The sequence below is a fragment of the Cornus florida genome, unplaced genomic scaffold (genome assembly GCF_030987335.1).
Source record: "Cornus florida cultivar Cherokee Brave unplaced genomic scaffold, ASM3098733v1 CherokeeBrave_3.0.0_Hap2_Chr06, whole genome shotgun sequence".
Taxonomy (NCBI): domain Eukaryota; kingdom Viridiplantae; phylum Streptophyta; class Magnoliopsida; order Cornales; family Cornaceae; genus Cornus; species Cornus florida.
Window position 1 is genome coordinate 41,846,946 of NW_026775576.1, and position 288,358 is coordinate 42,135,303.

The window sequence follows — 288,358 nt, forward strand, 5'->3', positions numbered from 1 at the left end:
ACGAGGTCTTTTAAGGCAACCTAAATGACATTATTTGGTCTGTCCTGTAAACTTTAATAATTCGTGTTAAGTCATTAATCACAAATTTACATGAATCCCATATCTTAGAACTTCATAATTTTCACATATCTATAATGCATAAATAAATGGTTAGATATAAATACATCGATTCATGATATCAAATCTTGTTGAGATTAAATCCAATGTCTAGATCCTTTAACCACGAACTAATCTGCAACTTTGATCAACAAACAAATGTGTAAACTGGTTTCTCTCTCTTGGCCTTTTGCATACATAAAACTTTTATGTGTTGTATTATTAATCGTACATAATTGATGGAGTATATGCACTTTTATAAAGGTAGAGAGGGGACCAGTTTTCCTTTTAGTAACATAATTCTACTTTCCATCAAAGTAAGGAATAAGAAAGGAAAATACTTCTCCAATTAATAATTACCAAAAAGTTAATTATAAGTTGAACAAAAATAAATAATATTAATTGATATCTATTTACTTAGCCACTAAGTAATATGTCACATGTTCAAATCATGTGCGCCACAATTAAATAAATAATCTTACATTTTCCCACTTGGCACATATGATAATTTCTATAGTGGTTTAGTAAAATAGTCATTAGTGTGCACCATAAATCAGATTAAGGTATTAAGTTGGTCATCATAAATACCATGGTAAACAAACTACCAATGTGAGTCATGGCAGTTGTATGTCCCTAAATGACACAGTCCCTTCCATGTACCACAACACTAGTAGCCTATTCAACATAGTCTATAAATGAGAAGTATCAATAATGATCTAACAATAATGTCTTTTCCAAGACTATTCCTATTACCACTTATTAAAGCAATATGTACACGTACATTAACTAATAGGAAATATCATAAACACATTTAATGAGCGCTAAATGTCAAAGATATATAAGCACTGTTAAACAATCCACAATTAAAAAATAATCATCATTAACTACATTCAAGACCCATTCTTTTAACATATTCCATATATGTCTTAGGTGGTAGTCCATTCGTTAATGGATTGTAATCATAAGTTGTGTGCTTATATATTCAATAGACATTCATTGTTTCTAAACATCTTCTTTAATGATAAAGTATTTCAACTTTAGAATACCTATCATTTTTCATACAAAAAGATCAACAATTGCAGCATAAATTTTCAGCAATCTGAAAATGGTACCCATAACTCCAAATCCTAAAATAAATTCAGCAATAATAAATTGTTGCTTTAAAGCATGCTACAAATTAAAAATTCATAATAGACAAAGTAATAAAAAATTACTTTATATTTTTTCATAATATTGTTCTTCCATCCAAAAGAAACAAATAACCAATTAAAAATGTCTTCCTACATATAATCTTTTATCACATACCAACTTGTATATACATCAAACTCCACAATATATGCATAAGGAATATTTTTCGCTTCTTTACCTTCTAGCTAACTCATTCTTTGGGATTGCATTACGCTGAATTTATCCCCTTTTATGTATAGAGCAATACTGGTTGAATAATGTTCCATACCAAATCTTTTGAGAACTCCTTCAATATATATTTTTGAGACAATCCTAAAAATCCATGTGATCTATCATGAAATATTTCTATTTCTATCACGTAAGATATCTCATTCATATATTTCATTTCAAAGTTCTTAGAGATAACTTTTAGTTTCATATAATAAACTAAGACCACTACTAGCAAACAAAATATTATCAATAAATAGAATCAGAAATATAAACTTACTCCCACTAACCTTCTAGTATATACACTGATCAACAGTGTTTTTCTTAAAACCAAAAGAAATAATGGTATTATTAAACTTAATATACCATTGTTAGGAAGTTTGTTTAAATCCATATATTAACCTCTTAAGTTTACAGATCGTGAAAACTTTACCCTCTAATGTGAAGCCTTCAAGTTGTTTCATATGGACTTCCTCTTATAAACTCCTATTCACAAAAATTGTATTCACATCCATTTGATGTAACTCTAAATTATAATAAGCTACTAATGCCATGATATTTTAAAAGATTCCTTCTTAAATACTAAAGAGAAGATTTCTTTATAATCTCTTCATTTATGACACTAATTCATTTAGTAAAATCATTACTATTAATGGCTTGTGAATATGTAACCGGATCCGTATATATCTCACTATATATCAAAATCAGATTCTTGCGTATATATTACATAGTCATCCGGAATAGCAGATCTCCTTTCTTTTTGAGATTTTCTTAATGTTATTCCTATGTGATTCTTCTACAATCTTTTCATTGGTGACAATCTCATTATGGAGTTGTTGATTATTCAATTGTTTTTCGTTGTTATACGGTTCAACAACTGAAGGAATAATTATTTCCTTAAAAGTTATGGATAAATAAATTTATACCATAATTTCTTGAATAATCACATTCTTATTTCTATCACTCCCACTGACTTCACCATTCTCAATAAATCTGACATTACCGGTTTCAATAATTATCGTACTATATTTAGGATAGTAAAACTTGTACTCTTTAGATTACTTAACATCCACAACATTACGGGTAATGAGGAATTACTTAACATATTCCTAACCAATTCCATAAGAGTACAATTATGCCTTACAGCTACACGCTTCTGCTGTGGCATGTATAGTAAAGTGTATTGAACACAAATGCCATACATTTCAAGGAGTTTAACAAACGGTTAGAGTATTAACCCGTTTCATTATACTTTCCATAATATTCACCACCTCTATATGACCTTATGATTTTCACTTTTCTATCTAGTTATTTTTCAACCTTACTTATGTATACCTCAAGAGTACCCACTGTTTGAGATTTTTCATACAACAAATAAATATATCCATAACGTGAAAAATAAACTATAAAGATAATAAAATATTTCTTTTCTCCAAAAAATGGAACATCAGAAGGTCTACAAATGTCTGTATGAATAATTTCAAGAAGTTATGTACTTATTGTGGCTCATTTTTTTGTGTGTTTGGTTTGTTACCCTTAATACAATCCACACACATGTACCCCAAAATCAGTAAAGTTTAGATTCAGAAGAATCACATCATTTACTAATATTCATAACCTTTCACTAGTTATTGACTTAGTCTTTTATGCCACAAAAAAGATAAATTTTCTATTAATTGAGTTACGCTTAATTCTAACATTATGATGCAAGATCAAAAGGTTTTTAATAAATAAACTATCAAGTTTGAATTTACAGAAATCATCAACAATAATACCATAACTCACAAATTAGAATTTCTTGAATAAACATCATTATCAAATTTAAATGAAAAATCATTAACATAAAGTTTTGAAATAAAGTCAAATTATAGGAAATTGAATAAACATAAATAATTTAAATAAAATCCACTGTTTAACATTAAACATAATATCACAATGGTTTCAACAAAAATTTTTCCCAATTATCATAAATAAGAAATTTTTATTTGAATTTGTGATTTAGGCCATAAGAAATTCTTGTATCTATTAGAAACATAAACATTAGTACTTAAGTCAACCTATCATGTATTAGAAAGAATTTCAATAAGTAATTCGAAATATATAAAAACCAAAAGTTTACTATTCTTTTTCGAATTATTCTTTATATTTCATATACTCTTTCTAAAAGTGTTCAATACATTAATAACACTTTTCATTATTACATTCCTTTCTTTTAATAGATTGACCTACATCTTTTAATTTTAGGTGTTGCTCACTTAATGCCTTTTCAAGCTTATTCCCAAAATTTATTTATACCTTCTTGAGTAATTAGATGACCATAATGATTACCATACTACTTAAGTCTTGTCTCCTCCTAAATTAACATAATTGTCAGTTAAATCACTTTTCACTTGTCTTAATAATGCTAATTCTCTAAATGACCCGTACTGAATAGATAAGAAATTGAGAATAAATTGAATAAGAAAATTCTCATTCACAATCATCCATAACGTTCTCAATTTTGCAGTAACATTAGTCATCTAAAAAAAAATATATACCCATACATGGTAAGAGTACCAACAAAATTGAATAGTAGTGATATAAATTAATAATTTTCGTTTTAGATATTTATCTAGAATACAAAAACATTCTTCTAGTTAAAAGATTCCTTAGCGTTATCACTATGGGAAACAATTATTCACATAACTATAATGCTTAATCTGTTCGATTTCTCCCAAACTTTATGGAAAATCTTTTCACCCTCACTGTCTATATCAGTAATAGCAATAGGTTTCTCAATTTAAAATGCTAAATCAAGATTTAACACATCTAAATTTTGAACTCAACTTACTCATTCCATTATGAGAAGTTAGTTATATTGAGAATCAGAACAGATGTAGCATGTGCATTAAGAGATATAATAAAATAAATATAATAAGATAAAATGCTCACAACAATAATGCTTTGAGTTAACAACACGTTTATATAACTTAAAAATATAAATACAATGTATAATTATAATACCCCTTTGGGTGGCAACTATAAAATATTAATAATGATACTTATTTGTATTTATATGTATACCTTCATTGGTGATGCATTATTGAATTAAACAGATAAGTTACCTTTGGATATCATATATCTACCTAAAAATACATGCAATCCTTTAATTTTTATTTAATCACTTGAAAATCAATTCCCTTTGGAGAACTATTTCTCATAATTAAATAAACTCAATATTCATCAATATCACAAAAAATAATAAGTATCATAATTCATGAAATATTGCAATTATGTTTACTACTAAAATTAATATTCATCAACTATTATGATTAGGCCACTTTGGTAGCTACCAACTTTTACATAATATGAATATTAAATTAGATAGTAACTAATTTATGATTAATTATGTCTACTACAAAAATTAATATTCATTAATCATTATGATTGGGCACTTTGGTAGTTACCAATCTTCACATAATATGAATATAAATTAGACAGAGATTAATTCATCATTAAGTTATATTTACTACTAGAATTAATATTCATCGACCATTATGGTTAGATCACTTTGGTAGCTACTAACCCTCACATAATATGAATATTAAATTAGTTAGTAACTAATTAATTATTAATTTACCCATTTAATATTATACACACATACTCATACTGATCGATCCAAATTTAGGTAGGTTCAATCCCAGAAACTTAATAGTCCAAAAATTCAATAAAAAAATATCCTTTTTACTTTATATACATAATAAAATATGTTATTTTTATTTTCGGATTTGAAGATCATAATTGAATCAATTTAAAATTGATTCTCCAATATGTATGTATATTTGGATACAAAATAATAATTTATTTGTATGTCTAACAAAATTAAATTAAATTTCTAAACTCACACATTATTCCAGAAATTTAATTTACTACAATAAAATAAATCATTCTCTATTAATTTATCATATATGTAATTAATGATATATAATAACAAGTATATATATAAGTTTGTACAAAAACCAATAGTTAGCATTAAAATTCATCACCTCGATTTACGTAAAAAGCAAAACCAACTATTTCAATTCCAATTGCTATTCTAGTCATGCACGGAATAAAAAAACAAACTCATACATATACTTCAACTATCGGACAATTCAATAAGGATAAGAAATCAATTTATGGAAATCAATTTAAAGGCTAAAAAATCGATCATATAAACCAAAATAAATTGATCAACTAATCTATCATTCTAATTCATTATGCACCCACGATTCCAAAACAAATTTAATTATTTAATTTTAATATAAATAATATATATATATATATATATATATATATATATATTATTTATGCAAACTTTAGTGGAAAATAATAAGTTCCTAAACCATAAGCTCTGATACCACATGTAAACTTTAATAATTCGTGTTAAGCCATTAATAACAAATTTACATGAATCACATATCTTAGAACTTCATGATTTTCACATATCTATAATGCATAAATAAATGGTTAGATATAAATACCTCGATTCATGATATCAAATCTTGTTGAGATTAAATTCAATGTCTAGATTCTTTAACCACGAACTAATCTGCAACTCTAATCAACAGGCAAAGGTGAAAACTGGTTTCTCTCTCTTGGCCTTTTGCACACATAAAACTTTTACGTATTGTATTATTAATCGTACATAATTGATAGAGTATATGCACTTTTATAAAGACAGAGAGATGACTAGTTTTCCTTTTAATAACATAATTCTACTTTCCATGCCATCAAAATAAGGAATAAGAAAGGAAAACACTTCTCCAATAAGTAATTACCAAAAAGGTAATTATAAGTTGACCAAAAATAAATAATATTAATTGATATCTATTTACTTAGTCACCAAGTAATATATCACATGTCCAAATCATGTGGGCCACAATTAAATAAATAATCTTATATGTCCTTTTTATTTTCTTTTTTCTTCTTGTTTTCTCATAATCTCAATTTTTCAATCATAGTGGGGTGTGGTAAATTCTTTTATGTTGTCCGAGATCCATGGTACGGTGGACAAACAATTGCTTAGAGGTTTGGTCACAGAGTGATAAGGTCCTTACAAATTTCCAGACATGCTACTTTGGATAGTTTGATGATCAATGAGGATTGGAACTGGGATCTTCTACTTGGAACTAGTTTGGAGTAGTTCAAGCATTATCTTCTCTCTATTCCTATTCATACTATTGAGGGTACTCTATTATAGGATGGTGGTAGATCTCCTTATTAAATATTGGAATTCTTGTAGGATTGAGTATGGAGAGGTTTATTGGTGCACCATGTGTTGGGGCAAGGCCAGGCCTAGGTGGTCTGTCACTACTGTTTTTGTGATGCTCAACAGGATTCCTTCTATGATGAATTTACGAAGGAGGAAAGGTAGCTTGGCTGCTAGGTGTTCACTCTGTCACAGAGATGTTTACTCCACATATCATCTGTTTGTTTCTTGTCAGTTTACTCCTTTCTTCTGGAAATGGTTTGGTGGGGTTCTCAACTGGGATATGCAGAAGTTTAGTGAGGTATCCACTATATGGGACTTGTTCTACTGGTTCAGGGACTTGTGTCAGGCTTCGAGATCACTTAAAAGCTTGTTTGCAAAGTTAGCAGGAAAGGAATGCAAGGCTACATGGGTCACCTACTGATCCAGAGGCAATGGTTAGACAATTGTTGCTGGAGGTGTTGGACATCCCGAACCCTACCATTCATGATATTCTGTCCTAATATTTTTTTCTATTGTTATATCTTTGTACTGGAAGTAGGTTTTCTCTCATCTTCCCACATTCCTTTGTTGCCAAAGGTTTTGAGGGTATTCCCTGTGTGCACCTGTATTCTTATTTTTCTTTTAATACCACTCTAATTATGTAAAAAAAAAAAAAAAAAAAAAAAAAAAACTTAATTTTTTAAGGGCATTTAAGTATTTTCGAGAATATCTCCCAAAGTCAAATAAACTGATAACAACCCTATTGAATTTGCAGAAAAACATATCATGTCATAGTTATAAAAATATTAAAATATATCTGTAGATCATAAGGAAGCTGTAATTAAACTAATTTATTATTATTATTTTTTCCTCTTCAATTATTGCAATTTGTAAGGAAAAGCCAAAGTATTTGACTTAAATCTATATTTCTATCTCACACTCCTTTATTCTCTCATTATTAAAGAAGCTTCTGACGAGGCTGATGGTTGGTCTCAACTGCCAATTGTGTTTATTTCCTTGAAAGTCTCATATTTATTCTTGAAGTATTTAACACAAATAATAATAATAATAATAATAATAAAGAAATAAAAATGAAAGGAGGTCAAAAGCCTAAAGCCTTGATTTGTTCACAAGAAAATTTCTTAAATAGGTTAGAATATGGTTCACAAAAAAGAATCAGATTAACGACGCGGTGAGGCTAGGAATTTGAGTCTCACGGGTCAATGTGATGCGTAAAGTAACTCTGCGATTGTATTTTGTGATATGATCTCTATTCTCTTAAGAAAAGATTAGGCATTTGAGTTTTGCATGAATCAGTGGAATACATAAAGTGACTATACGATCGCATTTTATACCATAATAAAACATAATAATCATCATGAAATAATAAGATCAATTCATATTCTAATGCATTGGATGAATGTATGAGTTTATTGCAAATGCTTAAAACACTCTAAGAAAACGATTTCATTTCCTTGGCAAATCCTTTGTTTCCATATTCTAACCATCAGCTTTGTCATTAAGGACGACAAATTTTTGACCCAAGAAAATGAAAAAGAAATGGAACAAAAAGATAAATTACTAAGTCAAGCAAAGCACATATCTAAACCACTATAGCTTACCTTTTTTTTTATAACAAAACAAAAAAAAAAAAAACAAGAAAATTTAAACCACTAGAAGGACCTACAGAGTGGCTTGAGTGGTTAGCTTTCTCCACTAGAAGGACCAACATTTATCGGCCCTTAGGCTGCCTCAATGATGTTGAAGGCAAACAAAACCTATCTAAATATCTACATTCAACATTTAAAACATAATATTGTAGTTATAATTATATATTGTTTTTCAAATATAGAATGTGCCACTTCTAATCCACTCGTATAGCTAGATGGAGTTACAATAGTGGTTACTACTTACTTATGTACTTCCATACCAAGATTATGAATTTATGCGGGACTCATGGAATGAGTCGGTCCGACATTTTGGTTGAAACATTAATTCATGTATGGTGACTCTTAAGAAAGTTGAAATGTTGGGCTAGCATGAATTTACGAAAAAAAAACTTTTTGAAATTCATATATAAAACTTTGTGATGGTGAATAGATTTACGGACTCCAATAAGAAACAAAATTGAGAAGTTCAAGTTAATACAAGACATTTTCAACAATCCTTCTGTCATTTGCAAGGATAACCCTATTTAATCTATCGAACACTTAAATCCAGAACATGGTTTATAGATTGACTGAAATCTCTCCCTATCTTGCCTCATCATTGAAGACATTTCTTACCCATTTGCCTAAAACACATTATTGTTGGTGATAAAAAAATATTTGATCATACAGAAATATTACATAAAGCATATTACCTACTCTCTGCATTGACTTATTCATCGCCTACCATACATGGAATTGACATCTTAGTGGGAAACCACATTTCAATAGTTTTTTTTAAAAGACAAAAAAAAAAAAAATTGTGAGATAGGACTTGCATTGTTTATGCCTTAATACAGCCTGTTTACCCAACAAAAAACGTATCAGTGTCACCAATGATTATATGGAACACTATATATATAGGCCAAGCTAGTCCTCTTCCTCATACAAACCAACATTTCTGACAACATATACCCTCTTTCCGGCAATGGGAAGCTCGGGGAAGTTGAGGCAATGGCCTCAACATGTTTATGCAATGGCATTTTGCCTAATAGCTATTTGTGTAACTGCCGATAAGCCTTATAGTTATGCTTCACCACCACCACCACCTCCATACCACTACACGTCCCCACCTCCACCATCCAAGTCACCACCACCCCCTTACCACTACACATCCCCACCACCACCATCCAAGTCACCACCGCCTCCATACCACTACACGTCCCCACCTCCACCATCCAAGTCACCACCGCCCCCATACCACTACATGTCCCCACCTCCACCATCCAAGTCACCACCGCCCCCTTACCACAACTCGTACCCACCTCCACCATCCAAGTCACCACCGCCTCCATACCACTACACGTCCCCACCTCCACCATCCAAGTCACCACCGCCTCCATACCACTACACGTCCCCAACTCCACCATCCAAGTCACCACCATCACCATACCACTACTCATACCCACCTCCACCACCCAAGTCACCACCACCTCCATACCACTACTCGTCCCCACCTCCACCATCCAAGTCACCACCACCTCCATACCACTACACGTCCCCACCTCCACCAACCAAGTCACCACCTCCTCCATACCACTACACGTCCCCACCTCCACCAACCAAGTCCCCACCTCCACCAACCAAGTCACCACCTCCTCCATACCACTACACGTCCCCACCTCCACCAACCAAGTCACCACCTCCTCCTTACCACTACACATCCCCACCTCCACCATCCAAGTCACCACCACCTCCATACCACTACACATCCCCACCTCCACCAACCAAGTCACCACCACCTCCATACCACTACACATCCCCACCTCCACCAACCAAGTCACCACCTCCTCCTTACCATTACACGACCCCACCTCCACCAACCAAGTCACCACCACCTCCATACCACTACACGTCCCCACCTCCACCAACCAAGTCACCACCTCCTCCTTACCACTACACGTCCCCACCTCCACCATCCAAGTCACCACCACCTCCATACCACTACACGTCCCCACCTCTACCAACCAAGTCACCACCACCTCCATACCACTACACGTCCCCACCTCCACCAACCAAGTCACCACCACCTCCTTACCACTACACGTCCCCACCTCCACCGTCCAAGTCACCACCTCCTCCTTACCACTACACGTCCCCACCTCCACCGTCCAAGTCACCACCACCTCCATACCACTACACGTCCCCACCTCCACCGTCCAAGTCACCACCACCTCCTTACCACTACACGTCCCCACCTCCACCGTCCAAGTCACCACCACCTCCATACCACTACACGTCCCCACCTCCACCGTCCAAGTCACCACCTCCTCCTTACCACTACACGTCCCCACCTCCACCGTCCAAGTCACCACCACCTCCATACCACTACACGTCCCCACCTCCACCGTCCAAGTCACCACCACCTCCATACCACTACACGTCCCCACCTCCACCGTCCAAGTCACCACCACCTCCATACCACTACACGTCCCCACCTCCACCGTCCAAGTCACCACCACCTCCATACCACTACACGTCCCCACCTCCACCAACCAAGTCACCACCACCTCCATACCACTACACGTCCCCACCTCCTCCTTACCACTACACGTCCCCACCTCCACCGTCCAAGTCACCACCACCTCCATACCACTACACGTCCCCACCTCCACCGTCCAAGTCACCATCTCCTCCTTACCACTACACGTCCCCACCTCCACCGTCCAAGTCACCACCACCTCCATACCACTACACGTCCCCACCTCCACCGTCCAAGTCACCACCTCCTCCTTACCACTATACGTCTCCACCTCCACCGTCCAAGTCACCACCACCTCCATACCACTACACGTCCCCACCTCCACGAACCAAGTCACCACCTCCTCCATACCACTACACGTCCCCACCTCCACCGTCCAAGTCACCACCTTCTCCATACCACTACACGTCCCCACCTCCACCAACCAAGTCACCACCACCTCCATACCACTACACGTCCCCACCTCCACCAACCAAGTCACCACCACCTCCATACCACTACACGTCCCCACCTCCACCATCCAAGTCACCACCTCCTCCTTACCACTACACGTCCCCACCTCCACCAACCAAGTCACCACCACCTCCATACCACTACACGTCCCCACCTCCACCAACTAAGTCACCACCTCCTCCTTATGTCTACACGTCCCCACCTCCACCATCCTCATCACCACCGCCTCCTTACTATTACAAGTCTCCACCACCGCCAAAAGGCTACTAAGTTAATGACGGCCTCCTACATCAGTTGCAGTATTTCAAAGAATAATTAACTTCTTTCTGGTGCCTAAATACGTTTTTTTGGCATCAACTATCTTTGTGAATGAGAAGGGTCCCAAACTAAGATCCTTTTTTGTAATATTTTATTTAAATACATTGAATTGTATCATTTCTTGTAACTAATAAAAGCATAAAAATTTATTTGTGGAATTAAAGCAAAAAATATTGCAGTTGTCAGTTATGCTTCCTAGTTATTCCCAATATTGTCACATGTACATTTATTGATTTCTTGTTGAATCCAAAAATCTGTATTAACACATTGTCAAATTTGAATAATAATGTAAGATATGAGTAAATGATCGTGATACTGTAATACACTTGGTAAAATGGTAAAACATGGCTTGGCAAGTGTGAAAACGAGTTCAACCTAAGAATGGACACTTTGTGAAAAATAATACAAAGCAAGGTTTATCTCCTATTTTTTTCTTTGCATCATCATTGATCATAAGAGCATGAACATAATTCATGAGCATGTTCGGTTCAATATTCTCACAATTGTTTTCTTAAAATTAAGTTTTATTTTTTGAGGTTAATTTCACTGACACTCTCCTCAAGTTTGACCAAATATCACCCTTAAACATTTTTCAAAAATAAATATCACTTAGGTTCATTTTTAACTTTCCGTTAAATGTTTAAATATGTGAGAAAAAACAACTTTACTTCTAATTTCTTAATCTCTTTTGTTCCAAAATATCAGATTAGCAAAATGACCATTATACCCCAAACCCACATACCAACCCAGATGTTGCATGAGCAAATTGAAGTTGTGTGTTCCTGCCGTATCAAAGAATTGAAGATGTTGGTGGCCTCCATTCATCCCCACATTCCCCATCAGACCTAAGCTCGTGCTTGTCACCGGTGAGAGAGCTTGATGTTGGTTTGACGATGAAGCAAGAACTAGGTTGTTGCATCTCTGCAACTTCCGGTGAACAAAACATAGGACTTTAGCGGTGGAGAGTTGCAGATTCCGGTGACAAGTTGAGGAACCAATCCTCTGATGGGTGTTGGGTTATGATTATGTGTACTTTACCTTTTATTGACGTGGGTGAAGTGCTCGCCGGAGTTGAATCTATGGTCTTCAGGATCACTGTAATTTCCGGCGGAGAAGTGGTTGGTGCAGAGAAGAGGTGGTGGAAGGAATTGGGCATAATTTCCTGAGTGGTCTACCACACAATTCCGGATTTTCGGAAAATGATTTCGTTTCGTGGTTAAAGCAAAACAGGTGATTCCGGAATCTCTCCGGTAAAATTGTTGAATGACAGATCAAGAGTGGAGTTCGCCGGAATTTTGTCTGCAAAATAATGTTTGGACGGAAAATGAAATTAAGAATATGAATGTAGTTGGTGGAACTAAGTATCGAAGTATATTGTTTTACAGGTATGCGAGTACCATTTCGGTAATACATATTGTTAGTATGAAATAATGTACATGGAATGTTTGGTTTTCCAGTTTCCACCATTACTTCTGACAAAAAATTGGAATAATTTTTCTTTTCTTCTGAGAGCAACAAAGTGTGTTTTTTAACAAAGAACCAGTATTCGGTACTCTGAGCAATAAAGGAACTGGGAATTTCCTGCAGCAACTTCCCTTTTCTGTTTCCCTCTATATGAACACATTCAATTTCTTAAAGCGTGCGATAACCCTTTTCTATAGTTAGAAATTTACATTTCCTATCCTCGGAAATTTACATTTCGCCGGAATTTTGTCTGCGAATTCCGGTGGCATTCAATGACCCTTTTTATATATATGAAAGTCCAGCATTTGCAACAACATAAATTGTTGTAAACAAATCGAACTAAAAAGACAAGTATCGAAACAAATATCTTAAATTGCTCTCATTCTGGGGAGAAAAAAAAAAAAAAAAATTTGTTCTCATTCAATTCATTGTCGAGTCTTTAATCTGCTTATCCTCACAAAGCCCAACCAACAAACATCAGATTTACTTTTAACAGAACTTGTAGTATGCTAAAATTGAAACATGGGGACATCCATATAGTTGAACTTTTTATTTGCTCAGAAACAGATCTCTGCAACATGAAATGCTAAAAGTCCCCCCTCTTTCACTAAGTGCAATTTTTTACTTGAAAATATACATGATCGACCATATATATTGATATATATATATATATATATATATATATGGTCGATCATGTATATATATATATTTATTTCTGTGTGCAATGTCCATATATATATACTAGAAAATTAACACGTGCAATGCACGCAAAGAAAAATTTATATTGGATAAATAATTGGTATTTTATATATTATTTTATCTCAAAATAAAATAAAATTGACTTTTTTTTTAAAAAACAAATATATTAATTTAGATTTACGGAATAGATGTTAATTCAAATTAAAATATTAATATGATTTATATGAGGGTTTTAATCATCTTTCTATTTAATTATTAAATACATTATGTTAAAATAACTTTTTATATATTATATCTTTACCAAACACAATTAATCAATTAATTATATCAATGAAAATTTATTTCGATCAATTCTTAATGTATTACCAAGAATTGAGAAAAATGAATTTAGAAATTTATAACATGGCGAGTGTAAAAAAAACTATATTGTATTCTAGAGTGGGTTCGTTATTTTGTGGTTGCATAGTAGTATTTGCACTGTGGTCAAATAGTATTCGCAATGTGGTTCGATATTACTAATTATTATAAACAATGAGAGTTAACACACTATGAATCAATATTCTGAATTTTTTTATTTTTCCTTTGGAAAGAGCATTTTATCCTTTTGGGCGATCGAAGTTCTGCAATTGGATGACTGTCAATGCTAAGTTCTCCTGTTGTATCATTGTCAATGCTAAGTTCTGTGCCAAGTTCTTCTGTTGTATCATTGTCTCGGCTGACTTTTTTAACTGCTTGTGCAACGAAGAGGCCTTTGATTAATTCATCATTGTTGTTGTCTATTTTCACCAGAAACATAAATGACTTCCCTTCACAGCTTTTAACAATGTCGCTGAACTCATTTGTTTCTTCTTCCTTCAAATATTTATAAAAAAATAAATAAAAAAAACTAACCTTATTTTTCTTTTATAAATTATATATATAATTTATTATATAATGTAATGCACAATTTTTTTTCTTATATTAAAATATTATTAATGATTTTAAATTGTCACCTCATTTTTTAGTCGTAGAAGATCTTCCAAACAACAATTTATTAGTGACTGACAATCATCAAAAACTGTTATCTTTGCTTCTGCATTTGTATCTATCACTTTTAGTCGCATCACAAATCTGCATAATGACAAATTACAATAATAAGTTATTTACGTTTATAAAGTTTTTAAAACTAAGGCAATTTTAAAAGTAATAATCATAATAAAAAATGAATACCTTTGAACGCATTTTACATTCTTTATGTTGCAATTGGTACAAGCAATGCCACTATTCAGCAGTTTGACTTTCTTGTTGCATTCCATACAAGCGTCGTACCATGGTTTCTTTTCATTTTCAATAACTTTAATTGTTGCTTCGAAATAATAATTTGTTTTCTAAACAATGATAAGTAAATTTTTTTTTTTGTATGAATAATTTTTTTTTTAAAAAAAAAACATCTAATAAGAAAAATAATATAATAAATAATAAATTAAATAATGATGGAAAGTCTACACTAAAAAACAAATGTACATAGATTCTTACCATAAATGCAGTTGTTGATTTTCCAATAATCTCATTGAGACAAATTTTTTCGGCTCCATCAAAAGCTTTAGATTTTGAATTCATAATGAGAGCACCTATATCATTGCCGGATATAGTTTTATCAAACCTGCATTTGTAGTATGTACGTGTGATAACTTAATTTGTATGTATGTAATGATTACTATATATATTGAATACTTTAAAGTATTTAAATTTATGGACCAATGTAACTATTTTTAGTAGAAGAAAACAAACCATTTTCTTAATGTGTTTACTTCGTCAATGTCCATATTGATCTGCAATGTGGATCCTGGATGTGTTTGAAGAGAGACACCTTAAAAGTACAATTGTTTAATTATATATTTGTAACATCATAAGGAAAGATTGTAAAATGAGAACATTGATTCAAAAAAAAGAAAAGAAAAATGAGAACATTGATGTCTATTTATATGTAGGGTACCTTTGTAAATGTTAACTACCACATTTGTTAAAGTGATTATTGGTCTCTCGTTTACCATTTGAATTATTTTTTGTCCTTCATTTTCTGCAAGGTCTGCCTATAATGTCAACATCGTCATTCTTGACCTGTTATATAGTTTAATAATTACTTCAAGTATTTATTCTAAAAATAGGAATTTGTGAAAATTAATTTTACTCACTTTGTATCTATTATAGTGATGTTACACATTTTAGATATTCCATCACTTTTCTTCTTAGATTTGATCAACATGGAATTTGCTTGAATAACGATTCTTAAAGCATCTGCAAGCTTAACAAGTTAGTTTCATATATTCAATTGAGATATATTGTAATTCACAATTGAGTTCAATGTTAAAATATATATATATAAACAAAGAGTTGAAGGGAACTAACCAATTGTCTCCTTGCTGTCAATGTGTTTGCTTATCTCTTCGAAATCAACAAAATTGTAATTTATTTTGTTCAAACTTATTTTCTCTTTCACAATGATTTCAATTGATGTTTCAATTGTAAACTTTAATTCGAATTCCTTGTGAACATTTCTATATTTGTGGTTCACTCGACTCACAATTCCATTAGAAATTATATAAGTTTTATGAAGAGCTAGGGATTCCTTGAATATGGTGACCACATCATTGAACAATGCAGCTTGAATTTGTGTTCCCTAAATTGTAAAAGATGATCAATTAATATTGACATATATATATATATATATATATATATATATATATATATATCATATATCATATATCAATATCAATATCAAAAAATATAAATATAGAATACTAAAAGTAATGGATAATATACTTACTTCTTCATCCATTAAAATTACTTTCAATATTTGGCCTGATCCTTTGTCATTATGGTAGTTTTCAACATTTCCTCTACGAAGTACAATCACCTTTATTGTCCAATTCCTTTGTAAAACATCTAGTGAATTTATAGTGTTAAAAGTACATTGGTTCCTCATGTTGAAGATTGTTTCTGTAACACAAGATAAAAACAATAATACATTTAATGTAAGTGGAAAATTGTAACTAATAATAATAACAATAATGTAAGTGGAAGATTGCAATCTATAAAAATTTCACAAAGTTTACTGAAAACATTTCATTTTCAAGATTTATTTTTGCCCCTTGAAAAATGGTCTCCAAACAGGTTTTTTGTCTTATTTTCATTTTTTCAGTTTTCAAGAACAGAGACCAATCTTTAAAACAAGATCAAATGAGCCCTACAGCTTTATCAAGAATTTCCAGCTTCCAAAACAAGTTGTTGAGAAAGCAGGCTCCCCACCTTATGGTAAGTTTTCTAGCAATAATAGTCTAACCCTTCTTCTTCCCCGTATATCAAACATAAAATGATAAAACTATAGGGCAAGTTTCCAGTTTCCAAAATATGATACATTCAGTATTCAATTTTGGGTCAGCACGTGCAACGTCAATTTAGAAATTCATTGCAATGGGCAAATAAAGTTTTACCAAAAGTACTGAAGATTTTGTATAAACTTCATTCTTTCCAATCTTCCAATGGAAAAGAATCTAGCCAAAATTCAATGTAAAAATATGCTTCAAGGGTCCATTTATCATTCTGGATGTCTACCATCACACATTCTAAACTTTTTATTGTAGAATATCTAATCGGAGAACCTTTATAAAATAAAAACAAATAAATAAAAAACACCACTAAAACAATTTCATCACAAAAAGAAAAAAGAGGACCAAACTATAAAACAGAAGCCATAATGAACCATGTTATCATTGAAATTCAAAACATTGCTATAAGGATATCATTGAAAACTTTCTTACATGCTCGGCAACAAAACCTCTTTGTAGACAACATTTTTTGTATATTTAGCATTGCCTTCAATTCTTTGGTCTTTTTTAACATAGACTTTAGTTGTCGACATTGATGTTCCTCTAGATAACGCCACATATAATTGTCCATGTGAGAATACATGCTCCAGAAGATATATTCCTACATGAGGAATTGTTTGCCCTTGTGCCTTATTTATTGTCATTGCAAAACTTAATCGTATTGGAAACTGTTTTCTAGTAAAACAAAAAGGCAATCCCTCACTCTCTGCCGGGGAAAGAGGTATCCTTGGAATCGGTACTTGTTTCCCTACATGTTGCCCATGGCAAATTTCAGCAGCGATTATGTTCTCTTTTGTGCCACGACATATAAGCCTAGTCCTGTTACATAATCCATTTCCAGGATCTAAATTTCTTAGTAAAAGTATAGGACAATTAATTTTCAATGTTAGTTTATGAGATGGAAGGCCATTTGGGAGTAAAGATTCAGAAATTCTTCTTGGTAGTAGGTACCAGCATCATCATTTGCTTTATCAAAGCTATAGTATGTTGAAGATTCTCCCAGGAAACGTTCAATGAGCTGACCGTTTATTTTATCAACAAAATCATTTCTTGTTGCTAAAATTGCTCGATTAGTAATGTATTCCGCTAAGTGAGAATTTTCTTGAAGGGACGGAAATATAGCATCTATCAATGCATTTTCAGAGTTTTCTTCAATTACAGAGTTTATAACTATCTCTTTCGGTAGTTGAATCGTGTTGTCTAATAAAGTCAGCTCCTCTCCGTCGCCTACTTGTAGTAAAAATTCTGTAAATGATTGATCATTCTTGCTCTCATTTTCTTTTTCAATTGTATTTTCTTTATTTTTTTCCATAATTTAGACTTTACCAGACTTGCTTCAATAGTTTCAGCTCTAGTCGCTCGAGGTAGTACGGGTAACACTTGTCTGAAATCTCTGCCAAAAACCACAACTTTTCCTCCAAAAGATAAATTATTGCCAAGTAAATCTTGTAGAGTTCTATCAACTGCTTTAATTGCGTAACGTTTAGCCATTGGTGCTTCATCCCAAATAATTAGTTTGGTTTTTCGTAAGAGTTCTGCGGTTGAACTTTGCTTTGAAATGTTACAAGTAGTTGACTCGTCAGCTATGATAGGAATCTTAAATCTTGAATGTGCAGTCCTACCACCTGGTAATAATGAAGAAGCCACTCCAGAAGTTGCAGTTGCAAGTGCAATTCCATGTTCAGATCTAACCTTCACAAGTAATGCACTGTACAAATACGTTTTTCCTGTACCCCCTGGCCCATCAATGAAGAAGATGTTTGGTTGATTTGAGATTATGCATTCAAGTATAGTCTTATATGCATTTTGTTGCTCATTGTTAAGATTTACTATTGCATTGTAATCGTCAAACGGAGTAACAATAGCCATTTCATTGCTGATCTCTCTAGAGGAATCATAACTATTGGAATCATTCGCATAATCAATATTTGGCAAATCGTAATCATTTATATTTCGGCCCATGCTTATTAAAGAGTTTTCTATGTTCTTAAGTGTTTCCATGAGTTGGTAGTCAGGGGAAGAATTAGGGTTGGGTAAAAATCTTCTGACATAGCTTCAAAATAGTCATCCCAAAGTTTTCTAACATTACTTGGGTCACAGAAAACTAATAAAGTTGCAAAAAACCTTCGAAGAGCCGTTGGCATTTGGAAGCACACAGCATTGTTGAGGCACTCAACAATGCTATTATCGCTTTTAAGGAGACCTCTTCTTTCTGCCGACTCTTTAAATGTTACACATTGGAGACCATTAACATATAATAAATCTTTATATGATGTTGGTCCACGCACGTGGTTTAACAATAATCTTAAATAATACCTTTCTCCTTCAGAAGGGTTGGCAACATTAACTCGTCCTATTACCGCCTTGTGGTGTCTGGGACTCCAACATTTATTTTGCTTGTTCCAAACATAATGCTCCGGAATCTCCTTATACAAATAGTCTCTACTTATTTCAGATATAGAGTTTAAATGAAAGAATTCCGTCAACATTGTACATGATATATCTTCAGAACGAATGATATATTCTAGTTTTTTGTTCTCCCAATACCAAACTGTGTGTTTATTTGGAAGGTGTAATTGGAGGTAGGTAACCGAAGGATACATCTCATTTAAGTTAAACTCATAAAGTCTCCACATTGCTTCTTGGGGTGATACCCATCGTGCATCCTGATATTCTTTTATTTCATCTACGAAATTCCCTCCATCAACATTTGAGATGTAAATCGCAACACGATCATGTCCCTTGTATATATATTTATAGAGATACTTTACTGCTATTATTCCTGAGCATATCTCGACATTTATATAGCAGTCATATCTCTCTAAAAGATATGGATTATAAGGAACAACCCATCTGTTATTTAACATTGCATTACGCACAAAGACTATTTGGCTGTCTTTTCTTCTTCTATATATGGGGTATGAATCTTTACCTTGAATCGTATGTTCGACAAATTTACGTGGATAAAGATTTTTACATTTCCCATCCTTCATGCATGCATTCTTTTTGTTGAGATCTTCGCAAGGACCATGAATCATATGTTTCACTACTTTCCGATAAAGTGATGGATTTTCATTCTTAGAAGGAATTTCTACACAAACCAATTTGTCGTATTGTTCTGCATTTGTAATTTTGAATTCAGGTTGAAATATGAGCAATATGTGTGCGTGTGGCAAACCTCTTTTTTAAAACTTAATCACATGAACATGCGCTACCACTTTTCCAAATATCGATCTTTTAAATAATTGTTGCTTCACGTCATATAGCTTTGCTCTGAACACTCTAGCTATTAAATCTGGTCTATCTTGTGGTAATTGTCCAAATTTCAGTTCGTCGCGAATTTCTTTCTAATCAGGATTACAAGTCATTGTAATAAAAAGGTTTGGTTTTCCGAATCTCTGAACCAAACACATGGCATCAAAGTATCGTCTACGCATATCCCTAGGTCCTCCTATGAAAGAAGCGGGAAGAGCAACCCATTTTTCAACTTTATCTCCTCTAGATTCTCCTGCCACAATGCTATCAACAATTCCTTGGTATAATTCAGATCGAATATGTGATTGTTGTGTCCGGTAGTAATCTAAACGAGTCGATTCAAGCTTAATGTACATATCAACTACATATTGTCGCAAAAGTCTTCCAGCATATAATAGAATTGATCGTTCTTTTTCACGTATTTGGAATTTGTAGCAATAATATTATCTGCACGAAACCTTTTTTGTTCTTCTTGCTGCATCATTGTAAAATAATTTATTAAAGTTCTTGAAATATCACTTCAACATATATGTGAATCAATTTTGTTTATTTAAATAATATATTGCAATAAGATTTACCTTGTTCAACTCTTGTTGCAATATCATGTTCAAAAATATCTTCTTCACACGTAACATGTTGAACGATACTTGGTTGATGTCGTGTTTTGATATTACGATGCCATCCAATTTCACCAAATGGAAATAATAAAGGGTATTGTAATGAATCATAACATCCAAAGTAGTGCCTTACTCTATGTCTTCTTCCTGAGTGTGCAGTAACAATTATATCTCGTTCTAAACGTGTATTTGAATTTGTTCCTTCTATCCACACAGCTGCAACTTGGTCCGATGAGGGTGAATTGTAAACTCTTTGGTCTAGGCGAACATCATTTTTTATCATGATCTCATAACTCTCTTGGACAGGAATATCTTTTAGCCTTCGGAAAAACTGTTCGTATAGATTTGCAGATAATATGTCCATTAACTTTACGACAATTGGCTCTTCCAAATTTGCATCTTTAAGAATTCTCATTCTATTTTGAAATTCATTATCAGTGTCGTAGAAGTATAATTGGAGGTAACACGGTCCATTATCTCCAAGTGTAAGTGATGGTAATTCATGGTATACTTGACCTTGTGCACGAAAAGTATAGATCCCGGTCTTCATATTTGATAAATTTTTATCAAGACGGACTCCAAATGATGTAAAGGAGAATATACTATTATAGGCACGCAAGTGACGGCAAAAGTCTACAGATAATGCACTTTGGGTTGTGAACAATTCATATAAATCGTTAGGCACATTCGTAGACATTAGGACTACTTCACCATTTGAGCAACAGAAACTTGGAGGTTCGTATTCAAATTTTTTTGCATAACAAAATTCACATTGTGGGACCTTCTTCAACTCATGGGACATTGTGTCATTATATGGTTTTTCCATCTCCACTCGTTTTCTTTTCTTTATTGAATTTCTTACGTTTTGAATATGGTTGTCTCTTTGGTCAGGTGACAAACTTGCATATCTATTTCTGTAATATGCGTTCAATCTAGCACGTCTATTATCGTGTCTCATTGAATTGTTTCACCTAATAATAGAAAATATAAAGTAAATAGAGATGGTGTTTCCATATGAAATATATATGTCTAATTGAATAGTTCACCTTACAAAGATGGTCTTATTACAACTAATTAAAAATAGAAAAAAAAAAAAAAAATTAAGTTGGTTTTTTCATATATAAAATCTATGTGTCTAATTGAACGGTCCAGCATACAAAGATCTATCGCGTCTATTATTGTGTCTATAATTGTTCCTCCTAATAATAGAAAATAAAAAGTAACTAAAAATAGTGCTTCCATATTAAATATATATGTCTAATCCACCTTACAAAGATGATATTGTTACATCTAATAGTAGAAAATATAAAGTAAATTAAGAGGGGTGTCTTAATATAAAATCTATGTGTCTAATTGAATAGTCAACCATACAAATATGATATATATATATATTCTAATTACAAGCTTTTATGCATTCTATATATTCATTGAAATGAAATAAGAAAGTAGCTTTACTGGTAAGGAAAAATAAACTATTCAAGACCCTAATAAATGGTTTAATATTTAATGCACCAAAAAAAAAAAAAAGACCACAAAAGTCAACATAATAAAAGAATTTTTATTAACTAAAAGCTAGCTAAAAAAAATTTAAATTGAAAAGCATTAATTTTCCACTCACTTGTAAATTTTATCCCCTTTATTTGAAATTAGTAATGTATTTTGTTCGACCTGCATACGTCATTGATATAAGCATAATAAGGTTAGTATTTTAAAAAAAAAAAAAAAGAAAAAAAAAAAAGAAGGAAAGAGGCATGAAAAACAACATACAATATATAGTCACACATCAAGTCATGAACATAAACTTATTTTCCATGTTATAGTTTTTCTCATGCAATAATTTATATCTCATGCAATAATTTATAGTGAAAAAAGTTCAATATAGTATACGAAACAAAGATAAAGGTCAGAAAAGGAAAAAAAAAATTACTTATAAATGACCAGATTAAACAAACTACATTCTGTGCCAGGTTTAGAAATGCCAAGTGTTCGAACCGCTTCTTGTCTGGGCCAAATCACTTGGTAGAACTGAACAATTAAAATATATGTGATCAATTGAGAGAACACTACACCATCTATCGTTTGGCAAACTTGGTAATAATCAATCAATGTTGCAAATATGCGCAGTAACTACAAATTTAAACAGAAAAAAACAAAAAACAAAAAAAAAAAAAAAAAAAAAAAATCTTGTTATTGTTATTTTTAACCAATGCTCTATGAATTTCACTTAGATGTATTGTAAACAAAATGTCATTCAATAGGTATTAAATTTTTTTTTTTTTTTTTTTTCCTAAATTAAGCCAACGATGTTAATATTAAAGAGAAATTATTTACTTCAAAAGTAACAAACTTTCAAAATCGAATACAATACAGGCGATTGATTTTCAATACTACGACCCAAAACGTTGAAATCATGCCCTAATTCTTTACGGATCCAAATCAGAATTGTTCTTTAATTCAAATTTAAACATACCTTTAAAAAAAAAAATTTAAGGGTTTTGAGTTGTAATCTGATATGCATGAACCAAAAGAATGAGAACATCATAAATAATTCTGAATTATGGTCAACAAACTTCACATAATTAAGAAACATAATAGGAAAATAAAATTCAAACATTGTATCCTCAAAAACAAAAATTTAAATATAAATAACACAAAATAGAGATTGAAACATACCTTAAGCCAAAATAGGCCTTAAGTTATGCGCTTCAACCAAATACCGACTTTTAAAGTAAAGTTAGATAGTAAATGTTGAAAGAGAATATGGGCAGAAGAAGCAAGAGGGGTAGAAGAAGCGAGAAAGGTAGAATGAGAGAGGCAAGATTTAATCCGCCGATTATATATAAGGTTCTTCAGACACCAACAATCGAGTAGACATGAAAAAAGAAGACGTATCAGTTTGATTGATATTGTTTCGAAACAATGAAAAAAAAAAAAAGAATTTTTTTAATTTTGTTTCAAAGAAGAAAGGAATAAAAAAAATTAAAATTAAAATAAATAAATAAACTGCTGAGTAAGAAGATGTGTCGATTTGAACAATTGAAACTAATGGAAAAGAAAAATTACACAATCTCTTGAAGAACTCTTTGGTATATATAGTTGACCAAATGCCAGTGATGCAGAAGACGAGCACCAGAACACGGCAGGCTGGAGATCACCGGAAACACCAGATCCGGCAAGCTGCGTGGGTTTTCCGGCTGATATTTAAGACGGAGATGAGAGAATGTGAGATCTGAAAAGAGTATTTGTGAAGAATGAAACGACGGGACAATTCTCAACTGTCAAATGGAGTGAGACGACGAGTGCTGTTATAAGAGCGCTCAAAGCTACGTTGAATTTCCAGGCATTGGATTTTTATTGGTTAGATGATTTGTTTCTTGAGATTTGATTGGCTCCAGGCATTAGAAAATATATATATATATATATATATATATATATATCGTGTCATTACTGCTCGAAGACTGATTCTTGATTGGATCTGCCGGCGTCTTTCATCAGGCCGCTGGCTGAGCCGCGGATTGATCATTTAAAGGTTGTAACATCGCCTCACAGAGCTTAACCGGATGGTTGTTGGTGGCTACCACATGTTTGGTCTAGGATTCTAAACTTAGATTGTAACGACCTGCTCCACCACATGGTATGATATTGTCCGCTTTGGGCCTGAACCCGCACAGTTTTGCTCTTGGGCTTCACCCCAAAATGCCTCATACCAATTAGAGGTGACACACTTACATATAAGCACTCACCTTTCCTCTACCCAGGCGATGTGGGACTGTGCACCCGTAGCTCGCCAGTGTGGTAGCCTGACAGTGTCTCTCGTACCCGTCCACGGCACATCCGCCCACAAGGTCATCACAATCCACCCCCTTGGAGGCCACATGGTATGATATTGTCCGCTTTGGGCCTGAACCCGCACGGTTTTGCTCTTAGGCTTCACCCCAAAAGGCCTCATACCAATTGGAGGTGACACACTTACATATAAGCACTCACCTTTCCTCTACCCAGGCGATGTGGGACTGTGCACCCGTAGCTCGCCAGTGTGGTAGCCTGACAGTGTCTCTCGCACCCGCCCACGGCACACCCGCCCACAAAGTCATCACAATCCACCCCCCTTGGAGGCCCGACGTCCCCGTCGGCACACTTCCGGCTGGGTCAGGCTCTGATACCATTTGTAACAACCCACTCCACCACATGGTATGATATTGTCCGCTTTGGGCCTGAACCCGCACGGTTTTGCTCTTGGGCTTCACCCTAAAAGGCCTCATACCAATTGGAGGTGACACACTTACATATAAGCACTCAACTTTCTCTACCCAGGCGATGTGGGACTGTGCACCCGTAGCTTGCCAGTGTGGTAGCCTGACAGTGTCTCTTGCACCCGTCCACGGCACACCCGCCCACAAGGTCATCACAATCCACCCCCCTTGGAGGCCCGACGTCCCCGTCGGCACACTTCCGGCTGGATCAGGCTCTGATACCATTTGTAACGACCCGCTCCACCACATGGTATGATATTGTCCGCTTTGGGGCCTGACCCAGCCGGAAGTGTGCCGACGGGGACGTCGGGCCTCCAAGGGGGTGGATTGTGATGACCTTGTGGGCGGGTGTGCCATGGGCGGGTGCGAGAGACACTGTCAGGCTACCACACTAGCGAGCTACGGGTGCACAGTCCCACATCGCCTGGGTAGAGGAAAGGTGAAGTGCTTATATGCAAGCGTGTCATCTCTAATTGGTTTGAGGGCTTTTGGGGTGAAGCCCAAGAGCAAAATCGTGTGGGTTCAGGCCCAAAGCGGACAATATCATACCATGTGGTGGAGCAGGTCGTTACATAGATTGACTTTATTCACTTGCATGGGCTGGGTATGTCCAGCCTGTTTGCGAATTTAACCTATTGGGCCTCCTTGTAATTACTGTTCATTTTAATATATACATTTACCTTCACAAAAAAAAAAAAATCCCGGTAAATGAACACTTTATTTCTTTTAAAACTCTTCATTTTTCTATTATAAAAAAAAGGGTTAATTGTCTCGACACTTGTTTGGAAATAATTTGCATTATGTCCTTTATCTTTGTTTGCAAGTATCTTTGTTTGGAAGCATATAATTTTGTGATTTAATCAAATTGATAGGATCACTACAAATTTTTATGATTCAATAACGGAAGTAATTTTAAAAAATGAAGTAATTATCAGAGTTCTAACCATGTATTTCAATTTGCATACAAGTCTTTCTAAAGAGAATTTTTTTTCTTCACAAAGATGACAAGAGATAGAGATGGATTCATACACACATTTTATTATGTTAAGAAGTTCTCACCGAATATGTATTTTAATTTAGAAACAACTATTTATACAGTCATGACAACTCTTTGAGATAACTCTTCAAAAAAACATTACATTAAAATAACTTCTTATATATTATATATTCTCTATCAAACGCAATTAATCAATTAATAATATCAATGAACATTTATTTTATATTACATTTAATAAAAACATAATATATATTACATTAGAAAAAGTCTTGATCATTCCATTTTGTTTAAGAACATGGAGAATATTCCTCTGATGGATCCTCCTCTTCACTATCATCAGAACTTATGTGGATGACACTATTGTGCGATGTCTCGATTGCTTCTACTAACTCAGTCAACCTTTGTATTTCTTGTAAAAGAACTTTGAAACCAATATCAATTTTATGATTCAACTCGGACAATATCCTTTCCTATATATAAAATGGTGGTGAAGTAGAGCTGCATGCTGTAGGGTTGTCCCAAAGTAGTGGTCTTTTTTCAAACGGTACTTCTTTTGGTGTCATCTGTACTTTCTTACCATTTTTTTAAGATGCCATCTACAGTGTGAAATATTAATTTGTTAGAAACTCACAATTAAAATTATAAAAAGAAATAATGAGAGACATAAAAAGTTTTTAGAGGTGAGAATAATTGGAACCTAAATATTAAATTTATTTAAGAAATATAGTGCACTTACAATGTTGGAGAAAAAGTTTTTGCAAGAAAAACATAAGATGAAAGAGTTTTTTTTCTTAAGAACATATCACATGACAGAGTTTTAGAAACATAAACTCTTCACAATAGGGGTCTTAACTGTTGATGTCTTTTAGAAATTACGTTGAAGAAAGTTAATTTTTTTTTTCAAAAGGTATATAATTAAAGTTTATTTTTGAATAAAAAAATCTAGAATATGGGTAGAAGAAGCACGACAGTACTATTAGTGCCACAAATTTCACAAAGCTAACCACTAACAATGAATGCACACCTTTCTAGTGTCAAAAATGTGCCCAACAGAAACAATTAAAGAATTCAAGGACTATAAAACATAACGTTTTGAAATTCATTTAGTCACAGGAAAAATAAATAAAAAATAAAAAAATAGTAGGGTTACGGATCCAAATCAGAATTGTTCTTTAATTCAAATTTAAACATACGTTTAAAAAAAAAAAAAAAAAAAAAAATTTAAGGGTTTTGAGTTATAATCTGATGTGCATGAACCAAAAGAATGAGAACATGATGAATAATTCTGAATTATGGTCAACAAACTTCACATAATTAAGAAACATAATAGGAAAATAAAAGTCAAACATTGTATCCTCAAAAACAAAAATATAAATAACACAAAATACAGATTGAAACATACCTTAAGCCAAAATAGGCCTTGAGTTATGCGCTTCAACCAAATACAGACTTTTGAAGTAGAGTTAGATAGTAAATGTTGAAAGAAGATATGAGTAGAAGAAGCAAAAGGGGTAGAAGAAGCGAGAAAGGTAGAATGAGAGAGGCAAGATCCAATTTGCCGATTATATATAAGGTTCTTCAGACACCAACAACTGAGTAGACATGAAAGAAAAGACGTGTCGGTTTGATTGATACTGTTTCAAAACAATGGAAAAAAAAAGGAATTTTTTTAATTTTTTTTCAAAGAAGAAGGGGATAAAAAAAATAAAATAAAATAAAAACTGCCGAGTAAGAAGATGTGTCGGTTTGAACAATTGAAACTAATGGAAAAGAAAAATTACACGGTCTCTTGAAGAACTCCTTGGTATATATAGCTGACCAAATGCCGGTGATGCAGAAGGCGAGCACCAGAAAACGGCGGAGTCCGGCACTGTGAGACTCCGTCAGAGGGCTGGAGATCACCGGAAACACCAGATTCGGCGAGCTGCGTAGGTTTTCTGGTGGATATTTAGGATGGAGATGAGAGAGTGTGAGATCTGAAAAGAGTATTTGTGAAGAACGAAACGACGGGACAATTCTCAACTGTCATAAAAGCGCTCAAAGCTACGTTTAATTTCCACGCGTCGGTTTTTTATTAGTTAGATGATTTGTTTCTTGAGACTTGATTGGCTCAGGACTCTTGCCGTATATATTCATTCAAGAAGAAGAAACAAAAAAGTGTATATAAAAATTAAAATAGAATCCACATTTATAGGGTAAATAGATATGTCTGTGTGTGTATATGTATATATATATCTGTGTATGTATATATATATAATTTGTAAATTTTCAACTGTCTAAGGTTATTTTAGTCTTTTAATCTAATTCTTTAAACAAATGGGTTGGTTTGACAAATTCAAAGGGTGATTAAGTCATTTTACAACATATCAGAACCCTTCAACTAACGGTTGGGGTGTTAGTGAAAAACGGAGCAAAAGTTTGCTATGTGAGTGATAATTATTTTCGAAAGATGTTTGAAGGTGATATTTAGACAAACCTGAAGGGGTGTCAATGAAATTAACCCCTTTTTTTTTTGCCAAAGATAAAGCAAGTATGTTGAGAGAAGGTAATGTTACTGAGAACTAAGTTTACTAATGATCTTTGTTAACTTTAGCGTTTTTTAATTTTTTTTTTCTAGGGCAAGAATAAGAGAGATTTTGTTAAATTGCTAAAGTCAAAGGTTACACTCAGAGACATCATCAATAAAAGCATTTTCCTCCTCTTAATAGCAGTGAATCCATGAGCCTCCAAATTGCATTTCCTCCTTATCCAGCATAGCTTCAGCTCAAAGGATTTTTCCTTACTGGCTTAGGGTCAAGAAATTTATTTAAAAAAGACACGTATGATTGTCTATTCTTGTCTTGGAAAACAAAATGAGAGGGTAAAAGAGATTGATCAATGACTAATGTGCAAGGGATGAATTAGACATGAGTTGTAAAAAAGCGATGCGCAAAGAGGGGTTATAGAGAAAGATAACAACCAATAAAAGAAATTAAGGCTACATATTAATGAAATGGGAATAGAATGCAAATAAAAATGAAATGAGATTCGCAAAGGATTGGAATGATTATTCTCATTCTTCTATAATTTTTTTTAAAAGAAATAGCGGTGACGGTGACAGTGGTGGTGGTACCAATGGGGATGATGGAAGGCTCTTGTCTCCATACTAGAGTCAAACCCTAGCCATCACTTAATTTATGTCCTCACAAGCTTTCCAAAATCAATAAGTTCAAAACTTATTAAAAAAAAAAAATCAAAATGCAAGTTACCACATTCCACGCACAAGTAAGGTTGAATCCACATGAACCATGTCCTAGAATTCAAGTCTAAATAGCATATGACATGTCATGTCCTCAATATGCAATTTATACACAAAGTAAGAATATTTTACAACAATTGAGCCACATTACCATCCTAAACCACAAGTACTAAATAAGTTTCAATTTAGTAACAAGATTTCAAGGTAAACAATTGTAATATTCTAACAAGCTATATACCTACATAAGATATGCTTAAACAAGTTATGCAAGTCAATGATATTCTATATCATGCTAAGTCCAATTACCATTTCAAGAGGCCCCAAGTACTAATTCTACATCTAATTAGTAATATGGTCACAAGGTAATTAATTTCACTACTTTTCAAGGGATTTTCAACCTAATATGAAAAGTCTCTAAATTTTAAATCAATCCCAAATAGACTCCAACTAATATATGTTAAGGAATATAACATAGTCTTCACATATATCACATCAAATATCGAATCATAGGATTAAAATACTAAAAATAAAATTAATTAAACTCATTAATTAATTTTCTCTAGATTTCCAAATAACTCCAAATGTCCTCAATTTTACATAGGTTGAAGAACATATCAAGGCCTATTTTTATAATACATTAAAAGTTGATTTCATGCTTGATACAACTATGTGAATTAATCTTACACAAAAGATAAATATTAAATAAAATTTACATTTCTTATTCAAATGCTCCCAATTTAATATATGTTGACATACATACTAAGGCCTAATTTACTAGCATGCCACAATTTAATTATAAGGTACACACCTTCATAAGAATTAAATCTTAAATATAGAAAATAATTAAATTAAATTCTAAAACTTGAACAAAGGCATGCTTACAAGTTGTATATGCTTATATAACAATCAATACAACATTAATATAAACCTAAGACACCCTTACCTCAATTTGAGATGAAAATCTCAAAAGCTACCAAAATGACACGGTTCCGAATCCGATAATACTTCGGGGTTTTGTCGGGGACAACGCCGTGAACATAAAACTCCAAGGAGAACCTACCAAAACCTAACTTAACCTCAAATCCGAACTCAAAAAATGGCCAAAAATGGGTTCTAATAAGGGGGAAAGATGCGCGTAGTCAAGACAAACACAAAACACAAAAGCACTAAGACTTCTTAATAAGGGGAGGAAGTTTTAATTGAGAGAAGAAGGGTGGCTGCCCCCCTTAGGCTGCCATGGCAGCTGCTGGTCATGCATGAAGAGAGGAGAAGGTCAAAAATGAAATGTCTCACCCCCCTTTTATAGGAAAACCCTAAAAGTGCCTCGAAAGGACCTCGCCGGGTTCGGAAAAGTGGAATTTGAGTAGACGTGCTCAAATGACAAAACTCCGTGACCGAAAAAGAACCAAAATGAGAAAATATGAACAACGAAAGAAATGACATCAAAAACTAAGTTCCGAATAGAGAGATATGTTCTGAATAAGTTCGGAGGCAACTAGGGCCAGAAACCCTGAAACTGGGGGAAAATGACCAGAAGGCAATTCTAAGAGTACACGACTCCACAAAAAGTGAAAATGAATCATGTACGAGGATTTAGGGTCAAAACAAGGTATTTTTGTAATAACTTTCATTAATTGCACAATAGCTCCTCTAAAAAGAGAAAACTGCACTAATGTCCCAGAATGAAAATATCTTCCAAAAATATTTTCTTAAAAACCCCTGAAATAAAATATTTCCAAAAGATATTTACGAAAAAAACCCTAAGAAACAAAAATGTTTCTAAAGAACTTTGCATCTATACCCCTATGGATACCGAGAGCAACGAGAGTACTTTCCGACAAAAATAAAGATGCGTATTTCATGGAAACCACTTAGAATGAAGATATATGAAGTCAAAAACCAACTCCGAGCACAAAAAGTGAGGTTATGCCAACAAAGTGACAAACAGGGAAAAAGACAAAATAGGGAAAAGGACGAAAAGTGAATAGTGTCGAAAAACGAAAAATGTGAAAATGACTCGGTCCTTAAAGGAAGTTGTCAATTCAAAGGAAAGAGTCTCAGAAACCATTTCTGAGCACTCGAGACGACACTAAATGATGAGAAACTGAACTTAGAAAAAAACATTTCAACGAAAAAAATTCATCCGTGAAATTTTGAAGAAAAAGGAAAGGAAGGAAATGATCGGGTCATTACATATTCTTATTTATCCTTTTGTATTCTATGTTCATTTATTGCCAATTTGTTTTTTATATCCCCGTGTGTTCGGGCGTGGGTCTGGCTAACCCGGATTCAAAAATCTGGGGGTATTTCAGTTGGTATTAGAGCACTCCAAGTTCAAGCGTGCTTAGGAGTGTCTTTTGTTATGTGACTTCCACATTGCGTCTCATAAAACTTAGAGCCAATATTAGGATTCGTTGTACTCTATTTACAGTTCGTTAAGAAGAGTTGATGTCAACTATATTCTGTAATCACAAAATGGTTGGCATTAGGAAGAGGATGGGGTCCAAGGCGAAATCAATAAAGTCCCAAAGAAGTAAAGGAGTACGTTATCGATTTCTTTGCCAGAAGGCAGAATCAGGGATCGAAGGTTTAGTTCTGGTTAGTGCTACTTTAAAGTATATTGTGATACCCTTCGGATCCGAGACAAGGGTTGATCAAGCCCAGGCCCAAACCCGAGGAAATATCAAACAATTAATATTTAAAAACAAACATGGAATACAAAATGAAATAAGAAATAGTTAACAGATGGAAGAATTCTAAAAATAAAAACCTTTAAAATTAAATACTTAAATCAAACCTCCAATCGTTTAAACAACTCGGGAATCCATCCATTGGACCCCTAATACGAAAAATCCAAACTGAAGTAAAAATAATAAAAACATCCATAACGAAACCATGGAGAGAAGTCCTACGTCGTCGTAAGAGTAAATAAAGATCACTCCTAAGCACGATCAGGTCTAAGTCTGGAACTGACGAGTACCTAAAAAATAGAAGTGGGTCAGGCTCACGAACAAGTTCTATCCTGCTACAATCCAAGTAGAGACTCGATACTCATATACATTCTAACCAACTCAACAATATCTATATAGTCCGTATATATTTATATATCCACACTACAGGACTCTCACTGGACTATGCAGGGGATCTCAACCTGAGTAGAAGGCAACATGCAAAGCACACCTGAGTGGGCATGAGTACCTAAGCCTAACAAGGTACACCTCAACCTAACATATCCAGCTACGCATTCAACTGCATATACGCGCCCTAGCCGTCGACTCTAAGACTCAAGCTCATATCGCGGTACCATAAAAATATATTTAAAGCCCTGTTCTATCCATCCATAAGAAATCTAGTTGGTCATTCAGCTTGTGCAGCTTCTTTGACCTAACATAGATATCCAACAATCTAGTTAGTCATTCAACTTGTGCAGCTTCTTTGACTTAAGTATAAGTAGGATTTATTTTATAATCCATTCCCATATTCCGTATAGGTAGGATGTAGTATTTTGAAACTAATCCAAACCTAGACATGTCACCGTCCCATACCGGTGCATGTAATCCAACAACCAACAGTTGATAAAACACGTAATAAATGTAATTATCAACTATATAGTATATCCAGCAACCGACAGTCAAACATTTAATTGTAAACATCAACTGTTTCATGTTAAACATGCTAAATTTTTTTAATTTAACAGGCCTATTTAATAATACTCCACACAGTTCCATGATTGATAATACAAATCATATATGTAACTTTCAATTAAATCCAAGTAAGCATATCAGATTTTACAAATTTACATGCTTATCTTATAATACCACACAGTTGCTCAGGGGTGAATAAAATAGTTAATGTATGTATACATCATTCATCCATTTATAGGCATATAATCCTTCTGTAGTCCTACATGCTTATAATCCACTACAGAAACATGAACAAAACATAACTCCATTCACAGACAAACTGCTACACATAAGTTGTGCAGTTTAAATCCTCAACCTCTAAGACAGTCTACTAATTTTCCTTAAAATTATGTAAGTTCCAACAACGAACATTACTTGGTTTATTATGAATTGTCAAGCTCTCTGAAGATTGAATTTGATCATAGACCTCAACCAAAACTCCCAATTACAGCTCTTAAACACATCTGTAGCATCAGAAAACCAGTCCGGAACCAACCCAGAGTGTCAAAAACACAACAGGGGAGGAATGAGACTTCTCCCCACAAGGGGAGCCGCCTCCCCTTTGAATGGAGCCGGCTCCGCACCATGTGGAGCGGCCTCCACCATTGATGGAGCCGGCTCCCCCTTGTGGGGAGCCGCCTCTTTGCCTCTCTACTCCAAATCTCCTCTTCTCCTCAAACTCTGTCCCCTCCGGCAACGACCAGTGCATTTATCCTAAATTTCTAAGGCTACAACTAGGTAACCTATGTCCCAACGTGATCCAGAAATAATTCAATGCCTTAATCATTCACCGACGACAATTGGAACAAGAATTATGTAACAAGAAGTTAGAATGCTCAGTTTATCCTTCAAGAACACACGCGGTTCTAACTAAATCCACCATGTGAACCAAAGTAATATTAAGGCTTATCAGAGTGTTATAAACTAACTCAACATGGTATAAATCAGTTTACATGAATTATAAATCCAGTTACATGTATTAATTTATGCATTACATACAAAAGATTTCAAAACAAGCAATATAACACAAGGCTACGTTCAGTTCAAAAATAACAGAGTCATGCAAACCAGTTTACTTTTAATCCTTATACCTTCCTGGAGTTGTATTAGACATGCAAAGAAAACAAGTCAACGGGATAGAGTTAGGATTAGAACTTGCCTTACACCGACGTCCTCCTAAATCCTCCGGCGACTATCTGTTTGCTCCCTCTGGTTTCTCTCTGCCTCCACAACCGTGAACAGGGTTCTAAAACCCTAGGCAGAAACCTTAGATATATATTTATAGGCCAAACTAATTCTAGGCTCAATTAAACCCTAATCTGACTTACTCGGCCCATAAAACAACCAAGGTTATAATCAACGTCGGCTACATATATCAATTGTAACCCTAATGTATCTATATGTATACAACACTAAAAACAGTTTCGTTAAGCCAGAAAATAATAAAATTCAATTAAATAAATTCAATTAAAACAACTAACTAATTAACTATAATTAAATATTCTATTAATTCATAATTAAACTTAAACAATTAATTCAATTAAAATCAATTTAAACAAATAATCAATTACGCAGCTAATCACACAAAATAAAACAAGGCAAACAAATAAAATGCACATAAACAATTAAAAAATGCAACTTAAACAATAAATTAAATATCAGAACTATCCTTTTGAAATTTGGGGTATTACATTCTTCCCCCCTAACAAAAGGAATTTCGTCCTCGGAATTCGCTTTTACCTTCTTCCAAAATTTTAGGAAACTGCGAGCAAATGACATACTCCCGTTCCCAAGTAGACTCAGCCTCATTGTGATGGCTCCACTGGACACGAACTTAAGGGATAACTTTGTTACGAAGAATCTGATCCCGTCGATCGACAATACGACACGGCGGCTCCAAATAAGTTACATCCGGCTGTAACTCAATCTCCCCAACATCGATATGCTGATACCTATCCTCATCTAGCAGAAATTTTCGCAACATGGAAACATGGAATACGTTGTGTACACGATCCAAATTATCCGGAAGTGCCAACCGATAAGCAACAGCTCCAACTCGATTCGTAATCATAAATGGACCGATAAATCGCGGTGACAACTTCCCTTTCTTCCCAAAGCGCATGACTCCTTTCATAGGAGACACTTTGAGTAGAACTTGATCCCCAACCCGAAACTCCAAAGCACGAGTGCGACGATCAGCATAGCTCTTCTGCTTACTTTGGGCAGTACGCATGTGATCCCGAATAAGAACTATCTTCTCAGAAGTATCCTTGATGAACTCAGGACCCAAGAATCTGCTCTCGCCAACCTCCATCCAACAAACAGGCGATCGACACGGTCGGCCGTATAATGCCTCAAATGGTGCCATTCCAACAGTGTTTTGAAAACTATTGTTATAAGCAAACTCCACAAGTAGTAAACAATCCTCCCAGTGGCCCTTGAAATCAAGAACACACGACCTAAGCATATCCTCTATGATCTGATTCACCCCCTCTCAGTCTGTCCATCAGTCTGAGGATGATAAGCAGTACGAAGGTGTAATTCTGTACCCAAAGCCTGCTGAAAACTCTTTCAAAAGCCTGACACAAAGCTCAAATCCCTGTCCGATATAATAGACAATGTAATGCCATGCAACTTTACAATCTCTGAAATGTAAAGTCTCGCCAACTGCTCCGCAGTGAAGTCAGTGCGAATAGGCAAGAAGTGAGCTAATTTCGTCAATCTATCCACGATAACCCAAATGGAATTGTGATCCTTAAAAGAGTTTGGAAATCACTTCACAAAATCTATAGAAATGCTCTCCCATTTCAACTCCAGTATCGGCAGTGGCTGTAGAGCTCCTGGCGGTCTCTAATAATCAATCTTGACCATCTGACAAGTACTACACTGAGAAAAACAAAAAGAGCTAAGTCCTTCTTCATACCTGCCCACCAAAACTGCCGCTTCATATTCTGATACATCTTGTCCCCTCCTGGATGAACAGAGAACTCAGAGTGATGAGTCTCAGTCATCACATCCTTCCTCAAATCATCAGCAGAAGGTACCACTAACCGTCCCTTGTACCTCAAACCTCCATCAGCCCCAACATGGTCAAATGGAACCTCTCCGGAAGCTATCTCTGCAACTTTGTCAATGCACTACTGATCTGTAAGTTGTGCCTTCAAAACCTTGTGAACAATAGAAGGTGTAACTACCATACAAGCCATGAAAACATTCGACAACTCATCCACAGTCTTCCAAGCATTCCACTCAGTAGTGAATAGAGAAGAAAGACTACCGACAGGTCGGCGACTGAGTGCATCTGCCACCACATTCGCTTTCCTTGGATGATACTGTATAGAAAAATGACAGTCTTTTACAAACTCTAACCATCTGCGTTGTCTCATATTCAGCTCCTGCTGAGTGAATAAGTACTGCAGACTCTTGTGATCGCTAAACAACCTGAAGGATTCACCCAACAGATAATGCCTCCAAATACGTAAGGCAAAGACCACAGCTGCCAACTCCAAATCATGTGTTGGATAATTAATCTCATGAGGCTTAAGCTTCCAAGATCCATACAAAATCGGTCGCTCTTCCTGCATCAAAACACATCCAACACCCTGCAATGAAGCATCCGTGTAGATAAGATACTCTATCCCGTTCTATGGGGTAGACAAAACCGGTGCAGAAGTCAACTTAGTCTTTAGCTCATCAAAAGCTTCCTAATAATGTTCATCCCACACGAATCGTACACCCTTCTTAGTCAGATGAGTAAGTGGTCCTGCTATCTTTGAGAATCCCTGGATGAATCTCCTGTAATATCCTACCAAACCAAGAAAACTCTAAATCTCGGTAGGTGATGTAGGCTGTCCCCACTCAACCACCACTGAAACTTTAGCTGGATCCACCCCTATTCCCCTTTCTGACACCACGTGACCCAAAAATTTCACCTCCCGCTGCCAAAATTCACATTTCTCGAACTTGGTATACAACTGGTGCTCACGAAGTGTCTGCAACACAATTCGTAGATGTCTAGCACAATCGTCCTTTGACCTAGAATAGATCAAGATATCATCAATGAAAACAATGATAAACTGATCCACGTAGGCCCTGAAGACTCTATTCATTAAATCCATAAAGACCGATGGTGCATTAGTCAACCCAAACGGCATTACACGAAACTCATAAGATCCATATCTAGTGAGAAACGCTGTCCTCGGAACATCCTGCTCCTGAACCCGAAGTTGATGATATCCAGACTACAGATCAATCTTAGAGAAGTATGTAGCTCCCTTCAACTGATCAAAAAGATCATCAATCCTAGGTAACGGATACTTGTTACGAATAGTAACCTTGTTCAACTCCCTATAATCTATACACAGGCGGAGCGAACCATCATTTTTCTTTACAAATAAAACCGTTACTCCACAGGGTGATATACTCCTGCGGATAAAACCCTGGCTGAGTAGCTGTTGAATCTGATCAGTCAGTTCTCGCATCTCCACTGGTGCCATCCTATACGGTGCCCTAGCAATAGGCGCAGTGCCTGGAGCTAAGTCTATCACAAAGTCAATCTCTCAACTAGGCGGCAACCTTGGAATCTCCTGAAATACATCCGGGAAATCCTGTACAATTGGTATGTTATCCCCTCCGTGTCCTCCTCCATATGGAACAAATTAGTGCTAGTGACCCTGCTAGAACGTGGCATAGTGATGACATACATGTCTTGACCAGGTATGGTAAACACAATAGACCTATCAAAACAATTAACTTAGGCATGGTAGTGAGATAACCAATCCATCCCAAGTATCACATCATAAGTGTGCATGTCCAGGACCAATAGATTGGCTAGAAATCTGAAACTACTAATATCTAGTGTCACAGGCCCATCACTCTCATGAAGAATGGCTGTATCACCTAACGGGGTAGAAATACCCTGTGGTCTACTGCATACCTGAGTCATCATCCCAAACAAAGTAATAAATGATCTAGCTACAAACGAATGTGTAGCACCGGTATTAAATAACACACGTCTAAGTAAACCATAAATAGGAAACTTACCCTTAACGGTCTGAGGTGCCTGCATATCCTATGGCATGGGATTGTACACCCTACCATAATGTAATTGCTGCGGTGCCTGTCCTTGAGGCTGTGGCGGCGCTGGTAAAGTCAGATATGTCTGTCCCTGAATCCGTGGAACCTGTAGAGCTGGTAGAGGTACTAGTGCCCTCTGCCCCTGCTGCACATGTTATCCCTGTCCCTGTCTCTGCCCCTGTCTAGCTGTAAGACACTTCTTGGAAGTGTGACCATACTCTCCACAAGTATAGCAACTACCCTGGAAAGTACCAAATGGCCTCCTCTGTCAGTTAGCCTGTGACTGACCCTGTCCTGCTGTGGTCCTCCATTCTGCTGTCGCTGAATATGTGCCACATCTCTGGGAGTATCTGAACCACCCTTGTGCTTCTTCTAAGGCTGATGTCCCTGGAATTTGCCCTTATTGTTCTGTCGGTGTCCGTTCCCATTCCCTTTCTCAGCTGAATGATTTGCAGAGTCTCTGTCACCCCACTTCTCACCCTTGGCCTGTCTGAAGTCCACTGTCAACTGATACTGTTGTAGAGCGGCGTCCACCACCTGAGTATAGGTAGTATAAGCTGGACTACCTGTGATAGCTCTCCTGATAGACCACATCAGTCCCTTAACGAAACTGTTGCGCTTCTTCTCCTTTATATCCACCTTCTCCGGTGCAAAGAGAGACAAGCGTGTGAACTGCTACTCATACTCCACCACTGTCATGTTCCCCTACTGCAGATTAAGAAACTCAGTCTTCATAGTTGCCCTGACTGCATAAGGGAAGTACTTCTCTTCAAAGCGTGCACTGAACTCATCATAAGTCAATGTCATCCTCTCCTCTATGGTGGTAACTGACTCCCACCACTGCAGTGCATCCCCAACTAGCTTGAAGGTAGCAAGCATCTGCTTCTGAACCTCCGTGCAATGAACCAAGCGAAGATGTCACTCGATGTCCTGTTTCCACTGGTGAGCTGCTCTCGCATCAGTGGAGCCTGTGAACTCAGGTGGACTTCCCTTTATGAAAGAACTCCTGGCCTTCTCCCAAGTATCAGTCTGAACAACCGGTGTTGGTAGCGACACCGGTTGTACCTGTGGCTGATTCCGAAGTGCAGCAGTTACCCCAGCTTCTATAGCCCGAGCAATGAGATCATTGATGTGAAGAGGATACTCTGGATCTCCTCCCTGATCCCGAGTCTGTTGAACTGCCTCCTACAACTGACCATCATCATCCTGAAACTCAAGCCTTTGCTGCTCTTCTTCCATTTGCTGACGCTATAGGCGTTCCTGCTGTTGCCTGTTCCCTTGCAAGTTCCGTCCCTTCCTAGTGTTAACCATCTATTAACATGGAATGAACAAACATCAATACCAAGTCTAAACGAACCATAAGGAATACAATGAATCCTAAACTTAAGCTCTAATCAAAAGAAAACGCTACGCGGAAGTCTTAATACGAAACATCCTAGAGACACTTGAACCTGGAGTTCTCTGATACCAACTGTGATACCCCTCAGATTCGAGACAAGGGTTGATCAGGCCCAAGCCCAAACCCGAGGGAATATCAAACAATTAATATTTAAAAACGAACATGGAATACAAAATGAAATAACAAATAGTTAACAGCTGGAAGAATTCTAAAAATAAAAACCTTTAAAATTAAATACTTAAATCCAAAACCTCCAATCGTTTAAACAACTCGGGAATCCATCCATTGGACCCCAAATATGAAAAATCCAAACTGAAGTAAAAATAATAAAAACATCCATAACGAAACCATGGAGAGAAGTCCTACGTCGTTGTAAGAGTGAATAGAGATCACTGCTCAGCACGATCAGGTCTAAGTCTAGAACTGACGAGTACCTGAAAAATAGAAGTGGGTCAGGCCCATGAACAAGTTCTATCCTACTACAATCCAAGCAGAGACTCGATACGCATATACATTCTAACCAACTCAACAATATCTATGTAGTCCATATATATTTATATATCCACACTACAGGACTCTTATTGGACTATGCAGGGAATCTCAACCTGAGTAGAAGGCAACATGCAAAGCGCACCTGAGTGGGCATGAGTACCTAAGCCTAACAAGGTACACCTCAACCTAGCATATCTAGCTACGCATCCTACTGCATATGCGCACCCGAACCGTCGACTCTAAGACTCAAGCTCATATCGCGGTACCATAAAAATATATTTAAAGTCCTATTCCATCCATCCATAAGGAATTTAGTTGGTCATTTAGCTTGTGCAGCTTCTTTGACCTAACATAAATATCCAGTAATCTAGTTAGTCATTCAGCTTGTGTAGCTTCTTTGACTTAAGTATAAGTATGATTTATTTTATAATCCATTCCCATATTCCGTATAGGTAGGATGTAGTATTTTGAAACTAATCCAAACTTAGACATGTCACCGTCCCATATCGGTACATGTAATCCAACAACCAGCAGTTGATAAAACAAGTAATAAATGTAATTATCAACTATATAGTATATCCAGTAACCAGTATATCCAATAACCGACAGTCAAACATTTAATTGTAAACATCAACTGTTTCATGTTAAGCATGTTAAAACTTTGTAATTTAACAGGCCTATTTAATAATACTCCACACAGTTCCATGATTGATAATACAAATCATATATGTAACTTTCAATTAAATCCAAATAAGCATATCAGATTTTACAAATTTACATGCTTATCTTATAATGCCACACAGTTGCTCAAGAGTGAATAAAACAGTTAATGTATGTATACATCATTCATCCATTTATAGGCATATAATCCTTCTGTAGTCCTACATGCTTATAATCCACTACAGAAACATGAACAAAACATAACTCCATTCACAGACAAACTGCTACACATAAGTTGTGCAGTTTAAATCCTCAACCTCCAAGACAGTCTACTAATTTTCTTTAAAATTATGTATGTTCCAACAACGGACATTACTTGGTTTATTATGAATTGTCAAGCTCTCTGAAGATTGAATTTGACCATAGACCTCAACCAAAACTCCCAATTACAGCTCCTAAACATACCTATAGCATCAGAAACCAGTCCGGAACCAACCCAGAGTGTCAAAAACACAACAGGGGAGGAAGGAGACGTCTCCCCACAAGGGGAGCAGCCTCCACTTTGAGTGGAGCCGGCTCCACACCATGTGGAGCCGCCTCCACCATTGATGGAGCTGGCTCCCCCTTGTGAGGAGCCGCCTCTTTGCCTCTCTACTCCAAATCTCCTCTTCTCCTCAAACTCTGTCCCCTCCGGCGACGACCAATGCATTCATCCTGAATTTCTAAGGCTACAACTGGGTAACCTATGTCCCAACGTGATCCAAAAATAGTTCAATGCCTTAGTCATTCACCGACGACAATCGGAACAAGAATTTTGTAACAAGAAGTTAAAATGCTCAGTTTATCCTTCAAGAACACACGCGGTTCTAACTAAATCCACCATGTGAACCAAAGTAATATTAAGGCTTATCAGAGTGTTATGAACTAACTCAACACAGTATATATCAGTTTACATGAATTATAAATCCAGTTACATGTATTAATTTATGCGTTTCATACAAAAGATTTCAAAACAAACAATATAACACAAGGCTACGTTCAGTTCAAAAATAATAGAGTCATGCAAACCAGTTTACTTTTAATCCTTATACCTTCCTGGAGTTGTATTAGACATGCAAAGAACACAAGTCAACGGGATAGAGTTAGGATTAGAACTTGCCTTACACCGACGTCCTCCTAAATCCTCCGGCGACTATCTGTTTGCTCCCTCTGGTTTCTCTCTGCCTCCACAACCGTGAACAGGGTTCTAAAACCCTAGGCAGAAACCTTAGATGTATATTTATAGGCCAAACTAATCCTAGGCTTAATTAAACCCTAATCTGACTTATTCGGCCCATAAAACAACCTAGGTTATAATCAACGTCGGCTACATATATCAATTGTAACCCTAATGTAACCGTATGTATACAACACTAAAAACAATCCCGTTAAGTCAGAAAATAATAAAATTCAATTAAATAAATTCAATTAAAACAACTAACTAATTAACTATAATTAAGTAATCTATTAATTCATAATTAAACTTAAACAATTAATTCAATTAAAATCAATTTAAACAAATAATCAATTACGTAGCTAATCACACAAAATAAAACAAAGCAAATAAATAAAATGCACATAAACAATTAAAAAATGCAACTTAAACAGTAAATTAAATATCAGAACTATCATTTTGAAATTAGGGGTATTACATTCTTCCCCCCTAACAAAAGGAATTTCGTCCTCGGAATTCGCTCTTACCTTCTTCTAAAATTTCAGGAAACTGTGAATGAATGACATCCTCCAGTTCCTAAGTAGACTCAACCTCATTGTGATGACTCCACTGGACACGAACTAGAGGGATAACTTTGTTACGAAGAATCTGATCCCGTCGGTCAACAATACGACACGGCGGCTCCAAATAAGTTGCATCCGGCTGTAACTCAATCTCCCCAACATCGATATGTTGATACCGATGCTCATCTCGCAAAAATTTCCATAACATGGAAACATGGAATATGTTGTGTACATGATCCAAATTATCCGGAAGTGCCAACCGCTAAGCAACAGCTCCAACTCGATCCATAATCATGAATAATTAAGCTTTAATTAAGAGAAAATGCTACGCGGAAGACTTAATACGAAACACCCTAGAGACACTTAAACCTGGAGTGCTCTAATACCAAATGTGATACCCCTCGGATCCGAGACAGGGGTTGATCAGGCCAGGCCCAAACCCGAGGGAAATATCAAACAATTATTATGTAAAATGAACACGGAATACAAGGTGATAAAAAAAATAATATAATGAGCTGAAAGATATCTAAAATATAAAATCCTTTAAAAATTGAATACTTAAAATCCCAGATAATAATAATCCAACTCCAAAACCTCCAAGGGTACAACTCGGGAATCCATCCTGTGGACCCCTAATAAGAAAACCAAACTGAATTGAAAAACTAAAAGAAAACCATATAAATGGAGCTCCTACGTTGTCGGAAGAATGAGTGGTCGCCTCTGCTCAGCATGAATAAGCGCAAGCCTGGAATTGACGTACACCTTAAAAATAGGAGTGGGTCAGGCCCATGAACAAGTTCTATCCTACTACAATCCAAGCAAAGACTCGATACGCATATACACTCTAACCAACTCAACAATAACTATATAATCCGTTTATATATATATATATATATATATATATATATACACCATGGACTCTCACTGGACTATGATACGGGTCTCAACCTGAGTAGAAGGTAACATATAAAACACACCTGAGTGGGCATGACTACCTAAGCCTAACAACGTACACCTCAACCAGCATAGCTAGTTACGCGTCCTATTGCATATTATATATATATATATATATATATATATATATATATATATATATATATATATATCCACACCATGGACTCTTACTGGACTATGATACGGGTCTCAACCTGAGTAGAAGGTAACATGCAAAACGCACCTGAGTGGGCATGACTACCTAAGCCTAACAGGGTACACCTCAACCAGCATAGCTAGTTACGCGTCCTATTGCATATACGCTCCCTAACCGTTGACTCTGAGACTCAAGCTCAAGTCACGGTACCATAATAATATATTTAAAATCCATTCGCATTCATCCATAAGAAATCCAGTAAGTCGTTCAGCCTATTCAACCGCATAGACTTAAGTCGTTCAGCTTATTCAACCGCACAGACTTATACATAAGGAGGATTCTATTTTTGTGATCCATACCCTTATTCCAAAGTAGGTAGGACTTAGCAATTTGAGCTAATCCAAACCTAGTATGTCACCGTCCCATATCGGTACATATAATCCAATCTATTCAACGGTTGATAGAATACATAATCAATGTACATAACAACTGAACCATAATAAGCATAAATAGAGATATAGACTAACATGCTTACTCCAGTAACTGATAGATCAAAATAATAAGACATATCAATTAATTCCATGATGAACACAAATTAAATAGATAAGCATCATGTTCATCCCATAACTCCATTACAAATTATCTTACTTGAGCATGTAGATAGTTTATTCCTCTCGTCCATAAAACCATGACAAGTCTAATAAAAACCATATTTATTATAATGCTTGTCCATTATTAATAATATCATATTAATAAAATTTCCACTCACAGAGAATAAATAAATTAAGGTTCAGCAATTTAAAATTCCTCTGCACTGAAATAAAACAACTTCCGTCGAGACTTACCAATGTTCAAGCTATAAACACCTACTGGTTTGTTAAGCATTAATCCACTCTCACAAGTGTTAATTAGACTTAGAACATCTCAAAACACCCAAGTATAACTTCCTACAGAATCTGAAAATCCCAAAATCCGAGTTCCGTAGCCAAACAGGTCGCAGAAAAACCAAAAACTGATAACCGGTTGAAAGAGCTTGCTCTTGCAAAGAAAGAGCGTACTCTTTCTTGCTTGGAGCCGGCTCTCCTAGTCTGGAGCCGGCTCCAAGTCCCCTAGAGACGGCTCTTTGGTTTCCAAGAGCCTGCTCTTTGCTTCAATGAGCCGGCTCTTTGAAATCTTGAGACGTCTCTTCTCTGTGCTTCATCTCTTCTATGTTCAGCGATTTTTCGACGAACTATTCTTCATCCCTAGGGTTCCTAAGTGTTTTAATTAGATTCCAGTAAGATCAAAAGCCATGTAAATTCCTTATTCCACCAATGGTACTAATTAATCATGAATTATACCACCAAGAATTTAAACTGGAATGTTTTTCCCCTCCATGCATATAATGTTTAAATGAACACCCACACGAACCATAACCAGTTTAATGATGTCCCTAGGGTATTCCAAAGTTGATTAAATCCCATTATTCATTAGTTAACACGAATGAAATTTTATAGTTTACAGGAAAAACATCAAACAACAGTATACAATTTATAAACATCGACAGTTTTAACACAACAGAGCATGGAAAGTTTCAGTTTAAATTTCAATCCTTATATTCCCTGGAGTTGTGTTAGATGTGCAAAGAACACGAGGCAAAGGGAAAGAGTTAGGATTAGAACTTGCCTGTGAGACTCGGTTCAAAAATCTCAGCGTCTTTCTCCTAAGCTGTCCCGGTGATCCTTTGGTTTTCCCTCTCTGTTCTTTCCCAGACTCCTCCAAACTTCTCTCTGTTCTCTTTATGTCGTGAATAGGGTTCTCAAACCCTAAACTGAACGTAATACTTATATTTATAGGTTTACACCAAAACCCTAGTTTAACTAAACCCTAAACTATTTCTTAGTCGGTCCATAGAAAACCTAATTAATACCTGCGTCGGCTACATACGTTACTTCTAAAAACAAAAACCCTAATTATAATTTCATAACGAATAAGTAATTAAAATACTTCTTAAATTAAAACATTTAATAATCAATTCAATTAAAGGCAAACAATAAATTCCAATTTAATGTAATACGGAAAATAAAAACAAGTGTATAATTAATACAGAAATAAAATACAATTTAATAATTAATTAAGTCACAAAATCACCATTAAATAACAAGCCATCAATTATTGCAAATAAACACGCTAATCAACAATTTAAACAAATTTAAAATTCAATTAAAATAATAAATTAAATATCAGGACTATCCTTTTGAAATTAGGGGTATTACATAGGTGGGGATAAGATCAAAAATGTTCAATCAATCGAAGGAATGTTGGATCGATCGAAAAAGAAAATTTTCTGAGGATAAGGACAAAAGGCTCGATCCATCTTAGCATGGTTGGAATGATCACTATGTGATCAATCAGAGCTTATTTCGATCGATCGAAGAAGGCTATTTTTTACCACTTTGCTTCCACTTTGCTCTTTTCTTCCACTGAGCTTTAGATTACATCTTTTATACTCTAATTCAGCTAAATTGACTTATTTTGAGGATAAGTGCCTGAAAATAAAAATAACATGAAATTAGACTAAAACGAAAAAATAAGATAGAATAAGGTCTTAGAACGTTCAAGTTTAAGGGGTTTAAATGCCCACTTTTCAGTGCTTATCACCTAACACCCTGGCCTTAAGGTTTGTCCAAATTTCTCTAACCACCCTTAACGATTATCAGAGTTAAATCTGTCAATGGAATATTCTATAAATGTCCAAACTATTACTAAGTGAGTGAAAATGACTCAAATGACCTTATTAATATACCTAATAACCATTTCAATATATAATTCAACATATTTGCTGTCAAAACAAAGTATTCAACAAATAATTCATAAAATTCAACAAAATAGACATTGGCTGATAATTGTTCATCTTTTGATTCATCAACAAACTACTTGTTCAAGAAAATTTGTCTTCAACTGCCCACAAAAAATTGTTTTTACCTCTGCAAAAACAATCCAAAAGGGTAGTTTTGTCCAATTAAATTTGGTTGAAATGCTCATTGATATTTTAATAAGGTCATTTGAGTCATTTCTCTCACTTGAGGGTAGTTTGGACATTTAAAAATATTTATTTATTAACATTTGGGGTAGTCAAAGAAATTTGGACAAATCTCAAGGGGTGTCCGGGGTTATTTTGACAAATCTCAATGGAGATAAAGGGCTAGTTTGACAATAATTTCAGGGAAGATATTTGGACAAACTTCAAAAAAGGTTAGGGGACTTTTTGACAATAGTTTTAATAGGAAATATTTGAACAAATCTCAGAGGAGGTCGGGTATTTCACCCCTGTTTCTTTAGTTGTTCTCTGTTAATTAAATTGCCTTCAGATTGTATTCTTTGAATTTATCTTTCAATTTAATCTTGATTAACGACAAAAAACAGAAAAGAAAAACCTAAGTTCCATTTAAATCATGCATTTGGAAATATATGAATGGTTCTTTTGTAACTACTAAAATGTATGATTAGCAAGATTATTCTAATTGCAGACATAAATAATAATAATAATAATAATAAAAAAGGGGCATCAATTCACATTTATATTTCAAATGCTTACACACCTGGCGTAATTCCCTTTGCAAATTTGCACACCATATGGTTTGCAAATCTTGGGAATCAACTTATTCCAAAGACACCAACAAAATTTGACCCAGAAAAAGATATAAAGGACAAATTACACAGTATCCAATTATATCATTTGAAGCTTTTATATTCTAATAAACGCACATTTATCAATTTTAAAATAACACTACAACAACTTTGGAGTGCCAAAGTCAAAAGAAATGATAACAACCCTATAGCGTGCAGTCTAAGATTCACTGACAAACACATAGTTATAGAAACATTATAATAGCTATAGATTTGTAGATCAGAAGAAACCTCCAATTAAACTAATTTATTATTAATCCTTTTTTTTTTTTTTTTTTCTTTTTTTCCTGCAAATATTACCATTTACATGGAGAAACCAAGTCTGCAAATATTATTATAATTGTTGTAGCGCTCATTGATCAAAAAATATTCTAATGTATTGGATCTTTTTATGAATATATTGCAAATGGTTAACACACTTTAAAAAAAAAAATGATTTCACTTCCTTTGCAAATCATTTGCTTACAAATTCTAGGGCATCAGCTTTTTTGTAATGGGCAGACAGTTTTGACACCAAAAAAAATGAAATAAAATTGGGAAAAAAAAGAAGAAGAAAAAAACAAATTTCTAAGTCAAGCAAAGCAGATACCTGAACCATAGACGGAGTGGGCTTGAGTTGTTTAGCTTTCTCCACTGGAAGCATTAATTTGTTATATTCAACTTTTAATTAAACCATAATAATGTATTTAAAATTATGTTATTTTTTCAAATATAAAAAATAGTGCGACATTTCTAATCCACTCGTGTAGATAAGTTACAAATAGTGGGTTACCCAATTTCCATACAAAGATTATGATGATCCATATAGTTTAAAAATCAAATGAAATGAATGAAAAATATCAATAAATAGAAAAACTTTAAAATAAAAAAATAAAAAATGTGTAGAACTTTGTGGCGGTGAATAAATATATGTACAAGAAGAAACAATATTGAAGAAGTACAAGTTAATAGATATATAAAAATAAATAAATAAATTCTTATTTTCAACAACTTCCTTATGTCATTTGCAAAGATAAGCCTATTTAATCTGACAAACAAATCATATGGATCCAGAACAGGTTTCTACTTTGACTTAAATCTCTCTCTTTCTTGCGTCCTGGTAGAAGAAAACTTCATAACCATTTACCTAAAACGCGCTATTGGAAATGATCAAAATTAATATATATATATATATATGTGATCAAAATTTGATCGTACAGAAATATTACATGCATATAGCATATTACCTACTCTTATATTGACATGTTCATGGCCTCCCCTAAATGAAACTGATATGTTAGTGGGAAACCACCTTTCAATAGTTCAAAAAAATGAGAGATATGACTTGAATTGTGTATATCTTAATACAGCCTGTTTCCTCTATAAACAAACATATCAATGTCACCAATCATCATATGGAATACTATATATAGGTTTAGCGAGTCCTCTCAATCATACAAACCAATACTTCTAAGAACATATCCCCCTTTCCGGAAATGGGAAGTCCAGGGAAGCTAAGGCAATGGCCTCAACTTGTTTATGCAATGGCATTTTGCTTAATAGCCATTTCTGTAGTTGCCGATAAGCCATACATTTATGCTTCACCACCTCCACCATTTGAGTCACCACCACCTCCTTACTATTACAGGTCCCCACCTCCACCATCGCCACCACCTCCTTACTATTACAAGTCCCCACCCCCACCATCAAAGTCACCTCCACCTCCTTACTACTATAAGTCCCCACCACCACCATCTAAATCACCACCACTTCATTACCATTACAACTCTCCACCCACTCCATCAAAGTCACCTCCACCTCCATACCACTACACGTCCCCACCTCCACCATCCAAGTCACCACCGCCTCCATACCACTACACGTCCCCACCTCCACCATCCAAGTCACCACCTCCTCCTTACCATTATAACTCTCCACCCCCTCCATCAAAGTCACCTCCACCTCCTTACTACTACAAGTCCCCACCACCACCATCTAAATCACCACCGCCTCCATACCACTACACGTCCCCACCTCCACCATCCAAGTCACCACCTCCTCCTTACCATTATAACTCTCCACCCCCTCCATCAAAGTCACCTCCACCTCCTTACTACTACAAGTCCCCACCACCACCATCTAAATCACCACCGCCTCCATACCACTACACGTCCCCACCTCCACCATCCAAGTCACCACCTCCTCCTTACCATTATAACTCTCCACCCCCTCCATCAAAGTCACCTCCACCTCCTTACTACTATAAGTCCCCACCACCACCATCTAAATCACCACCACCTCCATACCACTACACGTCCCCACCTCCACCATCCAAGTCACCACCAACTCCTTACCACTACGCGTCCCCACCTCCACCATCCAAGTCACCACCTCCTCCTTACCACTACTCGTCCCCACCTCCACCATCCAAGTCACCACCACCTCCATACCACTACACGTCCCCACCTCCACCATCCAAGTCACCACCTCCTCCTTACCATTACAACTCTCCACCCCCTCCATCAAAGTCACCTCCACCTCCTTACTACTACAAATCCCCACCACCACCATCTAAATCACCACCTCCTCCTTACCACTACACGTCCCCACCTCCACCATCCAAGTCACCACCTCCTCCTTACTACTACAAGTCCCCACCACCACCATCTAAATCACCACCGCCTCCATACCACTCGTCCCCACCTCCACCATCCAAGTCACCACCAACTCCTTACCACTACGCGTCCCCACCTCCACCATCCAAGTCACCACCTCCTCCTTACCACTACTCATCCCCACCTCCACCATCCAAGTCACCACCACCTCCATACCACTACACGTCCCCACCTTCACCATCCAAGTCACCACCTCCTCCTTACCATTACAATTCTCCACCCCCTCCATCAAAGTCACCTCCACCTCCTTACTACTACAAATCCCCACCACCACCATCTAAATCACCACCTCCTCCTTACCACTACACGTCCCCACCTCCACCATCCAAGTCACCACCTCCTCCTTACCACTACTCGTCCCCACCTCCACCATCCAAGTCACCACCACCTCCATACCACTACACGTCCCCACCTCCACCATCCAAGTCACCACCAACTCCTTACTACTACAAGTCCCCACCTCCACCATCCAAATCACCACCTCCTCCTTACTATAACAAGTCCCCGCCCCCTCCATCCCCATCACCACCTACTCCTTACTATTACAAGTCCCCGCCCCCTCCATCCCCATCACCACCTACTCCTTACTATTACAAGTCTCCACCACCTCCAAAAGGCTACTAAGCTAATGACGGTTTCTTGCATCAGTTACAAAGAATAACTAACTTCTTTTGAAGTTGTCGTGTTGAAATACATTTTTTCGCATAAGTTTTATTTTAAGCAGCTGTCTATGTGAATAAGAAGGGTCCTAAACAAAGATCCTCTTTATAGTTCTTATATATTTAAAATTCATTTGTATCATTTCTTGTAAGCAATAAAAGCCAAAAACTATATATGTGGAAAAAAAAGCAAAAATATATTGCAATTCTCCATTATGCTTCCTAGTTATTCCCATTATTACTACAAATACATTTATTACTTTCTGGATTCAAATATGTGTATTAACACGTTTTCATATTTTAATTCTCTTGCAAAATTTGATCACTTATGATTTATCCAATTTAATAATCTATCTAATTAGGAAGGCTAATTGATCTATAACATGATGAATCCTACCATGGGTGCAGGTGTGTGTAGGCACCCCATTTTGCCCCAACCTCTCCGTTTTATTTTCTAGAAAATCCGACCAACGGATCTTAGATTTGACTTCATCATCGACTCCAAAATGTCCAAAAAGCTAAGAATGCACCTAAGATCAAGTAGATTCAGTACCTATTGTTGAAGATCCAAGAAAAGGGAAAGATCATGATTTTGCATTAAAACACGCTTATCAAAGCATCAAATGGGGAAACGAACCCCGCCAGTGTGTTCGGAACTCCTTAAAACCTTAAGAAGAAACCTTCGGAATTTATCCATAAATGCCCTGTAGGGGCAAAATAGTCAACAATCACAAATAGAATTCTGGAAGTAATCTGATGATGTTACAATGCTGATGTCTCTTGCTAGTGTCATATTCCCTTAAAAACCACAAATTGGACTCGGATTGCCCGCATGACAACAACAGAAAGTACAAGTGGTCGCCCTACTTTTATTATAAAAAGGAACCTGTCGCACTTAAAAGATGTCGCTGCCCTTTAAATGAACTAAAAGTACGGATGCGGCTAGTTTCAGTCCCACTTTGAATTTGCTAGTAAATATTTTGAAACTTAATTTGAACCCACTATATGTTCTTTGTGCTTGCTATTATGCTTTATGTTGTTATTTAATGCTTTACTTTATGCCTTTCTTTGTATTACATAACCAATATATATATATATATATATATATGTGTGTATGTATAAAAACCTTTGTTACTCGCCTCCCCCGGTGTGTGTGTGTGTGTGTGTGTGTGTGTGTGTGTGTGAGGGCAACACACCCGCATCGAAGGGACTTGCTAGAAGCAAACCCCTCATCAAACCAGTTAAAACTCCTGCAGAGCTCCCTTTCAAGTGTCTACTTTTATACTAATACATAGCTTTATTGCTGTGTAATCATTAATTTTGTAAAAATTAGCATTAAAATCAATACACACACTGATTTTAGTAAATAAATAAAAAAGTGATAAGCATGCTCCTCCTGATACAATGACATTCTTGTCATGCCGCTATAATGACGATTTTTTCTCATGCCAACGATGATGACCCTTGTGGATCTCATGATCCTTTAGAAGGTTTACTAAACTATATCCACCCGGAATTGCGCAGGTGACTTGTCTATTTTCGGAGTCATCACTAGTTTTTTTAAGACTACATTTGTAAACATATCTTTAATTATACTCAAAATGGGCTTCACAAAACCCCAACACACTTTTTCAAGGCGTTACTCTTGTCAAAATTACGATTCCCATCCCTTCAATCTAAACCTATTTTTACACCCCAAAGCTTGGTTTTCTTTTTCTTTTTTTTTTGTTAAAAAAAAAAAAACAACAACAACAACTTTTTAAAGTCTCTACATGACATTTTATATCTACAAAATTTCACTTTAGTAAAAATGGTCATTTTCATTCAACGTCATTATGTTAGCGACTTCTCTAAAGCTCATTTTTACAACCCACGCTCAGTTTTCCTTGAAAAAAAAAAAAAAAAAAAATTCCATTTTCAAAGTCTCTGCATGATATTTCATTTATCTAAAAACCCACTACAGTAAGAGTGGTTATTTTCATTCCTTGTCACCGTACAACAAAATCTCTAAAATCATATTTAAACTCTAAGACACAGTTTTCTTAAAATATTTCATTTCAACATTCCTACATCATAGTTTGATCTCTAAAAACACATTTCGGTAAAAATGGTCATTTTCATTCCACGCCATCATGCTGAAGAAACCTCCAAAAATCATTTTAGAACTCTAAGACATGGTTTTCTCATAACCCTCTCATATTAACCTTCCTAAATCACATTTTCATCTCTAAAACCCACTTTAGTAAAAGTGGTTATTTCTCATTCCACGCTATCATGTTGGCGAAAACTCTAAAATTCATTTTTAAGCTCTAAACTTTGTTTAAAAGCTCTCATTTTTAAACATTTCTACATCATATTTTCATCTTTAAAAGCCACTTTGATAAAAAGTGGTCATTTTTATCTTTGTTGTCATGGCGAAATCTCCAAAATTATTTTTATACTCTTAAGACAGTTTTCTCAAAACCCTCCCATTTTAAAATCCTCAAATCATATTTTATCTCTAAAAGCCCACTTTGGTTATAGTGGTCATTTTCATTCCTCATTGTTATGCTGGCGAAATCTCGAGAACCATTTTTAAACCCTAAACTCTGTTTTCTTAAAAACCTTCCATTTTAACATTCCTAAATCACAATTTCATTTTTAAAACTCACTTTAGTGAAAGTGGTTATTTCTCATTCCACACCAAATTTGGCAAAATCTCTAAAATTCATTTGTAAGCCCTAAGGTACAATTCCCAACTCTGCACCTGCATCCATATGTGATAAAGACAATAATGATGATGATGTGTGCGAGTGAATATATATATATATATATATATATATATATATATTGACTATAAGAGTCAGCACCTTTCATTTGTACATCAACCTCAGAGGATAATAGCACCACAATAATTCTTTACAACTTGAAGATCTTGTTACAGAGATGGTGTATTTTCTATATTTTATGTAAATTATTTTTGCAAACAACATGTCAATAGCTTATAATTGCTTTGATAAATACCAATGGTTGTAGCCTAGTAGTACTTCAAAAAAAAAAAAAAAAGGCTCGTAATATTAGACTTTACATTTGCTTATTTGAGAATAATCCATTTCACATTTGTTACACAGGACTTGCTAGATTTGCAGGCAAATATACACAATGGATACATAATATGCCAGCAGTGGATTTCTAAATACAGATCCCCCCAACAAAAAAGATTACAAGTCGCATCAAACACTAAGCTTGGGGCGGAAATCATAGCTAGCAATTGATTTGATAATTTCATCTGTACAAGCCATCCGGATACGTTCCGGTGTTGCCGGGTTATCAAGAGGAAACCAGGCATTACATCCCACTTCTGCTCTCGCAGCTATAATGGCATCTTTTATGGCGAAAAAGACGGCCGAAGCAAGGAAAAAGGGAGGCTCACCAACAGCTTTAGATGAATGAATGGCCTTGACATTTGGTGCACCCTGTGAATTGAATGAATACCGATAAGCAAGAGAATTTATGAGGTCACTGGGACTAAAAATAAAGAACAAGTGTAATCCATGAAAGAAGAAAGTGGAATAGTTGGAGGAAATAAGCAGATTAGGCCACAATTCATTCAACTGCACTTATTATCTATATACAACCCGCTCCCTTCCACCCCAAAAATATTATTATCACAACAGCAACAGCAATACCAGCAATGATTTTAATTCGGACAATATATGAATTTTAATGTGTTTTTTTAACTCAATTCTATAGCCAATAAAATGTGATTTTGTGGGTAGTTGCTTGTTATTTGGCCTGCATTTGATGATAAACACATGATTTGAGTTGTTGATGCTGCTTAGCTCATCAGCTGAACAATCATAGGGTCTTACCTTCAAAAGTGAAACACTAAATCTGAAGGGAACATCATTCAGAGTAGGAATTTTGTAACTTCCAGGACCACAGGTGTACAAGGAGCCGGGTGGAATCCACGGATGAGCAGCATCTCCCCATTTTAGCTCTTCCAAGGCTACCCATCCCAAACCTTGAACAAATGCTCCTTCAATCTGCATCAAAATGGCCAACTCATCAGAAGATGCAATATTCTTGTGAACGACTACTCTAGGATTAAAAGATAGGCAATCTTAAATACAAATAAGATGATATACGTCATACCAAGATCAAACATATGACATGTTAAGCCTAGGGAACGATCACTGTCCTGAAATAATAGTGATCCTATAGCTTGTTCAGAGAGAGAGAGAGAGAGTTAAGCCTAGGGAACGATCACTGTCCTGAAATAATAGTGATCCTATAGCTTGTTCAGAGAGAGAGAGAGAGAGAGAGAGAGAGAGAGAGAGAGAGAGAGAGAGAGAGAGAGAGAGCAAATCCGTGTATATTGTATATGTATTAACCCTAAGCCAACAGTCTTATATAAAGGAAAAGAGTAATAACCTAATTACACAATGTTACCTAATTACACAATGATCCTAACAACTATGGGTAATTACATAATGACCCAACATAAATATATATATATATATATATATATACATAAACATTCTAACACAATGCATTGAACAAATTGGTAGCACCAAAACAGGTTAGACCCATGCAAACAACATAAATTTTAAATACAATAATTATATATATATCAATATATGTTTGCAATACAACTATAGAGCATTAAATCAGATAATCACGTTTAACAGTGCAATATATCTTTCAATTGGTAAGAACCAAACCTATAAACCTGTCCCCTCCCTCATTAACTAGCATGATTGCAACAAGTTACCAGTTATCACGTAAAAGCAAAAGTCAAGCACGATAGTGAAAGGGGTTCCAGTCTCTCATTTCTTTATAGAAGATGAATGTTTAGGGAAGTTCTAAAAAGCTGGACCAGTTCATTATACTAATCTGCCAATCTGAAGTCAGCATGAAATTTATTACAGATGAAGCCTTGAGATATCCTATCATGTTCAACAAAACCACTACTAATATGCAGTGAAAAGTTGTATCAACAGAAACCATTCCTAATCCAAGATTTTGTAAGTTCAAGATTTGCGACTTGAGTGATAGAAAAGGAGTCTGAAAGAATTATTCTTATGCCATGTCTGGAAGGTCCAACGGAGCATTATACATTCCACCCTCTGGATCAGATTCAAACTCCAACAGCTAATACGGTGTTGCCAAAAGTTGACTTGGCAATCATTCCCTGCTGAAACTATTTTGCAAGCTTCAAGCCATGTTCTGAAACTGTCAAATGGAATAGACCACGATCTCCTAATTGCCTGGAACTGCCTCTAACTTGCAGGTAACTGCTCGTTTTCTGCCTGACACGTGTCCACTTGGAAAGTCACACGTCTTTCCAACTGCAGGCAATTGCTTCCCTCTTTGGCTGACAAGTGTCCCATTCAGTAGTAACTTTCCAACTGTAGAAAACGGCTTCCTTCTCTGCCTGGCACGTGTCCACTTGGAAAGTCACACGTCTTACCAATTGCAGATAACAGCTTCCCTCTTTGGCTAACACGTATCCCATTCAGCAGCAACTTTTCAACTGTAGAAAACGGCTTCCTTCTTTGCCTGCCACGTGTTCACTTGGAAAGTCACACGTCTTCCCAACTGCAGGTAACTGCTTCCCTCTTCGGCTGACACGTGTCCCTATGCAGTTACTTGTACCAAATGGCTTCCTTTGATGAAGCCACGTGTCGCTTCATGAATACACTTTATTTGCATATTACTTTCCAATTGAAAGCGTTCACCCTTCCAGTAGCAAATGCTCTTCCATTGGGACCGGCCACGACAACCTTTCCAACTGGAAGATAGTTATGGCATAAACATTACCCCCCAAATTTTATGTGCCTGATATTCTCTGAAAAATAATAAGGCATGTAAAATTTTAGATATTGAGTGAGAATTTGGCATGTAATACTTCTATTGGGTGAGGAATGGGACAACTAAAATTTTTCAGCCCATTGTCTAGGCCAAAAGTTGTAATGTTGAGAGCTCGATACCTTTCATTCAATTCGTTGCTCCCCGGGGTCTGGAGGCTTACAAGGAGGACGAATTTGTACTTCTTCTGGCCAAATACATAGTTGATTGGCCATGCTTTGCCCCCCAAACACCACTAGAAGTGGGTTTGGTTCTGCTAGAAGGATGTTCCTCCATCGAGATTTTTTTGGAGGGGGTTGTCCTTCAAACGCTATTGGAAAGGCCATAGGTGGCCTTGGTGGTGTGGTTGCAAATTGTTGAATGCTCAGAAATGGAATATTCTGTTGGACATGAGATGGAGGTGGTTGGACTATTGTTGGTGGAGGATATTGCACTTGAAGTGGAACCTGCACTTGCGGTGGAAGTGGTTGAACTACTGCTGGTGGACGAATCTGTACTTGGGGTTCCACTTGAAGTGGAACCTGAACTGGTGGTGGTTGTGGTTGCACTGTTGGTGGAATCGGCACTTGAGGTGGTAGTAGTTGTTGAGCATGTGGACGGGTTCGTACATGCTGTTGGGACCTTTCCCATTCTGATATTGCATTCCGAAAACATTCTTGGAACTTTTCCATGAGTTCTTGGAAAAATTGCTTACGTTCTTCGGCAATAAATAGGCTTGGACTCATTGAAATTCTTCTTCCATCCATTATCTTCAATTTCTTTAACCGGTGGTCCCACTGGGCGTGCCAATATGTTTGGCGACAAAAATTCTGTCTATTCCAAGTAGAAAGGTGGAAGGTGCGGGCGTGCCAGGATCCGCCAAGAATCCAATGGAGATGGAATAGAGCCAAACTATATTCCAAATCTGGCCGTGAGAAGCTTGAAGTTCAGCCGATTGTGGAGAGCTTAGAATGACCGCTCTCGCTAGGTTTTTTTTGCCTTTGTGGAAAAGGACTTCAGAAATGGAAAGATGGAATGGAAAAGGATGGAAATGCTTGGTGAAAGTGTTGTTGGAAGAATGAAATGAACTGAACTAAATTGAATTTCATTAAACTAGGAACTGAAGTACAAGTGCTCGAAATTAAAGGAATTGTAATACATATGTGGAAAATTAAAGTGCCTAAAAAGTAAAGATTACACTAGGAAAAGATAAAGTGCATGAATTGAAATGAAGAGTAAATGAAAATAGGAGTTGTTTGATCTGTGTGGAGATGTCCTTTTATTTTGTCCAAGTCTTATATTTATTGTCAGTGGCAGTTCCATCTGTTGTTGAGATGCAGCCAAGTGGAACGTCTGATTTGTGCCAAGTGGAACGTCTAATTTGTGCCACGTGTCCCATGTCTCCCTTAGTCTTATCATGATGTTGACACGTGTGAGAACATGATGTCCCATAAATTACAGCTTTGAAGGAGTGATTTTGGTGGTTCAATTTCAATTGAAGGCTTTTAGCCACGTTCTGAAACTGTCAAATGGAATGGACCACGATCTCCTAACTGCTTGGAACTACCTCTAACTTGAAGGTAACTGCTCCTTCTCTGGCTGACATGTGTCCACTTGGAAAGTCACACGTCTTTCCAACTGCAGGTAACTACTTCCCTCTGTGGCTAACACATGTCCCATTCAACAGCAACTTTCCAACTGTAGAAAATAGCTCCCTTCTCTGCCTGCCACGTGTCCACTTGGAAAGTCACACGTCTTTCCAACTGCAGGTAACTGCTTCCCTCTTTGGCTGACACGTGTCCCTATGCAGTTACTTTTACCAAATGACTTCCTTTAATGAAGCCACGTGTCGCTTCATGATCGCACCTTATTTGCATATTACTCTTTCAACTAGAAACGTTCACCCTTCCAATTGGAAAAGCTCACCTTTCCATTGGGACTGGCCACGACAACCTTTCTAACTGGAAGATAGTTATGGTACACACATAAATAAAAAAAAGAGAACCAAAGGGATGCGTATCTCTTCCACATCAGAAATTTTGTTTGATTCTGTTTTCTCTTATTAACACTGGTAACCTAGTCGTAATATCTCTTTCTCACAGTGAATTCATGCGTGGGCTATGCCACTTGGGTCTTCCACATAAAAAATCTGTCTCCATCTTTTACGCTTTATTGATTTAAATTTTATTATTGCATGATTTATTAGCATAATGGATTGAATAGACTTAGTTATCTAGTTTTAATTTGAACTTAAATTTCACGTAATTTAGTTCAAATTCAAAAAGTTTTAAGAAACCATTAATCCAACCAACAAGACCTATTCACCTGAATTACCCCCCTCCAGATCCAGATCATGGACATTGCACAACTCTACATTAGAGCCTAGGGTTTTGGTTCATATGATTTAGCAATCTTTTTGAACACACATAATCCAGAGATCTGTTTATCTTACTATTTTTCCCTTTTCCTCTTTGTTTTAGGATTTCAGCTGGGGTAAGAGATCCAGTATGGGTTGCTGCATCAGTCCCAAGTAACGATTTTTGTATTCTTTTGTACGCATAAATTGCATAATCTTCTGTATGAAAGTTCTCACATATCTTTCCTCAGGAAATTTATTGTCTCATTAACATGACAAACTGCTTTCATGATCGCTTGCTTATTATTTCCCTTGTTTCACACGGGAGCATATTCACATACCAAAATTCTAAAAGTCAACAAGAAGCATAAAATGCTATCAAGTCTAATCAAATAGGTTTGAACAATAGATATCAGGCTATGCTTTTTCCGCTATGCTTTTTCCAATGGAAGTCATTTCTCAATGAGTAACTTGTGTTCAGTTGATTGACTCTAAACAAATTGAAGTTTCTTCTTCATGGTGTGATGCAGGACAGATAGGCTTGTTGTAACTTTGATTTGGAACCAGAAAGAAGAAGGGGATGAGGATGAAAAGATGAGATGAGGCTAGAAGGAGAAGGTGAGAAGACGGACAAAGGAGGTGAGAAGACGGACGAAGGGGGTGAGAAGGTGGTGGATTGGCTCCCGCTTGAGTCTTAGCCATGGAAAGAGAGGCTAGAGAGACTGAGGATTGAGAATATCAAGAAACAGGATAATGTAGCCCAAACTTAAAAAAATTCCTAATTCTAATTCTCTTTTCTCTTCTCCAAGAGTAACGTTGAAACAATTGTAACTCATATGTGCGAATCATACCCTGTTCCCCATCATGGTGGCAGCTAAAGCTCGTCTATATGTGATGCTTATTCTAACCCCAATCCCCTCCAGACCAAAGTAAGAGGAAAAAGGAAGCTTATTCCAAATTACATCATGCTCTGTGACTAAGCAGAGAAAAACCTTACTTAAATTTAAGTAAAATTTGTTTTTACATAATTTTCCAGCACAAAGAGAAGCAAATACCAAGTGAAATCCCCTAGTATATGAAGAGTGAAAAAGTGCTTTCATTGTTGTGGAATAAGAAGCCTTCGTATCTTAATGCACGTATTTAATTTATTCGGAGCTATTAGAGCGGGATCCACTTTTTGGGGAATATGAGTCGAAGCGATAACAAGAATATTTCTAGTGGAACTGATGCTTCCTTACCAAGAGGAGACGATCAAATTGTCTTCATAGCAATTCTGTAATGAAATAGAAAAATAAAAATGCAAGAGAAAAGGAGAAATTGCAAAGAATTGCAAAGCAAATTTTATAACGCAGGCAGAATTTCAAATTTCTGCAAGGGAATTTGTGTTTTTCATAAACTTTCCATATTTTGAAAGTTTTGTAATGTTGTGATATATATATATATATATATATAAAATTAATGTTAAAAGAAATAAAGCAAGTGGGCCCCACCCATGTTATAAACACACAAAAGGCCATAAGGCCATTACACGAGTCCACTTTTCTCTCTCTCTCTTGCTGCAACCAGACTGCTCTCGGCAGTTTCCAATTTTTTTTTCTTTTTGCAACTTCAAACCTTGATCTTGCTTTTTTCCTTTGGGAATTTGGTAAAACATTGTGAAGCAAAGTTGTTGAGCTCTTCGAGGCCATTAATTTGATAGGAGCCAATCATCATTTGGTGCACTCTAGGGAGTTCAAAATTCTAGGGTTCTTGGGCTCAAATTGGGGGTTTTCATCAATTTGAGGTAGGGGTGTTCTAATCTACAATTTCTTGGCCTTTGGTGAATTTTTCCCCTTAAATTTGATCCTAAGCATGCTAAATTTTAATTACTTAGCTTGTTGTTATTATAGTTCTATGTAATTACAATGATAATTGTGTTCCATGTGTTATTTGAGTTTATATACATGTCTATTTTCATTATGGTAAATGAGCATGCTTAGTGTTTGATGTGTTGTATGTTCCATGATTTTTATTTATTTATTTATTGTCTTGAAGAAAAATGGGTGCTATGGTTCTAAATAAATAAAGGAAATGAATATTTAGAAATTTTCATTAAATTGTGATGATGATGTAAATGGAAATGTGTGAAAACATATAGTTAAATTAATGATTTGAAGCATGAAACATTCATGCATCCATTGGGGAAGAGAAAGGGGGAAAAATATTTGTTAGAACAAATAAAATTGTTTTGGAGAAAATATTTTCTAAAAGTGTTGCGAAAACCGGACGCCTAGGAGGCGCCTAGTGGTCGTGGATAGTTAACCAACCTTCCTTTCGTGACGCCATGGAGGTGCCTTGGGTCGGACTGCACTAACGGTTTGGTTGTTGAAACAGAATTGTTTCGGAAATGGGGAGTGACATTTGCATAACATTGCACTTCATGACATTGTGGTAAATTGGTGATTGGTTGATATTTGTTACATACTTGTTATTGTGGTTGAGAATGTGCGTTTCACAATGGCATGATCACGTTCACTTTTTATTTATTCATTGTATGGATTCACGGGAACATAAGAAGTGTGTCTTAAACACTTCCTACTGAGCTTATGCTCACCCCATTATTTTTAACACTTTTCAGGATATGGAAAAGAGGCGGCGGACGATGATCCACCACAAGTTTAGACGAGCTTGGGGATCTATTTTATTTTTGCTATCTTTTGTATTAGAACTTTGATATATATTTTGTAAATGTAATCTTAAATATTTTGGGAAACTTTAGTTTAGTTGATATAACGTTGTAAGCTATAGACTTTAAAATTTTAGCTACAATTATGGACTGTAACTTGAAGTAACGGATGTGTCCCTTATTTGGATGAGATGGAGGAACGGGACTTTTGTATGTATGTAACCATTTTGGGAATGTAATATAATATCTGAATTGTGCGTTGGGACAGGATAAGTTGGATTTAAGGCCCAGTGAGGCCAATGCATTTATTTTTTTGTATTTCTACAGGTTGTTGAGGGACATTTTATGCGGAGGTCATGCCGAAATTTTTATAGATTTTTATTATTATTTTGGCATCTTTTCGGGTCGTTACAAATTTGGTATCAGAGCGATGGTTCGAATACCATTAGGACGACGGGTAGAGGCCTACCTAGGATTGCATGGGGAGTTGAGTTATTTGCTTACTTGTTTAATTGCTTATGTGATTGCATGCTTATATGTTTATGTGTTAAGGTGTTTAATTATTTGGAAGGCATGCTTAATTGTTTAAATGCTTATATCATTACGTGTTAAGTGGTTAATGTCGTTGTATATTATTATGATTATGTTTATCCTTAGTTGGGTATTTTGGAAGTATGGAAGGTGTTTATGTGTTTCCATTCTTGTCAAGTCATTCGTGTGAGGACTCCGTTCTCGTGCGTATTTTAGTGTCATCGTAATTGATCCATTTCCTTTTCTTATAGCTTCATGGCAACACGAAGGGATCCCGGGGAAAGTTCTAGCTCCAATCCCGTGGAAAGGGATCAAGAGCAAGTTGAGGAAGATATCTTATTGCGTGATTTGGTCCCACCAAGAGAGGGACAAGCGAGGGGGACCATTGATCCACCCTTTCAGATAAATAGGGAGCAATTGAGGTTAGCCGTTCAGGCGGCTATTTTTGATGCATATCGACCGATAGGTGCGTTATCGTCACAGTTTGTGCCACCACCGGCACCACCACCACCACCTCCAAAGAAAAATGAGTTAGATGATACTCTTTACCACATTGCTAAGTTTGTGAAGTTGATGTCAACTCTGTTTGAGGGTGGTCCAGATCCGCTTGTTGCGGATAGTTTCATGGATAGGGTGGAGAAGCATATTAATGCCATGAATTTGGCAACGGACAAGTTGAAGATTACATTGGCTACTTACAATTTTGTGGGCGATGCTGAGATTTGGTGGAAGACCGTTTCTCACACCCATAATCTGGATACTATGACATATGCTATTTTCAAGAAGTTGTACTATGAGAAGTACTTTCCGGCGCCTAAGCGGAGGGAACTAAAGAAGGAGTTTGATGGGTTGAAGCAAGGAAACATGACAGTTACAGAGTATGAAAACAAGTTTACATCACTTTTGAGGTTTGCACCGGGAATTGCTAATGATGAAGAAGGAAAGATAGAGAAATTTGTTGATGGCCTTAATCTTACCATTAGGCCAATTGTAGCTGCTTCAGAACCGATAGAGTATGCAAAAGTAGTGCGAAAGGCTTTAGTGGTTGAGGCTAAGAGCAAGGACAGTAAGGCTATCAGTGAGTCCTACAAACACAACAGGGGTATGAGTACTTTCTCCGAGAGTCAATCAAGTAAGAAGCAGAAGCATGAGCAGTCAAGGTTCAGGGGACAGCAGCCAGTCAGATCTGCACCCACAGCTTCAGTGTCCATGGGGTCTTCTAGACCGAATGTTACTTGTTTCAGATGCGGACAGTTGGGACATTACAAGTCCCAATGCACTCAGACTCAGGTAGCTCAGGTGATTTGTTTCAAGTGTGGGCAGCTAGGGCATCACAAGTCCCAGTGTACCCAGATTCAGGTGGCGTCTGGTGGATGTTTCGGGTGTGGCCAACAGGGCCATAGGGTGAAAGATTGTCCACATCGGGGCAGTGGTTTGGGTAGAGGTGGAGGTTCACAACAGAGGCAGATGCAGTCTGCCACAGTTCAGTCAGGGTTTCGACCGCCACCACCACCTCAGCCGTCTTAGCCAGTTGTGTCAGCCTAGAGTTCTCGACCTGGTAGGGGAGCTTCTTCGAGTGCACCCACTCAGCAGTCTGGCTATCAAGCAGGCAGTTCTCAGGGGCAGAGGACTGAGGGTCGCGTGTTTGTACTCACTCCAGCCGAGCCACCATTCAGTCCTTCAGTTGTCAGGGGTATGTTTCTTGTGTCCCATTCTTGGGCTCGTGTATTATTTGATTCCGGTGCTTCTTATTTATTAATTGCTTCATCATTTGCACGGGCATTGGGTTTGGAGGTCAGTCAGTTAGACAGTCCGCTTTGTGTTGACACGCCTATCGGGGGTTCAGTTACTTTTAGTAAAGTTTGTAGGAGTTGTTCTATCACAATTGCCGGACGTGTTCTTGAGTTCGATCTCATCCTTCTCGAGATGACGGGATTTGACGTCATTCTTGGGATGGACTGGTTGTCATCCTTCGAAGCTGTTATTGATTGTTTCAGGAGCAGAGTTTCAGTGTGTACCCCGGATGGGGATTGTTTCTGTTTTGTGGGAGATCGGTGTGATCCTCTCACTCATTCATTTTATGGTGTTAGGGGTCGAGATCAGCAGACATTCTTCTTGGTTAGTCTTCTCGCCGATGATGACGTTGAGTTTTACGGGGTTGATTATCCAGCGGTTGTGCGTGACTTTCTAGATGTGTTTCCAGAGGACTTGACTGAGTTGCCTCCACACCGAGAGGTGGAATTTGCTATTAATTTGATGCCTAGTACCGTGCCAATCTCTATGGCACCGTATCGTATGGCACCGATTGAATTAGAAGAATTGAAGAAGCAACTTGATGATTTGAGAGTGAAAGGCTTTATACGATTGAGTGTGTCACTGTGGGGTGCACCGGTCTTGTTCGCTAAGAAGAAAGATGGTTCTTTGAGGTTGTGCATTGATTACCGAAAGTTGAATCATACCACCATCAAGAACAAGTATCCTTTACCAAGGATAGATGATTTATTTGATCAGTTGAGGGGAGCCAGTTGTTTTTCGAAGATTAACTTGAGGTCAGGCTATTATTAGTTACGGGTTAGAGAGGAGGATATTCCAAAGACCGCGTTCCGTACGCGGTATGGACATTACGAGTTTCTTGTTATGCCTTTTGGTTTAACCAATGCGCCGGCGGCATTCATGGATTTAATGAACCGTGTCTTCCACGATTACTTGGATCAGTTTGTGGTAGTTTTCGTGGATGATATTCTTGTGTATTCACGGACTCGGGAGGAGCACGAGGTCCATTTGGGTATAGTATTCTACGGGAGCACCGTTTGTACGCCAAGTATGAAAAGTGTGAGTTTTGGCTACAAGAGGTGAAATTTTGGGACATGTTGTCTTGGAAGGTGGGGTTTCAGTTGATCCTTTAAAGATAGAGGCAGTTTTGAGTTGGGAGCAACCCAAGAATGTCTTTGAGATCCGAAGTTTCCTTGGCCTAGCGGGTTATTATTGGAGATTTGTGAAAGATTTTTCCCGTTTGGCAGCTCCTATGACCAGATTGACCCGGAAAGGGATCAAGTTTGCATGGAATGAGGCCTGTGAGTCATCCTTTCAAGAGTTGAAAATAAGGTTGACTACAGCTCCAGTGTTGGTGATACCCGAGCATGGCTTGGGTTATGTGATCTATTGTGACGCCTCACGTGATGGTTTGGGTTGTGTACTGATGCAAGATGATAGAGTAGTGGCTTATGGGTCTCGACAGTTGAAGACTCACGAGCTTAACTACCCTACTCATGACTTGGAGCTAGCGGCAGTTGTTTTTGCCTTGAAGTGTTGGAGACACTATTTGTATTGTGAGAGATTTGAGGTGTTCTCGGATCATAAGAGTCTCAAGTACCTTTTCTCCCAAAAGGACTTGAACAACAGACAGAGGCGATGGGTTGAATTCTTAGAAGACTATAACTTTGATTTGCAGTATCATCCTGGCAAGGCAAATATGGTAGCTGATGCTTTAAGCCGGAAATCTCGTGGGACTTTGGCTAGTTTAGCCATTCGGAAATGGAAGATGCTGGAAGATTTAGCTGAAATGGGATTGTATTGCTTTGAGGATGATGATGGCAGTAAGTCAGCATTCTTGTTTAGTCTCGTGGCTTCAACCCACTCTTGTTAAACTGGTGATTGAGTCACAGAGACAGGATTCAGATTTGGATGCCATTTACACTTTGATCTCCAGTGGCGAGACCGTGAAGGATTGGACCTTACATGCAGATGGAGGTCTACGGTTTAGGGGTTTGTTGGTTGTTGGTTGTTCCTACAGTTTGTCGTGAGGACGTCTTACGGGAGTTTCATACTTCCCGCTTTGCAGTTCATCCGGGTGGTACCAAAGAAGGATGTTGCACAGTTTGTAGCTAAGTGCGTTACCTGTCAGCAGGTGAAGGCCGAGCACCAGAGAGCAGCTGGTTTATTGTAGCCGTTGCCGGTAGCGCAGTGGAAATGGGAGGAGATTGCAATGGATTTTGTGACAGGTCTTCCTAGGTCACGGAGGGGAAATGAAGCCATATGGATCATTATTGATAGATTGACTAAGACGGCTCACTTCTTGCCTATTAAGGCAACAGATGACGCAGAGGCACTTGGTGTACTTTATATGAAAGAGATTGTGAGATTGCACGGAGTTCTAGTGGCTATTGTGTCGGATAGGGATCTAAGTTCACCTCGAAGTTCTGGGAAGGATTTCAAGCAGCGTTTGGCTCAGCGTTGCACCTTAGTACGGCATTCCATCCACAAACGGACGGCCAGTCGGAACGTACCATCCAGATCTTGGAGGATATGCTTCGGGCCTGTGTACTTAACTTGGGTGGTAGTTGGGAGGATCACCTTCCACTTATTGAGTTTGCCTACAACAACAGTTATCAGACGAGTATTCAGATGGCTCCATTTGAGGCGTTGTATGGTAGACCTTGTAGGTCACTTGTTTGTTGGACTGAGGTGGGTGAGACAACCGCCTTAGGAACCGACATCGTACTCGAGACTACTGAGAAGATTAAGCTGATCAAACAGAGATTGCTTACTGCTTAAAGCCAACAAAAAAGTAATACAGATAGGCGGAGACGACCGCTATCTTTTGAGGTGGGAGACCACATTTTTCTTCGGGTTTCTCCACGGAAAGGGTTGATGAGGTTCGGGAAGAGTGGCAAGTTGTCGCCACGATTCATTGGACCTTTTGAGATCTTGGACCGTGTAGGAGAGGTTGCCTACAGACTAGCATTGCCACCGCAGATGGACAGGGTCCATAATGTTTTCCACGTATCGATGCTACAAAAGTACGAGCCGGATCCGTCTCACATTTTGAGTTGGGTTGATGTGAACATTGATGAGGATGTTTCCTACGAGGAGGGACCAATTCAGATCCTTGACACACAACAGAAGGTGTTGAGGAAAAAGACGATACCGTTGGTAAAGGTTCTTTGGAGGCATTATGGAGTTGAGGAGGCTACTTGGGAGCTCGAACAGGAGGTTCGTTCCAAGTATCCAGAGTTGTTTTCTTCCTCAGGTATGGCTTGATTTCGGGGACGAAATCTTTTAAAGTTGGGGAGAATGTAATGTTATGATATATATATATATATATATATATAATTAATGTTAAAAGAAATAAAGCAAGTGGGCCCCACCCATGTTATAAACACACAAAACGCCATAAGGCCATTACACGAGTCCACTTTTCTCTCTCTCTCTTGCTGCAACCAGACTGCTCTCGGCAGTTTCCATTTTTTTTTTCTTTTTGCAACTTCAAACCTTGATCTTGCTTTTTCCTTTAGGAATTTGGTAGAACATTGTGAAGCAAAGTTGTTGAGCTCTTCGAGGCCGTTAATTTGATAGGAGCCAATCATCATTTGGTGCACTCTAGGGAGTTCAAAATTCTAGGGTTCTTGGGCTCAAATTGGGGGTTTTCATCAATTTGAGGTAGGGGTGTTCTAATCTACAATTTCTTGGCCTTTGGTGAATTTTTTTTCCTTAAATTTGATCCTAAGCATGCTAAATTTTAATTACTTAGCTTCTTGTTGTTATAGTTCTGTGTAATTACAATGATAATTGTGTTCCATGTGTTATTTGAGTTTATATACATGTCTATTTTCATTATGGTAAATGAGCATGCTTAGTGTTTGATGTGTTGTATGTTCCATGATTATTTATTTATTTATTTATTGTCTTGAAGAAAAATGGGTGCTATGGTTCTAAATAAATAAAGGAAATGAATGTTTAGAAATTTTCATTAAATTGTGATGATGATGTAAATGGAAATGTGTGAAAACATATAGTTAAATTAATGATTTGAAGCATGAAACATTCATGCATCCATTGGGAAAGAGAAAGGGGCAAAAATATTTGTTAGAACAAATAAAATTGTTTTGGAGAAAATATTTTCTAAAAGTGTTGCGAAAACCGGACGCCTAGGAGGCGCCTAGTGGTCCGTGATATTAGTGTAGTCTAGAAGGGAATGTAGTTGAGTTAACTAGGCCGGATGCGACGCCTTGGAGGTGCCTTGTGGTCGTGGATAGTTAACCAACCTTGCTTTCGTGACGCCATGGAGGTGCCTTGGGTCGGACTGCACTAACGGTTTGGTTGTTGAAATGGAATTGTTTCGGAAATGGGGAGTGACATTTGCATAACATTGCACTTCATGACATTGTGGTAAATTGGTGATTGGTTGATATTTGTTACATACTTGTTATTGTGGTTGAGAATGTGCATTTTCCGATGGCATGATCCCGTTCACTTTTTATCTATTCATTGTATGGATTCACGGAAACATAAGAAGTGTGTCTTAGACACTTCCTACTGAGCTTATTGTCACGCCCCGCCTATGGAGGTTGTGCCACGCAGGCGACACGCAGACGCTGAGGAGGACGCTGCATGGCAACTGCATGGCAAGTGGAGTTTCTAGAGTCTTCCGGAATAGTCTAGAGTTATGTGGAAGATTCTAGAAATGTGTAGAAATGTGTAGAAGTGTGTGGAAGGTTCTAAAGTTCTCCAGAGTTGTGTGGAGTAGTATGGAGAATTCTAGAATGTTATAGATACTAGTAGATAAGTATGGAAGTGTGAAGAAGGTGGGAGAAGATTCTAGATAATCAATCTCCACCGTTGGTTAGAATGCATCCTAACCGTCCATTAGGGATGGGGATGCCTATAAATAGAGGTAGGACTTCATTTTGTAGGAAACAAGTCCTAGAGTGAGTCTTGAGAGCCTTGTAGAGAGCTTGAGTGTTAGCCTTGTACAAAGCATTCTTTGAAGTAATAGAAGTGTTCTTTCCTTGCCAACTTAAGTGCCTTAGTGTGTGTGAGTGTGCAAGCCAGGTGAGGAGAGGGCGAGGGCAACTACAACACTAGTAAGCGCACGAGGGGAGTGTGTTGGCTAAGGTGTGCACGGGAGTTAGGCTGACCAAGTACTTGCGAGAGTGAAAGCAACGTCTTGGTGCCGCACGGGAGCAGCTAGAGTGGTACTGAAACTCTAAGCCCGTGACAGTTGGTATCAGAGCAGGTTCGTCAAGGGAGCTTTGTTGGAGTAGACATGGCTAGCGGAGGAGACCAACAAGTCCACATCTTAGAGCAGAGCTTGGAGGAGAAGCTTGCCACACACTTGGTCTACACGGAGACTAAGTTTAATAGGCTCGAGAGAAGGATGGCGGAGCTCTACGAGCTGATTGATGGCATCGCCAACAAGGCGCAAGAGAAAGAAAGGGACTTGCATGATCGGGTAGACGACTTGCGCATGGAGATTGCCGAGTGCAAGAAGGAGTTCTCTCAGGCGCGCGAGGTCGTGGTGAAGCCAAGGAAGAAGAAGGCGCCGGAGCCCAAGGAGTACGATGGGGCAAGGAATGCGCGCCAGATTGACAACTTCTTCTGGCACATGGAGCGGTACTTCGAGTGCATGGAGATCGAGGATGATGAGGAGAAGGTGCAGACAGGCACTATGTACCTCACGGACACTGCCGCTCTATGGTGGAGGCAGCGCTTCACCGGTAGAGGCGCAAGAGCAGTTGACACATGGGAGGAGTTTAAGAGGCAGCTCAAGAGGCAGTTCTATCCCGAGTGCGTTGAGGACCTCGCCATGATCAACCTAAGGCGCCTGAAGCAGAAGGGCAGCATAAGGGAGTATGTGAAGGAGTACTCCAACTTGATGCTGGAGATCCCAGAGATGCCAGAGCGGCAACGTGTGTGCTTGTTCATTGATGGGCTGCAGTCTTGGGTGGCCATGGAGCTAAGGAGGAGGGAGCCTAGAGACTTGGCATCCGCAATGGCTATAGCGGAGCGCCTCAAAGACTTTAGGCGCGATGACAAGAGGGCCACGTCTCCCAAGAGGGACCACGGCAAAGGTGGGGGAGACCGGCGCTTCAAGAAACTGGGCTCGCCCAAGTCTAGCGATGATGAGCACAGCGATGAGGAGAGACGCCCACGCCATGATAAAGGTAAGGACCATGGAGAGAGGTCTAAGGCTAGTGGCAAAGGGGAGCGCCGCGATAAGGGCAAGTGGGAGCCGAAGTGCTACTTGTGCGAAGGGCCGCACATATTGCGACACTGCCCCAACAAGAAGACCATGAGCGCCCTTGTGAAGGATAAGGGCAAGGGCAGGGTGGACGATGCGGGCAGCGATGAAGATAGGTGCATGGGGGCTATGCAAATGCTGAGTAGCATGGCGCATGACACCAAGAAGAAGGGCAAGGCAAAGAAGGTAGCTGGGGTGCGCTATGTGGATGCGCAGGTTGGTGGCAAAGCCGTGCAAGCGTTGGTAGACACGGGTGCTACACACAACTTCATTACCCCGGAGGAGGCGCAACGACTTGGCTTGGAGATGCGCAAGACGGAGGGCTGGATCAAGGCCGTCAACTCCGAGGAGGCACGCGTGAGTAGAGTGTGCAAGGAGGTGGAGCTATGCATGCAAGGATGGAAGGGCAAGGCTGACTTCCAAGTTGCGGAGATGGACGACCACGACATGGTGCTGGGGCTAGAGTTCATGGACAGGAACAACGCCGCGCCACTACCATGCCTTGGTGCGTTGATGATACTTGGAGGCGAGGAAGGCAAGGCCGCATGCATGGTGCCGCTCGTGGGCAGGAAGGAGAGTCCAGAGGTGGCAGTCAACACGATGGAGCTCGCGAGGACTTCACATCTCCCGAAGGGCGCTCGTACGTTTGGGCCAAGGACATATGCGCAAGTGCTGATGACCTGCGAGAGGCTGGGTCAGCTGAAGAAACCGTGACGAGGGCGTCACGGAAATGGGTGGGGGAGAATGTCACGCCCCGCCTATGGAGGTTGTGCCACGCAGGCGACACGCAGACGCTGAGGAGGACGCTGCATGGCAACTGCATGGCAAGTGGAGTTTCTAGAGTCTTCCGGAATAGTCTAGAGTTATGTGGAAGATTCTAGAAATGTGTAGAAATGTGTAGAAGTGTGTGGAAGGTTCTAGAGTTCTCCAGAGTTGTGTGGAGTAGTATGGAGAATTCTAGAATGTTATAGATACTAGTAGATAAGTATGGAAGTGTGAAGAAGGTGGGAGAAGATTCTAGATAATCAATCTCCACCGTTGGTTAGAATGCATCCTAACCGTCCATTAGGGATGGAGATGCCTATAAATAGAGGTAGGACTTCATTTTGTAGGAAACAAGTCCTAGAGTGAGTCTTGAGAGCCTTGTAGAGAGCTTGAGTGTTAGCCTTGTACAAAGCATTCTTTGAAGTAATAGAAGTGTTCTTTCCTTGCCAACTTAAGTGCCTTAGTGTGTGTGAGTGTGCAAGCCAGGTGAGGAGAGGGCGAGGGCAACTACAACACTAGTAAGCGCACGAGGGGAGTGTGTTGGCTAAGGTGTGCACGGGAGTTAGGCTGACCAAGTACTTGCGAGAGTGAAAGCAACGTCTTGGTGCCGCACGGGAGCAGCTAGAGTGGTACTGAAACTCTAAGCCCGTGACATTATGCTCACCCCATTATTTTTAACATTTTTCAGGATATAGAAAAGAGGCGGCGAACGATGATCCACCACAAGTTTAGACGAGCTTGGGGATCTATTTTATTTTTGCTATCTTTTGTATTAGAACTTTGATATATATTTTGTAAATGTAATCTTAAATATTTTGGGAAACTTTAGTTTAGTTGATATAACGTTATAAGTTATAGACTTTAAAATTTTAGCTACAATTATGGACTGTAATTTGAAATAATGGATGTGTCCCTTGTTTGGATGAGATGGAGGAACGAGACTTTTGTATGTATGTAACCATTTTGGGAATGTAATATAATATCTAAATTGTGCGTCGGGACAGGATAAGTTGGATTTAAGGCTCAGTGAAGCCATTGCATTTATTTTTTTGTATTTCTACAGGTTATTGAGGGACATTTTATGCGGAGGTCATGCCGAAATTTTTATAGATTTTTATTATTATTTTGGCATCTTTTCGGGTCGTTACAAGTTTCCTTATTTTGAGCAGTTTTCTTATTTTCATCGGCTTTCCTTCTTGAGCAGTTTTCTGTTTTGGTTTTATTTATATTTGGTAGTTACCTAATATAAAGCTAGGTTTGGGGAGAAAGAAATTCTATATAAAGCCTAGTAATTTCTAGGGTTCAATCAGTTTTAGTTGAAAAGATTATTTTTACAGCACATAAAATTTGCTTTGCAATTTCTCCTTTTCTCTTGCATAGGTATTTTTCTATTTCGTTTCAAAATCGCTATGAAATTAATTTGATTGTCTCCTCTCGGTACGGCGGCATCAGTTTGGTATCGGAGCTTTGGTTCAGCTTTCCAGCTGCTCAATCATGCCTCCACGACAACAACAGAGAGGAGGAAATCATAGGATGCAAAATTTGGCTGAACCCTTACCCAAGCAACACGAAAGCAAGATAGAGTTTTTGTGGAGACAAGTTAAGCTGTTGACTCAACTATTGGGTCAACCTGTTGTCAACGCACTGGTTGATGACAATGTTTTGGTGGATGATGATGTGTCAAGACACCGAGACTATTGCGAAAAATTCATTCTATTTTTCGCATCGCCATAGATCACTCGACAAGCAGACTGATCGTTGTTGGCCGACAAATATCAATTTTCAGATTTCAGATTTTTATGAAGAAGATTTTTTGAATCCTTTTTGCAGCAATACAACACCTAAACCAACACCTATTCTACTTGATGAAAGTTGTTGAGATGGTGAGTTTACGGAGGAAATTCTTGAATTGGTAGGAAATTTTGATGGAGAAGAAAAACAACTTTTGACCTAGGAAGATGATGCAACCCCAATGGTCAAGCCAAAATATGATGATTACCCGGAGGAAGAGGATGACATCATATATGGAGATTGTTCAAAATCATGAGAGAGAGAGAGAGCAGACATATTTCTGTATGTTTCACTCTTAACCTAATAAGCCTATGTAGGCTTATATAAAGGATACAAGATATACTTAACAACACAAGGGCCCTACCAACTATATGTAATCACATAATGACCCAACATATATATATATATATATATATATATATATATATATATAACATTCTAACACTCCCCCTCAAGTTGGAGAATATATATCAAATAATCCCAGCTTGGAACAGATAGTTCTTAACTGGTTATGACCCAGTGCTTTGGTAAACATATAAGCTAATTGATCTTCAGACTTCACGAAGGGAGTAGAGATGCTTCCATGTAATATTTTTTCTCGAATGAAGTGACAATCAACTTCAATATGTTTTGTCCTCTCATGAAACACAGGATTTGATGCAATGTGAACTGCTGCTTGATTATCACAGAACAATGGAGTAGAAGCTTCAACTGTCAACCCAAGCTCTTTTAGAAAATGTTGTATCCATGTCAACTCACTAGTGGTTTGGGCCATTGCCCTGTACTCAGCTTCAGCACTAGATTGAGCTACCACCGTTTGCTTTTTACTTCACCATGTAACAAGATTTCCTCCTACAAATGTGCAGTAGCCTATAGTAGATCTCCTATCTGAAAGAAAACCAGCCCAGTCGGCATCTGTAAAACCTTCCACCCTGAGATGACCATTTGATTTATATAGTAACCAAAAACCTAGAGCTTGCTTGAGATATCGGATAATCCGAAGAACAGCAATCCAATGTGGCATTCTAGGGGCTCCCATGAACTGACTTACAACACTAACTGCATATGAAATATCAGGTCGAGTGGTAGTGAGATAAATTAATTTCCCAACAAGGCGACGAAATCTGCACGTGTCATTAAATAAATCACCCTCATCAGACACAAGTTTTGTATTTGAATCCATACGAGCATCAACCGGACGACCACCCAACATACCTGTTTCTTCTAATAAGTCCAACACATATTTTCGTTGGGATAAATTTATACCCTTCTTGGATCTAGCAACTTCAATACCCAAGAAATACCTAAGTTTACCCAAGTCTTTAGTGTGGAATCGATATTGTAGAAACAACTTCAACTTAGCAATGCCTTCAGAATCATCACCTGTGACCACAATATCATCTACATACGCCACAAGAAATATGAAGCCAGCTCTAGTGTGCTGGTGAAATACCGAATGGTCGGTCTGACATCTGTTAAGACCAAATTTTAATGCCGCCTCAGAGAATTTTCCAAACCAAGCCCGTGGAGATTGTTTCAATCCATACAGGGCCATTTTAAGGCGACAAACAGTGTGAAGATACTCCCCTTGAGCAACCAAGCCAGGTGGTTGCTCCATATAAACCTCTTCTGCTTAGTCACCAAGCAGAAAGGCATTTTTAAAGTCTAACTGAAACAGATGCCAATGTCCATTAGCAGCAAGAGAAATCAAAACACGAATAGAAGAAATCTTAGCAACGGGGGCAAACGTCTCATCATAGTCAATACCATAAGTCTGGGTATAACCTTTGGCAACAAGACGTGCTTTTAAACGCTCAACGGACCCATCTGGAAGATACTTCATAGTATATACCTAGCGACAACCAACAGGTTTGGCAACTGGAGGTAATGGAACAAGATTCCACGTGTCATTTTGATGCAAAGCATCCATTTCATCTTGTATTGCTTTCCTCCAGCCCGAATCAGACAAAGCATCCTGCACAGTCTTAGGAACAAATATAGTAGACAACTGAGATAAAAAACATAAGAAGGATGGCGATAAGGAATTATAAGAGACATAATGAGCAATGGGATGATTAGTGACACAAGAGCGAGTACCTTTACAAAGTGCAATAGGCAAGGAATCAGACACAGCGGATGGTGTTGGATCCAAAGACTCTGAAGACGACGGAGGAGGCATGACAGCAGACGACTTTGGTCTTCGAGTGTACACGTGTTACGGGGCAGGCGAAGGAGATCTAGGTTGAAGAGAAAGTGATGGAAGAAGAACCGCAAGAAGAGGCAACTCAGGAGTGATATCAAGAAGTGAATCAATATCTGAAAAATATGGGATGGACTCACAAAAAGTTACATCCGCGCTAATAAAGTACCGTTGAGAAACAGGACTATAGCAGCGATAACCTTTATGAGAACGAGAGTATCCAAGAAATACACACTTTGTGGCATGTGGGTCTAGTTTATCAAAACCAGGACCAAGATTGTGGACATAACATACACATCCAAAAAATCTAGGAGTAAGAGAAAACAAGGGAGAATCAGGAAATAAAATAGAATGTGGAGATTTGCCATCTAATACAGATGACAGCATATGGTTAATAAGATGACAGTTAGTAAGAACAGCATCACCCCAAAACCGTTAAGGCATTCGCATATGAAACAAAAGAGCACGGGTTACTTTTAAGAGGTGTCGATTCTTACGTTCTGCAACTCCATTTTGTTGAGGAGTATAAACACATGAATTTTGATGAATAATTCATTTATCACTAAGATATGTATCAAAGGGGGTTGAAGAATATTCCTTAGCATTACCAAAACGTAGAATATGAATTGGGAATCCAAACTGAAATTTGATTTCTTTTCGAAATTTTTGAAAAATTAGAAATAACTCAGAACGATCTTTCATTAAAAAAAAAACCAAGTCAGGCGAGAATAATCATCCACAAATGTCACAAAATAATGAAATTTATTGATTGAAGAATGCTTTATTGGACCCCATACATCTGAATGAACCAAATGAAATGGACTAGAGACACGATTATTAACCCTAAACTTGAAAGACACGCGATGGTGCTTACTAAGTTGACAAACTTCACATGACAAGAATTTCAAATGACTAAGACTAGGAACTTGACGCTGCAAAACTTGAAGTGACAGGTGACTAAGACGACAGTGCCACTGGAATGAAGACAGAGAAGACTGAAGAGCCACAGGATAAGGTTCCAAATCAAAGTAATATAAGCCATCAGCTTCATGCCCCGTACCAATCGTCTTCTTCGTCTTGAGATCCTGAAACACACAAGTAGGATAAAATGTAAAAGAGCACTGGAGAGATTTAGTAAGCTTACTGATAGACATTAAATTAAAGGGAAACTAAGGAACATATAAAATAGACAAGAGAGACAAGGAATCACTAAGTTGAGTAGTCCCCAAACCTAAAACCTTAGTGGATGAACCATTAGCAGGAGTAACACTTTGAGAAAGAGGTACATAATTGAAGTCAGATAGAAGAGAAGAACATCCAATCATATGATCGGATGCTCCAGTGTCTATGATCCAAGGACTGCGAGTGGAAGACAATAGACGTGTGTGCAGTACCTGACTGAGCAAATGTAGTCGTGGCTACGTGGTGAGATCCAGAAGCAACATCATTCGGAGAGGAAGAAACTTGATTTGCATAACTAGATGGTTTGTCATCCCAACAAAAATTCACAGTATGATTAGAAAGGCCACAATGAGTACATTTTCGTGATTCCCTGCAACGGCCACGTCCTCCCCATGAATCACGACAACCACGTGTGGAGCGTCCCCCACAACCTCCACGGTAAGCATTATGTTCACCCTTTGAAACTACCAATGCTGAACGCTCACCACTCTGCCCATTATTCAAATTTAAGGTGTCACTTGCAAGTGTAGCGCGCTGAAGTCAAGAAAACACATCGGTAAGAGATGGAAGTGTGGGACTGCCCATAATCTGTGCACGAAGAGACTCATATGCTGACGACAAACCAGTAAGAAAACGGACAACATTAAAGTCCTCGCATTGTTGTTGCATACTTCGAACATCAACAGTAATGGGCTGATACATATTCAGCTCCTCACAGACTCCCATAACTTTGGAATAATACTCTTCTATACTGTGATTACCTTGTTCAAGATTGAAGTACTGCTTACAGAGCTCATAAACACAGGTGATATTACCTGTCCCAGAATACAATTGCTTCAATCTGTCCCATATCTCCTTGGCAGTATCCAAATAAAGTAAAGTTGAACGAATTTGGCGTTCAATACTGTTATACATCTTAAAGATGATCTAAGCATCGTCCTTTTCCCATGCATCAAAAGAAGCATTAGTTTTCTTGAGTTTTTCTTTAGTCAGATGAGTACCAAGACCTTTACCTTTGAGAAAAATTGCAACAAATTTAGCCCACAGTATGTAATTCTTCACATCGAGTTTAACTGAAGTCATGGGAGAATGAAAACTGGATGTGGGAGAAAACAAATCTGAATTGGACGTCATGTTGAACCCAGCAAAACAGAGAAAAAAAAAAAATGCAGAATCTGTATTCTGGCCGAACTTGGAAAACGTGTCAGAACTGGGCAAACGGGCCGGATCTGGTCAGCCAGGCTGGATCCGGAAAAACGAACCGGACCTGGAAAGCGAAACGGATCCTGAAAAACCGGATCTGGGCAAACGGGTCGGATCTGTGCTATCCCGGTTTTTAGTAAACCAGGGTTGGAATAGTTATCCCAAGTTTAGTAAACCAGGGTTGGAATAGCATAACCGTGTAGCCAAACACGGGTCTTCTTCTTCACACCTTCACAAATGCCGATGAACAATGCAGCAGAGACGACGGCAACCCAGTCACAAGCAACTGCCGAATCAATAAGCAGCGACCTCTGCAACTTTCGGCCAAAAAACGCGAATCGATGAACCTCACCTCTGCAAATCAAGACGGTAGATGTCGGCGAGCTCGCTGACAACCAAAGAGGAGCTGTCAGCGACGACGAACGAGGCTTTCAAATCTGCCGACGACGAATGAGGAGCTGTCGGCGACAACGAACGAGCAGAGACACCAACACCACAATCGCGATTCTGATCTTATACAAGAACAACAAAAAGTAACTTGGTAAAATTGGCATACTCAATTTGAGAGCCTGACTATCATTATATACAAGCGGAAAATTACAAATATAGAAAAGAGAATAAAATCAAATCAAAATAAAGAGAATAAAATAAAATCAAATCAAATCAGAATAAAAATAAAATCCCTAAAAATTAGCCTATATTGAAGACCCAATAAATCTGCCATAATCTTTGAGTCAACTTATAGATAAGATTTCCAACACTCCCCCTCAAGCTGGAGCAAATATGTTGACTAAGCCCAGCTTGACGATGGAAGACTGGAGAAGAGAAGGCCCAACAGACTTTGTGAACACATCTGCAGTCTATTCTGAAGAAGGAACAAAAATAGGATTAATGATACCCAATCGAACCTAATCTCGAATAAAGTGAATGTCTAACTCAACATGTTTCGACCTTTCATGTAAAACAGAATCAGAAGCAAGCATAATGGCTGATTTATTGTCACAAAACAGCCTTGAAGAACCATTCTGCACAAGACCCAACTCTCCCAAAATTGATTGAAGCCAAAGGAGCTCACAAGTACCTTGAGCCATAGCTCGGTATTCAGCTTCAGCAGAGGATCTAGAAACAACAGCCTGCTTCTTACTCTTCCATGATATGAGATGATTACCATAGAAACTACAGAAGCCAAAGGTAGAACGTCTATCTGTCTTACATCCAGCATAGTCTGCATCAGTAAAGCATGAGAGTCCAGACTGATTTCCTGAGGCATAGAACAGACCAAGACCAGGGCACGACTTAAGATACCTCAAAATATAGTAGACTGCATCCATATGAGCTGAGCGAGGGGCATGCATGAATTGACTAATCACACTGACAGCAAATGTCAAATCGGGCCTTGTGTTAGTCAAGTAGATAAGACGACCTACTAATCACACTGATAGCAAATGTCAAATCGGGCCTTGTGTTGGTCAAGTAGATAAGACGACCTACTAAACGTTGATACACGGATGGATCTGGAAGTAATTCCCCTGACTCAACAGAGAGTTTAAGATTGGGGTCCATAGGAGTGGAAGCGGGTCGACACCCAAGCATACCAGTATCTTAAAGAAGATCCAAAATATATTTTCTTTGAGATAAAGAAATTCCACGGCGGGATCTAGCAACCTCAATTCCAAGAAAATATCGAAGAGGACCTAAGTCCTTCACATCAAAGGACTTTTGAAGATGAAGTTTCGCCTGAGCAATCCCTGAAGCATCATCACCTGTGATAATGATATCATCCACATATACCAATAACATAATGCAACGACCATCAGAGCGACGTTGAATAAAACAAGTATGGTCTGAGTGGCAGCGCACAAAGCCCATGGATAAAACAACATTGCTGAAACGACTAAACCAAGCTCTAGGAGATTGCTTCAGACCATAAGCCTTTCGCCACCAACCGAGCCTTATACCGATCAATAGAACCATCGGCTAAGTACTTCACATTAAAGACCCACTTGCAGCCAACCGTTTTCTCCCCAGAAGGTAAAGCAACAAGTTCCCATGTATTATTATGGTGTATAGCATCCATTTCTGTTGTCATGGCAGACACCCAATTGGGATCCTGGAGGGCTTCTGACACAGATCGAGGAATAGAAACGGTCCCAATCTTGCCCAAGAAGGATTTATATGCACCTGAAAGACCATCATAGGAGACATACTGGGAAATAGGGTGGTTAGTGCTACTAGAAAAACCATACCAATTAGGAGGATGACGATCACAGGTAGGATAACGGGAGGTACGCTCAAGAATTGTAGGAGCAATAGGAGAAGGAGAGTTACCTGGACCTGGTTCTGAAGATGATTTTGGCAGGGGAGGTTGAGTGCGATGGCGACGAGAGTAGACCTGCAAAGGTGGAGGGGAACCCTGCATAGATGGAGAAGGAGATTCCAGGACAGTGTGATTTTCAAAGAGAGGAACAGGACGGGCAATAGGAGAAATTTCCTTCTCCAGATCACAAGAGAGAGAATCATGTACCACAGAATTAGTACTATAAAAAAGTACAGTTTCATGAAATGTCACATCAAGAGAATGATACATATGTTTGGTCACAGGATCATAACAACGATAGCCCTTTGACATAACAGAATACCCCAAGAAAATACACCTAATAGATTTATCATCAAGTTTATGACGAGAAGGACTACGGTTATGAACAAAACAAGTACAGCCAAAAACACGAGGCAGAAGGTGAAACAATGTATAATCAGGCTGGAGAATCTGAAGGGGTGCCTTACCACCCAAAACTCGACTGGGAGTACAATTAATCAGAAAAGCAGCTGTAAGAACAGCCATGTGCCAATAGAATTTAGGCACATGCATACCACTCAGAAGACATCGGACCACAGACATAAGATGATGGTTTTTGCGTTCAGCCACGCCATTTTGCTCAGGAGTATAGGGGCAAGTGAGTTGATGTAAAATCCCCTTTTTATTAAGTTCAGACCGGAACTCATTCGAAACATATTCTCGTCCATTATCAGAACGAATATTACGGACAACAATGTTATACTAGGTTTTGATCATTTGAAGAAATTGGGTAAATAAAAGAAACACATCAGATTTCTTTTTCAATAAATAAACCCAAGTACAACGAGAATAATCATCAATAAATATCACATAATATCGATGTCCAGAGAAAGCAGTAACTGGGGAAGGGCCCCAGACATCAGAATGAATAAGATCAAACATACTAGGAGCACGACTTATATGAGAAATATAGCTAGTTCTATTATGTTTAGAAAGCTCACAAACTTCACATTGAAACTTATGGTCCTTACATGCTTTATTTAACGAAGGAAACAATAGACATAGATATTGAAAGTTTACATGCCCCAAACGTGCATGCCACAAACTAAAAGTGCGAAAAGAAACATCATAAACACTAGAAGTAGGTAGGACAGAAGCTTGAAGACTCGTTCCTGGTGGTTCCCCGAAGTAGTAAAGCCCATCACGCTCATAACCCCTGCCAAAAATCCTCTTCGAACAAAGGTCCTGCAACAAATAGTGATCTGGTAAGAATATAACTACACATTGGAGGTTTTTTGCAAGCCGGCTAACAGATAAAAGGTTAAAGGCAAATTTAGGTACATGAAGGACAGATGAAAGAGTAATATCAGAAGACAGACAAACATCACCCTTACTGTGAATGTAAGATGTAGAGTCATCCGCAAGATACACAGATTGGGTAACAAGTATGACATTAGAAGAAAAAACTGATAACTCACCAGTCATGTGATCATTGGCCCCATAATCCAGAACCCAAGTGGGCTGCTTGGCCTTAACATGAAATGCAGTAGGAGTGCCTGTAGCAATAGTTGCAGTGGGAGCAGTTGAAGGAGTACTAACTCTAGAAGCAAGGGAGCCAAGCTGGTCTTGGATATGCCCAATCTGAGACTGAAGCTGGCTCAGTCCAGGAAATACAGTAGATCCACCAATAGTAATAGGAGTTTCTGCAACAGCCGCAGTACGAAACGGACCAGTTCCAGATAAACAGTTCCTAGAAAATTTTTGCTTCAGTTCAGGATGAAGTTTGAAGCAACGAGCCTTAACATGTCCAACCCCTCCACAATGGTGACAAATAATCTGACCTCTAGAAACTCGTGATCCAAAGTTGGCTGCAAAAGCCATACTATCCCCAGCAGGCTCAGACACTGGTACAGGAACAATTGAGGGCTGAATTAAATGGTGTCTGCGTGCTTCACCATCAACAGTAGCAAAGGCTTCCAACAGGGATGGCATTGGTGATGCATTCAAGATCTGAGACTTTAGCGGTTCAAATTCTGGGCGTAATCCCATCAAAAACTGATAGGTATGCTGACGATCAAGACGTTTGACAAGAAGAGAGGCTACCTCAGAAGGAAATTCACTGAGAGGCTCATATTGAGCTAGTTCCTCCCAACGAGATCTCAAATACCCAAAATAATCAGTTACAGACAAATTCAGGCCTTTCTGCGAGGCCTTAGCAATATCTTGATATAATTCAAAAATACGAGCATCATTCCTAGAATGAGCATACATTTGATTCAAAGCAGTCCACAAGTCATTAACAGAGTCATAAAACATGAATATATTATAAATGCGTTCTTCCATAGAATTAAACATCCATCCTAAAATGGTGCAATTGTCCATATCCCACTGAGCATATTTAGGATCTTTAATATCTGGCCTATTTTCAGTACCCAAAATCCACCCTGATTTGCCTTTTCCACCAACATAGAGGCGGAGGGAACGAGCCCAAGATGCAAAATTACGGCTATTCAACAGCACACTAGTAACTCGTTGAGCCGGTGTGTGTTGCGCCGAAAAGAGAGTTTCTTTATTATTACTTGATTCAGCTATAATATTAAATAGATCAATTCAACAGATTACCAATAATTTCAAATAAAGGAGGAATAAACCTGATTTTGATCAAACCAAGAAGCCAGAGACATGGCGGTCTGATCCGAAAATGCTGCCGAATATCCCGGCAGCCCCAAAAAATTACAAACACGTCTTCTGACCCTTAGTGTATGAAAAAGACTAAGGGAATACCCCTACAGGGGTCGAACCTAAAGGAGATTGACTCCCCCTAGGACTGTCGCAACAGCGACCTGAAAAAGAGAGGTGGTCTGTGAAAAAAAAATAGGGAAGGGGCTGTAACGAGATAAAGAGAGATATTAAAAGAGGCGGTGAAAGAGAGAGAGATGGGGGAGGCGTAGGTTTGAGGCTCTAATACTAAAAAGTAACTTGGTAAAATTGGCGTACTCAATTTGAGAGCCTGACTATCATTATATACAAGCGGAAAATTACAAATATGGAAAAGAGAATAAAATCAAATCAAAATAAAGAGAATAAAATCAAATCAAATCAAATCAGAATAAAAATAAAATCCCTAAAAATTAGCCTATATTGAAGACCCAATAAATCTGCCATAATCGTTGAGTCAACTTATAGATAAGATTTCCAACACAACACAATTACAGACTCTCACACCCATGAATTCGTGTAGCTCTGATACCATGTTTAAAATCATGAGAGAGAGAGAGAGAGAGAGAGAGAGAGCAGACATATTTCTGTATATTTCACTCTTAACCTAATAAGCCTATGTAGGCTTATATAAAGGATACAAGATATACTTAATAACACAAGGGCCCTACCAACTATATGTAATTATATAATGACCCAACATATATATATATATATATAAAACATTCTAACAGAGATATAGGTGAATTCTTGGCTATGCAAAAGCCACTATTGATTCTGAAACATGAGGATGATAAGGAAGCAACAAAAGAAAGATCTCAAGATGAAGTATGCCTGGTTGATCATGAAGATTTTGGATCCGTGGAGATGAAAAATAATGGATTTTAGTTTTATGATATGCTTTGGGATGAATTCTTGGAGCGCTACAACTACTAGGCGGTTGTTGGAAAAAAAATTAAAGTTGATTAAACTTCTAGTTCAGGATACCGAGTTTTGCGAACCTACCCAATTTCAAAGGACATCTAACAAAATTCATGTTTGTTCTGTAACTGTATTCTTTGTTAGTATAAGAAGATCAACGTATTTGATTCGAGTTCGGAAAGGAAGAAAGAAGGGATGGAAAGCCATGCTTGGATTTTTGATTGATCGTGGGAATTTGCTCCAAACTCGAGGGCGAGTTTTTTCCAACATGGGGAGACTGACGAAGGCAGAATTTTAAATTTCTTCAAAGGGAATTTGTGTTTTTCATAAACTTTCCATATTTTGAAAGTTTCCTTATTTTGAGCAGTTTTCTTATTTTCATCAGCTTTCCTTTTTGAGTAGTTTTCTGTTTTGGTTTTATTTTATATAAGGCTAGGATTGGGGAGGAAGAAATTCTATATAAAGCCTTGTAATTTCTAGGGTTCAATCAGTTTTAGTTGAAAAGATTATTTTTACAGCAAATAAAATTTGCTTTGCAATTTCTCCTTTTCTCTTGCATTGTTATTTTTCTATTTCGTTTCAAAATTGCTATGAAGACAATTTGATTGTCTCCTCTTGGTAAGGCGGCATTAGGAACATCTTTCACAATCCCTGGAGAGATGGTTCACTAATAGACCAAGGGATAAGTAATTTGACTCATTCACATCCAGATCATTTGCTTTTTAGTTGTTAAAGATGGATACCATTTCCATATATTTTTCACCCAAAGTTGATATAAATGTTTACCACATGTCATGCTACGTTAATATAAATCAGAGTTCTGCTAATTACTCCAAACAATTAGGACAAAGTTGTATCCACCACTTTTTTCCTGCCTTAGAGAGACACAAATGTTATGTTTTGTCATCACTTGAATCAATTTGTACACCGTCTTTATCCAAAGAAAAAAATTCCATTACATAGTAAGTAACACTAGAGTTTCACTCCATCTTGCATGACAGAATCCATATAATACAGAAAATAGTTTGAAAATGAGAACAGATAATAAATGGACACATAGGAAAGGAGGGGAACCTGGCCAATGTCAATGGCTGGATTGACAGAATATCCAAGATCCATGAAGATGTTTGCCGACCTTGTGTGGAAATCGCCAGTCAGTGTGTCAATTTCAACCTCGGCAAATGCAGCCCCATAGGTGAAGTATCTGAAGGGGTTCCCTTTACCAGTTTTCCAGTCAAACCCAATATCAGGTGTAATGTAAAATCCATGGGCCGAAAGATCTATTCTCTCCATGTAGCACATATTTGCCAGCTGATAATAAGTGAAACACCACACATTTTTATAAGCAGTCAGGAAAACAGTGGAAGGAGCTCACTAACTGAGTAAATCTTATACTAATGCAGCAACTGGATCAGTGTCAATCACGCAGACATCCACCTCCAGTTATTGTACCTTCATAGGAAGAAATCTAGCAACATGGTATAGCAAAAAAAGAACAGTCAATTATTGCTATATCCAATGCCGAAGTAGAATTCCGAGCTATGCTCATGGAATAAAAATTACTTTCGTCGAAACCATTTGTTGTGCAGACAGGGCATCAACTCGAAGGATCTTATGAGGTTGTATTGGCGATAATAAAAATAAATAAATTTAATGTTGCACAAAATCCTGTTCAGCATGATAAAAACAAACACATTGTAGTTGACAGGCACCTGATCAAAGAGAAATTAAGTACTTATTTAATTTGCACTCATGTGAAATCAGGAGACCACTTGAAGGAGTAGCGAGCATATTTTTTATTCAGCTCTAGACAAGCTGGCAATGTATAATTTATTAGCACAAACTAAAGGGGAAATGCTGGAAAATGTCTTTATTCTTTATGTTTTTCATTCTATGCTGAAGCTTATTTGCTGAAGATCGATTAAGTTATTTGTGTAACTTCACCCAAGATAATATTAATAATGTTTGGTGAGAGAGAAACAATAACACCCTAACCTTTTAATTAAAGTTAGTATAAATATTGTTTGGTAAGAGAGAACCAATAACACTGTCAGTTTTCACTTGCCGTCAAACTCTCTTCTTTTCTTTTTCTCTCCTTTCCTTCTTCTCTTCCGTGGGTTTGCCAAACTGAGTGAAGTTTGGCCCAAAAATTCAACCATTAGTTGATAATTAGGACCAAAAATTATCCCCACCAATAAATTCTCCCCCCACCCACCCTTGAATCACCAATATATTCTTTGATACAGTATTCTATTTTGTTTATTTCCTAAATTCCATTTACTGTCTTAACTGCAACAAAATCATCTTAGTCTTGATAATCTGAATCACACTAGACATCATAAGCATCAGCAACATTTTGATGTTCATAATTGTCGCTTTTATTCACTACTGAGAAAACAACAAATGATTAAATTATACACATATAAATACCTTTACTTTAAACTTGAATGTTAATTTATTTCAAACCATTTACCAGTCAGTCACAAATGATAATCATAGATGTATAGTTTCAATTTTTTAAAAAGAAACAACATTTTAATAGTGGATAATTCACAAGAGTGAGTGAAAAAGGTACCTCCGCGAAAGAAGTAAAATTATGCTTTGAGGCAATAGGCTCCATCCGTGCTTTTATTTGCTCACAAGCATCTAAAACTGCAGCTCCATACATATCAGAGCTAGCGGAAGCTGCTGTTGGTGAAGCATTAGGAACCTAATTTAGTAGAAAATGCAAATAAGAAGTCAAAAACTGAGGAGGATAAAGGGCATCAGCCCATTAACTGTGTATGTGAAAGGCATTACCTAGGTGTGTGTCTCACTATCGCCTAAGCGGGGTGTTGGGAAAAGAAGACTAGGGGCAGATGTTGGCATTCTATATTTATATTTTTTTTTTTGCATATTCGGAGATTAAAAAAAAAAAAAATGGTGAGTAATCTGAATCAACTAATAAGAATGAAGCTGCCCGATAGCAAACTTGTTTAAAGTTTACTCTTAATGAAAATGTTCGAATTCCACACAAAATATTAAAAACTCGAGTTAATAGATTACTTCTCTCTCTTTATACACTATATTCAATTATTTTGGTTAAATCTCATTTCAAAAAACTAAGCTTCGCCGCTTTCATTTTTGTATGTGTGTGGGTGTGGGAGGTAAGGGGGATACTGGTTGGCAGTACTAATATGGATGCCAAAGGCTTAAGAGCACATTAGAAAAAATCAACTGTAGTTTTTTCCAAGTATTTCAAGAAAGTGCCATAGTGGTCATAGTCCTTGTTAACTTTATCTGTGACCAGAGATCCAACTCAATTCTTGAAGATAATGATGTGTGATCAAACATTCGATGCTGGCTGTAAAATTTTTAGATGAAACAACTTAGATTCCTTCTGTTTGAATACCTAAAAACATTGATTGGGTAAAGTTCATCCTCGGGTAGCCTTCCTGTTTTTTTCAATTTATTTTCATCTCACATTGTAATTTCTATGGCCCTACGAAGAGGGTTGCTCTTTTACTCCCCTCTTTGCTATTTCACTTATCTAAACCTAATTAACAAGAGTCCAAAGTAAAACATACCTATGATGCCCATCCATTGAAGGGGAATTGTAAAAGAATTTCAGTATATCAATACTAATAAAATCAAAATAACATACAGCCCAATAATCCAGCAATACTGCTTTAGTACCTTGTCGGTACTTGTCTCTGATATAAACACAGAACTGAGAGGAATATTGAAGGAAGAAGCAGCAATCTGAGCAACTTTGGTGTGTAAACCTTGCCCCATCTCAACACCCCCGTGTGTAACTAACACAGTTCCATCTGTGTAAACTTGAACAAGAGCACCTGCCTTCAGTTGATAACGTGTGCACACTATCAGGATTATGTTAAATATAGGAACAGAATAAAAAAAATTAAATTAAATCCATAATAGAGACATGAATTTTTTACTTTAAAAGAACTAGAAGCTGTTAGTATTTGTATGCCCTGGCATAACGAATTCTTATTTAGATAGTAGAGACAAATGTTCCTTGTGTAATCTGAAATAAGATTTATGCTTTATACAATTGATGAATGCAATAGTATTATGTTTTGATTCATTATGGAATTTTTAGTGTCCACTTGATTGCAAGAGATATTTATATGCATGTGATGGCGGTCAATACAAGAGTATAAATAGCAATCACAAATAGTTCGAAGCCGGTAATTAAGGATGAACTCTTAATTCACTAAGATATGAACCGGATCCGCGATGGGTAGAGACAAATTGCGAGAACCGTCGTATGCAATTTCTCCCCATCACTGTGATGGCATTTGACAGCATGAGAGAAGTATTGACTCTTTTATTAATTAATAATTACTTTGATTTGTTAGGCAGAACCTTCGGGATCCTTTGACCGGCTCTTTGGGTAATTATATAATTAATAGTTAGAGGATTATATTCTCAATATTTGCATCGGTGCTACTTGCATTTATTTTGTATTGATTATGATTTATCACCAAATAAATTCGAAGGTTTTCGTGTGTTTTAGACAAAAATAATTTTATGTATTTATTAACTAAATTATTATTTTTGTCGAACAAATGTTTTATTGTGATCAAGCAATCAAGAAACAAAAATAAATATATTAATTATGGGGTCGGATTGATGGCTTTAAAGTGCAACATTGACTTAGTGTTTATTTACTATTTGATTGGAGGTCAATTAATTTCTTTTAGTGGAGTATAAATTAATTTATGAATTAATTGAATTAGGTCTATGGTAGTTGGACCAGGTTAATTATTAATTCATTGGAGCCAAGAAAATAGTAAGCCTCAAGGGATTCTTACCTATAGCCTGACTTGATACTGGAGGCCCATGAGATTAGATTTATCCCTATTACTTGTAGAGATTGGGAATTGTTATTATTGAAGATTTAATGGAGGAATCAGTGGAGGAAAATCCTCGAGTAATTGATGTAGTTTCCTATTATCGAAGATTTGATGTTATTAGAGGAATCAGTGGAGAAAAATCATAATCGTTTCCTATTTTCTATCTCTTTCCATTCTCATAATTTCTTCTCCTATATAAAGGAGCCTCCACCATTGTATTGTGTATGAGTTGATAGATTATAATAGAAGATATGTAGCCCTTTAGGCTTTGTGTGTCGTGGATGTAAGCCCGAGTGGCTGAACCACGTAATATATCTGTGTTTTTCTTGTTTAATTTCTCTTCACATATGTTTTATACTTCACAACATGGTATCAGAGCCTAATTTATCTTCCTAGGTTCGGACCCTTATTTTGGGGTATTCCCTTAGCATCTATAATGTTGCTAAGGGTTTCTCGGTGCTATTTGTGACTTGTTTGGACTGCCGGTGTGTTCGGTAGCAATGTTCTTCGCCTTTGCTGTGTTTCCGACAGTTTTTATTGACTTGTTTGGGTTGCCAGTGTGTTCAATAGCATTGTCTTCGCCTTTGCCGTGTCTCTGGCAATTTTTGTTTGACTTGTTTGGGCTGCTGGTGTGTTCGGTAGCATTGCTTTTTGCCTTCTCTCATCTCTCTTCATCATTCGCACTTGCTGTTACTCGTCATCTTAATGGCAAGTTGGGCATTCATGCTCTAACTTGAGGGGGAGTATTGAAGATTTAATAGAGGAATCAGTGGAGGGAAATACTCGAGTAATTGATGTAGTTTCCTATTATTGAAGATTTGTTGTTATTAGAGGAATCAGTGGAGAAAAATCATCATTGTTTCTTATTTTATCTCTCTTTCCATTCTCATAATTTCTTCTCCTATATAAAGGGGCCTCCACCATTGCATTGTACATGAGTTAAGAGATTATAACAGAAGATATGTAGCCCTTTGGGCTTTGTGTGTCGTGGATGTAAGCCCTAGTGGCTGAACCACGTAATATCTTTGTGTTTTTCTCATTTAATTTCTCTTCACATATTTTTTATACTTTACAACAGTTATTTCCACCAATGTGACTATATGTATGAAGGCCATGTATTGTTAGTAAGCCTTGGAGCACTATTTGTGTGTGAAGAATATATTTTCTCTCTATAAATTAGGGTTTAGTGTTCTCATTTCTAAGGAGTTCCCACAAGCTTAGCCGCCAAGGTCATTCATGGAGGCATATGGGTGGTTCCTAAAGGCAAGCCCATCATCTTAAAGAAAGACGTCTAAGGAAGAATGATCTAGATCAAGGGATCTTCTATAAGTGAGAACATTCACTTTAGATGAGAGATTTGAGGCTTACTCAAGCCTTTGATAGAGTATTCTAACTCTGTATATGTTAAACATTATATTCTTCTTGCATTATTAAACCTTCTCTCTACACACGAATCAAGGTCCATATAGGAAAAGCCCTACAAAAGATTTTGAAAAACTCAATTTCCCTAACAATGGTATAAAGAGCTCGGTTTGATTCTTGTGTAGAGCGCATTTTTGGAAGAAAATCATCATTCATGGGTCCAAATCATATATGCATACATATATGTTGATGTATGTATGTTTGTGAATGGATGATGATGATGATCTTTGGGTCATGGATGAAGTTTATAGGATAATTGGTTGTAATCTTCTCTTTGGATGAATGTAACTAAAGCTTTGATTTAACCATTTGAAAGTTAAATGATGAAATTTATATTTTTCCATTGGATTTCAAATGTAAGTTTGATTTAAAGCCATGTAATCTTCATCAAGAGGTGCTACGAAGCTTCAAGGAGGTCCAAGAAGGCTTCTAAAATATTTTGGGAATTTTTTCGATTTTTTTTTAGCCATTTTTCGTATTCGGGAAAATTTTCGGCGACTTTCCAATGGCCGGAATTTCAGTCCGGCAACTTCACTGGCGGCACTACAGTGTCGCTACAATGTCGTGTTACTGCAGGACCAAGTTGCTACAGTGTTTCCGGTGCTACAGTAATTAATTGGATTTGAGGGCATTTAAAGGGAAATGGAAAATTATTTCGGAAAGTTATTTTGGAAAATTATTTTCAAACGCATGCCTCTAATTAAAGATTAGTGAATCATTTAAAGTCCAAATATTCTCTATATTTAATTGGATTAAAATCAAAGTGTTTTGCATGCATTATAGGATGTATATGATGGAATGGAAATTAATTATGGATAACTAAAAATTGAGTGGGAACAGGGATCCTTATACATTGACCCATGGCCTTCAATATCAGAACCATTATAATGAGATCTTTAAAAATAAGTCCCCACGCATGATTTAAAGGGTCCAAGATTACAATGATGGGATATTTAATGCTTTATTTTTCGTTGAAGCATTGATAACGTTATACACTCAATCTAAAATCAATAGTGCTAGCTCCCTAACAGAGTCATCTACGCTAGGTGATTTTAGAAAGGCTGAACACAATCAGGAATCATTTTATACATAGACATGGCGTTGTCTAAAGAGATATGGAAATGATGGGATTTGCCCCCCAATAACAATAATGAACACCGCCAACCGAATAAGTTATTAGAATATTGGTTGTCCGATTAATCATGTGATGTGGTTGAGGGACCCACATTATTTTAATGGAAAGTGCTCGCCAATAGCAATAATGAATTGCCCGCCAATAGCAATAATGAACTTCTCCCTATTGGCGTATAGGTTGTGAGATTTATCATGCTATGTGGTTGAGGGACCCACATTAATTAAATAGATATGCATGATTGTATGTTAATTCACCTTGTTTATTGTATGAATGCATTTATATGCATATTCATTATGTCTAATCCATACAATCCGCTTGCAAACATATTCAGTTAACTGGACCTATTTATTTTGACCGGTAAAAGGGAACTTGGATATTGTACTCAAAGAAAAAGGGCACAAATATGTGCTCGCTACTCCTAGACCTACTTCGCCTTTAACTTAAGATCCCCAATAAGACATTGATGCTTTTAATAAGTGGAATAAGGCTAATGAGATGGCTTGATGCTACATTCTGGAGTTTATCTCGAATATGCTCCAAACCCAGCATTTGCATTATCTTACATCGGCAAGCTTCGTGCAAAATTTCAAGGAGATGTTTTGTGAGATTGGATAGAGTTAGTGCCTAAGTGCTATGTTATGCTTGATGACCACCAAGATGCCAAAGGAACTCCAGTAAGGAATCTTGTTTTTAAAATGATTGTCTTTTTTCTTTTTTTTAATGAACTAGAGGTTGTTGGGGCCAACTTGAATGGGGAGGTTCAAATCGACTTGATTATTTCCTAGTTACCGAACTCGTTCGACTCTTTTAGAGTGAACTACATGATGAACAAGCTAGAGTACATAATCGCTGAGTTCTTAATGAGTTTGTAACATATGAAGGGATAATCAAGAGTATGGGCACTTCTATGAATCTAACCCAGTCTAGACCATCTTCTTCTAGGCCCAATAGAGGGGGAAAAAAAAACAAAAGAAAAAAAAAGAATGGCAACAGGATTGGGCTAGTGCAAAACATGGGGATCCAAAAGGCTAAGGGGAAGTAGGAAATGCGTGTTGAGGGCGAGGGAAACTATTTGTTTTGCGGCCAACAGGGGCACTGAAGGAAGAACTGTCCAAGCAAGCATGCGGCAAAAGAAATAGTATATTCGTCGTTCAGCCATGTTTTGTGGTTGAATCTATAAATTTCTGGTGTATAGATTCTGGAGCCACAGGAATCCAGAAGCCTCAGTGATGTGGAGATACGCACTTGGAATTTGATGTCAAGGTTGCAGCTAGGTCAGTGGGAGTAGTGCATCTTCATTTTAAGAGTGGGAGGAGCTTAATATTAAAGAAATGTCTTTATGCACAGATGTTAGACGCAATCTTATTTATGTTTCGTCTTTAGTTTGTAAAAACTGTGTTGTTGCTTTCGGTAAAATTGTATCTATAAAGTTGAATAGATGTGCAATTACTTCTGGTACATTGAAACATTTTTTGAGACACAATGTGATAATACTAAAAAGGAATTTTCAATTGTTTACTCAAGAAGACACCAACCAAATTGAAAAGCCTAATATACAAATATTGCTCCAGACGTCACCTGGTTCATGAACTTCGTTGTGAAGGAAATACCAAATTTTGTTGGTACCATTGCAACTCCACGCTTTTTCCACCGGTTCTGAAGATTAAAATTTTTGACTTCTTTTTGAGTCTTCAAAAAGTCACAAGATGACTTCAATTCATTCCAAAGCCGCTGTAGAGTACAGTGTTGAATTTCTTGTCCATAATGCAATATTGTTCCTTCACCTAAAAAATTAATTTCCTGAAAGTTATCATGTAAAAGCCGCTATAAGTATACCATGAAATGTGATCCAAAAAAGAAGTTATAATAGTGCACAACGCAAAAACCACAATTCATCAACAGCATATAACTCACCCTAATCTCTTCTGGGCTTTTCTTAAGCTCCATGGCGATTCTCTGAATCCAATTTTCAGTAATCAGCATACCTTGAGGACCACCAAATCCTCGGAATGCAGTGTTACTGGGGAAATTAGTGAAGCAAACCCTTCCACTAACCCTGACATTCGGTATCTCATAGACATTATCAGAATGAAACATAGCACGTTCAAGTACTGCAAGAGATAGGTCAAGTGAATTTCCAGCATTATTGTAGATTTCAAGATCCAGCGCAAGCACCTTCCCATCACTAGTAAATCCAACCTACAACAGACAAATTTTGCTTCATCGTTATCCTATTCCATCACCAAAGGTTGTAGCCTAGTGGTATCTCCTCCACCTTCCAAAGTGGAAGGTGAGAGTTCAAGTCCCCATAGGGGCAAATGGGTGTGTGAGCTTCTGGCCAAGGAGAAAAAAAAAAATTATCCTCTTCCATCATAAGTATAAGTCAAGAGAAAAGGTAACATCAAACAAAGGAATGGTGAAAAGAGTTCATCTGAGATACTGCAAGAGAACCCTTGCCATTTTTTACTTTCTTGTTTTCCATTTGAATGTGATAACTTGATTGAAGTAAACAATATTTAAAAGTTTTGCCACGCTTCATACTTATTATATTGATCCCTTACTGTACACCTTAGATGTCAAGTATTACAGCCAATGGATACAGAACCACAATAATATTTGGGAAATAAATTTATTACCTTGTACTTCCCAAGAAAGCTATGGCGCTGCCCAGTTGTCATCATGTCTATATCCCTGTCTAATGTTAATTTCACTGGCCGGTTCAACAGATATGATGGAACTGAAGCCACAGCAGCAAGAAAAGCTGACCTAGTCTCCTTCCCGCCAAATCCACCACCAATTCTCTTGGTTTTACAAACTACTTTTGACATTGGAAGACCAAGAACATGAGAAACATACTTTTGGTGCTTTTGCGGGGCCTGCACATAAGAGTGGCAATATAACACTTGTTGCAACAAAAAATTGGGCCCTAGGAGAACAACATAAAGACATTGAATTGTCATTAGTGACTAATTTGTGAAACTTGCAACAATGATGGAGCAAAACAAACATATGTAACTTAGTATCTGTAGAAACCAATTGCATAAAAGCATTCTCACATGCAATCGACAAAGCATACCTTTGAAAACCAAGGAGGAGTTCATACAAAGAAGCAAGAAAACATGCATTTGAAAAGAACATGCAGGTAGGCATATACAGTTCAAAGCAATGACAACACACGGTAGGCACTATAGTTTTTGGGAACAAAGTGAAGATGACGAGAACCAACACAGATCCCACACAGATGTAAGTAAGAACTGCTAACACTCAAGCATAATTCTTTGAACTCTATGCATGTATGTGCTTAGGAATACTCATAAAATCAGAGAAACACTTAATACACAAAAAGCACATACATAGCACTCGATTTGATATCCCATACAAGGTATATATAGTTGTACATAAAACTCTTTTATCATGTTTCTTTTGTTACATATTACTTTAAAGCTAGTGAAAACATTATTCTCTGAAGAGTACATGAAAAATATTAAATAATATGGATATTCTCACCGTGTCCTGTACTTCACACTTTTGCGGTTTGATAAATCAGATGCTCAGACACATACACATAATGACACATGTAACTGAGTCTGCGTAACATAGTGGTTATCGTGTAAGAGCATCCACTTTGTATGAAGTATTACCAAATAAAAGGTTTATTTCCAATCTTCACATCCCAGAAGCTCGTATAAGCAACACCAACACTAGCTAATTGTCTTTTTAAAGGGATCATTACTTGGTGCAATAGTTAAAAACAAAAATAACAAGTATGAGATGGAGGTTTGAGTCTCGAGAGAAGGTTATGTTTGTTTCTAATCGTCTTCTCGTAGAACCCGGCATAGGGGGACATAAACAAGGTAATGCACTTTTTTTATATTCAGAGGCATATTCATATTACCCAAATTTCCCAGTATAGTAACTTCTGAACTTTTATGTATTTGGTCCAATTTTTCCCACTGTTTCCAAAAATATATGCATTTCCCTCCCTCTTCCAGTAGATAGAAAATTTCAAAAAGATTTAATTTTTTTCTCATTTCCCTCCTTCAAAAAGATTTAAAGCTTTTCTTGTTCTCCAAAAATTAGCTAATCTTTAACAAGGGCTAATTGTTAAATACAGATCCACTTTCAATGAATAGTAGACACTCCAAACTCATACCACATCCAAATTGGTCTTTCTATACATATATTATGAACAAATTCATAAATGGGGTACAATGTATAAAGGCCAAGTAGGTATTACTTACTTGAGTGGAAGAAATCATATGAACCTCATTCCCACCATCCATTGTCCATAATAAACTGCTCTGTGGCTCCAAGTAGAAGTGCTCCTGACCTCCTACTTCGACCTCCCCTTCAATGATCTTGTCACATTTACCTGATTGGAAACAAAGTTCCACATCCCCTTTCCTCAAACATCTCTCTGTATTAGGATGGAAACTCCCAGACTTGAGGGCATCCTGTATCGATAAGATTGCTGGGAGATCTTCATACTCAACATGAACCTTTCTTGCTGCTAGTTTTGCACATTCGTGTGTATCAGCAACCACCACTCCAATGGCCTTCATAAAATATAAACACCCCATGGATTTAAAGCAAACAAATAGAAAAGGAGTGAAATTTAATCCTATGCAACCAGAATCATCCAAACTATGTTAATAGCAGTTGATAATTTGGCCATCAAAATTTCCTTATGCAGCAGTTGAGGATTTGATGAAGCGATATTTTTCAGACAACCATCATATTTTGTTATGACTTCATTTCTTAACAATAACATTCTCGAAGATAGATTATGTCTTCAACTTCAGTGCAAAAGAAAAACATTTTCCTTCCATGGGACTCCTATCTCTGCCCTACATTAACCAGATTAGAAAATTTTAAATACAAGCAATTTACCTGACCCACACAAGTGACAAATTCTGAAGCAAAAAGTTCCTCATCTGCAATAACTGGCCCAATGATATTATCACCTGGGACATCTTTAGCAAAATATATGCCTGCAAAACCTGGTGAAGACTTGGCTCCTGATTCATCTATTGAAAGAATACGAGCATGAGGTTTTCTACTTAATATCAAAGCAGCATGTAAACCATTAGGAGTTAGTGCTGTGTCATCAGTATATTCTGCCTCCCCTGTAACCTGGAAATCGTTATGGTATCAGCATCAATATCCAAAAGCTAATTTTCTAGATCAAAAAAATAAAAAAGAGTAATATAACCATATCATATATAAGGAATGACACAAAATACCCCTCAAACAAAACTTTAAACCCAAGAAGCAGATTGAAATATATAGTGGACCACCAATGCCCAGTTGGTATGATCTCTCCTCCCCAAAGGGGAGGTTGAGTGTCAAAGCCCTACTAGGGCCAACATTGTGGGGATATGTATGTTTGCTTGAACTTTCAGAAATGAGATAATTACACTGATCTCCCCTAAAGTTTTGTCATTATACACTGATCTCCCCTCTTGTTTGCCAAATAACACTAACCTCCCCTGTCAGAGCTTTTGGATTGACGGCGCTAATTGTTATATTGAAATTACTTTTTTGCCCTTATTATATGTATTCTGTATTTTATTACAAACTCAATAGAGTTTGAAAAGACAAAAAGCCCAAAACCTATCCTTCAACCTACGTACACAAACAAAAGCCACTGCCTGTAACAAACAACACAAGCAATCAAACAAACTACATAAGTAATCAAACCATTCAAGTTGTTGTTCTCGATCAGCGCATCGACGAGGATTTGGGCGGGCTCTCTGCTGCGGCTTCATATATATATATATATATATATATATATATATATATATATATATATATATATCCACAAATCTAATGACAGGACCCAATTGCGAGGAGCTAGTTATTGGGTACGCTGATGACGACTGCGACGGAGGGAATAGGTCGAGAACATTCAACGCCGCACATGGTGTTGAGATTTTGATCTGGGTGTGGAGATTGGCGACGACGAGAGCGCTATAGAGGGACTCAATTATTGTCATGAGCAAGGAGCGGAAGAGGGGTACGGTAGTCAGAATCTCGTTGCCGACTGCGACGATGAGCGTTTATGGGTAGTACCCGGCGACGTTCCGGCCGATCTAGGCGGCGACAGTGGCTTTGGAGAACCCAATTGCAAGGAGCTGGTTGTTGGGCACGCTGATGACAACCCGAATCTTGGTTTTGGCTAGAGCTTTGAGAATGTATGCGTCGGCATCGTAGAGATGAATGGTGATGGTTTATGTTTGAAGTTCATAGACCCAAGCTAGGTGAAGTGTATAGAACCACCGCTGATCTCGCCGCCGCTGCCGTCTCAATTCATCTTGCCGCCGCTGCTGTCTCGCCACCGTTTTGGTTTTTTTTTTATGGACCCTACACATCTACTGCCTGTCTGGACAACAGAGAGGTTAGATGGTTGAAATTATCCATCGCTCGTAACCATTCAGCCATGCATCATCCAGATGTTGCTCCAATTGGATTGATGAAACATTAGGCACGATGAGGTGATGCCACCGTTTTGGTTTTGATCGAGGAAAGAAAGAGGAGAGAAAAAGATTGGAGAGAGAATTTGAGAGGAGAGGGGAGAAATAATTATGAGGGTATTTTAGATATTTTAATTAATTTATTTACATATCTTTGAGGGGTAGAATGGGGAATTTGAAAATAAAAAATTGATGACATCATTTTTGATTGGTAACAGTATTTTTTGTTAATGGAGGGGAGGTCCTTGTTATACGTATACAAACCTCGAGGGAGGTCATTGTTATTTGGCAAATAAGAGGGGAGGCCAGTGTAGGTTGACGAAACCTCAGAGGAGGTCAGTGTAATTCTCCCTTCAGAAATATATACACATATATAGTGGTTTAGAAAACCCATAAAAACTGTATTTTCCCATAAGCCCTCTTGCTTAATGGCATATAAGTTGAATATTCTTTGCAGCTAAGAGAAATAATGACATAGTTTAGGTCAATTGATGCCAAAACTCATGGCATACTATTCTTCTAAGTGTTCAAGATCCACCACTTTACGGACCTAACTTCAACAACTCAATTATGTGAAACCTAGGTATAACAAGGTCAGTCCATCTGCATTGCACAGACAATTAGGAAAGAGGCTACAATCATTGCAGTTATAGTTTTTACAAGTAGATCTTATGCCAATCCAATACAAACCCAGAGTCCCAAATCCGTAGAAGTAAGCTATTCTTTCAAATGAAAATTGTTTAAAGTTTGGGAGATGGTAGATTTTTCACACCCTACTTATTTTTTATGCTTTCCAAGCGATTAAATAATATTGTCCACGTTTTAGATCAAAGAGTTTTTCAAAGGGATATTTTGGTCCATTCCGATATAAATTTATGATAGTTAACCATTCCCACTGCCCCAAGAGATTTAATATTAAGGAAGCCACAAATAAGCCTAACAAAATGGAAAGAATTTATCTCATCATGAAATATCCACTCATAATAGCATACTTATTGTCACGACCTACCACACTGTGTAGATATTGTCCGTTTTTAAATCTCAATGCTCACTGTTTTCAAAAAGCATCTATGACTCTACACAGGTACACAAGTAGGAGACATCCCCTTGTAAGTGTCAGGAACTTTCTTCCCCTAGGCAATGTGGGCCGTCACAATCAACCCCTCTAGGGACTCAGCATCCTCACCAGTCTAACCCTCATGGGCTTGAGCACACTCCCCCACCCGCCTCACACCATATAGAGATTGTCTGCTTTGTACATCTCAGTGCTCATAGTTTTCAAAACGTCTCTACACAGATAGTATGCATCCCCCCCTTATAAGTGTCGGGAACTTTCTTCCCCCCACCCCAGGCGATGTGGAACGGAACACTTATAATTTATACATTTTACTTAAATTATGGTTACAAATAAACTTAAACATGAAATAAATAAAGTTACCGAATAAAACAAATTCAAACTGATAGATAAGCAATCATTGGTTTGCACAGTATAGAAGAGAAGAAGCAACAATTGTGTAATGTGTAATTCAAATGCACAAAGAAAACAAAATTACAAGAATAAAATAAATATGCCCTAAAGAGGGCTAGCCAACTAAGAAAAAGGAAAAGATTAAACTAACCACAATAATAAAAATATTCTCTAACACCCCCTTCAAATTCACGATGTGACTATGAGATGTAACAGCCCTCACCCCTACATGACACAATATTATCCATTTTTGGCTCCCCCAAACCAGTCTTCCCAGGAGGTCACCCATCCTGGTACTACTCTTGCATAAGCACGGTTAACTGTGGAGTTCTGATAGGTTCACAGCCATCACGGCTTTAAAACACGTTGTGTCAAAAGAAGGGTGTTGAACCTACATATAGCACTTTACCTTCACCTTCCCAAGGCGATGTGGAATCATGACACCCGTACCCTGCCAGTGTGGTAACTCACCCAGTGTCTCGCACTCACCCACAGAGGTCGTCACATGAGAAGATTCGAGAGTTTGCGAAGGAGAAAATGAAAACACATAATAGTGTGGGACTTTGTGAAGAAGCTAACCAGCTCTATAGTAGAAGAGACAAATGGTAGAGAAATAGTGTCAAGCTGAAGATGATGGCACATGAAGTGATAATCAATCTCAATATGCTTTTGCGCTCATGAAAGACAGAGTTATAAGCATTCTGAATGGCACTAATTATCACATTACATAGGTTAGGAACAGAAAGGGGAACACTCAGCCAGATTATCTTTGTTGTAGTGGCAGCCATGGCACAATACTCAACTTCAGCAGAGAAGCGAGTAACAACTGTCTGCTTCTTCTTTTTCTGAAAGTTCAAGCGCCCACACACACCCACAATATTAATGTTGACCTTAGCAGGCTTAAACTCTCAACCTCCCCTTTAGGGAGGAGAGATCATGGAGTCTAGGCTAATGCCCATTGGAACAACTGTTTGCTTTTTGCCATTCCAGGAAATGAGAAAGTCAACTAGAAAGACAGAGAAGCCAGTAGTTGACTTACGATTAGTCAAATCTCCTGCCCAATCAACATCAAAAAAAGCCCAAAGTTCCAAAGCAGATTTTAGAGGAAAATAACAAGCGCAAAACACGAACTACAACCCAAGGAACGGTAGTAGGAGAAGACACAAACTGACTCATGATATGAACTAATCGGTAAGATTAGACCATGTATCTGTACAATACACTAAACTGCCAACTATAAGTCGATACAAAGTTGATAAACAAAGGGAATACCATCTAAGTTAGTATAATGAACATTAAGCTCTAGGGAATTCTACTGTCCGTGAATCTCTGTGAGGCAAGCTTTGCAAATAACTTTTGTTGCATACTTGGACTAATAAAGAAAGTATTCTTTTGGAGAACAGGTGACCAATTTGTAGGCGTGGGTCTTATAGTATACTGTAGCTAGTGTTAGCCGAGGACTTGCTCCACAGACCCAAGAGGAATTGCTAGAGAATGGGATGTGCCTTCAATGACAAGGAAATAGCAAAGTAGACCAAGATCCTACATCTCAAATTATTACTGCAACCATAACTTCAAAAGTATAATGCAATTTGGGTCATCACCTGTCAGGATCATAGGATCGTATTATCAACAACTACGAGGAGAATAATACGACCAGTAGAAATATAATGAAGAAAGAGAGGTAAATCATAATCACTAGGATGAAAGCCTAAACTACATATCAGTGTAACAAATTCTCAAACAAAGCCCTAGGAACTTGTTTGGGACTATAAAATGCCTTCTTGAGTTTACACACCTTCCCATAATTATGGGAATGACCAGCAGGAAGTACCATAAAAGCTTCCTCAGATAAATTCCCATTTAAGAGGCATTTTTTAATCCATCTCTGAAATGGAACGCCCCACTGCCGAACAACTCCTATCGCAACCAATGTGTGAATGGTCATCATTTTAGCAACAACAGCTCCTCATAGTCAATACTGTATTCATGTGTGAACCCCCTTGCAACCAGTTGAGTTTTATACCTCTCTAGCCAACAGTTCATTTACCACTGAATCAACGGAAGGAAGTGCATTACAATTAAGAATAGAGCCACAAAGACCTTCAAAGTCATCTCTAAGATCCAACAAAAACTAAACTAATCTCTGCGTGGGTCTTATAGTATACTGTACCTAGTGTTAGCCGAGGACTTACTCCACAGACCCAAGAGGAATTGCTAGAGAATGGAATGTGCCTTCAATGACAAGGAAATAGCAAAGAAGACCAAGATCCTACATCTCAAATTATTACTGCAACCATAACTTCAAATGTATAATGCAATTTGGGTCATCACCAGTCAGGATCATAGGATCGTATTATCAACAACTACGAGGAGAATAATACGACCAGTAGAAATATAATGAAGAAAGAGAGGTAAATCATAATCACTAGGATGAAAGCCTAAACTTCATATCAGTGTAACAAATTCTCAAACAAAGCCCTAGGAACTTGTTTGGGACTATAAAATGCTTTCTTGAGTTTACACACCTCCCCATAATTATGGGAATGACCAGCAGGAAGTACCATAAAAGCTTCCTCAGCCAAATTCCCATTTAAGAGGCATTTTTTAATCCATCTCTGAAAGGCAAAGCCCCACTGCCGAACAACTCCTATCGCAACCAATGTGCGAACAGTCATCATTTTAGCAACAACAGCTCCTCATAGTCAATACTGTATTCATGTGTGAACCCCCTTGCAACCAGTTGAGTTTTATACCTCTCTAGCCAACAGTTCATTTACCACCGAATCAACGGAAGGAAGTGCATTACAATTAAGAATAGAGCCACAAAGACCTTCAAAGTTATCTCTAAGATCCAGCAAAAACTAAACTAATCTCTGCTCTTCTCTGTAAATATGATAAAGCTAATTAAAATTCAGTCCTGCAAGCTCTGTGAGAGAAAACTGATCCCAGTACCCGGTCATAACTGAATGAAACTTCTGAATACTCTTATCACCCTATCTAGCAGTCCGAATCTCATATTCAAATTGATATCATTTGAAAAAATTGGATTGCACATATAACAACAAATAATCCCAAATTTCTTTGGTTATGGAGAACTCGGCCAAATGCGCACCAATAGACTGATTCACATTATTATTTATCCAAGTAATTATCTTTGCATTTTTCTTTCTTTTTTTTTTTTTTCTTACTTGATACTCACACATACATGCCTCCACTGAGGCTTGAACCCTTGACCTCCCTTTGAGAAGTAAGGGCCTTATACGGTTATACCGCTATGCCACTGACCCGTTTGCATTTTTCACTTTCCAAGTGGACAACAATTCAGCATAATTTTCTATCTTATTACTTGTTGGGATTGACACAAATCCAGTAAGATAATCCCACATTTTCTTATCCAACATGATGTTTTTCATCCCATATGCCCAATAAGCGTAATTGTCACCAGAAAACCTCGCACTAATAGCCTTAAAAGAATAAGTATTACCACTGGGCCATCTTTAATATAATTCATAGCCAAAAAACCACTGTGAACAGAGAAGAATCGAGGATTATGACTGCTATTTAATGCGATATTATGCAATTGGGTCACTACTATGCAAGCCGAGAAGATCTAAGGGTTGTGATTTAAGCAAAGAAGAAACAATTTGATGGATCAAGAATGTGAGCCGAAATCGTGAGTCAAGGCAATGCGATTCCAAGAGTGTGAAAAGTCAAAAGTTGCAAACAGTAGACGAGTCGAAAGGGCTGTGACTCAAACAGAGAAGGATTCTAACAGAGAAAGTGATGTGATGCAAGATGACTAGATGCGAGGTTGAACAAAGTCAAGATGTTGCGATGCGATCATCAAGACTGTTGCAATGCAATGGTTGATGCGATGTAATTGCCGCAATTGATATTGTCAAAATATATAAATATTTCTATATTATAGTGGAGCAAAATCCTCCACCAATCAGGGTGATCCAATCAATTTTCTTCCAATTATAAATATTTCTATATAACGGTGGAGCAAAATCCTCCACCAATCATGGTGCCTCCTTTGACTATTGTACACCTTCCATATTTTCTTATCTTTACCGTACCTATATATAGGCTCTTTGTACTCAAGCAAAATATATCTGAATAATAAAAATGCAACCCTTAGTGGCTCTTTGTCCATAGATGTAGGCTTTAGTGCCGAATCATGTATATGCATGTGTTCTCCATCTTTCTCTCTTCCCTTTTCCTATTTGCATTTCTTATTTCCGCATCCAAATTTAACATGGTATCAGAGCCTAGATGTTCTTGTAATCTCATCTAGAATTTGAGGGAGAGTATTGGTACTATTATCATAGAGCATATTCTCCATGTCTTCACATTCCTTTCCCTTCCGGTCCGTTTTTCGAATGGTTCAGCACCTCGGCATTCCCCGATGTTATTCCAGCCCATTTCCCAGCATCGTTCCGGCCATTTCCCGACTTAGTTCCAGCCATTTCCCGGTGTTGTTCCGGCTTTTCCCGGTTTAGTTCCGGCAATTTCCCGACGTTGTTCGGGTCTTTTCCCGGCTTAGTTCCACCCATTTTCCCCGGCGAGTTCCAGTTTATTTTCCCCGACAAGATCTAGTCATTTTCCCCAGCAAGATCTGGTTAATTTCCTGGTTAATTTCCTAGCTTTGTTCCGGACACCTTCTCATCATCTTTCAAGGCAATTCTTTAGCAAGTTGGGCATTGATGATATTCATGCTCCAACTTGAGGGGGAGTGTTGAAATATATAAATATTTCTATATAATTGTAAAGCAAAATCCTCCACCGATCATGGTGATCCAGTCAATTTCCTTCCAATTATAAATATTTCTATATGACAGTGGAGCAAAAGCCTCCACCTATTATGAAATAAGGATCGAATATGAGTTTATGAGAACAATAGAAAAATAATGACAAGAAAAAAATAGGCACCCACAAACGAGACAAGGATTTATACGTGGTTCACCCTTACAAATAGGGTTACGTCCACGGGCGATGATGATTCGTATCACTATAAAGAAGAAGATTACAAACTAAAGAACGTTTTGGTTCTTCTCCACAATAATTTCTTTTCTCACACCACTCACTCACCAACAAAGAAGACTCACTCAACACTCAACAAATACCCCAAATAGTATATGGTTTACAAAAAGAGAAAAACCCACCCAAAGACAAGCTTCAAGTGTCAGTTGAAGATTGCACACACAAAAGGATTTTTTCACACACACAAAACCAATATACTCTTGGATGCCTCTCGGATGCTTTTCATCGAATGAGTGCAAGGCTATTTATAGCCAAAAATATACTTGGTGTCCAAGTATATTATAAAGCTTCCTTTGGAAGCCAAATAACACTTGCTGCCCAAGAATAACACTTGCTGCCCAAGAATTTCAAAGCTTCCTTTAGAAGCTAATTTGGAAGCTTCACCATCACACTTCTTTAGCCAAAAGATTTTTGCCATGTCATAAATGAATTTTAGACAAATTTCTAACATATCTCCACCTTGACTAAAATTCTCCACCTTTGTGCAAATGATAAGACAACACCATAAAAAGTCTTCCTTCAACACAATGTGAGTAATAAAAAATAACGCCATCATCATCTCCAACACAAAACAAATTAATAAAGAATTTTAGTTAAGTTTAAGTCATCCTCAAACTCAACCCTCGGGCTCTCATTCTTCAACCCATGCATGTCTTGCGCAGCCACAAGCATACTTCCAGTATTTGTGTCAAACTCTAAATCCTTTCCAAAACCAACTTTAGAAATTCCAAGTTTAACATCTCCTTTAGCAACCATCTCCAACCGCCCACAAACCACCGGCTGGTAATGAAAAGTCATCTTCTCACCCTTGTAGAGAATAGGACGTCCTTGACTTTTCCTTGTATCTCTAGTGTGACCAATTACTTGCCTCCCACACATCTTAATGGCACTCGAATGGACTATCTCATTGCCACCAAGATTATTGCAAGTCAATATCACACCTGTCCTCATAGGTCTGCCTCCATGTAAGGATTGCTGCAATTTCAGTTGCCATCTGAAAACGGATTTCATTCTCCACCACGTTATGTAGTCCCCTCACAACCCTTTAGAGAACTAGGATCGTAACTCCACTTTCTAACTCTTCCTTTGCCAAAACCTTGCTAAGTGAGCAGGGCCTGCATCTTAATACGCCAAAGACTGAAACTAATCTTGCCATCAAATTTCTCAATCTCGTATTTTGTCGATATCTCAAAAAACTCCCCAAAAAATTTCTCAGTGAATAGTACTGAATTTGTGAACAGTACCCGAATAGTATCTGTACACAATACACGAACCGAGCTCTGATACCAGTTTGCTATGAAATAAGGATCGAATAGGAGTTTATGAGAACAATAGAAAAATAATGACAAGAAAAAAAAATAGGCACACACAAATGAGACAAGGATTTATACGTGGTTCACCCTCACAAAAAGGGTTACGTCCACGGGCGATGATGATTCGTATCATTATAAAGAAGAAGATTACAAACTGAAGAACGTTTTGGTTCTTTCCCACAATAATCTCTTTTCTCACACCACTCACTCACCAACAAAGAAGACTCACTCAACACTCAACAAATACCCCAAATAGTATATGGTTTACACAAAGAGAAAAACCCACCCAAAGACAAGCTTCAAGTGTCAGTTGAAGATTGCACACACAAAAGGATTTTCTCACACACACAAAACCAATATACTCTCTTGATCCGAATATTGTCTTACTCTTGGATGCCTCTCGGATGCTTTTCATCGAATGAGTGCAAGGCTATTTATAGCCAAAAATATACGTGGTGTCCAAGTATATTATAAAGCTTCCTTTGGAAGCCAAATAACACTTGTTGCCCAAGAATAATTCTTGCTGCCCAAGAATAATTCTTGTTGCTCAAGTATTTCAAAGCTTCCTTTAGAAGCTAATTTGGAGGCTTCACCATCACACTTCGTTAGCCAAAAGATTTTTGCCATGTCATAAATGAATTTTAGACAAATTTCTAACACCACCAATCATGGTGCCTCCTTTGATTTTTGTACACCTTCCATATTTTCTCATCTTTACCGTGCCTATATATAGGCTCTTTGTACTCGAGCAAAATATATCTGAATAATAAAAATATAGCCCTTAGTGGCTCTTTTTCCAAGGATGTAGGCCTTAGTGCCGAACCATGTATATGCATGTGTTCTCTATCTTTCTTTCTTCCCTTTTCCTATTTGCATTTCTTATTTCCGCATCCAAAATTTAACAGATATCAATTAGGGTTTGCATACTTCTAACAAAACCATACTGCAATGATGAACAAAGAAAGAGAGTCGATGCTACGGGAGTCAAAAATTGCTATAGATGCTGCAATGGCACAATCGTCATTTAGGGTTTGCGATTATTGTGATGCGATGTCTTTGTTTGATGACACAATCAACAGGTGCGATTCAATTCCCACGATCGATTCTGCTCAAATATAACGATAGATATGCAATTGCTGGTTTGCATAGTAAAGAAGAGAAGAAACAACAATCATGTATTGTGTAATTCAAAAGTACAAAGAAAACGAAATCACAAGAATAAAACAAAATTTTCCCTAAAGAGGGCTGACGAGAAAAGAGAATAAACTAACCACAAAATAAAAATATTTTATAACACAAACAACATTTTAGTATCTCAATTCTATATACTAACATCTTTACATGATCAAACTGGCTAGAAACAAGGTTACCTAACTGAAGCAAAGCCGAATCACCAGCAAAAGGATACCTAACCGAAGCAAAATTGAATCAACGGCTTTTAGTGACAGTCAATTGAAGAAGCTAGGTATAGAGCTATGGTTCAACCATGCAAACAAAGTGTGAGAGAAATTGGATTAAATCACTTTTTCAAGAGAGGATTTCCTAATGACTCAATGACAGCACATGGTAGGATTATGCATGTGGTTATGCATCTAACTTGAAACCATTCAAAAAATAAAAACGTTTTTTTTTTTTTTTTTTTTGACAAGTAAAAATAAACTATAAGAACATTAAGAACAACATAAATACGTCAGCAAAGATGAAATTGTATCAATAATAAACTACAAAACTGTTGTTCTTAGAGCATCCATACCTGAAGTCTTGCAGAAAGGTGAATGTCAGGAAGTCCCACAGCTGTCCCATATTTTGTAATTTCAAAGTCCTGACTTCCAATAACGGATGGCCGGTGGAACAGTTGTACAGCTGATAGATGAGACAATGGTACACTCTCCGTAAAGTATTTCTTCCCTTCCATTTGATGAGAAACCCACAAGAAAAACTTGAAGAAGAAACTAAGAGTTAAAGATTTCCTGAATTCCACCATCCCACCAGGTGCATTGTCCTTGAGCAAAATGTCCTCCTCCAAAGTTTTCAGAGCACCCTGTAACACCTCCTGGTTCCAATTCTTCCCAATAAGAAAATCCTTTGTTTTTAATGCAGAAAGAGAAAGAGGAGCTACCCCCCCATAAACAATTGATGCACCTGAAACTACCCAGTTTTCATTCTTTTCTTCAAGACAAACACGCATTCCAGCATTTACTATTGCAATATCATCATCCCTTCGGTGAGCCTGCTTAAACTCTTTCACATGCTCAAACGGCCGAGTCCAGGGTAAAAATATTGAAAGTAAAATTTCACCACCAGTCAGATCAACCTTCCGGTAACCCAGGAAGAAATTTTCCGCCGCGGTCGTTCTGATATTTCCTTTGCAATCAATGATTTGAAACTTTGCTCCAGCAGCCATCCAGAGAGGATTCAAGTCTGATATCGGACTGGCAGTACAGATATTCCCACCAACAGATGCAACATTTTTTATCTGGGTCCCTGCAAACCACTTTATCTGTTCAATGAAAGCCTTGCAGGATGAAGTCTCATAAGCAGCACGCTCTTTTATTATCTTTCTAAAAATTTTCAGAAGTTCTGACAGTCTTACTGCAGCACCAATTTCCAAGCCATCATCCTTCACACTCAACTTATTTAGTTCAGGTACATGCATGACAGAGATCAAAACCTGATACTGAATTCTTTTCAACCTCATTTCGATTCCTACCTCAGTGTTACCTACCACCAATTTTGCATCTGGGTATCTTGCTTTCAAGTCTAATACATGTCGAAGTCTTAAGGGCCGATACCACTTAAGCCCACCAAATCCACTCAAATTTAAATAAGTAAGTTTCCTCAGTAACAGCTCAGGAGGGAAAATGAGCTCTTTGGTGGTGTATGCACTGCCATCAGTGTCATTGTAAGAGACAGGCCTGTGCGCATTGCCACAAGCCACACTTTCCATAATAGAGTCTTCTTTGCATGCAATTTTTGATCCACATGAACATGGCTTACCAGTTGAAGGACAAACAAACTCACCCCTAGGAAGGTTCATTGGTGATTCATCAACGTATAGCATATTATTTGTTTTCGCAAAGACTCGAAAGGCATCAACAATTGGTCTGTAACCAGTGCATCGACACAAATTTCCAGCAAGGCTTTCTTCAATCTGCTCTTCACTAGGTGGTGTTTGGCTTGACCTTAATAATGCATACATGGACATAACAAAACCAGGAGTACAAAATCCACATTGTGAACCATGAGAGATTGCTAATGATTCCTGCAGAACATATTAGGAGTTTCAGACACAGTTCACGTTGGAGAATAATTATAGGAGTGATTTAAGCCCTTGACAGAACTCCTTGACTGAATGTTAACGTTGCTATACTTGGGCAACAAGTTGTTACCACATTTGTATTTGACTTTGTGTAATTCCTTTATAATAAAATATTTGTAGAGCAAGAAATTTCTATTCTCTAGTTACAAGCCCAATTCACTTATAAATAGAGGTGGATTTTGTAAACAAAATGAGAGAGAATGTAATGAAAGAGATGTAGCCCTTTGGGCATTGTGTGTCATGGATGTAAGCCCTAACGGTAGCTGAACCACGCTATATTCTTGTGTTCTTCATGTTTTAATTTCTCTATTCAACTTTTATTTTTCTTTCAACAGTTCACAATAAAAGTAACTATGTTAGCACCATTCTAGAAATGAATAATATTTATTGCCCTGTTACCAAAGAGACTGCCCCTAATAATTTTCCTAGATATCTCAATAATAGAAATTATTTCTTCATACACATTAACCATTCAAATATTTGTTTCTCATTAACCATTCAAATATTTGTTTCTTTTCATTTGTCATAGAATTTATATTTAGCTATTATTGTTGTCTAACACATTAGTTAGAAAAGGTGGATTTGCTTGCCAACTCACCAGATATATGTGATGTCAATAAGAACATCAAATACAGGGAATACTTTCCAGGTCTTCTATTGTCCCTTTTCCATTTATTTTTTGTTTACCATAATAGATTATTATTTCTGAAAGTCCATTTTAAAAAAGCGTAGGCCTTCTTCTTTAATACCATTGAATTTCTAATATTATCTGACCTGAGGTTTATCCCAAGAAATTAAATCTCAGATCCTGTATAACCAACTGAAGGTATGTTCCTCATAAAGTTTCAAAGAGATTCATGGCATGTTTAAGTCGTTACTCAGAGAACAATTTTCTGTTTTCCAAGTTAAGAAAAAGAAAAGAAGAGAGAGAGAGAGAGAGAGGTAGAAAAAAAAAAAAAAAAAAAAAAAAAAAAAAGGCAATTTAGACAACTACAAAATAATGCTCTCTAAAAAAACGTGGATAAGAGTGTGCTTGTTCCTGTGGGGGAAGGTTCAGGAGGTGGCTTCTCTTGCGGCGGTTTTAGGGTGTGGGACGAGCTCCTTCCCTATTTCTTACTTGGGCTTGCCGTTGGGTGATTCGTCAAGGAGGGTGGGAAGCTGGGACCCGGTGATAGAGCGTTTCGAGAGAAGGTTGGCTGAGTGGAAAAAGTAATATCTTTCAAAGGGAGGGAAAGTTACTTTGGTGAAGAGTACATTGTCCAGTCTTCCCGCTTATTTTCTTTCACTTTTCCAGATCCCCTCCTCTATTGCTGGAAGACTTGAGAAGCTTCAACGGAACTTCCTCTGGGGCGGCCGAGGGGAGGAGTTTAAATTTTATCTTGTCCGGTGGGAGCAAGTTTGCAGGCCTTTTCAATTGGGCGGTCTTGGGATTAAGAGGTTGGCCCCCTTCAACAGAGCGCTCCTAGGCAAGTGGTTATGGAGATTCGGTAGCAAAAGGCATAGGTTATGGAAGAAGGTTATTTCGTATCACTTTGGGGAGGAGAGAAAGGGATGGTCATCTAGGCCGGTCAGATCTGTTGTCGGCGTAGGGGTGTGGAAATCCATTCTAAAGGGATGGGATGAGTTCTCTAAGCATATTAGATTCAGAGTTCGAGAGGGAAGGGACGTCCGATTTTGGGAGGATACTTGGTGCGAGGATCGCCCATTGTCTTGTTTGTTCCCAAGGTTGTTCAGGATTGTTGTTGATAGACATGCTTTGGTAGCTAACTGTTATCGACTCAATAGTGGTAGGTTGTCTTGGAATGTGCGATTCTGGTGATCCTTTCAAGATTGGGAGTTGGACAACATGACTAGCTTGCTGGACCTTTTTTTATAGACAGTAGGTGGATGGTACTGGTTCGGATTCCTTATCTTGGATGCCTCCTCCATAGGGGACTTTTCAGGTCCATTCCTTTTTTCTTTGCCTCTCCGAGTTTCACGGTTCCAATTTCCCATGGAAAACAGTTTGGCATTCGAAGGCTCCTCTTAGGGTGGCTTTTTTTGTTTGGACTGTAATTTGGGGCAAGATTTTGACTTTGGACAATTTGAGAAAGAGAAGACAAATCATAATCAACTGGTGTTGTCTATGTAAGAATGATGGAGAGTCTGTGGATCACCTTCTCTTGCATTGTCCCGTGGCTCATGACTGCTGGAATCTTATTTTTGGTCTATTTGGCTTCCAATGGATTATGCTCCGGACTTCAAGGGATTTGATTGACGTGTGGAGGGGCCACAAGGTGGGGGTTCATGCTCATAACTCTTGGAGGGCGACACCCCTCTGTGTTTGGTGGAGTCTTTGGAAAGAGCGAAATAGAAGATCTTTTGATGGAGAGGAATCCTCCATTGGGGCATTGAAGTTTTCTATTATTTGTTCTTTTTTTAGTTGGGTGATGGGGAGAAATTGTATATCTTTAGATGAAATTGTGGAATTTTTGGGTTCTTTGGGACCATAGGACTCCCTTTTTGGTTTCGGTATTTGTATAGCTCTTGGGACGCGCTCCCCTTTTGAACGCTTTCTAATACAGTTTTACTTATCAAAAAAAAAAAATACTCTCTAAAAAAACACAATGTTATTCCTATGATTCCAACAAAATCTTAACTCTTGACCAGAACCAGATAAATATCTGACCTTCTGAATCAAGTCAAAATTTCAAATTGTATGATATGAATCACAAACCTTATTATTATGTTATTGTTATGGTATATGAGAAATAATGATCAAAAGTCATTCCCGTGTGATTCCGCTAATTGATGGTGCTGGAGTTAGGAAGGGTGTAAACTCAATACAAACCTAACCTCACATTAATTGCATAAAGTGGCTATCCTTGTACTAAAACCTGTGTTCTTACTTTTAACAGCCCAAGTTTTACCATTGTGTACCACTGCACCACACAATGGTTAAAGTGACAAAATTTTATTTTAGAAAAGAAAAAGATTCCTTCCAATTCTGAATTTAGAAAACAATTTATCCGGTTGTTTGCATGAAACACACAAAAATAAATGTGATTATCATGGATATGATCATTAAGTACATGAAGTGAGCAATGAAAAATCTATTTCATCTGTTTGAAAACTGAAACCCTAAGACACCTGTCATTTATATCTGAATAGAATCAATAATAGTACAAAAATTCCAGCATTTATATACGCAACAATATCTATTATTTCTTTCAAACATATACACCCAGACGTGCACACAGACACTAACTTCCTTTTCATCAGATGAAGTTAGAGCAAGAACTGAACATCAACGTTAACCAAGCATATCCATTTTTATTCCATATAAATAGCACTAGAGGATTTTACATTACAAGCAACTTAAAAAATAAATAAACAAAAACATTTACTACTCAATACTTATTACAAATTTTAAAGAAAAATAAGGACATTATGATTTAAGAATTAAGTAGAAACAATTCGAATACCATTGAAAATTTTAAGAAGATTCTAATTAATAAAATAGCATATTCAGGTTTGTCACCCAAAAAAAGAAAAAGAAAAAAAAAAATTCTGCATTTGTGCCGACTCCAAAGTTCCAGACAACCAAATTTGTCGGAATATCCATCATCTACCCTTTAATGTGAACTTTATCTTAAATGAAAATAACATAAACCACACTTTCCGTAGATCTCAATTCTTCAATTACTATTTGAATACTTCAATTACAAAACTAAAAGGTGCAATTGGGCCAACAAGTAGAGAGTGATCAACAGTTCAATGTGAAAGCATAAGCATAACCTCCCTTTTTTTAACTGCTGTCAAAGCAAGAAAACAGACAAGTGAAACCCTATTCAACAAATGAGGTTAAGAAATTCTTCTCTAAATTTTCTAAATGCAAGCATTCATCATGCAAAAGGTCTTGCCCAGTAGCCGGTAACTCAATAAAGAGTGTGAATACAGAGGTCTACATTCAAGGTGTATTTCCATCAAGCATAAATCCTACAGACAACACATGAATACTTTTTCAGAGCCTGAGGTCCTCTGTAGTTTCCAAAATAACACAAGGAGAGAATTTCTAGAGTACTATACCTGAACTGGATGCAGGCCATTTCTGCGATTTCCAATTCCCTCAATTGTAATTACATGCATCCCTTCCACAGAATACAGAGGAGCCAAGCATGCATTGATAGCATAATGCCTAAAGAAGTGTTTCAAAATAATAAATGTAATTACTACCTTATGGTTGATATAACAGATGGTGAAAATGAAATGCATCTATAATTATGGTAAGTTCATGTGAACCACGCAGCAACCTGAAAGAAATAAAGGCATTACAAATTAAGTACTAAACGAATACACATCAGATAGCATAAAAGATAAACTTGTAAAAGAAAAAAATCTAGTACATGATGCAGAAAAAAACAAATATGATTTTGGCCCAAGTTTAATATGAGGGTGAAAGTTGCAAACCTCAGGGGATCTGAGGGTAAATTACCCAAATTTTTAATATAAAGTATAAAAAGACAATTCTCATAGGAATCACTCATCCTCAACCCAAGGGTAGAATAGTTTGGCAGTGGTCTACACTAACAGGTCAAATTTAAAAATTGACCCTCCTTAAACTTAAAATTGACACTTCACAATTTCACATTACACCCTATCATATGTCTAAAAGCATTAATTACTCTAAAGAGGTGGGATAGTGCTAAATGAAAAATGGGGGGAAATGACATCATTCTTTCTCTTTGTTTAATCAAAGGCAGAAGTATAGTGGTACTTTCTCACCTTCTAAAATAGAAGTTTGAGGGTTCGAGTCCCCATAGGAAAGAAAAGTGGGTGTCTCTCTTGACAAGGAAAAAAAAAATCTCCTTATTTACAAAATTATAACAGCACATAATTAACAATAATGATCATATTTAATGACAATGATTGCTGAAAGAGTAGGGAGACCTATTGTAGATACAAACACAATGAACACTAAATTTAAATCTGATTGTTGATTATACATTAACTGTGCAAGGCATTATTTCGAAAACTAAATAATAAAATGTATGTAAGAACAAGGGTTGATCTTTTGTAATAAAAACCTATATATATATATGTAATAAGCAAATAGATATAATAAGATTATTAAAATGACAGAACATGAGGAGATATCATTCATACCATTACAAAAGGCTACTTAGATAAATTTTTATTGACTATTTCATTAAACTGCTAGCAATACGTACAACTTAAAAATTAAACTTGTAACAACCATGAGCGTACATAGCTAGTATTATGCTTAACCTCTTATAAGTCAGACATTTTGAATTAAAATCCACCACCATCCCCTTCACCACCTTCCTTGCCGTCTCCACCACCTTTTCCACCTCCAGAGCCACTGCCGTATCCTCCCCCAACACCACCGCCAGACCCTCCTCCAGTTCCCCCACCACCACCTTTTCCACCTCCAGAGCCACCGCCATATCCTCCCCCAACACCACCACCAGACCCTCCTCCAGTTCCCCCCCCACACCTCCCTTGCCACATCCACCACCTTTTCCACCTCCAGCGCCACCACTGTATCCCAGCACCACCACCAGACCCTCCTCCTCTACCCCCACCACTTCCCTTGCCACCTCCTTCACCTTTTCCACCTCCAGCACCACCACCGTATCCTCCTCCAGCACCACCACCGTATCCTCCTGCACCTCCCCCACAACTTCCCTTGCCACCGTCCCCACCTTTTCCACCTCCAGCGCCACCGCTGTATTCTCCCCCACCACCACCACCACCAGACCACCCTTCAATTCCCCCACCACTTCCCTCGCCACCTCCTCCACCTTTTCCACCTCCAGCGCCACCACCATATCCTTCCCCCAGTGCCACCACCTCCCTCACCTTTTCCACCTCCAGCGCCACCGCTGTATTCTCCCCCAGCACCACCACCAGACACTCCTCCAATTTCCCCAACACCACCTTTCCCACCACATCCTCCTAAACCTCCACCCTTACCACCTCCTCCATAGTCACCACCTTTCCCACCTTCACCACCACCACCTTCTCCTACATCACCACCTTTCCCACCACCTGCACCTCCACCTACACCAACACCATAACCTCCTCCACCTCCAAAGCCTCCACCTTTCCCAGAATCATCTCCAGCAATGGTCTCTTTCACAAATCTTCATCCTTCTGCTATCCCCACTACCAACAGCACCATCAACAACATTACAATAAGCACTCCAACATTCTTAATAAACTTCCCCATATTTCACTCAAAGTGGGAACTGAGAGTATATAGGCTGAGTAGCAATGCTCATTTGCTGTATGTATCTGATCAGTGGCTAATGGTATTTATAGTAGTTAAGTAGGAAGGACAATAAATGCATGCAGTTGGATGGAAAATCTCTCTCTCTCTTTCTCTCTCTTGGATGGAAAATCTCTCTCTCTCTCTCTCTCTCTCTCTGTGAGAGGTGATGTGATGGCCCTGTGGGCAATGGACGGAACTTTCAACTCGCCTTGACCAAAAGGATGCTTAAGGCCAGTGTAATATTAATTACTGCACTCCAACTCTCAACTAACTTCTAGGTCATTGTTTTTTTGGGCTCTCTCTCTCTCTCTCTGGAAAGAGAGGGGCCAATCTACACAGAGTGCAGGAAACAAATTTATGCACTAAATCTTACTGCAACTCTTTCGTCTACTATTATACAATAATCCAATTGTTGAACAATGTAGATAGAGCCCTTTTAGAATGCTTCCACTGCAAAAGATAACTATGTTGACAAAAGTTCACTACTAAGTAGACACGGAACTTTTCAGTTTTGTCAATGAATTAGCATCATCCCTTTGAATTTGTCAGTGCCAGACGGCTGAAGATTTGCACACAGAGTCATACAAAAGTACAAATGGAATGAATTAAAATAGAGAAAAGATCTCAATTCTCATTCACTTCTTTCAATGATCTCAACTACATTGCTTTTAGGTGTCTATTTCACCCAAGCCTCTTTGAAAAAAGGGGAAGAAGAAAATAAATGTACTGTGCAGAAATTAAATGTTTTGCATGTACGTGAATATAGTTTTTGTTACCGTGCGTGAATTGTTCTCTGAATCACCATCGTATGCATTTGATTATTTGCATCAATTTTTTTGTATAAATATAAATCATGTTATAATATTTTAAATTATGTACGAGAAAATTAAATGGCAACTTGATCATCCTATGTTAGGCTTAATATTTTATTTTAATTTACATGGACAATCTGAAGCTTGAAAAAAAAAAAGGACAGAGTTATTCTGTGGAAGAGCATGTTAAACCTTTTTCAAACTAGCTCCTTATGAACATGCAGGAGAATAATTCAAGTACGTAGATAAAGCCGGATGACAAAATATGATTCATTTAGGCAACCCTAAATCCTATTTGGTTACTCTAATTTTTTTTTCTCTCTTCCAAAATTGATTTCCTTTGTAAGCCCCACGTGACTGGAACTGAGGCTTTGTTTATTTTGTCTTTTTATGGAATTATTAAGGTGCTTTGCATATTTTATGATAAGCCAGGTCAACTGTGCAAGTCACTACTGATATGTCATCATATAAAAATTTAATAGACTGAAACAGAAAGAGCAAGATGTGTTGCAAGTTACTTTGGATGAACAAGAAAGCTCTCCGGGAGGGATGTAAAAATGGTTGCCCATCATGAGAAAATGGCATAATTATATATATTGTTGACCATAAGACACATATAAAGTCTTTAATCCTTATTTCTTTTTTCTTTACTGGCCATCCGATTCAGGATATTTGGTTGATGAGGAACCGTAGGAAAAGAATGGGTACAGGAGAACTAAAACCTTAATCTCCATTATTCTGCTCCCAGGAAAAGAAAATATTATTCAAATAGTCTCGCTGCCCTTAACATAATTATTTAGTTGAGGTTGTTTTCTTATGAACTATGCAGCAGCAAATGTAAAAGTTCAAAAATTATTTCTTAGTTTATTCACATCCATAGGGTAATGGAATTCCTGTGTTACTTCTTCTCATCCTGTATTGCAGATTCTTGCACTTTTAAAAAATCAAAAATGTATATCATGGGTGCTATGTAATGAAAAGATACGCGCAGAAACTCCCTTTCGCTTCCCTCTGTCTCTCAACTGGTGCTTTATTCTTTAGACCCTACACCATGGTTGACCAGTACACCACATGGGAGAAGGCACTAAAACATCCTCACATTATAAAAATGAGTAGAAAAAGAGAAATAAACTTTCCAAGCATATCCTGGCATTTGCTATGTTCAAAAACTAATCATGAATCATAAGTTCCTAAGTCAGAACTCTTCCAGAGGAAGAAGAGGATTGTCATGTACCTATTAAGGGGAGTGAGAGATAGACAGAACAAATGACGGATATAGAGAGAATGAGAGTGACTCACCAACATTTCTTCAGATTTTGGTCATAATAAGAAATCATCACGGTGCAAGCCCCACAGCCACCTTCACCACAGCCCAGCTTTGTCCCCGTCAGACCGACATCTTTACAACCAAAGAGGCAAAACAGTGTTCATATATTTATATCTCACCATATGAAGCAAAAAGGAAAAAATAAATACAATAAATAACAACAATTTAGTGGGAAAAGCTACATAAACTGCCAGGGAGAGAAGGAAAAAGGTAACAACAGCATATGGAAAGGAACATGAAGGAAAACTTAAGACCATAGAATAAATGAAAGAATGGTCAGACATAATTACCAAATTCTAGATGATAATGAACATGAGAATAAGATAAGGAACCATTAAATTGACACAATTGTAAGATCTCAGACCATCAAGCTTGAGAACAATATTATTTTATTTAGATTTTCTCTCTTCCCTCCAAGCAACCCATATTTCCAACACCAACATCGTGTTACGGACTACTGAGGCAATATAAGATCAGCCTAGAACAACACTCTGAATATAAATAGTATCTTCATCTGCTGTGACTAAAAACTATTCCACTTAATATCAAAATGGTAAAAATAGGACATCACCCACTTTGATCAGCAGAAATTGAGAGTGCTAAGAGGGGCAGACTAGATACGGATCTTACCTTCAGTATTATTAGAAAACAGTGACTGCCTTGAGACTCAAACCAGTGTTCTCACACTTGGAAAAACTATAATTGTTATATATAGAAAATGAATGAGCCTGACATGATTGGTCAATTACACAACAAAAGAACATAACAAATTTGTAAATTATAATCTATAACGAACGGGAGTCAATTAAGAAAAAGAAAAAAAAAAAAAAAATTATGAATCTATGGAAAAAAAGATAAACATCCAGTACCAAACAATAACGGTGCTAAGTAACCCAGATCTGTAATGTTAAATTAATGTTGAGCATGACCAGTTCTGCAGTTGTGTCATTGCCAAATATATTTCATACTAAACAAACATTTATCGCACTCATTAATTGCTTTAGTTTCTTTCTGTCATTTCCTAACAAATCAAAATCACTTTCATTTTCTCAAAATGCTGAACTGAATGAAACAGCAATGAAGAAAAATAAATATGTATGCATACAAGCAATGACAGGATGAGGAAAAATCAGATAAGTTGTGGAACTTCACTAACAGCCATACGACCAAAGTCATGATGACTGCAACATAACTGTTTGTGCAATTGATCTACTTGCAACATAACTACACATGTGCCAAGGACAGTTTTAAGTTTAACTCAAAAGTTAAAACACATTATTAAAATTTATCAACTACCACAGCCAGAAGATTGACAACTTAAAATCTGGTTTTAGGGGTTGACAAACTGCATGATTCAAGTCATTCATTGATCGCCAGTTATTCAACACTTTTAACCATCAGAATCAAACAAGATGAAAAATAATTTTGTGAAACAAAACAAGCTATGAAAAAAATGTCTAAGATTGACGTCCAGACAAATTTTATACACCCTAATATTAAGTAAAAATTTAACCCTTTCAATTCATTAGAAGTGCAAAAAATAATATTTTCAAAATAAATTAACAATTTTTTTTTTTTTTTCCTAGTTGGTACTCACACACATGTGTCTCTTCTGAGACTTGAATCCCTGACCTCCCTTTGGGAGGTAAGAGGCCGATACCGCTAAGCTATTGGCCTGTTGGTAATAAATTAACAATTTTAAGGCAACATTAAAATAGATTGCAAATAGTGGTGAAGTTCCTCATCAGAACTTCAACCAACACAAATAAAAGCCCACAGCATCAAATAAAAGTATTAACATTTAATTATACATTAATATATGTGCGTGCGCATATATACGTGTATATATAATATATATATATATATATATATATAGGCGTATTTGAAGAAAATAACTAGGGTATACTTTTTGGTAAAACAATACAACAATACTTCCTGGCATCCCACATTGGCTGGACCAGAATACTCAGTGGCCTTTTTTCTTTTTTCTTTTTTTTGTGGTGTCAAGAACATTAGCCACACAAAGCAATTCATGGGTAACCCACGTAACCAACTAAATAGTAGAATGTTACAACCCCTAATCTACATAAAACAAATATATTACTTCAACAAATCAAAAAAATGACCTAGCTGTTTGCTTACTTTAGGTTTACTTTTTCTTTTCTTTTTATTCGAATATATCAATAACCAAGCATAGCATAACTTTCAAGACAGTTATAAACTGAAACCTAACTCGAAGTTATTCCGTTGCTCAGTAACCAAAAATATTATACCAAAATAATAATTCACAGTTGGAATAAAGGGTTTCAAGGGAAAAGAGAGGATCTCATTAGAAATGTAGGCATTACAGAGTTCAACCATTCTAACAATACATAGAAACACAACACCCCAAAAAATGATCCTAGCAATATTTTCTTTTCGTTTCTTCCCTCTTAATTTCCTACTCAATTCAACGAACAACAATAATGTTGCGTTTAAGTGCACGGAATCAGCCCCTTGGAATTGAAATTGGAATTGATGGAAATTTAGTTACCTTGCAACCTGAAAATTTAGTTTGGTAGGGTATGCCCTCACTTATTCCATCGTACGGAATGCATATTTTAGTTGAATGGAAATCATCTCATTTACGAAAAAATAAAATCAAATAAAATAAAATAAATACCCAACTTGCAACCTGAAAAAAGGAACAAGAAGAATCGAGATTCCAAAGAAAATAAAATGAAGCTTTGTATCACAAATCACTCAACTAACTATAGTTTCACTGTCTAGCTAGTTCAGGATTTTTTTTTTTCTTTTTTTTCTTTCCCATTTTCCTGAGGATTCTCGGCAATCAAACAGAGCTGAAAGTGAATTTGATTCCCAAAAGACTAACCTCTGAGATACTCAAGTAGAGTCATGTGAGCCAATCCATCAGGTAGTACTCGACGAACGCCGTTGACGTACAAAATTGCTTCCTTGCACTCTTCGCCGACCATCTCCAATTCATCATCGTTCTTCAACGACCCCATAATGTGTGTGTTATTGGATATGAAATTGTATATATATCACATAAATATGATGCTTATCAGACGAGATCGTATGATAATTCAAGTTTCCATCAACAAATAGATTCACATATGAAAATACACTGTGTACGGAGGAAAATTCAACTTCTGAGTCCTCAGATTACTTGATGAGATTGAGTTTGTCATGTGGGACCATCAGCGTTCGTTGTACGCCGGTAAAATGACAAAGTTTGGATATATAAATGTAGATACATATATAATTATAATAGTATGATTGCCATAAAATTGACATCTATCTTGCAATAAATTTGGATTGTGGGGGACCACTTGTCAGTTAATATGATCTTCCCTTGAATTTATGAATATGCTTTAACTTTAATACGTATAAATAAAATTTAAAAATAAAAACAAAATAAAAAAGGTTTTTTTTTTTAATGAAAAAACAAAAAAAAAAAAGGTTTGAATCGTTGATGCACAAGAGGTGTGGACCCTAACTCTTTCGAATTGATTTCCAAGGGGTGCACCAAAAGACAAACCTATTTGAAAGAAAAACATTTTGAAGGAATATAATGAAATAATATAGTGAACTAACTTCTTTTTTGAGATATTGTTATTATATGTTTAATATCATATTCCAATTTTTAATTAGATCATTTTGAAGGAATATAATGAAATAATATAGTGAACTACATTTTTGACAGAATTTTAATAATATATTTTTAGTAGAAACCTAAAACCCTCCGCGCGATTGTTTCGAAAATTTCACTAAACTACGTGTCCTTGGTAATGTACTTATGAATTTATCCGGTTCATTTAATTTTAAAAACAAAAATTCACGAATTAAATTCGCTCGTAGCATGGTCACTAAAGTTGCACTGAATTGGATTTAATAGTTTATTGTAATCAACACTAAAACCAAAATCTTTTAGGGACGGCCTTGTTAATTATCCCATTAAAAAAAAATGAATCTTAGTAATGTGATTATTTAAAATGCCATTAGAAAACGACAAGCGAGACAAGCAAGTACAAGAGTATGAAGCATGTAATATTCCAAAGGGCTAAAATCTTTGATTTTTAGGGAAACACGTCTTAACACAAGCCAGCCCCTTTATTTTAATTATTTATTACTTCATTCATTTTAATTTGTTTTTGTATTCATTTTCATTTCACTGATATAACATGACTCTTGTTTTTGTGTCTTTATTATTATTATTTGATAATTGATTACCTTTTATTTTTACCATCAGAACTATATATATTATTATTATTATTATTTTGTTTATTCAAGCACCACCGTCATATAAAAAGAAGCAATGCGTATATTATTATTATTATGTTTATTGAGCATATTTGTATTTAATGGAATTAATTATTGAACAGTTTATCATATATGATAGGGTTAAATTCGTAGTTTTGTAATATATTGTATGGTAAGAGGGGAAAAAAAAGTGTACTGTATTGTAGGAGTTAAGAGAATTCAATTTGTCGGATATTTTTTATTTATTTTTTTATTTTTTTTGAATGGTCAAGTAATTTGGTTAAAAAGAAAAAATGTACAGTATAAAAACCCAACCCAAGCCCAAGAAGCAAAAGAAATCCATTTGGACCAACAAAGGGTTGGAACCAAAAGGCCCAAAACCAAGTCCACAGTCTGAATCAAATTGCCGTTGCAACTAATTTGGTCATTCCGGTGATAACAAACAGAGCATTGAAATGAGGATTTAGGGCTCTTAGGCTTTTGATAAAATTGAGCTTTAATATTGTGCAACAAATGACAAGAACCAGACTGTACTGCTATCAAAATGTAAGATTTTTTAATATACAACGGATAGATTTTTTGCAGGCTCTCATGGTTCCAGTACAGATTTACATAACTGCATTAAAAAAAAAAAAAAAAAAAAAAAAAAAACATGTACCTCCCAAGACTTTGGTTCACCCTCTGCGCTGACATAGACAAAATCAACACAGTACAGTGGTCACAAGACTCCATCCCCAAGCCGCCACAAATCACACGCTGGTGGGAAGGGGGCAGGGATTCAACCAAATCTGCATCTGTTTCAGCAAACAAAACCCACAGCCTACTTGGCAGAATACCAGTTTTGAGCACATTTGGCATCAACAGAAAGGTCAACATTAAGAATGTTCTTGCCGTCAAAGGGTTTGGACATGCACTCAACAACTATGGCCTTGGCGATGTCAGCTGACTCTTTCGGTCCTTCGAGGATTACTTCATCATGAACCTGTTCCCAAAATTATTCAGTATTTTCTCAATTAAAGCTATTTTGGCTAGTAAGTAATGCTCAAGAAAATACATATAAGATATGAACTCTCAATATCGGAACAAAATTAGGCATCATAGATAAAAGCAGAGCAAATCAAAATTGCTTCTACTGCTGCCATCAACAAATGCATTAAAGGTGCACACTAGGCCTATATTATCATTTAAATTATATATAGTCCTTCACCATTGTCTGACTCAACCTTCTCAAATAGTTAGCGCATGTTAGTTTTACATCAGTATTAGATGATGAGATGTAAAGAGTGTACCCTGCAAAATATATATATATATATATTTGAACAAAAACTAAGAAATAATCACGTCAGGCATGACAATATATGTTATTTTATATTATAAGTCAAAAATACAAATGGAGGCAAAGTCATTAATAAGGACACCACTCGGTAAAAATGTACATGGAAACAGAAGATTTCAGGTTTCTTTTTTTTCCCATCTTTCCTTTATCATCCCTGCAGCAAATGAAGATTTGCCTCTGCAGATTAAGTAAACTGCACTTCAACATAGAAAGCAGCTATGTTGAAGAGGCACAAAATTGGGAAACTAAGAAACAACATTTTCATAAACTAAAAGCCAACTTAAAAAAAAAAACTAAAATGAAGTGGAGGAAACACTATAACTAGATAAAATACAATTACATAGTGAACATATTAGATCGGTTGAGATATAGCCCAAACGTCCAGCAAAAAATGGGAACTTAAGAGAGAAAAGTAAGAGAAATAGAAGCCAGTTGAGATAAGATTGGAATTCTAGAAGAAGAAAAAAACTGCATTGAACCCAACAGTGAGAAGCAAGAAAATACTGAATAAGGGCAATTGTCAACAAAAACATGGATGGGCTTGAAAGGTATTCTAAAAAAGAAGTTAGTTGCTTTATTGGAAGAGATGGCTATATGATGGACTAAAATAACATGTGAAGATATTTATTGCCAATGTCATGGGTTCTCGTCCCACATCAAATCCGGATGAGGAGGGTCTCGAGCATATAAGGGCGGGTGCTACCACTACAAAATAGCTTAAGCTTTTGGGTTGGATTGCAAGTGCCCAGCCCATGAGAAATGGTATCAGACCGGGCCCAATTCTTAAGCCGGTGTCATGCCAAGTGCTCACATGAAAGTGTCCGAGTCAAAAACCTGTACCCCGCCGTTAGGGAACCGCAACGAGGGCGCTACGGGTTTTGGGTGGGGGAGAATGTCATTGGTTTGTCCCACATCGAATTCCGATGGGGAGGGTCTTGAGCATATAAGAAGCACCACCTAATAGCTTAAGCTTTCGTGGGGGATCGCAAGCTCCCGGCCCATGACAGCAAGATCTTTTGCACAATCTCAATTGTGATATAAGAACACAGACTCCATGTCAATCACGTCTAACAGAGAAACTTCTCCAAGCATAAGTGTAAATAAATAAATAAGTTCATATAAGAATCACATAAAATTTGACCATATTAAAATACAAAAATTAAAGGAAAATCTTTCTAAACGAGAGGGCACAAGAGATTGGGAGTAAAACAAGAGTCATTAAACAATATGTTAACATCTAAATACACAAACAAACACAGGTGTACAGAAATACACCGTGTCCTTAGGACATGGTTATATTTTTCTTTGCCAAGTGATTATGATTATAGTTTCATGTAACAATCAACAATCCCCGAAAAAAAGGCCTTTGCCCAACTACTTGGGGTTAACTGAATGAATCCTATTTTTTCATTCTACTCTATCCAAAACTATAGCTTCAATCAAACTACATGTAAGAATATATTTCCTTACTAACTCTACTAATGTTAATTTTAATCATCCCCTTCCTCTAGCATTACCCTCAATGTGACCGTGTCACTCTTCCTAACTCGGACACTTAGTGGATTTCTTTGCACAAAACTAAACTATCTTAATCGTTTGTTATCATTTTATCTCCAATGAGAACTACTACAATTTAATGTTACAAACATATACAAAAATTTATTTAATATTGTTGAAAGAGAGAGAATATATGAAAACTTATATTTTATTGAGTGAGTAATAAAATAAAACAATGGTGTTTATATAGGAGAAGCTACAGGAGTAGGTGAGTGGAGAACAAATTAACCTTATACATGGTAATGGTAATGTTATATATTGTAATGAGGGGTAGGTGAAGGCGACTACAGAATATAGAAAATACTAGTAAACCCTAGTAAACAATGTAATCTATTTGTACACGTGTGACAACTTATACAATATTGTACAACACTCCCCCTCAAGCTGGAGAGGTGAAGGCGACTATAGTATATAGAAAATACTAGTAAACCCTAGTATACAATGTAATCTTTATGTACACGTGTGACAACTCATACAATACTGTACAACACTCCCCTTCAAGCTGAAGAGTAAATGTCAATAACTCCCAGCTTACTACATATGGAATCAATAGAGTTTTTGGGAAGCGCCTTAGTGAAGATGTTTGCCAGCTGTCTGCCAGAAGGAACAAAGGTGTAACAATCTCATTCGAGTCAACTTTAGATAGAATGAAATGACAATCTACTTCAATGTGTTTAGTCCACTCATGGTAGACTGGATTGCCAGCAATATGAATGTGGAGGATAGCATGAAATATAAGATGATTCTTGATAGAGACAAAGTGTTTGATTTTCTTGCTGGATTAAATACCGAATACGATCAGGTTAAAGGAAGATTGCTTGGAAGGAAACCAGTTCCATTTATTAGAGAGGTCTTTGCTGAAGTTAGAAGGGAAGAATCAAGGTTGGCTGTGACGATGAATGGCTCAAATAACTCAGGTAATGAGGACTCAGCCATGGCTATGAACACCGAGAATGCCTTTCTTGGAGCACAGCGAACCAATAAGAGAAATGAGGACAAAGACAGACTATGGTGTGACTATTGCAACAAGCCACGTCATGCAAGAGATCATTACTGGAAGCTTCATGGGAAACCGCAAGGCATTGGACGAGGAACCACGCCCGGCAGCAACAACAACCAATCCAGCCAGCCCAACCGAGGTTATCAGGTAGCAGCTGACAACCTGAAGACTCAGAATGTGCAGAAAGGCTCGGAGACTACTGTTTTCAGCAAATAACAGATAGATTATCTTCATAAATTCATGAGCCAACTCAGTGCCAATGCTACACCTTCCCCTTCAGCAAATATTGCACAAGTAGGTAACTTCTTTACACACAGAAACTTCAAAAACCAGCCCTTGGATCATAGATTCTAGGGCTTCAGACCACATGACAGGTTCGTCCAGCCTCTTCAATCCCTATTTCCCAGCCTCGGGACAACAAAAAGTTAAGGTTGCAGATAGGGCTGCAAATGAACCGGGCTGTTCATGAACAGCTCGGGCTTGGCTCGCTAAGGGCTCAGCTCGAGCTCGTTCGTTAAGCAAATGAGCCGAGCTCGAGCCCAATTTTTAGGCTCGTTTACTAAACGAGCCGAGCCCGAACAATGTTGGGCTCGGCTCGTATAGGCTCGTGAACATGGGCTCGTTAAGACTCGTGAACAAAACTCGTTAAGGCCCGCGATCAAGGTTCGTTATATATATATATATATATATAGATGTTATATATAAGATAATCTAGACTTTGATTTTATTATATATATATATACACACACATATCAATGTAGTTGTTTGAAAAAGAGATTCCACGCACACAAATGATGGGCATCTTTCAAGAGAAGACAATTGTTTGGTTTTTCTGATGTATGAAATATGTATATCTCATATGTGTGGACCAAAGACCCATGATGACAGCTTGATGAAGAGGTGATTATTAGATTTAACCACATGTTGACCACACAATATAAGCCCTTGGATTTCCCACTAACATAGCTTATACACTTGATTTTCTCTACAAGACCTGCACTACGAAAACAACAAGACTCCTACAACACTATTAGTACAATGGTCAATTATTTATACCCTAAATAAAAAAATAATATATTGCACACATAACTACAAACCTTTTACAGTAATTTTCCCATTCTATAGGTATTATTTAATTCATTAACCCATCAACCAATATTCATCTCAACCATTAGATATCTTTTTGTACAATGATGCTTTACTAATGCTAAGGGATAAAGAATGAACCCTAGAAGGAGGAGTCAACCGCGGTCTTCAGCTCGATCCATAGCATGATATTGCCATTAACTCTCCACAACACAACTCTCTCTCTCTCTCTTTCTAATGAACAATCTCCATGGCATGAATCCTGCCAACAACCTTCCACAACACAGCTCTGTCTTGTCTTTCTCACTCTAATTATTCTTAAAATCTAGTAATGCAAAATATTTGTAGATAACAAAATCAAGTTTAATTTCATAGTCAAATTTTGTTCTTTATTGAATCGATAAAACCTTGAGGATGTATATGTTTTGTATTTTTTTCCCTTTTTTTTCAGCGATATTTTTCCCGTCAGAGATGGAGATCGGTGGTTATGAATTTTTTTGATTAGGTGATCTGTAACCGAGCCCAAGCCGAGCCGAGCCCGAGCTTGTTGAAAATTTAACGAACCGAGCCCGGCTAGGCCAAGCTTGCCCGAGCCCGAGCACCTCTGTGAAGATGACGAGCCGAGCCAGAGCAACCCAAAGCTCGGCCCGGCTCGATTCATTTGCAGCCTTAGTTGCAGATGGTACATTATCATCAGTTGCAGGGAAAGGTTCCATAATTATTTCAAAGGATTTTGTCCTTAAATCTGTCGTACATGTTCCAAATCTCTCTGGCAACCTTATATCAGTTTGTAAATTCACTTGAGATTTGAATTGTATATGTTGGAAATCTTGTCTATAAGTTGACTCAACGATTATGGCAGATTTATTGGGTCTTCAGTATAGGCTAATTTTTAGGGATTTTATTTTTATTCTGATTTGATTTGATTTTATTCTATTCTCTTTATTTTGATTTAATTTTATTCTCTTTTCCATATTTGTAATTTTCCGCTTGTATATAATAATAGTCAGGCTCTCAAATTGAGTACGCCAATTTTACCAAGTTACTTTTTGGTATCAGAGCCTCAAACCTACGCCTCCCCCATCTCTCTCTCTTTCACCGCCTCTTTTAATATCTCTCTCTATCTCGTTACAGCCCCTACCCTAATTTTTTTTTCACAGACCTTTTCTCTTTTTCAGGTCGCTGTTGCGACAGTCCTAGGGGGAGTCAATCTCCTCTAGGTTAGACCCCTGTAAGGGTATTCCCTTAGTCTTTTTCATGCACTAAGGGTCAGAAGACGTGTTTGTAATTTTTTGGGGCTGCCGGGATATTCAGCAGCATTTTCGGATCAGACCTCTCCAGCTTCTTGGTTTGATCAAAATCAGGTCTATTCCTCCTTTATTTGAAATTATTGGTAATCTGTTGAATTGATCTATTTAATATTATGGTTGAAAAAAGTAATAATAAAGAAACTCTCTTTTCGGCGCAACACACACCGGCTCAACGAGTTACTAGTGTGCTGTTGAATGGCCGTAATTTTGCATCCTGGGCTCGTTCCCTCCGCCTCTATGTTGGTGGAAAAGGCAAATCAGGGTGGATTTTGGGTACTGAAAATAGGCCAGATATTAAAGATCCTAAATATGCCCAGTGGGATATGGACAATTGCACCATTTTAGGATGGATGTTTAATTCTATGGAGGAACGCATTTATAATATATTCATATTTTATGACTCTGTTAATGACTTGTGGACTGCTTTGAATCAAATGTATGCTCATTCTAAGAATGATGCTCGTATTTTTGAATTATATCAAGATATTGCTAAGGCCTCGCAGGAAGGCCTGAATTTGTCTGTAACTGATTATTTTGGGTATTTGAGATCTCGTTGGGAGGAACTAGCTCAATATGAGCCTCTCAGTGAATTTCCTTCTGAGGCAGCCTCTCTTCTTGTCAAACGTCTTGATTGTCAGCATACCTATCAGTTTTTGATGGGATTATGCCCAGAATTTGAACCACTAAAGTCTCAGATCTTGAATGCATCACCAATGCCATCCCTATTGGAAGCCTTTGCTACTATTGATGGTGAAGCACGCAGGCACCGTTTAATTCAGCCCTCAATTGTTCCTGTACCAGTGTCTGAGCCTGCTGGGGATAGTATGGCTTTTGCAACCAACTTTGGATCACGAGCTTCTGGAGGTCAGATTATTTGTCACCATTGTGGAGGGGTTGGACATGTTAAGGCTCATTCCTTTAAACTTCATCCTGAACTGAAGCAAAAATTTTCTAGGAACCGTTTATCTGGAACTGGTTCTTCTCGTACTGCGACTATTGCAGAAACTCCAGTTACTACTGGTGGATCTACTGTATTTCCTGGACTGAGCCAGCTTCAGTCCCAGATTGGGCATATCCAAGACCAGCTTGGCTCCCTTGCTTCTAGAGTTAGTGCTCCTTCAACTGCTCCCACTGCAACTATTGCTACAGGTACTCCTACTGCATTTCATGTTAAGGCCAAGCAGCCCACTTGGGTTCTGGATTCTAGGGCCAATGATCACATGACTGGTGAGTTATCAGTTTTTTATTCTAATGTCATACCTGTTACCCAATCTGTATATCTTGCGGATGGCTCTACATCTTACATTCACAGTAAGGGTGATGTTTGTCTATCTCCTGATATTACTCTTTCATCTGTCCTTCATGTACCTAAATTTGCCTTTAACCTTTTATCTATTAGCCGGCTTGCAAAAAACCTCCAATGTGCAGTTATATTCTTACCAGATCACTGTTTGTTGCAGGACCTTTGTTCGAAGAGGATTTTTGGCAGGGGTTATGAGCATGATGGCCTTTACTACTTTGGGGAACCACCAAGAACGAGTCTTCAAGCTTCTGTCCTACCTACTTCTAGTGTTTATGATGTTTTTTTTCGCACTTTTAGTCTATGGCATGCACGTTTGGGGCATGTAAACTTTCAATATCTATGTCTATTGTTTCCTTCGTTAAATAAAGCATGTAAGGACCATAAGTTTCAATGTGAAGTTTGTGAGCTTTCTAAACATACTAGAACTAGCTATATTTCTCATATGAGTCGTGCTCCTAGTATGTTTGATCTTATTCATTCTGATGTCTGGGGCCCTTCCCCAGTTACTGCTTTCTCTGGACATCGATATTATGTGACATTTATTGATGATTATTCTCGTTGTACTTGGGTTTATTTATTGAAAAAGAAATCTGATGTGTTTCTTTTATTTACCCAGTTTCTTCAAATGATCAAAACCCAGTATAACACTGTTGTCCGTAATATTCGTTCTGATAATAGACGAGAATATGTTTCGAATGAGTTCCGGTCTGAACTTAATAAAAAGGGGATTTTACATCAACTCACTTGCCCTATACTCCTGAGCAAAATGGCGTGGCTGAACGCAAAAACCGTCATCTTATGTCTGTGGTCCGATGTCTTCTGAGTGGTATGCATGTGCCTAAATTCTATTGGCATATGGCTGTTCTTACAGCTGCTTTTCTGATTAATCGTACTCCCAGTCGAGTTTTGGGTGGTAAGGCACCACTTCAGATTCTCCAGCCTGATTATACATTGTTTCACCTTCTGCCTCGTGTTTTTAGCTGTACTTGTTTTGTTCATAACCGTATTCCTTCTCGTCATAAACTTGATGATAAATCTATTAGGTGTATTTTCTTGGAGTATTTTGCTATGTCAAAGGGCTATCGTTGTTATGATCCTGTGACCAAACATATGTATCATTCTCTTGATGTGACATTTCATGAAACTGTTCCTTTTTATAGTACTAATTATGTGGTACAGGATTCTCTCTCTTGTGATCTGGAGAAGGAGATTTCTCCTATTGCCCGTCCTGTTCCTCTCTTTGAAAATCACACTGTCTTGGAATCTCCTTCTCCATCCATGCAGGGTTCCCCTCCACCTTTGCAGGTCTACTCTCGTCGCCATCGCACTCAACCTCCCCTGCCAGAATCATCTTCCGAACCAGGTCCAGGTAACTCTCCTTCTCCTATTGCTCCTACAATTCCTGAGCGTACCTCCCGTTATCTTACCCGTGATCGTCATCCTCCTAATTGGTATGGTTTTTCTAGTAGCACTAACCACCTTATTTCCCAGTATGTCTCCTATGACGGTCTTTCAGGTGCATATAAATCCTTCCTGGGCAAGATTGGGACCGTTTCTATTCCTCGATCTGTGTCAGAAGCCCTCCAGGATCCCAATTGGGTGTCTGCCATGACAACAAAAATGGATGCTTTACACCATAATAATACATGGGAACTTGTTGCTTTACCCTCTTGGGAGAAAACGGTTGGCTGCAAGTGGGTCTTTAATGTGAAGTACTTAGCCGATGGTTCTATTGATCAGTATAAGGCTCGGTTGGTGGCAAAAGGCTTTACTCAAATTCCAGGCAAAGACTTTAGTGCTACCTTTGCTCCTGTGGCTAAGTTGACGTCTGTGCGACTGCTTGTCTCCTTGTCTGCTGCCCATTCTTGGCCTCTGCATCAGTTAGATGTCAAGAATGCATTTCTTAATGGAGACTTACTTGAGACTATATATATGGATCCACCCCCTGGATTTCGGGCTGAGGGGGAGTATGCTGGGAAAGTCTGTAGGCTACGGAAGTCTCTTTATGGTCTGAAGCAATCTCCTAGAGCTTGGTTTAGTCGTTTCAGCAATGTTGTTTTATCCATGGGCTTTGTGCGCTGCCACTCAGACCATACTTGTTTTATTCGACGTCGCTCTGATGGTCGTTGCATTATGTTATTGGTATATTTGGATGATATCATTATCACAGGTGATGATGTTTCAGGGATTGCTCACGCGAAACTTCATCTTCAAAAGTCCTTTGATGTGAAGGACTTAGGTCCTCTTCGATATTTTCTTGGAATTGAGGTTGCTAGATCCCGTCGTGGAATTTCTTTATCTCAAAGAAAATATATTTTGGATCTTGTTCAAGATACTGGCATGCTTGGGTGTCGACCCGCTTCCACTCCTATGGAACCCAATCTTAAACTCTCTGTTGAGTTAGGGGAATTACTTCCAGATCCATCCGTGTATCAACGTTTAGTAGGTCGTCTTATCTACTTGACTAACACAAGGCCCGATTTGACATTTGCTGTCAGTGTGATTAATCAATTCATGCATGCCCCTCGCTCAGCTCATATGGATGCAGTCTACCATATTTTGAGGTACCTTAAGTCGTGCCCTGGTCTTGGTCTGTTCTATGCCTCAGGAAATCAGTCTGGACTCTCATGCTTTACTGATGCAGACTATGCTGGATGTAAGACAGATAGACGTTCTACCTCCGGCTTCTGTACTTTCTATGGTAATCATCTCATATCATGGAAGAGTAAGAAGCAGGCTGTTGTTTATAGATCCTCTGCTGAAGCTAAATACCGAGCTATGGCTCAAGGTACTTGTGAGCTCCTTTGGCTTCAATCAATTTTGGGAGAGTTGGGTCTTGTACAGAAAGGTTCTTCAAGGCTGTTTTGTGACAATAAATCAGCCATTATGCTTGCTTCTGATTCTGTTTTACATGAAAGGTCGAAACATATTGAGGTAGACATTCACTTTATTCGAGAGAAGGTTCGATCGGGTATCATTAATCCTATTTTTGTTCCTTCTTCAGAACAGACTGCAGATGTGTTCACAAAGTCTGTTGGGCCTTCTCTTCTCCAGTCTTCCATCGTCAAGCTGGGCTTAGTCAACATATTTGCTCCAGCTTGAGGGGGAGTGTTGGAAATCTTATCTATAAGTTGACTCAATGATTATGACAGATTTATTGGGTCTTCAGTATAGGCTAATTTTTAAGGATTTTATTTTTATTCTGATTTGATTTTATTTGATTTTATTCTCTTTATTTTGATTTGATTTTATTCTCTTTTCCATATTTGTAATTTTTCGCTTGTATATAATGATAGTTAGGCTCTCAAATTGAGTACACCAATTTTACCAAGTTACTTTTGTATAGTTAAATTATCTTCTACTCATCATAAATTTCAGGAACCTTATACGGGGAAGAGGATTGGCAGTGCTAGAGAAATAGATGGCTTGTTTGTCCTTGAAGAAGGAAGAGACGAAGAAGGCAAAAGCATGAAAGCTATGCAATGTGGGACTTTGAATCTGGCTAGCAAGAATGATGTTCTTTTGTGGCACCTTAGGTTGGGACATCCGAGTTTCTCCAATCTAAAAATGTTGTTTCCTTCATTATTTTCAGAGAAAAATGTTTCAGATTTCAAGTGTGAAACCTGTGAATTATCTAAGCATAATAGAGTGCCTTTTTTAACTTTAAATTACATTGACTCTAGCCCTTTTGCTCTTATTCATAGTGATGTTTGGGGACCTTCGCGTGTCACCAATGTTTCTGGTTCAAAATGGTTCATAACATTCATTGATGACCATACTAGGATGTGTTGGACTTATCTTCTTAAAGAAAAGTCCAAAGCAGCCCAAGTGTTTCAAACCTTACATTAAAATAATTGAGAATCAATTTCAGAAAAAAATTCAGATCCTTAGGACTGATAATAGTAAGGAATACTTCTCAAACATCTTGGGAAATTATCTTACTGCTCATGGTATTGTTCATCAAACCTCGTGTGTTGACACACCCCAACAAAATGGGGTAGCCGAAAGGAAGAATAGGCACTTACTTGAAGTGGCCAGGGTTCTTCTAATCCAAATGAATGTTCCTAAATACCTTTTGGGTGAAGCCATTTTAACAGCCTCATACTTAATTAATCGAATGTCTACTCATATTCTTGAGTATGAGACACCCTTCAACCAACTCAAGAAATCATTTCCCTTGACAAAACATTTATTCTCTTTCTTAAGCCCTAAAATTTTTGGATGTACTGCTTTTGTTCATGATCACAGCCCCAACAAAAGCAAACTGGATCCTAGAGCCATAAAATGTGTTTTCCTTGGTTACTCTCCAACTAAGAAAGGGTACAAGTGTTTTGACCCCACTAGCAAAAAAATTTATGTCTCCGTGGACGTAACCTTTTATGAACATCAATCGTTCTTCACCAAAACTTCACTCCAGGGGGAGAATAATCAAATGGGAGATCAGTTTTGGGATGTTACCGTGTTGTTTATCCCTGTTCAGTCCACATCGGGCCTAAAAAGTCCTCAATCGAGCTTCCTTCCTAGCCAACAACCACACCTTCCTAGACCACAACCGAGCCCGGGTAGCTCAAGTGAGGGGGAGCAGCAACTACAGCAGCCACCGCAACCACAACAGCAGCAACAAAAGTTGTTGGTTGATCAACAACCAGCAACCAATGATAGGCAGACTAAAGAACTGAAGGTTTATACAAGAAAGAACAAGGATAAGGAGGCTGGGACATTTCCTTGGCACTACCCAAGCCCTAAACCAGCTACAGTCACTTCAGATTCCAGTGAGATCTTGGAGAGACCAGGTGAGTCCCCTAATGAGAGTTCTAATGATTCCCAATCTGATCTGGACATGCCTATTGCCCTTAGAATAGGAAAAAGATCTTGTACTAAATATCCACTCTCCAATTATATTTCATACAAGAATCTTAACCCTTCCTTCAAAGCATTTTCTGCTAATGTTTGTCAAGAAAAGATTCCCAAGTCCAATCAGGAAGCAATGATGGATTCTGTTAGAAGTTATATATATAATAATGGGTTGTTATGTAATTATGTTTAGTTAATAGGCCGTTTGTGTTATTATGTAAACCTTGTAACATATATAAGCCTACATAGGCTTATTAGGTTTTGTGAGTTGTTTTTGAATACACAGAGAATACGCTTTTGCTCTCTCTCTTTCTCTTTTGATTTTGAACTTGGTATCAGAGAACAATGATCATGAGTGTGAGAGTTAGTAGGTGGGTTGGTGGCGAATCACGATCTGAATCACGATTTGAATCACGATCGGAATCGTGATTGTGGTTTTGATGTCTCTGTCGGCAATTTCTTATTCACCGTAATCAGATCTGAAGTGTGTTCGTTGTCGTTTCTACCTTCTTCATTGTCACCGGCAGCTCCTCTTTGGTTGTCGTCGTCTCTGCCTTCTTCGTCGTCGCCGGCAGAAGCTTCTTCGTCTCGGTTTGTAGAGGTGAGATTGGTTTTCGGCCGGAAGTTGATTCAGCCGCTGCTTGTTGATTCGGCCGCTGCTCGTGGTTGGGTTGCCGTCGCCCCCGCCGTATTGTTTACCGGAGTTTATGACGAAGTGAAGAAGAAGACCCGTGTTTGGCTACACGGTTGTGCTACTCCAACCCTAGTTTGCTAAACCTGTGATAGTTATTCCAATCCCGGTTTACTAAACCAGGGATAGTCCAGATCCGGTCCGGTTCCAAGATCCGACCCGTACCAGGATCCGACCCGGTTTCAGAATCCGACCCGTTTCAGACCCGTTTCCAGGTTCGGCCAGAATACAGAATTTTTTTTTCTCTCCTTTTTCTTCTCTGTTTTGCTGGATTCAACATGGCCTCAAGTTCAAGTTCAGATTGCTTTCACCCACGAACAGTCTTAATTCTCCCATGACTTCAGTTAAGCTCAATGGGAAGAATTACATATTATGGGCCAAATCTGTTGCCATTTTTCTCGAAGGCAGAGGTCTTGGTTCTCATTTGACTAAAGAGAAACTCAAGGCAACTGATGCTTCCTTTGATGCACGGGAAAAAGAAGATGCTCAGATCATCTCTATGATGATAAACAGTATTGAACCCCAAATTAGTTCAACGTTACTTTATTTGGATACAGCCAAGGAGATATGGGATAGATTGCAGCAGTTATATTCTGGAACAGGTAATAACACCCGTGTTTATGAGCTATGTAAACAGTACTTCAATCTTGAACAAGGTACTCAAAGTATAGAAGAGTATTATTCCAAAGTTATGGGAGTCTGTGAAGAGCTGAATATGTATCAGCCCATTACTGCTGATGTTTACAGTATGCAACAACAGCGGGCGGACTTTAATGTTGTCCGTTTTCTTACTGGTTTATCATCAGCATATGAGCCTTTTCGTGCACAGATTATGAGCAGTCCAACACTTCCATCTCTTGTTGAGGTGTTTTCTCGACTTCAGCGTGCTACACTAGCAAGTGATACCTCAAATTTGAATACTGGACAGAGTGGTGAGCGTTCAGCATTGGTAATTTCAAAGGGTGAACATAATACTTACCGTGGAGGTCGTGGGGGACGCTCCACACGTGGTGGTCGTGATTCACGTGGAGGACGTGGCCGTGGCAGGGAATTAAGAAAGTGTACTCATTGTGGTCTTTCTAATCATACTGTGAACTTTTGTTGGGACCTTCATGGGAAACCATCTAGTTATGCAAATCAAGTTTCCTCTTCTCCGAATGATGTCGCTTCTGGATCGCACAATGTAGCTGAATCAGATACAGTTCATGTTCCACGGGATGAGTATACTCAGTTTTTGTCTTATAAGCAAGCATCTAATTCATCTTCCACAGCTACCTTTGCCCAATCAGGTACTACACACACATGTCTATTGTCTTCCACTCGCAGTCCTTGGATCATAGACACTAGAGCATCTGATCATATGACCAGATGTTCTTCTCTTCTATCTGATTTTCATTCTATACCTACTTCTCAAAGTGTTACTCTTGCTAATGGTTCATCCATTCAGGTTTCAGGTTTGGGGACAACTCAACTTAGTGATTCATTGTCTCTCTCGTCTGTTTTACATGTTCCGCAGTTTCCCTTTAACTTAATGTCTATCAGTAAGCTTACTAAATCTCTCCAGTGCTCTGTTACATTTGATCCTACTTCTTGTGTGTTTCAGGATCTCAAGACAAAGAAGAAGATTGGTACGGGGCATGAAGCTGGTGGCTTATATTATTTTGATTTTGAACCTTCTCCTGTGACTCTTCAGTCTTCTCTGTCTCCATTCCAGTGGCACTGTCGCCTTTGTCACCCGTCACTTCAAGTTTTGAAGTGTCAAGTTCCTAGTCTTAGTTATTTGAAATTCTTGTCATGTGAAGTTTGTCAACTTAGTAAGCACCATCGCGTGTCTTTCAAGTCTAGGGTTAATAATTGTGTTTCTAGTCCTTTTCATTTGGTTCATTCAGATGTATGGGGTCCAATAAAACATTCTTCAATCAATAAATTTCATTATTTTGTGACATTTGTGGATGATTATTCTCGCCTGACTTGGTTGTTTCTAATGAAAGATCGTTCTGAGTTATTTTTAATTTTTCAAAAATTTTGTAAAGAAATCAAAACTCAGTTTGGATGTCCAATTCGTATTCTACGTTCTGATAATGCTAAGGAATATTCTTCAACTCCCTTTGATACATATCTTAGTGATAAAGGAATTATTCATCAAAATTCATGTGTTTATACTCCACAACAAAATGGAGTTGCAGAACGTAAGAATCGACATCTTTTAGAAGTAACTCGTGCTCTTTTGTTTCATATGCGTATGCCTAAACGGTTTTGGGGTGATGCTGTTCTTACAGCCTGTCATCTTATTAACCGTATGCCGTCATCTGTATTAAATGGCAAATCTCCACATTCTGTTTTATTTCCTGATTCTCCCTTGTTTTCTCTTCCTCCTAGGGTTTTTGGATGTGTATGTTATGTCCACAATCTTAGTCCTGGTTTTGATAAACTAGACCCACGTGCCAAAAAATGTGTATTTCTTGGCTACTCTCGCTCTCATAAAGGTTATCGCTGCTATAGTCCTGTTTCTCAACGGTACTTTTTAGCGCGGATGTCACATTTTCTGAGTCCATCCCATATTTTTCAGATACTGATTCACTTCTTGATATCAATCTTGAGTCGCCTCCTTCTGCAGTTCCTCTTCCCTCACCTTCTCTTCAATCTCAATCTCTGGTTCCTTCATCTGGCCCATTACAGGTGTACACTCAAAGACCAAAGCCATCTGTTGTCGTGCCTGCTCCATCATCTTCAGAGTCTTTGGATCCGACAAATTCCACTGTGTCTGATTCCTTGCCGATTGCACTTTGTAAAGCTCCTCGCTCATGTGCTACTAAACATCCCATTGCTCATTATGTTTCTTATAATTCCTTGCCACCATCATTTTCATGTTTTTCCTCTTAGTTGTCTACTACATTTGTTCCTAAGACTATGCAGGATGCTTTGTCTGATTCGGGTTGGAGGAAAGCAATGCAGGATGAAATGGATGCTTTGCATACGAATGGCACGTGGACTCTTGTTCCATTACCTCCAGGTGTCAAACCTGTTGGTTGTCGCTGGGTATATACTGTGAAGTATCTTCCGGATGGGTCCGTTGAGCGTTTAAAAGCACGTTTTGTTGCCAAAGGTTATTCCCAGACTTAGGGTATTGACTATGATGAGATGTTTGCACCTGTTGCTAAGATTTCCTCTATTCGTGTTTTGATTTCTCTTGCTGCTAATAGACATTGGCCTCTGTTTCAGTTAGACGTTAAAAATGCCTTTTTGCATGGTGACTTAGCAGAAGAGGTTTATATGGAGCAACCACCTGGGTTTGTTGCTCAAGGGGAGTATCTTTACACTGTTTGTCGCCTTAAAAAGGCCCTATATGGCTTGAAACAATCTCCACGGGCTTGGTTTGGAAAATTCTCTGAGGCAGCAATAAAGTTTGGTCTTCAGAGGTGTCAGACTGACCATTCGATATTTCACCAGCGCACTAAAGCTGGTTTCATAATTCTTGTGGTGTATGTTGATGATATTGTGATCACAGGTGATGATTCTGAAGGCATTGCTAAGTTGAAGTTGTTTCTGCAATATTGATTCTACACTAAAGACATGGGTAAACTTAAGTATTTCTTGGGTATTGAAGTAGCTAGATCCAAGATAGGTATAAGTTTATCCCAATGAAAGTATGTGTTGGACTTATTAGAAGAAACAGGAATGTTAGGTGGTCGTCCGGTTGATACTCCTATAGATTCAAATACAAAACTTGTAGCTGATGTGGGTGATCTATTTAGTGACCCGGGCAGATTTCGTCGCCTTGTTGGGAAATTAATTTATCTCACTATCACTCGACCTGATATTTCATATGTTGTTAGTGTTGTAAGTCAATTCATGGGAGCCCCTAGAATGCCACACTGGATTGTTGTTCTTCGGATTCTCCGATATCTCAAACAAGCTCCATGTTTTGGGTTACTATATAAACCAAATGGTTATCTCAAGGTGGAAGGTTTTACAGATGTCGACTGGGCCAGTTCTCCCTCAGATAGGAGATCTACTACCGGCTACTGCACATTTGTAGGAGGAAATCTAGTTACATGGCGAAGTAAAAAGCAAACGATGGTAGCTCGATCTAGTGCTGAAGCTGAGTATAAGGCAATGGCCCATACCACTAGTGAGTTGACATGGATACAACATTTTCTAAAAGAACTTGGTTTGACAGTTGAAGCTCCTACTCCATTGTTCTATGATAATCAAGCAGCAGTTCACATTGCATCAAATCCTGTGTTTCATGAGAGGACCAAACATATTGAAGTTGATTGTCACTTTATTCGAGAAAAAATATTACGTGGGAGCATTTCTACTCCATTCGTGAAGTCTGAAGATCAATTAGCTGATATGTTTACCAAAGTATTGGGTCATAATCGATTAAGAACTATCTGTTCCAAGCTGGGATTATTTGATATATATTCTTCAGCTTAAGGGGGAGTGCTAGAAGTTATATATATAATAATGGGTCGTTATGTAATTATGTTTAGTTAATAGGCCGTTTGTGTTATTATGTAAACCTTGTAACATATATAAGCCTACATAGGCTTATTAGGTTTTGTGAGTTGTTTTTGAATACACAGAGAATACGCTTTTGCTCTCTCTCTTTCTCTTTTGATTTTGAACAGATTCAAAGAGGAGAAAAGCTGTGATGCGAGAAATGAGGGCACTCAACAAGAACAATACTTGGGAAAAAGCTGATTTTCCCTATAGAAAGAAGGTTGTGGGGGTGTAAACGGGTGTTTACTGTCAAATTCAAGGCAAATGGCACGGTCGATCGATGCAAGGCAAGATTGCTCGCAAAAGGCTTCACACAAACCTGTAGGATAGACAACAAAGAAACCTCTGCACCCGTGGCAAAGATGAATACAATTACTGTCCATAGCTGCAAACCGAGACTGGCCGGTGCACCAACTTGATGTAAAAAATGCATTTCTCCATGGAGACCTCGAGGAAAAAGTGTATATGGAGTTGCCGCAAGGATTCGAAGGTAATTTTGGAAAAAAGAAAGTGTTATGACAAACGCAATGAACCCAAGTTGAATCAAGAATCACAACAGAAAAGTAAACACACCACACAAAGAACCCAAAGATTTATACGTGGCTCGGCAACAGCCTACGTCCATGGTTAGGATCCGGTGAAAGTTTTCACTATGTGTAAAATCGGAGATTACAAGTTTTCAGCCCCTCACTCTGTTTCTGTACGAATTTCAATCTCTCTCTCTTTCTTCACTCCAAACCCTAAGCGCCCTTATATATTGGGCTACAAGAGAATAATTAGGGTCCACGACCCATGAGCCAAAAAAGGGGTCAAAAATTTTCATTCAACGGGTTACCGGGTCATAAGCGGGTCGCAACGCAACCCGGCACCAAATTCGGGCCACAATATCACAGAAAGTATGCAGATTAAAGAAATCTCTTTATGGGTGGAAGCAATCCCCACGTGCTTGGGTTGAAAATTTCACCAAAGCTATCCAGAGTAAGGGATATACGTAAAGCAAAGGAGATCACACAATGTTTTACAAACACAAAGAAGGAGGGAAGGTAACTGTACTAATTGTGTATGTTGATGACATCATTGTGACAGGTAATGATGACACCGAGGTGGATGACCTGAAGAAGTCTCTTACAAAAGAATTTGAGACTAAGGAGTTGGGAAATCTGAGGTAATTCTTGGGAATAGAAGTTGCAAGGTCCAAAAAAAGGAATATTTATGTCACAAAGGAAGTATATCCTCGATTAGCTTAAGGAAACCAGTCTATTGGGATGCAAACCAAAAGATACTTCTATTGACTTCAACCACAAACTTGATGGTATAACCACAAGCCCAATGGTAGAAAAGGAGAGGTACCAACAATTAGTTGGAAAGCTCATTTACTTATCCCATACTAGGCCTGATATTGCCTATGCCGTGGGAATTGTCAGTAGGTTCATGCACGCTCCTAATCAAGACCATCTGAACGCTGCATTCAGGATCCTAAGATATCTCAAGGAGTCAAGGGCACTCCAGGAAAAGGAATTTTATTCTCCAAAAATGGGAATACGGAGATTGAAGCCTACACCGATGCAAACTGGGGAGGATCACTGATTGATAAACGCTCTACTTCAGGGTATTGTACCTTTGTAGGAGGTAATTTGGTGACATGGAGGAGTAAGAAGCAAACGATTATGGCTAGATCAAGCGCTGAAGCTGAGTTCCGTGCAATGGCTTTGGGAATTTGTGAGTTACTTTAGCTGAAGTCTATTTTAAAAGAACTGAAGTTGGAAAGCAGTAATCCTATGAAACTCTACTGTGACAACAGAGCAACCATTAGTATAGCACACAATCCAGTACAACACGACAGAACAAAACATGTTGAAATCAACACACTTTATCAAGGAGAAAATTGAAGGAGGCCTAGTCTGTACTCTATACATCCAATCTAAAGAACAGCTAGCTGATACCTTGACTAAAGGTTTGGCTAAAGGACAGCTTCAAAAGTTAATTGGCAAGCTAGGCATAACTGATATCTACACGCCAGCTTGAGGGGGAGTGTGGAAAAACAGATCACCAGGAAATCTGGGATTCTAGGCGCGGTTGACCCCAGGATTCGGATCAAATTTATTCAAAATTAGTCCCTAAATAAATTGGAATGATTCCTTCCCATTTTAGTCTCTGATTCCAGCTGTTTGATTTCAACTGTTTGTACAGCTGCAAATCTTTGACTTTGTACATTTATTTCTTTCCTTGTTTATAGCCTTTAGAGTGTAGTTGTCCTTTCTTGTATATATAGGCCTTGTACAATCTGTAAACGATGAAGGAAATATAGAATTCCCTATTCAAAAACTTTCCTCATTATCCAATGTTTCATTGCCCGATCGAGTAAACATAATGTCTACTTAGGCTCTGATACCAAAAAAAGATGTAGGACAAAAGATCAACCTCGAATAGTTGAAACAAGTAAGAGTTATGGCTGAAAGTTCAATGAACAGGATTGGGGTTCAAGTTGTGTTAATACAGACTAGATAGAAATGATTTGAAAATAACAAAAGAGCCTATTGGAATCACACCAACAGGGCCTAGGCATCACACCCAGAGAAGGCCTCACACCCTCAAAATTTGTGAATCAGTCACGAAGAAATTTCAAAAGATATTTCTTATTCATTCATTGACTGCCTCACCAAGTTTCCATCATACCCTTCTTATAGCAACTTGTGACCCTGAGATTACCCTACAATTGAGGTAATCAAAAGTTGACTCTATAACATAATAAAAGTAATTACCCTGTAATTGAGGTAATCAATATTTGACTCTAGGATTACCCCATAATTGAGGTAATCAATATTTCTTTTTTATCCTCCTTAGGTGTGGAAAAATACCTCCTTGATTAGTGGTAGGTTAGCACTAGAATTGTGTAAATACTTGTTTCCTAGAGTTTAGGGATTTGTGTAAATATTTGTTTCCTAGAGTTTAGGGATTTGATTGATAGAGAATCAGGGATTCCTGATTATAGGGATTTCAAAATTAAGTTAGTTGCTGATTTTTCTCTTTGTAATTTCTTATATATAGCCCAACAGAGGCTCTTGTAAAATTAATTAATAGATTCAATATAATTGAATTCATTTCTCCACATGGTATCAGAGCTTTAAGGCTTGGATTTCCTGAAGGAAAAAAAATTCAGCGTTTTTATTTTTTTTTATTTTTTCTGTTCAGGCCTTCATAGCCAATTTTCTTTGTGACTTGCCTTCATCACAGTCATTCTCTAGCAATTTCTTTTGCCAATTTTCACATAACCCTTCTGTCTGGCCTTCATAGCCGATTGTTGAAGAATGTCAGAAACTACTGTTCAACCATCCCAATCACCCGAGGAAGAGCAGGTTCAGCGCCCCACAAGTGAACTTCAGAATATTCAACCGGCGTATCGACTTAATGGAAGGAACTACTTGAAATGGTCTCAATTGGTTCGAACTTTTCTGAAAGGAAAAGGGAAACTAAGTCACTTGCTGGGAACGGGACCAAAGAAAGGTGATGCAGGTTTCGAAGCGTGGGACGAGGAGGACTCAATGGTCATGCCCTGGTTCTGGAATTCCATGACACCTGAAATCAGCGATACATGCATGTTCCTACCAACTGCGAAGGCCATCTGGGACGCTCTCAACCAGACTTACTCCAAGGTTCGTGATGCGGCGCAAGTATACGAGATCAAGACAAAGACAACGTCTACAAAACAGGGGAACAAGTCCGTGACTGAGTATGCCAATTTTCTGCAAAACCAGTGGCAAGAACTGGATTACTACCGGGTGATTGATTTGAAGTGCAGCGAATGCACTGTAATTATCAAAAATTTCAGTGAAAAAGATCGAGTTTATGATTTTCTCGCTGGCCTAAACTCTGAATTTGATCAAGTCAGAATTCATATTTTGGGCAAGGAGGAGGTACCATCTCTTAATTAGGTGATTTCATTGATTCGGGCTGAAGAGAGTCGGAAAGGAATCATGCTTGAACCTCAGTCGATTGACAGCTCAGCACTCGTAGTCTCTGGTGACAACAAGCGGGGTTTCACTCTAGAACAACCGCAAAAAGCTGAACATGGAAAGGCGGAATTATCAAAGGGGGCAAACCGAGATAATCTTTGGTGTACATACTGTAAAAAGTCGCGACATACCAAGGATCGTTGCTGGAAATTACACGGGAAACCACCCATATCCAGCCGAAAAAGGGGAAACAAAGGAGGACAGCAACAACGACAACAAGGACAAGCCTATATGACCTCACAGGTGGGTCAGGACCAGGCAAAAGAATATGGAGGATTCGACGGTGAAGAAATAGAGAAGTTAAGAAATCTGCTGGGAACCCCTGAGAAACCATCTTCTGGTGCTTGTTCTTTAGCCCTCTCAGGTGAGTCTTTATTCTCCCTTGGATTAAATGTTTCTGATAAATTGTTTGTGGATTCATGGATCATAGACTCGGGAGCCACAGACCACATGACACATGCCTCAAACCAGTTCAGCACTTATACCCCATGTCCTAGCAATAGGAAAATCACTGTTGCTGATGGAACCACAACCACGGTTGCTGGTGTAGGAGATATCCATATCACCCCTAGTCTTGTTCTTAAAAATGTTTTACATGTTCCTAAATTGTCCACTAACCTTGTGTCCATTCAAAAGCTTACTAGAGACTTACATTGTCATGTTACGTTTTATCCCTCTTACTGTGAATTTCAGGTTCAGGATTCGGGGAGGAGGATTGGACGTGCTAAGGAAAAGGAAGGACTCTACTACCTTGAGACACCGAGCCTTCCGAGTATGATCAGGACAAATTTATCCTCTTCGTTTCTCTCTTCTTCCAATAAAGATGTCATATGGTTGCATCATTTTCATCTTGGACATCCTTCTTTTGCAATTCTAAAAATCATGTTTCCTTCTTTGTTTAAGGGATTAAATATTGGGACATTTCATTGCGATATTTGTGAGTATGCAAAACACACTCGTGTAGCTTTTCCCATTAGCAATAAAAGAAGTTCCTCCCCTTTCTATTTAATTCACAGTGATATATGAGGACCCTCCACAGTCCCAAATGTTTCTGGTTCACGGTGGTTTGTGTCCTTTATCGATGATTGCACTAGAGTCTCTTGGATATTTTTACTCAAAAACAAATCAGATGTGAGTAATATCTTTCTCAATTTCCATACAATGATCCACAATCAGTTTGGTACCAAAATAAAGAGGTTTAGGTCTGATAATGCGAGGGATTACTTCAATCAAGTCTTGTCACCCTTCTTTCAAAAGGAAGGAATTATTCATGAATCATCTTGCATTAATACTCCACAACAAAACGGAGTAGCTGAAAGGAAAAACGGTCATCTCCTAAACACTACTAGAGCACTCTTGTTTCATCAAAATGTACCAAAACACTATTGGGGGGAAGCAGTACTTACATCTGCCTACATCATAAATAGACTTCCTTCACGGGTTTTAGGGTCAAGAAGTCCAATGGAAGTCCTTTCTAAATTTTACCCGACCTTAGTGCCACAAACAACCTTACCCCTAGGATATTTGGGTGCACTTCATTTGTTCATGTCCATCGTAACAACCAGGGCAAATTAGATCCTAGAGCCATTAAGTGTGTGTTTGTAAGATACTCGTCCACACAAAAAGGTTACAAATGTTTTCATCCTCCTACCAGGAAACTATATATCTCAGCTAATGTCACTTTTGCAGAAGGAAAACCGTATTTTATTGAACCTTATCTTCAAGGGGAGTCATCTATCATAGAAGATAAGGATTTTTTCCAGCTCGCTTTACCGTCACCATCTCTCTTACCCGTATCAAACACTTCATCCAACTTAGTACCTGAGCCTGAATTTCCTGTTTTGTCACCTATATCTCCTGTTGTGTCTCCTGTGAAGGATAATATGACTCTTGATCACGTACAGTATGGGAAAGGGAAGGTGTACTCGAGGAAGCAAGGTCCAGCTCCTGATCCGATGCAGGCCCAAACCTCTAACCTGACTCTTGAGAATGAGGTAACAGTATCTGAACCTACTCCACTTATAGAACACCAGCTCCCTGGACCTCAAATAACTGACCAGGATTTGCCAATAGCCGTGAGGAAAGGAACTCGAGAGTGTACCAAACGACCATTATACCCTCTATCTCATTACGTATCCTTAAAGAAATTCTCACCAGCCCATAGGAGTTTTCTCACGAGTCTAAATGAAATCTCTATTCCAAACACTTTATCTGAGGCATTATCCAATGAAGAATGGAGGAAAGCAATGAGAGTTGAGATGGACGCATTGGAAAAAAATGGGACGTGGGAAGTGGTTGATCTACCAAAAGAAAAGAAGGCAGTAGGGTGTAAGTGGGTTTTTACCTTGAAATATAAGGTTGATGGATCGTTAGAGCGCTACAAAGCAAGGCTAGTTGCTAAGGGGTACACTCAGACATATGGAGTTGATTACCAAGAGACCTTCGCTCCAGTTGCAAAAATGAACACTGTGAGGATCTTGTTGTCATTAGCAGCCAATTTTAATTGGGAATTACAGCAATACGATATGAAGAACGCCTTTCTACATGGTGACTTGGAAGAAGAAATCTATATGAGCATCCCGCCAGGATTTGGAGGAGTTGAAGGGAACAAGGTATGCAAGTTAAGGAAAGCCTTATACGGTTTAAAACAATCCCCTCGTGCCTAGTTTGGGAGATTTACTAAGGTGATGTTAGCTACAGGATACAAGCAGAGTCAGGGAGATCACACTCTTTTCATTAAACACTCAGTTTCAGGGAAAGTCACGGCCTTGATAGTCTACGTGGACGACATAATTATGACTGGAAATGATGAGAAGGAGAAGCAAGCCTTGAAACAATGTTTGATCAAAGAATTCGAGATAAAAGATTTGGGGAGATTTAAGTATTTTCTAGGGATAGAAGTGGCTCATTCTAGACAAGGTATCTTCATCTCGCAGCAAAAGTATGTCACCGATCTTCTTAAGGAAACAGGAATGCTCGCAAGCAAACCAGCTGCAACACCTATAGAGCCGAACCATAGACTTGGAGAGGCTATTGGAGATCAAGCAGTAGATAGAGAGATGTACCAGAGATTAGTTGGAAAACTCATTTATCTTGCCCACACCCGACCGAACATAGCATATTCTGTTAGCGTCATCAGCCAATTCATGCATGACCCCAAGGAGATTCATCTTCAAGCTGTCTACCGTGTGCTTCATTACTTGAAAGCTAATCCTGGGAAGGGGATAATGTTCAAGAGAAATTCTAAGCTTGTCCTTGAAGCCTACACAGATGCAGATTATGCAGGGTCCCCTATGGATTGGAGGTCTACTTCAGGTTATTGTACATTCCTTGGAGGCAATTTGGTAACATGGCGAAGCAAGAAGCAAAATGCTGTAGCTCGGTCAAGTGCAGAAGCTGAGTTTAGAGCAATGGCACAAGGTGTCTGTGAGTTGTTATGGCTGAAGATTATACTGGAAGACTTGAAGATTAAATGGAGTGGGCCAATGAGACTCTACTGTGACAATAAATCAGCAATCAACATTGCACATAATCCAGTGCAACACGACCGGACTAAGCACATTGAGATAGACAGGCATTTTATCAAGGAAAAACTAGAAAGCGGATTAATTTGCACACCATACGTTCCCACGGGAGATCAATTGGCAGATGTTCTTACAAAGGGGCTCAACCATGTTATCTTCCAAGAAATTATTTCCAATCTGGGAATGGTTGACACCTATTCACCAGCTTGAGGGGGAGTGTGGAAAAATACCTCCTTGATTAGTGGTAGGTTAACACTAGAATTGTGTAAATATTTGTTTCCTAGAGTTTTGGGATTTCTATAAATATTTGTTTCCTAGAGTTTAGGGATTTGATTAATAGAGATTCAGGGATTCTTGATTATAAGGATTTCAAAATTAAGTTAGTTACTGATTTTTCTCTTTGTAATTTCTTATATATAGCCCAACAGAGGCTCTTGTAAAATTAATTAACAGATTCAATATAATTGAATTCATTTCTCCACATTAGGTAATCAATATTTGACTCTAGCATAATAAAAGTAATTACTACTGACTGATGCAATTTGATCATAATTGATGCAAGCTACCATAATTATGTAATTTGACTAAATCCCCCGAATTATGCAAGACTCCTAGTGGACCCCAATTCATCTAGCACTTGCCAAATTAAACCTCGAGCTTAGAGCCCTCCTTGCCACACCTTCTATACACACTGTACTCTACCAACATAGTAATGCTATATATGGTAATGAGGGGTAGGTGAACGCAGCTACAGAATACAGAAAATACTAGCAAACCCTAGTATACAATGTAATCTAACTATACACGTGTGACAGCTCATACAATAATGTACAACAAATAAAAAACAATATTTGCATATATAACATATCTTTTATAAACAAAATATCTTATTATCATATTCTTGGATTTGCCATACCAAAATGTTCATATCATGGTGTGTCCATGTCCATATTTCTTAGATTGTGATTATTAGTACTGTAAAATATATTGTATTGAATAAATTACAATGAATGATACAAGAGGTATATATAGGCAAAACCTAATGGGTTAGGTGAAGTTAGGCAAGGAGTGAACACAAGGTAAGGTGTGAACACAAGCGTAGTGTGCTTCTAGAAAGCATGCTACTAGACGGTGGCAATATTGAATATACAATGCTGAATCTAACATTTAACTATCTAGAAGTCAGCTTTACTATTTTATAGTTGATAGCAATAACCTTTTTCAACACTTCCCCTCAAGCTGGATTGAAGATGTCTTCCATTGCCAGCTTGCCAACCAAGTAGTTGAATTGTCTTTTGTGTAGAACTTTTGTGAATATATCTGCAATTTGCTCCGTAGTTGAGACATATGGCATGCAGATCAAACCATTCTCAATCTTTTCTTTAAGAAAGTGCTTATCAACTTCCACATGTTTTGTTCTATCATGAAGAACAGGATTGTGGGCAATCGAGATTGCTGCTTTGTTGTCGCAGTATACTCTCATAGGTGAGGTGCTCGATATTCTTAGGTCATTTAGCAGTCTCCTGATCCACAGAACTTCACAAATCCCATGGGCAACTAATCTAAACTCAGCTTCAGCACTACTTCTAGCCACCACGTTTTGTTTTTTACTGCACCAAGTAACCAAGTTTCCCCTAACAAATATGCAGTAGCCAGAAGTTGATTTTTGATCACTAACGCTCCCAGCCCAGTCTGCATCAGTGTAGACTTCAATTTGTAAGTGTCCCTATCTCCTGAATTGGAGGCCTTTACCAGGAGTTCCCTTTAGATACCTCAGGACTCTGTATACCGCCTCGAAGTGTTCTTGTCCTGGTGAGTGCATGAATTGGCTCACTCTGCTTACTGCAAAAGCTATATCAAGACGAGTATGGGATAAGTAGATAAGTCTTCCAACAAGTCTCTGAAACTGTTCAATATTCACCACATCCTCCTTTCTTGCGGGCTGTAATTTTTGGTTAGGCTCGGTTGGAGTCTCAGCTGCTTTACATCCAAGTAAGCCTGTTTCACTTAACAAATGAAGTACATATTTGCGTTGAGTGACAAAAATACCTTCCTTAGATCTAGCAAATTCCATGTTGAGGAAATATTTTAATGCTCCCAAATCCTTGACTTCAAAATCTTTAGCGAGACCCTCCTTTAATCTTTCCAGTTCAATACTATCATCACCTGTGAGGATTATGTCATCTACAAAACAATCAAGATAGCAATTTTACCTTCTCTTGAGTGCTTATAGAACATGGTATGATCTGCTTGACTCTGATAGTAGCCATAGTTCTTTACAGCCTTCCCAAATCGTTCGAACCATGCTCTTGGAGACTGTTTAAGACCGTACAATGATTTCTTCAGCTTGCAAACTTTGCCTTCTCCAAATCTCTGTTTAAATCCTGGAGGTGAGTTCATGTAGACTTCTTCTTCTAAATCTCCGTTCAAGAAGGCATTTTTAATGTCTAACCGGTGTACGGGCCAATTGAAATTTACAGCCAAGGATAACAAAACTCGTATTGAGTTTATTTTGGCTATTGGAGCAAAGGTTTCTTAGTAGTCAATTCCAAAGGTTTGTGTAAACCCTTTCGCTACAAGCCTTGCCTTACACCTTTCTACGCTACCATCAACCTTGCATTTTATTGTAAATATCCATTTGCACCCTACAATCTTCTTATCCCTTGGTATTGAAACTACTTCCCAGGTACCATTTTTCCTCAAAGCATTCATCTCCTCCATAACTGCTAACTTCCAATTCAGATCATCATCATCATCTAGAGCTTCCTTGATGATTCTTGGCACAAACAGGTTAGATATTTTAGAAGTAAATGCTTTATGGCTATTGGAGAGTCTGTGATAGGATAGATAGTTGGTAATGGGGTGTTTGGTGCATTCTCGGGTTTTTTTCCTAATGGCTATGGGAATGTCAAGATCTGTGGGAATCGGTTTTGGTAAAGCAGTAGGAGGGACAGAATCGGAGGTAGGATCAAATGAAAATGATGAAGGAGTTGTGATAGGAATAGAAATTGGAAGGAGAATAGGATTAGAATTACCTGAACTACCCAGAGGACCTTCACTTGGAGATTCTGATTGACCTTGTGGTTGGATGATCTGTTGGTCTTTATTTCCTTGCTGATTTTTTTTTCGAGTATAAACCAGTAGCTCAGGTTTAGTTTGATCTTCCTGTAGTATTTCTCCCCCTGTTCATGATTTTTCTGCATTTGGCAAACCTTGACTTGGAACTTCATTTTCAATATCTTTAACGAGTTGTTTTTGTAAGTCAGAAAAACAGTTTAAGAGAGAATGGGATTCGGTAACGGGCCTATAGTCTCCCAAAAATTGTCTTCTTCCCTTTCTCTCTCCCCCTAAAGATAATTTTTGCTAAAAAAGGATTGATTTTCAAGAAATTGAACATCCATACTCGCATGAATTTTTTTGTTTGTGGATTATAGCACTTATATCCTCTTTTATTTGGAGCATAACCTATAAAGACACATTTTTCAGCTCTCGGGTCAAGTTTAGAGCGAAACATGCTAGGTATATGAATAAAAACAATGCAGCCAAAAATTTTCAACGGTAAATCTGAGTTAATTCTACATTCGGGAAAGGTTTGTTTGAAATAATCTAAGGGTGTGACATATTTAAGAACACGGGTAGGCATCCTATTAATTAAATAGAATGCTGTTAAAATAGCCTCTCCCCATCAATATTTTCGCACATGCATAGAAAACATCATGGCACGAGCTACCTCAAGTAAATGTTTGTTTGTTTTTTCTGCAATTCCGTTTTGTTGAGGAGTACCCCGACAAGTAGATTGATGTAAAATACCCTTTTCTTGTAAAAAAAACTTCCCAAATGTTCATTGAAATACTCAGTTCCATTATTGGAGCGTAGTATACTAATTTTTTACTGAAATTGGTTTTCGACCATTTTGTAAAAATCTTTAAACAGTTTTTCAACTTCAGATTTCACATTCATCAAATAAACCTAGCATAATCGAGTGTGATCATCTATGAAAGTTACAAACCATTTTTTTCCAGACCCCAGTGGTAACCTTAAAGGGTCCCCACACATCACTATGAATCAAGTAGAAAGGTTTTGAAGCACGATATGGTTTTGAAAAATAAGTAGTTCGATGACTTTTAGATAAATGACAATTCTCACATTGAAAGGAATAACAATCCAAATTTTTAAACAAACTAGGAAACAAATGTTTTAGATAAGGAAAACTAGGATGTCCTAGTCTCAGATGCGAAAGCATTATTTGTTCACGAGCAGAAATTAAACTAACACTACTATTAAAACCATGAGCTATTTTATTAATGGAAAAATTGTCATTGAAGTAGTAAAGACCATTGATCAGCTTAGCACTGCCAATCGTCCTCCTCGAGTTCTGGTCCTGAAATTCACAATAAGAATCAAAGAAGATAACACAACAATTAGAGTCCTTAGATAATTTGCTGACAAATAACAAACTAAAGGCCAATTTTGGAACATGAAGGACAGAATTCAGAATTATATTTTCTGAGATTTTTATTTGGCCTTTTCCTGCTGTTAAAACACTTATATGTATATATGTATTTATGCTGGGGTCTTATTGTAATTAGATATAGGGTTTGTAGCCATTATGTAAATAGGCCTTTCTTGTATTGTATATAACCCCCCTTTATGTTTTAGGGTGAAAGTAAGATATGTGAAATGTGGGCTGCGCCTCAAACTCTCTGGTCTAAGCTCTCTCTCTCTCTCTCTCTCTCTGTATCTCTATTGTCTTTCTATACAAATCTCCATTTTTACATAGTATCAGAGCGGATCGAAATTGTGAGTGTGGGAAATTGCAGTTGTATCGTTCTTGTATAGATCTGTTCAGAGCTCGTGACGGTGGTGAAGTTGTTGCCGTTTTGGTTGTCAATGAGCTCACCGCCTTCTCTCATCGTCGCTGCTCGTTGCTTGGTCTCAGATCTGAAGCCCAGTTGGTTGCTCGTGTTGCTGCCGTTTTGGTTATCAACGAACTCACCGCCTTCTCTCGTCGTCACTGCTCGTTGCTTGGTCACCGGCGGCTGTCGCAAGTTGTGTCACTACTTGTTGATTCCATTGCCGCCGCCGCTGCATGCTTGCTGGAGAACTGAGATTTTGTAAAGAAGAATGGTGTTTGGATACAGGGTTCTCGCTATCCCAATCCAGGTTAACATAAACCAGATTTGTTCCAACCCGATTTAAGGTCCGGCCCGTTTGACCCACTTTAAGGTCCAGACCGTTTGACCCGCTTTAAGGTCCGGCCCGTTTGACCCACTTTAAGGTCCTGCCCGTTCGACCCGATTTACTGACCGGGTCTGTTCTACTCTGAGTCTTCTTCTGTTCCTGGTTCAACTCTGTTCTGGCCTTCTCGGGTGCAACAGTTTCTTTGATTCTTTGGTACAGATTTGGCATCTTAACTTAGCGCAAATAAGTTTTTTTCACATATTCATATATCCATGTCGGACGATTCAAATGTTGCTTCTGGGTCTACTGGAGTTAAATATTTTGCAACACATGTTGATCCTGTCGGGCTACAAATTACATCTATGAAATTAAGCAATTCCAATTACTTACTACGGGCTCAAGCAGTAAAGATCTCTTTAGGTGCCTAACAAAAGCTGAAGTTTATTACAACTGATCCTCCATCAAAAACATCAGCAACATATGAGGATTAGGAAACTTATAACTATATGGTTATGTCCTGGTTGTGGAACAGTATGGAACCTTCCATTGCATCCACTTTGATGTTTGTCAACACTGCAAAGGCAATCTGGGATGCAGTTAAAGAAACTTACTCTATGGACACGAATGTTTCTCGCATATATTCATCGTATGAAAAGATATTCCATTCTCGTCAATCTGACTTCTCTGGTCAAGGCCTCGATGGGTATTACAGTACTTTCAAAAGCCTGTTAGATGAGTTGAATCAGTACCATCCCTTGACTACTGATCCTGACGTTCTCAAGCGACAACGTGAGGAATTTTCTGTTTCCATTTTTCTTGCTGGTTTGCACCCGAGCCTTCATAATATTCGGGATCAGATCCTTGCTGGTGATAGAGGACTCCCATCTTTGGGTAACATTTATTCCCGCTTACTTCGGGTTTCAGAACAATCACATGTGATGCCCACTGGAGTGAAAGAAAATTCAGCTATGATGATTCCTTCTATTTTTTCACAATCCTCTAGAGGTCGTGATACTCCTAATGGCAACAGAGGGTATGGTGGAAATTCGGGTGATACTCTTAGTGGCAACAGAGGGTATGGCGGAAATTCGGGTAGTTCTCGTGGCAGCCAATGTCGGGGTACTAACCATTTTGTTGAGAACTGTTGGACTCTTCATGGGAAACCAGCATGGGCAAATCAAGCAATGTCTTCCTCTGACCTTGCGGCGTCTCATCACTCTCTTGGTCAGACTTCTGTACTACCATCACCTGTATCTACTAGTGACACCGTGACACTATCATTATCACGAGTTGAGTTCAGTGCATTGGTCAACCGGACACATCCCAACTCTACTGATGTGGTTAATTTTGCGCAATCAGGTAATATTGCATGTTTGTCCGATTTACAGACTTCAGCATCCCTTTGGGTTATTAACTCTGGGGCTTCTACCCATCTCACAGGTGATGCCTCTCTATTTTCTAATTTTCAGAAGTCTAGTTCCTCATCTTTTGTTACTCTGGCTGATGGTAGAACATGTTCCATTATTGGCCAGGGAACAATTAAATTAACCCTATCCATTTCTTTATCCTCTGTGCAATTAGTTCCAAATTTTCCCTTTAATTTATTATCTGTAAGTAAATTGACTCAAGCACTGAATTATTTTGTCACATTTTATCCTTCATTTTGTGTCTTTCAAGACCTCAACACGAAACAGACGATTGGTGGGGGCAGTAACAGAAATGGCCTATACTATTTGGATTGCAAACCTTCCACTGTTGCTTTACATTCCCAGATGTCTGTGTACCAGTGGCATTATCGGTTAGGTCATCCCTCGTTGCGGTATTTGAAGTCTGCTTTGCCTCTCCTTGTTTAAATTGTGAGTCTTATCAGTTGGGTAAGCACCATAGAGTGCCTTTCCCTCCTCGTATCGTTAATCGTCGATCTTCTTTATTTGAATTAGTGTATACAGACATTTGGGGTCCTGCTCGTCACACTAGTCACTCAGGTTTTTCTTATTTTGTTACCTTTGTTGATGATTATTCAAGGATGACTTGGTTGTTTTTAATGAAAGACCGCTTTGAACTTTTTTCCATATTTCAAATATTTTTAAAAGAAATTGAGGTCCAATTTGGGTGTGTTATACGCACTTTACAATCTGATAATGCTATGGAATATGTCAAAGGTACTATTTCTAGTTTTTACGACTCTCATGATATTTTGCATCAAACTTCTTGTTCTTATACTTCTCAACAAAATGGCGTAGCCGAACGGAAAAATAGGCATTTAATTGAAACAGTTCGGACATTGATTACATATGCATCTTCCAAAAGCATTTTGGGGCGATGCTGTTTTAACTGCTTGTTATTTAATTAATCGTATGCCATCTTCCGTTCTTAATTGGAAATGTCCTTATTCCTTTGTTTTTCCTACTCGATCGTTATTTGCATTGCCACCTCGTGTTTTTGGGTGTATGTGTTTTGCTCACATATTACGCCCTGGCGATGATAAATTGTCTCCTCGTGCCATTAAGTGTGTCTTTATTGGACACTCTCGGACTCAAAAAGGTTATAAATGTTGGGATCTTAGCACTCGTAATACTTTTGTGTGCATGAACGTTACCTTTTTTGAGGATACTCCTTATTTTTCTTCACATAGTTCGTCTTTAGATACCGAGCTGCTACTTCCGTTGCCTGTTGTGTCACATTCATTACCCTGTGACCCACCACAACCACCTCATGTGCCACTTCAAGTGTGTAGTCGTCCCCCCCCCCCCCCCCCCCCCACACACACACACACACACACACTGTCTACTTCCATTGAGGCTCCTCCTGTTATTGATGATCTTCCTATTGCATTACGTAAGGGTATTCACTGCTGTGTCACTCCACACCCCATATCTAACTTTGTTTCCTATAAAAAGGTATCACCCTCATTTTCTTTTCTTTTTTATCCCTGTTATCTGCTACTGCTATTCCGAAAACTGTGCAGGATGCTCTATCTGATATAGCTTAGCGCAAAGCCATGATAGATGAAATGGATGCTCTTCATCATAATGGGACATGGGACCTTGTTCCCTTACTCTGGTTCCTAAACGGTTGGTTGTAAGTGGGTCTACACTATCAAATATCTCCATGATGGATCTGTTGAGCGATTGAAGGCTCGCCTTGTTGCAAAGGGATACACACAAACCTATGGCATTGATTATGATGAGACTTTTTCCCTTGTTGCGAAGATTTCTTCTATCCGAATCCTTATTTCCATTGCCGCCAATTGTAATTGGCCGTTGTTTCAATTAGATGTGAAAAATGCTTTCTTACATGGTGACTTACATGAAGAGGTTTACATGGAGCAACCACCTGGATTTGTTGCTCAAGACGAGTCTCGTTATGCTATATGTCGTCTTAAAAAGGCCTTGTACGGATTGAAACAATCTCCAAAGGCTTGGTTTGGAAAATTTTCCGAGGTGGTACTTTCCTTTGGCCTTAACAGATGCCAAACAGATCATTCGGTATTTCACCAACATACTAAAATTGGCTTTGTATTTCTTGTGGTATATGTAGATGATAATGTTATAACAGGTGATAATTCTGACGGCATTGCAAAGTTAAAATTGTTCATACAGAATCGGTTTCACACAAAGGATCTAGGCAAACTCAAATATTTCTTGGGAATTGAGGTTGCTAGATCTAAAGAAGGTATAAATCTATCTCAAAGAAAATATGTGTTGGACTTGTTAAAAGAAACAGGTATGTTAGGTACTCGCCCTGCTGATGCTCCTATGGACCCAAATATAAAATTATTACCTGATGAGGGTGATTTATTTGACGATCATGGCAGATATCGACGTCTAGTTGGGAAATTAATTTATCTCACTATCACCTGACCTGACATTTCATATGCAGTTAGTGCTGTAAGTCAGTTCATGAGTGCTCCTAGAGTACCACATTGGAATGCTGTTCTTCGAATTATTCTATATCTCAAACAAGCTCCAGGTTTTGGATTACTATATAAACCTAATGGTCATCTTAATGTGACAGGTTTCACATATGCTGACTAGGCTGGTTCTCCCTCAGATAGGAAATCTACTACAGGCTATTGTACATTTGTTGGTGGAAATCTTATTACATGGAAAAGTAAAAAGCAAACAGTTGTAGCACGGTCTAGCGCTAAAGCAGAGTACAGGGCGATGGCCCATACCTCTAGTGAGTTAACGTGGATACAACATTTTCTTAAAGAACTTAGGTTAATAGTCAAGACTCCTATTCCACTATTTTATGATAACCAAGCAGCTATTCACAACGCATCCAATCCGGTGTTTCATGAAAGAACCAAGCACATTGAAGTTGATTGTCACTCACTCGAGAGAAAATATTGAGTGGAAACATTTCTACTTTATTCGTGAAGTCTGAAGATCAATTAGTTGATATGTTTACTAAGGCTCTTGGTCATAATCAGTTAAAAACGATTTGTTCCAAGCTGAGATTATATGATATATATTCTCCAGCTTGAGAGTGAGTGTTAAAACACTTATATGTATATATGTATTTATGTTGGGGTCCTATTGTAATTAGATATAGGATTTGTGGCCATTATGTAAATAGACCTTTCTTGTATTGTATATAAACCCCTTTTATGTTTTAGGGTGAAAGTAAGATATGTGAAATGTGGGCTGCGCCTCAAACTCTCGTCTAAGCTCTCTCTCTCTCTCTCTGTATCTCTATTCTCTTTCTATACAAATCTCCATTTTTACACCTGCAATAGGGGAAAAACTACCATCGGCAATGCTAATTTTTTCATTCCCAGAACAAGGTGAATAAGTATCAAAAAGGTGAGAAAGAGATGTCATATGATCAGACGCCCCGGAGTCAATAATCCATGGTGCAAAGTCTAGGCTACAGGATAAAGCATTAGGATTTCTACCTGTTTCAGCAAGGAAACCACTAGGAGTACCTAGTGAAGAATTGGACTTTAGCAATTTAAGAAGATGATCCATCTGCTCCTTGGAGAAGGGACCTGTTTCGGCTTCATTTGCCGAAGGGAATGAACAATTAGATCTGTCGCCCGGCTTGCTGCTTTTCCAGTTTGCTGGCTTTCCATGGATTTTCCAGCAGGTTTCTCGGATATGACGTGGCCTATTGCAGAAATCACACCACACCCGAAGCCTCTCATCCTGCCTTCTTTGATTGGTGGCAAATACCTTGTTCGCACTTGCATCGGATGCAACCAAGGCTGAGTTCTCGACAGGTGCAGCAGCTCCCTTTTCTTCGAGCATGACATTTCTGCGGCTTTCTTCACATCTAACTTCAGTGAAGACTTCACCAATTGAGGGCAAAGGCTGTTGACCAATTATTCTCCCCCTAACTTCGTCGAATTCAACGTTTAGACCTGCAAGAAACTTGTAAATTCGATTATTCTCCACCATCCTTTTGTTATGATCACAATCTTCTGGCGATTTCCACTCGTAGTCATTGAACAGGTCAAAATCTTGCCATGGCCGCTTCAAAGAATTGAAATACTTGGTGATGTTGTCCTCTCCTTGTCGGATTTTACCAAGTTTTAGTGTCAACTCAAAGATTTGGGACTGATTTCCTAGATCAGAATACATCTGATTAATATTGTCCCAAAGTTCCTTGGCTGTCGGATAGCACATGTAATTGCAGCTGATATCTTCCTCCATGGAATTTACGAGCCAAATCATGACCATGGAATTTTCCGCATCCCAGGTTGAATATGCCGAGTCTTCTTTTTTTGGTGCCTTCTTATCTCCTGTCAGATAACCAATCTTTCCCTGTCCACGGATGTACAACCTGACAGACTGAGACCAACGCAAGAAGTTATCACCATTCAATCGAATATTGGTGATTTGGACAGAGTGTGAATCAGAGTTGCAAGCATGGATTGCAGGAGTTTTTGATGGGGCAGTGGAGGAAGTGGAATCAGATGAAATTTCTGACATGGTGAAGGACTGCTGGAAGAAGAAAAAAAAGTGTCTGTAAGAGTCAGAGATTAAGTCCCTGCTCTGAAAAAAAAAAAAAAATCTGTAAGAGTCAGAGATTAAGTCCCTGCTCTGATACCATGTAAAATATATTGTATTGAATAAATTACAATGAATGATACAAAAGGTATACATAGGCAAAACCTAATGGGTTAGGTGAAATTAGGCAAGGTGTGAACAAAAGCTTGGTGTGCTTCTAGAAAGCATGCTACTAGAAGGTGACAATATTGAATATACAATGCTGAATCTAACATTCAACTATCTAGAAGTCAGCTTTACTATTTTATAGTTGACAGCAATAACCTTTTTCAACAAGTACCATCATGTAATTTGTAACTCGAAGCAAGGTGATTGTCAGACATATGAGAGTGTCTGCAAATAATCATTTTTTCCATTTTTTTCCTTTCCGGAGGGAGGAGTGAAGAGTAGGAGCGCATAAACTTAACCTGTAAAAGCAGCCTCCATCCAAGCTCCTTCAAAAGATCATTCTTTGATATTTCTAACATGGCACACATGACAACATCAGCAGCACTACCCTGTTGCAATTGTCTAATCAGAACTTGATATGTGTGTGTGTGTGTGAGAGAGAGAGGGCATTGGGAGAGGAGAACCTGTACTGGAGTATTGATGGCAGCTCGTTCAATGTGACCTCTTAGAGAGGGAGTTGCATTATACATTGAAGGGAACCGGCAGGCTCGTCCTAGTAATGTATGAACACATTTCTGTTTTTGGGCTTCCTTTATACGTATTTCCTTCCAGCGCCGCACTTCTTGTCTTTCACTGTACCAGAGAGAGATTATTTCGTGTGCTTCATTTTCAGAAACCTGAGAATAAAAATGGTAAGCATCATGCCTCAATGGATTAGATTATTTCAGTTGGAACAACAGGAGTTACTCATTGTTCCAGGTTTTATAATGCAAAGGGTACCTTCCAATCACGGGCAAGCCCTGCTGGAGTTATTCCGGATGCAATATAAAAGTTGAGCATCTTTGCTTTCATTCTTTCAGAAGCAAAAGAATCCTGAAGAAAAATATCTTTTTTATATCAATAAACCAACAAGAAGAAAAGTGATCATCATTGCATTGATAGATAAAGGTAACCTTTAAAAGAAAAGGCAATATTATCCTTTAAAATCCATTATGTTCTCAACTGCAGAAACAATGAAGTTACACTACTATTTCTAAGTTCGCTAACAACCCATGAACAAGCCATGGAAAACGATTCACCACACTATCTGATTAAATAATAAGATAAATAGTAAATAAATCCACTTTCATCATTAATTAAAGGCATCCATGTCAAATTGTTGTCCTATTTGAGTTTCTCGCAATAAAGGTAAAAATCCTATAACTAATCAGTTATTTATTCATTTCAATAAAATATATGGCAGCTCTCTGTGCAAACAATTGCTAACGATAGAGACCTGTAATTCTTTTCAGTGCAGAAGGTTCATGCATGGCATATAACATCATCGAAAAATTTCAATGCCCCATAACATCATCGAAGAATCCCAAGGACCCAGAATTTTCTCCTCTCAAAGACAATAGTAATAATGCAGCCTGTATTTAATATTTTTCTGGAGGCAGTTTTAACTTAACAGAGTAATTCCATAACGCAAGAGCAATGAAAAATTTTCTACTTGAAATTGAAACTTCTTCAGTTTTATCCGTGAGGAACCGTGTCTTGCAGTACTTGGTCCATTTTCATCAATCAACTAAATAGTGCATGATGCCCAAGTTTGGTCCAGCTATTGATTCTAGGATGAGGAGGACGACAGACCCACTCACAATCTACCAAAGCACAAGTACCTTGATTTGTGAGATGGCACTGATATTTAGCTGGTCATGGCCATACCGTGTTGCTTTCCTCATATTCCAATAGAACCTTCTTTTCCAGAGCAAGACTCCCCAGGGAAGGTTAAATAATTCCAAGTAGGCAGATCAAGAAAGGGATAAAAAACCAGCTTTCATTTACTCGGCTTAATGCTAGAGAGCCAACCTTGTCCCACTTCAACTTGGCAAAAAGCCCTCTTAATCGAATTGCCAAATGCCAATATTGATCTGTGTTGTTTAGCTGGTCATGGCCGTGATGTGTCGTATTCATTGGAACCCTTTTTTTCCCCAGAGCAAGACTTCACAGGAAAGGTAGTGTTTAAACAGTTCCAAGTAGGCGGGTCAAGCAAGGGATTAAAAAAACCAGCTTTCACTTACTCAACTTAATACTAGAGAGCCAACCCTGTCCCATTTCAAATTGGCAAAAAGTCCTCCTAATCAAATTGCCAAATGCCAATACCAATCTGCCTTGCCTTGTCATGCTTAAGCTACTATTGGCGCACTTCATACAATTGTGGATGGAAGAAATTCCATCCTACTAATTGCAAGTCTTTACATCTCACCCATCTCCACCACCCTACTCCCTCCAAGCCAAAAAACAAAAACAAAAAAATGAACCACCAAAAAAAGTAAAAAGATGAAGCGAGAGCAAAAGGCAATCAAGATAAATATCCAAGTAAAGTGTTGATACCATAAGATTGCTATTTCTGGAAACATAAATTCCACCAAAATATAAGAGAAAGATTTCACTATTCACCTTTAATAGAGGAAAAGGAGGTTTATCTTCACCAGGTTGAGGATGCCACTCAAGAAGCACACACTTCTGTTCAATGGCTTCACGAACGTGGGGATACATATTCATTGCAGTCCTTGAATGAAAATCTCTACCAGCTTTGAAGGCATCCAACATACTCTTACAGTTGGCAAGATGTGCAATAATCCTAAGTTCCAGCTAATTACGATAAAAATACAAAATCATAAGGAGATGATTAGGTTTATAAAATCATTATGGATAGAAAAATTGTTTTAGTCCCTTACTTGTCCATAATCAGCAACAATAAGGGAGTTCCCAGGTGCAGCAATAAATGCCCGGCGAATCTTATAACGGTCTTTCTCTAATGCAGGCTGATTCTGATGTACATAAAACAATAACATTAACCTACCTAAACATTTGTAGAGATCACAGTGGAGAGTGTATTTAAATATATATATATATATATATTCTGTAGCGTTGTCTCCTTAGGTGAACATTCAAAGTATGGCATCTGCAAGTCATAAACAACAGTCTGACCCTCAAGTGTACCAGTACCGAGGACCCCATGTGAATATTTTGCTAAGGATATGTATCTTTGACATGGAAAAGCTGGAATGTAGATTCCCATAGGATAATTCCAGATAAAGCAGCATGTAACTGGAGAACTCAGAACAATATACTTTCCTGAAATGTAAGATGTTCTCAATACCGTTTGATCATCCTTTTTGAGTCAACACTAATCTCTATAGACACAAACATCCCTGGAAACCGCGTGCACCGGATAAGTCTGTGGGAGTCAAACTTAAGACATCTAGTTCCTGAGCTATTGCCTCGGTCAGCTCGACTTACCTAGCTTGTTCTTAGTAGCTCTGTAATACATTATAGGCTATCCTTGGCATATTGATTACCATTGAAGAAGGGAAAAAATAAAAGGTTGAAAAAAAAATTAGAAAAACAAGAAGTGCAAAGAAAAAGAACATTATAGCCACTCTCATTTATCAAAAAAAAAAATATATATATATATATATATATATATATTATAACCAAACAATAACCATTTATTTTATCATATTTGCAACCTCCGTGCAGTATGTTAAAGAATAAAACATCTTAGGATGAATATTGAGGTCATATCACGTTTAATAGTAGATGAAAGCAAAACAGATAAATCATAAACCTCAAAATTTGGTCTCCTAGCTGACAATCGCCCAGTTTCTGTGTTGATATTCAGTGAACAATGTACGCGCCCATTCTTGCCTGACACATGACTGCCCTGCGTTAGAAAGAAACAAATATAATCATAAAAAATCTGATAAATTCGAGGGTAAAAGTAGTAAAATAAAACAACTATTAGCTAAGCACAGAGAAAACATTAGCAGACATCCCCCTGGGAAGGGGAAGAGACTTCTGTCATGCACACATGTAGGTTGGATGAGTCCTAGTCAAATCTCACTTGTATTATTTCAACTAACAAGTTTACTTTACATCAAAACATTCATACGCATCACTACATGAGAGTCGTATACACTTGCCCCCAGGGGTGGGGGTTTGGATTGATGAATCAGCTCAAACAAAAAGAGACACATTCAATACCATTAAAAGATCCTAATTTAGCCTTAAAACCATCAAAATCCAATACTCATAGCTGGATGATTATATTATAATATATATATGTATTTTTAACGCAATGCAACCTTCATTTATTTACTGGATAAAAAATAAATAAAAATAAAAAAGAGAGTGGCTATAAAAGAGATACCTTTTAAACAAATAGTAACTCATCAAAAAGAAAAACCATAACTCACATAATTATGCAATCAGAACAAAAAAATATATGTAGAAGATATTTAAATATTAAAACAAATATTAGAAGTGGACACAACAACAAACCAAAAGTCTTTTTCTATAAAACAGTAAGGTAAATTTATCCAGAAATACGAATCCACAATTCACAAATATGTACCAGTTTCTCCACGCATATGTGTGAATGATGCAACAACCATTGCACCTCCAAAAAGATTTTTTTTTAAAAAAGGCACTAGCTTTTGTGCAATAACATGTACAATTAGTGAGGAAAAATAAAGATACTGTGTTTCAATACAATAGAATGCGGACAACAGGGCAAGTAAAGGGATTTGATTGTAAAGATAGATATGATATTGAGATGACAACAACTTGTTATCCATCTTTCTGAAGCTCAATAATTTTACTTCTTTTTCTACCCATTTTAAAGCTTGTATGAGCAAGGAGGTGAAGAAGCTATTTGAGCTTAGGAAGGAAACCTGAGTACAGTCCTAGTGCTAAGGCACATACTTTACCAGCCAAGCAAACTAGCATCTCTTTGAGCTCAATCATGTGACTCTGTGTCAATCAGTTGATAGGCTAATATGCTTGAATAAAAAACTACTAGTGCTGGCTTACCTCCAGTATGACGGGAGAGAGGAATTTAAGAAAAACCTAACCCTTGGTATTATAATATAAAGTTACAACTCTCAAACCCAAACCTGCATGGCACATCCTTGTCAAGCCAGCTTCTACCATTGTACCAAACAATGGCCCATAGGCGAATATCTTGTAATTAGAAATATTTCAGATAGGAATTTCAAAAGGTTATTAGTTGTAATTTATGTGCTTCCCGAAAATGATATTATGTAATGGACTTAGATAAATGATGACCAGTAATATACTCTAGATAACTAAAGTTTCCAGCTTTATATAAACGCTTTTTGCATTATTTGACATTGTCTTAAATCACCATAAAGGATCTCAAAAGAGCCTTCCTCCAACTAATTGAATTAGGTTTATATTTGCAACTGTTTCAAAATTCTGAATTCAATTTAAAGTTCTTTTTGTAATTAAAATGAATATATTTGTGCTGCATAGGAGGTGTTGCACATTGATTAAGAAAACATAAAATATGCAAGGCACCTAGAAGACCAGCAAACACTTGTATCCCCACTTCCTTTCAGTTTGTAAGTCCTTTTTATTCCTTTCCTTTGTGATCCCTCTATAAATTCAATTACTTTTTTAACCCAACAAAAATGCCTACTGGCTCACACAGTTACTGTTGGTTATTACTATCATCAACTCATGATTATTTGGTTGGACACCACAGGAGAGGAAGCTGGTTTTGTTGTGAACTGTAGAACATAGGGACAGTCCCCAACATGGTCCAATCATTTTTTTATTTTATTTTTATTTTTATTTTTTTTGTTAATGGTGACATGGTCCAATCATTTATTTCCAAAAAGAGTGGTACAATCAAACTTGTCCAGTCCAATTATTTTAACATTTTTTGAGTTAAAAAAACTTTATAAAAGCCTTACACAACACCACATATATTTTTCAGAGACCTGGAACAATAAAGGCTATTATTCCCCAAAAGTACTGAGCGAAAATACAATCCTATAGAGAATTTCAATACGTAATTATTTATGAACAAAAATTTATTCAGGGATAAGAAATTCATGAAGTGTAACAGTAAGGTATGGCGACATGGTAACCTGAAAAGGGAGGATAAAGTTGGATATCACAGATTCTATAGAGCAAACTTCAAATAAAGCAGCAATTGCATGGCAAGCCTCCTTCCCACTCTGCCCCCCTCCAAATGCAGCATAAGCCGTTCCATAAGCAGATTCTGTGTCCCCACTGGCAGCTCTTTCCTTTGACTCTGAGAGTTCACTGCTCATTTCAAGTAAGTTTCCAGCATTGTCATCTGATTGAAACTGATAAGCTTCATCCATAAAATCAAATTCTGCAGAAAACTTCCCAGCAAGGGTCTTCAAAGCAACTCCTCTGACGGTGGGCCAACCAGTTGCATTGTAAATCTCAGTTTGTATCTCAGGACCAAGGCTATGTAGTTTTATATTGAGACATTTTGCTTGAGTTTTCTCGCCTTCTTCCATCACTTTCTGGATGTTGGGAACTTTAAAATCCCTCTCAATTGGAAGCCTTTTATTACGATCCTTCCTGTAAATATAAATATGAAAGATTAAGTGATCAATATAAATATATAGAGCTTCCCTTGGTATTTTTTGCATAGGATGAGCAATGGAGGAAAGCAGCAATTGTCCAGAGATTCAATGTTGTCGATGCAATAGAACAATATGAAAGTTGACTCATTCAACAAAAATGTGCAAGGCAATAGGGGCAACTTCCATCTGTATGAGCCAAATGCATTCCTTTTAAATTAGGTATGGGCACTTAATTTTCACAGGGAACAAAGAAATCCTACAATCATGCGTGGATCTCATGCAAGAGTGAGGGGCAATTTTTTCTGATACATAGCCATAGTTCCCAGAAACTATTTTCATTTACTCAGAATAGCCATTGTGCTAAATCAGTTTAGTTTTATAGTACTGAAGCATATTAAATCCAGGACATTAAGAAAATATAAATAACCATCAGTTTCGTTGTGCAGGCAATGAAGTTATTACCTAAGCTATCCTACAAATAACTATGTTTTATATAAGTACTCGTTAGCTCCATGCACACTTCATACAGTCTTCAAATACCAATACTATGAAGAATAAACTCATCCATCAAAGATTTCCAAAAGAAGTATTTCAGCTTAGTTGGACCCAAATTCAGTAGCTCCCCAGCAATCACGAGTATTCAAAAGAAATGGCATAAGCCAGCTCCAATATGTCGACATTGAGAATATGTGAAATTCAAGGAACTAGCTCTGTAATCATTTATATCTGAAGGCAAAACATTTTTCTTTATTGATTTTCATGTTACAAAATTACTCGTGCCAGTGTAATCAAGACCTCCTGTGAAGAATGGACCCAGATACAGGTTATGTACATGATCATACAAACATAATACAAACACAGTGATACAACAGATTCTTAAAGAAAATTAGAAAAAAAGGCACGCAGACAGTGAGACTCGACAATCTCTCTATGCACATATGCATAAAAATTGGATTTGAGTATAACTTTAAAATTATAGTTATTTATGTTTTATGGATATATTATGACAAACAATCCCGTTTACAAAAATTATCAAAAAAAACTATTTTTATAAATCCATCAACTGCCATGTAATTCTGGCTTATAATACAAAAAATCACATGAAAAAGATAAAAAATTATGCTGCATGGAATTAGACACATACTTTCTAATTATATCTCAACTCTTCTTCTCTAAGAAAGTATAACTATTTGAAATCCTCATTATACTTTTCATAACAATTTCACTATGATAATTTTTTTTTTTTGATAAGTAAAAATAACATTAAAAAAGGCGTTCAAGAGGGGAACGCGTCCCAATTACAAAAGTGGAACCGGGACTAAGGCCCCAAAGAATCCAAAAAAAGTAATTAAATCATATGAAGAAGAACAAAAGCTCTTCTTCACATAATTGAAGAGAGAAAGAAGAATGTAAAGTTTGACCGTTTCCGTAGGCGACTCTTTTCCTTCGAACATGTATCATACACGTTTCAAGAGCATCCAAGAAATATTAGACAAAAGTTTGAAATTAAATTTAAAAAAAAATAAAAACTTATTTACAATATAGAAACATTTAAGAAACTGAGAAGTATCAATGTCCAATACAAATACAACTGCCTTATGGAAGTATCAATGCAACGAAAAAGACCTTAAACCATAACAGATTGGCTATTTTGTGCCATAAAGTAGAATCTGTGGTTTATTTTCCTTCTTTTTTTTATCCTTTTTTTTTTTTTTTTTTTTTTTTTTTGGGTGTGAATTGGGGGGGAAGCAGGAAAGTTTTGGAAAAAAAAATAAAAAATGGAAGCATTGATTGAATAAAAGACATGTTTACCAGAAAGTACGGACTTACAAGGAGCAAAATGGAAAAACGGGATTAAGGTGGTGAATCCAGAAAATGTAGATACTGGTCTTGTTGAGTTAGTTAGTTTAAAACATTAAAACTAGTTACCTGCTCTGAATACCGCCAAAAAAGAGCTGGCGCAACTGGTCATCACTTCTAATATTCATGTACTTAGCATCAGGACAATACTTAGATGCCCAATTGCGAAACCTATTCTCAGCAACCTGTTGCTCTGCTCTAGCTACTTTTTCAATCTCTGCGAGATAGGCTTGGTCGACCAGCATCCCCTCCTTTTCCATTTCTACTAAAAGCTCACCAAATGGGCACCAATATTTCGTGTAAAAGTCAAACATTGTTCCTTTACAAAATCCCTCGACTTTCCACTTCATATCAACTAGTTTGCTTTTCAAACTCTTATAGAGCTCTAATGTGCTTATTGAATCAAAGGCAGAATAACATATCCATGGTTTCCGCTCTTTTCTTTGAAGCTCTTCAATAGGAGGGATAGTGATAATTTTGCCCTCAGATCCATCTTTATTCACCTTTCTCCTGCCAAAGATGGTTACCATTGATACTTTACTAATCAAATTTTCATCAAGGTGGCGACCATCACCAGACATGACCCTAGGGTCACATTTAAGTGCTTCTATTCGCCTTGAAGAATCACATAATCGAGCCATATGCATTGTGTCAGCATGAAAGCCAGAAATTTTAAGCCTATAGTTCTGCAGAACATGACTGTCAAAGCTATAGTTGTGCCAAACCTACAGAAAAGGCAGGCACCTAATCATTATTCATTTTTGTCATGGTAAAAGATGTAACCTAGATCTTCATAACCGAAGCAGAAATTGAACCAATATTAACCACAGAATGATGACGTTCAAGTAATCAGTAAATCACTAAGAAAATGTTTCACCTTTTTGATGGAAGGATCTTCAAAAAATGGAGCAAATTCAGCTAAAAGACTTCTGCCACCACCATCTAGGACATCTACCCAGATACAAGACTTCCCATTGCCAAAATTTGCTGCTGGCTCAGAATAAATACTGAAGCATATTAATTCTCCATGATCAATAGGTGTTTCCCGTCTCACATCTATTTTAGCCACCTGCAAAGTATAAGCAAACGGAGAAAATAAGCTCAGAAGTAGCTCACGATCACACGTAACTGTACACATGCATGGATAAAGTAATGTGAAACAAATATATACTGCATGCCTTCTTGTTGCATAAACAACCACATAAATATACAAATGTATAGAATGTAACCTAAGAGAAGACATGCCTCTGTATCGCATGCATGGACATGATGCCTGTATTGAGTTGTAAGCATCTTGACAACTTCCTTGGCTACAGAGATATTATCAACTACAAGAACCTTATCATATATGTGAGCAAGACTCTCATGAAGATGTGATTGAGAAACACCTTGGGCTTCTTCATCAGTTATTCGCTCAAAATATATTTCATCTGCATCATCAGCAGCGGCAGTAGAATTTGCATCTGCGGCATCCCTTTGAGATAAATAAGCGGTGCTGGTTTCAAATAGTTCTGGACTTGTTTCTTTCCTTTCCTCTGAAAGTTTCTCTAACAACAAACCATTGGGATGGAAATCTTTGAGTATTGAATGTTCTGAATTTAAATCCTTTTGCCTTGCATGATTAGACTCGGAGCCACTAATATTAATGGAAGCAGGCACGCTTGAACTTCTGTATTTGTAACCGCTCCCCTCTTGCAAACCCTCACGCTTACCTTGTGCATTCTTCTTGCCATTCCCAAAATTTGTCCTTTTCTGTTTTCTTTTTATTTCACGCGGCTTGGACCATACAGCTCCACAGTTTTTCCTATCGCTGTTGAACTCTGTTGTTTCAGAAGCTGTATCCGAATCGTTGGGGCCGCATAGATGTGTTGGAACCTCTGAAACAGGGACCATGAAAGCAGATGATGTAGAAGGATTTCCTGCCTTTGGCAAAACTATAAGCTTCCAAGTATACGCACCGTATCTACGAATTTGACTGAATGACATGCTGTTATAACTTGAACCTTGTTTAAGATGAAGTGATCGACCAAACACTGTTAGACTGGAAAATGGAGATTTGCTAGTCAGGATCGTCAAAACTTTTGGCCCCAAATTTAAATCAACAATGAATGAGAAAAACATAAGAGATTGATATATAAAAAAAATTGTATTCCCTTGCAAGGTAAATATGAAAGATGGCAATACCAATTACAAGCATCTACAACATCAATAAGATAATATATAATCACAACATCCAATAATTGATCATATGAAACTCAACACAACTTTACCCCAATTACTTAGTTCTCCACTTCTCCTCTGATATTTAATTTTTTTAAATTACTTTTAATTACTTCATCCAATGTTTTTCTAGACTGTTGTTTCTGGTTTCCTGGTTTTAGGGTATGTCCTAAAACTTTTCTGTTCTTGTTTTTTTGGGTGATCCTTGTGCAGATCACTTTTCTATCTGTTCATATTGTTTCTTATCTATTGTATCAATAAAATACACCCCATTCAGGGGGAAAAAAAAAAAAAAAAAAATTTACTTCATCCAATGAATTCTCTTTTTGCATTCCTATCTTTCCACACATCCATCTCATATTTGCAGTTTATGCAGACTTATTTTATGACCTAAAGTTTCTTAGTTGCTTGTCATCGTGTCCCATGAAGTGTGATTGGTCTAACAACTCTTTCATAGAATTTACCTTTCACTTTCAGACATATACGTCGTTGGCTCACATGATATGCCAAAAACATCCTTCTAATTGACTCATTCTGCTTCAATTCCAAGTTTAGTATTATCTCCAATTCTCCCGTCTTTATAAAATCAATAATAGATGACAAATCGCTTTAATAACAATAGCTTGACAATGGTTATGTTTAAAATCTGCCCTAGTATTTAAACGTATAGCAAATTTATAGTACCTCAAGGGGCTGAAATCATCCTGGCTATATCAATTACTATCACAGCAAGCAATCTAAGCGCTATCGATGAAGTATAAGATAACTCAAAGCTGAATGTCCTACATATACCAACTTACATGATTTTATAAAAAATAATAAAAGCCTAAATCCATAGAAAACCAACAAACACCTTGCTAAACAAAGACACGTCTAATATGAATATTCACCTCTATTTTTCATGCAAAAAAGTAAGAAAATACTAACCCACATACCACATTTTAAAACACCACCAATCCATGAAATTTGATAATGTTGTGTTTGGATTACCGAATTGGTACCTTATGAACTATATTTCCTCCTAGCCAAGCCGCCGATTCCCTAGCCTTCTAAGACCCCCCCAAAGAAAAATAATAAATAAATAAATAACAAATGAGTACCATGAATAGCAAATGGGCATTGATAAATCGAATAACCCTCATAGTAAAAAGTATAAAATACCACAGAGCAAGTAAATGAGGTTAGCTTACTGATTATACAATAAAAAGCCGACTTGATAAGCTTTTGGCGGGACTGTAAATAACAGGTGTTTTTACAGAGTTTATACTTTGTCTGAGACTGGCGGTCCTGCGTAGGGAGCAGGGCAGACTCGCAGAGGGAACCCATGTAGAGAGAGAAAGATGGGAGAGGAGGGAGTTGGAAGTCTTAGGTCGAGGTTAAACCCACGAAAAACCCCAATCCCAACATTGCGGAAAAATTCACTCTCTCGCTCCTTTTCAGGACTTCGTAAAAAAAAAGGAAGAAAGAAAATAAAAGAAAATCAGTTATGAAATAAAATAAACGATAAAAAAACAAAACTGAACTACTAAAATTGCAATTAAACCCTTAAACTATACATTTTTGTTACAAATTACCTAATTCGTCAAGGCTTCGGTCACTAAAGTGACCATGTGCTGGTCACGTGACACACACTATACTTTTAATGGCCATAATGCCTTTATAAGTATGAAAAGCCACTAATGCCCCTTATATGACCACTACACCCAAAACCACTTACACCCCTGAAACCACTTATTTCAATACACACAGATATATGTGTACACACACACACATATATATAACTCACTGTTCATCGTCTTCATAAAGTGCATGTGCTTTCTGATTAAAATAATAATAGTAATACGTTTACCGAAACAGAAATCATACAATCATGAAAGCAAATGATAATGACTGATACAAAAGAAATTTCTAGGAATTGTAGGACCTTGTCGACATAAAAAAAATTATTGGTGATTTCATTATCACTTTGAGCATAGCATCAATGCATCAGCCGAGAAGTGAAAGCACATCCAACTCCAAAATCCCCAACCCTTTAGGTATAATCGCTCCGGAAATGCATCAGCGTCCTCGTCGAACAAACCCAATTGCAATTGCATAACCCGAAACAATTGGAATATTTTTTTGGAAATTGAATGCAATTACTAATTCATGATTGGGCAATTAAAATGAATATGTTTTCGTGGATCACCAAGCAAACCCAATAGTAATTGAAATTTAGTGATTGCAAAACGCCGGAGCTTGTATCATGCGATCGCTAAAGAAAAGAGTAAGACTTTGAACCACCATCAAACAACCCCACAAACCCACTGCCACCATCATCACCACTTAAATTCAAACATTTCTCGTCAAACCCAATAGTTCCCCACAAACCCGCCCACTGCCACCATCCCACTTTTACCGCCACCTTCACCACCACCTCAACGTGAACCAATCCAACGTGTTTTGGAAGCTCAAATAATTCATAAGGAGACGTATGAGATTGCTGTGTTGAAGACAAGTTCATACCATTTCAATTTGAGAATTTTGTGATATTGGGTGAGGGTTCAACTGTGTTTGAGATGATTTAGGGATTAGAGCATTTGGCTGTAAAAGAGTTACTAATAAAGAGTTTAAAACTTTGTTGCAAGAGAGATGTTAGGGTTTTAAGAAATTGCAGACCTCTATAACTTTGATGGCATCTCCTTGCTTGGGTCGTTAGTGTGATGGAGGGGATAACTGACATACCTTATCATAATAGGTGTGTTGTCAGCTTATCATTGGTTCTTCATATTTCTCTTTCCACCTCATTAAGTCAAGCTTCATTTACCTCAAACTGTGTCCTTTTAATAAGGGTATAATAGTCTTTTGATTTTTTCAGTACCGGAATGTTTGCTAGTGGACTAAATTGCAACAAATATATAGTTTAGGGGAGTTTCTTGTAGTTCAAGGGGTTTTTTTTGCAATACCCCAATAGTTTAGGAGATTTTTTTTTGCATTTTACCCTAAAATAAAATAAAAGAAAAGAAAGTGTAAGAATAACCTATGACAGCGTTGTAGTTTGAAAAAGGTAAATAAGAAAAAACAAAAGAAAAAATATTTTAATTAATTTACGTGCTAATGTTAAGATAGAGACTCAAAGATCTTTTGAATTTGTTTTTAAACGGGCTGTTTGGTTGGCATTTTGTTGTGGGCCGATTATTGTAGCATTATTTTTGGCCACAACGTGTTGGCCAAAATGCTTCGTTAATAATGGTTCAAAATCAAAATGTCATAGTTGTCTTGGTTTGTAACTATGGAAACAGTTTTATGCTCTCAAAAAACTGAAAACTGTATAAAAAAACACTGGGCATTTTTTGTTAGTAACTCTGTTTGGTTCAGTTTTCTGAAATCTCAGTTATAAAAATGACTATTTTCAGAGCAATTTTTTGTTTTCTAGATTTTTTAGAACTATTTTCAGAGTTACAAACTAAGTAGGCCCTATTTTCATACAACTGTCTTTTATAGTTCTCTGAAAATAGTTTTCTATTATCTGAATTCTTGAGAACACAAACCAAGCAAGCCCATGTTTTTACATGTTTTCACGTTGTAACAACAGTACCTAAAACAAAACAAAAAAAATCGAAACTCTTAAATGACCTTTGTAAACTAGCCATTATATTTTTCAAATTCCAAACATTTTTTTAGTTTTGTTCAAAAAATATTTCATATATTGACATATTCATTATCAAAACTATTGCCAATTTGTCATTATATTTGTTGAGTCAAATATAGTACTTCAGCACAGACAAGGCAGACATGACAAGTCAAGTATATCCAAATATTATTGAATCAAGACAGAGATTTCAATATAGACAGGGAGAGTATTGACAAATGTTTTAAGAGTGTCTCGAGTTAAGTCAGATAGTGCAACTATGACAAAACAGAGATATTCTATAGAGACAAATCAGACACAATGAGCAGAATGGTGAAATCAACATATTCAATCACTTAACTATAATCCAGGTAATGACCTAGTTTGACCTTATGATTTATTATTGGCTGAGTAATGAATCATTTTCTTGACATGCATACAATGTTTCTAGAATCAAGTTTCAAGGATGCATAACTTGTTTGATCATCTTGGGCATCTAGAGAAAATTATATGTTTTATGCATGCTTAATACTCTAAGAAATCATTAGGCATTGTAGGTGGTGCATATGAACTACATGATCAGATCTTGCGTTTGAATTTATAACCTGCTTATATATATATATGTGTGTGTGTGTGTGTGTGTGTGTGTGTGTGACATCTCTCTCTCTCTATATATATATATATATTATTTTGGTATCATGAAATCTACAAACTGCTTGGTTTGTAACTATAGAAATAGTTTTTCATTCTCGAAAAACTAAAAATTAAAAATTGCACAAAAAACTTTGCTTGGTTTAATTTTCTGAAAACTCAGTTGTAAAAAAACTTGTTTTCAAATAATAGACTTTTATACTCGTAGTTCTATGAAAACTGTTCTCTATTTTCTAAGTTTCTGAAAATTGTTTTCAGAGTTACAAACCAAGCAGGCCCCTAGTTTTTACATGATTAAAATTATATATACACACACACACACACATTAGGTATTTTTTGAGAATTCAAAATAATAGGTTTCACATGAGATAAATCATATACATGTACTTTATACTTAGAAGTTTCAAAACTTATTTTAAGATATATATATATATATATTCATGTATATGCTTCATGGCTACAGGGTTTATAAACTTATGAAGGGTTCGCCCAGTATGGTAGTCTGTTAGTGTCTCACACCCACCCACATAGGTCGCCACAATCATCCCCTCCTTTTTTGGGGCCCAACTTCCCCGTTAGCCACACTTCCGACTCGGTCAGGCTCTGATACCATTTATAACAATCCTCACCCTATCTAAACATAATATTGTTCACTTTTGGCTCCCCCGGACCAGAGACTTCTTAGGGGGTCACCCATCCTGGTATTACTCCAAGTTAAGCACACTTAACTATGGAGTTCTGATGGGTTCACAACCACCACGGCTTTAAAACACGGTGTGTCATAGAAGGGTGTTGAACCTACGTATAGCACATACCTTTTCTATACCCAGAGTGGTAGCATGTCAGTGCCTCACACTTGCCCATGCACACCCGCCCATATACGTCACCACAATCACTCCCCTTTGGGGCATAACGTCCCCATTGGCCACACTTCCAGGTACGTTAGGCTGTAATACCATTTGTAACAACCCTCACCCTATCCAGACACAATATTGTTTGCTTTTGGCTCCCCCAAACCAAAGATTTCCTAGGGGTCACCCATATTGGTACTACTCCAAGTTAAGCAAGCTTAATTGGAGTTTTGATGGGTTCACGGCCATCGCGGCTTTAAAACGCGTTATGTCATAGAAGGGTATTGAACCTACATATAGCACTTGTTCTTTCCACACTCAAGCAAAGTTGGATTGTGCACACAGCTCGTTCAGTGTGGTAATCTGCTAGTGCCACGCACTCATTGTAATATCCCAGATTTTTTTGGATTTTTCGGTATTTCATTTATTTTTATTTTCTATACATTGTTCTACGGGTCATGTAGGTCTAAGTGATTTTATTGCACTTATTTATTTATTTGAGAATTGAGGTGTTACATATGTATTGATATATATATATATCAATGGTTAGTGAGAGGAGATATTTTATGGCATAACTGTGATTGTTTAAAGGAAGGAGGCTAGTTTGGTAAAGTTAAGGGTCAAATGGGAGACCTAATGTTGACCACATGTTCTAAAAGGGGGATTAGATCCATTTTGGACCATACACATCACTCACTCGTCTCTCTTTCTTAGCCGCACATACCCACACCCACTTCCTTCTTTTTTCAATTCTTCTCTCTCTACACATCTCCATTTTTTCTTTATAATTTCTCCATGTTGGAGTAGGATTTGGACAAGGCCATAGTTAGAAGAGTTGTAGCTAGAGCTTGGCAAAGGGAACGTTTTGACACCGGTCTTGCATCCATTTGGCGGAATTTCAAGTTTGGATCTTGAGCCTGGTTTACTTCAATTGAGTAGGAAGTCTAAATTACAAGTTCTTTAATCTTTTTGAATTTTTATTTGTATAGTTATTTGAAAATATGATTATGTGTTAGATGTTACCTTTTACTTGTTGATTTCCTTAAGATGGTTGTTGTCTTACATAAATCATGTTATGCATATGACGATTTGATTTATTTAAGTTAAAACATGCTAATTTGATGTTGTTGTGAGTTGATTTCCTTGAGAAATGCGAATAATTTGATATTTATGTGTGTGTGTGTGTATATATATATATAACATGCATATTATGAACATTTGTTGGGTTCATAGGTTGGAATGGGTTGATGAAATGGTTTTAAAAAGTTTTTGAGAAGTTGATTTGAAATTGAAAAGATTTTGAGAAAAAGTTCGATGAAAACCGAGCGCCTTGGAGATACCATGTGGTCCGGGGGTTAGCCAACCTAGAAGGAAGCACGAAACGAAATTTAGACGTGTAAAATTAAGCTACCTAGGCCCCAAATGACGCTAGGGAGACGCCCTAGGGCAGGGATAGCTAGCCAATTCCTTTCGTGACGCCTAGGTTTGCCTAAGGTCAGGTTGTGTTAATATTTTCGGCGTGAGTTGTGTTGTGATGGAAATGGTTTTGGGCAAATGGGGAGAGTGCATCTCATGACATTTCATTCATTATTTGAAAGGCATGAAATTCAAACATATGTGGAATGATTAATTCTCCCCCAAATTCAAACATATGTGATTTACATGATTACAGGAGGTATACTTTAGGCTATCTCTATTGAGCTATTGTGCTCATCTTTATATTCTAACATTTTCAGGGCATGGCAAGGATGTTGTAGATGATACACCCCCGCAAGCTTCGAAATGGAATGAAAACTATTTTTGTTATATTTTGTAAAGGCATTTTGATCAATTGACTACATGTAATGACATTATTATTTTGTCGACTCCAGATGAAGTCATTTTACATAGCTATGGAGGTCTTGATTATAATCATATTCTTTTAGACATGTATGTATGTTTTAAGGAAATTTAATTCCCAAACGATGTATGAATGGATATATTTTGATGAATTTATGCATTATTATTGAGTTAGATGATGTTCATAAGCTTATAGTTAATGTTTGTGCACTTTGGGTAGCATTGGAATAGGTTTGAAATGTGATCAAATCGACCACTTTATTTCTAGGCATCATCTAACCGGTTAGATGGGGTTGTCTAACCAGTTAGTTGGGCAAGGCAGTGCATGGGTTAGATGGCCATCTAACCAATTAGATGCTCCTATCTAAACGGTCAGTTGGGTGGGTAGAATAGGGGTTAAATGGATTTTTCTATCTAACCGGTTAGATGGGGTTATCTAATTAATTAGATGGCCATCCGACGAGTTAGATGCATCCATCTACCCGGTTAGATGGGTCTTTAGTTTCACATGCTATCTGGACCACGCCATCTAATCGGTTAGATGAAATTATGTAACCGGTTAGATGAGCTAGTATTTACTAGTTGACCCCAAACTTCAGTATAATTACCTAATTGTCCCTAGACTTCATCCCAATCATTGAATGACCCTAGTAAATGACAGTTTTACCCCTCTTAGGTTCTAAACCATAATTGACCATTCTAAATGACAAGTATGCCCTTATGGACCCTAGGGATATTAGAATGACGTGAAATGACCATAGTACCGTTATACTATTCTCCTTTAATCTCGTGTTCATTATATGCCTAGAACGCCTTTCGGATGATTAAACAGTAAAGATGAATCTGTTTGGATATTAAAATGGATTAAAAAGAAAGATAATATATGTGTATATGTTTTGCATGAACTTCTAATTTGATGCATGATTTGTTGTTTTTACTTGTTGTTATTATGCCTAAAAGCTTTAAATAATTAATTAGGATCATTCGGGACTTATAACACACATTTAGGACCCTTAATGGAGGAGAACTAAGCAATTTACAGTGGCCAGAGTCGGAGAAGATGAAGACTAACAGGCAGAGCGCCAAGTCCCTTGGAAAGGAGTCGGCTCCCTTATGAAAAATTTTGGTTCTCAGGTGGAGAGCCGGCTCCTTTGGAAAAGAGTTGGCTCCTTTACGAAAGAGAGCCAGCTCCCTTTTTGGAAAAATTGGCAGCATGGTTTATTTTTGTGTTTATTTTATTTTCGTGAGTTCCAAGGTTACTTAACTCATATTAGATGATTTAAAGGACTTACGTAGACTTGATAAATTCCTAGAATGCATAATAGACATTAATATGTAATGATATGATATGTAATGGAACTTAAATAAACTGTAAGTTAATTACATGATGTTTTATATTACTTTATTTGTCATAACAATTGCAATGGACGATTTAATGATTATAATCATGATTATGGCAGTATTGTATGATCATATATTTGATCTTCATTTGTTGTTTGTTTGGGAACCATTGTCAGGATATAGATTCGGATTATACGCCATTGTCAGGATATGGTTGTATATTAAGTGTTGCCCAAATATTGACTCTAGAGGGGGGGTGAATAGAGTCTATTGCAAATAATGGCCAATTTTCAGTTTTGCAAATTTTACTAAAATCTTTCTAACAATTATGCAATTATCAATATATAGACATAAACAATTAATAGCATAAATGTAAAGGAGATAAGGGAAGAGAGATTTGCAAACATTCACACAGTGATTTTAGCGAGGTTCGGAAACTACTACTCCTCGGCTCAAGACCCCTCTTGAGACTTGACAAGATAAGATGCATGGAATGTGTATATGCAATCTGTGAAGTTCGATCGATCACAAAAAATGTGAGATCGATCTCACATGATCGATCTGAGAAATTAAGAAACTAAGTTCAATCGATCTCACTCGATCGATCTGAGAAATATATTCGATCGATCGAACTCTGCGAAGAATGTGGACAGTCACAAATCTGTGACGTGGATGGCACGGGGCCTTCACGAACATAGTCGTGGGCCCATCAACACAACATAACATCAATCCTATTCACCTAATGAGGCCCATACTTCCAAAAATCAAAATAAATCTCAACCATATATACAATCATATATACACATATATACATATATAAACAAAAAGTTTCAAACTTCATCAATGGAGATTTTCATCATTAAAATAAAATCGATCTGACATTTAAAACATGGCTACATCATATTGAAGCTTGAAATCACAAATAAAGTCTCGGATCTTACCAAAAATGAGAGAAAAGAGATGAGGTGCGAAGAAGTGACGAGATCCGAGATCTAAGAGGAGAGAGAGTGATTTGGGATGAGGGGAAATCGCCGGAGATCTCGTCGGAGATGGAGAAGATTGGATGCAACGGGGATGAGAGATAGGGTTTTGAGCGGGTTAGATCGATCTGTGAAATCGATCTTGAAACCCTCAGTTTCATTTTTAAAAACTTCCCCGAACTAGTTCGATCGATCGAACTAAGACCTCAGATCGATCGAACTGAAACGATCTCTTTTTGAATTTTGTTTTTTAAATTAAATTTAAATTAAAAATTAAAAATTAAAACTAAAAATTAAAAATTGAAAATAAAAATTTTAGAATTTTTTGAAGAATGAAATAAATTTTTTTTTTGGAATTTTTGGAAAGAAAAAAAATATTTTTGGAATTTTAAAATTAAAAAGTCAAAACAAAGTCAAAGATAGTGAGATGAAGAACAGAGATCAATCTGAACAAAATGTTCGATCGATCTGACAGAGAGCTAAAAATATGCAGGTTTTGGATTCAAATTTTTTTCTAAGTGTCGGAACTTAAGATCGATCGAACTTGAAGTTTCGATCGATCTAAGAACTTATGATCGATCTGAGAACAAGTTCGAACGATGGGACAGAGAGGTGATTTGGATGTAGGTGGATGCAAGTTGAAAATTTTCTAAGTGTTGGATGCAGGTCGAAGTTCGATCGATCGAATCTTCCTTGGGGATCGATCGAACTTATGCAAAATGCTCAATTTCAACATAAAAGTGCATGCAGTCCTAATCACAGTTCCTAGCAATGCATATGAACCAAAAATAAGTATCTAGACTTCGCAAGAATTGAAATTAAAGATAGAAATGAGGGAGGAATAGGGTTTTGACACCCTACGAAATGTCTTGCTAGTCTTTAACGTCTCTAGCAAGACGTTAGGCTCTTTTAGCCAGGATTAAACATCTTGTAGTGCATCCCCTCTTCAATGGGGTGATAAGTGCTTTGAACTCTACCCAACAAATGGTTCTTTAAGGAACTTGATGGATTAAACTCAAAAGACGTTTTCGGTTCTTGGTCAAAACAATCTTTGGGCTTCCACGCCCTTTCAAAACAAGATTTTGAAACAACTTTCTTTAGTTTCAAGGTTGAAGATGGACTTTTGGAAACTTTGGTCTCACACAAAAACTCAATTCCCTCACTTTTAAGGTCATGACATTTCTCTACAACCTTAATCTCTTCATGCTTGTCAAATGAATTGGGGGTTGGATTAAAAATATTCAACTTTACTTTCATGTGGCCAAATGAGATTTTCATTATCCTCGTCCTATAATTAATGTTGGCATTCGCAATTGCCAAGAAAGGACGGCCAAGGATAACGGGAATTTGGCTCTTAGGATTTGGATCCGGTTCCGTGTCAATGACAACGAAATCAACGAGAAAGAAGAATTTATCAATTTTAATCAATACGTCCTCGATGATACCCCTAGGCTTTTTGATTGATCGGTCGGCAAGTTGTAAAACTACCGATGTTGGTTTTAAGTCTCCTAAGCCTAATTTGACATAAACCGAGTATGGAAGAAGATTAACACTTATTCCTAGGTCAAGAAGAGCCCGATTAATGATATGATCACCAGTGATGCATAAAGTAGTAGGTGAACCAGGGTCTTTAAACTTTGGAATAGTGTTATGCTGCAAAATTGAGCTTACTTGCTCGGTTAAAACCACTTTTCTAGGTGCTTGGCTTTTGTTCTTCCACTTTTGGGTGCAAAGTCTTTCAAGAATTTGGCATAAGCCGGAATTTGCTTGATTGCATCCAAAAGTGGAAGATTGAATTTCACTTGCCTAAACACATCCATAATTTCATTTACTTTGGCCTTTTGTTAGTCATTTGAAATGGATTCTTTTAAGGCATCCGGAAATGGAGCTTTTGGTTCAAAAACCTTTTCAGAATTTTTCTTTAAAGTCTCTTCAACACAAGAAGTTTTCAAATCATTTTGTAAATCTTTCTTTTCAAAATCACTTTTCAACACATTCTCATTTATATGGTCATGCACATGCAATGAAAGAGGAATATGATATGAAACGGGACGGGTGTCAACTTGTTGTTGCACCGGTTCACTCTCTTCATTGGACACATCCACTTGGTTATGCACAATCCTTCCACTACTCAAGGTAGTCACCGCATTGACATGCTCTATTGTGTGACCTTCCGATGAGGAACGAGTCTCCACAACAAATTGTTGCTTTTGTGAGGCATTCAAAGGCATTTTTCCCTTCTCTCTTGCATTTAAAGTGCTAGCTATTTGCCCTACTTAGGTTTCTAGCTTTGCAATGGATTGAGAGTGAGAATGAAGTAATTGTGTGTTTGCCTCTAAAGTGCCCAAAGCGGTTAAAACTTTCTCTTCAAAAGCGGGACTTTTAACATTTCCTTGGGAATATAATTGATTGGGAAAATGAGAATTTAAAAATTGGTTTCCTTGTGATTGGTATGATGATCTAAAACCTTGGGAACCTTAGCTTTACATTGGAGGTGGGATGTACTTTCCTTGAAAACCACTGTGGGAAAGGTTTGAGCCCTCCCCTTGGTTTTTCCAAGAGAAATTCGGGTGATTCCTCCAACTAGGATTGTAATGATTTTCATAAGGATTGTTCCCTTAATTAGTAAAAACAACATTTGCTTGTTCATGATGCTCACTTTGCACATGTCTATGGGGACAATTGGAAGTAGAATGTAAAACACTTGAACAAGTCATACATGTCTTATTAGATGCATGATGAGAATGGTTAGGGAAGGAATATACTTGATTCGCAGAGTTTTGGTTGATCAAAAATTGATCAAAACTTTGAGACAATGATTTCATTTCGGCGGCAATTTCATTGGAGTAGTTGACTTGATATAAGTCAACACTCTTTCTACCACTAGAATTTCTACCATTCTTCGAAGATAAAGTACGACGCAAAGAATTTTCACTCATGCTCTCATAAAGACGCCACATGTCATCCTCGTGCCTATCAATGTAAGAGCCACCCATGGAAGCATCAACCATGCCCTTGTAATTGTCCGATAAGCTCTCAATGAAATATTGAACTAATTGCCATTTGGGCATGTCATGACGTGGACAATTCCTAAGCAATTCATTAAAGCGTTCCCATGCCTCATGAAATGTTTCTCTATCCCCATGTGAAAATTCTCGAATTGAGGTTCTCATGGCATTGGTCTTAGAAACTGGATAGTACTTCTTCAAGAACTCTTGTTGCATTTCCGCCCAAGAAGTTATTGAAAAAGGCCTAAGATTGTTAAACCAATATTTTACCTTGTCCTTAAGGGTGAATGAAAAAAGTTTAAGCCTTAAGACCTCTTCCGGTATGTCCGTATATTTTACGGTGGAACATACTTCAAAAAACTCATCCAAATGCTTATAAGGTTCTTCACTTGGAAGTTCATGATAATTAGGAAGCATTTGAATGGTTTATGGCTTGATTTCATAGTGGTGTGCTCTAAATGGTGGCAGTTGAATGCATGTGGGTGCATTATATTCATTAGGCACATAATGATCTCTTAAAGCAAGGGGAGGATTAGCAATTGGAGGTGCAACATGGACACCTTGGTTGCCTTGAATGATGGGAGGTGGTAGAGCATAGATTGGCCTTGGCATTCCCAATGGAACTTGGCCTTGTTGTTGTGGTGGATGAACATATGGCCTTGGCATGCCTAATGGTACTTGCATGTTATTATGATGCACATTGGGGTGGAGGATACCTTGTTGGTCTATGTGACCAAGGTTCTCCACATGGTCCTCATTGTGTCCTTCCATTGATGAAATGGATTGACTAGAACTACTTCTTCCGCTAGGATTTCGAAAAATAGATTCAAGATGAAAATTTAAAGGGACAAGAGTGGGTCTCAATAATCTACGACCATGCATGCACAATGCAACACAACAAGCAATAACAACAAACACTTCACCTTCACAACAAATCAATAATTAACAAACTTCCTCCACATTCAATGTTCTCATACTCCCATGCTTTAATAATATGCAAGAAAAGTAAATTGCCTCCACGCGGGCTCACGATTTATCTAAGAATTGAAATACAAGCCTCCACGTGGGCCGACGATTTAACTAAGGGTTTGAGTAAGAAAAAGCTCACAAAGGTCCTTTATCACTTTAACTCCAAATTTATAGCTTAGCTTAGCAATTGTTTTTTAGATTTTTAGCATTTTTCCTTTGCTTGCTTAGTTCCTTTGCTTGAATGCTCATTTACTTGCTCCCTAGCTCAATGCTCCTAGTCAAACAAGAACAAACACAATAAGTAACAAAATTGAAAATAAAGTAAAGACACGATCAAAAGAGTACTAATTCCTAATTGATTCCACAAATACGATGTTGCCAATCAATCAATCTCCGGCAACGGCGCCAAAAACTTGGTGGTTGTCGTCGAACCAAACCAAAAGTTTATGTTTATGTGGCCAAGTTTTACATTTAGAAATTGGCACTACTACCTTTCATTAAAAATATAGTTAGGGTGAGTAGGGATCGTACCAAGGGATTGAGTGTCGTACTAGGTTGAGGAATCAAAATTCGTGTTAGTAGGTCGAGTGATCAAAAGAGTGGTTGGTTGGTTGAATTAAACTAGATGCAAATTAAACTAAGGTAAACAATAATGCAATAGAGAGAATAAAAGAGAGAGAGAGATCTTGGGGTTTAGAGATCACCACTAAGCATAGCTTTTCTACACCTTTAATGAATGATTAATGAGGGGAAGAACATGTATTGCAATATAGAGTGTGTGTGTGGTTGTTTCATTAAGCATGGATGACAAATTAAGCATATATGACAAATTAAGCATATATTGTCTAAACAACATAGTAGATAGCACAACATATCAAATTAAGCTATTAATCCTTTCTTTAAGCTCACAATCCAAACACATCACAAGATTTGAGACACATGTTACTTGTTTTTCATAAGTATGGAACATCAACAACAAACATGGATTGTCCTCCCATTTAACAACTACACTACTACTAAACTAATGACATGAAATTAAGCTAATTAAACTAAGGGAGAGGTACAATCCATCAAGCAATGAGTATGAACCATCAAATAAACCACAAGAATATGACATTAAGCACTATGTCTTGATAATCTCTAAATCTATAGCATCAATACACATAGACATGCATCAATAACACAAGAAATAGAGACAAACACATGAATATCTATTATAGCATACATAGACATATGGATAAAATGAAATGATCAATTGGAAGCATTAAACCACATAAATCATTGAATAAGTAAGATCTAAATATATAAAAGTGTCAAGACATGAATCACAATACAAATCCCCTCAAAAATACATAAATCAAGAAGTAGAAAGCATGCTTTGGGCTAACTCTAGCCCCAAGAGGATGTCTAGCCACGCATGGATGATGCTCTAAAACCCTCAAGGGCAAGCTCCATGGAAGAAATCTGCTCCTTGGTTGATGAAGAGTCTCCAATGGTGTCTCTAGCCTCCTCTTCTTCTTTGTTTCCTCCCTAAGAGTTCTACAAGGTATGATATGATATGATGTGATATGATATAAAAAGTAATCCTTATCCTTATATAGGTAGGTCAAATGACACCCAAAATGAGTTGGGGTCGTACAACAAATATTCCCCAATGATTGTATAAAGGACAACTTTTTGTGAGCTGGAAATTTAACTTTTTTGCATTGAAGGAAGTTCGATCGATCGAACCTTGGACTTGGATTGATCAAACATGGCTGAGATCTATCAAACTTAGGCTGGATCGATCCTCAATAGCGGCGCCTTTTTGGATAAAAACAAATCTGAGATATTTTGAAGATATTTTTGGGAAAAGGACAAAAGTGGTTGGTAGGGTGGTATAACTGGATAAGATCAATCATTTGGATAAGAACAAAAATGTTCGATTGATCAGAGAAGGAAGTTGGATCGATCAAACTTTTGAGATCTTTGAATAGGGATAAACATGGCTCAGATCCATCTTGAAGTGCTGAGATCGATGAAAGTTGGATCGATCGAACTTTTCTTGAGATCGATCGAAGTTGCTGAAATTCCACCTTTTGCTTCCTTTTGCTCTACTTTACTCATTTCTTTGATTCATCCCAGAATTGCTTCAATTAAGCTCTTATTTGGCTGAGTTAGCTTGTTTTGGGGATAAGTATCTGAAAATGGAAATAACACGAAATCAATACAAAACGGTAAAATAAGATAGATAAAGGTTCTAGAATACCTAAGCTTAAGGGGTTTAAATACGCATTTTTCAGTACTCATCACACCCCCAAACTTAAATATTGCTAGTCCCTAGCAATGAACTATAAAGTAAAGGAATGAAATGAACAACTATACAACTATGAACTAGAAAGCAATAAATGGATAACACCACTTTTGTAGGGAATACGATTTCACTTAGCATATGCAACAAGCCTTTTAAACCCCTAGGTTACCCCTAGTGGACGAGTGAAGTCTCGTGAGGATTTCCAGAAATGATACCCACAAACATTAAGCTCATTCTCACAAAAGAGGCACCGATATTGCAAACAAGCATTGGGAGAAAACTACCTTAAGTATGTAATTTTTCAAACATTTCTAAGCAATTTCCCAAAATCTCAACATCAAGCAAGCAAGTATGGTCCTCCACACATCAAGACAAGGATCATGTAAATCAAAACAACTTTAGAATCCTTTTTGAGTAGACCAGCATCAAATATGTTGCTATTTTAGCCAACTAAAGAAATGATCACATCCTTACCCTCAAACTAGCACACAAATCTAGTACCGATCATCAAGACAAAGAGTGGACGTTTTATTAAAGCTTTATTGTTCTAGGTGCGCTTATTCTTTTCACTCATCATTTTTTTTTTTTTTTTAAGGATCAAAGATGAAGCATGGTGTAATGTGTTGATCTATTAAGCTTTCTAGCGATTCATGAGGTCGAGCGTTAGGTCAATGACTCCTAAACCAGACGGCTTTAGGGCATTAGGTGTTCAAACACCCATACGGACTTACAAGCTCAAATCAACTAGGTTACAAATCAAAATAACCTCCATCTAATCATTTCCCACTTCGCACCTTTTTGGGAGAAGTCCTCATTTTTTATTTGCTTTTTGCAACTTTTTTTTTTTTTGAATTCAATTATTAACCTAGAGTTTGGGCCCTTCACCTTTTGGCGTGAGAAGTTCAGTACTTAATGAGGCTAGAATCCCGGCTACTTAGTGAAAAGGGGTTATTATCCACCTTTATCAAGAATGAAAGCTTTCAATGCACTACTAGTCTAATTGGGATATAACCAATTCAATAATCAACAAAGCATGTACCCCATAAATGAATGCTAGTGTGCACCTGAGCTAGTGTAGAATACTAGAGAGAATCTCAAAACAATCACAAAATCAAGATGATGTGGACCACAAATGTAAGCAAGATATCAATCTTTCGAAAAATTTACTCCTAAATGACATTCACAAGGGATACAAAGAGTATTGGACTTTCAAGTCAAGCAATTTTTAAATTTTAAGCAATATAGTCCTCAAAAGATCAAAATCATAGCTAGCATGGACCAATCATAGAAAATCTCTCAAATACACAAGACATGCTCAAAATTTTGAATTTAAAAACAAATACTGCAAAGCACCATTACCCCCAAACTTAAATGGCACAGTGTCCTCAATGTGCAAAGAGAACAAAGGGAAATAGTATACCAGTGCAATAAGAATGGCTGGGACTGAAGTATCCAAAGTGGGTGGCATAGCCCCCTTAAAACTTGGGATTAATTGTGGTCTTGAAATTTGGCACTCGGATAAACTCATCAGATAACAAAAGAGATAAGAACAGTGCACAGTGGACATGGAAGTGTAAATGGGATAGCAACTGAAAAATAGAGAGAGGTATAAGGGTGGTCCTGAAAATTGTGGGCAGTACTCTCTCTCACTGAAGTCACTGGGATGCACCTGATGGAATCAAACAGATAACAATAAGAATATGAAAATAAGACATCCATAAAGAAAGCATATATAAAATAATATAGTACAGTACATCCAGTATCAGAACCGACAGACACGGCTGCAAAAATAATATAACAGTATCAAAAAAATGATGAGATCACAGATATATAAAATAATAGGAGGAAAGGGATAGAAAGATCAGGAAGAAGAGGTAGGACGGGCAGGTTGCGCTCCGCGGATGTCTCTGGATAGATCCCTAAATGCAGTCATGACATCCGTACGGAAGGTAGCAATATCAGCTCTGATGGAGACAGCATCTTCTCGGAGAGAGACCGTGTCGGCGCGGATAGATACGACAGCATCCTCCAAAGCCTGGAGTCGCTCTCCAAAGCCGGGTGTCTGTGCTGGAGCCTTAAGTGTGGCTGGATCAGGAGAATGAATGTGAGCCTGTTCATATTGAGTGTTATAGATGATTTACATTCAAAGAAGAACCTCAATGAAGATTATAAAGATCATTCCAAGTATTCCATTACTCAAGATCACATCAAGGAAAGAAATGGATACAAAAAAGACTTGAAATTGCAAGGAAAGATAGCATGGACTACAACAAGTAAGAAAGCAACTCTAAGAAAGGAAGAAAGCAAGACTACCTCAAAGCCTACATAATCATGGACAAAGCATGAAGAAAGGGGTAGATAGTTTGGTGAGTGTTTAGGATTCATTGTCAAGGTATTTATGAATCCATTTAAAACTCATCTCTATTGGACCATGCGTATTATTACATCATTCATATGTTCCTATATCTATTAGCAATAATCTATGCACTTCATTCATATATAATTGACACGTGAAGTCTTTGCCAAAGAATGAGTTAGTTCAAATTGCATAACCTTTGAAAGAACTCATCACGTGTGCTAGAAATGTTAAGACCATGCACATCAATCACATAATTCATATTAGTCAATGATTAAGGCATATGAAGCCTTTATTACCATGACTTGGTAACGGATTTTAGGACCCCAGAATGCGCGTCATAAAAAACTGTGTTTTTTTGCTAAGTGTGAAAAATTGATTTTTGAAATAATGGTTATTTCAAAATATTTTTTCCTGGTAATAACTCCTTATACTTCAAATGGCCTAAACTAATTTTATCAGATTTTTTGACCAAGTCTACATTAATCTACATAAGGATTCATTTTTACCAAAACTGTCAGAAATCCAAATTTGTACTAAAACTGAATTTCTACATTTCAATTTAGTTGGATTTCAATTTTTTTTTAATTTTTTATTGAATCTAAATGGGGGTACTTCCTTATTTACATTGTAAACTTAAAGTAAATGGACATATAAATACTATAAAGACATATACTTGAAGTCCTGTGCAAAAGCCAATAGCAAAACATTGAACATTTTTTATTTTCTAATATAACTGCAATTGAGCCGACTCAGTTTCCAACCTAGTCGACTCAATTAGGCCGAGAGTTCTCATTTTCAAAATCCTGAAAAATAGCTAACCCAGCCAACTCGATTATTAATCGAGCCGACTCAATTACCAACTGAGTTGACTCCCTCTTTAAACCTAGTCGACTCGTTTAAGCCGATGATCAATTTACAGAACTGATATTGATCAACTCAGCCGACTCAGCTATCAACTAAGTCGACTCAGTTATGAATTAAGATCAACTCAGCCGACTTAGTTCACAACGAAGTCGACTCCTCCTTGTGTCAACAATAGCTATTGCAAATTATTTCATTTCTGACCAAAAACTTGATTTACAGATTTTCTTTTAGGCTATCCCCCATGCGTATTCTGACTTAAATACTTTATGTTTCATGCTTGGACTTTGCTTTACTGAAAAAATAATTTTAATGAAGCATGCTTGGACTTTGCATCATTGAAGAAACATTTTCTAATGGCTATTTTAAAATAGAATGCTAATATATTCAGCTGAAGGAGGCTGCAAAATACAGAGCTGTGAGAGCAATTTTCGTGCATCCAAGAGAGCTTTTGCTCTACCATTATATAGAGCTTTTGTTTTGGTATTACTCTTTGATAGAGCTTATGTTCTGAATAATCATTCAACCTCTCATATACAAGCTTGCATAAGCCAAAACAAAGAGATAAAAGCTGTGAATTTATTGAGCAGTTTTTAGACATTCAAGCAGAGCTTTTGTTCTGCATTTTCCTTTCCCCATAGAGCTAATGTTCTGTACATCTCTTATACATTTCATACTTAGAGAAAGAGCTTCATTTGTATTCATTAATTCTCTATAGTGAGTGAAATCTGTAAATCTGAGTGAGAGATTTGTAAACACTTCTATATTTCTATTGTAAGTCTAAGAGAGGTTGTCTCTTAGCAAGGAGCTGTTGTAAGCCTAAGAGAAGGAGGTTCTCTTAGCAAAGCTATTATAAGGGCTGATGTGGCCTATGTAAGACTAAGAGAGGTGGTCTCTTAGCAAGGATATTGTAAGGGCTGGTTTGGCCCAAAGGAAGACTAAGAGAGGTTTTCTTTTAGCAAGGAGTTACTTTTAATCAATGTTTGCTCTCCACCCATAAGGAGGAGCTATAGTGGATTAGGAAGTCTCAAGAGGGGTCTTGAGCCGAGGATTAGGAGTTTTTGAACCTTACTAAAATTGCCATGTCTATGTTTGCAATTTATCTATCTCTTCTCTTTGCATTTCAGTTTATACTTGTTGCAATTTATTGATTTGCTTATTATAATTCTACCTATATGAAATTGCATATTTGTGTTAAGTATATCTCTTATAATTGTGCCATTATATTGTTGAATTCATATATCTGTTGTTGCACAATTGCTATAAGATACTTGCTGAAAATTGGAGTTCTATAAACTTAAAATCAGCCACTGCTAGCTTCTACAGTTATATGTTGATTTTGTTTAGCTCATAGTTGTCAAATAGAAATTGCATCTTGCACATCTACTTAGTTTTTAAATTTGCCATTATTAGACCAGGACTCTATTTACCCCCCTCTAGAGTCCATTCTTGGGCAACAAGTGTTATCAGAGCCTAAACTCTATTTAAAGGACTTAATCGTCTTAGAGTACGATAATGTCTAACATTGGCACGTCCACTTCCTTAAAAGGATATTTCATTGATAGACCTCTTTGTTTTGATGGAATTGATTATATCTATTGGAAAATTAGAATGAGGGTCTTTCTTGAAAGTATTGATATTGATGTATGGTATGTTATAAAAAATGGTGATCATATCCCAACCGAAGTTATTGAAAGAAATGAAATTCCTAAATCCAAAGGGGAATGGTCTGAAAATGAGCTTAGACTAACTCAATGCAATGTTATAGCTATATGTTATCTCTATTATGCATTAAGCAAAAATGAGTTCAATAAAATTGTCTTTTGTAAAACGGCTAACGATATTTGGAACTCACTTGAATTAACTTATGAAGGTATATGTCAAGTTGAGGAACTAAATATGCACCTCAATGAATATGATTCTCTTAGCATGAAAGACAATGGATCTTATCATGAAATGCATTCTTATTCTACTAAAATTTTTAACCATTTGAATGCCCTTGATAGAACTCACTCATACTCCTATAGTGAAGAAGATGGAGTAACTCAAGAGAAGAATATATCTCCTCAAGCTTCTAGCAAAGAAGCAAGTGACATCAATGAGGAAATTAAAAATAATGAAGATGCTGCCTTGTGTCTCATGGCCTTAGAAGAAGAGGTAAACTCTAATCTAGACTCATTATGTGATGAAGATATATCTTATAATGAATTAGTTGATGAACATAATGAATTACAAAATGCCTTTAAAGAGATTAATGATGAGTTAAGAAAAATGCTCTTGAAATGTACTTCTCTTAAAAAGGAAAATCAAATTCTTCTTCAAAAGCTTGAAAAGATTGAAACTGAAAATGATCTTTTGAAAAAGGAAAATGAATGTGTTTTGCAAAAAGAATCAATTGACTTATGTTCAGAAAATGAGTCATTGAAACTTGTCATTGAGGACTAAATTGATGTTTTACCTAAACTCACTAAAGGAAAGGAAAACATATCTATTATGCTTGGAAAACAAAGAAGTGTGATCCTTACAATAAAGATGCATGTTTATTGAAAAAGAGAAATTCTTTTGTTAAGAACTATTCTCATTGCATTTATTGTAAAAAGTTAGGAAAAAAATTCACAATTGTCCTTTTAGAAAAAAGATAAGGACTAAGAAGATTTGGGTTCCAAAAGGAACATATGTGCCTCTTCCTAATGCTTATGGACCCAAGAAAATTTGGGTACCAAAAGAAGATCTCTTGAGTTTATCTTGTAGGGATGCTTGAAGGGCAGCATGTGACAAGAGAGTGGTCCAACTTCCACATTCTCAAATCTTATGATGAAGTCAGTCTTACAAATGAGAACAACTCAAATGATAAGGTAATTGGTATCATTACCTATATGAAGAGTACTTAAAAATATATTATACTCTAGAAAAGTATTGGTGTTACATGTTAATGATATGATTTACTCATGCATCATCTAGGTACAAGCTTTCATTGAAAATGAAAATTGTGTATGTTTTATTGAAAGCAGTTTGTTCATGCATTACCTTCTTGATATTGCATTTATTTTGCTACACTTATAATGGTTTAAAATTTGATTTAAAAAGTGTAGGTTTCAAGAGAAGCATTACTTTCCAATATACTATCATTCCATGAAAATGAAAATTTATTTTTGGAAAGAAAAGCTCTTCCTTAATTGTTAAATCCTTTAAAGATTTCAAAAATGGGGCACATAATTAATTTTTGCCTACTTTGGAAGAATCTTATTCTTGTTGTCAATTCTTGAATTTGATCATGGATAATGCACATGAAATTTCATTATGATCCATATATGAAATTATACTTTCCACTTAATTGTCACTCATTTCATATTGATTCATTGGGTTGTATTTTGCCATAAGCATATATACTTATTGAATTGACAAATGCACTAGCATGCTAGATCCACTATAATTGAAAATATATTATGAAGCATGTTGAATAAAGATAGTATTATATTCATGCATTGTATTGAATTGAGCTCCCAAGAGGAACCTTAACAATGTGTGCTAACTTATGAGGATCCTAAAAGTATTGGATACCGAAGAATGCCACTTGAGTATGTTTTGTAGATTAACGACCTCCTCTTTCAAGAACAATTAGATTCACAACTATGGATGACTAAAGCACATGAAGGGAAACCAAGTCATGATTTCCCCTTTCTAACAAAATGATGAAGGATTCACTACTTTGAGAAATCGTGCCAAAGCTAATGGAATTAATTACTTCAGTAAATATCCTCTTCTTCATCACTAATGTGCTCTTAGTTGATAAACATGAATATAACTTAATTATGCTAGATAAAAGGTAATACAAGATTATTTTTATGACATAATTAATGTGGATGGTGATCTTGACATGAATGCTACTTGTTATTAAAATGTTTATGGTATAGATTTTGATAATCCATATGAAAGTAGTATGTTATGATACATTGTTGAGTCTTAATGCTACCTCATTCGAAGTTAATCAAATATATTAAAGTAGCTATGTACAAGAAAGTCATTTATGCAATTTTGTGATCTTAAACGGTTTATCTACATTTTAGTGGTATCTCTTCTTGTATATATAAAATGAGGTTGCTAAACTTGAAATATTTTGTTAGACTTAAGATAATGAAAAATCAAAGAAGTCCTCACTTAAAAACCTCAAGGAACAAAACTCATCGGAAGAACCATCTAATGTGATCTAAGAATGAGAGTTTATATTGCTTTCCTAAGAGTTAAAGAGTAGTTCACCTTCATTTGTTGATCCATTATTGGTGAACTTTATAAATGTGCTAGTTATTAGAACAAATTTGTTTTTCTATGATATTATCTTAGTTCCTTGACTTTGTTTTCACATCATAATATGCGGCATGTGTCATCACTAATAATTAAGCTAGAATTTATTCTCAAGGATTCAACCCAGAAATTTACCTTAATTGTATGTCTATATGCACATGTGACTTTGATTAAAACAAAAAGAATGCTACATATTTTTGCATGAAATGATTTTTATCAAATTTATTTTTAAGTGACTTTAAATTCAAAGGTCTCTAAAGATAAACAACCCGGATTTCAAATGCATATATTTTGAACTACATGTTTAAAATTATCTATAGCCTTATGTGGTTAAAAATAAGCTCCTAAAGCTATTTTCAAAAGGCTTAGTGGTTTCTTTTAAGAATGATGGTTTTTGGACAAATTTGATATTTTTGTATCATTTGGTTTTCAAAACTATTACTGAAAATATGTTGATTGCACTTATAAGGATGATATAGCTTTTAAATCAACATTTATATTTTGTTCAAAGAAGTTTACCTCAAGCATGCAAAATAAATTAAAATGAGCATGATAAGTGTTAGGCGCTGAATGTTATACATTTTAACCCCTTTACTTGCATGTTTTATTCTCTTAATAATAGTTTATTTATGATTTTACATTGTTTTATTGTTTTTATTTATTTCAGGGCTTTAATTGTAAAATCAGTCAAGAATAGTGATTCTGAGCGTTAAAAGATGACATTCCATAGCACCGAGCGATGTTGAAGGTCCAAGTTTAATTATACTTAGAAAATAGTTCAAAAGAAGCTACAAGTTGATGAGAATGGAAAGAAGAAGAAAAGGAAAAATCTTTCTCCAAAAAGGAAACTTTCACTAAAGTCGGTAACTTAAACCCGTTTTGGTAATCTGGCTATATCTTTCTCCTCGAGTGTCAAAACAGCTAAATTTTCTCGTAAGTTTAAAGGAAATTTGAGGAGCTACAATTTTATATTTCATGAGGATTCCATAAAACAGCTATTTACCTTGTCAAAATTGAACTGGAAGTCTGTACGAATTTTGCAGTCCTTATTTGACAGAATTTCTATGTATGTCTTCTATATGAAAAAGGGAAATTTAGGCCTGATATTTTATTATTTAAAGGGAGTCCTCTATAATATTGAATCATCATACAGAGGAGCTTAAGGCTAAGAATAGAAGAGGAGCATTCAGAAGAAAGAAGAGATCGATCCATGGCGGTGAAGATGTCTTCCTCAACCATGAAGAATTCCATTCCAGTCATGCTTGGCTAAACGCTTTGCTAGGGTTGTGATGTAGCCCTCGCTTAGCACACTGGTTTGATTATATTTAATTATTAGAGAAAATTTTTTATCATGCATGATTGTGTAATCTATAGGATTTTTAATTGACTTTTCAATAAGAATCGGTTTTAGAGTTTTAATTCAATTACAAATATTTTTCTATCTTGTCTTAGATATTTTAATCTTGTGATTGAACACAACTCATTCACTTTTTGTAGTTATGAATGAGATGATTACACAATGGTATTTCTCTGAATATCATGTTAGAGATTTGATGGATTATGCCTAGAAATGATATACTATGCTACACCCTAGAGTAAAGTAGATAGGTAGATGGTTTATACCAATTGAAGATAGTCCATGCTTAGCTTTAAATTATATTATTTTCTAGATGGATTAATATGTGCTTGTAGCTATGATTTATTCCCTGTGCATGTTATATCATAGATCTCCAATAAATTGATGCAATTAAGTAGTGGTGCGACGTTAGTGGTGAAGTCATACCCCTAGTTCTCTTTCGCTGTTTGATACATCCTATTTAATTATTGTTCTTTATTTTATTTTCTATTTAGTTAATTTAGAATTAATCATCACAATTCGATTGTCCTACTTTCAAGTTAATTTATAATTTAAGAAATCTGTTGACAAACTTATTTTACACAAGTCCCTTGGGTACGAGGCCCTTACAAGTAAACCCCATGTGCAAAGATTCGTGCACTTGCGAGTGGTACATATAAATCTCACAACAATAAGTAAACTTGTTTTTTTTCTAAGGAGTGAAACTCCTCAAGTGTCATAAAAATTAAATTTCATATATTTATTTAACACTATAATCTTAGAATTATATTATTCAAAGAACACTTTGTTCTAGCCTCGATAACTAATGAGACATCACAAGTGCTATATTATTTTGATATATCTATTTTTTTAGCACTCTGGAACTATATGTGATGTTTCTACATCACTTCTTAATGAATGTGTCTAAAAGAGATATTAAGCTCATCCACATGAAAAATCATGTAACCAATCTCTCACATCTCTTAAAGAAAATTTTATTTTGGTATCAAGGCCATATTCTATTTATCATTCTTAGCACCTTAGGATTCTATAAGATGCTTTGACATGACTCCTTGATGAATATGCATAAGAGAAATATTGAACTAATCCACATGGACAATCATGTAGCCAATTATCTCTAACAATTCATGTCCAAAAAAATATGCTTTTGCATACTTGTAAATTTATTACATATAACTAGAGTATTAAATCTACTTATACATGCATTATGTTTTTCATGCCATATATGATTTTAAAATTGTTTTGGACAATAAAATCATATAGCAATTTATATTCTTCAATGGAAGAATATCTTTTGGTAGTACTTCTTCATTCTATATATCTTTGTGCTTATGTGTATCCAATAAATGATATCTGATGGTAATGGAAGCATGTTCTTAGGGGGAGATTATTAATAATCTCTTATTATTGCATGATTTGCTAAGCTTAATTGACTTACTTGAAAATTGACAAGCATGCTATAAAACGACTTTTTAGTAATTATATTCATAAGCTCTCATGTGTTTAATGTTATTTCCCTTCTTCTTGAAAATATCAAATGGGAAAATAATATTAAAATTTAAGTTCTTTTGAGTTCCTAGATTTGCCTTTGAGAGGTTGTTTACCTTTTTGGTTTATGTCTTAGTATGTATACTTTTGTATATGACATGAATCTCAATGATATATTAAACTTATGCCTTTCGTGAAATTGGCTACTTATGATATAATTGCTTAAGTGTTTCATTCTAAAGCATATTATAGTCTTTAATACTTCTAATGCCAATTCTTGACTTCGCTATGTCAATTCACTATGCTAAATGACCAAATATTAAAATAAGAAGTCTTGACCTCCCACCTTTTTGAGATGCCAAAGGGGGAAAGAAATCTGATGTGTTAAATGATCTTAAATGCATGTTTATGTCTAAAATGATTTATAATATATCAAGCATGTCATTTTATGGCATTATGTTCGTTATATTCACTTTGATAGGGGGAGCATTTTTCAAATGCTACTTCACTTGTTTATGAACACATTAATGTTTTGTCATCATAAAAAATGGGGAGATTGTTGACCATAAGGATTCCATCCATGGACAATCTATGTGTTTTGATGATAACAAATCATTAATGGTGTTTAAGGACTAATATTCACATTGAGTGTTATAGAGGATTTACATTCAAAGAAGAACCTCAATGAAGATCATAAAGATCATTCCAAGTATTCCATTACTTAAGATCATATCAAGGAAAGAAATGGATGCAAAGAAGACTTGAAGTTGTAAGGAAAGATAGCATGGACTACAACGAGCAAGAAAGCAACTCTAAGAAGGAAGAAAACAAGACTACCTTAAAGCCTATACGATTATGGACAAAGCATGAATAAGGGGGTAGATAGGTTGGTGACTATTTAGGATTCATTATTAAGGTATTTATGAAGCCATTTGAAGTTTATCTCTATAGGACCATGCATATCATTACATCATTCACATGTTCCTATATCTATTAGCAATAATCTATGCATTTCATTCATATATAATTGACACGTGAAATCTTTGCTAAAGAATGAGTTAGTTTAAGCTTGCATAAGCTTTGAAAGAACTCATCATATGTGCTAGAAATGTTATGACTATGCACATCAATCATATAATTCATATTGGTCAATGATTAAGGCATATGAATCCTTTGTTACTATTACTTGGTAATGAATTTTTAGACCCCATAATGCAGGTCATGAAAAACTGTGTTTTTTGCTAAGTGTGAAAAATAGATTTTTGAAATTATTGTTATTTCAAAATAATTTTTTCTGGTAATAACTCCTTATATTTCAAATAGCCTAAAATGATTTTATCAAAATTTTTAACCAAGTTTACATTGGTCTATATAAGGATTCATTTTTACCAAAACTGTCAGAAATTCAAATTTGTACTAAAACTGAATTTCTACATTTTGATTTAGTTGGATTTCAATTTTCTTATATTTGTTTTATTGAATCTAAATGGAAGGCACTTCCTTATTTCCATTTACTTTAAGTTTTCAATGGAAATAAGGTTTATGCAGAAGCCAATAGCAGAACACTGAACAGTTTTTATTTTCTGGTATAACTGCAACTGAGCCGACTCAGTCTCCAACCTAGTCGACTTAATTAGGCCGAGAGTTCTCATTTTTAGAATCCTGAAAAACAACTAACCTAGCTGACTTGATTATGAATCGAGCTGACTCAGTTACCAACTGAGTCGACTCCCTCTTTAAACCCAGTCGACTTGTTTAAGCCGAGGCTCATCAATTTGCAGACCGTGATATTAATCAACTCAGTCGACTCAATTATCAACTAAATCGACTCAATTATGAATTAAGATCAACTCAGCTGACTTAGTTCATAACTCAGTCGACTTCTTTTTGTGTCAACAATAACTACTACAAATTATTTCATTTTTGACCAAAAACTTGATTTACAGATTTTCTTCTAGGCTGTCCCCCATGTGTATTCTGACTTAAATACTTTATGTTTCATGCTTAGACTTTGCTTTATTGAAAAAATAATTTTTATGAAGCATGCTTGGACTTTGCATCATTAAAGAAACATTTTCTAATGGCTATTTTGAAATAGAATGCTAATATATTCAGCTGAAGGAGGCTGCAAAATATAAAGCTGTGAAAGTAATTTTCGTGCATCCAAGAGAGCTTTTGCTCTATCATTATACAAAGCTTTTGATTCATCGAACGCTGCAGAGATCGATCATCCTTGGCAACGCCTTTATGAAATAAAGACAAATCTTTGAGATATTTTGGAATATTTTGGGAAAGAGACAAGAGTGGTATGTGGAGTGGTAGGTGTGGATAAGATTGAATATTTTCGATTGATTGAAGATAAGATTGATCGATTAAACATGATGGATTGAATAAGGACAAAGGCTTAGATCCATCTTAAAGTGTCCAGATCGATGTTGCTCTGATCGATCGAAGGAATGTTGAGATCGATCGAACATGCTGATTTTCACACTTTGCTTCATTTTGCTTCCATTTTGCTTCTTTTTTCCATTTAGCTTGGGATTGCTTCTTTTAAGCTCTTATTTGGCTAAATTAACTTATTTTTGGGATAAGTACCTAAAAAGGGCAATAATATGAAATTTGTCTAAAACGGGAAAGTAAGATAGATAAAGGTCCTAGAATACCTAAGCTTAAGGGGTTTAATTGCGCACTTTTCAATGCTCATCACACCCCCAAACTTAAATATTGCTAGTCCCTAGCAATGAACTACGAAGTAAAGGAATGAAATGAACGACTATACAACTATGAACTAAAAAGCAATAAATGGATAACGCCACTTTCGTAGGGAACACGATTGCATTTAGCATATGCAACAAGCCTTTTAAACCCCTATGTTAACCCTAGCGTTCGAGTGAAGTCTCGTGAGGGTTTTCAGAAATGACACCCACAAACATTAAGCTTATACTCACTAAAGAGACACTAATATTGCAAACATGCATTGGGAGAAAACTACCTCAAGTATGCAATTTTTCAACCATTTTCAAGCAATCTCCCAAAATCTCAACATCAAGTAAGCAAGTATGGTCCTTCACACATCAAGAAAATGATCATGCAAATCAAAATAACTCTAGAATCCTTTTTGAGTGGACCAGCATCAAATATGTTACTATCTAAGCCAACTAAAGAAATGATCACATCCTTAGCCTCAAGCTAGCACACAAATCTAGTGCCGATCATTAAGACAAAGAGTGGACCTTTTATTAAAGCTTCATTGTTTTAGGTGCGCTTATTATTTTCACTCGATTTTTTTTTTTTAGTAATCCTAAGGATCAAAGATTGAAGCATAGTGCAATGCGTTGATTTATTAAGCTTTCTAGCGATCCATGAGGTCGAGCGTTAGGTCCATGACTCCCAAACTAGATGGCTTTAGGGTACTAGGTGTTCAAACACCCCTAAGGACTTTTAAGTTCAAATCAACTAAGCTACAAATCAAAATAACCTCCATCTAATCATTTCCCACTTCTCACCTTTTGGGAGAAATCCTCACTTTTTTATTGCTTTTGCAACTTCTTCTTTAATTTTTTATTTTTATTTATTTTATTTTATTATTATTATTTTTTTAGAAAGTTCAATTATTAACCTAGAGTTTGGGCCCTCCACCTTTCGGCGCGAGAAATTCAGTGCTTGATGAGCCTAGAATCTCGGCTACTTAGTGAAAAGGGTTTGTTATTCACTTTTATCAAGATGAAAGCTTTCAATGCACTACTAGCCCAATTGGGATATAACCAATTCAGTAATCAACAAAGCATGTACCCCACAAATGAATGCTAGTGTGGGCCTGTGCTAGTGTAGAATCTTAGAGTGAATCTCAAAACAATCACAAAATCAGGATGATGTGGACCACAAGTGCAAGCAAGATATCAATCTTTCAAAAAATTTACTCCTAAATGGCATCCACAAGGCATACAAGGAGTATTTGTAATACCCCTAATTTTAAAAGGATAGTCTTGGTATTTATTTATTTGTTTTAATTGTATTTTTAATTTTTTAATTGATTATTTGACTAATTACTTATGTGTTTAATTAAATTAGGTATTACTTGATTATTTGATTATGTGTCTATGTATTATTTGTATTTGTCTATGTGTTAATTGTTTAATTAGATTATGTGCTTCAATGGTGTTTTGATTAATTGTAAACTAAATGTTTTCTTTTCTTTTATTATTTTATTTTATTTTTCTTTTACGGTTATGGTTAGTAGTAATGGGCCAACCAATTGGGTCTCATAGACTACTTGGATAGGAGGTTGGATATGTATGGATTATTACCCATGGATAATGTATGTATATATATAGATATATATTATATACATATATAAAAAGGAAAGTAATTTATTAATTATTTTTATGGTAACTTGGGTAGTAATATTTAATCTGATGTATATGTTTTATATTTAAATAATAAAAATATACATAGATTTGATACGTGTTATGTTTTAAGTTACTTTATAATATTATAATAACTTAAGTATTATTGGATAATCCATTAATAAATAATGAAATGTGTATAATTTATTTATTTAATAAACATATACATAAATTATATACGTAACACATTTTACTTACCTTTTTAATATATATATATAAAAGAGAAAGTAATTTATTAATTACTTTTATGGTAATTTGGGTAGTAATATTTAATCTGATGTATATGTTTATTTAAATAATAAAAATATACATAGATTTGATACGTGTTATGTTTTAAGTTACTTTATAATATTATGGTAACTTAAATATTATTGGATAATCCATTAATAAATAATGAAATGTGTATAATTTATTTATTTAATAAACATATACATAAATTATATACGTAACATATTTTGCTTACCTTTTTAATATTTTTATTTTTATTTTTTTTTTTAGTTGACTTGGATTGGGAAAAGGGTTAAGATTATTTTATTTAGCTTATAAATATATAGCTATATGTTGTAAAAGGGGGTTAGAATTATTCACGTGATATATATTGGAGAGGTAGTGTTAGAGAGGGAAGGAGGAAAAGGAAGGAATGAGGAGAAAAACCCTATTGAGAGAAGATCAAGAAAGAAGAAATTTAACTTTCGATCCGAAAGTTTAAGACAAGTTCTTCTTCTATCTCTTTCCCTTTGATTCGTGTTTCTGTACATGCCTAGGAAATTCCATGATTTATTAAACACATAAAATTAAATAATTATGCATGTTTAATTGGGTTAGAACATAGGTTTTATGAAATTGGTTCATATCTGTTCTTGTGTTATGAATTGATAAAATGCATGATTTTGATTTGATTTCTTATGTGAATTTTTACATGTTTAAATTATGTAATTTTCATATCTGTGGAATGATGGAACGTAGAAACATGCTTAGGATTCCTGAACATTAAATATGGACTAGGTTTGGGTTTTAATAAATTTAAATAGACTCAATCATAATGATGCTTGCTATTTGAATGTTTTAAACAAACGAATGGATTTAATCTTTTAAAATATTTTAGCAATTGAGATTAAATGTGTAGGATGAATTGGATATAGAGAATCCTTATTTCACGGTATAATAAAATATCATCATGTATAAGATTTAGTTTGTGTAGGACATATGATATAGGAAGTTTAAAGAAACAATAAGTCATTCCTATTATGTGATAACTTGATATCATATTTATCATAGTTATTTATGGAATGTTTGATGTATTTCCTTAATTGTTACATCAATTGTTGGATTGTGTGGTTTAATGCACAGGTATGAGATGGTGGCATTCTAGAGATGGATTAACTTATCAGTTAAGTCCTACCTATTTTATATAAGGGAATGGATTAACTAAAATGTTAAGTCCTACTTATATTTAAGTCAGGTCAGCTGAACAAGTTGAATGACTTATGGAGGATTAATTTATTATATAAGGGAATGGATTAACTAAAATGTTAAGTCCTACTTATATTCAAGTCAGGTCAGCTGAACAAGTTGAATGACTTATGGAGGATTAATTTATACTGGATAGGATGGTTACTAGATTTTATATATATAAGTATGGTGCCATAATATGAGCTCGAGTCTCAGGATCAATGGTTAGGGCGCGTATATCGTCAGGGATGTGTAGCTAGATATAGTGTAGTTGTGTACCCTGGTAGGTCTAGGTACTCATGCCCACTATATGTGCGTTTTGCATGTTGCCTACTATTTAGGTTGTGACAACCCTATAGTCTAGTGAGGTTCCTTTAGTGTGTATATATATATATACGGACTACTAGTTACTGTTGGATTGACTAGGATGTATACGTATATCGGATCTTTGCTTGGACTGTAGTAGAGTAGAACTTGTTTGTGGGCCTGACCCACCATTATTTTTCAGGTGTTCGTCACGAGGAGAGGTTGTTCGTGCTGAGCGGGGATCAGTCTACTTTATTCTTCCGATGCTACATAGGAATTCCTTTATGATTCAGTTTCCTGTTTTAGATTACTGTCATTTGTTTAGTTTGGATTTTCTAGGGGTCCACACAGTATGGATTCCCGAGTTGTATTTTGGAGGATCAGTTGTATCAGAAGAGTTTATTAATTAATGGAAATATATTATGAGGTTTATTATTAGATTATCATTTTAGTTTCTTATCAACATTTTATTTATTCTTCTTTATTCTTTTGTACTCTGTGTTCGTTTATTATCAATTTGTTTTGATATCCTCGGGTATTCGGGCGTGGGCCTGGCCAACCCGCATTCAGAAATTCGGGGGTATCACAGTTGGTATCAGAGCACTCCAGGTTCAATTGTCCTTATGAGTGTCTTTCGTTATATGATTTCCGCGTTGCGTCTCTTAAAACTTAGAGCCCATATTATGATTCGTTGTACTCTATTTACGGTTTGTTAGGAGGAGCTGATGTCAATTATATTCTGTAGTCATAGAATGGTTAGCACTAGGAAAAGGATGGGTTCAAGGCGAAAGCGATAAATACCCAAAGGAGGAAAGGAGTACGTTATCAATTTCGTTGCCAGAAGGCAGAGTTAGGGATCGATGGTTTAGGTTCATTTGGCGTTACTTTAAAAGTATAAGCCAAGGAAGGTTTTAGGTGTACATGATAAATCATCCCATATCGGGACCAACACGACTTCAGTTGATCTCAAAAAGGAGACAAGCAAGGAGTAGGAGCCGAAGAGGATCCTAATGGAGGAGATTTATGTGTATCCAATAGAGAGGGTACTAAATCTTGAATAGGGATGATTGCACGAGGTGATCTGAATTGCTAGTAGTATAGCGAATGTTATTAGTAGAATTGGGGTTGATCAATCTACAAATAATTAAATCTTTCTTATCATCTCTAAAAGAGGTATATAAGAAGTATTGTTCAGGAGTTTGGGGATTGGATGTGTTCTTATCAGAACGAAATACATAATTTTTAAATCACATACAAAAAGGCATTGGTATTATGTTGTGACGTAATTCAATTTACAAAGTTAAGTAAGACAGTTTACATTCCGCATATAAGGAGGATGAGGGTTAAGCCTTTGGTATTTGCTTAGGAAAATATTTGTGCTTTTAAGCGATGTTTTAAAGGATATGTTTCGAGGTTGAATGATTATTTACGAAACTATAAAAGGAAATTTTGAAACAATCTAGTAAGGTTGATTTCAAAGGAGACTTTCTTTTCTAGAAAGAACGATGTCCTAAGTAGGAGTATATTTTATTCTATTGTGTTTATCATACGTGTTTTATTTTATTTTTTGTTAATTACTCAGGATTTGATATGTGGTTTAGTTGGGGACATAAGTGTGTGATCAACCAATTATTGTTTTAATAACATGGAGTCATAGCGCTATTTAAGCTAAATTTGTGAGCATACGGTCATAGGATTTGGTAGATACACATAAATCTAACCAATCTATTAGACTTGGACATGTGTCATTATAGTGTGTTTTGGGATGAGATAATTAAACCATCACTTCGAGTCAAACAATCTAGAATGATTAATTTGATATACTTTACGTTAGGTATGGATTCGTATCATATTACAATGCCATGATATTGGTGATTGTTAATATTTTGGTATGCGTGAGGTAGTGGTAAATAAAGAACACTAAAACGCCATGATGATATATCAGAGGTGCTGGATTTGCTGAACATCTTCTTGAAAATTTCAGAAGTTGTTACTAAGTCAGAAGGAGGATTTAGTACTGGATTAAGTACTTATTGGAATAACACCGAGTGAGGATAGGAGACTGAATAAATATTCATCAGTAAATTCTTAATCAAGAATTTATTCAAGAGGGTGTGTCATTAGGAGGAATTTGCCGGTGTTGCACATGGAGGAGGAAACTAAGTCTCTTCATTTCCATAAATAATATGGAATTATTTTTTTTAGTCACAATTTGCAACAATTAGCTGTTGCAAGGAAATTGATGACTTATGTAGAGGATGGGAAGATTTCATATTCTTTTGAAGTTAGATAAAGAAGTCGGATTGTCATTAACTTGTCTTAAAGAAGTAGGGTGTGTCAAAGACAAGATGGTGAGACCAAATACTTATATAAAGATGAGGTGCATGGTATGTATCGAAAGGTAGTAGTTTGTTGACTTTTGTTGAGTTAAAGTCGTAGTTAACTATTGATAAATTGAATTACCGATTGATTTTTAATATCGGCAAGTTTATCACGGATCAGTGGTGGATAGATTTAGTTACAGAATTCGCTTTTGAAGATGCTCCAATTTAAACAATGGGTACAGACGAAAGCTGGTGATACCGGACTAACGGTACTTTCTGTAGACAAATTTGATTGAGGATGCAAGGATTGAGTTTCACAACTCTTAGTTCTTTATTCACCCTAGTAGAAACATGATGCTTCACAGTATGAAACAGATGTTTGGAGGACAGGCAGGAAGAGGAATATAGTGTTTTTTCTTTAAGTCTAATATTTATTAAATAGTAGAGATGGACCATCAGAGATCACTGGATTCTTGCAGCTATTTTCTATACTGAAGTGGAAATGATAGAGCATTTTCACGGATTTAGTTGAGGGATTGCTGATTTGATGCAAGGGTCAAGATTCTAGATGAGATATTGGTTGACCGATAAAATTAAATCAGTTTCATTTTATCTATTTTGATCGAGCTGGTAAGATATCAGTTCATACGAATATAACGGATCACGAGACGGCTTAGATGGATGCAAAGTGTGAATAATAACACTTGTTATTACCAAGGTAGTTCAGGAGGTCAATTTTGAATATCGGAGCTGACCCTAGAGAAGGTGTTACCTTACTCAGATGGAGTTTAAGGTACTAGAGGAGGAGTTAGTAGTTCCTATAAATGGTGATATGACTGTCGGGCGACTGAGATGGAAATTTATAATTTTTCTTGGTACACCCAGACGGTTAGAAGGTACATCACGACATCAAATGTCAGTTTTGGTGAACAGGTACGGATAGGGATGTGTATATAACTGCCCTAAGTGTAAAACCTGCTACAAAGGTGGAAAGTTGATCATTAGATATCATAGGAATCTTTAGCCACTTCCTATAACAAATTTGGAAGTTGAACTAAACAGGAGTGATAGTTGGTGGGAAGGATCGACATTGATTTGGAATTTCAATTTTTCATATGGAATCCGAGTGGTAGATTGAGAAAGATCGCTTGAGGACATAAATTTGAGTGATGCTTATTTTAGAATTTCATAGTAATTATATAATTCAGTGATAATGGTGTTATAGCATGTGGATGTCCATATTAGTGGATGGAAAGTGCTATTTCGAAGGAGCTTTATGAAGATTTTGGAGCAGCAGCTCTACTTCATATATATAGACGGAGGAATTAATCGAGAGATTAAATTTGACCATAAAGGATATGTTTGAGGCGTATATCCTAGATTTTCATGGACTATTGGAAGTGTTTACTTCACTTGTTGGAATTTTGTCTGTGATATTGTTAGCACAAGGAGTTTAGTGTGACAACTTTGGAGGTTTTGTATCTTTCACAATGCATACCTCTCATTTGTTGGTTGGAAATGGAAGTAATGGTTGTATAATCAGACCTCGACTTCATTTAAAAATATATCAGAAATAGATACTTCCCTTTATATTGAACTGCGCGCGATTGGGAGGCAATAGTAGGATGTTGTAAATAGTTAAACTCGTATACTAGAGTTTTTCTATCAGGGAGTAGTTTGCTCGTTCTGTTTTCTATGTAGGAAGAAAGGCTATTTTTGCAGAAAGGTCAATTTTACTTATTACATTGACTTTTAGAAGATTGTGTTTCGCAATTGAGGCAGTCACCTCTGAATTAGCGTTACCAAATTATTAGCGCTGGGTGCATAGGAGTTTGTTCATATATTCTATGACACTTGGAGGTATGTAGATCATTCCCTTGTCGACATAGGAGGATTACGTTGTTAATTGATACAACCTACGCATTGTATGATTATTGTGTTACTTAAAATATAGGAACCCTGTATACCACTTGGTATATTGGAGTTAAGTGGAACCCTTATAGTGAGGTTGCGTCTACTTGGGAATATGATGATGTTTTTCGCTCACAGTTTCCAAGCATAATGGAAGAAAGTAAGGGCGAATTCCGAGGACGGAATTCCTTTTTTTAGGGGGGAAGAATGTAATACCCCTAATTTTAAAAGGATAGTCTTGGTATTTATTTATTTGTTTTAATTGTATTTTTAATTTTTTAATTGATTATTTGACTAATTACTTATGTGTTTAATTAAATTAGGTATTACTTGATTATTTGATTATGTGTCTATGTATTATTTGTATTTGTCTATGTGTTAATTGTTTAATTAGATTATGTGCTTCAATGGTGTTTTGATTAATTGTAAACTAAATGTTTTCTTTTCTTTTATTATTTTATTTTATTTTTCTTTTATGGTTATGGTTAATAGTAATGGGCCAACCAATTGGGTCTCATGGACTACTTGGATAGGAGGTTGGATGTGTATGGATTATTACCCATGGATAATGTATGTATATATATAGATATATATTATATACATATATAAAAAGGAAAGTAATTTATTAATTATTTTTATGGTAACTTGGGTAGTAATATTTAATCTGATGTATATGTTTTATATTTAAATAATAAAATATACATAGATTTGATAAGTGTTATGTTTTAAGTTACTTTATAATATTATGGTAACTTAAGTATTATTGGATAATCCATTAATAAATAATGGAATGTGTATAATTTATTTATTTAATAAACATATACATAAATTATATACGTAACACATTTTACTTACCTTTTTAATATATATATATATATAAGAGAAAGTAATTTATTAATTACTTTTATGGTAATTTGGGTAGTAATATTTAATCTGATGTATATGTTTATTTAAATAATAAAAATATACATAGATTTGATACGTGTTATGTTTTAAGTTACTTTATAATATTATGGTAACTTAAATATTATTGGATAATCCATTAATAAATAATGGAATGTGTATAATTTATTTATTTAATAAAAATATACATAAATTATATACGTAACATATTTTGCTTACCTTTTTAATATTTTTATTTTCTTTTTTTTTTTAGTTGACTTGGATTGAGAAAAAGGTTAGGATTATTTTATTTAGCCTATAAATATATAGCTATAGGTTGTAAAAGGGGGTTAGAAATATTCACGTGATATATACTGGAGAGGTAGTGTTAGAGAGGGAAGGAGGAAAAGGAAGGAATGAGGAGAAAAACCCTATTGAGAGAAGATCAAGGAAAAAGAAGTTTAACTTTCGATCCGAAAGTTTAAGGCAAGTTCTTCTTCTATCTCTTTCCCTTTGATTCGTGTTTCTGTACATGCCTAGGAAATTTCAGAATTTATTAAACACATAAAATTAAATAATTATGCATGTTTAATTGGGTTAGAACATAGGTTTTATGAAATTGGTTCATATCTGTTCTTGTGTTATGAATTGATAAAATGCATGATTTTGATTTGATTTCTTATGTGAATTTTTACATGTTTAAATTATGTAATTTTCATATCTGTGGAATGATGGAATGTAGAAACATGCCTAGGATTCCTGAACATTAAATAGGGACTAGGTTTGGGTTTTAATAAATTTAAATAGACTCAATCATAATGATGCTTGCTATTTGAATGTTTTAAACAAACGAATGGATTTAATCTTTTAAAATATTTTAGCAATTGAGATTAAATGTGTAGGATGAATTGAATATAAAGAATCCTTATTTCACGGTATAATAAAATATCATCATGTATAAGATTCAGTTTGTGTAGGACATATGATATAGGAAGTTTAAAGAAATAATAAGTCATTCCTATTATGTGATAACTTGATATCATATTTATCATAGTTATTTATGGAATGTTTGATGTATTTCCTTAATTGTTACATCAATTGTTGGATTGTGTGGTTTAATGCACCGGTATGAGATGGTGGCATTCTAGAGATGGATTAACTTATCAGTTAAGTCCTGCCTATTTTATATAAGGGAATGGATTAACTAAAATGTTAAGTCCTACTTATATTTAAGTCAGGTCAGCTGAACAAGTTGAATGACTTATGGAGGATTAATTTATTATATAAGGGAATGGATTAACTAAAATGTTAAGTCCTACTTATATTCATGTCGGGTCAGCTAAACAAGTTGAATGACTTATGGAGGATTAATTTATACTGGATAGGATGGTTACTAGATTTTATATATATAAGTATGGTGCCATGATATGAGCTCGAGTCTCAGGATCAATGGTTAGGGCGCGTATATCGCCAGGGATGTGTAGCTAGATATAGTGTAGTTGTGTACCCTGGTAGGTCTAGGTACTCATGCCCACTATATGTGCGTTTTGCATGTTGCCTACTATTTAGGTTGAGACAACCCTATAGTCTAGTAAGGTTCCTTTAGTGTGTATATATATATATACGGACTACTAGTTACTGTTGGATTGACTAGGATGTATACGTGTATCAGATCTTTGCTTGGACTGTAGTGGAGTAGAACTTGTTTGTGGGCCTGACCCACCATTATTTTTCAGGTGTTCGTCACGAGGAGAGGTTGTTCGTGCTGACTGGGGATCAGTCTACTTCATTCTTCCGATGCTACATAGGAGTTCCTTTATGATTCAGTTTCCTGTTTTAGATTACTATCATTTGTTTAGTTTGGATTTTCTAGGGGTCCACACAGTATGGATTCCCGAGTTGTATTTTAGAGGATCAGTTGTATTAGAAGAGTTTATTAATTAATGGAAATATATTATGAGGTTTATTATTAGATTATCATTTTAGTTTCTTGTCAACATTTTATTTATTCTTCTTTATTCTTTTGTACTCTGTGTTCGTTTATTATCAATTTATTTTGATATCCTCGGGTATTCGGGCGTGGGCCTGGCCAACCCGCATTCAGAAATTCGGGGGTATCACAGTATTGGACTCTCAAGTCAAGCAATTTTTAAATTTTAGGCAATATAGTCCTCAAAAGATCAAAATCATAGCAAGTTATGGACCAATCATAGAAAATCCCTCAAATACACAAGTCATGTTTAAAATTTTGAATTGAAAGCAAATACTTCAATTAACACCCATTACCCCCAAACTTAAAAGGCACAGTGTCCTCAATGTGCAAAGAGAACAAAAGGAAAGAGTATACCAGTGCAACTAAGGCAAAGAATGGCCGGGACAAAAATATCCAAAGTGGGTAGTATAACCCCTCCCCCCCCAAACTGGGAATTAACTGCAGTCCTGAAAAGATGGCACTTGGATAAAACTCATCAGATAACAAAATGGATAATAACAGTGCACAGTGGACATACAAGTGTAAATGGGATAAGAAATGAACTAAGAAGAGAGGAAAAAGGATGGTCCTGAAAAATTTTGGGCAGCACTCTCTCACTAAAATCACTGGGATGCACCTGATAATGGAGTCAATCACAGACAGATATTTCAATATAAAGATATGATATCCAAAAGATAACATGTATAGAAAGAAAAATAATAAACAGTATATGGTACATCACAATGTCTGGGACAACAGACTTGGCGCAAAAATATCATATTAGTATCAGAAAGAACAGTCAAATATCACAGATATATATCATATAAAAGAGAGATAAAAAGGTCAGGCAGAGGAGGTAGGGCGAGCAGGGCGTGATCCCCGGATATCTCTGGATATGTCACGCAGCGTAGCTAAGACGAGTATAAATGTCTGCTCTGAGAGAGACTACTGCATCCTCTAAAGACTAGACACGCTCTCCTAAGCCGGGTGTCAGAACTGGAGCCTCAGGTATGATTGGATCATAAAACTGTGGTACATCCTGAGTCTGCTCTTGGGAATGAAGTGGCGACCCAACTGGAGAGTGATGTGGTAGCTCCTCTGCTGGAGGCTGCTGCTCTAGGTTTATCTCCATATGTACTGCAGCCACCGGTGCGTCTGCTAGATCATCCCCTGCTGCTGCTGCCATCTCCGCCTCCTCAGCCTCTGCAGCCTCCTCTGCTGCTAAGATAGCGCCCTCCTCCAAGCTCTTGATAAGAGAATTGTAGCTCTTGTTCCAATCCTTCTTGCCGTAGTGGCAAGCCCCTGACTCAGAACGCTCCAGTAGAAAGAAAGGGTAGCGCTGGTCCCGCAGGATCTGAGTAATAAGATGAGCAAAGGGGAAATACTTAGCCCATTTGGGCTCGGCCTTACTGATATAATCTGTAGAAAGCTTCATCATGACACTCCAGTAGAGTATCGAAATGCAGAACCAGTGCCCGGTGTAGAAAGCATAAAGGGTTGCCAGAAAATCAGAACGCCTCTGGATTTTATGCCCTGCCATAAACATATTTCGGTACAAGACCAAATCGAAAAACCATAGGTCGTCGGGCAGATAAGTTCGGATGGCGAAAGTCTTTCCAGTTGCATAATAGCCAGTAAGGGCAACGACCATGTCTGCATCAGAAGGCCTCCTCCAAATAGGATAATTAAGACCAAGAGGGCAGACATGGGGGCACCGAGAAGATGTGGCCAAAGTGTCGACTGTGATGATGATAGGGTGGCCATCAATGGTAATCCGCAGCTCTGACAGATTGCTCGGGGCCGACCGGAGGTTCTAGAAGAACATCCGAACAAGCCACGGGAAAACTGGATAAGTAATTGGCACCAGAATGGCTAGAATGCCGCGCCGCTCAATGTCGTCGAAAGCTACCCTGGTCAAGACTGACCGGGAGAAAAAAGCTATATCAAATACGAACTCATGTGACACTAAAAGGCGTCTGAACTTCCAGACAGGTCGGTCTTGGACCTGGCTAGGCTGTGCTGGTGGTGGAAAAGGAGAAGATATATGCTCATCCTCATCAGAATGGGATGAAGATGCAGAAGTGGTAGAGGCAGAACGGTCAGACTGAGCAGAAGCTGGCTTCTCATACTCCTGTAACTGCTCATGCTACTCAGCCTGCTCAGGATCCTGGGCATGAGAAGGCTCTGCGGGCTCCTCTACACACTGTCGTACCCTCCTCGGATACCGTCGACGGGTGACTGTCTTAACCCATGCCATGGCCTGCAAAACAGAAAAGAAACACTTGCAAAATAAGTCAGTAACAGATAATAGAGAATTGAAGCACAATATATAGAAACGTGTATGTCAAGTAAGATAGACAACTCAGAATAATAGACATGAATCTATGCAAGTGATGATGCGACCAAATAAACAGTGACTAAGTGAAACATGCTAAACAGTGTAAGTATGGAATGCATCCAATGTAGAAAACACAGGCATTGGACATCAAGAAACTATCATGAACACTATGAATGGTGTGTGAAGTGTGTATATGCAAATCTGTGAAGTTCTATCGATCAGGAAAATATGAGATCGATCTTTCTCAGATCGATTAGGACAAAGTTCGATCGATCTTTCTCTGATCAATCTGAGAAAACTTCGATTGATCGAACTACTATGAGAAATTTGAAAAGATGTGTAAATCGATCAAATGACCCTAGGGTTTCTATTTTTAAAAATGATTCCCAATATGTTCGATCGATCATGAAAAATTTCAGATTGATCGAACATAGATCGATCTTTAAGAACACAGATCGATCTAAGCTCAAAACGATACAGTATTTTTGAAAATATATATTTTTTGTTTTTATAAATAAATCAAAATTCAAAAAGGGCAGTCAAAGTTAAAGTCAAAGTCAATAAATGGACACAGATCAATCATTCCAAGATCGATCTAGAAGATACTTCGATCGATCAAATAGGTAAAAACCTGCAGATAAGTTCGATCGATACACAGAGAGGCATATTTCATGGGTTTCAAAAAATTTTCTAAGTATGGAATGAAGATCGATCTGAGGAAATTTTCGATCGATCTTGGAGCACTCAGATCGATCTGAACTGAAGTTCGCTCCATACACAGAGAGTTGAAATATGCAAGAAATTCTCGATCGGTGGGACTGAGAAATGATTGGATGCAGAGATGATGTTCGATCGATCGAACCTCTTCTGAGATCAATCGAACAAGTGCAAAATGCCTATTTTCAGAATGGAAGTGCATGCATTCTCAATCACAGTTCCTAGCAATGTGTATAAACCTAGAATATATCTAGACGACGCAAGAAATGAAAGGTAAAATAGAAATGAGGGAGGAGTAGGGTTGTAAACCCTACGAAGCATTGCTAGTCTTTAACGTCTCTAGCAAGACGTTAGGCTCTTTTAGTCCGGATCGAATATCTTGTTATGTATCCCCTCCTTGACGGGGTGAATAGATTTTTGAATCCCACCCAACAAATGGTTCTCTAGATAACTTGTTGGATTTGATTCAAAAGACATTGATGGTCCTTGGTCTATGCCACTCTTGGGCTTTTATGCCCTTGGAATACTTGGTTTCACAACAACTTTTCTTAAATTCTTATTTGAAGATGAACTCTTAGAATTTCCACTTCCAAGCAAAGACTCAATTTTATCAAGTTCATTTTCAAGACACCTTTCTATAACACACACTTCTTCATGCTTGTCTATCGAATTCGGGGTTGGATTAAAAATATTTAACTTCACCTTCATGTGGCCAAATGAGATTTTCATTATCCCCGTCTTACAATTGATGTTGGCATTTGCGGTTGCCAAGAAGGGATGGCCAAGGATAACGGGAATTTGGCTCTTGGGATTCGGAACCGGTTCCGTGTCTATGACAACGAAATCAACGGGGAAGAAGAACTTATCAATCTTAATCAAAACATCCTCAATGATACCCTAGGGCTTTTTAATGGATAGTCGGCAAGTTGTAAAACCACCGACGTCGGTTTTAAGTCTCTTAAGCCCAATTTGACATATACCGAATATGGAAGAAGGTCAACACTTGCTCCTAAGTCTAGAAGAGCCCGATTAATGACATGGTCACCAATGATGCAAGAAGTAGTAAGTGAACCGAGGTCCTTAAACTTTAGGAGAGTGTTATGTTGCAAAATGGAGCTCACTTGCTCGGCCAAGACCACTTTCCTTGGTGCTTGGCTTTTGTTCTTCCTCTTTTGGGTGCAAAGATCTTTCAAAAATTTGGCATAAGCCGGAATTTGCTTAATTGCATCCAAAAGCGGAAGATTGATCTTCACTTGCCTAAACACATCAATGATTTCATTAGTCTTGGTCTTTTGTTTGTCAAGAGAAATGGATCCTTTCAAGGCATCCGGAAATGGAGCTTTAGGCTTAAAAGCTTTTTCAAAATTTTTCTTTGAAGAATCTTCAATACCAAAATTTTTCAAATTGTCACAAGAATTTTTCAAATCATCTTTCAAAACTTTGTTCAAATCATTTTCCATTACTTTTTCAACAAAGGGGTCATGCACATGCAATGAAGAAGGAATAGGATGTGAAACGGGATAGGTGTCAACTTTTGGTGCACCGGTTCACTCTCTTCATTGGACATACTCACTTGGTTGTCCACAATTCTCCCATTTCTCAAGGTTGTCACCACATTGACGTGTTCGATTGTGTGACCTTCCGATGAGGAATGAGTCTCTACAACACATTGTTGCTTTGGTGGTGCATTCAAAGGCATCTTCCCTTTCTCTCTAGCATTTAAAGTACTAGCTATTTTCCCGACTTGGGTTTCTAGCTTAGCAATGAATTGGGAATGGGAATGAGGCAATTGAGTGTTCACCTCTAGAGTGCCTAGAGCGGTCAACACTTTCTCCTCAAAAGAGAGACTCCTAAAATTTCCTTGGGAATACGATGATTGGTTAGGGAAATGAGAATTAGAGAATTGATTTCCATGTGATGATTGAAAAGAAGATCTAAAACCTTGGGAACCTTAGCTTTGCATTGGAGGTGGAACATACTTGTTTTAAAAACCACCTTGGGGAGGGTTTGAGCCTTCCCCTTGGCTTTTCCAAGAGAAGTTTGGATGGTTCCTCTAACTTGAATTGTAATGAGTGCCATAGGGATTATTCTCTTGGTTGACAAATGTAGCATTGACTTGCTCATAGTTTTCACTTGGCACATGTCCATGGGGACAATTGGAAGTAGAATGTAAAACACTTGAATAAGTCATGCAAGATTCATTAGATGCACGATCAGAATGGTTAGGGGAGGAAGACATTTGATTCGCCGAAGTTTGGTTAATAAAAAATTGATCAAACCTTTGAGACAAAGATTTCATCTCGGCGGCTATGTCATTGGAATTGTCAACTTGATATAAGCCAACATTCTTTCTTTCACCTAGATTTCTACCATTTTTAGAGGATAAAGATCTATGCATTGAATTCTCACTCATACTTTCATACAATTGCCACACATCATCCTCATGCTTATCAAGGTAAGAACCACCCATAGATGCATCAACCATACCCTTGTGACTATCCAGTAAACTTTTGAAGAAATATTGAACTAGTTGCCACTTAGGTATGTCATGATGTAGGCACTTCCTAAGCAAGTCATTAAACCTTTCCCATGCCTTATAAAACATTTCCCCATCCCCTTGAGAAAATTCACGAGTGGAAGTTCTCATGGCATTGGTCTTTGAAACCGGATAGTACTTATTCAAGAACTCTTGTTGCATTTCTGCCCAAGAAGTTATCGAAAAAGGTCTAAGATTGTTGAACCAATATTTTGCCTTGTCCTTAAGGGTAAAAGGAAAAAGTTTGAGTCTTAACATTTCTTCTGGCATGTCCGTGTATTTCATGGTGGAACACATTTCAAGAAACTCATCCAAATGCTTATAAGGTTCTTCACTTGGAAGTCCATGATAGTTGGGAAACATTTGAAAGGTTTATGGTTTAATCTCATAATGATGTGCTCTAAATGGGGGCAATTGAATGCAAGTACGTGCACTGTATTCATTAGGCACATAATGGTCTCTTAAAGCAATGGGAGGATATACAACCAGCGGTGCCACTCGAACACCTTGATTGCCTTGCATAATGGGAGGTTGTGAAGCAAAAATTGGCCAGAGGCATACCCAATTGAATTTGACCTTGTTGTTGCGGTGGAATGAATGGTCTAGGCATGTCTGATGGTACTTGAATATTTTCATGATGCATATTAGGGTAGAAGATGCCTTGTTGGTCTATGTGACCAAGGTCCTCCACATGGTCGTCATTCAATTTCTCCATTTGTAAAATGGAGTGATGAAAACTACCTCTTCCCCTAGGATTACGAACAACCGATTCAAGATGCAAATTAGGAGGGACAAGAGTAGGATTTAATGACCTACGACGACGCATGCACTAACAAAACAAATAACAAGCACTTCGCCCCCACAACAAATCAATCAACAAAAATTCTCTACATACATTGATCCCATTGTAATGACCCGGTCATTTTCATTCCTCTCATTTTTTCAGATTTTCACGGATATTTTTTTTCCGTTGGTCTTTTGCTTTCTGAGTTCAATTTCTTGTTACTTAGTGTCATCTTGAGTGCTCGGGAATGGTTTTCGAAACTCTTTTCCTTGGATTGACGACTTCCTTTGAGGATCGAGTCATTTTCACATTTTCACTTTTGTGACACTATTCACTTTTCGTCTTTTCTCGGTTATCACTTTGTTGGAATAACCTCACTTTTCATTTTCGGATTTGATTCTAGTTTTACATGCATCCATGATATTTAAATTCCATTCTATGTGCATTTTTACTTTCTTATAAAAGCATGCTAAGTATTTACTTTTCTTGTAAAGGGAATGGATACATAAATTTTGGTAAATATTCATAATTTGAGGGGTTTTGTGTAATTAATAAAGTAATTATTTTTCGTCTTAGGGACCATTTTGCAATTTAATTTGGAAGATATTTTTAAAAAGGACCTTTTTGTAATTTTTGAAAAGTGTGACAAGTGTCACACACTCATTGGTCCACTTGTTGACATTTGTGTGGAAACACTTTAATGCCTTGGATGATGGCATGTGGAGGATGGAGATTCAACCACTTGTTGGCTTAGGATTGGTGCACTTGTTGGCTTGGATGGTTGACAAGTGTAGGTTTGAAATTAAGCTTAGGATGGAGCCTTGGATGAGTGACAAGTGTATGCTCCAAATTAAGTCTTGCAATTATTTTTGGGCCACTTTAGGATTATGGTTTTAAGGAGGGGTTTTTGTGCAATTGACCATAGATGTGTGTGTTGACCATGGTGTAGGATCATATAGTGAGTAGAGGATTTCTATTTCCTCCACTCACCCATTTTCACATTATGTCATTTTATTCCTTACAAGAAAACCCTAGCCTCCATGGATGGAGCTTGAAACCTTAGGCCTTGATCTTAATTTTTGATGGCCTTCCACTCATCGTAGACCATGAAACTTGGAACACTTTTTGTTCCCTTCATCCCCTTGAAGGGTTTGCCATCTTGTGTTGATTTGCCTTGGATTCTAGAAAGACACTTCTCTAGTGAGGTAGGGGATGTTAGATGGTTATATTTTTGTTTCTTGCATGCTATTGATGCTTATATAAGTTGTATGCATGTCTTTTGCTAATTTGAGAAATTAGTGATTTATCATATCTTGCATATAAATCATTTTAGACTTGGTAAATGGCATGGCCATGAGTTGATCTTTGATATATATTAATTTGGTATGATTTAGATGAGTTTTCAAATCTAGAGATTAAATGGATTTAATTTGATTTAAATTTTAGTAAATTGTATTTTACTTGTATTCCATTTTAGACTTGAGATATGGTATGACTATGATTTGGTGCTTGATATATATTAATTTGGAATCATTTGAATAATTTGTGAAATCTAGAGATTTGATTAATTTAAATTAATTAAATTCTATATGATGCTATCTTGCTCATTTGACACTTTTGATTTGATATATGTAATGAGCATGCTATGTTGTTTAACATATATTAATTTGAGGTTATTCGAATTTGATTTGAAATCTAGAGAATTTGATTACCTTATTTAATTAAATTCTATCTAATGGCTCTATGGATCTATTGGTATTTTAGAAGTTGTTTTTATATTCAAATCATGGACTTTAACTTGTTATGTATTCACTTTGTTGTGTTTTGAGCATTAGACAACATTGTTGTTATATTTATATTCATGAAAACATGTTTTCTTTATGGAATATATTGATGCCATGTGTAATGAATTGCACACTTTGTAATTGACATTATATATGTCATTTTAGAATTGAAACTCTAAGGCATGGATTGTGTGGTTTCAACCTACTTGTGCATGGAAGGTGGTTTTCGTGCATTATATAAATTACGTATAAGTTGTGAACTTATTTGATTATTTTGGAGTCTTGAGACATTGTTACAAGTGACATGGCTAAAGTTTGGCGTTAGTGCGGGAGGTATGAGTTCTCCCCAATTGAGATAGTACGCACTAGGGTGGTCTTCCCAGCGGGTTAATGCTCGGAATAACCATTTAGTTCTCGGCGGAAATTCGAGACGTGATGTCCAAGTCTTCCACTATTTTGTTTTCGCATTCAATTCAAAGTTGACAATTATGTTTATATTGTGACTTGTGGTTTTGGCTATTGGCGATTTTGATGTTGTTAAGTACATCTATGTTTTATGATTTTAATGAATTATTGTAAATTTTGATGTTGTTAAGTACATCTATGTTTTATACTTTTAATGAATCATTGTAAATTTTGATGTTGTTAAGTACATCCATGCTTTATGATCTTAAGGGATCTTTGTAAATTTTGATGTTGTTAAGTACATCTATGTTTTATGATTTTAATGAATCATTGTGAAATTTGATGTTGATAAGTACATCTATGATTTAATGTTCAAATGTAGCTTAGGAATGATCCTATAGATTCATTTGGAACATAGACGTTAGGTGACATGACCTACTTTAGTTGTTTTGCACTTTAGATATCAAGTTGATAACTTTGAGAATCTATATCTAGTTGCTTTGTATAGCATGTTCTTATGTTGTTTGGAATTGCATGAATGATGTGATTTATGCTAGAAATGAGCTAAGGTAGCTTAGGATGCTCCCTGAGTCTCACCTTGACATAATCGTTAGGTGGCATGAGCCTCCTTTAACGTGTTTCACCTTACGGTGTTAAAATTGTAAAACGTTAGGTCGATGCTTGCTCATTTTCTACGAGTAGCTTTATGTTACTCACCCACGTAGTGGAGACATTTTTCAGGTTTAGGAATCAAGGTTGAGATTCTCATTGTGCTTGGATGGTTGTGGACTTAAAGATTTCCATTCTTGTAAAGGTTGGCTTGAATGCCATTTGTAGCTTTATATATCAAAATGTGTATATTTGATTCTATATATGTAATGTGTACATGAGTACACTCTTTACAATGTATTTGACATGTACGAGATGAGGCTAGAGGCCAATGACATGTATTTTGTATCCTATGTAAATTTTGACTTCATGAGATTTTATGAAAACATTAAAAAATCACAAGTTATTGTTTCACCATGGGTGTATTGGGTGTGGGAATTTCACTTTCATTCTTTCGTAGGGTCTTATTACTCATGTATGAAGTGTGGCCAAGGGCCAAACGGTCATTTGAAGTCAATTGTTACTTTTAGATTTCAAAATTACCATTTCAAGTTCATTTTCGCCTTTTTGGTCGTTGGGAGTTCGAATTTTGACTCGACCATTTTCGAGAGCTGCGGACCATTCCCGCGCGCTCAAAATCACCATTTACATTTGCGTGAATGATCGTTTTCATGAAAAACCCTTTCGTTTGTGTTTTGAGCCTCCTATGGATTCATTTCACCTTTTTGTTAAAAAATTCGGCTTAAGGGCATTTTGGAAAATTCCTTTAGGAAATAAATTCCGTTCTCAATTCTGTCACAGAGAAAATGTGATTTTAGGGGGAGTTTCTTCATGACATTTTTCCAAAAAATGTCATCTTGACCTCGAAAACTATGTCACAAACTCATTTTTCTGCTAAAACACTGTTTCTGCTGCATTTTGGGTGTTCTGTTCAAGTTGAACCGGTTCAAGGTGTAGTTTTGGTTTAGCTTGGGTATACTGCCAATGTTGAACCGGTTCAAAGAGGTTGAACCGGTTCAAGTCCTTTAGAGTTTTCAGTTTTGGTCATCCAATTTCAATCTGATGTAACTTCTTTGTTTTAACTCCGAATTGGTCCGTTCTTAAGTCTAAATTGACCGCATCAAAGTAAGCTTTCCAATGGTACTAATTTCAGTTTCAAATTCTTCTCCTAGCTCATGATATTCACGTTTTAGTGACAGGGTGTCGGATTTGGTTCGAACCGGGATAGGGTTCTTCTGGGATTTCATTTCCTATGGCCTTGAGACTTCATGTGAAGTTACCAAAGGATGTTTTTGGATGTTTTTAATCTCATTTGACTTGTTGGGATTCAAATTCCTTCCTCTTAGGGTAAAATGACCATTTTACCCTTGGTCCTTCTTTTGGTAGGGTTTTGATACCCTTGTCTTCATTTTGCTTCTGCTGAGTCTCGAAATTCCTTGAAGGGCCATTCTTGTGTCTTAGGGATGATGTACATCTCTAAGGACTTGGTTTCGTTTTGCTTCCGTATTTTAGATCCGCTTTGGGTCATCACAGGACACACCCATGTTTGAACTATATGCAAAGTAAAAGTAAATTGCCTCCACGCGGGCTCATGATTTATCTATGAAATGAAAAACTTGCCACCACGCGGGCCGACGATTTAACTAGAGATTGAGTTAGAAAGATCTCACAAAGGGTCCTTAAGCAACTTCAATTAAACTTTTAAGTTTCAAGCCTTGCTATGCTTTGCAAATTTTTTTATCATTTACGACGTTGTGGGGGGCATATGTATCATTCATAATATGTGTACGAACTTTTATGCATTTTTGTGTATATTTGCATTCATTTGGGGCATGTATGGTATTTGATCTGCTTTGGGTGTTTTTGTTGCAGGTCTGCTACAATACCCAAATTTTGGCCTACAATATGTTTGCTTGGACCTGTTTTGTTATAAATAATGCTACAACAGAGTGAAAAATTGGGACAAAATTTGAAACACCTTTTAGGCGTTTTAAGATGTTGCAACACTGTTTTGGCCCAATCAACAGCTGTAGCGGTGGAAGCAATATTACCAATCTTAACTTAAACCTACTTCACATATAAAAGATTCGTTACAACAAATTAAGTAATTTTTGCTCTAACATTTCTCTCTCATATTTCGTGCATTCTGGGAGGCGATTCGATCGACACAGAGCTGCGATCCATTCTTAGGATGATACAGGGTCGAGATCTGCCACTTTGAGTGAATAGTATCACCGATCTTTGCTATTTTCTTGTTTTCTTCTATAAACAAGGCATGTTTGATACATTTCAATCGTAATCATTGACATATATTGAATATATGTGATGTTTTCGACTTCTTTCTTTGCATTTTATGATTCAAAATTGACATATTTTGACAAATATTACATGATTCGATCGTTTTTTGAAACTGGATTGAAATTAATTTGAAGCCCTAATTTTATTTTTCATATTTTTTTGAAGGACAATCACAAATTATTTTAGTTCTCATGTTGGATTTGGTTATTTTTCTTCTTAAAAGGAAATACAAGAATTTTACATCTGAGTTTCACACATTTGGGGCGTGTCTAGGCGAATTTGTTGAACATATATAATGTTTTGTACTTGTTTCTTCGATTTTTGTGGTTCATAATGGACATATTTTAAAAAAATATTCCCGATTTGAGGTTTTTTAAAACTAATGTGAATTTTTTGAACCCCTAATTTTTTTTTTTTTTTTTTTTTTTTTCATAAGTACTAGAACTTGCAGTGTTATAATGTTTAATTTTCTAATTATATTGTGCCTGAGATTAGGTTGTGTATACTGCACTTTGGTTCTTCTTCTATATATGTACTATACAGTTCAATTGAGTTGCTCAAATTATGTAATTATCCAACCTTTTTTTGAAAAAACTGGATGGCGGAATCCATCCCTCTTGCAGGAGCAAATATTAGGATCGGTTGGTTGTGGAGTGTGTAGGATCCTCTAATGGTAGTTTACAGCGATGGTGGTAATGATTTTTGCTGCAGATTAGGTAGATTGGTTAACAATTCCCGAGTTTGTAGTTGGGTTTTTGGACATGGAATTAATATTCCAGATCACTTGTCGGAAGATTATCCATCGTCGCCGTCGAGTGTGCCGGAGTTTGGGTTACTTCATCAAGGTCAACTTAAAAAATGATGCATTGTCAGACGTCTGTTTTGTTGTCTGGATTCATGATTGTGTTATCCTATTTGCGTGGTGCCTAAACTGGGAGTGGTTAATTGGGTCTGAGTGAATTTTCTAGTGGTTTGGAGGAGGGTGTAGAATCATGTGGGTCTGCTTAGTTGTGTCCCAAGCCTAGTCAATCCTAATGAGACTGTGAGGATCGTTTTTTTTTTCCTCTATTTTTTTTTCCGTTTAATTTCGTGTTCGGGCCATGTGGGGGCATGGATTGGGTCAATTGCTTGGGAATTTTTCCCGGCACTATTCATTTATTCCATTAGTGTCACATTTATCATTTACAACATTTTTGAGGCATATGTATCATTCATGAAATGTGTTGGCACTTTTGTTAGTGTGTATATTTGCATTCATTTAGGGCTAGTTTGGTATCTGACGTGCTTTGGGTGTTTTTGTTGCAGGCCACTACAGTACCCAAATTTCAGCCTAGAATATGTTTTGCTTGGACATGTTTTGTTATAAATAGTGCTACAACAGAGAAAAATTGGACCAAAATTTGAAACACCTTTTAGGTGTTTTAAGTTGTTACAAAACTGTTTGGGCCCAATCAACAACTGTAGTGGTGGAAGCAATGTTGCTCAACTTAACTCAAACCTACTATACATATAAAAACCTCATTATAACAAATTAGGTCATTTTTTATCTAACATTTCTCTCTCCTCTTTCATTCATTCTGGGAGGCGATTCGAGTAACACGAAGCTGTGATCCATTCTTAGGTTGATACAAGGTTGATACAGAGTTGAGATCTGCTGCTTTGAGTGAGTACCATCACCGATCTTTGTTATTTTCTTGTTTTCTTCTACAAACAAGGCATGTTTGATATATTTCAGTTGTAATCATTGAAATATAATGAATATATAAGATGTTTTCGACTTACTTCTTTGATTTTTTTTTTTTTTTTTTTAAAATTCTAAATCGACATATTTTGAGAAATATTACAAGATTCAATTTTTTAAAAAAACTGGATTGTTTTGAAACCATAATTTTATTTTTCATATTTTTTTGAAGGACAACAACAAATTATTTTTGTTCTGATGTTGGATTTGGTTGGTTTTCTTCTTTAAAAGGAAAAACAAAAATTTCCATTCGGGTTTCACATAGTTGGGGCATGTCTAGCGAACTTGTTGAACATATGTGATGTTTTTTACTTGTTTCTTCGATTTTTGTGGTTCATAATTATTAGTACCTGAGTTACTTTAAGGTTTGCTCTTTTAATATCAAAAGCATGATCATTTTGAGGTTTGCTCATTTAACGTCAAAAGCATGATCATTGTTCACCTTTATAATGAACAAGGGTAGGATGGTAATTTCTAAGGTATATCAATCAGTTACAATGTTGTTGATAAAGGCACATTGTATCAGAGATTCATATCACAGGGCCAAATTTAGTTTAATTCTACTTCAGCATATGTATTCTGGCCTCATTTACTCACAGGGGTATTTCTGTCTTTATACATGTGTAGTGAAATATATATATTTTGGGGAAATTGTGAAATATATATATATATATATATATACATATATATATATATATATATATTGTATATTGGCTAATTTCGTAGTCAAAACAAGTTCGATCGAATTGTAAAATTTTGGTTTAGAATTTCAAGGTTGAAGATCGGATGCGGATTTGAAGAAGTTCAAGTGTTCATGGTTTACTACACTCCGGAATGATGAGAACAATGCTTTAGGAAGGTATATGAGTGAGTGAGAACACTTTAGGGAGTTTAGAACATTGAAGGAAACAGAGTTTTCACTTCTGTCCATTGGGAACCGGTAGGAGAATCTTTGAACCAGTACCAAATCTTGGTTCACTGCAAAATTCTTCACTACCCTCCTTGAACCGGTGCCATAGTTGGGAACCGGTAGCTAAAGTGCGTCGGAAAGGCTTTTGACCTTCTTGAACCGATACCAAGATTTGGGAATAGGTTCCAGAAGTCTTGACAGCATCAGAATTTCAGTTTCTTCTTTTGATTGTTTCCTTTTTGAACTAAACTTCCTTCTAAGTCCTATGCGCGAAATTTCTATATTTTCAGAGGGATTAGGACATTCTAAACTCTATATAAATCCTGATAGTCATGTAGGTTTATACACGGTTTTTGCATACAAAATTCAGATTTATTCTTTGAGAGATATTTTTATTCAGAAAATCAATCTGATTTTAATTTTATTTTTGAGAGCACACACATAAGCACAAGAGTGATTTAGGAGTGTTGTTCTCTATCTCATCGAAATTGAAGATTTAGAAATTCTGGAAAAGCAGAATTCATTCGTTCTTCGTCAAATTCAGATCTAGAAGAAAAGGGGTGAAACGATCACACTTTGAAGGGGTCAAAATATTCATGGAGTGTTGTTTGATCTACCCGTAACTCTTCTATAGAGATCAAGTACCTCGAGAGCTGTTGGATGAGGGAGCCGCAAAGCCAGGGATTGTCAGTGATTAGTTTTCGGTAGAATGATAGGGTGTGAGAATGAATCAAAGTTCGGTATACTTTGTTTTAAACATTGTGGATCGTTTATCTCAGGACTGCATAGTCCAACGAGGTTTTTCATGTTACAATTGATCTATTCTACCAATTGGGGTTTCCTCGCTAAAAATCCTGGTGGCATCTCGTAAACTCTATTTACTTTACTTGCACTTTATTTTTTGCTTTGTGGTTTGATTTTTGTTTTATTTTAGTAAAATTAAAATAAATAAAAATTGCATAAAAGAGCAAGTTAAATCTATTCACCTCTTTAGGGTATTAATCCATGTTATATTCCACAACCATTCTGCTGCGCACCAACTCTCAACAAGTGGTATCAAAGCCATCCTCTATACATTGAGTTAATCCTTGTGGAATTTTTTTTTGAAATATAAAATTATTTTTGTTTTCAAAAATTCATGATGGAAAATCGTATGAATAAGGGTGAATTGCATCTTCTTTTTGATGGTTTAAGTTTTGATCTTGTTTTTAATGGTTTAAGTTCTAATGAGGAACTTTCTCGTTTATCTAAAAGATATGAAAGACTCCTTAAAAATAAGAAATATGTTTTTAGTACTTTTTTTGCTCATGTTGATAATGATACTGCTAATAATTCTTCTTTTTATGTAGGAGATTCTACCAAATTTGGAACATTAAACAAGGTTGGTTCTTATAATTCGGATGATCAAAAAATTGATGGAGAACCAAGTGAAAACAATATATTAAAAATCTTTGAGGCAATGTTAAAGGCTAGTCAGAAGTAGTTTGAGGAACTGGAGCTGATGAAAAAGGAGAATGATACCTTGAAGATGGAGAATAAGCAAAAACAAAAATTGTTTGAGGAGAACAAAGTTGAAATTCAGAATCTTCAAGGTAAAGTAAAAATTCTAGAGAGCAAGGTAAGTCAAGCTAATTCTGCTAGAAAATCTTTAATTGCCAAATTTAATTTTCTTAAGCTTGAATTGAAAAAGTCACAAGAAAAATTAATTGTTTTTATTTCTAGGCAGATTAAGCATGATAAGATGATTAGTGTTGGTAAGCATGTAGATGATAAAACTGTATTAGGTTTTAATGAGGCTTCATCTAGTAAAAATGGTCAAAACTATTTTTGTTAAACCCATGAACTTAAATGTGCCTATTGGTAAGCCTAAACTTTTTGTTGAGCCAATGCATGCTAAGAATATGTCCAAAGTGCTTTATTGTTCTTATTGTGGTAGAACTGGACACAGTCAACACTATTGTTATAAAAAGAAAAAGGGATAATTCTTATTTTAATTTTCATGATTATAATTCCTTTGCACAAAATAGGTTTCATGCTAGAAAGCAATGTAATTGGAATAAACCTAGAAGTTTTTGTGCTAAAAGCAATCACATAAGAAAAAGAATGTTCTTGATGTTCCTAAAAAATCTCTTCAAACGTTGAATGTGAAAGCTATTTGGGTGAAAAAAGAGGATTTGAAGTTGTCGATGCCGATAGATGCTACGAAATTTGTTTCCAATAGGTCATTGGGTGCAAAACCCCTGGAGTAAATCCTAAAGAGGTTTTATAGTCATGGACTATGCTTTGATGAATTTCCATTGGACCATATCTTGTAGTTTAGGATTTAGGTTGTTTTTCTTTCATGAGAAAGTGATGATCATGTTTTTCTTATCAATGCATGAGTGATAATTATTTCTCTTGAATTAATTATTTTTGAAAGCAAATTAGGGAAAAATGTTTATTTGATGAAAATATTGTTAATGTGTAATCTATATGTTGAAAGACAATTTACTTTGGTTATTTTTTTTTAGAGATGAGTCTCTTGAGTTCATATTTTTTATGTGCACTAGTCCAACTCTGAGAAAATTTAATTGAAAATCATTGTAAAGTTGACTAGGTCATATTGCTCATAAAAGATATAAAGGTTATTATTTATTTTTTTTTTTTGAAAAAAAAAATGTGTTTTTTTTTTTTAACAAAAAATTGATGAAATTTCAGCATAAAAAGAAAAGAAAAAATCAAAAGAATGCTGAAAATATTTGCTAAGGAAAAGGCTATCTATTGAGAATAGTTCGAAAGCTCTTACTAGACTTTGAAGAGGAACTAATTGAGTAAAAAGAAATGAGGAGATAAGTCGAAATAGGGAATTGCTATCTACTTTTTAGAGTGAAAGCTGCATTGCTTAGTAAAATTTGCTCAAAATAATTTTATCTGGATGCTTTTCGATCAATATGATTTAGACAGTTGGTCAATGTGATTTGATTGAAATTTGATGAGATTGGATTGCGCGCACACACACACGTGAACTTGTTAGGCAAATTTCTAAATCTTCATAAAAATTGCAAGTTGAATTTCATGTTGTGATTGTATACTTGAGAATTGATTTGATTAAATAATTTACGATGTCTAAAAATTTCGTGTTTTTAAATTCTCTTAAATTCGTCAGAGTTTTTTGGATCTCATATATGCTTGAAATTCATGAAAATTGCTATCTCATAATTTTTGTTCAAATATTAGAAAAATGAAGAAAAAAAATTGAAAAATAAAAAAAATCTAAAAAGATTTTCTTTTAGTTTTTTTTTGGAATTTTCATTTTGGATTGGATGGAGATATCATGTTTGTGATTTTGAGCATGGTTGGTTCTATTAATCTTATGGAAGTGTGCATATTTGAGAGGGAGATTTTCTAGAATTGAGGGTGATATATATATATATATATATTTACATATTGATATATATTAATTGTTTATCTTTCTTAATTAAACTTCACGGGTAGTTTTGTAAAGTTAATGTGCAGATTACAGGTTGGAGAATCTTTGAACTGGTGCTAAACCTTGGTTCATAGCAAAATTCTACATTGCCCTTCTTGAAACGATACTACATTTGGGAACCGATAGCCAAAGTGCGTCGAAAAGGTTTCTGACCTTTTTGAACCGGTACCAAGATTAGGGAACTAGTTCCAGAAGTCCTGACAGCATTAGAATTTTAGTTTCCGGTTCTGATTATCCTTTTTGAACCAAACTTCCTTCCAAGTCCTATGCACTAAAATTTTTATATTTTCAGAGATATTAGGAAAGTCTAAACTCTATATAAACCCTGATAGTCATGTAGGCTTATATACGGCTTTTGCATACAAAATTCAGATTTATTAGAAAGCTATCTTTAAGAGAGATTTATATTCAGAAAATCAATTTGATTTTTCTAATTTTATTTTTGAGAGTACACACATAAACAAAAGAGTGATTTAGGAGTGTTGTTCTCTATCTCATCAGAATTGGAACATAATTGAAGATTCAGATATTTCGGAAAAGCATAATTCATTCTTTGTCAAATTCAGATTTAGAAGAAAATGGGTGAAGCGATCACACTTTAAAGGAGTCAAAGCATTCGTGGAGTATTGTTTGATCTACTTGCAACTCTTCTACTGAGATCAAGAGTAAGCCTAAGGTCGAGAGCTGTTGGACGGGGAAGTCGCAAAGTCAGGGATTGTCAGCGATTGGTTTTTAGTAGAACGATAGGGTCTGAGACGGAGTCAAAGTTCGGTATACTTTGCTTTAAACATAGTGGATCGTTTATCTCAGGACTGCATAGTCTAACGAGGTTTTTCCTGTTACAATTGGGGTTTCCTCGCTAAAAATTCTGGTGTCATTTCTCAAACTCTATTTACTTTACTTACACTTTATTTTTGCTTTGTGGTTTGATTTTAGTTTTATTTTGGTAAAATTAAAATAAGTAAAAATTGGATAAAAGAGCAAGTTAAATTTATTCGCATCTCTAGGTTATTTATCCATATTATATTCCACAACCATTCTGTTGCGCACCAACTCTTAACAAGTGGTATCAGAGCCGTTCTCTATACATTGAGTTAATCCTTGTGGAATTTTTTTTTGAAATATAAAATTATTTTTGTTTTCAAAAATTCATAATGGAAAATCGTATGAGTAAGGGTGAATTGGATCTTCTTTTTGATGGTTTAAGTTCTGATATTGTTTTTAATGGTTTAAGTTTTGATGAGGAACTTTCTCGTTTATCTAAAAGATATGGAAGACTCCTTAAAAATAGAAAGAATAAAAATTGTAGTAAAGGAGATTTTTCTAAATTCAAAGATACAAAAAATATGAAAGATACTTCTAGTGCTTTTCTTACTCATGTTGATAATGATATTGCTAATAATTCTTCTTTATTGTGTAGGAGATTCTACCAAATTTGGAACATTAAGCAAGGTTGGTTCTTATAATTCGGATGATCAAAAAATTGATGGAGAACCTAGTGAAAACAATACATTGAAAATCTTTGAGGAAATGTTAAAGGTTAGTTAGAAGCAGTTTGAGGAACTGGAGCTGATGAAAAAAGAGAATGATACCTTGAAGAAGGAGAATATGGAAAAACAAAAATTGCTTGAGGAGAACAAAGTTGAAATTCAGAATCTTCAAGGTAAAGTAAAAATTCTCGAGAGCAAGGTAAGTTAAGCTAATTCTGCTAAAGAATCTTTAATTGCCAAATTTAATTTTCTTAAGCTTGAATTGAAAAAGTCATAAGAAAAATTGATTGTTTTTACTTCTAGGTAGATTAAGCATGACAAGATGATTAGTGTTGGTAAGTATGTAGATGATAAAACTGTATTAGGTTTTAATGAGACTTCATCTTCTAAAAAGGATCAAATTGTTTTTGTTAAATCCATGAACTTGAATGTGTCTATTGTTAAGCCTAAACTTTTTCCTGAGTCTATGCATGCTAAGAATATGTCCAAAGTACTTTATTGTTCTTATTGTGGTAGAACTGGACACAGTCAACACTATTGTTATAAAAAGAAAAATGGATAATTCTTATTCTAATTTTCATGATTATAATTCCTTTGCATAAAATAGGTTTTATGCTAGAAAGCAACGTAATTGGAATAAACTTAGAAGTTTTTGTGCTAAAAGCAATTCACATAAGAAAAAAAATGTTCTTGATGTTCCTCAAAAATCTCTTCAAAAGTTAAAGGTGAAAGCTGTTTGGGTGAAAAAAGAGGATTTGAAGTTGTCAATGCCTATAGATGTTACGAAATTTGTTTCCAATTGGCCAATAGGTGCAAAACCCCTAGAGTAAATCCAAAAGAGCTTTTATGGTCATGGTAATGCTTTGATGAATATCTTGTTTCCATGGAACATATCTTGTAGTTTAGGATTTAGGTTGTTTTTCTTTCATGAGAAAGTGATCTTCATGTTTTCTTATCTATGCATGAGTGATAATTATTTTTCTTGAATTAATTATTTTTGAATGCAAATTGGGGACACATGTTTATTTAATGAAAAGATTCTTAATGTGTAATCTAAATGTTGAAAGAGAATTTATTTTGGTTATTTCTTTTTTTTCGAGTCTCTTGAGTTCATATTTTTTATGTGTACTAGTCCAACTTTGAGAAAATTTAATTGAAAATCATTATGAAGTTGACTAGGTCATATTGCTCATGAAAGTTATAAAGGTTATTGTTTTTATTTATTTAAAAAAGCACGTGTTTTGAAAAAAAATGATGAAGAAAGGAAAAATCAAAAGAATGCAGAAAATATTTGCTAAGGAAAATGCTACCTATTGAGAATAGTTCAAAAGTGATGAGCGCTGAATATTGCATATTCGAGCTCCTAAATATACGTATGTTAAGGCTTAAAGTGATACTTCTATCCATTGTTAGACTGATTTATGTTTAATGTGTGTTTATAGGTACTTTCCCAGAGAAACGGTTAAAATCGGGATTTTATGATGAAAAGACTGATATCGAAGCTTACAGAGTCGTTGCCGGTCATTCAGAGCAAGCCAAGAGCTTAAATGATGAAGTTTGGAAGAATTCAGGATCCAAAGCTAGAGCTTAAGTCTTGAGGCTTGAGCCCTACAAGTAAAAGAAGAAAAATCAGTAAGGCATTAAAGCTCGAGCCTTGCACCTCCAGAGCTCGAGCCTTACCATAGGGTGCTCGAGCCCTAACTAAGGGTACTCGAGCCTTGACCCTTAAGCTCGAACACAAGGCATCGGAATTTGAAGAGTTGATTTAATGAAAACCCAGCTCCCAGGGACCTCGTGCCAAACCTCAAGGATCGAGCACCATTACCCAAAGCTCGAGCCTTGAGTACCTAAAGCTCGAGCCCGGTACCTAGTGCTCGAGTCCATGAAGCTTGGATCGAGTAATGTTAAAAGAGATGAAGCCTAGAAATATTCACATGTTGAAGAAAAAGACGCTTCAGAAAATAGTTGAAGAAATTTGGCTAAGTGTCAAAGTGAAGATCGAGCACCACTTCTTGAAGCTCGAGCAACAACTCAATGAAGCTCGAGCCTTGTTCCCAAAGCTCGAGCCCGAACCTCAAAGCTCTAGCTCTTGTACTTAAAGCTTGATCCTTCCATGACATGTCAGATTTAAGTTACGGGATTGTTGATCGAATGCCCTAATCCATTAGTTTTGATGATAACAAATCAGTTAAAGAAGTTTTATACTAATGGTTTAACTGAGTTTAAATGCAAGGAAATGAATGCTTCGTTATAGAAAAGAAGAAAGGAACTTCATGTCATCATATGGTCACTTAAAGCATCAAGAGGCTGCAAATGTTCTACAAAGTGTTCATGAGCATCTAAAGGCTTTAAGAAGAAGGGTAGCTATGGGAAAGTGTGTCAGAGTAAACGATGGAATTAATAAAAGCTCCATCTCACTATAAATATGCATACAAAGTGTACTCAACAAAATTCAAAGGGTCAAAATATGATCTTATCAATCTATAATAGAAAAGGGCTTAAAATAGCAAGATCAAGCAATTCATGTCAACTGGTTTGATGCATGTGTCGACTGGTATCTAGGCAGTAGCAAATTTCAAGATAAAGCTCATTTACGTCGACTGGTTTGATGCATATGTCGACAAGTATCTAAGTAGTAGCAAATGTCAAGATGAAGCTCATTTATGTCGACTGATTCAAAGCATACATCAACTGGTTCAGGAGGAAAATGTCGACCGGTTTGCAGCATACATCAACCGGCTTGTAGAATACATCAATTGGTTTATGCCACATGTCGACCGGTTTGGTCGCAGCTCTGCAGATTCAAATTTCAAACGGATATAATTTCATTTAATGCTCCCAACCACCTGCAACAGCTATATTGAGTTCGAATTTTCTACAAATACAGAGGGTTGATCTAGAGAAAAATACATACTACTTGAGAGAGCATTCAAGAACATCATTCAAGTGCATTCAAGATCATTCAAAGAGTCCCATATTCTGATCTAAGCATTTACTTCTCATCTTTTTCTCTCATATCAGTTTAGAGACTTGAGCTTCATTTATTTCATCCACTTACTCTAGTGTGAGATTGATTCTTGTAATATCTTCTAGAGAGAGAGAGAAATAATATTGTAACTTTCATTTATATCTCTACAATCTTGTACGGGTTGATGTGATCCAAATGAAAAGCCTAGGAGAAGGGTGTTCTCCTAGCAAGGAAAAGAAGCAAGGTCTAGCTTCAATTGAAGGTTTGCTCTCCACCATTAAGGAGAAGCTCTAGTGATTTTGGAAAGTCTCAAGGGAGGACCTTAAGCCGAGGAGTAGGAGCTTCCGAACCTCGCTAAATCGCTAAGTCACTGTTTGTAATTTCCTATCTCTATCTCTTTTTACTTATGCTTATATTGCTTGAATATTTCAATTGTGTATTGCATAATAATTATTTGGAAATAAATTTTATAAATTAAAAAATTGGCCATTGACTCTATTCACTCCCCTTCTAGAGTCAATTAGTGACTAACAATTGGTATTAGAGCCTAATCTCTAGAAAAAGATTTAATCATCTTAGAGAACAATCATAGCCAATACAATGTTTCATCGAGAAGGTCAATCTAACAATAGACTTCTTTGGTTTGATGGAAGTGACTACAACTATTGGAAAATCAAAATGAGAGCATTCCTGAGAGGCATAGATATAGATGTTTGGAAATCCACCGAGCAAGGAGACCATGTTCCAACCAAAATAGTAAATGGTGAAAATGTTCTAAAAACCGATATTGAATGGACCCTTAATGACCGTAGGCTTGTTCAATACAATGTCAAGGCTATCACTAATCTCTATTGTGCCTTAAGTAAAGACGAATTCAATAGAATTTCGGATTGCGAAACAGTCAAAGAAATTTGGGATAAACTTGAAGTTACCTATGTAGGAACTAGTCATGTTAATAAATCCAAAATGAATATGCTCGTCCATAAATATAAACTTTTTACCATGAACAATAAAGAAACTATTAGTGAAAGGTACTTTTGTTTTAAATGTATTCTCGTTTTACTAACATTATGAATCTTTTGAAGGCTTTTGGAAGGTCATATACATCATCCGACAATGTGAGAAAAATTCTTAGGTCTTTTCCTAAAAATTGGGAAGCTAAGAAGACTGCCATCCAAGAAACCAAAGATCTCAACACACTTCCCATATATGAACTCATTGGTTCATTAATGGCTTATGAGCTAGAAATGAATGATAGAGATGAAGACAAAGAAACTCAAAAGAAGGATATAGCTCTTCAAGCTACTACCAAAGAAGTCGCAATTGATAAGGCTCCTAATGATGAAGAAGAAGAAGAAATTGCTCTTATTACCAAAACCGTGAGAAGGGTCCTTCAAACGAAGAAGTACCAAAAGGGTAACAACTTCAAAAGAAATAGTTCATCTAGTGAGCAAGGAAAAAGAGAAGTGCCTACTTGTTTTCATTGTGGAAAATTGGGACATTTCAAGTTCGATTGCTATACTTACAAAAATGAAAAGGAAAGGAAAAAGAAAGGCAAAGCCATAAGAGCTACATGGGAGGATGATGATTTAAATGGATCCGAAAGTGACGATGAACTCAATGAATTAGTCAATCTTTATCTCATGGCCGATAAAGATGAGGTAAATTCTAATCATGACTCATTTGATTTGGAAACCACTTATGATGAATTGGTTGATGCTCATAACTACTTGCTAGATGATTTTAAAGAATTGCATGATGAATTAGGCAAAATGGTTCAAAAATGTGCTAGTCTTAAAAGAAAAAAGTATCTTATCTTTCAAAACTTTGAAAAATCTCAACTTGAAAATCAAGCTTTGAAAAAGGAAAAAGAATTAGCTAAAGAATCGGCCTCAATTGACTTAATTTCTGAAAATTAATCATTGAAGGTCATTATTGAGGACCGAACTAAGATTTTAGCTAAATTCACAAAAGGTAGAGAGAATTTAAGTCTTATACTTGGAAAGCAAAGAAATGCATATGCTAAGGATGGACTTGGATATGATCCTCATAACAAAGATTCTTGTTTATTGAAAAAGAAAAACCTTTGAACAACTATTTTGTTAAAAGTACCTTTTTCAATCCAAAATGCAATTATTGTAAAAAGTTAGGACATAAGATCAATCATTGTCTTATTAGGCCATGTATGACAAAAGAAATTTGGGCTAGTAAAGGGACATATATGCCTCTACCTAACTCTCATGGACCCAAGAAATTGTGGGTACCAAAAGAAGATTACTTCAATTCCTTTTATAGGTTTGCTTGAAACCTCCATATTCATCCAAGGACAAATGGTTCCTTGATAGTGGATGCTCAAGACATATGACGGGAGATCGATTAAAATTTCTCTCTATCAAGTCTCACAAAGGAGGAAGTGTTACATTTGGAGATAATTCAAAAGGCAAGGTCACCGGCATCGGAACTATTGGTATATCCTCTTCCTTATCTATTGACAATGTCTTACTTGTTAAAGGCTTAAAACATAACTTGTTTAGTATTAGCCAACTATGTGATAAATGATATGATGTGTTGTTTAAATCGGATAAATCCATTGTCAAAAAGGATAATATTGAAGTATTTCATACTCTTAGAAATGGTAATGTGTATACTTTGCTTTTGTGTGAATTATATGGTCAAGATGTTAAGTGCTTTGTATCTTCAAATGAAAATAGTTGGTTATGGCACCGAAGGTTGGGTCATGCTAGCATGGATTTGATCTCAAAATTATCTAAAAATGAATTAGTCAAAGGCCTCCCAAAGAATAATTTTTCAAAAGATAAAACTTGTAGCACATGCCAAATAGGCAAACAAATCAAATCGTCATTCAAAAGGAAAAAGGACATAACAACTATAAGACCACTTGAATTAATTCATATAGACTTATTTGGTCCGGAGAGAATTGCTAGTCTTGGTGGTAAACTCTATGCATTTGTCATTGTTGATGATTTCTCTAGATTCATTTGGGTATTTTTCCTTACACACAAAAATGAGGCTCATACAATCTTTGCCAAATTTTGTAAAAGAATCGAGAACGAAAAAGAATGTAAGATTAAAGCCATTAGAAATGATCGAGGGAGATAGTTCGAAAACCAAGATGTTAAAAGATTTTGCGATGAAAATGGATACAATCATAATCTTTCGGCTCCTAGAACTCCTCAACAAAATGAAGTTGTTGAGAGGAAGAATAGGTATCTCCAAGAAATGGCTAGGACTATGTTGAATAAACATAAATCTCCTAAGACTCTATGGGCCGAAGCCGTTAGTACCTCATGTTGTGTCATAAATCGAGTCATTATTAGAAAACTTCTCAACAAAACTCCTTATGAACTTTGGAACAAAAGGAAGCCCAATATTGGTTACTTTAAAGTCTTTGGGTGTAAATGCTTTGTATTAAATGATAAAGATAACCTAGGAAAATTTGAACCTAAATCAAATGAAGGTATCTTCCTAGGATATTCAACTCATAGCAAAACATTTAGAGTATTCAATAAAAGAACACTTGTGGTTATTGAATCTATACATGTTGTATTTGGTGAATCACCATTACCCCTTCTTAGATGCTATTTGGATGATAATGAGGATGTAATTGAGATTGAAAAGGATCTTGAAAATCTTAATTTAAACGATCCATCTCTAGAAAATCTATCCAAAGATGATCCAAAAGAAAGCCACTCTTATAAAGATACACTTCCTAAGACTTAGAAGCAAGCGCCTCATCATCCAATCAATCAAATTATTGGCGATCCATCTAAAGGAGTAAGTACTAGATCTCAAATGAGCAATATATGTAATTATGTTGCCTTTGTCTCACAACTTGAACCAAAAAATATTCATAAAGCTGAAACTGACGAGTCTTAGCTCTTGGCAATGCAAGAAGAACTCAACCAATTTGAAAGAAATGAAGTTTGGCAATTGGTTCCAAGACCTAAAAATAAGACCATCATTGGCACAAAGTAGGTATTTAGAAACAAGAAGGATGAATCGGGAACAATTGTGAGAAATAAGGCAAGGCTTGTTGCTAATTGATTATGAAGAAACCTTTTCCCCTATAGCTAGACTTGAAGCTATAAGAATGCTTCTTGCATTTGCATCCCATAAGAACTTTAAGTTATATCAAATGGATGTAAAACGTGCTTTCTTAAATGGCTTCATTGATGAAGAAGTGTTCGTAGAACAACCACCGGGCTTTGAAATTTATGATTGTCCAAATCATGTTTACAAATTCTCAAAAGTATTATACGGTTTAAAACAAGCTCCAAGAGCTTGGTATGAAAGACTAAGCGGATTTCGACTTGAAAATGGTTTTTCTAGAGGAAAAATTGATAATACGCTATTTACTAAAACTATTGATAGCAACCTATTGATCGTTCAAATTTATGTTGATGATATTATTTTTGGATCATCCAATAAAATGCTATGTGAAAAGTTTGCTTCTTGGATGCAAAATGAGTTTGAAATGAGCATGATGGGTGAACTTACTTTCTTCTTAGGATTGCAAATTAAACAAACACTTGATGACATTTTCATGTGTCAATCGAAGTATGTTAAAGATTTGCTAAAGAAATTTGACTTGGAGAAAGTCAAACATGCCAATACTCCTATGAGCTCATCTTTGAAACTTGATAAAGATGAAAAAAAGGTTAATATAGATATTAAAAAGTATAGAGGTATGATTGGTAGCCGTTTGTATTTAACCGTAAGTAGACCGGACATCATGTTTAGTGTTTGTTTATGTGCTCATTTTCAATCTTGTCCTTAGGAATCTCACTTAAGTGCCGTTGAACGGATTTTTCGTTACTTGAGCAATACCATAAATTTAGGTCTTTGGTATCCTAGGCACACCTCATTTGATCTTCGGATGCTGATTTTGGCAGATGCAAAGTTGATAGAAAAAGCACTAGTGGGACATGTCACTTTCTTGGACAATCCCTAGTGTCTTGGTCTTGCAAGAAACAAAATTTCGTGGCTTTATTTACGGCCGAAGCTGAATATATTGCAGCCAGAAATAGTTGTGCTCAAACTCTTTATATTAAGCAACAACTTGAAGATTTTGGACTTTTCCTTGATTATATCCCTATTATGTGCGATAACACAAGTGTAATATGCATTTCTAAAAATCCTATTCAACATTCAAGGACAAAGAATATTGAAATTAGATATCATTTTCTAAGGGATCATGTGTCAAAAGGCAACATTGTGGTCACATACATAAGCACTGAGATGCAATTAGTGGATATATTCACTAAACATATTCAAGAAGATCAATTCTGTTCACTTAAAAGGAACTTAGGAATGGCTTGTGCAAATGAGGTGGTCCAAACTTGATAAAAGGCATGGTTTAGCATACTTTCTCCAACCGGTTGACGTTTCCATACCTTACATCAACCGAATTAAGAGAACCGGTCGATGCTTGTAACTTTTACGTCAACCGATTCCTGTGATGGTTCATTTTTCCACCTGTGATATTACTTAAACCGTGACATCATTATTTTTTTTACTTTTCACTTTTCACTTCTCATTTTCTCTCACTCTCGTTCTCTTCCCTCTTCAAGGTGACTTAGGGCCCCCTTCATTCCCGCATCATTCAAAGTAAGTAATTCCTACTTTAGTTCTTGCTTTAATTTGCATCCTATGCTTATCGTAAATACTGAAGCTGTAATATCTTTCTTGATAAATCCTAATCTAGGGTTCAAAGTTTAATTGTTGTGTTCTCTTTTGCCTTTCGAAAATTTAATCTTCCTAGTTCTTAGTTAATATCAGTTAATCATTGGGTGTCATAATCTTTAGGTTCAATCCATGTTATATCTACATGTGTACTAATGTTTATAACTCTCTGTATCGTTTCTTCAAAATCCTGATGTGTCAATTAGGGGTTTCACTGATTTAACTTAAATTACTCTTGTTAATCTACATACATATAAGCGATATCTTCACATCAAACCCTATCTTAAACTGTAATGACCCGGTCATTTTCATTCCTTTCCTTTTCTCAGATTTTCACAGATTTATTTTTTTTTTTCATTGATCTTTTCCTTTCTGAGTTCAGTTTCTGGTCACTTAGTGTCATCTTGAGTGTTCGGGAATAGTTTCCGAGACTCTTTTCTGTGAATTGACGACTTCCTTTGAGAGCCGAGTCATTTTCACATTTTCACTTTTGTGACACTATTCACCTTTCGTCTTTTTCTCGGTTGTCACTTGTTGGCATAACCTCACTTTTTGTGTTCGGATTTGATTCCGGTTTTGCATGCATCCATGATATTTAAATTCATGCTATGTGTATTTTCACTTTTGTAGAAAAGCATGTTAAGTGTTTACTTTTCTTGTAAAGGGTATAGATGCAAGACGTTTTTGTAATTTTCTAAACTTTAGGGGTTTTTGTGTAATTACTGTAAAGTAATTATTTTTCATCTTAGGGACCATTTTGTACCTTAATTTGGAAGATATTTTCAAAAAGGACCTTTTTGCAATTTTCGGAAAGTGTGACAAGTGTCACACTCTCATTGGTCCACTTGTTGACATTTGTGTGGAGACACTTTGAGGCCATGGATGAGGACATGTGGAGGGTGGAGATTTAACCACTCGTTGGCCTAGGATTGGTGCACTTGTTTGCTTGGATGGTTGACAAGTGTAGGCTTGAGATTTAGCCTAGGATGGAGCCTTGGATCTGTGACAAGTGTAGGCTTATAATTTGATCTTGCATTAGTGTGTGTGTGAGAGGTAGTGTAAGAGCACATAGTGAGTGGAGGATCTTTATCCCCTTCACTCACATTTCATCATCATCATTTTTCATTTCCTCCCTCTCTTGTAAAGAAAACCCTAGCCTCCATGGATGGAGCCTAAAGCCTTAAGCTTTGACCTTGATTTTTGAGAGTCTTCCATTGATTTCCAAGCTTGAACTTGGGAATACATTTTGTTCCCCTCATCTTCCTCTTCATAACCCTAGAAGGGTTTGCCATTTTGTGTTGATTTTGCCTTGGATTCTAGAGAGACACTTCTCTAGTGAGGTAGGGGATGTTATAGGGTTATATTTTTGTTTCTTGCATGCTATTGATGCTTTTAAAAGTTGTATGCACGTCTTTGGCTAATTTGATAAATTAGTAATTTATCATATCTTACATATAAATCATTTTAGACTTGGTAAATGACATGACCATGAGTTGATCTTTGACATATGTTAATTTGAGATGATTTATATGAGTTTTCAAATCTAGAGATTAAATGAATTTAATTTGATTTAAATTCTAGTAAATTGTGTTTTGCTTGTATCCCATTATAGATTTGAGATATGGTATGACCATGATTTGGTGCTTGTTATATGTTAATTTGGGATCATTTGAACAACTTTTGAAATCTAGAGATTTAATTGATTTAAATTAATTAAATTCTATTTGATGATATCTTGCTCATCTTGCACTTTTGATTTGATATATGTAAAGACCATGATATGTTGCTTAACATATATTAATTTGAGATTATTTGAAATCTAGATAATTTAATTATTTTGTTTAATTAAATTCTATCTAATGGCTCCATGGATCTATTGGTATTTTAGAAGTTGTTCCTATATTCAAATCATAGACTTGAACTTGTTATGTATTCACTTTGTTATGTTTTGAGCATTGGACAACTTTGTTGTTATATTTATATTCATGAGAACATGTTTTCTTTATGGAATATATTGATGCCATGTGTAGTGAATTACACACTTTGTAATTGACATTATGTATGTCATTTTAGAATTGAAACTCTAAGGCATGGATTGTGTGGTTTCAACCTACTTGTGCATGGAAGGTGTTTTCATGCATTATATAAGTTATGTATAAGTTGTGAACTTATTTGGTTTAATTTTGGAGTCTTGGAACATTGTTGAGTTGAGATGGCTAGGGTTTGGCTCTAGTACGGGGACGTGAGTCCTCTAAGTCATTGAGATAGTGCGCACTTAGGGTGGTCTTCCCTGCGGGTTAGTGCCCGGAATAACTATTGAGGTCTCGGCAGAATTCCGAGCTTAGATGTCCAAGACTTCCACTATTTGTTTTCGCATTCAATTCCAAGTTAACAATCATAGTTATATTGTAACTTGTGGTTTTGGTTATTGGCGATTTTGATGTTGTTAAGTACATTCATGTTTATGATTTTAATGAATTATTTTGACGTTGTTAAATACATCTATATTTTATGATTTTTGTGAATCATTTTGATGTTGTTAAGTACATCCATACTAAATTGCTATATTTAGTTGATTGCACACTCTTAGATTTCTAGTTGATAACCTAGAGAACCTATGTCTTGATGTGTGGTATTAGATATTCTAATTATGCTAAATTGTTATATTTAGTTTATGTTGCATTTTAGACTTCAAGTTGATTACCTTGAGAATCTGTATGTTGTTGCTTTGTGTAAGCATGCTCCTATGCTGTTGCTTTGTGTAAGCATGACCCTATGTTGCTAAAATTGCATGAATGAGGTGATTGATGCTAGAAATGATCCTAGGTAGTTAGGATGCTCCTTGAGTCTCACCTTTGACATAGACGTTAGGTGGAATGAACCACAATAATTAAATCATGCAAACTTGTAAAACGTAGGTCGATGCATGCTCATTTTCTACGAGTAGCTTTATGTTACTCACCCCTATAATACTGGGGCATATTTCAGGTACAAGAATCAAGGTTGCGATTCTCGTCATGCTTGGATGATTGGTGGACTTGAAGATTTCAATTTCTTGTAAAGGTTGGCTTGAAAAGCCACTTGTAGCCCTATTTGTAAAAATATGTATATTTGAATTTAAACATGTAATGTGTATACGAGTACGCTCTTTATAATGTATTTGACATGTATGAGATGAGGCCGGAGGCCAATGACATGTATTTGTATTCTATGTAGTTTTGACTTCATGAAATATTATGAAAATGTTAAAAAATGTTGAGTTATTGTCTCACTATGTTTGCATCGGGTGTGGGATTTCCGTTTTGATTCTTCCGTAGGATCTCATTAATCATGCATGATGTGTGGCCAAGGGCCAAATGATAATTTCCAATCATTTGCTAATTTTGGTTTTCAAAATATCCATTTCAAATTCATTTTCGCTTTTTTGGCCGTTGGGGGGTCGGATTTTAACTCGACCATTTCTGAGAGCCGCGGACCATTCCCGCGCACTCAAAATCACTTATTACATTTGTGTGGACATTCGTTTCAGCTTAGAAGTGCACTTGGGGTCAAAAGTATGTTTGGTGCAAACTTACATTTTTTGCCGTTTTGAGCCTAAACTGAGCATAAGGGCATTTTGGGGTTTTCACATGAAAAATAAAGTTTTCTTTTGGCATGGTTGGCTAGAAAACATGATTATGAGGGTAGTTTCTTCTTTGTGTTTTTCACAAAAAGGCCCAGAAAGTCCTCAAAATTGCATTTCAAGTCAGCATTTCAGGTGCAGTTACAGGAGTTCGAGCGCTCTAAAGGGGAGTTCGAGCGCTCGAAGTTTGGGCAGAAAGTTTTGGCCTCGGGCATGTACTATTCGAGTGCTCGAAGTTCTAGTTCGAGCGCTCGAAGTACTGTTCACGGGTGCATGTGTGTCTTGGTTCAGCACTGCACCTCCGACTTCAAATCATCATAACTTGTTCGTTTCAACTCCGAATTGGTCTGTTCTTGAGTCTAAATTGACCGCGTCGAAATAAGATTTCCAATGGTACTAATAAGAGATTCATATTATTCTTGTAGCTTAAGTTATTCAAGTTTTAGTAAGGTAGTGTCTGTTTTTGGTTCGAACCGGGATAGGGTTTCCCATCCGTCGACTTCAGAACTTGATATCCCTGTCATTCGGACTCCGAATCAGGTGATTCTTGAGTCTAAATTCATTAATTTTTCATTGTCTTTCCAATGGCGTGCACGGTGGTACCCATTTCAGTGTAGAATGACCATTTTAGCCCTAGGTTCATTCTTATCTGTTTTTGAAACGTTGCTTCCGCATTTACTTCCTTTGGGTTTCATGACCTCGTTGAGGGTCACATTGGTGTCATAGAGGAGTGTTGTATCTCTTGAGACCATTGTTCTATCTTTTACTTCTGCATTTTGGATCCATTTCAGGTCATCACAGGACACACAGGGTTGAAAAATTCAGTCGTCACAGGTGATATCAGAGCTCCTAGGTTCGAAAACCTTAGGACGACGGGTTTTGGGTGCATATCATGCTTTTGTTACCATACTCTATGTGTTTATATGCTTTATGATAACATGTTTTGGTTGATAACCTGTTTATGTACTTACGTGCTACATGTTGTATGCTATTTGTTTTGCATTGTTTTATTCTAATTTAAAGAGTATGACATGTGATGTGTACTAGATTAGATTTGTATATGCATAGTAGTGTTGCATATTTGGCAGGACTTGGGATTAGTCATTGGACGTTTGAGTTGAGACTGAGTCGTCTGGTGAGTTTTCACTTAGTACAATGGTTGGTGTAATTGGTTTTATTTTGGCATTCTTACTTGAGGTTGTTGGTGATTGTCCACATGGTTTTATGGTAGTATAGGTTGTTGTCGACCTAGCATTGGTTTGAGGTAGGTGGTGAGACACCTTTTGTTTAGGCTCTCGTGAGGTGAGTCATTTGGTATTGCCGTAGTGCTGGATTTGTTGGTTTTGGGCCACGATGAGGTCGTGGACCTCTTAGGATCCTTAGTTGGTCGGGATGATTCCTCTGGGATTGCAATTTTCGTGGGCGGGTATGTTTGTGGGCGGGTGCATGGCACTGTCATGCTACCGTACTGGCGAGCTACAAGTGCAATTCGGATGGAATCAATGTTGGTTTTGTTGTGGTAGGCGTTGTCCTTTTGGTTGGTGATGATGTGAGTTTTATTTGAGCATCCAGTGTTGAGACGGTGATTGATAGTCGTTTTGGGAACGACTTTGGAGATCGATTTGATTGTTCGATTGTATGGCTAAAGCAGCCATTTTATTTGAGTTCTTCTTGCGTGATGACGCTTTTGGGATCGAGTCGATTGATCTATATTTTGGGTTGGTGAGAGCATTGCATTGTTAGTGTCATTTATAGTGTCACCTCTAGATTCAGAGTTGGATTGTTGGAGTCTTACCATTGTGGTAAAGGCTCACGTTTGTTTTGAGATAGGTTATTGTCGCATTGGTTTTTGGAGACAATTATGGCTAGGACTGGTCTTTCCTTTTTCTTAGATACTCTAGGACACGATGTCCATAGGGCTCATTATTGCATCATTTTGTTTTCTATAGTTTCATTTACTACCATGTTAGTAGTATGATTTATGTTATTATGATGCATAAGTAGGTGGAGGTCTATCCACAATTGCCTTCTTGTTGTGTGGCATTAACATGCCTTCTTTATATGCTTAGAGATGCCATATTGTTATTGCGCTTTAGTGACATGCTTTTGTGCTTACGTGGAGACGTGTTGCATGTACCTTTGATTATTATCTATGTGAGTAGATTTATTTCTTGGTAGTTGCATTTCCTTGTCATATGCATAACTTCCAGGTTTGGTTTTCCCCATTCGTTTCCCTCGGTCGCACGTAGTGTGTATACGGGTTTCCACAAGGGTTTTGTGTTGGTTCATGTTAGGGACTTCACAAGGAGTGAGTCTCTTCTCTTCGTTGCAGTGTGCACAACTATGGGGTTGGTTGGTCCGTGAGGATCACTATCGTTGTCTTAAGTCCTTGGTGAGGATTTGATGGATTTTGGTCGACTTACTTCCATGTAGGGGGTGAAGTCTTTGACCTTGCTGTCTTTCATTTCAGAGATGGAGTCGTGGTGTTGTCCTTCTTAGGACTGGTGGTTCCCTTTCTTTCATGTCTTCCCTTGGGGAGTTTTTGCCGTGGTTGTTGACGGGTTGTGGTGCTCAGAGTGAGTGGATTGGGGTGAGATCATTTTTCGGGGACTGGTGTCCATATTATTAAGGATTTGTTTGATTCGTGAGGTGAACTCGTTGCTCTTTTGAGGATGCCTTTTGGAGACTTGTTTCAGTTTTGGAGACCTTGATGTGGTTGACTCTTAGGAAGAGTTTTGAAGGATCGTTGTTGGATACGGTTTGTTTATGGAGTTTTCTCGTCCTAGTATGACTAGGTGTGGTTTTGAGGAATTGTTGTTCCAGTGATTGTTTATGGATTGAAATTGAGGAATTTTGATTTAACTTGGTGTTTCCAATTACGGTTTTGAAAGATTCATTTTGTGACCTTGGTTGTTGGCATTTTGATGTGTGTGCCACTTGGTGGATTTATATTTGGAGGATTTAGTTATCCATGATAGGGATGCAGATCTGATGACGGTGTAGTCTTGTAGTTGATCTGTTTCAGGGAGATATGAAGGACTTTCGATGAAATGTCTTATCGTGAGGTTCGTTTTGATTTCTGTAGGCGTTGACTTGCTTGTCAGGTTTTGGATTCCTGATTAATGTTGTTAATAGGGGTATTTTGAGACATTGGAGATGTTGGTTTTTGCTGTGTTGAGGATTTGGGGCCTTAAGCATAACGGTACCTATAGCATTGTTGTCAGAGTTTTGGAATTGGCCAGGATGGTCCGGCTGGACATCTTTGGACCATATCTCAACTCTCACAAAATGTTGGTCCCCGTAGTGCTTTTGGTAATGATCATTTTTGACATTGACGTCACTGGTATCGAGAGGTTTCATGGGTAGACCTAGTGGGGGGCAGGTTATGAACTAGTGCCTTATACTGTCATGCTACCGTACAAAGTTGTGTGTTGTGGGCGAGTACTAGTTGCCGTCGATGCTATCTTACTGACGAGTAAGTGTGGGCGGGCATTAGGTACTGTCATTGCTACCACACATTTGAGTGCATCGTGGGCGGGTTTTGGTCATTATTCGTACTGCCACGTTGTGTTTGTTCTGTACCCTGATTTGATAAGTGATTATTTTGGAGTCCTTTTTGGTGGATGTGTTTTGGATCCGTTTGATGGTTCGTCAGGAGGGATGACTACCGTTGTTGTTTTCCGTTCCTTTGTTTGACCTTGGGTTCTGTGTGTGACCTTTGACTTGTTGTGTGGCCATGTAGTCACTTTTCCTTTGACAGGTTGTCTTGTCATGAGCACGTGGGTGCAAATGACACTGGGTTGTGGGGTTTCTTTCAGCTTTGAGGTCGGTTTTGTAGCGTGTTGTGTGGGATACTCGGAGATGTACTCTGTGGTTTTCCTAGTTTTGCCTTTTGTTGGTTAGAGCTGGATTTCGGGGACGAAATCCTTTTAAGGTGGGAAGGTTGTAATGACCCGGTCATTTTCATTCATTTCCTTTTCTCAAATTTTCGCGGATTTTTTTTTTTTCCATTGATCTTTTCCTTTCTGAGTTTAGTTTCTCGTCACTTAGTGTCATCTTGAGTGCTCGGGAATGGTTATTGAGACTCTTTTCTGTGGATTGACGACTTCCTTTGAGGGCCGAGTTATTTTCACATTTTCACTTTTGTGACACTATTCACCTTTCGTCTTTTTTATCGGTTGTCACTTGTTGGCATAACCTTACGTTTTGTGTTCGGATTTGATTTCGGTTTTGCATGCATCTATGATATTTAAATTCTATGCTATGTGTATTTTCACTTTTGTAGAAAAGCATGCTAAGTGCTTACTTTTCTTGTAAAGGGTATAGATGCAAGACGTTTTTGTAATTTTCTAAACTTTAGGGGTTTTTGTGTAATTACTGTAAAGTAATTATTTTTCATCATAGGGACCATTTTGTAACTTAATTTAGAAGATATTTTCAAAAAGGACCTTTTTGTAATTTTCGGAAAGTATGACAAGTGTCACACTCTCATTGGTCCACTTATTGACGTTTGTATGGAGACACTTTGAGGCCTTGGATGAGGACATGTGGAGGGTGGAGATTTAACCACTTGTTGGCCTAGAATTGGTGCACTTGTTTGTTTGGATGGTTGACAAGTGTAGGCTTGAGATTTAGCCTAGGATGGAGCCTTGGATTTGTGACAAGTGTAGGCTCACAATTTGATCTTGCATTAGTGTGTGTGTGAGAGGTAGTATAAGAGCACATAGTGAGTGGAGGATCTCTATCCCCTCCACTCACATTTCATTCTCATCATTTTTCATTTCCTCCCTCTCTTGTAAAGAAAACCGTAGCCTCCATGGATGGAGCCTAAAGCCTTAAGCTTTGACCTTGATTTTTGAGAGCCTTCCATTGATTTCCATGCTTGAACTTGGGAATACATTTTGTTCCCCTCGTCTTCCTCTTCATAACCCTAGAAGGGTTTGCCATTTTGTGTTGATTTTGCCTTGGATTCTAGAGAGACACTTCTCTAGTGAGGTAGGGGATGTTATAGGGTTATATTTTTGTTTTTTGTATGCTATTGATGCTTTTATAAGTTGTATGCACGTCTTTTGCTAATTTGATAAATTAGTGATTTGTCATATCTTGCATATAAATCATTTTAGACTTGGTAAATGGCATGGCCATGAGTTGATCTTTGACATATGTTAATTTGAGATGATTTAGATGAGTTTTCAAATCTAGAGATTAAATGGATTTAATTTGATTTAAATTCTAGTAAATTGTGTTTTGCTTGTATCCCATTATAGATTTGAGATATGGTATGACCATGATTTGGTGCTTGTTATATATTAATTTGGGATCATTTGAACAACTTTTGAAATCTAGAGATTTAATTGATTTAAATTAATTAAATTCTATTTGATGATATCTTGCTCATCTTGCACTTTTGATTTGATATATGTAAAGACCATGATATGTTGCTTAATATATATTAATTTGAGGTTATTTGAAATTTAGAGAATTTAATTATTTTGTTTAATTAAATTCTATTTAATGGCTCCATGGATCTATTGGTATTTTAGAAGTTGTTTCTATATTCAAATCATGGACTTGAACTTGTTATATATTCAATTTGTTATGTTTTGAGCATTGGACAACTTTGTTGTTATATTTATATTCATGAGAACATGTTTTCTTTATAGAATATATTGATGCCATGTGTAGTGAACTGCACACTTTGTAATTGACATTATGTATGTCATTTTAGAATTGAAACTCTAAGGCATTGATTGTGTGGTTTCAACCTACTTGTGCATGGAAGGTGTTTTCATGCATTATATAAGTTATGTATAAGTTGTGAACTTATTTGGTTTAATTTTGGAGTCTTGGAACATTGTTGAGTTGAGATGGTTAGGGTTTGGCTCTAGTACGGGGATGTGAGTCCTTTAAGTCATTGAGATAGTGCGCACTTAGGGTGGTCTTCCCTGCGGGTTAGTGCCCGGAATAACCATTGAGGTCTCGGCAGAATTCCGAGCTTAGATGTCCAAGACTTTCACTATTTGTTTTCGCATTCAATTCCAAGTTAACAATCATGTTTATATTGTAACTTGTGGTTTTGGTTATTGGCGATTTTGATGTTGTTAAGTACATCCATGTTTATGATTTTAATGAATCATTTTGATGTTGTTAAGTACATCTATGTTTTATGATTTTTGTGAATTATTTTGATGTTGTTAAGTACATCCATACTAAATTGCTATATTTAGTTGATTGCACACTCTTAGATTTTTAGTTGATAACCTAGAGAACCTATGTCTTGATGTGTGGTATTAGATATTCTAATTCTGCTAAATTGTTATATTTAGTTTATGTTGCATTTTAGACTTCAAGTTGATTACCTTGAGAATCTATATGTTATTGCTTTGTGTAAGCATACTCCTATGTTGTTGCTTTGTGTAAGCATGACCCTATGTTGCTAAAATTGCATGAATGAGGTGATTGATGCTAGAAATTATCCTAGGTAGCTAGGATGCTCCTTGAGTCTCACCTTTGACATAGACGTTAGGTGGAATGAACCACAATAATTAAATCATGCAAACTTGTAAAACGTAGGTCGATGCATGCTCATTTTCTACGAGTAGCTTTATGTTACTCACCCCTACGATACTGGGGCATATTTCAGGTACAAAAATCAAGGTTGCGATTCTCGTCATGCTTGGATGATTGGTGGACTTGAAGATTTTCATTTCTTGTAAAGGTTGGCTTGAAAAGCCACTTGTAGCCTTATATATCAAAATATGTATATTTGAATTTAAACATGTAATGTGTACACGAGTATACTTTTTACAATGTATTTGACATGTATGAGATGAGGCCGGAGGCCAATGACATGTATTTGTATTCTATGTAGTTTTGACTTCATGAAATATTATGAAAATGTTGAAAAATGTTGAGTTATTGTCTCACTATGTTTGCATCGGGTGTGGGATTTCCGTTTTGATTCTTCCGTAGGATCTCATTAATCATGCATGAAGTGTGGCCAAGGGCCAAATGATAATTTCCAATCATTTGCTAATTTTGGTTTTCAAAATATCCATTTCAAATTCATTTTCGCTTTTTTGGCCGTTGGGGGGTCGGATTTTGACTCGACCATTTCTGAGAGCCGCGGACCATTTCCACGCACTCAAAATCACTTATTACATTTGTGTGGACATTCGTTTCAGCCTAGAAGTGCACTTGGGGTCAAAAGTATATTTGGTGCAAACTTACATTTTTTGCCGTTTTGAGCCTAAACTGAGCATAAGGGCATTTTAGGGTTTTCACATGAAAAATAAAGTTTTCTTTTGGCATGGTTGGCTAGAAAACATGATTATGAGGGTAGTTTCTTCTTTGTGTTTTTCACAAAAAGGCCCAGAAAGTCCTCAAAATTGCATTTCAAGTCAGCATTTCAGGTGCAGCTACAGGAGTTCGAGCGCTCTAAAGGGGAGTTCGAGCGCTTGAAGTTTGGGCAGAAAGTTTTGGCCTCAGGCATGTACTGTTCGATAACTCGAAGTCCTAGTTCGAGCGCTCGAAGTACTGTTCACGGGTGCATGTGTGTCTTGGTTCAGCATTGTACCTCCGACTTCAAATCATCGTAGCTTCTTCGTTTCAACTCCGAATTGGTCCGTTCTTGTGTCTAAATTTACCGCGTCGAAATAAGATTTCCAATGGTACTAATTAGAGCTTCATATTCTTCTTGTAGCTTAAGTTATTCAAATTTTAGTAAGGTAGTGTCTGTTTTTGGTTTGAACTGGGATAGGGTTTCCCATCCTTCGACTTCAGAACTTGATATCCTTGTTGTCCGGACTCTGAATCAGGTGATATTTGAGTCTAAAGTCATTAATTTTTCATTGTCTTTCCAATGGTGTGTACGGTGGTACCCATTTCAGTGTGGAATGACCATTTTACCCCTAGGTTCATTCTTATCCGTTTTTGAAATGTTGCTTCCGCATTTACTTCCTTCGGGTTTCATGACCTCGTTGAGGGTCACATTGGTGTCATAGTGGAGTGTTGTTTCTCTAGAGACCACTGTTCTATCTTTTGCATCCGCATTTTTGATCCGTTTCGGGTCATTACAGGACACACTGGGTTGAAAAATCCAGGGTCGTCACATAAACTTTTTAATGGGTCCTAGGAAAAACCCACCCCATTCCTCCCAAACTCGAGAGAAGAGAACCAAAGCCCTTCATGATCATGAAGCCAGTGCTTCAATTCCAGCTCCTCCTCGTAACCTTAGGCTCTTCCAATCTCCTGAATATAAAGAGACATTTGAAACCATATTTCTTGAAAAGAAAGTCGCTTATGGGAAAACTCTCAAAAATGCCGATTGTATTGCTAACAATCTCAATACCTATGATCTTTTCGAAGCTATAGGCTTGGCTGATTTCGTCTCAATGGAAGTTCCATTTTATCCAAAATTAGTTCGCGTTTTCTACACCCACCTCAAGAAAATTAATGAAACAAACAGCCTTTAGTCATATGTCCTGGGTATTGAAATTTCTCTTCACAAAAGTGATTTGAGAGTATTGTTAAATCTTCCCGAGGGTGGTCTCTGGCACTATGAAACCCATTCTTGGTATGAAGGTGAAGACTTTGATCCTCTCACAGTTGTTCGTGATATCAGTCATGACAAAACTATCGAGGATATTGATATCATAAAATCCAGTGACCTCACCGTTGAAGCCCAATTAATCTATCGAGTCATTGTCCATTCCATCATTCCCAAGTCCGGCGGCTATTTTGCCGACGTTTCCTTCATGGAAGCTCTTCTGACTTGGTGTGTGCTTAAGGGATGCAAAATTGATGTGGCTCACTTAATATACCATCACATGATGGATTGTGTCAACCGCGAGAAATCCCATCTGTACTACGCAATGCCTCTCACTAAAATCTTCCGGGCAAAAGGGGTAATGATTGCTGGACAGCCTCAAATGAAGCTTCTATCTCAACATCGCTTTAACAAATCGACTCTTCTTCGTATGAGATTAAAAAGGGATGACGACGGAAATTGGTATGATCCCAAAATTGAAGATAATGCACAAAATGAAAGCGAAACCGAAGAATCGGATAAGGAAGAACCAGGGGGCAACCAAGGTGATAATGAAATCCCTCCAGCTAATATGGAAACTGAGATTCCTCTTGACACTTTGTAAGCTAGTTCATCTACAGAACCATCTATTCGTGAGCTAATCCTTCAACAACTGGCTGTCTCTCGTTAAACTCAAGAGAAAGTAATGATGCTAAGGGAAGAACTGAGAAGCATGAAGGATAATCTCCAAGAGTTGCGCACCAATTTCGATCTTCCACCTCACTAGCTGTTTGTCCTTCCCCTCTTTTTAATGTGACAAAGGGGGAGAAGATGTGATCTAGGCCTACCTTAGACTTTTTAAGTTGTCATTTGACCTTAGTTATCCTTGGATATTTTGGCAGTTCATAAGGCAATACATTGATCTTTTGCTGTTATGTAGCTTGATTTAATCATGGATATTTTGCTATTTTTTGATTTAATTGATCTATGCACTTGAACTTAATTGATCAATGGACATTTTGCAGTACACTTGAAATGTTATGCTAATTACAAAAAGTCATTTATATATTTCATGAAAATTATGATACAAAATGACTATGTTTACTTGAAACATGTAAACAGGCGGAGATAACATTTCCAAAATTAGATATTGACTTGCAAAAGATATTCTATCATAACTGCTTAAATTTTATTCCTTCAAGCATGTCAATTATATATTCAATGTGTAAATTGACAGGGGGAGTATTTTTATACAACCCTATATTATTTCAAGATCAGTTGATTGATTTGTCCTTACTAAAAAGGGGGAGATTATTGATCAAATGCCCTAATCCATTAGTTTTGATGATAACAAATCAGTTAAAGAAGTTTTATACTAATGGTTCAACTGAGTTTAAATGCAAGGAAATGAATGCTTCGTTATATAAAGGAAGAAAGGAACTTCATGTCATCATATGGTCACTTAAAGCATTAAGAGGCTGCAAATGTTCTACAAAGTGTTCATGAGCATCTAAAGGCTTCAAGAAGAAGGGTAGCTATAGGAAAGTGTGTCAGAGTAAAAGATGAAATTAACTAAAGCTCCATCTCACTATAAATATGCATACAAAGTGTACTCAACAAAATTCAAAGGGTTAAAATATGATCTTATCAATCTACAATAGAAAAGGGCTTCAAACAGCAAGATTAAGCAATTCACTTCGACTGGTTTGATGAATATGTCGACTGGTATCTAGGCAGTAGCAAATGTCAAGATGAAGCTCATTTATGTCGACTGATTCAAAGCATACATCAACTGGTTCAGGAGGAAACCGTCGACCTGTTTGCAATATATATCAACCTGTTTGTAGCATACATCAATCGGTTTATGCCACATGTCGACCGGTTTGGTCGCAGCTTTGCAGATTCAAATTTCAAACAGCTATAATTTCATTTAATGCTCCCAACCACCTGCAACAGCTATATTGAGCTGGAATTTTCTACAGATACAAAGGGTTGATCTGGAGAAAAAGACATACTACTTAAGAGAGCATTCAAGAACATCATTCAAGTGCATTCAAGAGCATTCAGAGAGTCCTATATTCTGATCTAAGCATTTACTTCTCATCTTCTTCTCTCATATCAGTTTAGAGACTTGAGCTTTATTTATTTCATCCATTTACTCTAGTGTGAGATTGATTCTTGTAATATCTTCTAGAGAGAGAGAGAGAGATATAATATTGTAACTTTCATTTATATCTCTACAATCTTGTAAGGGTTGGTGTGACCCAAAAGGAAAGCCTAGGAGAAGGGTGTTCTCCTAGCAAGGAAAAGAAGCAAGGTCTAGTTTCAATTGAAGGTTTGCTCTCCACCATTAAGGAGGAGCTCTAGTGATTTTGGAATGTCTCAAAGGAAGACCTTGAGCCGAGGAGTAGGAGCTTCCGAACCTCGTTAAATCGCCGAGTCACTGTTTGCAATTTCCTGTCTCTATCTTTTTTTACTTATGCTTATATTTCTTGAATATTTCAATTGTGTATTGAATAATAATTAGTTGGAAATAAATTTTATAAATTAAAAAATTGACCATTGACTCTATTCACCCCCCCTCTAGAGTCAATTAGTGACTAACATGGATTGTTCTCTTTACAAGTCGTATCCCATTTCAAATGGGCCATAAGACCTAAAGCCCACCAAACCTTTATTTTCTTCTATAAAAGAAGGCACAAACCTTCCTTTTTCCCATATTATTCAGAAGGCTGATACTGTGGTGGCGAATTTTAGGGTTTCCATAACCTTAGAAGATAAAGATCCTGAGAAGAGAAGAGCTGTCCGTGACGATGAAGACGACTACAACACAGATGATATTCGGCATCGTCATGAGTTGCTAATGCCTCTCTTAGGGCATTGATGTAACTGAATCTAGTACTATGGTTTGATTGTTCTTAAGTCTAGGATAATTTAATATATATTATGTTTTTGATTATAAGACTATGAGCAATTGAAACAACTCAATTGGATTTAATGTTTTAAATAGATTACAAACTGTTATTACCTTATCTTAGATATAACTGTTTGTTATTTATTCTCAACTTATTTTTATTGGACAGTATCTAGTGGAGCCTTGCTGGACATAAGAATAGAGGTCATGTAATGGTGTTCCAATGTTTTCTATAAAAGAATGTTTTCATAGTCTACGCTTAAGAAAGATGGATTATTTACAAAATAGTTAACATAGTTAGAGTAGGTAGGTATAGTCCATGCTAACTGCAGATAGGTTATAGTTAACTGAATTTTATAAAACATCTTTCTTTAAAACCCAAATTGAACGAATGTTATTGAGTTCAATTCATTTAAAACATAATTTGTTAAATCCCCAGAGTTGAAACAATTAACCATAGTATAAAGGTTGTGGTGAAGTCAAAGCCTTAAGACTTTTCTCTCTCTGATCACTTAGTTTAATTTCAATTTATTTGTAGTTTTTAATTGTGACAACCAATTAAACAATTTAACTAGTTACCTGTGAACCAATAGGAATTAATTAAAAGTAAAACATAAATACTCATCTCCCTGTGGGTTCGACACCTTCTCTATAGTGCTATCCTTCAAGGATTAGTTCTATTGTGAGTGGTAATTTCAACAATAATTTTTGGCACCATTGCCGGAGAGATTTGTTATTTAGTTTAGTTTTTAATTAGTTTTATTTTGGTTTACCAGTCTTTGGACTTTCTGATATCTTATCTTAATTCTTTTTCTTTTCAGGTACAAGAAATTAGCAATGGGGATAAAGACGCTTAAAGGATAAAAAGCTTTGGTTTATTAAACCTTCTGTGAGTTTTTGCTGTTTTCTTTTACTTGAAAATTTTCTTTTTGTCACTTTGTAGGATTTGTGGAACTAGTGCATGTTAACTCATCATACTTGGTCAAAACCTTTAGTGCATGATCCTGAAATAGAGAGAACTCTTAGTCAATTAAGAAAACTTAAAAAAACATTTGAATACAATAGGAAGTTCCTTTGATAACATGGCTGATAATCGTGATGCACCGGGTAATGGCAACGGTAATGGAGAATGGGTGCCACCTATTCCTCTACAACCACAATTGAGGGATCATTTCATTCCTACTACATACACTTCTCCTTCGTGCTTTGTATTTCTAGATGCTAATGCAACCCATTTTGAGATCAAGCCTGCTATGATCCAAATGCTTCCTACCTTCCATGGGTTTATAACAGAGGATCCTTATACGCACTTGGATATATTTTTGGAATTGTGTTCAACTACTAAGTTGGCCACTCTTACCAATTATTCATTCAGGATACGACTTTTCCAATTCTCTCTCGAGGACAAAGCAAGAACTTGGTTGCATTCCCTTCCACCAAATTTCATATCTACATGGGAGATGTTGCAGCAAAAGTTCTTGAAAAAGTATTACATAGTGGGTAAAACCTGTTAAATGAGAAGAGAAATCATGGCTTTTCCCAAATCCAGGGAGAACAATTCCATGATGCATGAGAAAGATATAATGATCTTCTAAGAAAGTGTCCACACCATGATATTGCTCAATGGCATTTAATACAGATTTTCTATGATAGTCTCTCTGATTCTTATAGAAACATGGTTGATGCATCTAATAATGGAGCTTTTCTGCATAAGAGTCCAGCTGACGCTTGGGAATTGTTTGAGACCCTTAGTGAAAATTCAACGCAACATGTGTCTTCCTCTAGGTCTAGGTCTTCACTTAGAATGCATAAAGTTAAAAAACTTTATAAGGTAGACAAATCTAGTGAGTTAGCCATTCAAATAGAAGCCTTGAACCGCAGGTTTGATCAATCTTCTCATCTAGCTTTGCTCCTATTACTAATCCACAAACTGCCTTGCCAAAGGAAGTCTGTTCCATCTGTGCTAATCCTTCCCATTTTGCTAACACTTGCCCTATGATGGGACAATCATCTGAGATCCCACAGGAGCAAGTAAATGCTGCGTTTTCTAGACGAACTTACAATCTATATGCTTCTACATATAATTTTGGCTGGAGAGATCATCCAAATCTATCATGGCGTAATCAAAGCCAGGGAACCACTGTTCCTCAATCATAGGGACAGTACCAAAATTCATCCAATCCTGTACCCCAAAATAATTCTTTCAATCAATCTAGTATTTATCATCCACCTCAATTTAGGAATCAACCCACTCAAACTCCTAATCTTTCACCTCCTCCTAAAAATTCTGATTTTGAGGATCAAGTACTCAATGTTCTTGTTGATCTTAAAGCCAATACCCAACTTCTTAATTCTCATTCACAAGCCATAGCAAAGCTAGTGGCACAAGTTGGGCAAATAACGAGTACTCTATCTCGAAGAAAGGATGGAAAGATGCTTAGTCAGCCATTAGCCAACCCGAAAGGGCAGACTTACATGATTGATGAAACCAATTCCTCAGTTATTCATCATGAGCAAGTTCAGGCTATTATTACATTAAGGAGTGGTAGAGTGGTTGATAATCAAGTTGAAAAAAAATAGGAAGAAAGAGAGAGGCTTAGGGTTCCCATTATTCCTATCATTCATAATCCACATCTCAAGGATGTTTCCTCAAGTTCTATTCCACAATCCACCACAGGAGTTGAAGGTGGAGTCACTTCTTCATCTGCTCCTAACCTTGAGACAGCGTATGAACTAAGAACGCCTTATCCTGAACGTCTCAAGGAACCCTCCCACTTTGGTAAATAAGGGGAGAAAATTTAAAATATGATGGAGGTCTTTAAGCAGGTTAAAATCAATCTTCCTTTGCTTGATGCTATAAAACAAATTCCAGCCTACTCCAAATTTTTAAAGGAATTGTGCACTCTCAAGAGAAAATCAAAAAGCCAAGTTCTTAAGAAAATTTGTCTCACCGAGCAAGTCAATGCTATTATTAAGTATAACACTCCTCTAAAGGTTAACGATCCTGGTGCTCCTACAATTTCTTGCATCATTGGAAACAATGTGATAGAGCGAGCACTTCTTGATCTTGGAGCAAGTGTTAATCTTATTCCTTACTCAGTGTATAAGAAGTTAGGTCTGGGAAAGTTAAAATCTACGTTGGTTGTTCTACAGCTTATTGACCGTTCTATCAGACAACCATGAGGTTTTATTGAAGATGTACTCATAAAAGTGGACAAGTTCTTTTTTTCGGTCATTTTCTTAGTTCTTGATACAGAACTGGTCTACGATTCCAAAAAGTATATTCCAGTTATTCTTGGGCGTCCTTTTCTAGCCACAGAAAATGCTTGCATTAACTGTAGGACTGGAGCCATGGATTTATCTTTTGGAAATATGAAAGTCAAGCTGAACATCTTCAATGCTATTCATCATCGCCAAGATGATAGTGAATGCTTCTTCCTTGATGTTATTGATGGGTTGGTTGAGGAATCACTCCCAACTATTTTATCCAAGGATCCTTTAGAAACTTGTCTGAATCACTTCAACTGTGAAGACTTCGATATTGAATCTTCAATAGCTGAAGTAAATTCCTTACTCAATTCCACTCCTATCATAGATTTTCCTCCTTGGAAATCTAGACTTGCGCCTCTTCCTCCACTTTCTAGTACTCCACCTAGTCCTTTCTTAGAGTCTCCACCTAAGCTTGAGCTTAAGCCACTACCGGACAAGCTCAAGTATGTTTTCTTGGGTTTAAATGACACCCTCCTGGTGATCATTGCTTCCAATCTTACAAGTTCCCAAGAAATCAGTCTCTTCACAGTTTTTGAGCAAAATAAAGAGGCTATTGGGTGGAGTGTGGCTGATTTGAAAGGAATTAGTCCCACAATTTGCATGTATCAGATTCATTTGGAGGAGGATTTCTGAACATCTCGGGAACTCCAAAGAAGATTGAATCCTAATATGAAGGAGGTGGTTTTGTAGGAAGTTGTGAAGTTGCTAGATGCGGGAGTAATCTACCCCATCTCGGATAGCAAGTGGGTGAGTCCTACTCAGGTAGTACCTAAAAAGATAGGTATTATAGTAGTTGAGAATTCTGAGTGAGAATTAGTTCCACAACGTACCACTACTGGATGGCGTGTGTGTATTAATTACTGAAAACTCAACTCCACTCCTAGAAAAGATCAATTTCTATTACCATTCCTTAATCAGATTCTAGAGCGATTGGCTAGCCAGAGCTATTATTACTTTTTAGATGGATATTCCGGCTATAATTAGGTGGCCATTGATCCTAAAGATCAAGAGAAAACTACTTCCACTTGTCCATTCGGTACATTTGCGTATAGACGGATGCATTTCGAATTATGTAATACGCCAGCAACATTCCAGAGGTGTATGATGTCTTTCCTTTCGGACATGGTTGAAAAGTTTCTCAAGGTCTTTATGGATGACTTCTCTATTTTTGGATCTACATTCGAAAACTGTCTCTAAAATTTGTCCCTAGTATTTTAGCGTTGTAGGGAAACCAATCTTATTCTTAGTTGGGAGAAAAGCCATTTTATGGTTCAAAAGGGGATCATTTTAGGACATATCATTTTGGAGAGAGGTATTAAAGTTGATAGAGCCAAAGTAGATTTGATCTCCAAATTGCCTCCTCCTACCTCTGTAAGGGGAGTGCGATCATTTCTTGGGCACGCCGGGTTCTATTGACGTTTCATTAAAGATTTCAGCAAAATTTCTCATCCTTTGTGCAATCTACTTTCAAAGGATGCTCTTTTTGTCTTTGATAACTCATGCCTAGAAGCTTTCCGTAAGCTTCGCTCTCCTCTTTCTTCAGCTCCCATCATGAACCCTCCAAATTGGGCTCTTCCATTCGAGATCATGTGTGACGTATCTGATTATGCTATGGGTGATGTCTTAGGACAACAAGTAGATAATCTTCCGCATGTTATCTACTATACGAGCAAAACTCTTTCAGAAGCACAATTGAATTATACCACTATTGAAAAAATTTGCTTACAGTTGTCTTTGCTTTGGATAAATTCAGATCTTATCTGTTGGGTTCTAAAGTAGTGGTCTATTCTAATCATTCTGCTTTGAGACATCTTCTCTCCAAAAAGGAAACCAAACCCCGTTTGATTTGATGGATCCTCTTGCTTCAAGAGTTTGATTATGAGATCTAGGATAAGAAAGGGTCAGAGAATGTGGTAGCTGACCATCTTTCTAGAATTCTTATTGAGGATACCTCAACTTCACTTCCAGTTTGTGATTCCTTTCTAGATGAACAGCTGTTTGGGGTTTCTTATATGGATTTGCCTTGGTTTGCTGATATTGTGAATTACCTCGCAATAGGAAAAATTCCTTTATCTTGGTCAAAGCAAGAAAAAGATCGATTCTTCTCTCAGATTAAGATGTATTTTGGGAAGGTCCTCAGCTCTTCAAATATTGTGCTGGTCAAATCATTCGTAAATGTGTTCCTAAGAGTGAGTTTCATAGTATTCTGACCTTCTGTCACAGTTTAGCTTGTAGAGGCCATTTCAGTGCAAAGAAAACTACAGCTAAAATTCTTCAATGCGGTTTCTTTTGGCCTTCACTCTTCCGGGATGCATACTTGTTCTGTAGGTCATACCTTCGATGTCAGCAGTTAGGATTAATTTCCAGAAGAAACATGATTCCTTTAACTTCGATCTTAGCCATTGAGGTTTTTGATGTATGTGGTGTTGATTTCATGGGTCATTTCAAATCATAATGAATATATTCTTGTGGCTATCGATTATGTGTCCAAATGAGTTAAAGCAGTGGCCACCAAAACTGCCGATCACGCAGTCGTGGTTGAGTTCATTCAAATGATCATTTTTAGTCGGTTTGGTATGCCACGAGCTATTATTAGTGATGGGGGTGCTCACTTCTGTAATAGGTATTTTCGTACTTTGGTACAAAGATACTCTATCACTCATAAAGTTGCTACTCCCTATCATCCCCAAACAAGTGGCCAAGTCGAATTATCTAATCGTGAAATTAAGAGGATTCTTGAAAAAACGGTTAAGCCAGATCGTAAAGATTGGTCTGTAAGACTAAATGATACTTTATGGGCTTACCGAACAGCTTTTAAGACTCCGATTGGTATGTCACCTTATCGTCTCGTCTATGGTAAATGGTGCCACCTTCCTGTAGAATAAGAACATAGAGCTTTCTGGGCTATAAAAAAGCTCAACTTTGATATGAACTCTGTTGAATCTAACAGGAAGCTTCAACTGATAGATCTCAAAGAATTACATCAAAGACTAAGGCATTTCATGACAAACATATCTTACGTAAGACTTTTGAGCTTGGGAAGAAGGTTTGGTTGTTTAATATACGACTGAAACTTTTTCCTGGCAAACTGAAGTCACGTTGGGAAGGTCCATATATGGTTATTTCTGTTACACCTTATGGTGCAATTGAAATATAAGATTGGACAACTATCCAAAGTCAATGGACAGAGACTTAAGGCCTACATAGAGGGTAGTGTGCAGAGAGGCACAACGGATGCAGTAGAACTTAATGATCATATTTACTTGGATTAGAGAGGTCAGTTTTTGTCGAGCTATCGACGTTAAACTTAGCATGCTGTTGAGCTATTGATGTTAAACTTATCATCTATATGTTGTACCGTAGTTTTCTTTTTATTTCTAGTTTTTCTTTTTGTTCGTGCTTTAATTTGTTTTTAGGTTTTAGTGAATTTTTATGTTTATTTTATTTTTAGGTTAGTTTAGATTAAGGTTAAATAAGAAAAAGAAAATAAAAATAAAAATTGAAAAATACAAAAATCGAAAAATTTGCCTCAATGCTCGAGCCTTCACTTTGAAGCTCAAGCATCAGCTACTAAAAGCTCGAGCCCTCCATCATAGTTAACTTTAGGGTTTGTGGCGGCAGGCTCTAGCTCTCATCCTTTAAGCTCGAGCCTCAGGTTCTAAAAGTTTATAAAACCTAGAACTTGAGTTCTCCATCTCATATTACATATCGGACATCCATCCCTTATAAAATCTCACCCCAAGTTTTCTCTCCATATTAAATTCCCATGATGATAGACATTCTCCTTTCAGATTTGCAGGCAATACTCAGGTAAAGTCCTTCTTCATTCTCTTTGCATTGTCTCTTCCTTAGATAATTAAATTTTTAGATCTAGAGTAGGAGAGCTTGAGTTACTCTTTGAATGCATGATTCTTTGGACTTTTATACAGCACCTGCATATCTTAGTTGTTTAACATGATTTTAGATTGATTTATGCATTAATTTTTGGGACGTGTTTGGTGAAGTCCAGGTAGAGCTCGAGCTCTACAACTTTAAGCTTGAGCATTGTTTGAAGCTCGAGCCCCAAAGGAAGAAGCTCGAGCCTCAGTTTCTAGATTGCAGGAATTAAAGGATTCTTGGGTGATTTTAGGGATTTTCTTGAAGGATACTATTAATTGAACATAGAGATAGTTCGTCCTGTTCCTTCTAAGTGTGCTAGGGTGACTAAAGATGTTTTACCAAGTGCTTGGAAGACAATTATAATTTCTTATGAGACGATTTTTGATTATCAGGCGTTCATCACTGATCCTCGCACTAGATAGGCTATGAAATCTTTCAGTTACTGGCATTTTCTGTATCCAATGGTTCATGTTACTAAGATTGCATATCCTTGTCTTGTTCGTCTATTTTATCTTAATCTTGTGTATAGTGAGGATGACCCTTGGGAGCTTAGGACTATGATTGATGGGTATGAGCTGATTATTAATCCTTGTGCCATTGTTGCAGCTTTAGAATGTTATTATACGCTTCCTGAGGTGATAGATGAGAGGCGTAGTTATCCCACTTTCACACATTTCCCTAGGGTACCAGTTGCGTAGAATTTAATTCAAAATCTGTGTGATGGTCGATTTACTAGGAGAAAACGTAGTAGCACTATCAAGGCCAAGATCCCCAAAAGATTATGGATTCTAGATTCTATTATCTCTGCTAATGTACATCCTCTTAGGCATAAGAATATTAGGAATATTGACTTTTTCCAGGCACTTTATGCTATTCAGTTTGAGCACTAGTATTTGTTTCCTAGCTATGATGATTTTCTGTTAGCTACTGGAATTTTGGTCAGAGATTGGACCACATAAGACTATTCCTACCCATATACTACCTTTTCCATATATGATTACCAGGCTATTAGAGCTACAGGGTTTTGTCGTAGGTCAAAAAGAGGAATCGTGTGATGAATCTCTAAAGTTTGGAATGAAAGAATGGAATAAGGTGTGGACACATATGCCGGCACATCGCCGCAATGCAATATAGTTTGGTGATCAGGGATATATAGCAGTTGCTACTAGGTTGCCAGAGGATGCTGAAGAGGCTATGGAGGATGAGATGGATCTCTCCAATAGCCAGGCCCCACCACGGAGGAGGCCAGTTCCTGCAGCCCAGCCTGAGAGTTCTTTTCAGCCCAAGATTCTAGAGCTCCAGGTCAGGGTGACTGAGCTGCAGGATGGACAGGAAGTGCTGCGGCAAATGCTAATTGCGCAACAGAGCATTCTGGAGGAGTTATTGCACCGCACTCCGTCTGCTCCCTCCACTTCTACAGATACTCCTCCACCTCAGATAGATTAGCTGTTTGGGGCTTTTCTATATTATCGTTTGTTAGATAGGCATTTTTGTTGACTAGGGCAGTCTTTTGGATGTATTTACTTCTTTATGTTGCATATCTACCCTAAGTCTGTTATTTTGAAAGTATTGTACTGATCTTTATCATTTATATAAATGTTTTTTGCTTATACTATCCTTGTGTTACTATTTGTGCTTCATATGATATTTCTCTATTATTACTCCATATGCATGATACTCTGATGTGTGTTAGAGTTTGTTGATTTTACCAGATACTACAGATTAAGTTTGGGGGTGATTTCTCTATTTTATCCTTCTATGCTTCATTTTGGTCTATCTTTGCTGGTCTGCTTGCCTGATAATATCTTTCTAACTCTCTTTTGTTCTCACACATTGAGGACAATGTGCACAATAAGTTTTGGGGGTAAGGTAAACTTCGGAGAAATTTAAAATTTTACCAATGCAAGGACATGATATGATAGTTGATGTTATAAGCATGAGTTTGAGTCTGTTGATTGTCATATATTCTGTTGTAGTCTGATGTTGGTTAGATATGGTTTGTATGCTAAAATATTGTGAAAAGGGATTCTTGAATTTTTTTGAAATCAGTTGGTGGCCTATGGTCCATTCTATTAGGATAATCCTTGTTTAATGAAATTAATCTCTGAGATGCTACACTTTGCACATATTCATACTTGCATGAATTCTGTTGGGTAAAAACTAGAAGTCTTGTTTTGTTTTGAGTTAGACTGAGATGAGCAGGTGGGTTTGATGATTTTGATAACCAAGGCATAAAAAAAAAAATAAAAATAAAAAGAAGAAGAAAAAGAAGAAAGAAAGAAAGATTTGTATGTATGCAATGCAATAAGAGAATAAAATTCTTCACCAATATGAATAAAAGAAAAAAAAAAAAAAAAAGAAGAGTGAAGAAAAGACGTAAAAAAGGTCAAGTTCAGGTCTGTACCTAGATTACTTGGGCAATTAAGTCCTTAGGGGTGTGTTCTGATACCTAATGCCCTAAGACCATCTAGTCTGGGAGTCGTTAGCTGAAAGCTTGTTACATAAGGGGTTTAGGTTGCCTAGATTACTTGAACAATTAGGTTTGGAGGGGTGCTTTATCACTTAATGCCCTAAGACCGTCTGGTCTAGGAGTCATTGGCTGAAAGTTCGTTACAAGGGTAATCTAGAAAGCTTCATAGACCTGAACATTGCACAATATCCTTTTTGAGAAATGCATACCTTAGAAAAAATAATAAATGCCTTGGGAGTTGGAATTTGAAAAATTTGCCTGTGAATTAAGGAACAACAAGGAATAAATACAAGTACGGATAGTAAGCCACACGTTTAATTGTAAAACCATTTTAAAAAGTATTTTGGAGATCAAGATTGTTGTATGAATGATTAAACTGACATGTGGGGACCATGGCTGCTAAATTGAAATTGGAAGTTGAAAGTTTTTCTGATTACATGATTGGCTGTACTTGATATATTTAACTGATTAATGCTGTAGGGATAATATGATTTGAAAACTGGCTTGAATGAGCTTACCGTGCACTTAAGGCACTGATTTGAAAAGTTTATGGGTATCTTCATTGGAAACCCTCATGAGACTATAACTCGTCCACTAGGGGTAACTTAGGGGTTTAAAGGCTTGTTGCATAAGCTAAATGCAACCGTGATTCACACGAAAGTGTCTTTTTAGTTCTGTATTGCTAAGGGACTAGCAATATGTAAGTTTGGGGGTGTGATGAGCGCTGAATATTGTATATTCGAGCCCCTAAATATATGTATGTGTTAACCTTAAGGATTTCATCCAAGGATAATCTAGAGGTTTTGATGATAACAAACCATTAATGGTGTTTAAAGACTAATGTTTACATTGAGTGTTATAGATTATTCACATTCAAAGGATGACCCCAATGAAGATCATAAAGTCAAATCCAAGTATTCCATTACTCAAGATCACATCTATGGAAAGCAAAGGAGACAAAAGGAACATGAAGTTGTAAGGAACCAAATGTAAAGTCCATCCAATGATATCTTGGACTACAATGAGCAAGAAAGCAACTCAAAGAAAGGAAGAAAGCAAGTCTACCTGAAAGCCTACACGAATATGGACAAAGCATGAAGAAAGGGGTAGATAGGATGACGAGTGTTTATGATTCAATGTCAAAGTATTTATGAATCCATTTGAAGCTCATCTCTATAGGACCATGCATATCATATCATCATTCATATGTTCCTATATATATTAGCAATAGACTATGCACTTCATTCATATATAATTGCACATGAAGTCATTGCTAAAGAGTGAGTTAGTTCAAGCTTGCATAAGCTTTGAAAGAACTCATCACTTGTGCTAGAAATGCTAAGACCATGCACATCAATCATGTAATTCATATTGGTTAATAATTAAGGCATGAGAAGCCTTCCATTACCATGAGTTGGTAACGAACATTAGGACCCCAGAATCCGCGTCATGAAAAACTGTGTTTTTGGCTAAATGTGAAAAATGGATTTTTGAAATAATGATTATTTCAAAATAATTTTTCCCGATAATAACTCTTTATACTTCAACTAGCCTAAACTGATTTTATCAGAATTTTTGACCAAGTCTACATTGGTTTACATAAACATTCATTTTTACAAAAATTGTCGGAAATCCAAATTTGTACTAAAACTAAATTTTTACATTTTGATTTAGTTGGATTTCAATTTTCTTGTATTTTTTATTGAATCCAAATTGGGGGGGGGGGGGGGGTACTTCCTTATTTACATTGTAAACTTAAAATAAATGGACATATAAATACTGTAGAGACATTTACTTCAATGGAAATAAGGTATGTGCAGATGTCCTATAGAAAAACTATTTCATCTGTTAACCTAGAACAAAATTTCTGAAGTAGCAATTCCATTTCAGCCAACCGAAATGGAGAGGCAATCTGAATCGGCTGACCGATTTAGACAGTAGCCATGCGAAGTTGCAACTCACAACTAGCAGACCGAAATGTCATTTCGGTTAACCAAAATAGGTCCAGATCTAATTCAAATGGCTATATCCCTCTCGGGCAGTGTGCATAATTGCTCTGTTTTTGAATTAGCTGCAGAAACTCTATAAATAGAGTAAGGGGACTTCGGGATTTTGGGGTTGCTACACGTGAGAGACATCTTCTAGCATCATAAGAGTTTTTGTTCTTCATTCATATCATACTCTCTCATCCCATATCATTCATAGAGTATTGAGCTTCAATTTATTCATCTATACTCTAGTTGTGAGCTAATATTTACATATCAATCTTTGAGAGATATATTTGTATGCAACAAATTTGATCTTCAATTTGTAAGGGCTGGTGTGGCCCAAAGAAGAAGAAACAAGCTAGCTTCATATTTGTAAGGGTTGGTGTGACCTAAAGGAAGACTAAAAGAGGTTGTCTCTTAGCAAGGTGAAGCAAGGAGTTGCTTCATGTAAAGGTTTGCTCTTCACCCGTAAAGAGAAGCCATGGTGGATTGGGAAGTCTCAAAAGGGGTCTTGAGCCGAGGAGTAGGAGTTTTCAAATCTCGCTAAAATCATCGTGTGAATGTTTACAATCTCTCTTCCCTTATCTCCTTTACATTTATGCTATTAATTGCTTATGTCCATATCTTGATTATTGTATAATTGTTAGAAGGTGTTAAGTAGAATTTGTAAATCCAAAAATTGGCCATTGTTTGCATGGACTCTATTCACCTCCCTTTAGAGTCAATACTTGGGCAATAGTATGTTAAGGCCTAAAGTGATACTTCTACCCATTGTTAAACTGATTTATGTTTAATGCGTGTTTATAAGTGCTTTCCCAGCAAAACGGTTAAAACTGAGATTTTATGATGAAAAGACTGATATTGAAGTTTACAGAGTCGTTGCCAGTCATTCAGAGTGTGACGACCCTAATTTTTAGGCCAGTGCGTCAGTGATGAACCGAAAGGATGATCCGGTAACGGATCCGAAATGCGAAAGCATGAAACAAGACAACGATCTCCCAAGGCACAACACACCTCTAATACACTTTGATGACCTTCCATGAGGTTGTGGAACTCAATGAAATAAAGTGCGGAAACAAGAGATCAGAAAAATAACGATTAAGCCCCTAGGGGCAAAATAGTCATTTATAAAAATATAGAATCGGGTGCTACCGAGCACACCACTGGGAAGACAGTGAAAAATAAACCAAGTTAGACCCAAGAATCACTTGATTCGGGGTCCGGATGAAGAAGATATGAAACTCCAAAGTTTTATAAAATCAAACTTGTGAGTTAAAATCAATGCGGTAAGGGTACTTTATAAGGGGTAAAATGGTCTTTTAAAACAAAACTAGATGCAACTGAGCATACCATTAGATAGATAAGGAAAATTTAATAAATCTAAACTCAAGAATCACTTGATTTGGAGTCCGGGCAAAGAAGATATGAAGCCTCAAAATTTCAAAAAAATAGACTTCTGGGTTCAAATCAATGCGGCAAAGGTACTTTGCAAGGGGTAAAATGGTATTTTCAAATAGAATTGGATGCAACCGTTCATACCGTTGGGTAGACAAGCAAAAGTTAATAAACTTAGACTCAAAAATCACTTGATTTGGAGTCGGGACGAAGGAGATATGAAGCATCAAAGTTTCATAAAAACCAACTTTTCCAGGTACGAAAATCTGGGTAGGAATAGTGTTTTGACAGAAGGCAACTTTTGATTTTTTCCCCAGAACTAAGGCTAAAAACGGACCCTTAAACGAACTTATCTGGAAAAACACGAAGAAGAAACCCCCCTTAAAATCACGTTTTCTACCCGGCTACATGGAAGAAATGAAAAAAATATGCTGTAAAATCCCTAAAATGCCCCTAGAACAGTGTAGGTCAAGAGGGACCCAAAAAGCTGCTACATGCATTTTTTTTTTCCAAAATCAGCCAGAATAGAGAGTAAAAACGGGCTAGTAGATGAATTTTTCTGGAAAAACACAAAGAAAAAACCCCCCTCAAAATTGAGTTTTCTACATGACTCGCAAGAGAATTAAAAAAAAACTCACTATAAAATGCCCAAAATGCCCCTAGCTCAGTAAGGGGTCAAAAACTCAAAAAAATGCAACTTTGCACCGAGTATACATTTGACCCTAAATGCATTTCTAGGTTGAAACAAATGTGCACGCAAGTGTATTTAGTGTTTCTAAGCGCGCGGGAATGGTCCGCGGCTCCCGAGAAGACCCGATGCAAAATCCGACCCCCCAACGGCTAAAAAGGCGAAAATGCACAAGAATTGGGAAATTTGAAAACCAAAATTAACAAATGATTTCAAATTACCATTTGGCCCTTAGCTGCACTTCATACATGATTAATGAGACCCTACGAAAGAATAAAAATGAAATTCCCACACCCGATGCAAAACTTATGACACAATGTCTAAGCATTTTTCGGTATTTTCATATTAAGCCTTAAAAACGAAAGTGCATAGAAAGCAAGATACATGTCATTGGCCTCCGGCCTCATTTCATGCATGTTAAATACATTGAAAAGAGTGCACTTATATACACTTTACATACATGAGGTCAAATATACAAATTTGATACAAAGAGGTTACATAATGGTATTTCATGTTAACATTTGCATGAAACAGAAACACGAAAGCTACAATCCATCCAAGAAGCAATGAGCAACACGAACTAAGTCTTCATACCTGAAAAATGTCCCCACTACGTGGGTGAGTAACATAAAGTTACTCGTAGGAGATGAGCATGCATCGACCTAGCGTTTTACGGTTATATCACCTTATGGTGAAGCATGTCAAAGGGCTCATGCCACCTAACGTCTATGTCAAGATGAGACTCAGGGAGCATCCTAAACTACCCTAGAGTATAAGCAACAAGAATCATGATAGATAAACATGTATGAAACAAATTAAGATCGGGATAATCCATTGAATATAACTAGTAAGATACATACAACATGATAAGAAAACAATGGAATATAAGGATCACTTTATCAATGCAATTTACATGATTGGGACATACCGATTTAACACGAAAAGAAGAATACACGAAGTCAAGGATAATGTACAAAATCTATGCAATGCAGCAAGGTAGAGATATTCCATAAAACACGACAAGAAAATTACTCAAATATAAATTAACGAGAATTACATTATCGATGCAATTAACAAGATTGGAATTAAACCAATTAACACGATGAGAATTATACACGGAATCAAGAACAAGGCATAATACCTATGCAAGTATACAAGGATGGAACATTCCATATAACATGACAATAAGTATGCTCGGACATATGTTAACAAGAATTACATTATTAATGCAATTAACATGACAAGGAGTATACTTGAAATCATGAATAAGGCATAATATCTATGCAATGAAACAAGATTGGAGCATTTCACATAGCATGACAAGTTTAAATCTTCAAGGAATAACAACTTGAAATTTAAAGAGCGAAATCAACTAATGTGGAAACTCGGATATCGCCCGGATTAAAACCGTACTCTTGAGATCACTTTAGGGCTACTAACCCATGGGTACCTTTCCCCTAGTGCGCACTATAGTTGTAGGACGACATTCCCCCGTACTAGAATCAAGTCCTAGCCATGTCAATTCTTGATTGATATCCCAAGTCCCAAAATCAACGAGTTGTGCAAGTTAAGATTGTATCAAATACAATAAATACATTAACCACATTTCATGCACAACCAAGATTTTGGAACACGCAAGTCATGCCCCTAGTTCATCAACTATCATGGCATGTGAGATGACAAGAAATCATAGTATGCAACTATATAGATAACATCCAAGATATATAGCACATGGAGCTCATTGAAGTAAATATACCACAAGTATAAGATACATAATTCAATTATTTTCTAAGCAACATATGAGTAATTAAATCATTCCAAGACAAGTGTGCATGTTCATTAAGTACATTAATGAAACCTAGATACAAGGGGTCATGATTAAACCGATGGAAGCATAAAAAGGAAAATTTAATCACCCTAAGGGATTAAATTATCATGATTACAAGGCAAGTCCAAATGTTCTATGAATAAGGTGTGTCAAGGATCATATCAAGGTCAAGTTCAATGTCAAGTTACAAGTCCATTTCATGCAAAACATAACCATGTGAATTAAGTTCCATACAAAGGAAGTAAATGAATATAAGTTTCAAACTTATCCGATTATTCTCAATTTGATACATGTGAAGGAATTTGTCACGAAAAGCATGAATTCCAAGTTAGAAACCTAATCAAGACTAATGAGCTATTGAATGGATTTTAATTATTACACTTAATTAAAATATCTAAGTTTTGAAATTCATCCAAATGATCTCAAATTTAAATATGTTATACAACATATTATGACATGATTTAAAAACACGACACAAGTGAATTCCATGCAATGAATGGCCATGAGCATTAAACTTTAATACTAGAAAAATAATAAATAATAGATTTCAAAACCTAACCAAATATTCTAAATTTAATATATGTGAAACCATATAGCATGCATATCAAGAATGTCAAGTTGGAATTCTAATGGGGTGAATAGTACACCCGGAATAAATTAACCAATCAAATTAATTAAATATTACTAGATTTCAAAACAACTCCGATTACTCTCAAACTTACCTATGTTGAAGAGTGAATTAAAGCCTAAGATAATATGCTAACACACATTGTTTTCAAACTAGTTAAGGCCATGTGAATTAAATATTTATTCAAGATAAATATTAAATAAAATCTTTAATACTTGTTCAAATTCTCTCAATTTAATGTATGTCAATGACCATATTATAGAGTCTTATATTACCATGCTACATGTTTAAAACAAGCCATGAGCAACCGGGAAAATCAAATCTAATACAAGAAAAATAAATAATAAAATCTCTAGATTTCATATTTAAGCATGTAAACAAGTTGTATAAGCATCAATAACATGTTATATAACAAGAATTAAACCTATAACACCCCCTACCTCAATTTGAGATGAAAATCCCAAATCCCCACCGGAAGAAAAGTGTTCCGAATCCGCCGAAACCGAAGGGTTTTGTCGAGGACAACATGAGATACATGAATCCGAAGGAAGCCCCATGAAAATCACAACTTGACCTCATACCCAAACTCAAAATTTGGCCAAAAATGGATTCCAATAAGGGTGAAAGAAGCGCGTAGTCAACACGAGCACAAAATGTAAAGGCACTTCAACTTTTTAACAAAGGAATGATGTTCAAAAGAGGAGAGAGGTGGTGGCAGCCTCCCTTGGGCTGCCTTAGGAGCTCTGGTCATGCAAGGTGTGTGGGGAAGATGAAAAATGAAATATCTCCTCCCCCTTTTATAGAAAAATCCAAAAAGTGCTCCGAAAGGGCCCCGTCGGGTCTGGAAAAGTGCATTTTGAGCAAACGTGCTCAAATGGAAAAACTCTGTGAACGAAAAAGATTCAAAATAAGAAAATATGAACAATGGAAGAAACAACGTCAAAAACTGAGTCCCGAGCAGAAAGTTATGCCCTGAACAAGTTCGGCGGCAACCGGGTCCAGAAACTCTGAAACTGGAGAAAAACAACCAGAACGGAATTCTATGAATTTAAGAGTCAACGAAAAGTGAAAATGAATCCCGTAAGAGGATCCAGGCTCCAGACGAGATATTTTACAATAACTTTCGTTAATTACACAATGGCCCCTACAAAAAGGGTTAACTACGAAACTGCCCCAGAATGAAAATATATTCCGAAAGATATTTTCTTAGATATCCCTGAAATAAAATATCTTCAAAAGATATTTACGAAAAACACTACAAGAAATGAAAAAGATTCCAAAGAATTGTGCATCCATGCCCCTATGGACACCGGGAGCAACCAGAGTACTTTCTTGCAAAAGTAAAGATACGTATTTCGAGAAAATCACTCAAGATGAAGGCACGTAAAGTCAAAAACCAACTCTGAGCATGAGAAGTGAGGTTGTGCCAACAATATGACAAATGGGGAAAAGACAGAATAGGGAAAAAGACGAAACAGGGAAAAGGACGAAAGACGCATAGTGTTCGAAAAGTGAAAATGCGAAAATGACTCGGTCCTCAAAGGAAGTTGTCAATTCACATGAAAGAGTCTCAGAAACCAATTCCAAGCACTCGAGATGACATTAAGCGACACGAAATAGAGCTCAAAAAAGAAAATTAAACGAAAAAAATTCATTCGTAAAATTTCAGGAAAAAGGAAAGGGAGGCAAATGACCGGGTTGTTACACAGAGCAAGCCAAGAGCCTAAATGATGAAGTTTGCAAGAATTCAGGATCCAAAGCTCGAGCCCAAGTTTTGAGGCTCAAGCCCTACAAATAAAAGAAGAAAAATCAACAAGGCATTAAAGCTCGAGCCTTGCACCTCTAGAGCTTGAGCCTTACCACAGGGTGCTCGAGCCCTAACTAAGGGTGCTTGAGCCTTGAGCCTCAAGCTTGAGCACAAGGCGTCGGAATTTGAAGAGTTGATTTAATGAAAACCAAGCTCCCAGGGACCTCGTGCCAGACCTAAAGGATTGAACACCATTATGCAAAGCTCAAGCCTTAAATACCTAAAGCTCGAGCCTGGTACCTAGTGCTCAAGCCCATGAAGCTTGGTTTGAGCAATGTTAAAAGAGATGAAGCCCAAAAATATTCTAAGTGTTGAAGAAAAAGACATTTCGGAAAATAGTTGAAGAAATTTGGCTAAGTGTTAAAGTGAAGATCGAGCACCACTTCTTGAAGCTCGAGTAACAACTCAATAAAGCTCGAACCTTGTTCCCAAGCTCGAGCCTGAACCTAAAAGCTCGAGCTCTTGTACCTAAAGCTCGAGCCTTCTATGACATATCAGATTTAAGTTAAGGGATTGTTCTCTTTACAAGTCGTATCCCATTCTAGATGGGCCAGAAGGCCTAAAAGCCCACCAAACCTTTATTTTCTTTTATAAAAGAAGGCGTAAGCCTTGATAGAAGGAGTTCATTTTTCCGTATTATTCAGAAGGCTGATACTATGGTAGCTACTTTTAGGGTTTCTATAACCTTAGAAGGTGAAGATCCTGAGAAGAGAAGAGTTGTCTATGACGATGAAGATGACTACAACACAGATGATATTCAACATCGTCATGAGTAGCTAATTCCCCTCTTACGGCACTGATGTAACCCAATCGAGTACTATGGTTTGATTGTTCTTAACTCTAAGATAATTTAATATATATTATGTTTTTGATTATATGACTATGAGCAATTGAGACAACTCAATTGGATTTAATGTTTTAAATAGATTATAAATTGTTATTACCTTGTTTTAGATATAACTGTTTGTTCTTTATTCTCAACCTATTTTTTTTGGACGGTATCTGGCGGAGCCTTGCCGGACATAAGAATAGAGGTCATGTAATGATGTTCCAACGTTTTCTATAAAAGAATGTTTTCATAGTCTATGCTTAGGAAAGATGGATTATTTACAAAATAGTTAAAGTAGTTAAAATAATTAGAGTAGGTAGGGGGATAGTCGATGCTAACCTCAGATAGGTTATAGTTAACTGAATTTTATAAAACATCTTTCTTTAAAACCCGAATTGAATGAATGTTATTGAGTTTAATTCATTTAAAACAAAATTTGTTAAATCCCCAGAGTTGAAACAATTAACCATAGTATGAAGGTTGTGGTGAAGTCAAAGCCCTAAGACCTTTCTCTATTGATCACTTAGTTTAATTTCAGTTTAATTTTAGTTTTTAATCATGAAAACCAATCAAACAATTCAACCAGTTACCTGTGAACCAATAGGAATTAATTAAAAGCAAAACATAAATACTCATCTCCCTGTTGGTTCGACACCTTCTCTATAGTGTTATCCTATAAGGATTCGTTCTATTGCGAGTGCTAATTTCAACAATAGAAAGCTCCTACTAGACTTTAAAGATGAGCTAATTGAGTAAAAAGAAATGAGTAAATAAGTCAAAATAGGGAATTGTTGTCTATTCTTTAAAGTGAAAGCCGCATTGCTTAGTAAAATTTGCTTAAAACAATTTTATCTTGATGCTTTTCGATCAATATGATTTAGACAGTTGGTCAATGTGATTTGATTGAAATTTGATGAGATTGGATTGCGCACACACACATGTGAACTTGTTAAGTAAATTTTTAAATCTTCATAAAAATTGCAAGTTGAATTTCATGTTGTGATTACATGCTTGAGAATTGATTTGATTGAATAATTTGTGGTGTCTAAAAATTTCGTGATTTTAAATTCTCTTAAATTATTCAAAAAAATTTGGATCTCATGTATGATTGAAATTCATGAAAATTACTATTTCATAATTTTTGTTCAAATATCAGAAAAATGAAAAAAAAAAAATTTGAAAAATAAAAAAAATCCAAAAAGATTTTCTTTTAGTTTTTTTGGAATTTTCATTTTTGATTGGATGGAGATATCATGTCTGTGATTTTGAGCATGATTGGTTCTATTAATCTTGTGGATGAAATATGTGTTATCTTGGATACTTGTCTTTGGTTCCATTGATACTATATATCATCATGTTTGTGTGCTTATTGCAATATTTTATGCATGTATGATAGTTTTGATCTCTCTTCTTATTAATTCTCCAACATTATTTCTTTTCCTTCTTTGTTGAGCTTTATTTGTCAATTTGTAACAAAAAGGGGGAGAAGTGTGCATATTTGAGGGGGATATTTTTAGAATTGTGGGGGAGATATATATATATATTGATATTTACATATTGATATATGTTAATTGTTTATCTTTCTTGATTAAGCTTCACGGGTAGTTTTGTTGAGCTAATGTGCAGATTACAGGTTGGAAAATCTTTGAACCGGTGCCAAACCTTGGTTCATAGCAAAATTCTTCATTGCCCTTCTTGAATCAGTGCCACAATTGGGAATGGTTAGCCAAAGTGCGTCGGAAAGGCTTTTGACCTTCTTGAACTAGTACCGAGATTTGGAACCGGTTCCAGAAGTCCTGGCAGCATCAGAATTTCAGTTTCCTCTTCTGATTGTTTCCTTTTTGAACCAAACTTCTTTCCAAGTCCGATACATGAAATTTTCTATATTTTCAAAGGGATTAGGACATTCTAAACTCTACATAAACCCTGATAGTCATGTAGGTTTATACACAGCTTTTGCATATAGAATTCAAATCTATTAGAAAGTCATCTTTGAGAGATATTTTTATTCAGAAACTTAATCTGATTTTTCTAATTTTATTTTTGAGAGCACACACATAAACAAAAGAGTGGTTTAGGAGTGTTGTTCTCTATCTCATCGGAATTGGAGCATAATTGAAGATTCAGAAATTCTGAAAAAGCAGAATTCATTCGTTCTTCGTCAAATTTAGATCTAGAAGAAAATGGGTAAAGCGATCAAACTTTGAAAAGGTCAAAGCATTCGTGGAGTGTTCTTTGATCTTCCTGCAACTCTTCTACAAAGATCAAGAGTAAGCCTGAGGTCGAGAGCTATTGGACGGGGTAGTCGCAAAGCCAGGAATTGTCAGCGATTGGTTTTTGGTAGAACGATAGGGTGTGAGACTGAGTCAATGTTTGGTATACTTTGCTTCAAACATAGTTGATCGTTTATCTTAGGGCTACATAGTCCAACGAGGTTTTTCTATTACAATTAGTCTATTATACCAATTGGGGTTTCCTCGTTAAAAATCCTTGTGTCATATCTCAAACTCTATTTACTTTACTTGTACTTTATTTTTGCTTTGTGGTTTGATTTTAGTTTTATTTTGGTAAAATTAAAACAAGTAAAAATTGGATAAAAGAGTAAGTTAAATCTATTCACCTCTTTAGGTTATTTATCCATATTATATTCTATAACCATTCCGCTGCACACCAACTCTCAACAATTGTGAAAACAGTGTTAATGCGGGGTGCGAAAGCTATTAGTTGATTTTAATTATGAATAACTCCTTTAATGACATAAATCTGATTATTAGGTCAACTTGCTCAATTTACGATTGATTGAATTTTATGATTAATTTAAACATTCATAATCATAAATATTAATACTTAAAAAGTAAAACAAGTTAGAGTTAGAGAGATTGCCCTAGGATTTTTAGCGAGGAAACCCTAGTTGATAAAATACGTTAACTGTTTGCATGGGAAAAACCTCGTGGACTGTTTAGTCCAAAATAAACTGATCCACTATGTTTGAAACAAAATACACTGAACTTTGACTCTGGCTCACACCCTATCATTCTACCAAACACCAATTGTTGACAATCCTCAGGCTTTGCGACTCCCCATCCAACACCAACTTGACCTCAGGCTTATGCTTGATATTTGTAGAAGAGTAACAAGTCGATTAGGCAACACTCCTCGAATGCTCTAACCCTTTCAAAGTGTGATCGCTTTTACTTTTGTTCTTCAAGATCTAAACTCGATGCAGAAGAATTAATCTTGCTCTTCATTCAAAATCTCTAAATGTTCAATATAGCTCCAATTCTGATGAGATAGAGAAAAATACTACTAAATCACTCATAAATGTATGTGTGCTCTTAAAAAATTCATTAAGAATAATCAGATTTGATTTTCTGAATTTTATCTTTCTAAAAGGCTTTTTCAAAATATAGAATTAATGTTCCTTAAAGCCATGAATAAACCTGGAAGACTAACAAGGTTTATATAGAGTTTAGAATGTCCTAATCCCTCTGAAAATATGAAAAATTTCGTGCATAGGACTTGGAAGGAAGTTGGGATAAAAAAGGAAACAATCAGAAAAAGAAACTGAAAGTTCTAATGCTTCCAGGACTTCTAGAACCGGTTTTAAAATCTTGGTACCGGTTCAAGAAGGTCAGAAGTCTTTTCTGACGCACTTTGGTTACCGGTTCCTAACTGTGGTACCGATTCAAGAAGGGCAGTGAAGAATCTTGTTGTGAACCGAAGTGTGGTACCGATTCAAGAATCCTCCTATCGGTTTCCAATGGACAAAAGTGAAATCTTTGTTTCCTTCAACCTTCTAAACTCCCTAAAGTGTTCTCACTCACTCACATACCTTCCTAAAACATAGTTCTCATCATCCTGGAGTGTAGTATACCATGAACACTTGAACTTCTTTAAATCTGTATCCGATCTTCAAACTTGAAATTGTGAACCGAAAAATTACAACTCGATCGGACTTGTTTTAACAACGAAATTAGCCAATTATAAAATATATCTCATAATCTCCCCCTTTGGCAATTTTATGACAAAACCTTAAAAATAATTCAGCAATCTACCTAGTAGGAAAATAAATTACAATGATTATTAAAGGAAATAAACACCACGGAAATTTTCTTGAACTTCATAAAGCTTCAACACATGTAGCAACCTGTAATCTGCACATTAGCTCAAATACAACTACCCATGAAGCTTAATCAAGAATATAAACACAAGCATAAAATAGCCATGCTAATAATGCCTGAATATCAATGAAATGTAGTATAATGAACAATGGTTCTCCCCCTCAATGCAAAAAGTTCTCTCCCTTAATGCAAAAATATCTCTCCCCCTGAATAATAAGTCTTTCAACTCTCTCTCCCTTTTTATCACAAATTAACAAGGGTCTTAGGAAAGAAATATCTTAGAAATAGGAAGCAACCAACCATATAAATCTTGTAAATTGAAACTAATGAGAATGTAGACTCCACAAGACAATATGTTTCAACACATATAACCAAGATCAATTCAATGAAGTTCCACAAACTTAGTAAGTGTAGTAAAACCATCACCAAGTTCCAAAAACATATGATCTATCAACTGTTCAGATTTCAGATTTTAAATCAATGATATCACATCTCCTTAGAAATCAAACAATCAACTTATGCAAAAGACATTATTTATTTATTTATTTATTTCTCTCTTTGTGCTCCATTTTTCTTTTTGTATATTGGCGCTTTCACGCTTATCGGTAGCCAGCTTTTTCCCTTATTCCCATTTTTTTTCGAGTTAGGGTAGCTTTGAACAATTCCTAAAGGTAGCCTTTTCCATCTCACCTATTTCAAAACAGTAAATATTTTTCTTTCTTTTTCAAAAACTTTTCATTCCAAGCTGTTTTTCAATTTCTTTTCTTTTCACTCTTTTGGTCTAAAAGCACATAAATCAAGTTTAAATTTCAAGACAATGATCAATCATATAAATATTATCTTTAACCAAAACAATAACATCTCAAGTAAATGTACCATCAATGATTCATTTACTATACGAAACAAGTAAACAAAACCAATTTTCATCAAATCATAGACATAGTATGTTTTACACAGATAATCCATGTGTCATTAAACTCCTTATGTTCAACATACTCAATCAATATGGTTTGCTTAACTTCCCAAAAACATAATCTAGACACTCAAGATATGCATGAAAATCCTTTATAGTCTAAGTCTTTGTTTATCTTTCTTAATTAAGCTTCACGAGTAGTTTTGTTGAGCTAATGTGCAGATTATAGGTTGGAGATACTACAAACAAGTGTTAAAGCTTTATGTGGTTCAAGAAAAATTCCACAGTTTATTTCTTTGACAGTCATTGTAATTTGCTTTTTCTGCTTGGGTAGATTACATGTTATTTTTAGGGTTTTGTTATGAAATTGCCAATGGGGGAGATTGTGAAATATATATTTTAGGAAAATTATGAAATATATATATATATATTGTATATTGGCTAATTTCGTTATTAAAATAAATTCGATCGAGTTGTAAAAGTTCGGTTCAGAATTTCAAGGTTGAAGATCGGATGGGGATCTAAAGAAGTTCAAGTGTTCATGGTTTACTACACTCCGGGATGATGAGAACAATGTTTTAGGAAGATATGTGAGTGAGTGAGAACACTTTAGGGAGTTTAGAAGGTTGAAGGAAACAGAGTTTTCACTTCTGTCCATTGTGAACTGGTAGGAGAATCTTTGAACCAGTACCAAACCTTGGTTCACAGTAAAATTCTTCACTGTCCTTCTTGAACTGGTACCACAGTTGGGAACCGGTAGCCAAAGTGTGTCAGAAAGGCTTCTGACCTTCTTGAACCGTTACCAAGATTTAGGAACTGGTTCTAGAAGTCCTGGTAGCATAAAAATTTCAGTTTCCTCTTCTGATTGTTTCCTTTTTGAACCAAACTTCCTTCCAAGTCCTATGCACGAAATTTTCTATATTTTTAGAGGGATTAGGACATTTTAAACTCTATATAAATCTTGATAATCATGTAGGTTTATACACAACTTTTGTATATAAAATTCAGATCTATTAGAAAGCCATCTTTAAAAGATCTTTTTATTTAGAAAATCAATCTGATTTTTCTGATTTTATTTTTGAAAGCACAAACATAAACACAAGAGTGATTTAGGAGTGTTATTCTCTATCTCATTGGAATTGGAGTATAATTGAAGATTCAGAAATTCTGGAAAAGCAGAATTCATTCGTTCTTCGTCAAATTCAGATCTAGAAGAAAATGGGTGAAACGATCATACTTTGAAGGGGTCAAAGCATTCGTGGAGTGTTGTTTGATCTACCTGCAACTCTTCTACAGAGATCAAGAGTAAGCCTGAGGTCAAGAGCTGTTGGACGGGGAAGTCACAAAGACAGGGATTATCAACGATTGGTTTTTGGTAGACCGATAGGGTGTGAGACCGAGTCAAAGTTCGGTATACTTTGCTTCAAACATAGTGGATCGTTTATTTCAGGACTACATAGTCTAGCGAGGTTTTTCCTGTTACAATTGGTCTATTCTACCAATTGAGATTTCCTCGCTAAAAATCCTGGTGTCATCTCTCAAACTCTATTTACTTTATTTGCACTTTATTTTTGCTTTGTGGTTTTATTTTAGTTTTATTTTGGTAAAATTAAAATAAGTAAAAATTGGATTAAAGAGCAAGTTAAATATATTCACCTCTCTAGGTTATTTATCCATATTATATTCCTCAACCATTCCGCTGCGTACCAACTTTCAACATATGTGACCTTATTACACTTCTTTTGAGTGCTACATTGCACTAAAGAATTCAAATTATTATTATTATTTTTCATAATTGGTTTTTTGTATTAAAAAGATAAATATTTACAGGTGCACAGAAGGCATACCCTCAGAATTACTAAAAAAGGAAAAGATCTTACATAAGAACCCGAATCAGCAATGAAAAGTTAAAAAGAAAACAATCTAGCAAATGTCTCTTAGAGAGACATTATAGACATCAAGAACTTCCAACAGAATTTGTCTCACAACCTTAGAGGAAGAACTAGTACTGTGACCATGAAGTCTACAATGTCTTTCTTTCCAAATGCTCTAAAAACCAGCAACTAAAAGTGTATGTAACATTTTACTATTCTGCTGTGAAAACCATATCAGCAATTCATCAACTATGTGAGCAAAGTTGAAGTCAATCCTCAGACCAAGATTATCTTGCAACCATTTCCAGAAATTCCTTGCAAAAGGACATTGAACAAACACATGATTTCTAGTATCAATCTCTTAAAGACAGTTAGAGCATCGAAAAGCCAGCTGCACTTTTCTTCTCTGCAGATTAAACATTGTAGGGAGTCTATCTTGAAAAAGAAAAACTCCATTAATAGACCAACGAGGTCTAGCTTTACCCCAACAAACTTTAGACCAAGAAACCTCTGGTAACATCCCTGTAACCTTACTATGCATTTTTGAAGGTAAAGTTACCTCCATCCCATAGTAATCTATGATGAACGCTGAAAAGTGCGCATTTAAACCCCTTAAGCTTAGGTATTCTAGGACCTTTATCTATCTTATTTTCCCGCTTTAGATTGATTTTGTATTATTTCCATTTTCAGGGACTTAACCCCAAAATAAGCTAACTCAGCTAAATAAGAGTACAATTAAAGCAATCTTAAGATGAATCGAAGAAAGGAGCAAAGTGGGAGCAAAAGGAAGCAAGTGGTGGAAATTCAGCAAGTTTGATCGATCTCAGAATATATTTGATCGATCGAAAGTTCATCGATCTTAGCATTCCAAGATGGATCCAAGCTCTTTTGTCCTTATCCAAAGATCCCACAAAGTTCAATTGATCCAACTTTCTTCCGATCGATCGAAAAGATTCCATCTTATCCACTTGTACCACCTCACCTACCACATTTGTCTCTTTCCCAAAAATATCTTCAAAATATCTCAGATTTGTTTTTATCCAAAAAGGCGCCGCCATAGAGGATCGATCCAGCTTAAATTCAATAGATCTCAGCCATGTTCGATCAATCTTACCACAAGTTCTATCGATTGAACTCCCCAAATCCTGAGAAAATCCAAATTCCAGCTCATTAAAAGTTGTCTCATATCCAATCATTGGAAGGAATATTGGTGTACGAGTCCAGCTCATTTGGGGTGATATTTGACCTACCTATATAAGGAATATGAGCCACTTTTTGAGATATACTTGATATACTTTAGAATAGAGAGGAGGCACAATTTTCATATTCTTAGTAAGGAAGAAAAGAAAGGAGGAGGTTAGAGACACAAGCTTGGAGTTCTTCCATCAACCAAGAAGAGGAGCAATCTCTACCATAGAGTTAGCCCTTGAAGGTTGGAGGACACCATCCATGAGTGGCTAGACATCCTCTAAAACAATTTGTGAGGAGAGATCGATCACAGTTCGATCGATCTGATATTTCAGTTCGATTGATCGAACTGGTTACGGAATGTTTTTAAAAAAATCAAATCTAGGGTTATTAGATCGATACCACAGATCGATCTAACACCCTCTCCCTTGTTCTTTGCCCCTGCAACTTACCTCCTCACCTTTGACGAACTCTCCAGCGACTCTATCTCACCTCGAATCTCACTCCCTCATTTAGGATCTCAAATCTCATCTTCATCTCATCTCATCTCTTGGTTTGAGGTAAGTCCAAACCTATCTTTTTTATTCAAGCTCTAATTTCATGAATTAATGCTCTAAATGTTAGATCTAAAGTGTTTTGATGATGCATATTGCAATTGATGATGTTTTGAAGCTTTGTATATATGTGTATATATGTGTATATATATGGTTTTATATGTTTTTGATTTGATTTCGGGGGTCACAGGCCGAATCAAGTGACCAATGTTGATGCTTTGTTGTGTAGATGGGCCCACGACCATGTTCGTGAAGGCCCCGTGCCATCCACGTCACAGATCTATGACTTTTCAAGTTTCACCTCACAGTTTAGTCGATCGAACTTTTTCTCCGATCGATCTGTAACAGATCAATCTCACTTATTTTTGATCGATCAAACTTGCATCGATCTCACATATTTGTGATCGATCGAACTTCACAGATATACTTCACACATTTCACACACCATCTCTTGTGTTAAATGCTATCTCATACATGCCCAATGCCTATGTTTTCCACATTGGATGCATTCCATACTTATACTGTCTAGCATTTTTCTCATCATGTCACTTCCTTCTCACTTGTATAGATTCATATTCCTTATCTGTTTTGTCTATCTTATTTGACGTACATGATTCTATAAATTGTGCTTCAATTCTTTATACTGGCATTGACTTCCTTTTTGCAAGTTTTCCTCTCATTTAGTCAAGACTATTACTCATAGACATTATCACCGCAGGGCTAGGCGGAGTTTGGACGACGAGGCAGGTTTCTCTCACGCCGAAGACCCCATTCAGGAGGAGCCAGCAGAGCCCACTCCACCTCATTCTCCATCCGACAGTCGACTACAGTTTTCAGCCGAGGCATCTTCTTCACAGGCTGAATCTGAGGCTGAGCACATACCATCTCCATCACCACCACCAGCTCAGCCAGCCCAGCACTTAGACCGGCCATTGCCGAGATACTCACGCTTTCGAGTGGCGCACGAGTCGGTCTTTGACATAGACTACTTCTCCCGGTTTGTTCTTACCAGAGCAGCATATGACGATATAGATCAGAGGGGCATCTCAGACATGCTAGCCCCTGTCACATACCCAGTGTACCAGAGGTTGGTCCAGATGTCCTTCCAGAACCTTCGACATACCTCGAGTAACCTAGCGGAGCTGCGGACTACCATTGACGGCCACCCTATCAGTATCACGGTGGACACTCTTTCCAGATCTTACCGTTGTCCACACATCTGCCCTCCTGATCTCCAGGATACCTATCATACTTTATGGAGGCCCACTTATGCAGACATGGCCGTTTTACTCACAGGTCATTATGCCGGTGGCGAGACTTTCGCCACCCGGACTTATCTGCCAGACGACCTGTGGTTCTTCAATTCGGTGCTATACTAAATGTTTTTATGGCTGGCCATAAGATACAGAAGCGCGGCGACTATCTTATAGCTTTATATGCCTTCTATACAGGGCACTGGCTGTTTATTCCTGCGCTCATCTGGAGCATTATGATGAAGTTGTATGTTGACCATATCAGCAAGGCCAAGCTCAAAAGGGCCAAGTATCTCCCATTCGGCCATCTCATCACACGGATTCTGAGAAACCAGCGCTATCCCTTCCAGCCATGGGAGCATACTGAGTCCGGGGCCTGCACATTCATAAAGAAGGATTGGGATAAGAGCTACAACGCTCTTATCAAAAGTCTACAGGACGACGCTGTCGAGGCAGCTGAGGAGTTAGAGAGAGAGGAGATGGAGTAGGCAGCAGCAGTAGTAGAGCAGGCGGCAGATAATATACCAGTCGATCCGCCTGCCATGCACATGGATATTGACTTGGAGCAGCCCACAGAAGACCAGGAGCATCACTCTCCGGCTAGGTCACCCATTCATAATGAGGAGCAGGCTCAGGATCATCATTCTCTAGCTCCAACGGTACCTGAGGCTCCAGCACAGACAACCGGCTTTGGAGAGCGACTTCAGGCTTTGGAGGATGCTGTAGTATCTATCCGCGCCGACACGGTCTCTATCAGAAAGGATGTTGTCTCCATCTGAGCTGACATTTCATCTCTCCGTATTGATGTCATGGCTGCATTGTGGGACTTATCTCAAGATATCCTCGGAGCACGCCCTGCCCATCTTACCTCCTCTTCCTGATCTCTCTATCCCTTTACTCTTGTCATTTTATATATCTGTGATACATTATTACTGTTACTCTATTTTTGCGGCCAGTCTGTTAGCCCTGATACTGTGATATGATGTATATTATTTCTGTTTATACATGTTATATTTTGGATGTCATACCTTGTATTGATATATCTGTTTGTGATTGACTTCATCAAGTGCATTCCAGTTATTTCAATGAGAGAGAGTACTGTCCAAAATTTTCAGGACCACCCTTATACCACTCTCTATTTTCAGTTGCTATCCCATTTACACTTGCATGTCCACTGTACACTGTTATTATCCCTCTTGTTATCTGATAAGTTTTATCCAAGTGCCAAATTTTTAGGACCACTGTTAATCCCAAGTTTGGGGGGGCTATGCCACCTACTTTGGATACTTCTGTTCCAGCTATTCTTTGCTATAGTTGCACTGGTATACTCTTTCCTTTTGTTCTATTTGCACATTGAGGACACTGTGCCATTTAAGTTTGGGGGTAATAGTGTGATTTGCAGTGTTTGCTTTAAATTCAAAATTTTGAGCATGACTTATGTATTTGAGGGATTTTCTATGATTGGTCCATAACTAGCTATGATTTCGATCTTTTGAGGACTATATTGCTTAAAATTTAAAAATTGCTTGACTTGAGAGTCCAATACTCCTTGTATGCCTTGTGGATGCCATTTAAGGGTAAATTTTTCGAAAGATTGATATCATACTTGCACTTGAAATCCACATCATCCTAATTTTATGATTATTTTGAGATTCACTCTAGGATTCTACACTAGCACAGGTGCACACTAGCATTTATTTGTGGGGTACATGCTTTGTTGATCATTGAATTGGTTATATCCCAATTGAGCTAGTATTGCATTGAAAGCTTTCATTCTTGATAAAGGTGGATAACAACCCCTTTTCACTAAGTAGCCGAGATTCTAGCCTCATCAAGCACTGAACTTCTCGTGCCGAAAGGTGGAGGGCCTGAACTCTAGGTTAATAATTCCCAAAAAAAAAAAAAAAAAAAAGAAAGAAAAGTTGCAAAAAAAAAAAAAAAAGTGAGGATTTCTCCCAAAAAGTGAAAAGTGGGAAATGATTAGATGGAAGTTGTCTTGATTTGTAGCCTAGTTGATTTGAGCTTGTAAGTCCTTAGGGGTGTTTGAATACCTAGTGCCCTAAAGCTGTCTGGTTTGGGAGTCATTGACCTAACACTCAAACTCATGGATCGTTAGAAAGCTTAATAGATCAACACATTTCACCATGCTTCCATCTTTGATCCTAAAAAAAAAAAAAATCGAGTGAAAAGAATAAGCGCACCTAGAACAATAAAGCTTTAATAAAAGGTCTACTTTTTGTCTTGATGATCGGTACTACATTTGTGTGCTAGTTTAAGGATAAGGACATGATCATTTCTTTAGTTGGCTAAACATAGTAACATACTTGATGCCGGTCCACTCAAAAAGGATTCTAGAGTTGTTTTGATTTTCATGATCATTTTCTTGATGTGTGGAGGACCATACTTTCTTGCTTGATGTTGAAATTTTAGGAGATTGCTTGGAAAGGGTTGAAAAATTGCATACTTGAAGTAGTTTTCTCCCGATACTTGTTTGCAATATTGGTGCCTCTTTTAAAAGAATTAGCTTAATATTTGTGGGTATCATTTCTAAAAACCCTCACGAGACTTCACTCATCCACTAGAGACTTCACTCATCCACTAGGGATAACTTAGGGGTTTAAAAGGCTTGTTGCATATGCTAAATGTAATCGTGTTCCCTATGAAAATGACGTTATCCATTTATTGATTTCTAGTTCATAGTTGTATAGTTGTATAGTTGTTTATTTCATTCCTTTACTTTCTAGTTCATTGCTAGGGACTAGCAATATTTAAGTTTGGGGGTGTGATAAACACTGAAAAGTGTGCATTTAAACCCCTTAAGCTTAGGTATTCTAGGACCTTTATCTATCTTATTTTCCCGCTTTAGATTGATTTCGTATTATTTCCATTTTCAGGTACTTATCCCCAAAATAAGCTAACTCAGCTAAATAAGAGTATAATTGAGTAATCTTGAGATGAATCAAAGAAATGAGCAAAGTGGGAGCAAAAGGAAGTAAGTAGTGGAAATTCAGTAACTTTGATCGATCTCAGAATATATTCGATCGATCGAAAGTTCATCGATCTCAGTATTCCTAGATGGATCCAAGCTCTTTTGTCCTTATCCAAAGACCCCACAAAGTTCGATCGATCCAATTTTCTTCCGATCGATCGAAAAGATTCCATCTTATCCATTTGTACCACCTCACCTACCACATTTGTCGCTTTCCCAAAAATATCTTCAAAATATCTCAGATTTGTTTTTATCCAAAAAGGGGCCGCCATAGAGGATCGATCCAGCTTAAATTCGATAGATCTCAGCCATGTTTGATCGATCTCACCACAAGTTCGATCGATCGAACTCCCCAAATCCTAAGAAAATCCAAATTCCAACTCATTAAAAGTTGTCTCATATCCAATCATTGGAAGGAATATTGGTGTACGAGTCCAGCTCATTTGGGGTGATATTTGACCTACCTATATAAGGAATATGAGCCACTTTTTGAGATATACCTGATATACTTTAGAATAGAGAGGAGGCACAATTTTCATATTCTTAGTAAGGAAGAAGAGAAAGAAGGAGGCTAGGGACACAAGCTTGGAGTTCTCCCATCAACCAAGATGAAGAGCAATCTCTACCATGGAGTTAGCCCTTGAGGGTTGGAGGACACCATCCATGAGTGGCTAGACATCCTCTTGGGGCTAGAGTTAGCCCTAAGCATGCTTTCTACATCTTGATTTATGTATTTTTGAGGGGATTTGTATTGTGATACATGTTTTGACACTTTTATATATATAGATCTTGTTTATTCAATGATTTGTGTGGTTTAATGATTCCAATTGATAATTTCATTCTATCCATATGTCTATGTATGCTAGAATAGATGTTCATGTGTTTGTCTCTATTTCTTGTGTTGTTGATGCATTCTATGTGTATTAATGCTATAGATTTAGAGATTGTCAAGACATAGTGCTTAATGGAATGCTCTTGTGGTTTATTTGATGGTTCATACTCAATTCTTAATGGATTGTACCTCTCCCTTAGTTTAATTAGTTTAATTTCATGTCATTAGCTTAATTGTAGTGTAGTTATAGTTTAGGTGTTAAATGGGAAGACAATCCATGCTTGTTGTTTGATATTCTATACTTATGAAAGCAAGTAGCACATATCTCTAACCTTGTGATGTGTTTGGATTGTGAGCTTAAAGAAAGGATTAATGGCTTAATTTGATATATTGTGCTATCCACCATGTTGCTTAGATAATATATGCTTAATTTGTCATCCATGCTTGTTGAAACAACCACACACACACACACACTGTTACAATACATGTTTTTCCCCTCATTAATCATTCATTAAGGGTGTAGAAAAGCTATGCTTAGTGGTGATCTCTAAACACCAAGATCTCTCTCTTATTTTCTCTCCATTACATTTAATTGCCTACTTTAGTTTAAATTGCATCTTAGTGTAATTCAACCACCAACCAATCTTTTGATCACTCGACCCACTAAGCCTAATCATGATTCCTCAACCATGTACGACCCACCAATCCCTTGGGACGATCCCTACTTGCCCTAACTATATTTTTAGTGAAAGGTAGTAGTGGCAATTTCTAAATATAAAACTTGGCCACATTCATCACTACTCTACACCATTATCTTTTGGTGCACAAACTTTTGGGTTTTGGGGTGCGATACCCAAAGTAACACCAATCTATCTGATCTAGTATGAATTGGCAGAGTACACAAATATTCCTTAATAGATCTAAATATATCATCATGTAAAATATCAAACTTCCATCCTCCATTACTTATGAGACAAGACAAAGGAGAAGACCAAGAAAACCCCAATCTTCTTATACTCTATATCCAAATTTCTGCAATAAAGTCTCACCCTCACACCAAGGATCAAATAAAACTTTAAAAAGTTGCCTAGTACCAATAGAAAATTAAACTGAATTTAACATTGAAGCCCTGATATTAATCAGATTTTTCCATAATATTGAGTGAGAAATCTTATGAACTGCATTCTAATAGGTAGAATTTGCTGTATACCTATTTTGAAACCAAGGAACCCAAAGTCTGTCTTTACCAAGTAAGAAATCCCAAGCTAAAACACAATGAGAAGCCACCTGCAAGTCAATTAACTTTCTAATTCCTAAACCTCCTTCAGCTTTCAGCCTACACATCATATCCCAGCTCAAAAGATGGATCTTTTTCAAGTTTTCCCTGCTGCCCCAAACAAAATCTCTGCACATCTTTTGTATTTGATTGATGATAACAATTAAAAGATGATAAACACTACACCAGTACAAACTTATAAAAGTAACGACAGTTTTAATCAATTCAGCTTTACCTGCAGTTGACAGTAGCCTAGTACTCCAGTCAGACAACTTTTTGGAGATTTTTTCTATTAGAGCATTATAATGAATTCTCTTTAAACTAGTAGAGCACAATGGTATCCCTAAGTATTTTAATGGAAGCAATTCCTCCTTACACTGAAGTAGATTCAGAATTAATCTCCTTCTTCTAACATATTTTGAAAAAATCACACTACTTTTTTGATAATTAATATGCAAACCAAAAGCATCCCCAAAGATCTTGAAGTTATCTTAAATTATTCTTGCATTAGAAACAGATCCTTTACATGTAATCAAAAGGTCATAAGCAAAAAAAGTGTGACAGCAGGTTGAATTTGCTTTCTTGGCTGTATTTGACAAAGTGAGGCTCCCATTTATAACTGAAGTATTAATAAGATGGGAGAATTGATCAGTAACCAGTGTAAAAAGCAAAGGAGAAAGGGAGCAGCCTTGCCTCAATCCTTTTGAAGGTTGAATAAAATTTGTAGGAGAACCATTCAGTAAAATTGAGTATCTGGTGGTGTTTAAAATCTTGCTAATCCAATTCACCCAATTTGAACTAAAACCAGAGGGTGTTAAGATTTTCAAAAGGAATTTCTAAGAAACTGAGTAAAATACCTTAGTAACATCAGTTTTTAAGGCCAAAATGGGGTGTTTTGAGTTAAATTCACTTACCATTTCATGTCCCATAATGATAGAATCTTGAATTTTCCTAAGTTTGACTAAACCACTTTGCTCCAAGCCTAATAAATTTGGAAGCACCATAGAAAGTCTTAAAGCAAAGGTTTTTGAGATGATTTTGTAAATGAGATTGCATAAAGCAATAGGCCTGTAATCCTTGGACTTGACTGCATTTCTAACTTTAAGGATCAGTGTGAGGAAAGAACAACTCACCCCTATAGGCAAATTACCTTATGTGAAAAAATACTGAACTGCTGCACAGACTTCAGGTTAAATTATAAACCAGAAAGTTTGGTAGAATTAAGCAAGAAAACCATCTAGACCAGGAGCTTTATCTGGTTTAAAATGCATAACCACAGATTTGATTTCTTCATTTGTTATAGGAGCATCCAATATCAACTTGTCTTCAAATGAAAGAAGCTTCCTAGGAAAATGTAATAACCCGGTCATTTTCCCTCCTTTCTTTTTTCTCAAATTTTACGGATAAATTTTTTTCATTTAATTTTCTTTTCCGAGTTCTGCTTCTCGTCACTTGGTGTCGTCTAGAGTGCTTGGAAATGGTTTCCGAGACTCTTTCCATTGGATTGACAACTTTATTTAAGGACCGAGTCATTTCCACATTTTCACTTTTTGGAACTATTCACTTTTCGTCTTTTTCCCCATTTATCACTTTTTGGCACAACCTCACTTTTCGTGCTTGGAGTTGATTTCCAACTTTACGTACCTTCATTTTAAGTTGTTTCCACGAAATATGTATATTTACTTTTGTACATTACTACTCTAGTTACTCCATGTATCCATAGGGGCATGGATGCATAGTTTATTCGAAAACATTTTTTTTTCCTTAGGGTATTTTTCGTAAATATCTTTTGAAGATATTTTTTTTCAGGGGTTTTTCAGAAAATATTTTTAGAAGATATTTTCTTTTTGGGTCATTTTTGCAGTTATCTTGTCTTGGAGGGGCCATTGTACAATTAACGAAAGTTATTGCAAAATGCCTCATTTTGACATTGATCCTCGTACGGGATTCATTTTCACATTTCGTCGAGTCTGGTCCTCTTAGAATTTCCTTCCGGTCGTCATAGTTTCTTCGGAAACATTTTCTTTTCTTGGGATGTTTTTCATAAATATCTTTTGAAAATATTTTATTTCAGGGGTTTTTAAGAAAATATTTTTAGAAAATATTTTCTTTCTGGGTCATTTTTGCAGTTATCCTTTTTTGGAGGGGCCATTGTGCAATTAACGAAAGTTATTGCAAAATGCCTCTTTTTGAGCCTAGATCCTCGTATGGGATTCATTTTCACATTTCGTCGAGTCGAGTACTCTTAGAATTTCCTTCCAGTCGTTTTCCCCAATTTTAAGGTTTTCGGCCCCAGTTAGTGCCGAACTTGTTCGGGGTAGACATTTCTGCTCGGGACTCAGTTTTCGACACCGTTTATTCCGTTGTTCATTTTTTTTCATTTGGGTTCTTTTTCATTTATGGTGTTTTATCGTTTGAGTGTGTCTGCGCAAATTCCACTTTTCCGGACCCGGCAGGGCCCGTTCAGGGCACTTTTAGTGTTTTACTATAAATAGAATGACTTAAAGTCAAAAAGTCAAATTTCAGCCATCTTCTCCACTTCTTGGCCGGCAGCCACCACTATTTCTTCTTCTCCACTTGATTTTCTTTGTTATTTGTCTCGTGCCTTAACGTTTATCATAGGCCTTGACGTGCTCTTCCTTTCCCCCTTATTAAAATCCATTTTTGACCACTTTTAAGTTCGGGTTTCAAGTTCGGATTTGGATTTTCATGATACCTCAAAGGTTAAAGTTGTTCCTGTCATTGTCCCCAACATAACCTAGGAGTATCGTCGGATTCGGAGCACTTTTCTTTCGGTGGGGATTTGACATTTCATCCCAAATAGAGGTAGGGGATGTCTTAGGTTTATTTCTTGGTTATATTGAGTGTATTCCATGCTTACACAACTTAATCACATGCCTTTGTATTAAATCTAGAAACTTTATTTATTTATTTTATTGTATGAAATTTAATTCTCCCAGTTGGTTATAGCTTGGTTTAAACTTGTGACATGATTTTAAATTACACCTTGATATGTTCATTAACATATATTAAATTGAGAGCATTTGGACAAGTATTAAAGCTTATTTAATTATTTTTTTGAATGAAAATTTAATTCATGTGGTCGTATCTAGCTTAAAATCAGTATGTGATGTCATATTATATTAGGCCCTAGCATACTCTTCAATGTATGTGAATTTGAGAGTATTCGGAGATGTTTTAAAATCTAGAGATAATTAATTAATTATATTAATTAATTAATTAATTTCATGTGTACTATTCACTTAGTTGGAATTCCAACTTGATATTGTTGATGAGCATGCCATATACTTTCACATATATTAAATTAGGAATATTTGATTAGGTTTGAAACCTTTCATTTTATTATTTTCTTGTATGAAGGTTTAATCATCATGGTTGTATCTTGCATGGAAATTACTTGTATTATGCTATTAAATTAAGTCTTGACATGTTTTATAACATACTTTATTTTGAGAGCATTTGGATAAGTTTTAAAATCTAGAGATTTTAATTAAATGAATTAATTAAAATCTATTCAATGGTTCCATGGACTTGATTAAGTTTCTAACTTGGTATTCATGATTTTCTTGACAAGTTTTTTTACGTGTATCAAATAGAGAATAATCGGATAAGTTTTGAGACTTATATTTAATTATTTCTTTGTATAGAATTTAATTGACATGGTTGTATCTTGTATGGAATAAACTTGTAACCTGATATTAAACTTGTCCTTGACATGATCCTTGACATATCTTGTTCTTAGAATATTTAGAGTTGCCTTGTAGTCTTGAGAATTTAATCTTTTAAGTTGATTAAATCCCCTTTTATGCTTCCATTGAGTTAATTATGCTTTGATATTGAACCCTTGTCAAACTTATGAATTGGATTTGTATTTCATGGGGCTTTTACCTTTTTATCATGCATCATGACCTCTTGTATCTTGGTTTTATTAATGTAGTTAATGGACTTGCACAATTGTCTTAGAATGGTTTAATTATTCATGTGTTGTTTAACAAATAATTAAATCATGTGTCTTATACTTGTAGTATATTTACATCAATAGATTCCATGTGCTATATATCTTAGTCGTAGTCTATTTAGATGCATACTATGATTTCTTGACATTTCACATGCCATTATAGTTGAGAACTGAGGGCATGACTTGTGTGTTTCCATAATCTTGGTTGTGCATGGAATGTGGTTTAATGCATTACTTGTATCTTGATATTATCTTGACCAATATAACTTGTTAATTTTGGAAACTTGGCGATATCAATCAGGACTTGACATGGCTAGGACTTGGTTCTAGTACGGGGGATAGAGAGCCCCCTACAATAGAGTGCGCACTAGGGGAAGCTACCCATGGGTTAGTAGCCCTAAAGTGATCCCAAGAGTACGGTTTTAATCCAGGTGATATCTGAGTATCCACATTGTTTGATTTAAACCATTAGATTTCAAGTGTATTCCTTGAAGTTCTAAGAATCTTGTCGTGTTATGTGGAATGTTCCTATCTTGTTAATTACATAGATATTATGCATTATCCTTGATTTCATGCCTTATCCTTGTCGTGTTAATTAAATTGTTTCACTCTTGTTAATTTTCTTAGTTATGTCGTTTCATGTTACTTTATGCGATCATGACTTAAGAATGATCCTATACATGTAACTTGACTTAGATTCTAGGTCGCATAGACCGCATGTAATGATTTATATCAACATGCAAAA

At 36.7% G+C, this 288,358-nt stretch overlaps 5 protein-coding genes and 1 long non-coding RNA gene across 17 annotated transcripts; 3 read left to right on the forward strand and 3 right to left on the reverse strand.

Moving 5' to 3' along the window:
* Nucleotides 1–9,337: 9,337 nt before the first annotated feature.
* Nucleotides 9,338–11,614, forward strand: LOC132313984 (extensin-2-like). The gene has a single exon (XM_059812911.1). The coding sequence runs from the start codon at nt 9,338–9,340 to the stop codon at nt 11,612–11,614; it is 2,277 nt and encodes a 758-aa protein (XP_059668894.1).
* Nucleotides 11,615–20,540: 8,926 nt separating this feature from the next.
* On the reverse strand, nt 20,541–21,891 carry LOC132313985 (uncharacterized). Its single transcript, XM_059812913.1, has 2 exons — nt 21,027–21,891; nt 20,541–20,809 (listed from the first exon to the last, which is right to left on the reverse strand). Exons 1-2 carry the CDS (start codon nt 21,889–21,891, stop codon nt 20,541–20,543), a joined length of 1,134 nt encoding a protein of 377 aa, XP_059668896.1.
* Nucleotides 21,892–48,873: 26,982 nt separating this feature from the next.
* On the forward strand, nt 48,874–50,676 carry LOC132313986 (extensin-2-like). Its single transcript, XM_059812914.1, has 2 exons — nt 48,874–49,065; nt 49,183–50,676. The coding sequence occupies exons 1-2, from the start codon at nt 48,874–48,876 to the stop codon at nt 50,674–50,676; spliced, it is 1,686 nt and encodes a 561-aa protein (XP_059668897.1).
* Nucleotides 50,677–53,682: 3,006 nt separating this feature from the next.
* Nucleotides 53,683–119,871, reverse strand: LOC132311368 (xanthine dehydrogenase 1-like). 2 transcript variants are annotated; one of them, XM_059809262.1, is made up of 14 exons: nt 119,509–119,868; nt 116,609–116,708; nt 112,292–112,400; nt 106,658–108,166; nt 95,495–95,737; nt 94,846–95,160; nt 93,241–93,480; nt 92,519–92,803; nt 92,183–92,404; nt 86,864–87,025; nt 85,764–85,898; nt 84,263–84,499; nt 54,563–54,736; nt 53,683–54,166 (listed from the first exon to the last, which is right to left on the reverse strand). In XM_059809262.1, exons 1-14 carry the CDS (start codon nt 119,642–119,644, stop codon nt 53,924–53,926), a joined length of 4,110 nt encoding a protein of 1,369 aa, XP_059665245.1. In that variant the 5' UTR covers nt 119,645–119,868; the 3' UTR covers nt 53,683–53,923. The 2 variants fall into 2 exon arrangements, with proteins under 2 accessions (XP_059665245.1, XP_059665243.1); XM_059809260.1 differs by lacking the exons at nt 53,683–54,166; nt 54,563–54,736 and adding an exon at nt 80,297–80,794 and having other exon boundaries at nt 119,509–119,871.
* A 1,478-nt stretch (nt 119,872–121,349) lies between these two features.
* LOC132311369 (DNA polymerase I A, chloroplastic/mitochondrial-like) lies at nt 121,350–170,540 on the reverse strand. 7 transcript variants are annotated; one of them, XM_059809266.1, is made up of 14 exons: nt 168,811–168,864; nt 167,614–167,696; nt 166,901–167,532; nt 166,533–166,724; nt 165,725–166,380; nt 163,325–163,790; nt 160,999–161,094; nt 160,106–160,198; nt 159,825–160,019; nt 158,163–158,255; nt 157,847–158,059; nt 157,682–157,771; nt 156,161–157,205; nt 121,741–121,881 (listed from the first exon to the last, which is right to left on the reverse strand). In XM_059809266.1, exons 1-14 carry the CDS (start codon nt 168,834–168,836, stop codon nt 121,874–121,876), a joined length of 3,888 nt encoding a protein of 1,295 aa, XP_059665249.1. In that variant the 5' UTR covers nt 168,837–168,864; the 3' UTR covers nt 121,741–121,873. The 7 variants fall into 7 exon arrangements, with proteins under 7 accessions (XP_059665251.1, XP_059665249.1, XP_059665247.1 ...); XM_059809264.1 differs by lacking the exon at nt 168,811–168,864 and adding an exon at nt 169,066–170,540 and having other exon boundaries at nt 166,901–167,696; XM_059809265.1 differs by lacking the exon at nt 168,811–168,864 and adding an exon at nt 168,877–169,043 and having other exon boundaries at nt 166,901–167,696.
* Nucleotides 170,541–218,159: 47,619 nt separating this feature from the next.
* LOC132311370 (uncharacterized) lies at nt 218,160–237,971 on the forward strand. 5 transcript variants are annotated; one of them, XR_009482946.1, is made up of 4 exons: nt 218,160–218,411; nt 219,814–226,317; nt 227,561–231,553; nt 237,778–237,961. It is a non-coding gene; the product is annotated as an uncharacterized LOC132311370 (long non-coding RNA). The 5 variants fall into 5 exon arrangements; XR_009482947.1 differs by lacking the exon at nt 218,160–218,411 and having other exon boundaries at nt 218,490–220,171; nt 221,015–226,317; nt 237,778–237,960; XR_009482945.1 differs by lacking the exon at nt 218,160–218,411 and having other exon boundaries at nt 218,490–220,171; nt 222,509–226,317; nt 237,778–237,959.
* The last annotated feature ends 50,387 nt before the right edge of the window (nt 237,972–288,358 follow it).

Excerpts from the sequence above, each read along its gene's own strand:
- LOC132313984 (XM_059812911.1), top strand. The coding sequence starts at position 9,338 with ATGGGAAGCTCGGGGAAGTTGAGGCAATGGCCTCAACATGTTTATGCA.
- LOC132311369 (XM_059809263.1), bottom strand. The coding sequence starts at position 168,836 with ATGGATTGGTGGTGTTTTAAAATGTG. Across the intron at positions 161,095-163,324 it reads ACTTTATCCTCCCTTTTCAG|GGCAGTCATGTGTCAGGCAA; the intron begins GTTACCATGTCG and ends TTTCTAACGCAG. Across the intron at positions 157,772-157,846 it reads CCATCAATACTCCAGTACAG|GGTAGTGCTGCTGATGTTGT; the intron begins GTTCTCCTCTCC and ends CAATTGCAACAG.
- LOC132311368 (XM_059809260.1), bottom strand. The coding sequence starts at position 119,644 with ATGGGGTCGTTGAAGAACGATGATGAATTGGAGATGGTCGGCGAAGAG. Across the intron at positions 112,401-116,608 it reads CAAAATCTGAAGAAATGTTG|GCATTATGCTATCAATGCAT; the intron begins GTGAGTCACTCT and ends ACACTTCTTTAG. Across the intron at positions 92,804-93,240 it reads GCTTTCTTGGGAAGTACAAG|GTTGGATTTACTAGTGATGG; the intron begins GTAATAAATTTA and ends TGTCTGTTGTAG.
- LOC132313986 (XM_059812914.1), top strand. The coding sequence starts at position 48,874 with ATGGGAAGTCCAGGGAAGCTAAGGCAATGGCCTCAACTTGTTTATGCA. Across the intron at positions 49,066-49,182 it reads CACCACCTCCTTACTATTAC|AAGTCACCTCCACCTCCATA; the intron begins AAGTCCCCACCC and ends CCCACTCCATCA.
- LOC132313985 (XM_059812913.1), bottom strand. The coding sequence starts at position 21,891 with ATGGAAAAACCATATAATGACACAATGTCCCATGAGTTGAAGAAGGTC. Across the intron at positions 20,810-21,026 it reads TGCAACAAGAGTTGAACAAG|TTGATATGTACATTAAGCTT; the intron begins GTAAATCTTATT and ends GACAATATGTAG.